Source organism: Anas acuta, chromosome 13, assembly GCF_963932015.1.
Source record: "Anas acuta chromosome 13, bAnaAcu1.1, whole genome shotgun sequence".
Lineage (NCBI taxonomy): Eukaryota > Metazoa > Chordata > Aves > Anseriformes > Anatidae > Anas > Anas acuta.
In genome coordinates this window covers 4,692,420-4,964,951 of record NC_088991.1, presented here as the reverse complement: position 1 = coordinate 4,964,951, position 272,532 = coordinate 4,692,420, and the positions used below count along the sequence as shown (strand labels likewise).

The window sequence follows — 272,532 nt, the reverse complement described above, 5'->3', positions numbered from 1 at the left end:
TGTTGCACACAGATTACGTTATTTCCACACCATTTTATTTTAAGATTTATTTATTAGTCTATGTTACTTTTGGCTATGATTTTTATAAGATTTTCTATTTTTATTGTTGTTGGCACTTGTGCATATCTTCAGTGAAGAACCATAATAAAAACAAAAATATTTGCCATTACCATAGTGCTTTTCATACGAGGATGTCAAATTGCTTTCAAAACTGGATATAATTACTCCTCATACATTTTACAAAAGGAGAAACAGATGAGCAGAGCTAGAGCATCTTGCTAAGATTCCTGCATATTGGGAGGAAGGCGAATGTTCTCGCTCTTTCCCCTTCTTCCTAGCAGAAAAAAAAAAGAAAAAGGAAGAAAAAAAAAAAAAAAGAACAACAACACCAAGGTGAACTTTCTATTTGCAATGGTTACATTTACCCCCAGTGTCTCTCTGATGCTTTTGCACAGTATTTTGACATTATGGCAACACTGCTAGAGAAGCATGGCTCATTTCTGAGCAGGTGTGTGAAGCATGGTGCTGAGGAAATGCCACTTGCTTTTGCAGGTGTTGGAATGAAACTCGTAGCTGGTTGCTCCCGTAAACACCCCCTGCTCCTGAATGTGTTCTAAACAAGCACAAACTGATCTTTGCAGCTTTGTCTGACTGCCTTTGTTGCAAATGTGAGGCCCAAAGGCCAGCTCTCACACTGCAGAGCTTCAGCACTAAACAGAAGAAGAAGGAGCATTTTTACCACCTTTTGTTCCCAGTAACCCAGTACCTCCTAGGCAGTACCTTTGTGGCAGGTAAGACAAAACAGTGATGAATGTGATGTGCATGAGGAGCAAGCCCTTCTCTGTGTGTTCAGGATCGCACCTTGTGTAGGTCCTGATCACAGGTAAAAGACATTAAAAATTAGGCAACTGTGGTTCAGCAGTAGCCTCAGAAGTTGTCCTTTCGGGACAAGACTGTCATTTTAGCACCATATTTGTACCCGGCAATAAACTGTTCCGATCTTGAGGCTAGAGGGGAAGGAAGTGTCCTCAGATGCTATTATGACATCTGTGATAAATCATATTTGGTTCTATTTTGGGATGTAAGGGAGGCAATCATTTAAATCTACAGTTAAATCTGGTTAAACGCTGTACAGATTCCACTATTTCTGTACTTCCTGTCCCTAATTCTGTTGCATTGCTGTTCATGGAAACCCTGTAAGTTGCACGTGTCTTTTTTTCACTTTTAGTGTATTTTTAAGGATATTTTTTTAGGTTGCGGAATACTCTCCCCTGGGATCCTATAGTAGATGACGTGGGAAGTACAGCGTGTATAAGAGAACATCGCTGCAGGCGAGCAACTCAAATAGAATGGAAACATCTTGGCCTCATAAAATAGTTTGTGCTTTGGAAACTGAACCAGCTCTTCCTCACAGATATTCCCACAAGGTCAAGGCTGAAGCAAGGGGCAGCATGTGGAATCAGTCCTGCCCATGGTGTGTTTCATGTGCAACGTAAGCTTAGGGCTTCCTATGATCTTCAGCAGCTCTTTTCAACAGCACTTAGTTTATAGGCCACCCGAAATATTAGTCAGGTTTCTTCCAGGTTCAACACAGAGAATTCTGTACATTGTCATCACTGGGACAACAAACGCTTCCACCCATCTGTCTCCGCAAGGGATTTTTTCCTCTGATAGGTATTTGCTTTTGGTGTGCAGTGTGTGAAGTGGTACATAGTGACTGGGCAGCATTTTTCACTCCTTTCCTGCTGGGTGTACAACAGACACTGTTAACATGCTCTGAAAGGCTCCTTTTTGTGATTTTGCTGAGACGGGCATGCATAGTGAAGAGCAGCAAACAATTACTTGGTGCAGAAACAATGGCCATCTCCTCCATCATACTGGATGGCTCCGTATAAACCTGCCTGTGGGTGCTGACAACTGCTGAAGACATTCTTGGGAGAAGGTGAGTTCCAGATGATCCTTCAGGACTTATCAGTGCCCCAGTATCCATTGCCTTCCTCAGTGGGAGTTTGGTGATGTCCTCTAGCTCCAGCCATTGCACCATTTTGGGGATGTAACTCCAGCTTGGCCTTTTAATATCATGATTCTGACCTTTTGATATGATTCTGTGAGTCTTCTGCATTCAGTTTTGGGTCCCTCACCACAAGAAGGACACAGAGTTGCTGGAATGTGCTCAGCAAAGAGCAACGCAGCTGCTGAAGGGACTAGAAAAGAAAACATATGAGGAGCTGCTGAGGGAACTGGAGGTGTTTAGCCTGGAGCAGAGGAGGCTGAGGGGACACCTTACTGCTCTCTACAACTGCCTGACAGGAGGCGGCGGCAGCAGGGTGCTGGTCTCTTTTCATAGAATCACAGAACCATTAGGGTTGGAAAAGCCCTCCGAGATCATCCGGTCCAACCATCCTCTACCACCAGTGTCACCCACTAAACCATGTCCCCAAGTACCACGTCCAACCTTTCCTTGAACACCCCCAGGGGAAGTGACTCCACCACCTCCCTGGGCAACCCATCCCGATGCCTGACTGCTCTTTCTGAGCAGAAATGTCTCCTCATTTCCAACCTGAACCTCCCCTGGGGCAACTTGAGGCTATTCCCTCCAGTCCTATCACTAGTTACCTGTGAGAAGAGGCCGACCCCCAGCTCCCCACACCTTCCTTTCAGGTAGCTGTAGAGACCAATAAGGTCTCCCCTAAGGTGACAAGGACATGAGGAAATGTCCTCAGGTTGTACCAGGCGAGGTTTAGGTTGGGTGTGAGGAAGAATTTCCTCACAGAGAGGGCTGTTAGAAGGGGCTGCCCAGGGAGGTGGCAGAGTCCCCCATCCCCGGAGATGTTTCAGAGACATGTGGACGTGGCACTTAGGGATGTGGCACTTAGAGATGTGCCTCTGTGGTGGCCTTGGCAGCCAGCTGACGGCCAGGCTTCCTTTTGGGGTCCTTTCCCAAGCTGAGGCCAACTGTATGTAGTTCAACAAGGCCAAGTGCTGGGTCCTGCACCTGGGGCGCAACAACCCCAAGCAGAGCTACAGGCGGGGAGATGAGTGGTTGGAGAGCTGCCAGGCAGAGAAGGACCTGGGAGTGATGGTGGACAGTCGGCTGAATATGAGCCAGCAGTGTGCGCAGGTGGCCAAGAAGGCCAACGGCATCCTGGCTTGTATCAGAAACAGCGTGACCAGCAGGGCTAGGGAGGTGATCGTCCCCCTGTACTCGGCTCTGGTGAGGCCGCACCTCGAGTACTGTGTTCAGTTTTGGGCCCCTCGCTACAAGAAGGACATCGAGGTGCTTGAGCGGGTCCAGAGAAGGGCGACGAAGCTGGTGAGGGGCCTGGAGAACAAGTCCTACGAGGAGCGGCTGAGGGAGCTGGGCTTGTTCAGCCTGGAGAAGAGGAGGCTCAGGGGCGACCTTATCACTCTTTATAACTACATTAAAGGAGGCTGTAGAGAGGTTGGTCTGTTCTCCCACGTGCCTGGTGACAGGACGAGGGGTAACGGGCTGAAGTTGCACCAGGGGTGTTTTAGGTTGGATGTTAGGAAGAACTTCTTTACTGAGAGGGCTGTGAGGCATTGGAAAGAGGCTGCCCAGGGAGGTGGTGGAGTCCCCATCCCTGGAGGTCTTTAGAAGCCGTTTAGATGTAGAGCTGGGTGATGTGGTTTAGCGGAACCCGCGGCCGGGCTCGGCGGCGCGCAGCCGGCTCCGCTTGGGCGCCGCACGGGCGGCCCCATTTGGCGGCCGCGCCACCCGCGGCCCGGCTGCCGCTGTCAGTCGGGCGGCGGCGCAACATGGCGGCGGCGGGCGGATGGAGGCGCTGATGACGGTCCGGAGACTCGCCTCCATCTGTACCATGGTGGGTCAGCCCGGCGGGGGCACCGAGCTCCCGGCCGCCGCTTCCGAGCCTGCGGTGTGGCGAGGCCCCGGGCTGGGGAAGGAGGAGGGAAGGGGGAGCCCCCGGTGTTGTAGTAGGGGGGGGGGGGGGGGGAGGCCGCAGGTGCTGGGGCCGGGGTGCCCTCAGGGGGGGCCGGGGTGCTCCCTCGTTCCTGCTCGTTTATTTGTTTATTTTTGTGGTAACTGCGCCGTTTTGAAAGGTTTGTAAGCGTTTCGGGTGAAAGTGTGGAGCTGGGCTGCTGGAAACCTCCAGTGACAGGCTGTGCGGGGCTGTTAACGGGGGTGCTTTGTAAATAGAGGGGCTTGTCCGGCTCTGAGCACAGGGGGCTCATAGGGCAATATCGTGTTTTGCTAGGGATATGCTGTCCAAACACCTTGTATTTATTCCTGGTGTGTGGCGTTTGAGCAGTACAGGCTGGCGTAGGGGTCTCAGTATGGGCAGGGGTAGGGGTCTGGATCGCCAAAATCCAACACCTGCTCAGTCTGAGGACATGGGGTTTAGTGGCTCTGTGTTTCTCAGCCCCCATCTCCATTGTTCCAACCCCTCAAACTTCAGTTTTGGATCTTATTTGGAACAGTAGCAAAGCAGGCAGGGGCTGTGTGCTCAGAAAGGCTGCAAAGACTGACTTCTGACCTGTGCAAAGAGCATAAGGGTTTGGGGTTCCCTTTCCATGTGGGTGCTGACACCAGTTTTGATTAACTTCAGATCCATCTGAACTGACCTGCAGTGTTGTTTTACAAAGCTCAGTGTCTGGAGAGTCATAGTAATACTTGTAACAAGAGGGTTTTGTTTTGTTTAATTTAATTTAAGGCAATGAGTATCTGGTTAAAAAAAAAAAAAAAGCAATTTAAATATTGCAGAAGATCACCCAGAACTTCATACTTCACTTATTTCACTAGGTTTCTTTCTTTTTCCAAAGCAACTTGGACTTCTACTTGCCCATCAGAAACACAGGTGAAATTAAGGTCACGAGAGGCAGCTGAATCACGCCTTCATTGCGGAGCTCCGTACCCCAGAGGCAGGCGATTGACTCAGTCCTATACAATATTTTGGATGCATTCCTGAGATCAGCTGACTGAGCCTCAGATTATGAGGGTGAACGTAAGGCAGTGCATTTTCCTATGACTATGCAGCCAAACCTGACTATAGCCACTTGGGTGTTTGTGATTTGTTTTTAGAGACTTTGACTATACATATTCAGTCTGGGACTCATTTTTGCACCCTGCTTACCTTAATTTTGGTTGGGACACTAGATGAAAGCGAAGCAGATACTTGTAGCCTGTTAATGTCCATTCTGAAGTAATATTTATCTTCAAGAGAAGAGTTCTAGCAATTATGTTTTCATCCTGTTGCAGCTTTGGGACCATAACCCCAATATTGCAACTTTGTGATATCAGTGTTTTGTCAGATGTTACAGATTTTTTTCAGCATAAGTGTTCTGTGTGCATTTGTGGCTTGGGTAAACTTCCTGGCAATGCCACTCTCTTTTCTTCAGCGAACATGTGAAATGTAAGTTTCTGGGTGCTGTGTTTTAAAAATGAATTGCTTTATTTGCATCTGCTTCTATGTCCAGTAAGTAAAAATACCATTTGCCTTGTCACAACGTGAACACGAAAAATGTAAGCCTTTGTTCAAAAACCACTCGGTTACTTTAACACAGTCCCTTTAGTAAACTACTTTCTGGAGAACTATGCTAACCTGTGCTGTCTGTACAGTACTTGACATGCTGCTAGTAAAACGTGCAGTTTTCACCAACAGTTCTCGTCGTAGAATGGTTTAGGTTGGAAGGGGCCTCAAAGATCATGTAGTTCTAACCCCCTGCCATAGGCAGGGACATCATCATCTGAACTTTGGGCTGGAAAGCTGAAACGGAGGTTTATGTTGTTCTCAGACCTCAGTCAGTACTGTAAGGGCTGGTGTCCCTGACTTACCATTTGAGATGCTCCGGTATTCTGCAACCTCTCTTTAAAAATGGAATTCTGTGCCCAAACTCATTAGCAGGCAGCAGTACGCTTGTAACTTGAGTTTGATCCCCCCTCCCTAAAGTAACTCCCAGGTTTTTGTAGCACAGATCACCTCTCCTGTGCCTTCTGATCGTAGCATGCCCGGTGTGCGAGCACCGTCCCTCTTTCAGCAGTTGCATAACATTCGTGTGGCAACTACGGCGTTGCGAAGATTTGAGCTCTCAGGAAAATACGTGGTAACTTGGGGGTGATTCATCACTTGGTAAGGATGCTGACACCATATGGCAGGGCACATCCATAGCCAAGAGCTACCAACTAGAGCTCTGGTTCTCTGCTCTGTCCTTTTGTCTTAATTTTTATTACCTGGCCTCCGTCTTTGTCATGTACTCCAGGGTTTTTCATTTTCTTTTTGTAAGTCACAGCAAAAGTAAGTGGCAGAATGAAACAGAAAGACTATAAACAGAAACTGTTTAGACTTTTTTTTTATCCCCTTACCTTCTGCTTCATGAAAAATGCATAGCTCCTGTTTCAAAAGTATATTTAAACTGGTATGTTTCTAGTTCTGTGGCATATGTGCAGTCATGGACATATGGGAATCCTCTCTTGACTCAGAGAGGAAGGAGGGCTGAATTTCCATGGGTCTGACTGTGTCATCTGATCCAGAATGCGCCTGCTGTGCTGCAGGGCTGTGACAGCCAGCTGTGGAACTGAGCTCACCAGTCAGGGTCTTTGTGGCATTGACAATAACCTTTTTTTCTTTCATTTCTCTGTATAAGCAAATCAGAACGCTAGTATGGAGCAATGTAAGAAGCACAGGGATCTGATCTTTTCCTCTGCAGACTTTGTGAAAAGTCTTCAGTAAGCTATTAACAGAAATATTGGTGTTTCTTGGTAGGCTCATTAGGGACACTTCCCCTAGATTCATGTTTAATTGTTTGCTAAACCAGCGAGACGTGCCTTATGAAGAACTCAAATCCAGTGTACAAATTGGTGGTAGCTCTGCTCTACTCTGAATCAGTGCAGCGAGGATATAATTATTAACTTCAGCACTGGAGAAGGGATGACTGGTTCATTTGTAACAATACATTTCCATTTGCCACCTGAATAATTCACAGTATTCAGTTCAAGCAGGGCTTTTGTGTCACTGATATACACTGTGTGCCTGCCTGCTGCTTCACCTATATTTTTAGAAGTTTCTTTTAGCTTTAACAGAGAAATGGCTTTTATGGCTGGGAAGGGGTCACTGAGGAAGTGGAAAGAAGGGAGGACAGAAGCCGAGCTAGCTCAGCAGACTTCTGTTTCCAGCAGTGCTCTGCTTCTTGATTTGTTAAGTTAAAGGAAAGAAATGCTCATCTTTGTGCTTAATGCACAGCTTGAGAATGCCCTGCTTTATCATAGGGAAGGAAAAAGCGTGTGTAACCCTTTGCAAAGTAGTTTGTAGGTCACTTTGGTTCTTCTGCTTGTGCTCTAGTTTAAGGCTGGGTGTGCGGGGGGAGGTTACTGATGTGTTCTTCGGATCCTGGACTTGGAGCAGCACGGAGATGGGAGCCCGTGCCTGGCAGGCAGAGGGCCTGCATCGAACAGCCCACCAGGTGGGCAGTGTGCTGCCTTCTTCTGAAGGCTTTTTAGGATTTTGTGCAGGAATCCTGAGCTACCGCACAAGTAAGTCTTTCTGCTGTCCTGGTGTCTGTTGAGATCTCAGATTGTTTATAAACTTTAGGTTTAATGTCTTCACTGTCTCTGGGAAAGTGAGAGGTCACAATTGTTGTGCCATGGAGCACTGAGAAACCTGGGGGCAGTGTGTGGTTCACTGAAACCAGTATTAAATACACCAGAGGATGGGTACTGCAGGAGCTATTGCAGTTTTAAAAATGAGGTATGAATACTGGGGAAAAGGTATTAAAATAGAGTGAAGGTTGTTGAAGAGATGCTCTGTAGAATCTTGCTGGTTTTGTTCTTTAATCAGGATTCAGAAGAGATGCTTTGAAGACAGTGAATGCCTGTGTGTGTACGCACATCACTTACTGGCTTGCACATCAGAAGGTGCACAGCTTTCAGCATTTGCTCTTACAGATGTCAGAAGCTTCCTGGACTTGTTGCCAAAGATGCACTGCAGGTCATTGTGTTTTGTTTCTGGTACTTTATCTTCTCAGCTCCTTTCCTAGTGCATTGTCCACTTAACCTCTCCTGCAGCGCTGTGATTATACACACCTTCAGGCCCACTGGTGGGCCTCGTGTCTGTATTTTGTGCTGTTATCCCGAGGTCTGTGCTCTTCTGCTGGTCTCCTTGTTTTCTTCAGCTGTGATGCATCTGTGCCTGTTTAACCTGTACGTGCGTAGTACCTGAAGTGATGACCTGCTTAGAAATCTGTAAGGTGAAGTTTAGCCTTCTGTCAGCACCCACATCCTTGCTTCTTCCAATATTGTTTGATGTGTGAAGATCATGCTAAAATCTCACTGGAATCTCACAGAAGAGCGATGCTGGTGAGCACTGGGCTTCGAGTGCACCTGTGGGGCTGTGCGTGTTCCTACAGAGGGCTAAGAGGCCTTGAAATACCTGAGAGCTGTAATGGCAAGGCATCTGCTCCTAAATTGTCACTGAGTCAACAGGGAGAAACCCAAGGTCAGGAGGAACCTCAGGGAGCTGCGTGTGAGCACTTAGGTAAGCTTGGAGTCAGTGGCTAAGAAGGGAGAAATGAATTGCTCACAGTACCACGTAACAAAGGTGCAGAAACTACTGCTTGGAGTCCTGACTTCCTCACCCTAATCGGCATCCTTCCCGTGTGCTCTTTTAACTGGAGCCTGGCTTTGCTGCCTAATTGTAAAGAGCCTGAAATTGGGGAATTTCACAAGCACGTATGGCTTGCTGTACCTCAGTAAGTGAGGCACAGATCCCGTGGACCTTGCAGGACCAGCTCCTAATTACATAAACATCTACGTGAAACAATTTACCAAGCACTCTGGTTTAATTTACCTAAAAATACTTTAATTAAAACTGTACTTAAGGCTTGAAACACTTGGTGGTAGTAAATCTGTTTTGAAACACGGCGTTTTATAATTTCCCGTCGGTCTCCATAACACTGACGTGCTCCGTAAGCTTTACTCCCTTTTTACTCCTTCCAGAGCCAGCCTTACCCATGTGCACTTTGTGCAGACTCAGAAAATTCTGTAACATTTACAAGCGTGGAGTTTAGGAAGTCTGCAGCAGCCTCATACCTGCTCCTTTCAAGATTATCAGCTTGTTTGCCTGCATAAGCGTGCGAAGTGCTGGAATCCAAAGTTCAATTTACCGCAATTTGCTGCGCTGAGGACGCGAGCCCTCCTGGCTGAGGGAAAGGGATCATTTCGAAACTGAAGTCATAGCGTGAGGTAGCTGAGCTGACAGCTCTCGTTGTCTGGCTTCAGCGCTGCACACAGCCACGGAGTTTCAGAAGAAGGGGAAGTAGCATCGAATTCTGCGTTTAGAAAATCATGGCTCTACGTTTTATCAAGTTTTTCAGAAATACAGCCCCAGGTTTGCTCCCTCCTCTGCTCTCCCATACGGTGATTTTAATAGTCCTGAAACTGGAACTATTCTGACAGCGAACGTGGCAAAGGAGATGCAGGCAGAGCACGAAATGCATTGCTGCACAAGGGTTTCTTCCCTGAAACGTTCAGAGTGGTGCTGGCCTGGCCTTGTTCATTCTTCCTATTGCTTTTTGTTTGTTCACTCGTTAAAAATCACTCGTTAGTCATGCAGCTCATTTAATGAGCTTTTGTCGTCTTGAGGGCTGTACGGTGGTGCCCCTTGGAGCCTTTCTGCCCAACTTGAAAGCCACTTCCTGGCCTTTTTTTCAAATGCCACATCTTTTTCTGCGCTAATTTCTTAAAAAGACAGGGTCAAATGAGTAATTAGTGGCTTCAGCAAGACTCGTGCACCAGGTCTGTTCTGGATACTCAAGTCTCTCATGGCTCCCTTCCTCTTTTTTTGCCTTTCCTGAAGGGAAATGTCTTCTGCAGGCAGGTGCACGCTGTGCGCTCGGTGGGAATCAGCTGGTTCCAATCCAGAGGCTGCGTTCGTGTGGTGCTGAGCCCAAGCTGGCACATCTGAAGGCACATTTGTTTCAACAGGCTGCTCCACCACCCGTGCTCTGCAGCTTCTGAACGTGCAGCTGTAATGGCATTCTGGGCATAAACTAAGCTGCAAATTATGTCGTTTGCACTGAATGATATTAATTGCAATGGGAAAAGGATAAAAGGTTTGCATAAAAAGCATACAACGTCGAAACCAATGTTTTGCACTGAGCTTAAATATACATATATAGCAAGTAATTTATCTTAGAGAGGCTGTGACTTCAGATTTCCATGGTCTGTATGGAGTTGTGCATGGAGAGCTTTAAATTAACTGATTCTCTCCAACTTGTTGAAAGTAATCTGGTGATGAGATTGGTCTTCGGTGTATTTTAGCTAGCAGAGCAGTTGAAGGATCCGTACAGGCATAGGAAACTGCAGTTTAAACACCATGCAACATACAGACAGAATTTTTTTTCAGGAACTCTGAGAGCAGTGACATGTGCACTGATGGCTTTAGGAGTTACCCTTCTGAAAATCTGCTAACTCCAAATAAACTGTAAATGAAGCATCTAAAAGGATGGAGCACCCCTAAAGAAGCTCAGCAACGATCTGCTTGGATTTCTCATAGGTTTTGTCAAGTTCATTATGGTAAAAGAAGTAACAAACTGTAAGTTCTTGATTGCATTTTTCTGAAAATCTGAGAAGAGCTTCACGGTTCTGTTTACTTTCTTGTGTTGTGCTGTAAGCTGCGTCATCTGTGCTAGCATTTAAAAAACCACTACCTGTAGTTGTTTGGCAAGTGCATTGCCTGCTTAGGTATCTGTAAATTTCTGTGTCCTTCTAAGACAGCAGACAAATCTTTTTTGTCCCTTTGTGTTGAGCTCGTAATGAAGCTACTTATAAATCCGTTGACAGTCTGCTGTTACATGGGTTTTCCTGTGTAATTCCAAGAACGCTGCATAATGCAGAGCATGTCAGAAATGCTGCTTGCACAGTAGCCGCCTTCAGTGAGTATTTCAACAAGGTTTTTTTTTGTGCCTTCACTTTCTCTTCTTCCACCATAGTTTCTTCTTTTTTTCTTATTGTACTTCTCTCTTCCAACCTATTCCATGTTTGCCATTTCTGCAATTAGGAAACAGACCCATTCCTAATAGCCAGTGAGTTGTGCTAATGTAAGACATTCCACCCTTCCCTCAAAGCAGATGTGAATCCGGCACCCTCCAAAATGTGCAGGACAGCTGCCTGAGTCCTCCTCGGGTGCTTAGTCCTTGAGAGCAACTCAGCTGGCAACAAGAAATCCCATAAACGACTCTGCCTCCCCACACCGAACCCAGAGGGTGTTGCAGAGGGGGCAGTGGGATCTTCCTGCTCATAGCCCTTTCCCTTCATCCACTTGGTGTGTTTTTTCCTACTTCATTTCACAGCTTCAGTGCCTCTCTGCTCCCTGTTTGCCCAAGCAGCAGCGTGGCATTGACCTGATTATTTTTGACAAGAGTTCTGAATAACAGCAAGGATACTGACCCGGACTTGTGTTAATTCTGATCCTTTTCTTGCAGAAGCTATGGCAGCAGCTGCTTCATGCTCAGGAGGTCTGCTTGCAAGCTTATCGCGATAGTACGGCCCTGCTTTTGTAACCGTGCCCACATCTGTACGGTTATCTTCATGGCTGCAAGGAGCAGATACTTGTAAATGGAAGTGTGAATTCTTCAAACTGTGAACGTTGTTAATTCGGGATAAGAAACTTGACTCGTAATGTTGTTTGCTCTATAATAATCCACTTGTTTGCAGCTGAGTTTTGCAGAGGAGCAGGACTTGCGTGAATTTAACTCTTTAAAAAGAAAGCAGTGCTCAAAAGGAAGAGAAGTAGGAAGTTGAAGGAGGACCCGTGAGGATGCTGGACATGTGGATTTTGTCAGCTGCTGACCGCGGTGCAGTTCTGTGCTGTGCAGCTGTGTTCAATCACTCCCAGCTGTTCTGCTGCTCATCTGTAACCTCAGAGGAGCTCCTCAGCTCTGGGCCTCATAACTGTTTCTGCCCCAAAGCTACCTGTGTATGGTGGGTAGAAGAGAAGTCTGTCAGTGTTTTTTCACTTGCATGGTGCATCGGGCTGGATATAAAACTTTAAGGTTGCTCTACTGAACAAAAAAGATCCAGTTTCCGAGCTGGAAGACTTCACAGATCTCTCTTCTGGTTTTGAGGGATTATGCAGTTAAAATTTCAGCTATGCTGTAGGATCCCTTCCTTTGCGATGCCTTGCTTAGCTAGCTACCTCAGGTAAGGGGTTTTGAAACTAGGCTTTTCATGTCCCTTTTGGCTCTACCAAACTCCCCGAAACCTGCCTTAGAGAGGTTTTTGTGCTCTTGGGGTAAATAAGAGTTGTACTCCATCCTACCTTCCCTGTATGTCACACACATCTACTGCTGGTGTGCTGTCCTCACCAAGCTGGTATGAAAATTGGGGAAAAACTTGAATATTAGCAATTCCCCGTGCTTTGTTTGGTTCTTTAAATCTCAGCATATGGGACTTTTTTTTTTTTTAATGGGTAATCCTCATCTTTTTCCGATGGAAATCAGTGAGCACAATTATTCCTGGAAAGTTCCCTCTTCTAAGATTCTTTATCCACAAAGTACAGTGACTGCAGCTATAGGAGAAAACATTTTGTTGTCTGTACGCTGCTGGGCTTTTCTTGGCTGCTGTTGGCAGCATTTATTGTGCTGATAGCTCGGAGGGGCCAGGCAGCTTTCCCTTTCCCTTAGTGCCAAGCTGAGCTCACTCCTCTAGGCTCAGCCACTTGTGCCAGCAGCGGTGTGAACAGCATAGGGGAGCTCTGGCAAAGTGCAGCCAACCTCTGAGACATCATTTTAAGGCATGGTAATTTCTAGAAAATTACAAGTCCTCACTTCAGGTTGCTGGAACTGCAGTTGTCACCTCTCCCACCACGTTGGAAGTGTTGAATTCGCATCGCTGAGTCTGGTTACAGCAGTAGGTCAGTATTACCACGTCAGTTAGACTAGGGGGATGGCTTTTTTGGGGGTGATTGTGTTGACTACAAATTTGTGTTTTCTGTGTTCTCTCCGAACTACTGCCTACAAAAAGTTTTCTCTCTGCCCAAACCAGAGCAGCAGTTCCTTGAGAGCCTTTCACTGGCCTCCTGGAAGTCCCAGGGCTGTTCTTTTGGGGTTTTTATAGGATGTGTTGGTCTTGTCCTAGCATTGAGGACTCAATTCTGATCTCATGCATTAAACTCGTGCATTTAGCTGCATTTTATTGTACACTGCTTGCTGAGCTTTTATATGCCAAGAGAACTTGATTGGTGTCTGGGAGTGATTTTTTTCTTGGAGCTCACTCCCGTGCTGCATCGCTGTAATCACTGCAGCTTGCAGTGGCATAATTTAATCGTGCTATGATAGGCATGTACGTTTTCTAGAGCCTCTCCAGTATGTTATGTATTATTTAATTTGTGAATCGACATCTTCAGAACGCCGTCTGAGTAGTTTGTGATTTTGATTCCCCGCACAATTAGTCTGAGCCTTGTTTTGGTTTACATGATTTTGGTGAGCTAATTTTCGATGCCATCTGACAAGAGCCTTCAGAAACCCTGTGACTAAACATTGGGTTAATTTAGTTTCTGCAACTGAGTAACTTTAAATTAGGCATTTAATTTACTACAGAAACCTTAATTTTTCCTAGAGCTAACTTACCAAAGTCACAATTTAGGGCAGTAGGTAGAAGTAAACATTTGGAGGGGGGGAAGGGCAGAGGTAAAGATAGATTAAAAAAAATCTTAGGTCTAGTATTTTTTAATCTACTATTTCTTTTCGGGGTGGACACATAGTGGAGGGAGAAAGCAAAAAGTAGTTGGGAGCAGGGAATGGGTGTGGGGAAGCAGGAGAGGAGCTGCCTGAACTGGCAGTGATGCCTCAGAAATGTCCTGTGTAATCGCTGCGTGCACGGAGCCTGCCTTGTAAATCTATCAGCACCCATGTTTTGGTGTGGTTTTTATAGTACCAGAATTTGAGTCTTCCTTGTTTTCTGTCTTTTTTGATGTATGTAATTCCAGTAAATCTGATGTGGGAGATCTGACTACAGCATTACCCTTCATCATCTTAAACTGAGTTATTTCTTAGGTTCTTCTGTCTTTCTTATTTTTTTTTTCTTGTTCTTTCTATCTTCTTTCTACCTATATTATCTTTAATGGTCTAAATACAGTCTCTACTTGCCAGAGGCTTATATTAACAGCAGAATGCTAATGGAAATTTTTGAAATAGCAATTAAAATCCATTGCTAGCTTCAGGGAAAATTGGTGAATTGTGTTTTGCTGGGCTGTAATTTGTGATTGTTGAGTGCTTTTCTGAGGAGTTTGAATTTAAGCCTTAATATGGCTCACCTGTGCAGTAGGCTCCCTGTTTGCAGAAAGCTTCAGGTGGAGTGATTTGGGTGTGCAAAAGAGAAGTCAAGAATCCAAAGTGCTTGGATGCTGCCCTGGAGGATGGTGAGTCCTTAGGCAGCTCTACAGATGCGTTGGGAAGCAGCTGAGGGCTGGTGGGCGACCATCAGGAAGCATCAGAGGACAGGATGGAGGAGTCGGGTGTGAGGGGAGGCACCAAGTCCCCACTGAGCTCAGCTGTGAGGTGTTGGCGGAGTTAAAAAAAAAAAAAAAAAAAAAAAAAAGGGGAGGGGGGAATAGGAAGAAATGCATAAACCACTTTGAATTTGAACCAACAAACTTGAAATTTGGATGTTGGTGTGCTTTAGTTCTTGTTCTGTGCAATAATTAAAACCCCATGGATATGTAGTGATATTTTGGGGGCCTCTCTATAATAGTGAGTTCTGTCCTCATTATATTGCTGGAGACTCGAGGATATATCCAGAAATACGTGGCAAGCTTCAGCTTCCTTAAATTAAAGGTGCCAAAGCACTGCCAAATGAGCTGAGTTTGAGGAATGTCTCATAAAATATAAAATTTTTCTTTCCATTCTTATCTTAATCATGCTCCACCTGTCCATAATACTTATCAGGAGGGAGAGAAGAAAAAAAAAGATAGTATTTCTGATAGAAAGTGTCAGTGAAGAAGACTTAAATTCTGTATGTGTGATAGAGACAAATAATCAACAGCCACACTTACCTTCAAAAACTGCAGCAGCATTGAAAGATCTAATGAATACTCAGAAGTATACTTTGGAGTATACAAAGTATTCAACGCATGTTGAAATATGTTTAGAACAGAATTTGGTGAAAAATACCTGTCTTAGTTACTCAGGCACCTTAAACGTGGCCGTAAGGTAACATCAGAAGTCCTGATGATCACACAGCATCTGATGGATGCAGGTTGAGATCACACAGCAATGATTTACTGTTAGCTGTGAAGTTGTATGTCATGCATTGGAAGTTAAAATTTCTGCAGTTCCCTCCCTCCTGCAGCCCCCAGGAGATTCCATAAGGGAATTGTCTTGTTGTTCTTCCATGAAGGTGCAGTCCACATCAGACAGACATTTTTTCTTTCATGCAATTTGTAGCCTGTATGGTTGCTGTCCTCTAGGTTTAAAAATTCCTTGCATGTGTTATAAGTGCCTTTATTTTTACAGTACATGCTTGGCTAAGTTTAATTTGGCATTTCTACAGTGTGACTAATCGGAAAACTTAAATGAGAACAACTTTCTTGCCGTTAATTTTCAAATAAAATCAAATGCAAAAAAAACTTCTGTTAGATCAGATGGTGCTCTGCTGTAGTTCTGGCTGATGAAGTAGAATCTTGAAGTGAAAGTGTGGTGCCTTTTATAATAATAATAAATTAAAGTCATCATGTTGGTTTCATTTTCAAGAACATAGGATACACCAGCTGCTACTTTTAATGGAAGTACCTCCTTCCTAGCTTCTTTGTCTCTGTGGTGGTAGTATCAATTCTGTTGGATTTTTTGTGACTGTTTTTTTCCCTCTAACATATTGTTTCTTTGCAGGGCGCCAATGCCTCTGCTTTGGAGAAAGAGATTGGTCCTGAACAGTTCCCTGTGAATGAGCATTACTTTGGCTTGGTCAATGTAAGTGCATGCTCTATGCTTTAAGTGCTTTTTTTTTTTTTTTTTTTTTTAAAAATTGCATCGTAATTTGGAATTTAACAGGCTTCTGTTAGAACTTTATTTTGAGCCCTTCTGATGTAAAGGGGGACTCTGCACAGACACGACAGCCTGCAGTGCCTCGTTGTTAACCAAGATATAAATTGTGTCTTAAAAACAGAAAAACAAGCATTATAAATATTGATTAGCGAGAGTATTTTTTCTACCTGGTACGTTTCTAATTATAAAATCTCAGTACTGAGCTAGAAAGGTCATTACAGTGTGTATGTTGTTTGTATTCTCTCCATCTCGAGAAGAGAGGTTTGATGTTATGCTGATACTGCGGTGTGTGGGATTCCTGAGGTTTTTAAATGTTACTTTTCTAAAGCATCCTGCTCATGTGGGATTTGTGGCAGTTCTTCTAAGCAAGTACATAGCCAGATGAATGATATTTCCTTGGCCAGTAATTTTCTCACATGTAGTAACACTGCTCTTTTATTTTTTGACAGCCTTGGGTAACAATGAGTCCTTCTAAAAAGCTTTATCTCTTCTATCAGCTTGTGTACATCTGACCTCATTAGGATCTGCTGAGCAGGAGGACTTTTCTACCTAAATTAACTGTGGAGAGAACTGGTGTTGATCTTGCCAGTGCTTCTGGAGCAGAAAGGCAGCTGTCAGGCCTGTGACAACTTTTACAATGAATGTAGGAAGCTGGTTAATAGCAGGAGGTTCTGTGGCATCGTACCCATGGTGTGAAAATAGTCTGGCAAAGCTCACTAGAACCCCAAGTGTACTTCTGTTTGCTGCTCATCTAGGTACCTCTGGTACATCTCACTGAAAACAGAGATGATCATCTTTAGATGCACAGAGCAAGGTTAGCATAGCTACTAAAGCATTATTTGCTGCAGCTCATCAGAAACTCATTTAGTTGCCTTCTGTGTGGGCCTCTGGCAGTTTATGTTCTCAGACACCAAGATATCTAAACACATTGAGTTATACTCCTTAAGTATGGTGTTAATGGCCGTTCCAGAGCTTCTGAGGTTTGCACCATAATGAGAAAATGGAAGGCATCTCCAATCGTAACATAAATAGCAGAGTGATGAGCAGTGTGAAGAGGGAAAACAGCATTCTAAAAATAACCACAGCTATTATGCCTGCATCCATTCTCTGTTCAGAAGGACAAAATATGACTAATGCTGTTGTGCTCCATTTCTTGCAGTCAGTTTCTTAGGGATGATCGTTCTCACGCTTGTTGTTTTGGAGAGCTTTTTTTCCTAAGCTATTTCTAGTTCTTTCATGATGTGAAATTAATTGGAGCGCTTTAAGGAGTGCAGTTTCATGACTTTGGTGCTAGTAAATATGTAGTTGCACTGCAAATAGAACCAGGTGTTGAAACCATGGACAATGAAGGCTTTCCAAAAATTGTTTTGTAGTTTCCTCTGCGGATCAGGGAGCTGAACCAGCTCGCCTGCAGTCAGACAACTGCTAACACCGCTGCAAAGTGTATGGGGGAAGGCTCCAACTCTTCCTTCTGACAGCTGCTACTGAAAGAGATTTTGTGTAATGTTGAAATAAGTGTGAGCAGGATGGAACATTGTTTTAGTTCTAGAATTTCATCTCATATGTTGTTTTAGTTCTAGAATTTCATCTCAGTTTTCATTCTAAAAAGTTTCTTGTCTTAAAATGAGCCTTTGAATTTCCTTTACGCTTTAAATACCAGATGTTTGTGGTTATTTTTCCTTTGGATTTTAGGTCACAGTAGAATTCATATGCACAAATGGAATATCTGATCTTTGCATAGGACTGTAGGACTAGAAATACTCAGCAGACTGAATATAGAGAGCTGCCATGCCATCTTCTCTTTTGGCTTTCTTTTGAAGATGGATGGGATGGCTACAACCCTCTTCTTTTTTTGAGGCAGAATTTCTAGCAAAACTATGGTCGTGGTTGGAACTGACAACATTGTTCTTCTAAAGGCAGACTGATTTAAGTTAAAATTATAACACTGATATGTAATACTGTTTATTTTTGGAGAGCTGTCTCTAATACAGAGAAGAGTAGATCAATAATAGAGCTGTTCAGAAGTTTCCAGCTTTAAGCAATTCAGTGCCTTAGGAAGAATTTTATTCTAGCATTTTAGAAGTCAGAATTTCTTAAAATGCATCACATGGCCTTTCTGTAATGTACTTGGCATGCTGTAAAATACCTAAAACACCAGCAGGTAGAAGTGATTGAATCATAGTTGTAGAATATCCTGAGTTGGAAGGGAGCCACAAAGATCATCAAGTCCAACTCCTGGCTCCCCACAGGACCACTCAGAAACCAGACCATGTGTCCAAGAGCGCTGTCCAAATGCTTCTTGAACTCCAGCAGGCTCCGTCCTCTGATTGTAGGAAGAGAAGTGTTATGTTGTTGTGTAAAAGTTGTAGCAAACAAAGCAAGCTGAAACACTAGTAGGAATATGTTATACGAGATTTTTTTAATCCTGAAGCATGCCGTTAAGTGAATTTTTCACCACATAGCTTTGGCTATTGGAAAGCATCTTGTTCTGACTGTCTGCAGTTTCTAAGGCTACTTGGGTAGCATTTGGACTCTTTAACTCTTCCATGGAGTTTGATTCTAATATTTCTTTTACTATATGGGCAGCATCAAAGCAGTACACATGTAACCAGTTACCTTCATGTTCTTTGACACTCCTGAAATCTCACTAGCTACATGTTTGTAAACTTTTTGGAGGTAAGGTGCACCATGACCTTCCAGTTTTTTAAGGTTCTTCTACTTTCTTCTCTCTCTTTTTCTGTAATTATCATGGACAAATATATTACTGTTTCCAGATGAGGTATCTAGTCAGGCTTGTGGTAGTTTCCCTGCCTGTTTTGTATTGTATGCAGATTTAGTTAGTGTGATGTTTGTTTGTGTGTTTGATTTAAAAGTCATTCATATGCATGAGTTGGGTTCCATCCTAATTCATGTTTGTTCAGCTTGTATGTTTGTTTTCCTCTTGTCAATGACAGTTTTAACTGTTGTTCCATGTTTGCATATGGTATAAATTATTGTTAATGTATGTGTAATGGTGTAGCCTTTTGAACAGTGTGAATTAAAACTTAATTTTCTGTCTCACTCAGTCAGCAAACTTGCAGTTGTTGTGCTACATTAATTACACTGAATTCTGGTGAACAGTAGTGGCCATAATCTGAGTAGTACATAATAAAATCATCAGTATTCTGCAGTTGGTTTTGTGTGCTCGTTTTGTTCATTTTAATATTTTGCTCTCAATGCTCTTGGGCTGCAGAATCTGACTGCCAGAATATTTTGGGACTGGCAAACCAAAAATTGTTTCCCTTTTGTGAAACGACAGCACTGTAGAACATAATTGCACAATAAATTGCAAAGAAACAACTCGAAAAAATGCTGTATTTCTTCTAGATGACACGCTAATATCTCAGTTTGTTTCTCCTTGTTAAGCAATGTGGAACACTGCCTATGGAAGCCATTATCGCTGTCCTCCTTTCTCTAAACTGACGCTGCCTTCAGATAGGGCAGATGTAAAACAGCTGCTCTTTGAATTTGCCTGCATCATATACTTTTCATATTTCCTTGTAAACAGGAAATACTTTAGACATACCTTGCTAACCATCTCCAAAAAGTAATCTGCATACGCGACACAGGCAAATCAGAAGCATGAATTCACGCGTTGAGCTCTCGTTGCTGTAACACAGCCGAGATGTGGGGATGCCATCTCTGCCTTTTGGTGTTTACTCTCTGTGCTGCTTTACCATTGGCACCTCTCCAGATGGGTAACACCAGGATCTTCCCTACCAGGCTTAATAATATGCTGTCTTTTATGGTGAGCCCTCAATTGGCTTTTTTCCATCAGTGCATTCCTGCTTTTTTTTTTTTTTTGGGTGCCCAGTATCACTGTGACTGTTTCCTTCATTTTACTGCTACTTCCAGTTGTGATGATGTATGGATGAGTCTTTCAGAACATGCCTACCAGTAGCTCCCCAGTAAATGACCCCTGACAGGCAACTTGTCCATTTTCAGTATGTGACATTCTTTATGAGTAACCTCTTTTCTTTTATTACTTTTTAACAGACCTAACACGAAAATGTTTGTTTTCCTTTTGTTCTGTTTTGACCAGTTCGGCAATACCTGCTACTGCAACTCAGTCTTACAGGCACTTTATTTTTGTCGTCCATTTCGGGAAAAAGTTTTGGCATACAAAGTGCAGCCTCGAAAGAAGGAAAGCCTCCTGACATGCCTCTCTGATCTCTTCAACAGTATTGCTACGCAAAAGAAGAAGGTGGGAGTCATCCCACCCAAGAAATTTATTTCCCGATTGAGGAAAGAAAATGGTAAATGAATAAATAAATTCTTTATGTAGATTTAAGCATTGAATACCTAAGCATATAAAAATGGGAGCAGTTTCCTTTTTAAGTGAGTCCAAATTGTCAGGTTGTAGCAGATTTCTGGAACACTTTTGAACTCCAGTTTGCGGTATGAATTTTGCCACCTCTGTAGCATAGGCAGAGATTATATCAGAATTAACTGAGCTGTGTCAGAAGAGGATTATCTGGGTATCCTTGGTCTGAGCAAGCACAGAAACAAATACAGAGAGCCTACACAAGCCTCAGTACTCCAGTTACTCCATGTTGGCACCGTGTTCTGCAGAAGTCTGTTGCAAGTCAGCATGCTTCAGGTCACTGCTAGAATTTGTCGTGACTAAACAGACCTCACGGAGTCGGTCAAAGTTAAAGTCTGTAGGGAGCCTTAACCACCTTTATCCTGCTTTCTTACATTTGTGGTACAATAAAGTTGTTATGATGAGAACTGGTGGTTATTTCCCAGGGCTGGTTTGTGAGGAGAAGTTCTGTGTGTTGATTTATCCTCCCTGCTTGAACTTGAAAAGATAAGCTTACTAGTAGGGGATTTTTTGCCCCTTGATGCTGGACTTAATGAGCTAATGGCCCAAGGCAATCTATCTGAGTTTCTTTATTCCTTTTCTTCCCCCAAAGGAAAGCAAAACAACAGTAGTTGTTGTTCTTCAGTTCTAGGAAATGCTCAAACTAAATTTATTTCATGTTACTTTTCAGCTTTCTGTCTGTTTCATGCAACCAGAGGAATAGGTGAGGGTAACCTAACGTCCTCTACTAGGACAACAAAGCCCAAGTCTTTAAAGACTCTTTACAGTGTAACCCCAAATAATTTGTGGGGTTGTGTAGTAGGGTACTTACTGATTCCTGAAAGCGTAGTAGCTTGATATTATGAAGTATCTTTATTTTTTCACTTTTCTTTGTCTCTTCCTTTCCAGAATTGTTTGATAATTATATGCAGCAGGATGCACATGAATTCCTGAACTACCTACTTAACACTATTGCTGACTTACTGCAAGAAGAGAAAAAGCAGGAGAAGCAGAATGGCAAGCTCCAGAATGGCAGCATTGAGAGCGAAGAAGGGGAAAAGACTGATCTGACGTGGGTCCATGAAATCTTCCAAGGAACACTAACCAATGAAACCAGATGTCTTAACTGTGAGGCTGTACGTTTAAAACAAAACAAAATCTCTTAGATTTTTCACAGGTTCTGGATCAATTTCCCTAATACTAAGCACACTTTTTCATTTATTAGGGTAGATGAAATTGCACTCTCTCTATTAAAATATGGAGCATAGCCTATTTTATGACTGTATCACCTCTATGTTCAAACCAATACTCATTAAGGTATGTTTCTCAGAAAAAGCATAGTGTTTTTTCTATTATTCCTACCTGTTTCCATCAAGGCAGTCTGCACCTGGCTGATATGAGCTGCCTTTTTGTCTTCGTGTTATTTCTTGTGTCAGTGATTGATAGTTTGTTATGTTTCTACATGAGAGTTGCTCACTATTTATTTAACTCTGGGATTAACTGAATTTGATGGTTCTTGAACTAAAAGTCTGTGCTTTGTGGTGCCGGTCCATAGCCACTCTATTTGAGAGTAAAAAGAAGTGTCAAAGTCTAGAGTTAGAAGAGCCAGGCTACCTTCAGACCAGGAATTAGTAGTTAGCAATGTGCCATGTCTGATTTAATATTTCTAAAAAATGAAAACCCAGATGGGGAGAGAGAAAGAGAGAAGTAATTACAACTGAAATGAGTGCTCTTGGCATTTTAAATCTAAAATTATGGCTATGTGGTGAATAGAAGCTCTAAAAATGGAATTAATAAGATTCTGTCTCAAGAATTTAGAAGCTAAATGTGACTGTTCCACAAATGGAAGGATGGTTTTCCTAACTGCTAAGCCATCCCAGGATTTAATTGAAAACCCAGCTGACTGTTTCTGCATTTCCTATCAGTAGTTGCTGTTGTACTCAGAAATGCAGCAAAAAACTGTATGTGGTCTACAGAGCAGAGTGGAATACAGATAAAGCTTCTCCAACTCTGAGAGGTTAAAAACTTGGTTTTGCCAGTGAAGTAAGCCAATGTGTCTTGAAAGCTCAAGGCTTTTTTTAAAAGAAAAAAGAAAAAAAAAATCCCCTTTGGATTATGGCTGTATATCAGATTATTTCTTCACTTTTAATTTACTTCAAGAAAGAACCTGTGTGTGTGTATGTGTGTATGTATTTTTTTTTCAAATCAAAGTAGTCTGTTTGCATTGAGACCATTGCACCCTTCCAGAAGTAGTTAAAAGAAATCTGCAAGATTATAAACTGTTATGAAATATTTTTTCTTATTTTGTTTTTCAAGGTTAGTAGCAAAGATGAGGACTTTCTGGATCTGTCGGTTGATGTGGAACAAAATACATCAATTACACACTGTCTAAGGTAAATGAAAATAGTTGTGAATGGAAAAAATAACCTGCCCTTGGTTAGAGGGAAGAGCCTTGTTTATTCTTATGTGCAACATTTGAAGGCTTTGAGCTTATGGTAAAATACGTTCTGTTCAGAGTGCTGTTCATTTCATCGCCACTGGTGTTGCTGCTCATTTCTTAGTGTTTTTTAGTAATCAGTGAGTGTGGTGATTTCTTGCTGGTGTGGAAGATTGGGTTTCACTTTCTTTTATGGGGTTTTTAAGTTGTTACATAATACAGTCAGGTTTTATGAAACTAAACATATTATGTGTGGATTCGTAATATATTCCTGTTTAATATTTTTAGTGCACTTCAGTTGCCTGGTCCTGCTGTTTGAGGCAGGTGTTCTTGTTGCTGATAGAAATTTGGTCCACGTAGCTGACTGCCAAATCCGAGGCTTATCAGCTGCTAGGATACTACAAGTTGTGTATAGCAGCTAGCTTTTTAGAAGCTGATAACGGATATATAATTGCTAGGAACCGAAAGATAATCCACTTTCCCTAGTCAATGGCTAATGGTCACAGTTTGATGTTTAATGCCTGCCACATGGAGTGGCTGTCTGGAAACAAAACACGATTACCTTGTTGCTGTGTGCTACTGATCTCGTTTGACTCCTACATGGAAAGTGTGCAGTTAGTACCTTGTGGCATCGTTTCCAGATTTTGCTAGCTGAGCATTGATATTACAGCCCAAGATTGGGACAAATAGGCCTAAAACGTGTTTGGGAGATATAAGTGATGTGAATAAGAGGTTTTGTCTTGTGTGTGCTTTTTTTCATCATTATTAGCAGTAACTTTTAGCTGGTGGTCTAACTGGATATCCCTGTCTAGCTGACTTTTTTTTTTTTCACTTTCATTTCCACAGAGGGTTTAGTAATACTGAAACTCTATGCAGTGAATATAAATACTATTGTGAGCAGTGCCGCAGTAAACAGGAAGCACAGAAAAGGTAAGGTTAAAATGCTCTGGCTAATAGAAGTTCTTCTAAAGCAGGCAGCTGTTAGAGAATGCACCTTGTGAAGTCAGTAAAAAGAAAATGCAGGACTGTTTTGGTCTGTGTTTGGTGGGGAAAGGAGCAAGGAAAAGTGGGGGAACCAGGTAACTTTGTGGCAGCCTTATCAGAGAGAAATGAGATTAATTTTGTATTCCTCCCAGAAGTGCTTATATCTGGTGTTTCCAGACATCTGTGTTTTCCCCAGTTAGCATTAATCAGCTCAAAGCCACCCATCTACTTTCATTATGAATACTGTGTGCAAAAATCTTATTTCTCACCTTGTACTTTGTCCGGGTGTTCCAGCTGCTACTGATTTATTTCATCCCTTTCTTCCCATTGATATGATGAAAAAATGATGTTTTCAACTCAAACTGTTGTTCTATGTTCAGATGTCAGTTGTGTAGTTAATCTTTCAGAGGAAATGATGCCCATTCTCACCAGAATACATATGGGAAAGGCAGCCTTTAAAAAAAGCCTTCCACAAAATTTTAGATGTGTTTTAAGAGACTTCTTCATGTTAAGACTATTTTTGGACAAAGCTTTGTTCTTCAGTGATCTGCTAACACCTCTTTCTTTGTTTAACCCATTTTTGTTTCAGAATGAGAGTGAAAAAGTTGCCCATGATTCTAGCTCTGCACTTAAAAAGGTTCAAATACATGGACCAGCTGCATCGATACACCAAACTTTCCTACCGTGTAGTCTTTCCCTTGGAGCTCCGGCTCTTTAACACTTCAGGAGATGCTACAAATCCTGACAGAATGTATGACCTTGTGGCTGTAGTTGTTCACTGTGGCAGGTACGTCTTTGTGCTTTCTGGACTTTAAATGCGTCCTCTTGAAGTTTAAAATGAGTCTGTCATCCATATGCCATTTTATAATAGTATAGTGGCTGGCAATATGGGAGCATGCCAAGCTAGTTTTCCAAATGTATTAAAAAAAAAAAAAAGATGATTTGTGGGTCTTTTTCACTTTTTAACTTTTTTAAATTTTGTTTTCAGACTACACAGTCTAAGGCTTGCTTGTTTACGAGCCCTCAAATATGTTGGCAAATCAGAAAAGTTGTATCTTTGAGCTTTAGCAGAGTAAGAGCAGTCTTCCAAAAACAACAAACAAAAACCCACCGGCTTTCCAGGGAAGCCAAAGTGGGATAAGAACAAATATTGGAAAACGATTTAAAAAATAATGGTAGTTTATAGATCCTATGTTGCTTCTGGTTAAACCATTGAAGGTTTGTTTTTTTAGAAGCTGGTGCCACCACGTGGAATCAACTATGTACTGCTGTTTTTTGTTTTTTTTTAATTTACACTTTATAAAATTTCTATTGTATTTTTTAATTTGCTTTTTAAAAGCAAGGAGGAAAAATAAGCACATCTAGGAAAAAAGCTGTTATGGAATTAAATTAATATGATTGCCTTCTAGAAGTGTGAGTTTTAAAGTAATGAGTACTGTAGCACACAAATGGTGGAAATTTTTATCTCTTTGTGAGGAGCAAGACAATATTCAACACGTCAATGCTGTACAGATTTAGTATCAACACTATATAATTCTAGGTGATTTTTGTTGTACAACTGTACTATTCCTGTTTTTACCACTTTTAAGATCTCATCCTATGTCATCTTCTGTAGGCATTAATTTGCTATACCTATAGCTGCATTTATCTATACCCATTTCTTTAACTTGTTAAAACATCATTTAGATGGATTAAATGGCTTTGCTTTTTCTTCTCAAGCCTGTTGCCTTACATGGGGCTTTTAGGGGCCTGATGACTTTTCTGGTTCTAATTCTCACTGGAAGCTTACCAAAGACTTAGGATGGACTTCATTTTCTAAATATTTGCGTTTTCAGAATTTGCCTTAAATATTTTGCCTTAATTTTATTTTTTAATTGAGTCATTATAAGCAGAAGTTTCATTCTGTGACAGGTACAGTGTTTAAGTATATCAGTAATTCTAGAAGGACTAGAGAATTTCTTTTGGCTAAAGCCCCAAATATTACTTGTGTTAAATAGATCATAAATAGAAAGTAAAGATGGGGAAAAAATGTTTGTTTTTGTTTTTTTCCACTGTGGCCCTGGATTGTTCCCTGAGAATTTGAGGTTAGAGTAATAGTTTATATTTTCCCACCCATGCAGTTTCCTATTCCAAGCTGGCAACTTTTCAGGACAGTGCCTGCCTTTACTCTGTAGATCCTTCTCTCTTTGATTTAAGTCATTTTCTTGTTCCTTCCCTTCAAGGTAAGCATTCAGGATACAGGGGAGAGAATCAGACTGGAAAACTGGGAACAGGAGTTGCAGAAAGCCCATCTACAGTCAGCAATAGACTAAGCCACATTAAATAAAAAAAAAAAAAGTACAAATAAAGTATTTCAGATAAGTGCTTAATCAAATTTTTAACAGTGTTTGCAATACTCAGTGATGATTATGTGACAAAACAGTGATTGAAGTGACTGGCTTTTAATTTCAGTTTTTGAAATATATGAATGATTACCTAAAATGTTTATGGAATGGTGTATTTTGAATATATTGTATTTGGCAGGTAGCAAAGATAGAAATTTTAATTCAAGCAATTTGGTAAAGCCCAAGAATGTCAACAGTGTTATTAGGTAGTATTAGACAACATTAAAAGCTGGGAAATCTAATTCTGCCAGTAATAGCTAGAATCATGTGGGAGAGCAGCAGCCCTGCCTTTGTAAGCACAGGAGTAATAAATCTTCAATCTCTTTTTCCCCTGGCAGTGGTCCAAATCGTGGACATTATATCACCATTGTGAAGAGCCATGGCTTTTGGTTGCTGTTTGATGATGACATTGTAGAGGTAGGTGTGCTTTTACAGAGTGAAAACACTGCTGTGTAGGCAGCATCACACTCCAGCTTTGTGAAAGGTTTATTTTTATGTCTCAGATTAGCTCTTGCACCTGTGAAACAATTTCTGTAAAATCCATGCACAGAAGAATTCCGAATATTTCAGAAGTAAACTTTATTACTTAACCACTTATGCAAAGATGATGCATGTACAGAGAAGGGCAAAACAATGCAGTGGCTGTGTTGACAGCTAAGATGCAGCTAAGATACAGGGTGGTGTACAGCTGTTCAGGCTCAAATACTGCAATGGTCTTGATAAAAATCTGAAGTGCTCATATTTTAGACCACCTTCTGGGCTCCTTTTTATTGATAACTTGTTTCCTGATAGTTGCATTTCATTGCTGCATTTAAGAGCTTCTTATCTTTTTTTTTTTTCCTGTAGACATTTTTCCCCCAACAAATTCAAGTACAGAAAGTCTGTACAATAAATAAAAAAATCTTTGGAGACTGTACTAAGGTCCTGAGGATATACAGAGGTGTTTGGGCTACTGGTGATAACGTTTAAATAGTCGGTTCAAGCAAATTTTCCTTATTTATTTTTTTTTACATATTTTGGATATTAGATTTACAGGTATGTTTATCCATATATCTCACATAGTGTCAACCAAATACCACATTGTAGAACTGCTTTTTGTAAAGACAAGAGTGTACTCTTTGCTTCTGAGATCTCACAGTCAAGGTTAGGGTTAGATGCTAGGTGTCTAAACAGGTACAGTAAAACCCTGGTTTGTGTTGAGATGATGATGTAGTGTGAGCTCTCCCTTTTTTATTCTTCAGGCAGCTTTGAGCATCAGGTGTGACTTCCTGGTGATTTGAATAACTTCTCTGGCTATGAGCAGTTCTTTCCCACATTATTGTATTTTGTGGGTTTTCTTCTTCTGTCATGGCAGAAGTACATAATTATGTGTCAGCTCATTTTGAAAGTGATGCTCAATTTAAAATTTTTAAATGCAAATATTCACTGTCATTTTCATCCAGGAGATAAACTTGGCATTTTAAAAAGTAATGTAAAATAACTATCGTGTTGTTCTATAAATGTTTTGAATGAGTCATATCTATGTTGTATCCTAACTTTCAGGTCAAATCAGAATTTATATAATCCACAAATATCATTGGCACTTTTATAGCTGTGCCAAACAGAGCTTTTAAACATGTTGTCTGTTACTGGATAGTAAGTTCAAGGAGCTGGCACAAGCTAGAATGTAGTTCCTCTCTCCTGAATAGATATGTCTTTTTTTTTTAAGTTGCTTTTCTAACTTAGATCATGGCTTTTTAAATCTCACCTTTTTTCACAGTTCATTTTAAAAGCTGTAGAAATAAAGCTCCTTCATCTGAAACTTCTGCTTTTTGTGGTTATCACGGTTCTGTGAGTTTTCAGAGTCCTGAATAGGATTCGGAGTGTGGCCCTGAGCTGTAGCGCTCCCCCTGCCCCAGCTGCAGATCTGGGACTTTTAAGATTCCTCTTCCTGCTTGAAGGCTGTCTGTTTGCAGGTGTTGTTTTCTATGAAACTGAGGCTTTGCTTTTCCTGCCCATGGAGGGCACAAAGACTTGCACAAGAGTTTTACATACAAGCTACGTGAGGTCTTTGACCCTTTCCAATCAAGTGTTGCTCCTTGGGCTGCTCTGAAGCGTGTAGCATGGGCATTCTTGCTGGTTTTGTCTCAAGGGCTCTTACTGTCCTGCTCCTGCCTCCTAAAAGCATGATAAAGGTGAAGCTTAACTCTCAGCTCCCTCTACGTACAAAGCACCACCCTTTCCCTTTCCTCAGCCTTCCAGAAGTCACCTGGATTTCTGGAGATTCAGTGATCAAGAAGAACAGGGTAGTGCAGACTGCTTTTCCTTTGCCGTTGCTACAGGCTTCTGGAAGAAGTAGCTGCAGTTTTGCTCATCTGTTCTTGCTCTCCCCAATTAGTCATCAACTCCTGAGAATTAGTTCCTTTCTGGGGCTGTAGGCTATTCACTGAAAAAAACGAAGTAAAGCTGAAACGACTTTTGTCAGCTCCATCTGCTGCCTTAAAGGGATTTAACAATCTACTCTGAGCTTAACCAAGTACTGTTTTCAAGCTGCTTGTGATTGTTCTTACAGTGCCACTGCAGGAAGTACGTTGCTCTGTATGGCACTTCAGAGGTTGGCCTCAAAAACTGAGCGGCAAAAAAGAAGAGAAGCCCCTAACCCTCAAATCTCCCAAAACATGAATTCTGGAGGAGTTTCTGTTTTTAGGGCTCGCTACAGGAGCCTCCTACTCTTCAGAGACTCTCGGAATATGAAAGCAGTTTTCTTTTAAGCTTTGGAGACTTCACATTTTGAGTGAGAACCGGCTACGTAGCCAAATGGGTATTAGTCAGCAGGCGTCAGAAGATGGGGCCAAGGTCTTTGTACCCATATACAAATATTGCAGCTAAAAGAGAATGCAGGAGAAAGTTTTTTTTGCCCTTAAACTTTAAACTGCATTAATGCAGTTTAAAAGATTTGTTGTGCATTTGATATGAATTAATAGCTCTGAAGTATCAATAGGAAGTAGCTTATTCTTATTACCCACTAAATGTCATAAACGGTGGAGGCATGTTTATCTGTTTGGGTTTGGTTGGGAGGCCAACTTCCAATTAAATTGGAGATAAATAATAAGCAAACATACTACAGCATATGTGAAAAGGAACCGCATCAAATCCAGGAGGTAACTCAGTCCAAATGGGATGCTTTGCCAAGGAAAATTAATTGAGAAACCTGAGTAAATGATCTCTGGCGGGTTTGGCACATCGTCGTTAGAGAGCTAAGTGATGCATCACAGTGATGTGTACCTGAAACAGAGGGAGAAGCGTCCATTCAGGGAGTTCTCCAAATTCAGAACAGAGCAAGAATGATTGCGTGTCTTCTCTTAAATATCTGTTCACAGACTTGCAGGATTCAGTTGAGTGCTGTGGATGGTAAGTAAGGAAGATGCAGTTTGGGGAACCAGAAATGATCAAAAGATATTTAAGCTCAGTTGACAGGAGAAAAAAAAAAAAAAAAGCCAAGTGAAGCTACAGAATCCTAAAATTAGTTGTGAAACCATCAACCAGTTGCTATAAAGCTGCAACCAGGTAAAACTTTGCTGTCCACAACATACACGGCTAGCTAGGATGGGAAGAATAAAGTCTATATAACCCTCTTTCATTTCTACTTTGTTTTCTGTGGATAGTGGAATCTAAAAAGGAAGCTGTTTTTGCCATGATAACACTAAAAATATCTGTAGGATGAATTAATCTATGTAAAACATTTGAGTTGCATTCAGAATGAGTAGTAGTGGAAATAGACTTGATTGCACGGCAAAGTAGTTGGCACTTAAAATAAAATGTTTGAGTTGTCAGCTAAATATATTACAAGGACTAGAAAATGTTCTTTTGCTATCTTTCTATTAAAGCATGTATCTAACAATTTGAAGTAGACATTATTTTAGTGAACCATGTGAAAAGGCAAATGCCGTTAGCGTAGGCTTTCAGCTTCTGTGAAGTCCAGAAATGGAGGGGGGGAGAGAGAAAGAGCCAAAATATGTTTTATCTCTCTCCCCCTTCCCCAGATTTTAACAGTAAATGTTTAACAAAACTATTCAAGAGAGACTTTTCCGCTGCCTAGTCTTGTGGTCAATGTAACTTCTGGAAACTTAAGCACCAAATGCAAGAAAAATGTCTTCAGATAGGCTGGGAAAAGGGTGGCCTGAGCTTGTGGGTTGTTTGGCAGCGCCACTTCGAGCAAGCAATGCTTTTGTGCTTGCTGGTGATGCTGAAGTCTGTTCGGTGAGCAACAATTTAGCACGCTGCCAAATGGATTCTGTAGCCGAGGAGGCTCCTTGATGCAGTCATTGCGTGGTCCCTTTCTCTTAAAATGTAGGTGCAGCTTGATCTCTGCTACTCCCTTTCGAGATTAAAGCAGACATGTTCGACCCAGAGACTCGTATTCTATGTGCTTCTTTGCTTCCTCAGTTCTAGTCCTTGGGAAATAAAAATATTTTTTTTAAAAAAAAAGCTTTTTTTTCTTTATTTTACTTTAGACCACTCTCCCCTTGGTCTTCCTCAACAAGTTCAGGCTACAGCCTCTCATCTTTGAATCCGGAGTCCATCTTTTTAAAATCCTAAAACGAGTGTGGAGTGCTGAGCAGCACAGGCCACTGGGAGTGTTTTATTTCAGTGCTTCAATCTCTGCACTTGTTCTCCACTGACTGCAGGATCCAAGTCAGTGATGTGAAGCCAGTCGTTCTCAGGAGCTGAATCAGCGTGGTAGAACTTGCATCTTTAAAAGCCCTTTAAAATGCCCTCCAGACATTTAAAGTATTTCACAACTCTAAGCAGAAGCAAGCCATTTAATTCTATTAATATGGCAAATAAGTTATTTCTCTTAGAGCACAGATCTTGTGATAACATTCCAGCAGGCTTTGTACCAGCAAATCCAAAGGAAGAAAAGCTCTCATAAGACCAGGGGATTACAACTGGGTGTGATCCACAGATTTCATGGTATAGTTAACCAGTGGCACTTGCAGGACTTCTGTGTGTAAGAGGGTCACAAGAACCTGAAATGTTAAATCTGCTCAAGAAGGGCCTTACGTGCTCCCAACTATGCAAAATCTTTCTTTGCTAATCATTGACTGCTTTTTTTTTTTTTTTTTCATTTACATTACAGACCTATGGTCAGGAAAGGTAACTCCGATCTGAATGAAAAGGCAAATAAAAATGTCATGAAATATTTTAAGGATGATTTTAATTCCCTCTTTTTACGGTCCAGCTTAAGAGTGCACCGCTTCAGAGAGGAATTATTTTCTGTTGATTCACTTATTTGCAATAGTGAATAAGTTAACAAGTGGAGAAAATATTTTGGTGTGTTTTGTTGTTTTCAATTATATTTAAGTATCATTGTACTAATACTGTGTGGCTCTCCAGCATCACTGCTGAGAGCTGGAAAATAACAATTTTATTTGTGAAAAGAGTTCTTAAAGTGGTGTTTGACTGAGACTAATTTCTGCCTCTCGTTAATTTCCAGAAAATTGATGCCCAGGCCATTGAAGAGTTCTATGGGTTAACATCAGACATTTCCAAAAACTCAGAGTCTGGATATATCCTCTTCTACCAGTCAAGAGACTAAGACAAAAGATATGTATGTATAAAAAGAAAAAAGGGATCAAGATATGTCCAAGTGGAACATATTTGTGACAGCAGAAGCAGTTCCTCATTGTTGCTGTAGGACCAGGACAGATCCAGCAGGGCGAATAAAGGTTTCTCTCTGCCATTTCTTGGAGGATTAGTGCTGACTGCCGTAACAAGAAGAGCTTTTGCTCCAGTTTTCTTTCTGGGCTTTTTTTACGTGCTATCTTCCAAAATCTGTGTTACCTCTACTTGAAACCTGGCTGCTTATTTGTTCATGAACTGAAGAAGAGTTTTAAAAGTAGCATTGTAGAATTTTTACCATTTAATGTTGGCCTGAGGCTATACCTTGGTTTCTATCGTCGTTTTTCTGTATTTTAGCAGAATGATTTCAATATTCAGTGTCAGCTGAAGGCATATTTTAGGATATGAACAGCAGCTGGTTGCTGGATATTTTTGGTGACTCAGACTTGAGAAGCAGTACAAAGCTAAGACATATTGGAAATGTCAAGTCTGTAATTTTTTTTAAAAAACAGACAAAAAAACCTCTGACTGCAGCATTGTAAATTCCCCATTATGCATTACCTTGGTTTTAGATAACACTAACGGCACTGCTTCTTTCTGCATTTTTATTTTTACTGTTCTGTCTCTTCTTCAGAAGGTATAGGGCTATCCACACTCAGCCGAATGTTCGTTTTTGCTTTGAAGCAGAAGTTTTGACTCAGAGCCTCATTGCTGCAGATTTAAGGGGAGCAAAAAAGCAGTTATGTGTTGAAGAATGTCTGGCAACCAGTTGCTGTAGAAAGTTTAAAGTTACAGCATTTCTTGGAGCTATTGCATAAACCGAAAGTGCCCTCTTTCTGAAACAGGATCTGTTCAACATTTCATTCAATACGTAGTAAACTGATGCAACTAGCATTTTGAATCTATGCTAATACACAGAAACAGCACTAATTGTGAAGGCTTAACCAAGGGAAGCATTATTTACCAAACTAACCCAGTTGTTCTTCACAATAATGATTATGTAAGAAGGAAAACCAGCCAACCAGCTCAGACATGGCCTTGCTACGTGTTCCTCGTCGTCTGTTGGTAACATTTGCACCGATCTGGGAATCATAACCCCCCTAAAAATGCTTCTGATTGTCTTACCTCTATAGGCCTTGCTTAACAGGGGAAATTGTTAGTCTTTTGAAGACTGAAATTAAGTAATTATCCGTTACGTGTGTATATATTATAATCTCAAGGATAACTAGAAAGAAAAGACTACGGGAGTTTGTATGAAATCTCTGAAAAACATATGTAATTTTCTTTCTGAAAAGTCCTGTTACTGTGCCAAAGCTTGTCGCAGCTGGCTCTAAACTACCAGTGGAAATTAATATTTTCCTTCCTTCATCTTGTTAGATAACACCAGAGCTGTCCTCTTTGTGTCTGTTTCCAGTATGGCCGTTCATGGTGTATATCAGTGGTTGTTGTTCCTGAGGACATTTAACTTATGCAATTCCATGGCTTGTACAGGATAGAAGAGTTTTTACCAAAATATTGTCCTCAGGAAAACAGCAATCCGCAAATGTTTTCTTGTGGTGGCTGTACGTATTTGTTTCTCCTTACCATGACCAGAAGCATAATGTTAGCAGTTAACTTCTCTTCAAAATGCAAACCAGTTATTGCCGTCGGATTCCAGCTTAGTACAGGTTCCATTCTCTTCGCACATCTTCTCCAGAAAATAAAAAGTATGGACATTTTTAAATTATTTTTTATTATACAGAGTACTGTCATTTTAAGAGACATTGAATAACAGCAAGCATCCTTGTCATCTTGTTCCTGTTGTGTGGAAAACTGTTCCTGGCTACGAGTCTTCTCCCCTTGTTCCCATTACAAGCCGTGAGTCCTCTCCTGGTGGCGCTAGCAGAAGCCTGTCATCAGAAAGTCTTGCAAAAAATAAAAAAGAGCACTGAGTTAAAAATAATCTAAACAGTAAATACAAAAATTAATGTAGTACACTAGACATGTATTTTGTATATCTGGTGATACATTTTTACAAATACCTGATTGAGAGAGAATATTGAAAGATATATACTATAGATTAAAAACTGTTAAAAGTGCACTTTTGCTACAGATTTATAAGGAAACTAAAAGGAATTAAGTTGGAAGAGAATGGTGTGATATTACTTCTGTATAATAAATGACCCCACCTGTCTCCAATAAAGGTCACGTATGATCAAACGCACATGGCCCAAGTGTTTTTCCTTGAATTGCAATCCAAGGCAGAAGCAAAAGTAATTGCTTAGTCACTCTCCTTAGCTTCTCTCTCTGTGTTGGCTGGCTGAGTGATTCTGACCGCTGTGTTTTTGTGCATATAACCTGTGCGGGAGCAGCTTAAACTAAAGAGAACTGAATAATTCATTGTAGATTACAGGCAGTGTGCTGGTAAACGAAGGAGCCTCTCCCCAGAGCCTTTTCCCCTGACACCCACCCTGTCCCTGCTATTTTCCCTAGTCCGTTCTGCAGCCCCTGCAGCAGCTCCACCATCACCTTTCCCTCTGATTTCTTTCCATTCTCCCTCCTTTACCCCTTGCTGTTGGACTCCGTAAGACTTTGTTGCAAATGTTATCTGACTGATCTGGAACAGAGACATTTGAAAAGCAAAAATAGTACTACATGCTTGGAGCCTTTCAGGTTCATCGCGGGACAGGTCTGTTTCTGTGTCAGCCGCTTCTGCACAGGAAAAACTCGATTCAGGGCTGCTCCCGTGTGCAGGAATTCACGGGACTAAGTCAGAATGCAGCAGAGGCAAATGAGGTTCCAAAGTGACAGCTGCTCTGTGAAAGCACCTTTTAGACTCAAAATACTCTCTGGTCCTTGTCCTGCTGGGCCGAATGTTAGTAATAAATAAATAGAGCTGATTTTTACTCTGGGGAAGGTGGGTTTAGCTCCAAGCACCAGGGCAGGATGGCTGCTAGGATTCGGGGGCTGCTTCTGTCTCCTTCTCCCCGAGGGATGCTTGCACCTGCACTGACCCTCAGGGCCTCCTCCAGAGCATCGTGCTGGGGTGGGGTGAAGCCCACCCCGTGCCCATCGCCTTGTTTGTGGGCTGTGTTTGTGCTCAGCGTGTTCAGTGACCAGCAGGAGTTTCTAAAGTCACCGTGCCAGCTCAGCTTAGGGTAAATTTAAAGCAAATCGCATGTGATTGCTGCAAGAAAGAAAATAGACTAACACAGGCCCCTGAGACAAATAAAACCTTCCCATTGTAGTCCTCAGCGTTCATCAAAAGGAAGCGATCCCCTGGAACACAATTAATTTGTGGCATGTGAAGCCCTGCTGTCGTTGCACTAATTAACCTTCAGGCAGCCTGCCGTGCTCGAGCCTGAAAGCAGCCACCAGCTGGGATTAGAGGCCCGTAGGTGATAATCCAGAGTACAAAAGGTTAAAAACGAGGCAGGACTGGGTGGGATAACACGCGGGCCATCTCGTGTTTTCCTTCTGAAAGATGGTTTCACCCTTTCTGCCTCCCGGTCTCCTGTGGTCAGAGGGGACAGGGAGGAAAGCGAAGGGTTTGGGGAGCTCGCTGCAGCCTTCAGAGGCTCTGTCGGATGGAGAAGCCGCTTTGAAACCTTTTGCCCTCCAGCAGGGAGGCTACGGAGGGTCCTGCCTCAGGTGTCAACAGCTTCTGGGGCTTCAGGGTCCCCTTGTGTCCTGGTTGACCCCCAGAAGCCGCCGTGCTGAGGGAAGCAGAGGGCCGGGACAGGGGTAGCTCAGGAACCCCGAGAGGAGGAGCCGGACCTGAAGGCCAGGCTAATAAAAAATGGTGAAGGCCCCAAAATATCGGGTCCCCAAAGGTATTACTCTGGATATGTTGGCCCAAATTAACTGAGGGCAAAATGTTTTTGGTGCCATGAGGCCGGGAATCGCCTGTGACACCCGGATCCAGCAAAGCGGGGGCAAGGATTGTGCTGCCGTTTGTCTGAGAAACTCGGAGGGCCCTGGCGGGGTGTTGTGGTGGCTGCCAGGGCTGTAGGGCCTGGGTTTATCAGGGATGAGGATGAGGATGAGGATGAGGATGAGGATGAGGATGAGGATGAGGATGAGGATGAGGATGAGGATGAGGATGAGGGAGGGGCTCCAGCCTGCGGCCAGGGCAGGCCTCAGGCTGCTCCCCACCAGCAGCCCTCGGCCAGGATGGAAACAAATAGCTGGGTTGCCTCTCTCTAGGCACAAAAGCAAAGAGCAGGCAGGTTTCAGTGGGAGCTGAGTAACTTCGCCTGTAATTAAGTTTCCTAATTAGCACTCTATTAGTGCATTTGTTTCCTTCAGCACGAAAGCAGCCTGCATGTACTGCAACAAGGCAACAAGGCAGCGGAGAGCAGGGACCGTGTCCTCACGCTCTGTTTTGCCTGAATTTCCTCCTTCCACGTGGAAAAATGGGAAGAGAAGGGCAGGGAAGGGCGGGGAAGGGCGGGGAAGGGCAGGGAAGCCCCGCTGTGCGCGGACATTGTGCCCATCAGCAGTTTGGAGCAGAGGGTTGGGATCTCAGAGGTAAAACCTCCGGCTGCAATGTGCCATTGCCAAAACACCCGCCCCATTGCAGAGCTCCTCCAGGTCCCTCTGCTTCCAAGCTCGCACCAGCAAACCCTCAGCACCTCCCGGCAAACCGCGCGAGGACGCGGTGGTGGTGAAGGATGTGTTATTCTTGGCAACGCTTCCACCCCCCTCCTTTTTTTTTTTTTTTTTTTTTTTTTTATGTTAAACTGTTCATTTTCAGATTTTGAGTCACAATATTTCTGCAAGCAAAAGAGCATGAGTTTGGAAAGAATCCAGTTTATTCCTTCAAACTTCTCTGCAACTGCTTCAGTTCGGATTGGGGCCGCCTGGCCGAGTCCCCCGCTGGCTGTGCCAGGTCCCTGGGTGTCCCCCAAAAGCTGGGGACAAGGGGTGGGGTGAAGATCACTGCATGGGTTAGTGCAAAGCCGAAATATTTTCGTTGCCTTATCCCTATTTAAGTAAAGATCCAAATGGGGATTTTACCCTTACTCACCTGGGTTCTGGAGGATGGAACTAGAGCGAGCACAAAACTAATGGTGAATTTTGGGGGTGTCTCGATTTTTTGAGCCCAAGACCCAGCAGAAAGCTGAGCTCTGCTCTTGCTGGCGTTTCCCGTTCACCCCCCGGTGGGAAGAGGCCCATTAAGGAATTTGGGAGAACAAGTTTTTGGGCTCTCCTTCCCAGCTGTCTGAGCCAGGCGCTGCCAGCAGGTTACACAGCAGTGACTCGGGGAGGGCAGAACTCCCATGCGGGCTGGAAACCACATTATCTCCTTCTTTCCAAGCTAAAAATACCTTCCAACAAAGCACCAAACCTCTCCGAAATAACCCATCTGAAGCAGCGGGATCCAGTTTCGGGCTCTCCGGAGGCCGCAGCGTGGCGGTAATTAGAGCGGTGCCGCCTGCGGTCCCGGGGGACGTGTCCTTCCTCGAAGCAGCGCTGGCGAGGAGATGAGCTTCAAGAAACCCGCTGTGCTGAAAGGGCTCAGCCGAGGGGGGCTGCAGATGAGAGCTTCCTCCGTGCCAGCGGTGGTCGTGCCCCAAAGGGGAAGGGAAGAGGCGGGCAGGAAGGTGCTCTCCATGGCCGCGAGCATCCTCGCTGGGAGGACCCACAGCCACCTCATGCCTGGCCACACGTCGCTCCTCGAGTTTATTCCGCTCTCTGCAACTGCAAAAACCCTCCTGAAGGTGTTTTTTTTTTTTTTAATCATTATTTTTCTTCCAAGGGAGAGAAAAAAAATAAAATAATTTGCTTCCCCCCTCCTCTCTTTCCCTGAGCGTGTTTAATCGCTTGCAAGTTAGTCATATTCCTAAGAAAAGAAAACGTGGCGTGACGGTGAGCGGCAGCTCCTGAAGAACAGGCGCTAATTATATCCCAGCCCTGAAAAAAATAACACGCTGGGCTGGCGGAGCGGGGAGGGAGCCCGGCTTGTGCAAGCAGCTGGGATTTCCAATGCCTTGCAGCACCGAGCAGCCGCTCTCCTGCCCCGCAGACCCTCCTCTCCTTCCTCCCCCGAGGGCCGAGGCTGCAGGCTGGGGGCAGCACACCTGCAGAGAGCTCTGGGGTCTCCAAAAAGCCACCTGGAAAGGTTTGAAGGATGAAAGGCTTGGCAGCGAGCTCAGCAAGGCTGCCTCACCTGCATCCTCCCAGCACGTGGCACCTGCCCCTGGTCAGCACATTCGCCGCCCTATTTCCAGTTAACCAGGCAGGCAGTCCCAACAGCCCCTGAGCCTTGGGGTGAAATCCACTGAATTTCTCTCGATTTGTGGTGAGCGGGTGCTCCCGTCCCCTGGCTCGGTGCCCACAAGCACGCAGGGATGCTCCCCTGGACTGGGCTGGGTTTATTTCTCACAGATCATGGGGGTGCTTTTCCCTGGGCTGGGTTTTGTTTTCTGAAAAAAAAAAAAAAAAAAAAAGAGTGGATAAAAATATCCCCCGGTTCGCTCGGCTGCACCTCTGGGAGACGCCGCTGGGCTTGGCTGTTTTAGGAAGCCGTTTGCCTCCCGTGCATTGCAAGAAAATAATAATAAAATAAATGGATGGAGAAAGCCCTGATGGGGAGTTTTTTCATCTTTCACCTGGCCGCAGGCGGTCCTGGCCTCAGGGATTTGGGACTGGGTTTAACCCCTGGGGTTCAGCGATGGTTTGGGTGCATCTCCCACTCCCCACAGGGCAGAGGACGAGGACCCGGCTGTCCCCTCTGGGGTCGTGGGTCTTGGGGTGCAGGGATGGGGGCACCCTGCAAGAAGGACCTGGGACAGACCCCCACAAGGCAGACGGGGACCCCATCCCATCCCAAGGGAGCGAGGGTCGAGCTCTGGGAGCAGCTGCGATGGAGCAGCCCACAGGCATTTTGCTGGGTTGGGTTAAGGGGACACATCCTCGTCAAGAAATAAACCCCCAAAATAATGGAAAGCTCCCCAAAATGAGCTCTCTGCAATACCTTGAGCGCTGCAGGCTCAGCTCTGCTGTCACCGTGCTTGCATCTCGTTTCTCCCAGCAGGATTTGGGATGGGGAAGGGATGCTCCTGCCAGAAACACGAGGGATGGGGAAGGGATGCTCCTGCCCGAAACCCGTGCCACGAGGCACTGTGGGGAGAGGGCTCGGGGTGTGAAACTGTGCCAGAGAGTTACGTGCGAGGGGAGCTCAGCCTGGAATCGCTCGTGGCTGGGTTTTCTCCGTCACACGAAGTGATTAGGGTAACGAAGGGATCCTCGCCCCGCCGCGCCGTCTCTATAGCAACCCCAGCCTGTTCCTGTGAACCAAGTGACTCATCAAACACAGCTACGGCGCGATCGGGGGCCAGGATCGTGACTTTGGCTCCGACAAGAGAGCTGACCTTTGTGGGGAGGGGAAAAAAGAAAAAATAAAAACAAAAAAATGAAGGGAAGTGGCGGAAAGGTGGATGGAAGGGGCAGCCCCCCACTGCCATCCCATCCCGTCCCGTCCCGTCCCATCCCATCCCATCCCATCCCATCCCATCCCATCCCATCCCATCTACTGTGCCACATCGGGTTGGTGTTAATTGGCCATTATCACGAATATTTACCCTAATATTTTTATAATTTATCTCCCCTGCAGGCTTGCAGAGTTTCCTATAGCTATAGGATCAAGGCCAAGGTGAAGCAGTCACTGATGGGGCAGCCGGGCACAGCACCCGATACACCACGAGAGGTGAGGGAAATTAAGCAAAAGCCCTTTTTTTCTAGAAAAATGCCCCACGCTGACATGGCCTGTCCCCAAACACACGCTGTGGGGGCTGCGTCCCCATGTGCTGGCAGTGGGCTCCTGTCCCTGTGCACGCAGCAGTGGGGTCGTGTCCCCTTTTTGGGGTGCTGGGGTCATGTCCCTGGGGGTGCCGGTGAAAACGCCGGGCACTGGCACCTCAGTTATCATCCTCTACAGATGGAGGAGGGTAGAAATTGGGTGGTTTATCTCACGGGTTTGTCCCTTGCTCGATGCCAGCCACTGTTTTTAATGGAAAAAGTGCAACCCCTAAGCCAGGATGTGCCCCCAGGTAGGGCTGTGGGTGTGATGTGCCCCCCAGGGGGATTTAGGGTGGTTTGGGGCTGCTGTGGGGCTGGCACCCAGCTGCCCGCATGGGGCTGTGCTGGAGGGGCTGAAGGGACGGGGAGGTCCCAGCCGAGCACCGCGGGGTTTGGGGCGAGCTGAGCCCCGTTTGGGTGCGCATGGGGTGGGCGAGGGGACCGCTGCTCAGAGCAGAGGCCACTCGGGACCCCCGGGAGCCTCCCCAGTTTCCCCTTGTGTGGTCTCAGCCTGACGGGGAGCCCGTCTGCTCCTAACAGCAGTGGCTGGAGGCGGCCGAAGCCCCCGCTCCCAGCGGAGTGTCACGGTGTCCCTGCACCCCGGCGGCTGCGTGCCCGTGGTGGCACCGCACTCACTGCGCCGCGTAGCTCCAGCCCGCGAGATAGGGGGCTGAGAGCATCAGGTTATGAAACCAGCACCAGAGGGGGAGAAGTGGGGTCAGAGAGAGCCCACCCCAAAGACGCAGCTCCCTTTGGGAACGACAGAGCCCTTGGGAGATAACCGTGCCTTCGGGCTCTGCGTCTCGCCAGGCTGCTTGGCTCCCACGGGGAGCAGCTGCAGCACGCCGCCTCGCTCCCCGCTCGGCATCCCCACATCCCTGGGCACCGGGTGGGGAAAAAACCCACACGGCCTGGCCTCCCCTGGGGGCTGTGACCCCTGCAGGCCTCTACACCGAGCCCTGACCTTGGGGAGCCGCTTGGGGCACGCGGGAGGGGCGTGCGTGCGCGGGTGCGCGGCCCCTCGTGCCGGCGGGCGCGCGCGTGGCGGCGGAGCGGGGAGCCAGCCTCGTTGTTATTCTGCTCACAGCCGCTCTGATTCACAGGCTTGGATCATGAATGCAAGTGAAGACTTTGACGTCAGAGTTGAGATTTATCAGCAGATCCAATGGGGCAGGAATATTAAGTGCGAGGCGATGCCAGCTACCTACCAACGTTATTAGCGATGCTCGCCGAGGAATGAGGCTCAACACCGAGGGCTGGAAGGAGCGGGAGGGGGAAAAATAAAAACGGGGGCAAACGAGCTGATCCTCCAGCCTTAGAGCCAGGTAAGGCGACAGCCCCGGGCTGGGATGGGAAGGGAAAGGGCGATGCTGGCGGGGGGCTGGCGGCGGGCAGAGCCCCCCAGGGCCAGGGGGGCTCCGCAGGGGCACGGTGGGCACCGAGCAGGGCAGGAGCCGGCGGTGGGGGCTGCAGGAACCTGGGGGGGGGACGCCCTGCGGCGGCATCTTGCGAGGGAGGAGAAGGCAGGAGGGAAGGAGAAAGTTAACGCAGGCTGTCCCCAGCCGCTGCCTTCTCCTTTCATCAGCGGCGCCGCATCCATGCGAGGGCTGGCCTATTAATAGCAGCGGCTTTTACTCGCCAAAAAAAAAAAAAAAAAAGGAAAGAAAAGGGTGGGGGATGGGGGGCTTTGCGCTAAAAACGGGTGACAAAAAGGTGGCCGTGCCCTGGGGAGGGAGCGGTGGGGTGCTGAACCCCCCCCCCCACACACACACACATACACAGGCACCCCGCAGAGGGGATTGGGGGGGGGGGACATGGGGATGGGGACGGGGACGGGGATGGGGACAGGGATGGGGATGGGGATGGGGATGGAGACAGGGATGGGGATGGGATGAAGACAAGGATAGAGACAGGGACGGGGACAGGGACGGGGACGGAGATGGGGACGGGGACGGAGATGGGGACGGGGACGGGGACGGGGACGGGGACGGGGATGGGGATGGGGATGGGGATGGGGATGGGGATGGGGATGGGGATGGGGATGGGGACAGGAAGGGGGGGCAGAGGAGGGGATGGGCATGGGATGCGGAGCAGGGGACGGCGGGGGGGAGCCGAGAAGAAGCCCGGTGCCCCCCCGGGGAGGCTGCGGGAGGCTGCCGGGTGCCGGGCTCCGCTGCGGGGGGGCTCCACCGGAGCCGGTCCGTGCGCCCCCCGCGCTGACCGCCGGCCTGTCCCTCTCTCCCCAGCGATGCTGCACGGCCCCGGCGCCCTGGGGGGGCCGTGGCAGCCCCCGCAGCAGCAGCAGCAGCGGCTCCCGGGGCTCGGCACCGCCTCGGTGCCCAGCGCCTGGCCCTCGGCGGCGGCGGCGGCGGCGGCGGCTGCGGGGGGGGGCCCGGTCCCGGCGACCCCGGGAGGCGGCGGAGGAGGAGGCGACGGCGACGGCGGCGGAGGAGGAGCAGGAGGAGGGGGGGCCCCGGCCGGGGGCGGCGTGGGGGGCCCGGTGAGCCCTTGGGACATCGCTCTGTGCGCCACGGGCACGGCGGTGGCGGCGGAGAACGCGCTGGTGCTGGCGGTGCTGTTCTACACGCCCAGCCTGCGGGCTCCCACCTTCGTGCTGATCGGCAGCCTGGCGCTGGCCGACCTGCTGGCCGGGCTGGGGCTGGTGGGCAACTTCGCCGTGCGCTACCTGCTGCGGCCCCCCAGCGAGGCGGCGGAGCTGGGGGCGGCGGGGCTGCTGCTGGCCGCCTTCTCCGCCTCGGTCTGCAGCCTGCTGGCCATCACGGTGGACCGCTACCTGTCCCTCTACAACGCGCTCACCTACCACAGCGAGCGCACCCTGGGCTTCACCTGCGCCACGGTGCTGCTGATGTGGGCCCTGTGCCTGGGCGTGGGGCTGCTGCCGCTGCTGGGCTGGAACTGCCTGCGGGAGCCCAGCGCCTGCAGCGTGCTGCGCCCCGTCACCAAGGACAACGCGGCCGTGCTGGCCGTGGCCTTCCTGCTGCTCTTCGCCCTGATGCTGCAGCTCTACCTGCAGATCTGCAAGATCGCCTTCCGGCACGCCCAGCAGATCGCCGTGCAGCACCAGTTCATCGCCACGGCGCAGGCCACCTCCACCCGCAAAGGGCTCTCCACGCTCTCGCTCATCCTCGGCACCTTCGCCCTGTGCTGGATCCCCCTGGCCATCTACTCGCTGGTGGCCGACTCCAGCTACCCCGCCGTCTACACCTACTCCCTGGCGCTGCCCGCCACCTGCAACTCCCTCATCAACCCCATCATCTACGCCTTCCGCAACCCCGACATCCAGAAGTCGCTCTGGCTGGCCTGCTGCGGCTGCGTCCCCTCCGCCTTCTCCTCCAGGCCAAGGACGTCCAGCGACGTGTGAGGAGCTCCCTCGCTCGCCTCTTCTTCCTCCTCCTCCTTTTCCCCTCCACCATCCACGTTTCCCACCGGGAGGAGCCCCCCCCACCTTGTCCCCCCAGCCCCGGCCTGCGCATCTCGCTCCATGGGCAGGTGGCCAGAAGGGAAAGAGGAAAAAAGGGGAAGGAAAAAAAAAAAAAAAAAAAGAGGAAAAAAAAATTAAAAAAAAAAAAAGGAGGAGGGAGGTGGAGAGTGGAGAAAGCAAAGAACGATAATGGTTTCCTTTAGAAATGTTATTTTCGTACACATTTTATTTTTGATTTAAAAACACAAAACACCAAAAAAAAAAAAAAAAAAAGAAGGAAAGAGGATCTCCGTACGATGGATGGCGTTTGTCTCGTCTCGGGTAAGGAGGCAGCGGGCTCGGTGGTCCTGCCGCCCCCCCGGGGCCACGAGTGGGGGACGGCTTTGGGAGCATGGGGGGGGCGAGCCCCATGTGTGTGGGGTGGGGGGGCCCCAAAATCAGGTGTTGCTCTGCTATGCAATAACGGGGGGGGCTGCTCTGGCTGGGAAGGGGCAGCCCCGGAGAAGCACAGGGAGTTGGAGGGGGGTGGATGGGGCCGGGGGGGGGCATGGTGCCTCCATGGGATCTTCAAAGGACTTGTGGGGCTGAAGGCACTTTAGGGGTTGCCTCTATTTTGGGCTGCTGCAGGGCTGATGGCGGTGGGGGCACCCAAGGAACCCACCCCCCAAAAAAAAAAAAAAAAAAAAGGTGATTTTTGGCCCAGCTCCCCCCCCCCCCAGGCTGGCTTCCACTCTGCTTTGCACAGGGATGGGGGGGTCGCATCCCAAAAGGGATCCAGGCTTGCTCAGGTCCCATAGAGGGCTGGGCAGAGAGCACGGAGCTGCCCGTGGGCACCAGCCGATCCGCTGGGGCAGGACAGGATTTGTCCCATGCTGTGGGGGGGTCACAGCCACCCGACAGCACCGTGTGTCTGTCCGGGTCCAGCCCCACAAAGCCAAGTGCGTGAAAAAGCAGCTGAGAGCGTCCAAAGCATGGACGGGGCTTGAACTTGTTTTCTACCTTTCAGAAGTGGCCACTCTCCTTTTTATTTTTCCTTTTCTTTTCTTTTTTTTCTTTCTTCTTTTTTTTTTTTTTCCCCCTCATTTCCTTTCTAAACACCTTGGGCAATGGGCAGGAGGTACAGTGTCGACTCAGTATGCATATAAAAGTTAATATATATATATTTATACAGAGTTATATATAAAAGAGTAACCTAGCTATATGTACACACCGTTCTCTGCTCCTTTCCTCTCCGCTGGTTTCTGTAACTGCAGCCGGGTCCCTGCAGCTCCTTGGTGTGAGCACCCAACGCAGAGTTAGTTTTAACCACTTTTGAAGCATTGTGAATATTTTGGAAATGTTTTTCTACACGCTGCTCTGGAAGGCAGCATTCGTTTCCCATTTTGTATTTCTGAGTGAGATGCAGCACGAGCTCAGCAGCTCTGGGCACACCTCGGCATGCCCACAGTTGTGTTTTCTTGTGTATCCTACGCTCACTGGTGGAAACAGGGTAAGGTGAGAGGAGGAAAGAACAGGGTAAAAAGAAATAGGGTGAGGTGAGGAGGAAGGTGAAGGGGCCTGAGGTAACGCGGTGTGCACTGGGGTGTGGAAATCTCTGACCATTTCACTGCACCTTCCTTTCGGTGTTGTTATTTTATTTATTTATTTTTTTCCCCCAAAGAACATCTTTCACTGGAGAAAGGTTTGAGTGGGGATGTTGGGCATCGGTGAGGGCACCGGGCTGCTTTGCTGGCTGTTGGGGCCCCCTTCTGTTGGCCGTCAGCACCAACCCTCCCAAGCCAGCAAAGCTGCACGAGGGGTGGGAAACAAGGCGGGCACCCTTCGGTGCTGGTTTTGGGGCACAGTCAGCACAGAAAAAACACAGAAATGTGGTACCCTAAGGATTTCGGTCCTGATACGACAGCCACAATTTGCTCATCTCAAAAAAAAAAGGCGTTTTAGTTGAACCTGGCGTAACAGCCCCAGAAACCATTACTGTTCTTGGTGGGGGACAAAGTACCTCTTTCTTGTCAAAGCATCACGTCTGGGGGGGGTGTCTCTAAAAATGATCTTGATAATCATTTGTATTGATGTGTACTGACCAGCATCAAGCGCTTGCTTCCTTGTCAACAACTAATCAGCAGCTACCTTTGATTGTCAGGAGTAATTGTTCGATGCACATGGTGTCCCCTTGCAACTCCTCTCATTCACGCGCGACTTTTTCTCGGGGCGAGGTGGCCGTGCTGCTGCTAACAGCTCCGTCTCTGCCATCTGCACCACTTCTGTTAAAAGTCCCATTGCTTTTTGCAAAATCGCTGAGAGCTGCCCTGCCCCTGCCCTGGCCACCCGCAGACCTGAGCCTTCCCACTCCTGCTGGAAAACTTTGCAACACGGAGCATTGCGGAGATAAAGGAGATGTTCAGCAGAGCCGGCCCACATCACAACGGGTGGCCCACCACTCCTCTGCCCCTGCATTTGGGGGATGTGAATTTTGGGGGCTGTGAATGGGGGTTGTCCCCAGCTCCAAGCCCAGCAATGGCTTAGCAAAGCCAGGTCCCTCCGGCTGCGCTTGCCAACCCATCGGCTTGGGCTACAAATGACTGTCATAAGGAAAAGGATCTTAAGGCCAGCCAAAAAACGCTGTAGGATAAAGCACTGGAGAGGCTGAGGACAGAAGTAATCACCTTTGTAAACTCTGCTTGGTGTCAATTGTGTCTAAACCAAGGTTGTTCCTTTGCTGTTCCTTCCCCTCTCATCACATCTGCTTTCCCAGCAACGAGGACGCTTCAGAGCAATCAGGACAGCAAATTATTTTGATGTAACTGTTTTAACTTGACTGGGAGAGTTGATCTCAAAGGAAAATGTGCAGTTACCGTTCGGTCATGGTAAAGTCAAGCCCCTACGACGCACTTTATGAGCGAGTGAAAGCAAATCAATGCTGTTATTGCACTGTATCTCTATTGTGTATAATATTATACATTCATCTGTAAGAGTAATTTATTTTTCTTACTGTAAATAAAACTGTTAAAGTGGTTTGTCAAGAGGCTATCCAAAAACGGGGGGAGAGGGTGTTAAAATAAACACATTTGAAGACCTGGGCTCCTGGCCCAGGTATGTGCCAAACCGCGTGTGTCTGTGTCTTCATTTCAGCTGAACCCAGGCTACTACAGGTTTACGCTTTCCCTGACCTGGGCTCAGGCAATTTGGGGCAGATTGGGTGGGTTTTGGGCAAAGGGCACCCCCGGGTCACGCATCCCTTTGGAGCCTTCAGCAAAGCCTCCGGGACAGAGGCTTTTCCAGCAGAAGGACATCCTCTGCCATCTAATTACCCAGGCGGTCAGGGATTACATACCCTTGGGAATTAATAGATCTTTGAGAGCTGGTTTCTCTAAAATAAGGGTTACAGAGATATCACAGCTTTGAGCCGCTTCCTCTGCCCCTGGCCTCTAATAGAAATCCGAGCATCACGGGGCCGATGACTCCTCCCGCAGCAAACAGGCTTGGCGAGCTGACAAGAAGCCGAAATGAAATAAATATACTTTAACCTCTTAAAATCTTTATTTTACTTTTTTTTTTTTTTTTTTTTTTTTTTTTTTGATTAGCACATGCATAAAGTGTCAACGGTTCGGGATTATGTCATATGACGTTTTAACAAATGTAGTTACAAGCGGTGCTTCGGCTCTCCGCAGGCTTCCTCTCTCCGCTGTACAGAAGAAAGCTTGTCCCGCGACCAGCGTCGTCCCTACCTTTCCGTCCTAGTGTCACGACAGGCAGGACACCCACAACACCGGGGAGAAATACACTTGTTCACACGTAGCGACTGTGTACGGTAGATAGATACAAGCAGCAACATCTACTCACCTATTGACTAAGTGCACGTGGTTAAAAGACCCCATTAGACAGTGAACGACTCTTTCTTCTTTAATGTCAACTATATAATAATGGAAATCAGGTTATGGCCTGCAATGTGTGACCCTCCCGAGGGAGAGATGCCCGTCTCCCGTCAGCTGCTTCTATCAAGTGGTAAATTGAAGGAAAAGCTGGTGGTTTGTCTGCCGGTATTAAAAAAAAATGAGCCTTTTGGAGCATCAGGGCATCCCCGCCAGCTGATGAGCCCCCCCGATGCCAGGCACGAGGTGCCACCAGGACATTGTCCTTGTCCCTGACATGCCACTGTGCCTTCCCCTTGGAGACACCCTGCCCTGAGCCTCTCCAGCAGGGCTGGGGAGGCAGAAATGCCCTTTGCCAGCCTTTCCCAGAGGTGCTCGTGCTCCTGCTGAAGGTGGTGGAAACCCATGGCTTCAGTCCTGCATCTGGGGGAGGAGGAGGAGGAGAAAGGCTCCCCAGCATACACCCTGGGACAAACCCACCAGCAGGAGCAAGTCTTGCAGCAAAGCAGGGGTTCTTTTTTCTGCCCTTCCTGCAGCCCTGCTGTGTGCTTTTGGGGTCTGTCCCCTGCCCAAGGTGCAATGCTTGTTTTTGTCCCCAGAGACGTGTGGTTGCCAGAGTGGGTATCCCTTAGGTATCCCTTAGGTTGGCCAAGATCAGAGTAAAAACTGATGCAAGATCTGCCCTGGGATAAAATCGCAGGTGCAGGGAAGGAGGAATCCTGGTGGACAGCTCAGGGTTTTGTCCAGGTTTTCGCCTGGGCGAGGGCAGGCCGAGCATCACAAACATACACCAGTGCCCAGAAATGCTCTGCCCCTTCCCCCTGGCAGGGGATGGGCACGCTCACCGCCGGACTTCCACCACCCACTGCTCCAAACCCCCAGGAGCTCCTTGGAAATGCAGTGGGGATCTCCAGAAAAGGCACTTGTGTCAACGATAATCCCACCCCGCTGCCTGCCAGCTTCCCCTCCTGCAAGCCCCGTGTTTGACCTGGAGCAGGATCCGTGCTGCGGCACCGACCCAAATTCACACCAGAGGGCTTCTGCTTCAGGATCCCCCAGGCAAGCCCCCAAAAGGGAGTCGATTAAAACAAGGAGCCATCAACCCCAAAACAGCCCTAAAAATGCGTTTCAGAGCAAAAGGTTTCTTTTTGGTGGGGATTTTCTTTCTTTGTCCTAAACTGCTCTGATCTGCGAGGAAAGGCACCACAAAGGCCCCGTTTGTGGGAAACTGGACAGAGCTGAATGCAGAGCTGGAGCTTCGCAGGGTAAAACCAGCTTTGGTGCTGGTTCTGGGATCAAGGCTCATACCAGGATGGCTTTTGGGAGGCCAGCAGTGGCACCTCTCCTCCTCCAGAGCACCTCTAGAGGAAGCAAGTCCCTCCACGTGCATCACGGTAACTTCACTGGGCTCAAATCCCACTTTATTCCTAATGCAGGAATTGTATGGTTAGTTTTTCCATGGCAAGTGACTTTCTGCTGGGGAAGTATTCCCAGCTGAGGCATCAGGCATACACAAACACCCAAAATGGGTGAAAATTCATGGAATTTGAAGCACCTGAGCTGAGGTGGGGCCTTCAGGGATAAAAGACCTTCCTACAAGGGCAGGAGACCCTGCTGAAGTAGGGCTTGGTGTGCTTTTTGTTTTGTTCTTGTGAATTGGTTATAAACCTAATTTTGGAAGTGTTATGGTGATAACTGCTCTGTGGTTGTTTTTGTTTTTTTTTTTTTGTGGCTAGCTGGGAAATAACATGGGCTCTGATTTTTCTCTTGCTTCTCTAGCAGAAGAAGGCAGAATGGATTTTTTTCTCCTGGCAATCGTGTAAGTTTTTTTCCCTTGGTTTTATTTTTGTGGGGGGTTTACTTATTTTTAGATCCCACAGCTGAGCTACCCCAAATCCATGGGTAACTTCTAAGGTGCTGGCCTTACGGTGCCAGTGTTGCATACACACTGCAGTGTGCAGACATCAGTGGTGCCAGCTGTGTGTCCTGATTTTCTGCTTTTAGTTCACATCTTAATCTAGTATGCTTAATCTTTATTATATTTGAGGGTCAAAAAAAAAAACCAACAACAAACCAGCAAAGGGGCACCAAAGCTGGGGGGGATGTACCCAGGTTGCTAGGGTGGCTCTGCAGGTTGTGGTGTTACAGGCCTGAAGAAGGGGATGAGGCAGAACCGCAGACCCACCAGGATGGATGAGGTGCTCCACAGGCACCCCCACACCACTCCCCTGGCCCCAAACAGGCTCAGGGCTTGTGCCCCTCTCTCTGGTGTCCATCTACCTACTTCTCAAAGACCTCCTGTGGCAGAAACCTGTCTGAGTCCCTCCATCCTCACCTTCCCTGAGATGTGATTTAACTTTGCTGCCACAGCTCAGGCCCAGGCCTTGTTTCAGTCTGACAGTGGCATGGGGACCAGGCTGCTGTCCCTGCTGCCCTTCCTTTTTTAACCTACCTGAGATATTCTTGCACAGAGTGGTGGGAGTACAACCAGCCTCCCAAAAATGACATGCTGATTTCCTTCCCTTTCCTCTACCATTTCAGTGCCTTCTGCTCTGTGGTAATTCTAGCATGGAGCCAGTCCCCCAGGGCCGACATGGTCCCTTGACATTGTCACCACAGGTGAGGAGTGCAGGGCTCGCTTCCCACCACATGGGCTCACAAGACCCTGGACACAACAGGCAACAGCAGACTTAAGCGTGTCCTGCTAAAAGCACAAGGCTATCGAGGGACCTCTGTGAGGACAGGAGTCCCCGGGGGAAGGGGAAGATGGCTGGTGTGGCGTTATGGAGGGCTCTGTGGCCTCAGAGCCCTGTCTCAGCATGGGACAGAGATTAAGATTGGTAATGTCACATCAACATGTCCTTCAAGGGACGCCATAGCCAAGTGTGTCCCATCTGGGAAGAGCCTAAGGGCATCCTGCAGTGTGAGCCTGTCCCTTGCTGCAGGCCCTGCCTTGGCCTGGTGTCACCACCAGGATGGTCCCCAGCCAAGGGACCTCCTGCTGCCCCTTCTGTGGGCAGGGAACTGAAAGATTTGGGGAAAATCCCCCCTCTGAAGCATGTCTTTTCCCCATCTTCCCAGTAAGATGCAAGCACAACTCTCACCTGGAGAAAGTGAAGCCTATGTGGGGTCTGTTAAAAGATTGGATTCACTAAAAAAAATCCCTTCTGGTTCTCAAAGACTGAAGCATTTCAAAGCCTAGGCTTAGGTATAAACCCCTGAAGGAGGGCATCACATGGACTGCATGGGCATACCAGAGGAGCACAGCCCCACATGGCATGGGGGGAGGCTGGAAAAGGCACCCCCAAGGGAATGGCCACCTATATGGGGGCAAAACACGCTGGTTTTGTCACTCCCATGCTTTGCTCAGGCACTTCTGTGGGGGGGATGGCGGGGAGATGGGAGAGCCTTGCTGATGGCAGGGGGATGTGGTTGTGGTACTGGTTGTGGGGTCACCAAGGGAAGGGACAACGGTCCTCGAGGTGCTGCTGCCTGGTCGGGAGGGTAAATTCATGGGTATGAGAGCAATTGTACATTTGTGGCTTCTAAAGTGCAGTGCAGGTCATATGGTCTTTGCTGTAAACTGTAAGCTCCTCAGGACAGAGTTCTTGTCCTTTGTTTTTTTTTTTTTTTTTGTTATTCTGTAAAGTGACATGCCAGTCTAGAAAACTTTACCCCTAAGTAACTACTACTAGAGAAAAACAGGAATGATAAAAAACAAAACCCCCAAAACCAGCCTAAGCTCCCCTTGCCAGCATCCTGTGCTGGAGGATGTTCAACGAGCGGATGGGGAGAGCTGCCCTCCGTGCTCCATCCCCAGGGACATAGTGTGGGACCCCTGCTGGCCACACACCTCTGGAAAGCACCCTCCAAAACAAAACAGCACCTCTGCTGCTGCAAAGCCTGTCTCCCTCTGTGCGAAACCTCCTTTTGTCATTAAAGGAAAGGTGTTGATGCTCTGCTCCCAGAGGAGCCTGCAAGCTTCTGTTTCAGCTGTCAGGGCCTTGAAAAGGACGTACAGGTGGAAAAATTAGTGGGAGGAAATCTGAGGGCTCTTATCTGGAGGGAGCTCCCTGGAGAAGCTGTGCTCAGTCTTATTTTGCCCAGGAAGTCTTCATCCTGGTGGCAAGCATAAGTGCAAAATCAGGAGCCCCCATAGGCAATGATGCTCGCTCCTCCCCAGGTCTCTGCCTAGGGTGGCAAACTAGAAACCACCTTTTGATTCCTTCAGGACACTTATCCTCCTGTCTGCCTGCACCAACATCAAGCCCAAAGCTCACCTGAGATCAAGGAGAAGCTGGGATGTGACCACTACCAAACCTCCACTGACCTTCACGAGACTTCAGCTAGACCAGACTTCAGAGCTGACACAGCCCTCACAGACAGCGTACCACGGGCACCGCAGTCTCCAAAATGTCCCTCATCAGGTAAACCTGAGGTGCCCAAGAGGTTCCTGATGGACCTTGGGGACTAGAGTCTTCTGCTAATATCTCTAAGCAGACTCAAACCAGCTTATTTATTCTTTGGTTGACTCAAGCCTAATTCATTTGTATGCGCACCGAATACACTTCCCCCTGTTGGCAGCCTTTTATTTATTATTTTTAATCTGTGCCCATAAATTGGCAAGGAGGAGAAGGCAGATAAAATGGCAAGGGGAGCTCTCAGGAGATCGGTTGGGCTCATTAAATGTTTGGCACTCTGTGATTATCTGCTGGCAATGAAACGTCACTGCCGTATTTTTGCAGGGAATGCGATCCCTTAATGTACAGGAGGATCTCCTCAGCCCACTTCGGGTACACTTGAGAGAGAGGAGCAATTCAATCATCCGTGACCTGGATTGTATTTTTTAATGGCTGCCAAGTTAGATAAAAATATTTAAATATTCACTTTTATATCAGCCCACATGGGGATTTGAGCATTTCAGGTTGTATAATGCGGCATGGCCTACTTTTGGAGGAGTATACAGAAATAGGCACATATGTACAAAACACAGAGTGTGCAGCATGTGGGTCAGCCAGCCAGAGTTAATTAGCACGGCACAACCACCTCCAGCAGAGCCAGCCTGGCCCACACCACCCAAAGAGCTCGTGTTGGGTTTCAGAGGTGACCTGGTCGAAATTAGGTGAGTATGCCTAAAATGAAGACGGTCATCCTCAAAGGTGCCTGAGCGTGTCGAGGCACCGCAGAGGCTGCTCTGCCAGCAGAGCTGGCCTTGTGGGAGTGGGAATGGGGCTCTCAGTGCCACCACGTGCTGCTCATCTACCCTGCAATGCTGCCAGGAGAGCTGGGGAGAGCACGTGTGCTATGGTCAGGCCAGAAATGGGTGTCCACAGCCTGTACTGGTCACCTCTTCACCAACTACGTGAGAACCCAGAGCAATGAGCTGCAATGTGGACATCTATCTGGGAAGGTCACCCGTGGATCTGCCTGTTTGGGGTATCAAGACAGCTTCAGTGCAGCCAAGGCCTGGGAAGAGCTGGATTAGGGTGACTGCAAGCAGAGGGTACTGCTGGCCCCCTGTGTGAAAGGGGATGGTCACTAGGGGCTGCGAGCTTCCTTGGGCAGAGTGTGAAGGGTGAGGATGTGCTGGGACACCCAGGAATGGGGTAAGAATGTAAAGCTGCGAGAAATGAGGGCGAGCCCTGCTCCCTGCCACCCTGAGGCTGCTCCACCAACACAACCCATGCAGGGCAAGCAAGGCTTCAGTGTGTGATTGTCAAGTGCTTTGCCATGCGATGGCGCTGACCCTAATAACAGCACGGGATGATGGCTCCAGCCCCCAGCACCATGGGGTTGCTAGGAGGTGGTGGGTCCAGATTGTCCCTGCAAACTCCTGCTGCTGTTGGGGGCTACCACAGCAAGTCCCTCTGGAGTTATGGCATGGCTGTTGTGCCAGAGCACAGCCAGGGCCTGGGGAAAGACCTGGCCTTGTGGGGGCACTCAGCTCCTCTCCAGTCTCTCTCCACAACAGCTCTGCTCCCCAGAACGGGGATGCCCACAGACCCGAGGGATGAGCCAGCCCCGCGTGTCCCCAAGGCCCTTCCCTGTCCCCATGTGACAACAAGATGTCCTGGCAGCATCCCAGCCCTGCACGGGGTCCCCACGAGCACCCCAATGGCCCAGGGCAGCCCCTTGCTGTTCCCTCCAGGGGAATTCATCTCTTGCTGAATTACCCCAATAACCATTCTCCTTGTACATGCAAACAGCACAGTGCTTGCCTCAGTATTAACACTGTTCCACACTAAGTACTGATAGCTGGCTGCTTAAATGATACTCTGGATTGTTTTTTGTTCTTTTTTTTTTAAACAAGGCTTCCTTCTGATCTCTCTCCAGGTCACATCCCAGCTGCTCTGCAAAGGGTCCCCCGCTGTGACATGGTGGTGGGTCCAGTGGGACGGGCACCGGGACCAGGCCAAAACCCCAAGGGCTTTCTGTGCAGCTCCTCCAGCCGTGCTAATGCCAAGGGGCATTTCCCTGAAGGAAATGGGGAAGCAAATGCAGGTCTGTGGCCCGTCACAGGGCAGAAATGGGTGCAGAACAACTGCTAACACCAACAGACTTTGCTTCCAACCTTAAATCCTTCCCCAGACACTCTGGCCCTCTCCTGCACCAGGCCCAAGCCCTGCTCAGCACTGCATTGATGCCCATGGGGCCAGCCCCTGTGGCCGAATTTGTGGTGGTGGGGGGAGAGGAGCCTGCCGTGCTGCTGGAGTCCCATCTGGGGGAGTCAGTGGGGTGCAGAGAAATGGGAAGTGTCGCATTAAACAAAACAGATAGGCTATTTTGTGTCTCTCAGCACAGGCAAGGGTTCATGGTGATGTTTCTTAGCAGCTAAGCTGGGGGCTATGCTCATTGTGTCTCACCACAGAGGGTCTCTCTTTTTCTCCTGAGGAGAAATGAGCACATAGTCAGGGCGTCCTTCAAGACCAGCAGTTCTCAGGGCAGATATAAGGAAGCATCAGCCTCCCTGAGCCTTTTGGGTCCCAGCCAAATCCTCCCATCTGCTTTGCAGGTCGATTCACTCCCAGGGACTGGGAACATTACCGATGTGCTCACCTACCCAGCTGCTGGGGAGGTGGGCACAAAGTCCCCAAAAGCAATGCAATGGGTAGGATTCAGGTTTCTCCCCCATTTTGGGGCTCACAGTATATGGGAATGCAGAGAGGGCCAGGTGGCTGTGTCAGATGGCTCCGCGCCTGTTCCTGGCCCGTTCTCTGCTGGTGGGGAGCCTCTTCCAGCCCTCTGCAGATCCTCACCCCTGGCTGCGATATTTTCAGTATTTCACACCCATTTGTTCTGCACCCCCAGCCCCGCGAATCCTCCCTTAATAGCTGCGTGAAAAGGCAGCTATGAATCATGCTCTATTTTGATGAGCAAACTGGTATTTTTGGCACGGTGGCGGGGCCCCGTTCCTGCACTCCCCACCGGTGCCGTGCTTTGGGGACGAGGAGCAGGCGGCATCAGGCCAGTGCCCCGGGATGGGATTGTCCTTGACTGTACTAGTGGCATTAGTGGGGCTACAAAGTGCAAATCGAGAGAGCGAGACCGAGCATCGCTCTGTTTTAGTGGTTTGGGTTTACCTAAGAGCAGCATTTTTTCTTTTTTTTTTTTTCTTTTTTTTGTCAGATAAAACTGCAGTGTTTTAGCAGTCAGGCCAAGGGTTGCAGGGCTTTTGGGACATGGCCCCCAGCCCCTTGCCCCCAGGACACACGTGTGCCAGCTGCACGAGCCTTGCCTTCACGCTTTTCTCCCAAAAATCTGGTCCCGAGGATGGGAACGGGCTCAGAGGTTGCGAACACCTCGGTCTCCCCGTTACGCGTTTAACATCTAGCTGCAAAAGCCCTACTGCCTCGTGGTGTCGTTCCCCTAACAAAGCCACCCTGTGGCCATGCATTACCAGTGCCAGAGCATTTCCAGCATCATTAAACGCGGAGGTGCTGCTAATTCCTGGCTTCACCGCCCCGGAGGCGCGTCCTACCCGTGCACAGCCTCCAGCGCTGCCCGACATGGTTTTCGACATGGTGTAAAAAGCAAAAGCTCCTGAATTAGCGGGGCTGATGGCGGGTGTGGGCACCCAGGTACGCACCTGGAGCGGAGCAGCTCCCCGCCAGCCCGGTCCCGGCCCCCTCAGTCTGACCACTCGTTATCGTCCAGCTCCGAGTCGTCGTCCGACTCGCTGTACTCCACCGCGATCCGGCGGGACAGGATGGTGGCCACGTCATTGCCCACGGGCTCTTTCTTGGCCTCTTGCTCCCATTGCTCCTGGACTTTCCGCAGCTGGATCCCTGCGTTAGGAAAGGAAGGGCTTTAGGGGCAGCATCACCCATAAAGACGTGTGACCACCCCCAGTTACATGCGCTGGCTGGAAGGGGGGCAGTTGTGCATGATCACTAAGCTATAGCCGTCCTCCTTGGCTTCCACCCAACCCTGAGGGTGTTGGAGCTTCCTGGGGGCCAAATCTTCTGTTCAACCTGAAGATTTGCATTGAGAAGGAAGGAGGAATGGGAACGACCCTGGAGAATTGCATCAGCTGCAGTCTGAAAGGAGGCCGGGGGCCCAGGAGTGCCGTGGTGCCCCAGGTCACCTCCAGAGACGGGTCCCACCTCCCTGGCAGTGATGCTCCAAGTCGAAGAATCATCACAGAAGGGTTTGGGTTGGAAGGGACCTTTTAAAACCCATCTAATCCCAGCCCCCTGCCTGGCAAGGACCCCTCCCACCAGCCCAGGCTGCCCCCAGCCCCACCCAGCCTGGCCTTGGGCACTGCCAGGGACGGGGCACCCACAGCCAAAGCATTGCTTCCCTGTATCTCCTCTAACCCTGCTCTCTTTTGGTTTTAAGCCATCACCCCTTATCCTATCCCCACACCCCCCCAAAAAAAGAGTCCCTTCCCAGCTGTCCCATAGCCCCCCTTCGGTACCAGAGCCCCCCACCCGGCCTCACCCCTGCGGATGGCTGCCAGCAGGTCGCTCCGGGCGTCGCTCATAGGCATCAGCGGGATGGCCGGCTTCCGCGGCTCGGCGGCGGGGGCCGGCGGTGACACCGAGTGCGCCGGTGAGGCAGCAAGTGCGGGGGGCCCCGGCGGTGGTGGTGGCGGGGCCACAGGGGGGCCCATGGGGCCGGCCTGCGGCGGGGAAGCAGAGTAGGGGCCGGGCGGCGCGGGGGGCGGCGGCGAGGGCGCGTAGGACGGGGGGGCGGCCGCGCCGGGGGGCAGTGCTGCGGGGGCCGCCATGGGGCTGTCGAAGGCGGTCTGCGCCGAGGGGATGACGGGCGGCGGGGGCGGCGGGGCGGGAGGCACGAAGTACTCCGCCATCGGCACCGGTTGCGGGCTGTGAGGGAGGAAGAGGCGTCAGCAACGCGAGGAACGACGCCGGATGCCCCTCTTTGCCCCAAACCCTAGGGACTTACCCAAAATCCTTGACCAAGTGCGGCCTCGGCCCGTTCAGCACGGCCTCGGGGGGCTGCGGCGCGTGGGGCGGCTGGGCACGGTTGAGGCTGTTCTGGCGGCTGCCCGCCGGCGGGCGGTAGACGTGCTCCTGGGGGGGCACGGCCGCCAGGACCCCCTCCTTGTGCTCGGCCGGCAGGTGGGCGGCGGGGGCCAGCAGCTGCGCCGGGTGGTTGGGGCTCGCCGGGTACGAGTGGTCGGCGGCGTCCGAGGCGTAGGACCTACGGCGAGGGGAAAAGCCAAGGGTCGTACGGGCAGGAGGGGTCGGGGTGGGCAAGGAGGGGGTTTTGGGGGGTTGGGGGGTTGAGGAAAGCAGACAGAAAGCAGGGACGGACAAGGAGGAAGGGAGGGAAGGAGGGGGATGCAACGGAGCTGGACCAGTCTCCTCCCTTGGCTCCTAGAGCTCTCTGACTTTATCCCAACACCAAGGTCCAGGATGCGACCCCGCTGGGCACCAGGATGGTGCCGTGCCTGAAGCTACAAGGGCACGGGCTCATCACCCCCTCCTTGCCCCCAAACCCTTCCTGCTGCGGGCGGTGCCTTCCCCCATGGACAGAGGACAACCAGAAGTGCATTCCCCCAAGGACGAAGAAGAAGACAACCAGAAATGCCGAAAAGCAAAGGAAACCCAGCGAGCTGAAGGCGTAATAGGTAAAACCTGCCTATTGTCTGGGGACAGTGATCCTTCCGATGACGCCATGTGATATGGGGATGGTGAGAACCTGTTATCGGGCCGAAACTCTTTATCGTATGCCATCATGTTCCACTCCAGGCGCCGGTTGCGGGCTTTCCGCACTTTCTTCACCTCCCGGGTGGAGTCCTCCACCAGCCGCTGCTCCTGGGGGCACACGAGCCACAGATCCACCTCCACCCCACGTCCTGCAGCCTTTGGGTGACGCCTGGGGAGGCATCGCCCCGCTGCACCCAGCGCGGTGCCCTCCCTGTGCCCGCTACCTTCTGCCTGCGCTTCTCCTTCCTCTTGTCCTCTGTTGCCTGCAGCATCTTCTCCTTCCACAGGTTGAAGAAGTAAGAGGGGTCGGTGTAGAACTTGAGGCCGTCCTTCTTGTCATCCCTGGGGGGAAAAGAAGAGGCTGTTAGGCACAGGGGAGGGGATCCCAAAAACATTTAAGTGCTAGCAATGGCAGCGCATGGATGGAGATGCCCCCCGCAGCCCTGCCCACCATCACCAGTTCCACCAGCATCCCCTGTCCCACCTCATGCCCCTTTTGGGGCTTTCCACACAGGTTTTCCACGCAGCCCAAGGGCTCCACTGCGAGCAGGGACAGTGGGGCAGCTGCCTTGGGCATTCGTTCCCCCAAATGAGACCCCATCATTCTTCTGGAGAAGACCCCTTTCCCCCATAGGGAACTTTGGCATGATCACAGCTGTAAGCTGGTGGACCTCCATGAGCACGTCCAACACGGAGCTGTGATTACCTGCGCTGTGCTTACCTCACCACATCAGGATCCTGCGGACATGGCACTAAGGGACATGATTAGTGGTGGGATTTGGGAGATCAGGTTCACAGAACCACAGCATGAGTGAGGTTGGACGGGACCGCTGGGCCCACCTGGTCCAAGCCCTGCTCCAGCAGGGCCATGCAGAGCGGGTTGCCCAGGACCATGTCCCGACGCTTTTGAAGACTTCCAAGGAAGTCCACAACCTCTCTAGGCACCACAACTGAAAACAGGCGTCACAAATCGGCACCAGGGCTATAGCACATGCGAGACTGATGGTTGGACTCGATGATCTCAAAGGTCCTTTCCAACCTAGGTGATTCTGTGGTGCGGGGCCACCCGTTCCAGGTGCCCTGTGGTGGCACAGCCAGGGGGAAAACAGCACTTCCAGCCCTCACCAAGCAGCAAAGTGGCTGCACACCCTGGCACCTCTCCCGGAAGGGTCCCCACGGGTTCCCCACACTCTGAGGAGCGTCGGAGGGGCTGCCCCACCTGTACGGCGTCAGGATGTTGAGCGGCGGGGGCTTGTCGCAGCGCTGGTACATCTCCATCACCGGGTTGGGGATGGAGTTGCGGGAAACCACCTGTTGGTTCTGCACCGTGGAGCTCTTGAACGCCTTCCGCATGTTGATGTCCTGCAGAGAAACTGGGGGCACGGGGTGGGGAGGGGATGGATGAGGGGTGGCCTCGCACCCGGCACCAGGCACGTGCCTCCCAGCCCCAAAACCGCCCCGGGCACGGTGCTACCCACCCCGTGGTCCTCACCTTCCTCCACGGTGGAGTCCAGCTGCGTCACCTTGATGACCAGCAGGTCCACCCGCTCCTGCAGTGAGTTCATCCGCATGTAGAAGCTGTTGGCCTCGTTGAACAGCTCCCCAAAGATGTCCTCAGCATGCCGGCCTGCCGGGGGGGACATGAGCTGTGACCTGGCACTGCGTTACCCATGGGGACACCAAATCCTCCCCACACTTTTTGCATGCCAGCAGCTCCCTAAGTACATCGTTCCTCTTTCTGGGCGTATTTTAGAAAGTTATCTAATTCTGGAGGGGTGAAAAAGGCACTAGAGGGAGAGCCTGTGCCACTCTTTCTATTTTAATTCAATATTCAGGAGCAAAATAAGTTTCCCCTATTACATGTCCCCACTCGCATCTGCAGTGCTCTCGTCCTTCCCGTTGCTGCAGGAATCAGAGATGGGGCAGGAAGGCAGGTGGAGACTTGGACCTTTTATACAGAGCTATCTTTCACCTGGAGTATTCAAGTGGCTCCAGGAGTGCTCTGCATTAAAAGAAGAGGGTTTTAAAAACCTGAATAAGCAGCCCGACTGTCCTATTTCCAGACAAGTCAAGAAATGAGGGGTACTCAAAGAGAGCAGCGATGGGAGGGAAGCGGGTCTTAAAACACCCTCACATCCTCCCTTTGGACCTGAGCATCCTCCTTTCTTTACTCTCTGGACAATTCCCACCCAGTCAGGGGCTCTTTGACCAGTATCAAACTGGGACGAGCGACCGCAGCATCCCGGCACCCTGGCCGTCCCCAGCCCCGGTGCGGGGTGGCAGCAGCCCCTAGGGGGATGTCCCCGGGGGACGCTGAGCTGTGACTTACTGAGGCTGCCCAGCTGCTTGATGATGGCAGCCAGCGTGCTGTTGGTGACACACTCCAGCTCGCTCGTCACCCCCTCGGGCAGAGCCCCCCGGCACAGGTGCCGGGGCTCGATGTTCCTCTTCACCAGCGGCATGCTGCCGGCGAGCGCTCACACTCTCCTGGGCGAGGAAAAAAAGAGGAAGAAACGACCCCAAAACAGCTTTTTCCATTTGCATTCCCTCCCTTCTCTCCCCTTTCTCCCCAGGGGACTTATCTGGGACACGGCGGTGACGGAGCTGGGCTCAGAGCAGAAGCAAACCCCCACGTGCTGCAGCCCCTGTGACGGCCCCACAACACCCTGACCCAAAGCGGAGCGAGCGAGCGCCTGTAATTCCATCATTTCCAGCTGACTGCAAAGCTCCCCGGGGTTTTCTTTTTATCTGTGCTCACACCACGCCGACCAGGCCACCGTGTCCTGCCCTGCTCCCCCCCCTGCAGCATCCCTGCGTGCCCCCACGCGCTGCCAGCCCCACGTTAGCCATCCCCGTGCATCCTGGGACCCCCCCATCTCCATCAACATCCCGTAAAACGCTTTGGCAGCGGAGGGAGAAGCTTCCCAGCAGCAATGCTAACAGCTGGGAGCGGGGCAGCCAGGCATCGACGCGGTAATGCCGACCACGGCAGGAGCCAGAAATGTGCCGAGCTCGCATTTTTTGGCCCCGGCGGCGCTGCGCAGAACAGTTTCCCATTGATAGTGCCCGGCCGGGCTCCCCAGCTTGGCGGGATTTTTTTAATGCAAATGCAAGCTGCCCCGACCAAACAGCACAAAACTTGTGTCTAAATCATTAATACCGAGCTTCCGAAAGGGCCGATTGTGCTCCTGCAGCACAATGGCAGATGCTATTCTGCCTGCCGAGCTTATTCCCTCCGGCGCTTCCCAAAGCCAGGGAGAAAGCTGTTAATGAGCCGCTTGTGCCCAGCGATGGGAAAGGGGAAAGGGGGAGCCTTGAGCACAGGTGGAATGAGGCCAAGACTAACTCGTTATTTCTTCTACGTGTCCAGTGTGGGCTGAAAACCAGACCCCACCGCTCCTGGAAGCGCTGCAGGTGGCCACGGGTGCACCAGCACCGCCAGCCAGGCAGAGCCACCCCCCGGTGACACTGAACCTGGGCAGCTGCAGGCCGTGAAGGGCCACATTGCCATCCTCAGGTGGGCACTGCCAGCCCATAATCGTCCTCAGCAGCCTCACCTGGGGCTCACCACACCCCCGGGGCAGGTTATTTAAGGTTGGCCAAGGGCTGTGGGTGCTCCTTGAGTGCTGCTGTGGCTGTGCCCTGGTGGATCTCGGTGCTGTAAGTAGCTCCTGCCATGGGGACAGACAGAAAAAGGCCACAGGGGGCTGCTCCTGGGCCACCGATCCTTCAGCTTGGGGGTGCTGGAGGCTCACATGTGTGATGAGTGGGGCGGTCTCAGCCCCAATCCTTTGGGGCAGCGAGGACAGGCTGCAGCTGACGCAGGAACCATAGGGCTGAGCTGTGCCCACCAGCCCCTGCTGAGCCCATCTCTAACAAACTAATTTCCCATTTTTACAGCCAGGGGAAGGGTCAGGCCCTCCTGGCAAGCGGAGGAGAAGCCGGCTGCCCGGCCAGATCTGCATGGGCTGCCCCGAGCCCCAGCACATCCCACCGGGAGCACCGCCTGCGCCTCTCCCCCAGCCCTCTGCCTCCGCCAGGAGGCTTCACAAGCGAGCGCTTTGCTGCGAAGTGCGACATAACACGGCTAAAAATATTCCTGAGGAGTTTTATTAGTAAATGCCACAGTGTTTTTTTTTTTTTTCTTTTCCTCCCCCTTCTGCTGCAAAGCGCTCCAGCTCGAGGAACGGCACTTGGCTAAATTGCCTCTAAATCACAAACCCCTCGTGAGGCCGGGCTCTGCAGTGCAAACCTTAGCCAAAAAGCCTCCTTAGGAGGATGCTGTAAATGCGCCTGCCTCCTTACCTTGTGGTTGGAATAAAGGGCTGGTCCTGCTGCTTTGAAACGAGCAGGCTCCATGTTTTTACCTAAACTGTCTCTTTACAGCCATGCCACCAGCGCATGCCAGAAAGTAATTGGCAAGGAGGTTTTCACAGGGATGATTTCCTTGGTTTTTAGCTGATGTGGGCTTTCTGGACCTATGCTAAAATAATGGGTACCCTAACAGCAAGTGGGAGAGGAAAAGGAGTGGGTGAAGCTACGTGGGAGCCTCCTCTGTCACTCTCCATGGTCTGCAAGAGGGCTGGGGATGGGGCAGGGGAAGGGCAGCACCGACCCCCTGTGCTTTTTGGCTGGAAAAATCCCGGCTGGCCCGGGAATCACACCTCGTTTTTAATGATTCCCCATCCCCAAAGGAAAATCTTTCAATGCCATTTCTCCCTTTCTGTGCCCAGCTCATTAAAGGAAGGCTGGCTCTCTCCCTCTCACGCCGGCAGGCTGTGTGAACGGGACGCTCGCTGCTCAACAAACCGGCCTTTTTCTCCCCGAAATAGAAGGCGCTTTGATAAACGTGGGGCAGCCTCAGCGAGCAGCAGGGGGCTTTCTGGGCACCGGGTGCTCGCTGCTTGGGAACAGCCGTGCTCCAGCCGGCAAAATCGCGTTGCCCTGCAATAGATGGGCAGCTCTGCAAAAAGCATTCTGGCTTTTTTTTTTTTGTTGTTATTTTTTTTCCTCCTTTTGGCTCGAGGGCTGTTGCTTGTTACTTGTCAAGAGCTTGGCATCCCCGGCTGATTTGTCATCTACCAGAAAATGGAGGATGAGCATCTTCGGTTCAGAACTGGGCCAAGGGAGATGACAGCTCGAAGCAAAATATGCTTCAGCTCCGCTTTTCTCCGTGGGCTCTCCAGCTCCTGGGGAAAGGAGCCGGGCATTTGGGGACTCGGTTGCATCACAGGCACTATGTGCAAGAGCCCTCGGCGTGCCCTGTGCTTGCAACAGAGGAGCACGGCGCGCGTTAACCTCCTGCCTGCCGTGCTGCCCAGCATGAACCAGGCATGCTCCTGAGGCACAGAAATGCCATCCAAACACCTTTTTTCCCCCCGTTTTTTCTCACCCAAAGCAGCAGCCTCTCTAAAATCCAGGCAGCACAGCAATCGAGGGGTGTGCCCTGGCGCACTGAAGTTTTGGGGATGAATTATTAATTCTGCCATCGCTGACCTGCCCGCGCGCCCAGGTCCTGCGCTCCCCGGCTCCAGGCTGGCTGCTGGATGCCCGGCACAACTGAAACAGCCCCAAACTACCCCCAAAAAAAGCATCGTTCCCCATCTGTGGGTATGTCATCGCCGTGACACCACCGCCAGGCAGCGAGAGCTGGAGTTTGGAGCACCGTTACCAAAGCTCCCTGCAAGAAGCTGAATCACCGAGCGCCGAGGCCTGGGCTCTGCACCCTTGGGGGGGTGTGCGCCTGCTGGGGGGGGCTCCAGACCCCCGGGGGGGGCATGCACAGGTCCGGGTTATCCTCTGCAGCAATGCACGGCAGCGGGGCCCCCCCCCGTGCACAAATGGGAAGCGAGGGAGGATGCGAAGCGAGGGCCCCTCCCCGGCGTGCAGGGTGTGCAGGTCCCCCCTCCATGCGGCAGTGCACGGTGACAGCCCCCCCCCCCCCCAGGCCATGCGTGGGTGCAAAGCCCCCCCCTCCTCCCCACACAAGGCTACAAAGCAGCCAGGACCCCCCCCACAAGGATGCAAAGCCATGCCCACCCCCACCTGGCAAGGATGCAAAGAGGCCTGACCCCCTCCCCACCTCCCCCGTTCTCCATGCGAGGATGCAAAGAGGCCCGGACCCCCCCTCAAAAAAAAAAAAAGCTGAAAAACGGCGGAGGATCCCCCCCTCCAAAAAAAAGCTGCAAAGTGACAGGGACCCCCCCCCATGCAAGGATGCAGAGCAGTACAGCCCCTCCATACAAACCTGGGGGGGGGGGCACCCCCGCAATACAAGGATGGAGCCCCCCCCCCCACCCAAAAACGCAAAGCAGCGCCCCCCCCGCAAGAAGCTCGGGGCACCCCAATAAAAACCTGCAAAGCGATGGGGAGGGACCCCCAAATCCCCCCTCCAAACACCCCCCGCTCCCTTTCCTCCGCGGCCGCCCGCTCACCTCCGCCGGCTCCGGGCTGGGGGGGACCCGGGGGGGGGTCGGGGGGGGGGCTCCGGGGCTGCGGCCGCCGCCGTGCCCGGGCCGCCCCGCTCCGCTCCGCTCCGCGCCGCTCCGCAGTGCGCGCACGGCGCATGTGTCCCCCCCCCGCCGCCTCCGCCCCGCTCCGCCCCGCTCCGCACGGGCGGCCCCGGCCCCCCCCCAGCCCGAGGTGATGCCCCCCCCTCTCGCCCCCTTCCAGGCAGCGCGAACCCCCCCCTCTTTTTTTTTTTTTTTTTTTTTTCCTAGGATGAAAAAGACACCCCTTTTTTTTTCCTTTTCTTTTCATTTTTTCCCCCTTTTTCCCCTTTTCCTTTTTTTTTTTTTTCCTTTCTTTTTTTTTTTTTTACCCCCCTTTATTTATTAATTTTTTAAGGGCTCAGAGTGCCCAGGCAGAAATCCTGCGGAAGGCCAGGCGAAGGATGCTGGAAGGATGCGCCCAGGAGGATGGGCAGCAGCTCGGGCACCATCTTCTCGGCTTCCCTGTGGTCACCTTGTGGCCGCCGCCTCCCTCACGCTTCCCCCTTGCCCTACAACATCCCCGCACCCTGGGCATCCCCGTGGGGCTGCCATCAGCCCCGTGCCCCCAGCAAGAAGCCCCTCTGCACCGGGCGGTGGAGCCTCGGTCCTCTCCATGCCACGTGCTGGAGCCGCCCTTGTCTGATTTTGTGTCACCCATCGGGCTGGAGGCGTGGGTGCAGGCAGCAGGGCTCGCTTCTCCTTTTGGTATTTTGGAAACCGTGGGGCTTCCAAATCCTGCTGCACCCCCGGCACTGGGTTGCCACCAGCTGGCGAGGCCGTGCCAGGAGGCTCTGTCCCGTCCCCTGGCATTTGGTGACACGTGGCCAGGCTTGGAGGGTGCGGGCTGCGTGCCCTGAGACCCCACACAGCTCAGCCATCTGCTCCACGCCGTGGGGACGGGCAGAGGAACGCAGCACAGTGCTCCTGTCCGCGTGTTTTGGCAGAGGGTCCAGCCAGGGGAGGCCTTTGCATACCGCCTCTGCCTTTTTCATGCATCATGTGGGTTGTGCACGGCCCTTCCCAGGCCATTCCTGGGCTGGGGGCGGCTCAGACAGTGCCAGGAGTTGGGCTGCAGAGCATTCAAGGGGCTGGCTGGGTGGGAGGATGCTCCTCTGCTCCCAAATCTGGTGTGTGTGCAGTGGTCCCGCTCTGCTCCACAGGGCAGGGCAGCCCTCCCAGCCCCACAGCCTCCTGCACTGCTGCTTTGGCTCCTTTCGGTGGCACAGGAGGTGCTGGGGTGGGCACCCAACCACAGCACCCATAACTCCAGCTCTCTGCTGGCCCCAGCTGTGGCAGCCACGCCAAACCAGAGCCAAAAGCCAAGAGTTTTGGGTCCTGGAGGAGATCCCAGGTGCCACGCCACCACTGCACGCGCTCTCCTCCCGCACAGGTTGCTGCAAGGGGTGAGGTAATCCCGGGCAACTCCTGACTTCCATGGAAATGCCCGGAGGCCGCGATGATTATCACCGTAATTAGCCTCTCTGATTTTTTTCTTGGTGTTCTATAAAATATTAATTTCCAGCTGGATCCTCGCCTCCTTTGTGCGCCGGCCCCACACCTCTCGGTCGGGGGAGCACCTCAGGCAGCCCCCAGGGACGTCCTGCAGGGCGGCACGGCACGGCACGGCGCTGCTTTTGGAGAGGCGAGGTGCAAAAGACATGAGGCACGCATAGAAACCACCCTTCACACCTCCTCACCTGCTTGGCGAAGGCGAGTGGGCAGCCGGAGGGAACACAGCGCCGCAGTTGGGGATGCCAAAACGAAGCCCAGCACAGGGCTCGACGCCTTGGAAAGCCCTCGGGGCGCTGGCTTCTCCCCACGACAAGCCTCAGCCGCCGGCCTCCGTGTTCCAGCCTCCCTGCCAGGGGGTGACTGCTGCCTTAACGCTGCCCCGAAAATGTTTGCTCCCTCGGGAGGACCTCGTGTCGCCTTTGTCGGGCCAGATGTCACGGCTGTCGCAGCCAGGGCTGAAAGCTCAAAAGAAAAGCCTCGCCAACACCGGGCGTGTGGGGCCGCGGCTGTGCCAGGCATGACAATGTCCCGGCTGGAGCTGGGCTTTTTGTCCGGGCACCACAAGCTGCCAGCAATGTTTTGTCTTCGATGCTGGCTCGGGACAACCCCGAAGCGGGGCTGGAGCCCCCTGACACCACGCAGCACCCGGGGAGGTCTCAGCCTGCTGCTAACTCCTCTTCTTTTCCAAAGGCGCATCCCTCCGATACGATTCCCGGGGTGTTTTGGTGAGATATTCCCTTCCCTGCTGCTTTTTTTTTTTTTGGAGCCACCGACTGCTTTTTATTGGAGCCACCGACCCCTGTGCCCCCCCCCCCCCGGCTCCATTTGGCCTCCCACCAGGCTCAGCACGGTGGGCAGGACACTGAGACCACGGGTGGGGGAGAAATCCCATCGGGATGCCGGGTGCGGTGGGGAAGGGCTCCCCAATTTTCCTTTGGGTTTCAGCCCCGCTCTACCGGGGGGGGCGAAGGGGCAAGCCCGGAGCCCCCCTGCGGGGCTGAGACCTGGGAGCTGCGGCTGCGAGCGTCGGCAGGGGGCAGTGGAAGATGCTCCCATCCTGCCGCTGCCGAGCCGGGGATCCGGGGAGGAGACTGCGGCGGAGGAAGGGGAATAAATCTGCAATTCCTCCGGCGGGGGGGCCGGGTGGCGCTGCTGGGGGCGCGATCCCGCCGCGCTGGAGGAAAATCGGGGGCGTAAATGAGAAAGAAAAATCCCCTGCGTAAAAACAGGGCGGCGGGTGGGGCTGGGGGGGGGGCGCACAGCCAAAGAGCCGCCGGCTTTTTGGGGACCCCCCCCCCCAGCCCCTCGAGGCCGCCCCGTATCTCCCAGCCCCCTGAGCCGCCTTCACCTGCCGGGCGAGGGGTTCCTCCCCGGATCCTTTATTCCTCTCCCACCACCCCAAAAAAAATAATAACAAAACCCCACAACACAACAGCCTCCCGGTGCTGCCCCACTTCAGGGGAGGGCTGGGGGGCGGCGCTGGCGGGGGCCCGCCCCGGGGCTGTGCCCGCCGCAGGATGCGGTGGCGGCGGCGCTGGGCGATGCGGGGCGGCGGCGGGACCCGGGGCCACCCCTGAACCCCTCGGGGACCCCGGCCGGGGAGGGCTGGGGGGGTTTTGGGGTGGGCCGGGGGGGTAGAAAGGGCCGGGCGGGGGGGGGCGCGAGGGGAGATTGAGAGGGGCGGGGGGGGGAGCGCAGGTAGGGGCCGGGGTTGGGGCGATGGAGGAGGAGGAGGAGGATGGAGGCGGCGGAGGAGGGGAGGCGGGGAGGGAGGCTGCGGCAGGAGGGGGCGGGCGGGGGGGCCGGCCGGGGGGGCCGGCGGGCATTTGGGACCGGCTGCGGGGCAGGCGGGCGGCGGGCGGCGGCCGGAGCGCGGCCGCGATGGCGCAGAGAGGGGCGGCGGGAGGAGAGGGGGAACCGGGCACCGGCACCGGGAACGGCACCGGCACCGGGACCGGGGAAGGGAACGGGAACGGCACCGGGAATAGGACCGGGAATGGGAACGGCAACGGGAACGGGGCCGGGAGCGGGGCCGCCGCGCCCTTCCAGCCCCCCGAGGGCGGCTTCGGCTGGGTCGTGGTCTTCGCCGCCGCTTGGTGCAACGGCTCCATCTTCGGCATCCACAACTCCTTCGGGATCATCTACACCATGCTGCAGAGCGACCTGGGCGAGGGCGAGAACGACCCCGCGCTGGAGTTTAAAACAGGTACGGGACCCCCTGCCCGACCCCCTGCCCGACCCCCTGCCCGACCCCTTTCCCATCCCGGCCCCCCCAGAGCCTCGGCTGGAGGCATTGAACTGTGCTTGCTCCCTGCCCCCGCCATCCCTGCCCTCCTTGCTATATTTATCTCCGGCACTGTCATGTGTTTCTAAGCTACTACGCACTCAATTAAAAGTAATTCATCCGAAAAGCGTGCCCGCACCCCAGCCCGCCCGCCCGCCCCACGTTTTGGGGTGAGGAGCAGGCAGCGTGTGCCGCCCGCCCGCTTGTTGGGTTTGCCTCTTGCTTCTCGGTGTGGGTTTTCTGGGCTGCCTGCCTGCCCTATCTCCGGGATCGGGATGGGGATTGGGGTGGGAGAGCATCTGCCCGGCAGCCACGCTTCCTCGAAGCCGCGGCCACCCGCTGCGTGCGGGTCCCGAAGCGCTGCCACGGGGCCTCGTCCCCAAACGGTGCCTTTTGGGGGGACCAGAAACCAGCTCGTGTTACCGCTGTGCACGGGGACGTGTCTCATTTTGATGTCTCTGCTGCTCGAATGGGGTTGGAAGAGGGACCCCGGCTGCAGGGCGGCAGGCCAGGGGTCCCCGAGGGGCCACCTGCCTCGTCCCGGGGCTCGGCATCCTCCAGGAGCAGGTCACCTCCGTCCCCGTGGTGGCCACCGTGGCCCAGCTCCCTGGGTAGGGACAAGTGCTCGTGGTTTTGCCATCGCTCTGGATGAGGCTAGGGCTATCCAGGGGATGTCAGGGGGCTCAAACTTGAATTTTGGGCACCACCGTTGCCCAAACCGCCCCGCGCACCGGTGACCCCAGCCTTGGGCGCACAAGGAGGAAAGCAACGCTGGGCTGCACCCGGGGATGCAGAATTAACCCTGGGGATGCAGAATTAACCCCGGGGATGCAGAATTAACCCCGTGGGGGGGTTACCAGAGAGCCGACGGGCAGCAGCGGTGTGGCAGGGAGCTGGGAAGGTGTGGACGATTGTAATTCCCGTGATTGATGCCCGTGTGTGTGTGTGTGTGCCTGCGCCTTGTGCGTGCCATCCCCGGGAAGCTCATCGCGCAGCGCGCCGTTTCCTGCTCCCCGTGATCCTATCTGGAGAGCCTGAGGCAGGGAGCTGCAGAAGTTGGAACAAAAGAGATGAAATACTGCGAGCTCTGGTGGTTTCCCAGCTGCGTGCCCAAGACGGGGTTCGGAGGAGACAGCATCTGCCTCCTGCTCCCGAGATCTATTTATTTATGGCTCTGACCGCACGGAGGCCTCGAAAAAGAAAGGCGTGTGGGCGTGCGAGGTGAACCCAGGCTCGGTAATTAAATTGCCTGGGTGATGAATATGCATTCAGGTCTGGGCGCCTAACGAAGAGGCCGCTGATAACCTCGGTGCGGCGGGGTCTGCGCAGGGCCGGCGGGTCCCACCTCGTCGTGCCGCGGGTTTTGGGGTAAATCCACGGGGCTTTGGGGTCCGTGGGGGCTGGGGGGCACGGAGCAGGGCCCCCCGAGCCCTTCCTTCCCCCGCCGCTGTCCCTCCCTGCACAGGGTTGCATAATTTCCCCGCGGCGGTCGTTTGCGTGCAAACATAATCAGGAAAAGTGTTGGAGCTCCTTTCCAAGCACCGGAGTGATACGGCCTTCCTGAAAAGACCGGTGCTGTCTGTCTGCCTGTCTGTCTGTCTGTCTGTTCCCCAGCATCCATCTGCTCCCGATGGCTGCAAGCGGTGGGTGGCCGAGCTCCAGGGTCCCCCTTTGTCCCCTGCAGAACCGGGGGACGCGATGGGGACCCGCCGGCCCCATCCCGCCCCGACACCCAGCACGGCCCCGAGCGCCTCGCTTTGTCCTTCAGCCCCCGGGGGCTGCGTCCCCAGAGCCCCCCTCTGCTCCCAAGCGGGTGGGTTTGTGCCCAAGAGGGAGCTGAGGGAGAGCCCCGCCGCCGGCCAGCCAGCATCCCTTTAAAAATAGGGTTATGTTTATGCCGAAGCGGGTACTAGTCTGAACCAAACAATAGCCGCCCCAGCGCACGGCTATAATTATCAAGGTTTATTCCTTGTTTGCATTGGTCACGTTTTCTCGCGTTTGATCTTGAGAGACGCAGGATCCACGGAGTTCAGGTTTGGGGTCAGGCTGTGCAAACAAACCCTCTCCCAACAATGCATTGAATGCATACGCTGCTTTGTTTGAAGGAATATAACCGCGAGGTGGCTGTAAACACGCGGCCGCCGCGACCACCGCCGTGCCCCCTCGCAGCGTGAAGCCCCAGCCGGGACTTTCGCAAGGCACACTCTGTGCTTTCGGCTTTGTTTTCCTTTTGGGGGGAGGCAGAGGGCTCGCTGACACCGGGATTGAAAACCAACACAACAACAACCTTGCACACGAGCCAGGAAAAAGCCCGTTCTCCTCTGCGGAGAGGTGCTGGGTGATGTCTGAGGGCGTTCGCTGGGTGCCCTGCGGTGCTCGCCGGCCCCAGCCTGGGCACCGAAGGCACCAAGGCAGCTTTGGGGTCTGGAGAGGATTGCACTGATTTATTTATATTTTTCCCCCCGCTAATTTTGGGGTCAGGCACCTGAGATAGGATCACGCGGGTTTATATTTTTTTCCCCCGCTAACATTGTCATCGATCTCCTTTTTCTCCCCTCCTCCGCGTCGTGTCAATACCCGAGCTACAGATTAACTCCCCCTTTTTGCTTAATCTTTCGGGCTCCGATTGCTCAAAATGGGAGCTGCGGGCGCTCGGAGGAGCTGCTCGGGCTCGGCCGCAGCCCCTGCGCGTGCGGCTGTGCGTCCTGCAGCCTCCTCCTCCTGCCCGTGCGTGCGTGGGGACGGGGGGAGCAGCTTTCCCCCCCTTTAGCCCGGCCCCAGCCGGGGAGCGCAGGCTGCCGGAGCCCTCGGCTCCTCGGTCTCGCCGATGCCAGCCAGGTTTGGCCGGGTGTCATCTTCGTTACCCGGCTTCCCAACCGGTTTCACGGGGAATTGCTTGGGGGACGCCCCGTTTTGTGTCCCCAGGGGGGGCGAGCCCGGCTGGCAGGGGCTGGTTTGAAGCCGTAGTGGAGCGAGGAGGCTCGGTGAGAAGGCGTGAGCTCGTTTCGCGACAAAATAAAGCTGAAATAAGGAGGGAGCAGGAGGAGGAACCAGCACGGCCTCCTCTGGGGCTCCAGGAGCCCCGGGGCCAGTGAGCGCTGCTGGAGCCGCCTCCACGAGGGAAACCCCGGGGAGAGTAAATCACAGGAGGTAGCTCTTGGAAGCGGTCCTAATTAATTTTAGCAGTGCTCCGCAGCCTGGAGGAGGCTGGATGGGAGCGGCCGCCACCGAAGTGCACTTTATTTAGCCCTCTGCTGCAGAAGGCATCTTCCCCAGGTGTTTGCTCCGGGCTTTGGGGTCGGGGCCGGCAGCCTTACCTGTGCTTACACACCGGGAGATGCGTCTGAGACCTGATGGGTGCTGGCTCTTGGGAGGGCTCCTGAAGGGCTCACTTGGGCTGTCGCCTCCTTACCCAAATCTGCACGATTTGGCACTTTTATTATTAACTGTTGGCGGCCGTCACTTGCCACACACACCCAGAACGTGCTGGGGGCTTCCCGAGTCTCCAGACCTCACCCGTGGCCTCCAAACCTCACCCGGGTCTCCAAACCTCACCCGGGTCTCCAAACCTCACCCGGGTCTCCAAACCTCACCCTCATCCTCCAGCAGCCAGCCGAGGGAGTTCTCCAATCTCTGTTGTGCTTCTGTAACTCATGGACACTGATAAGACCCCATCGAGCCCCCTTTTTGCCCAGGCTGAGCACCCCGGTAGGAGAGGTGCTCCTGGCCCCCCACTTGGTGCGAAGGAGACCACCAGAGCTGGTGGGGATGAAACGGGGGCTGCCGGACCCCTTCTGGGCACCTCAGGGTGCTTGGGACGAAGGGCGAGCCTGGATTTCCACCCGGCTGTGCTGGGGGAGCGCCTGGGGGCCGGTTTTGTGACCTGCAGCAGCCAAGGGGAAATTCCTGCGGGGGCACGGGGGGCAGCAGCTAACGGGGAGCTAATCCCAGAGGGAGCCGCAGCAGCCGGGGCTGTTTGTTTCAGGGGATTGGGATCCGTCAGCACCAGGCGCCGGGTAACCTTTTGCTTTTTTTTTTTTTTTTTTTTTTGTCTCCTCCGGGTGACTCCTCGGGAGCTCTGCCAAAGCGGGTGCTCGGCTAATGTCAGCGGCTCGAGTGTCAGGCGGCCGGGGAGGAGGCGATGCGCAGGGCTGGGGTGGGTGCTGGGGGGCACAGGGTCTCACCACGACCCCATGGGGGGGCTCCCAAAGCGGCGTCCCCCAGGAACCAGCGTGCCCAGAGGGGTTTCTCCCGGAGCCGAGTGCTCCGGCAGCCACGTGCTGCTGCAACACCTGCAGCCGAGCTGCCCCCAGCGTGGCATTCGCTGCTTGCTGCTCTTTTCTCCTTCTCTTCCTCGAAGGATTGCTCGCTCCCCGCTCCCGGGGAAGGCGATGCTGCTTTTGGCACCCTTCCCTGCCCAGCGGGGCATGCGCTGGGCTGGGCATCGCCGGCGGGCAGCGGCACCGCGGCAGCAGCTCGGTTCACGCCGGGCTATTTCCGTGCATCCACCCCAAAGGCAGTCGGGGCGGTTGCAAAATGCCCGTGACGTGCGCCCGGCATTGCTGCAACACGCTTTTCGTGTGCGAGCGCTTCGGGATCGCTTCTTCTTCCCCCGGCGCCTCGCACAACTGGTCCTGCCGGTGCCGGGCACGGACCGCGGGCAGCAGCTCCCCGCGGAGCACCTGGCTCGTCATCAGGCCTCCGGGTTTTTGGGGTTTTAACCCATAGACCCCCCCCACGCGTGATTTAGGGGTGAGGCCTCACCGTGCGCCCTCCCTTTGCAGGACACCATCAGGTCGTGGTTGTTTTTGGGTGAGAGTTTTACCCCGCCGGGGCTCGTTTTGGGCAGCAGCCACCCGGGTGGGCACAGGAGCAGCAGAGGATGGTGCCGTGATGCTCTGGTGGCCATCAGAGCGGCTCCTGGCACCGTGTCCCAACGTGGACACCTCACCGCAAGATGGGGACGATGCCTGGGGCTTTGGGAAACGCTGCCCTGGGACATGGGGTCTGCAAACCCACAGCGGAGCAGGACGCAAGGGATGGCAACAGCACGCCTTGGTGTCACGGGACCCCGTTTCTCCCCTCTTTCTGTTTCGTTTTGGCTCTGGGTTTGCATGTTTGGATGACCCCATCCAGGGCACCCCCGTGGTCCCCTGGGGACGAGGCACATGGCCCCCAGCAAGCAGCGTCCCCAAAATCCCCTCCTTTTTTTTTTTCTTTTTTTTTTTTTTGTTAATTTTCTGGATATGTCACGCCGGGCACCAAAACAAAGCTTTTGTTTCAGGCTCTTGGCCTTAATCTCCGTGCCGGCAGCTCCTGCACGTGGAAGGGAGGTGAAATCCTTCCCTCCCGGGGGGATGTTGGTACTTGCCGGGCGTTTGGGCGGGCGGGTTTCCATAAACCCTCGGCGAGGCTGCGGAGAGCGGGCGCTGGGGCTGGCTGAACGATGCTGGAGCAACCTGAACGTATCGGCAGCTCCCGCTGCACCCCCAGCCTCGGGTCCGGCAGAGAAAACCGCCCGTGATTAAAGATTGACGGTAATTACCTAATGGGCATGCACGCCACGGTGCCCGGACAAGCTCCCTGCTGGGATTTCCCAACTCAGGAGCGCTTTTGCTTTGCAATCGCCGTTGCGCGCTTGCATGAGCCCCGGCAGCAACACGGCGCACTTGGGCACCATCCGCCCTTTATCATGGCCTGGCACCAGGCAGAGCTCTCCCCATCCCTTCCTAGAACCCCCCCAAAATAATCCCAAAGCCAGAAAAGCTGCTTTTTTGGCTACGGCAGAGCCACGAGTGAGGAGGCAGCGGGGCGTCCAGGGCTGCGCGCTTGCTCCACGGGTGGGCCGGTGGCGAAGAGGCCACGTCAAGGCGTCCTTGACCTCGAGCCAGCTATTAATCCGTGTATTTTAGCAAAAACACATTTATTTCTTGAGGTTTATGTAAACAATGGAAGCAGGGAGCTCTAGGGGGTGGGGGGCTGCCCGGGGATTAAGCTGGTTGTAAAGCCAGGCACGCCAAGCTCGCCAGCCCGGGGAGAGCTTAATTAAAGTCAAAGGAGAAGTGTTTCCAAGAAAATAATACGTGGTATTTAAACGGGATATTTTTGTTCTGGGCCCAGAATGTCTCCTTTCCCTCTCGGTGTCAGCTTTAATAAAACAAAACGAGATCTCCAAGAAAAACAAATTGGAGCTCTTAAAAGGGCGCTGCGGAGATAAAAATCAGCAACACTGTTGCTGGTAACACCTTGGGTTATTAAAACGGAAAGAATGCTAACGATGCGATTTGCATCGGCCTTTCTTGTGGCTGGGCCCCAGCAGCACCCAGCCCCGCGAGGTGGGCACAGGGCCCCCGCTGGCTTTTGGGGCTGCTCATGGGGTCTGGGTGGGCACCGGGAGCGAGTGGGGAAAGGGGTGAAAAATGGCAAGAGTCGGGATTCAGGTGACACCAAACCTGGAAACTTAAATAAACGGGGATGACCTTTAGGGAAAGGATGGTGCGGCTCTGCAGGGCTCTTTCAGAGGGGATGAAGGCGGGGATGAAGTACCAAGGTTTGCTTCTGCTGCTTCTCTCTGCGTGCCGTGGTGCTGGCGCTTGGCACCTCTAAACCAAGCGGCACAGTTTGGCTGCTGCAGCCAAGTGTGCCAAAATGCACGGTCCCAGCCCCACATCCAGACGTGCCGCGCCCTGGCTGTTCACAGCCCCTCCTTGCTGTGCCCCCCTGCTCAGAAGAGGCTTTTGTATGGCTTTAAGATGCCCGCTGCGATGCCACCCCCCAGGGATGCCGCCAGCGCCGCGGCTGCGCACACGCGGCACCGGCCAGCACTGCCTCGCCGCCCTCAGATAAGGCAATTAGAGCTTTATCGTTTAATTGCGGCGTGTAATATTAGCGGAGCACTAGCGAGATACGGTGCTGCCGAGGGGTAAATACCAGCTGTGTTGTGTGATTTTTATTTATTTTTATTTTTTTCAAAATTAATTCGGTGGGGCCCGGTGCTTGGGGATGCCCCTGCACCAGGATGGGCATCGCCTGCTGCATTGCCCAGCCCACGGATTTTCTGTCTTTGAGGCTTGTGTTGGGTACCAAGAGCAGAAGATCTGCTCCCATATCCTGCCTTCTGCACCACGAGGGACGTGGTGATGTTCAGGAACACCTGGGGACAAGGGACAGCGCCGCGGCCCATCCCCTGGGCCCTGCCTTTCGTTTTCCAGCTCTGCTGCTTGGCTTCGTGCTGTGTTTTGGGAGAGGGCCTTAATTAAGAGAGAATCACACAAAATTACATGGATCGCCAAAAGCTAAAAAATCGCGGTGGATTTTTTTTTATTTTTTTTTTAAGCTATTAAACTCTGCCCTGCTTCAGTTCATCAAGCAAACCGTAAAGCAAACAGCCGCGAGTAGAGGCACTTCGGGTCCTGATCTGAACCCTGCGGTTGGCTATTAACCCTCTCTGGCTGCACCTTGGATAGGATTAGCCCCGGGCTGGATTTCGGGGATCCTTTTCCCTCCTGGTGGCCGTTCCTGGGGTGGCGGCTCGCAGGGGTGTGCCAGCCGTGCCTCGCTCCCTCCCCTGCTTTGTTGGGAGCATTTCAATTCAGGAACTTGATAGAGGGCTTGAAAGGCAGCGGTGTGCGAGCTGTGGGCTGCTGGTGGTTTTCCCCATTCGTCAGGGTTGGTGACGAGGCAATCTCCTCGCACATTTTCTTATGAATGAGTAAAGTTTTGGCTCGGCCCCGATGGTCGAACAGGTTGAGCGAGAAGCTGCCGGTATTGGTCTCATCATCAATCCAGGCAGAAGGGGGAGGCTCTCCCCGGCTCTGTAAATGTCTCCTGTAATCTCCCAGCCGCTCCGACCGGTCCCAAGCCCTCGTCCCGGTGGGACCGGCGGCAGCTCGGGGGGCTCCCGAGCACCGGCTCCCCCATCACCCATCCCATTGCACTCTCCTTGGGCTCGCCGTGGCCTGGGTGGGTTTGGCAAGGTGAGCAGAGCCTCTCCCTGCTCCCAGCTTTTCATCAGTGGGATGGGAAAGCCCCACGGTGCCCTGCATCGTCCCTCCTTGCCCCCAAATCCTGGAGAGCATCAGCTCTGCGCAGCTGCAGCCACTGGGCTTTGCTCTTCCCTTTGGTTGGGGTTGGGCAGCGGTGATTTCCGTGGGAGAAGTGGCAGATAAATGGCTGGAAAAGAAGCTGAGCGGCTGCTTAGTGGCTGGCCACCACTGTCAGCCCCACGTCCACCTGCTGGGACAGGAGAATTTGCTCTTTGTTTCTCACACCAACCCCAAAATGCCATTTTCCTGCGCAGAGGTAGGATCTACAGCTTTTGAACCCGAATTGGAGGAGGACCAAAACCTCCCCGGTGCCTGACGGAACCCTTCATTGACCTGCTCGGTTATTTATTCCCACCGAAAAAAAAAAGCCCTTGATGCAGCAAAACTCCACACCGGCGTGCTCGCGTTCCGCCCGGCTGGAGGCACTTTGCTGCCGAGGCACTTGGACTTGCCCGGGCTGTCCCCACGTCCCCTCGGCCCCGTTCCTGCTCTGGGCAGGGCCATATCCATGGGGATGTGTGCCGGGACGCACGGGGGTATGGATATGCACCTCGATGCGTGTGTCCCCACGTCTGGAAAACTTCCCGAGGAGAGCGGGTCAGCCAAAAGTAACACCCCGTTGGCAAAGGGGTATAACCTGTTCCTTGCTGAAAATAATAATAATCAAAATAAAATCCCTACATATTGCTGCTCTTCGGTTTCCTTCAGCTATTGGATTTGCCTAATTGCAGCCCAGTCGTATTTCTCCGAGATACCCAGGTGTTCTCAAACGCCTGCTTTAATGTCAGGAAACTCCAGGAGATTAAAATCGCGGGGAAGTTTTACCCCTCTTGGCCTCTGGCTGTGTGGTTTAGCGATAACACGCCAGCTTTGCGTCGTTCGGGGGATTTTTTTCCCCAGCAGTGGGCTGTAGGAGCACGAGCCAGAGGCGTCAGCATCGCCTCGCTGGGGACAAGGCAGAAACTGCCCGGCACAGGCGGAGGAAGCCGCGTCCTCAAGGCCACATCTTCCACCCAGCAGTGGTTTTGCAGCATGGACACGGCTCCCAAACACCTTCCCTTAATACCTGTGTTCCTTTTAACCTATTAGCCCCATAGCAGAGACCTGATGGAGGATCCCCGATGTGGCCAGCATCACCGTGCGCCGTCCCGCGTCACCGGGAGCTCTCCGAGCCTCATCTCACCACGAGCCAAGCTCGGGGGCGAAACGAGCTAAAAGCCACGGTGGGGAGGGGGGGGGAGAGCCTTTGGAAAGCACCCGCAGCAGCTGCTGCCGCCACCTAGACTTTCCCTTTCATATTTACAGCCACGTCTATCGTCGTTTCTTGGGCGGACAAATCGGGGCCTCGCTGGGTGTAGGCAACCGAGGAACATAGCTGAAATATTTCGGCTGCGCTCTCCTCTGGAGGGCGGCTCCGTGCAGGGAGGAGGCACCCAGCGCGTGGGTGCCCCCGCCGGGGGGGGGGGGGGCCCGGAGCAGTGTTTCTGCACCAGATATTGCTGTGGACCGAGGGCGAGCCGAGGGGCTGCAAGTGTTTTGGGAGGCAGGACGGGAGCCGAAAATCGCCTCGGCAAGTCGAGGGGTGCGGGCGCATCGCCGGCGGGGTGAGGTTTGGCAAGAGCTGCTGGAGGAGGGGGGCAAGGGGCATTTAATTATTCATCAGCCCCCCCCCCCACTCCCCAGGGGGACACATGGAGAGGTGTCTCCTTCCATCTGGGAAGATTGGAGGCGTGTTTTGGGGGAAGATTTTGGGAGTCTTCTTCCTTGGAGGGGGGCTGATGCCAAGCTGGGGCTGTTCCTGTCCCATCGCTGCCCGCAGCTCTCCAGGGGGTTGAAGGCTGTCAAGCACTCGACCAGGGGGGGAAAAGATCTTTGTGAGCCTGTGCAAAGCCCAGTGTTTTGCCTCCATTTATTCTCCCCAGCCTCTTTGTTTTCCCTTTGAAAAAAGGGAGGGTGTTTTTCTCTGCCCGGCTGGTTTGAATTCGCCTTTTTTTTCCTGGGATGTTGACAAGCGCCCCTGGGAGCTGCACTGGGAGGAGCGCGGGGCCGAAGCCGAGGGTTTCTTCTCACCGTTAATGGGAAACAGAAGATGGCTCGGGAGAAATCTGGCAGGGAGGAGAGCTTTTCTGTCTCTTCCAGTCCGGAAAAAAGCATCCTTCCTCCAGCCCATCCTCCCAGAGGGAGGCAGAGGATTCCCGAGCGTGGTACAGGCAGGGCTGGCTGGGGGCACGGGAAGGGCACGGACATTTCCCAGGGATGGAACAGCCGTGGGCCACCGGCCGTGATCCAGGGGGGTCCCCAGGGCACCAAGGGCCAGTTGTGCCCCAGGTGTCCCAGTCTTGTTTTTACCCCTCGCAGGGTAAAACCGGGGGCGGGGGCTCGGGGACCTCTGCCCCCCACCCGCTGGGAGCCTGCTGGGTTGTTGCATGGTTCTCTGGCCTCTCCCAGCCCTGTCATTTTTGAGGGAACAAATTGTGCAAAGGAAACATCGCCTGCATGGGGACGAAGCGCAGCCGCACGGCGTTTCAGAGCCCCGAAGGACTTGGACCGGCGGCCGCCTCTCTCGCTGTCACCATGGTCTGGAGGCGAAGCAGTGGGCACATTCCTGCAGCTCCACCACCCCTGTCCTCCCAGTTTGTGCCCCAGGAGCCAGGCACCAGCCTGAGCCCCCCAGATACGAGTGGCCACGGGGGGCTCAGAGGCAAGGACGCGTCTGTGGGACGGGGACAGGTGGAGGGGTCCTGCTGGGGATGGTCCCTGTGCACACCAGCAGGCTGCTGGATGGTCCCCGTGCACAGGCTGGGGCTGGCCTTGGGCAGGAAGAGGTTAATCCTAGCCACAGCCCGGTGAAGTTTGGTCAGGTCACGGCTTTTCCAAAGGCTTAAAATTTCGGACGTGCAGCAGCTGGTGTCCGGGCCACGGCTGACCCGCGCCGTCCGGCTGGAGTTAATCATTGCCGTTGGCTCTGGGACTTGTCTGAGCTCAGCAACACGGACCTTTTCCCCAAAAACACGTGGTGAGGAGCCGGGGGCCTGGAGGAAACCCCAAGCTGCCAGGGTGCAGGGGGCTGGGGAGAGCTGAGCAGCCTGGCCCTGACTCTAACCCTAACCCTGACCCTAACCTGAACCCTAACCCTAAATCCTGACCCTAACCCTGCCACTGGACCACGCTTTCCCCCTGCACAAGCTGCAAAATAAACACAGGGGCTCACTTCCCTGCACTGCGTTGATTTGGGGGGACATCTAAGGGGCACCGAAGTCAGGAATAAATAATGATATCCATAAATAAAAAGATGGGAAGCAGAGAGGAAGGCGCCCCGGGTCTCGCTGAGGGGTTGCATCAGCAGCGGGGTGTGTGTGTGAGCGTGGCCGCACTCACTGCTGGTGTGCCTGGTGCTGGAGAGGGCTTTTTTCAGAAAAAAAATAGGGTCTTTCTCCTCTTGGGTGTGCTTTGAAAAGGGGCTTGGGAACAATGAGCATTAACAGGCAGATAGAGACCGAAATGCAGGGCTCGAGTCCTGCAATGTGTGAGCCTTTCAGAGGGAGCGAGCGTGCCAAGACAAACCCCGCTAGGAATAAACATCGTCCTACATGAAAGGCTAATTACAGATTGGCTCCGCGTGCGGGAGGAGGGCATTTTCGGCCCATTAAAATGGAGCCGGTCTGCTTTTCATAAAAGTGCTGGGCAGAAGGGGCCGGAGAGGCCCTGGGGGGGGAAGTTTTGTTGGCAGCGGGGTCCCGCAGGGTCTCAGGCATCCCTCTCCCTTCATCGGGACAGGATTGTCACCAGTGTAGCTCCTACGGGTTTTTGGTGACTTCAGTGTGTGGTAGGTGAATCATCTCGCAAAAATGGTAAGCCAGGAGGAGACGCGGAGCAGAAAATCCTTCCCAGCCTGCCGAGAGGAGCGCACGGCGGTTCCCATCTGCGCGGCACATGCTGGTTGTTGGGTTTGGGTGGGTTTCACAAGGATCCGCGTGCCGGGGGGAGCGCGGGGTCCTGCTGCTGCTGCAGCTGGGTTGGAGGCAGCGAGGCTCAGCCCCGTGCCTTGCAACAACCTGGGACAGCTTCATGGCTTGGGGCCGGCACGAGGCACGGCTCCTAGAAGCGAGGTGCACTTTGAGGAGATACCCCCGGTGCAAAACCCTCTGCGCCCGCTTCTTGCCAAGCCACAGCTCTGCCTCCATCCCCACTTAACACGGCCACAATGCCGGGACTTTTGTTCGCACGGGCTGCTCTCTGTCACTCTGCGGTTGCAGGAGATGGAAGCAGCCACCGGGGCAAGGACAGGGGGTGGCAGGGACCTCGCTAAAACGTCCCCTGCATGCGGCACGGCGCGCACGAGGCATTGCTGTGGGGCCGAGCAATTCCCTGCATCCCGAGTTACAGCTTGTGTGCGGGTTGCGCACGGAAGGAGGGAGGGGGAGAAGCCAGGAAAAAAAAAAAAAAGGAAAAAAAGAAAAACCACGATAAAGGAGGACTTTGTTCTGGAGCTTTTGGTACGGTACCAAGCGGGGCTTGCCATACCGTTAATGAGTTTATCTGGCTTTATCTGCACGTGGGGCCAGCAGTGCGCTACCACCTCGTGCCCGGAGGAGCCCAGCAGCTCGTCAGCTTTGCTTTGCTGCCCCTCAGCGCAGCATCCCTCCTTTCCTCCCGTGGTGGTGGCCTCCTCAGCCCTCGCTTCGTGTCTGCCTTTATCCAAACCCTCCCGGCTGGACGCTGGGAGCGTGTCAGGCTCGTCTTTGAGGATGCGAGGATGACGCAGATCGGGCTGCGGGATCAAACAGCTGCAGATGCTCGGGGCAGCACTTGTCAGCTGTGCAGCGAGGGCTTGCAGCTCCCAGGCCACCCAAAATGCGAGCCAGGTGGGGCCGTGAAGGCCTTTCAGGACTCGTGGTGAGCTTTGCCATGCCAGCAGAGCTCGGCTTGCCTTGCTGTGCCCAGCAGGCATCTCCACCCAGCACGACCGGAGAAATTATTGGTTGGAGACATGGAGCAGGTGGGGAGAGGTAGCAGAATCACCTTTGTAGCCCCATCTGTCCTGCAAGAAACACCAAGCACGTGGGAAAGGCAACCCTCTGCAGCATGTCCCCATCCCCATGCCCAACCTCATCCCCAACCTCATCCCTACCCCATCCCCATCCCATCCCATCCCATCCCATCCCATCCCATCCCATCCCATCCCATCCCATCCCATCCCATCCCATCCCATCCATCGCTACCCCATCCCCATCTCCATCCCATGCCCATCCCCATCCCATCCCCATGCCCATCCCCATCCCCATCCTGTGCCCATCCCATGCCATGCCCATCCCCACCCCTATTCCCATCCCCGTCCCCATCCCCGGCCGAGCGGGAGAAGCCGCGGGAAGCGAGGGAAGACACTTCCTCCAGCGCCGGATCTGAGGTCACCTCCTGGCCCTTGATCCCCCCAGCCTGCGGTATGTGGGTCAGCGGGGAAGCACGGCCGCCAGCGACGTCCCTTCCTCTCGTCTCCCTGGAGAGGCGTTTTTAAAGGAACAAATAGACTCGGCCGAAAGTGCCGCGCGGCACCGTTGTTAATGGTGTTTTTGTGAAGGCTGGAACAATGAGCTCAGCACCGGGGGGGGATTCGGGAGCCACGTCTCGGGTCCTTGCCTTCGCCTCGCTGCCATGACCGCCTCTGCTCCAGCAAAGGGAGGTGGCAAGGCCTGGGCACCGGGCCACCAGCCCCACGGAGGGCTCTTCGTGTGTCCTAACCATCCCCAGAGCCCCTTCAGCTGGTGGCAGGCAGCGGCCGTGCCACAGCACCTCCAGCCTCCACCAAGCCTTGATCAAGCTCGTGTTCACATCCCGGGGATCCCAGCCCCATCCCGAGCTGGGCTCGCTCCGTAATTTCTTTCAGGATCTGCTGTAGCCGTAGAGTTCCTCCAGATCAGGGCCAAAAAGGGGTTGGTGCCACCAAGAAGCCCCGGTCTGGTAGCACGGGGGGGGGAGCCCCACCGAGCCCCGCTGCCCGTGCCGAGGTGCCGAGGCCACAGCCTCACCGCGGGCTGGCTGTGCCGGGGAGGCTGCAGCCTCCTCTGGAAGCCGGGCTATTGTTCTGGCTAATTTTAACTCGCTGTTATTACCAAAACCTATTTTTATTCATTGCTTGTGGTAAGCCCTTTCTCTAAAGGTAGAGCAATTTGCCATGGGGATCTGTTTTGTTTACCGGGTTTAATTGAGTGCTATCTCCTTTCACGAACACAAATCCGCGGAGGCTGTTCCGCGCCCGGTGCTGAGCCTCGCGCCCGGGCTTGCTTTGATCTCCGCAGGTGAGTGCGCGTGTTTTGGGCCAGAGATTGATCCTGCTTATTTGCATGTAAATCTCGGGGGTTATTAAGATCTGAATCTGGCCCCTTTAAATTTTAATACTCGCTTTATGCTTTTATTTCCGTGTTTCTTAAAGCAATTTCCAAAAATAACAAACTTCAAACATGACGGGGCCATCTCGCGTTTTACTGCCTTGGCTGCAGCCGAAGGAACATTTCGGGAAGCGCATTATCCACGTTAACGAGCCCTTCCCATCTTGGCCGCCCTCCCGCCCCTCTCCCCCGCTGCAGCAGGGCTCCTGCCCGGCCTCAGCTTTTCTTTTTTTGTGTGTGTTTTGAGTAAATTGGGTCCTGGAGAGCCCTGCAATTAGTTCGGAAGGGTCGGCTCTTCCCAGGCTGGAGAGGGCTTCTCTGTGTGGTCCCCTTGAAAGGCTGAGCTTGGGGGGCCTCTTGTGCGGGGAGGGCTTCTTTTAATAGGGACCCGGCCATTTTCCAGAGATCTCATGGCTGTTGTTGTGTGCTGAGAGGGTTTGCAGAGCTCTCGGTGGAGGTGCAAGGAAAATAAAAGGCGTAAAGCAGCAGGGAACACGTCGCGGGTGCGGGATGTTGCCCGTGCTCCTCCTCGGCGCAGGCAGGCTGAGATTTTTTCCTCACCACATTGCTTTTCTTGAAAGCCTGCCTTTCCTCCCGAAAACACTCACAGAAACCATTAAAGAGAGAAGGTGGAGGGCAGGGCTGAAATCATCTGTGAATAATAAAATCTTCTTAAAGCAGACAGACGGAGATTTTCCCCGGAGGTGGGCAGGGATCTCCTGGAAGGGATCTCCTGGGTCCGACCGGGGGAGGGAGGGGCCGCAACCTGGCACGACCCACGCACCTCCAGCAGCTTTTGGAAGACGTGGGCCCCCTGTGCCAGCCTGCTCTGCCCTCCTCCTTCCTCCAGCCTCCGCCACGTCTCTGCTTTTCATTTCTTGTTGACACCCGGTTCCCATAACGCCAGCATCACCAGCTGCTCGTTTGCTCTGTATATAAAACCGCCCTTTAATTGACATGCCTTGCCTGCTGTGTTTGGGTACATCTTGTTGCTGGTGGGACAGGGAGGGGTGGGAAAACCCCGCTAAGGAGGTGGGAGGCCTCCCGGCACGCTCGGGGGGAGGTTGGGAAATGCTAAGGAGCAGTGCCAGGTAGCCGCGGCGCCTGGCCGTGACCCAGGACCCCAAATCCGAATGGCCCAAAGCTGGGCACCGATGGGCTCCATGCCCTGTTTTTTTTTCCTCTTCCTCCTCGTTCAATGCACAGCCTTCACCTTTCTTCTCTCTCCCTAGCATGGGTCGGCTCCTTGGCCATGGGCATGATTTTCTTCTGCTCTCCCATCGTGAGCATCTTCACCGACCGGATTGGCTGCAGGACCACGGCTGCCTTGGGAGCTGCCATCGCCTTCATCGGGCTCCTCTCCAGCTCCTTCACCAAGTAAGGCAGCCCCTTCCCAGCTCCTTTTCCTCACCAGCCCCCGTAGCTGCTGCCATTTGGGGCAGATTTTGTGGTTTCAAGCTCTCCTGGCATGAGACAGAATGAGCTTTACCCGAACGAGGGGCTCACCGTGAATGTCCCCGGGCAGGCGCTCGCCGATGTGCGTTTTGATGGCAGGTCTACCTGATGCGATGTGATGTGATAGTCTTTCCGACCCGACACATTTGCATCTTTAGGAGAGCAAAACGAGGTCACCCCCAGTGTCCTTTACATGTGGCTTTTTACACGGAGTCTCAAAGGCACCGTGAGGCATCCCCCAGAGCATCGTTCGCCCCAGCTTGTCCAAATAAAAATGTTTCCATGGGTTTGAATTCAGCTCCGATCAATGTTGTTTTAATTAAAATGCTCCAAGAAGTGGTTTTCAAAGCAAAAACAGGCTCGTTTCACAGAGGGCGTGCCGCCCACTCTCTGCTCCCACCCTGGGACGCCAGCTCCTTTGTGCCCTGCTTGGTGCCCTTGCTCCGGGCACGGGGGATGCCTGGGGTCCCTGCCACCCTGGGAAGGGGCAGGACAGCGGGGACACATCCCTGTAAATCTGGGGACTCTCTGGGGCATGGGGCTGGGTGTTGTGGGTACATCTGCTGTTGGGCTGAGGATGAAGGGCCAGCTTGAGCCACCCCAGAGCCGCTGCGCCTCGGGAGGGAAGAAATCTTGCTGGGTTCACCTTTCTTGGTGAGTGCCCACGAGGGGCAGCTGCTGGAGGGAGGTCTCCTCCTCCCAGCAGAGCTCATTACCCAGGGGGGACCTCATTACCCATGGGGACCTTGTCATCCATGGGAGACATTGTCCTAGAAGACATCATTACCCATGGGAGACCTCCTCTTCCAAGGCAACCTCATTATCCATGGGAGACCTCATCCCTGGAGACCTGGTTAGCCATGGGAGAACTCTTCCAAGGAGACCTCGTTATCCATGGGGACATCCCAGGAGACCTCGTTACCCACTGGAGACCTCTTGGTCCGAGGGTGATGGTGCTGCCGTTCCCACCGGAGAGCAGCTGGGACATCCAGGGCCATTCCCAGCAAGCAGGGTGGGATGTCCAGGATGAGAAGCAAGGCTGGAAGGAGCCTGGCTTTGGCACAGCCATGCAGGATTGTCTCAGCATCAACGGCGAGCAGATGGGACCGGCGGCATTTGTCTCCACTTATCCAGCACATCAGCTTAGCTGCAGCACCAAAGCTGGTGTGACCCAGCTGAGGTGGCCAGGGCTGGTGCGTGGGAGGTCGGAGGCAGCCCAGCTGCCTGCCTGGCTCCGGGGATGGGTTTTCTGATGTGGCTTTGCCCTGGAGTAGCTGGAAATTGCCTTTCATGACAGCCGTTTGTCTTTGAGCCGCTGGGTACAGCTTTCATGTTCCCCGTTCTGCTTGGCCAGCTATGGAGACGAGCTTGTCATGGAAGAAATGATGTGCTTGTAAACATTTGCTCAATTTTGAACTGCTCTGTTAGATCCGGGCTGCTGTCTTTTCGCTTGCCCCAGGAGCAGCACACTGTATTTCTCATGAGCAGCCCTGGGTGTCAGAGTGAAGACCCCCTTCACACAGCATCACTTGCCCAAACCTCTCCCTCACACCCTTCTCCCATGGCAGACTTTTGCAGCCGAATGTATTGCACAGGGATGAGAGCAAATCCTCCACCTGGCCAGAAACTGATGGGAACTCAGGGGTGCAGCCACTGCCTGACTTTGGGCTCCTTTCTTTGCTGCTTCTCTTGGGAAAACCAGGCTGGCCCCCGGGAAGCGGCTGCTTCCAAAGGCTCTCAGACTTTCCACCTGCTCTGCAGAGCAGCTACGTCGCTCCCTGCTCAAGCACAGCCACCTCCGTAAGGTACAAATGAGATCTATTAACTGCCTAATTGAAGCTCCCAGAGGAGCTTAAAGAAGAAGAACATAATTAAGGAGCCTGGAGCCTGGGCAGAAACGTGATGTTCCCTCCCTAAGTGCCTAATAACCAGGGTTGGTGCCTTCTGCTTTGAAACACTGGGTGCAGAATGTTTTCAATTAGTTGTTTCAGTGGAAAAAAAAAAAAAAAAAAGGATTTGTAGCTAAAAATAACCCCCTGCCTACCTTAGAAAATCTTGCTCGCAGTACTTTAAAAAAAACGTTCATGTCAGGTCAGCTTCCTGAGGCAGGCAGGTTGGCTGCTGCCTTCTCCTCTGCGCAGAAAGCACTCCCCAGCCAGACTTCATTTTCCTGGAGGTTTTAATGTGCCAGCTGTGCAACGAGGATAATCCTCGCTTTGGCTGGGGAATAAGCTCCTCAAGGCCAGCCTGTCCATGCAGCACCGGTGGCATGTGAGCCCTCAGTCTTGACTCAAGGGCTTGCAGGGGGTGGCACGGCTTCCTTCCACCCCTGTGCCGTGCCCACCTTCATGTCTTCTTCCCACCAGGTCTCTGGAGGTCCGTTACTTCACCTATGGCATCCTCTTCGGCTGCGGCAGCTCCTTCGCCTTCCAGCCCTCGCTGGTCATCCTCGGCCACTACTTCAAGCGCCGCCTTGGCTTGGCCAACGGCATCGTGGCCGGCAGCAGCTGCCTCATCTCCGTGCCGCTGCCCTTCTTCCTGAAGATGGTGGGGAAGGCCATCGGGCTGGCGCACACTTTCCAAGTCCTCAGTGCCTTAATGCTCATCCAGATATTCCTGTCCATGACGTACCGGCCCATCCTGCCGCCTTCTTGTGACTCTCAGCACGATGGGCAGGAGAAGCCGGGCAGCCGGAGCCTGCGGCAGCAGTGCTGGTCCCAGATGCGCAAGTACTTCAACTTGAGGGTTTTCCGAAGAAAGACCTATCGGATTTGGGCCTTTGGGATCGCTACGGCCGTCCTGGGGTATTTTGTCCCCTACATGCACCTGGTAAGAGCCTTGGCTTTTTAGAATGGGTGAGGAGGTGGTGGGAAGGTGGAGATGGGCAGGAGCAGGGAAGCAGCAGGGACAGAGCCACCAAAGGCCTCGCAGCCAAGAAATTGCTGCAGGCAAAGTCCTGCCCATTGCTGAGATGAATTAACGGAGGATTCACGTCCTTCTGTCCTTCCGTCCATCCCAGGTCAAATACGTGGAGAAGGAATTTAAAGAAACCAAAAAGGACTGGATTCTCCCCGTTTGCCTTGGAGCCATGTCCGGGCTGGGGCGCTTGGTTTCAGGCCGCATTGGTGACTGCATTCCGGGGCTGAAGAAGATTTACCTGCAGGTACGTTGTGGCTGCTGCGGCTGGGGATAACATCACCACATCATCATTAACACCACTAGGAACCATCATTTACAGACCATTAGCTAACACCCTTGCAGCTCATAGCACAAGAAGTGCAAAATCTGGGTCTGGCCGTCTTGGATGGGAGCCCAGAGGACGGGAAGACTTCTGAAGTAGCCTTCAGAAGCCACCCTGGCATGGGGCAGGGAGATGGTCCCAGTGCTGCCACTGGGCAAAGACACTTGTCTGCCCTTGGGTGGCCTCATCTTCAATGCCATGGGCTTGTCGCTCCTTCTAGTGAAGCATTTGGTGGATCCTCTCTCTCCGGGTCTTGTAGAGTGATCAGATGGCTCTGGTTTCACTGCTCCTATTCAAGACTGCAGAGCTGAGGATCTCAGAAACACAAGGGTTATTGCCCCATCTGAAGTCTTTGTGCTACGTGCCCGGGAGCCTTCCCTCCTTCTGCCCGGAGGAGACAGCCTGCAGTGACCATCAGGATGGTGCAGAGTGGCTTCCTGCCCCCCTTCCCCACTCATCCTGTCCCCCAACGCCGTGCCCATTTTGTCTCCCCAGGTGGCATCCTTCGTGCTGTTCGGCATCATGTGCATGATGGTCCCGCAGTGCCGAGGGTTCGAGGCCGTCATCGTCATCTGCCTCTTCCTCGGCCTCTGCGACGGCTTCTTCACCACCATCATGGCCCCCATCGCCTTTGAGCTGGTGGGGCCCATGCAGGCGTCGCAGGCCATCGGCTACCTGATGGGGCTGATGGCCGTGCCCATGACCGCGGGCACGCCGATAGCAGGTCGGTATCACCGCCGGGCCCAGCTGTCGGGAGGGAGCAGATGTTTGTGGCTGTTTTTGCCCCTGGGGATGTTTTGGTGTAAGAGCTTTTGAACTTACAGCCTGCAGTATCTCAGCGCCTTTCCCCGTGCTGATGAAAGCAGGGGACAGCAAGAGCAGAGCGACCACATTAACTGATTGCTGTCGGAAGCCGAGATAAAAATTGGCCAGAAATGACTCATGGCCAGGAGAGCAGGGAAAAGAATTTAGGGAATTTCTTAAGCAATGGAAAAAGGCTATTGTGGGCTGCGCAGGGCATCCTGCATCCCGCATCCTGCAGCGGAAGGATTTTTTCCAGTGCCAATAAATAGCAATGTGTTATTCTCCGAGGGTGCCTGCTCAGCTTGCATCCAGGACTGTTTGCATGCGTCTGACTTTGTCCTGTCCTGCCAAAATAAGACGGATAACGGCTGTTATGCTTCTCCCCCAGGATACTTCAATGATTATTTCGGGAATTACCACGCGGCCTTTTACTTCGCCGGAGTGCCCCCCATCGTCGGTGGCTTGGTGCTCTCCGTCGTCCCGCTGGTCCACCAGAGGATGCTGCAGAAGCAACGCCTGGATTCCGGCAAGGACAAGATGCTGGCCCCCGAGGCGGTGGTGAACGGCGAGCTGCTGCCAGGCTGCCCTGCCTCCGAAGCACACATCTGACGCGCTGGCACGCGCGATCGCCACCAGCATCCTCCACAAGCCCAAGCACAGGCCCTTTTCTAGCCAGACTGTAATTCTCAGTGATTGCAGATGCACTATGTTTGTAAAGGAAAAAGAAAAAGCTCTTCTAGTTGAAGGCGTTTAACTAGCAGAAACGCTTTTTCTTGGGACAGTTTTGATTTCAAAGTCGCCTTTATTTTTTTTTTTTCCTCTAACCATTTTTTCTAAGGAAAACTCTCACCAGGATTCAAACTTGATCAACCTCCCGCTCCTTTCCCAGTTTTCTATACGTCACAACAGAGGTTTACAGCTAATAAACGTCTTTTTAAACAGGCCACAGCCGGAGCTTGTTGCCCCTTCCAGAGACCCATCCCCTTCCCTCCCCCTTTGGTGCGCCAGGTCCAGAGGCTGTGCCAGAGCCAGCAGCTCCAGAGGAGGGACACAAAACCAGACTGATGGCCAGCGAGCCCTGCTTTCAGCTTTTTCTCTCCTCCTTTTCCACCGCCCTCCCCGAGAGCTGTGGCTGTGTGCGCTCACGGGGACAGGAGCATCCTGCAAAATCTGCCTTAAAATCACAGGAGGAGACCCGTCGGTGCCTTGGGCACCTCTCGCCTCCACTCCTGTATCTGGTGCCTGAGGTCTGGGCCATCGGGGCAGTCAAAGCAGCAAAACTGTCGGGCTAGATGGAGAGATGGAGGCACGCAGGGCCAGGATTAACTCGGGTGAGAGCAAGGACCGAAGGCAGCTTCCATCCCGGCTGTGTCAGATTTTCCTCCCCATCACCCACCGTTAGAAATGAGAGCCTTGTACATAGCTCCGCACCCCGCATGCCCCTCTGACCCTTCTGTTTTTTTAATCTGTGCTGGCTAACGCATTGTAAGGTCTCGTGGTCTGTGCTTCTCTTACTTCTGTCCCTGTACGAGCTGGAGAATATACTGGTGTGTTGTGAGGTGTCTGTTCAGCCTGCCCTTCCTTCAGCACGCATTCCCAGGACGTCTCCTACCTGTTCTTTCCCACAGGGCATCCCTGCCACATCTCTGCTGCCCTGCCCATATTTTAGGAAGCCCACATACGTGTGCCAGCAGGATCCAAGGTGCCCGTGGCACCCAGCAGCCTTGGGTCCCTGGGTCCCCCGATGCTCCTCCGCAGGCGGCTGGAGGAAGGCAGCCACTGCCTTGTGGCTCCTTGTGCAAGCCTGGGGGTCTGCAGTCACAGCTGAAGCCGATGAAGCTCTTCAAATTGTATTTTTGACCTTAGTGCCCTATGAGGATGGCTTATGGGGGGGGGTTAAATGAAAGAAATCTCTTCTGCAGCCCAGCCATAGGAGAAGAAGCGCTGCCCCAAACCCAGCCCATGCCCATGCTGCTAGGCAGAGCCCCCGGTGACTGCACCCACTGGGTGAATGGTTTCACAGCCAACTCTGTGGCTGTAAAACCTCTCGAGCTCATAAAGCGATTTAACAGCTTAAATCCCCACATTTTGCTGATTTCCACCTGCCCTAAACCCTCAGCCTGCCCACAAAGGTCTCTGCCCTGGGAGGAGCCTGCGCTCGGGGCCGTGGGGGCTTGGTGCTGCACCGCTGGATCAGCCAGCAGCCAGGAAGGGCAGAGGTGCCTACAGAGCCCTGACACCCCCAAAATTGCCGTGTTTTTTGTTAGTTAGTTTGTTTGTTTTCCCCCGGAGGAGCCTCTTATCACTGAGGGCACGTAGAGGTGCGTTCATGGGCTGCCCAGGTTTGGTGGAAGGAGTACAGCCCACATCACGGACCAAAGCCCGTTAACAGCTTCCCAAAACTGCTGGCATCGTTGTTGTCTGGCCAAGGTCATGCTCTTGGTCAACACAAGCCCTTGGCCAACAGCACGCCAGCCTCTGCCACAGGAAAGGCGATGCAAGGCTCACCCCATGCTCTGCCCGCGTGCGTGGCTGGAAGGGCGAAGGTTGGAGCGGTCACTGGGAGGTGGGCACAGGAGGCCAAGCAGGAAGGCAGGGTTGCATAGCAAAAAAAAAAAAAAAAAAAAAAAAAAGACCTTGTACTCATTTTTTCTAATGAAAAAACCCAAGTTTCTCCTGCCGACAGAGGCGGCGGCACGCTTGGCGCTGCGGGCGACCGCGCACCTTATGTAAGTGCACATCAAGCGCGGGACGTGCCCCGGCAGCACGGCGCAGGGGCTGGCTGGGGCTGCCTTCCTAAATCTTTAGCTTCGGGGTGTTCGAAAGAGTTGTTGTCTTTTAAAGACTTGTTGTCTTTTTTTTTTCTTTTTTTTTTTCTTTTTTTTTTTTTTCTTTACGGCCGAGTAAGACTGGGTTTAACTCCTCTTGCTCCGGCTGGGACGGATGCTCCCATGGCATCTCAGGTGGCTTCCAGTCTGGCTCTGGGTGGTCACACAGAAGCCACAAGTGCAAAGCAGAGCTGGGAGGACAGATCCAGCACCACCATCCCTCCATTTCTCGCTTCTGCTGCCCCAGCTTTCGTGCCCATCCATGCCCAGCATCTTTGTCCAGGGGTTACCTCAGTTATTTCGGCTTTGGTAATTCTCACACTGGCACCGTTCACATCTTGTCAGCTGGCTGTTGGACATGAGGAACATGCCAGAAAGCCCCAGCTCACTTGCCAGCCCCCTGCCCCTTTTGGGCAGCTCTCTGGGGCATTTTCTTTTCAATCCCAGCCGCCCTTCGCCCCCCAGGAGCACCATGTGCCCAGCGGGGCCCTCAGCACCCAGCCAGCTCCCTCCCGCAGAGGCACTGCCCGCGGGTTTGCTGGCTGGGAAGCACAGTGGACTTTGCTCCTGGCCACATCAGGGTTATCGCTGTGCTTTCGCATTCTCCCCCTGCACAACCACTTTTGTGGTTTATTACTGCTTTTTTTTTTTTTTTTTTTTTCCCTGCAAATGTTGCAATGCCCTTACCGCTTCAAGGACTCGCTGGGCTTCAGGTGCCCCCATCCCCATCCTCACCCTCCCCAGGAGAGCAAAACCCATCCCTGCTGCCACAGCCACCTTCACCAGGGGGACATTTTGGCAAAAGCAACCCGCAGGACACGGCCTTGGTGTCTGACCTGACGGTGATGTGACCCTGTGGCTCCCAGCTTTGCCTGCAGCACCCAAATCAGTGCTTGGAAAACAAGCTCACCTCTGAACCCAGTGTTTGAAGATTTGTGCAGCTGGTTATGTCCTGCCTGCAGCACCCAGGCCTCCTCACGGGAGGCCGTGCCTCTCCTGAGTGCCTCCTCTTTCCCAAACATCCTTCCCAAAATCTCCTCCTCACTGCACCTTCCAGCTCCGGCTGCCAAGAGGAGCGCGGCTCTTAGGCGCATCGTTAGCAGCTAGGCTTAGAGTCCATTTTAGTAAGGAACGAAGCTTTTTTTCTTGTTCTTTTTTCTTTTCTTTTTTTTTTTGTACATTTTTAGTCACGGTGTGTGAGACGATCTGTTTACCAGAGCACATTTCTGGGTGGCGTCGGTAGGATGACGTTTGGGATTTCCAGCGCGCAGCGCGGGTGGCGCTGGGTTTTTGGCATCCACGTTTCCGAACAGGACACGACACTTCTCCAGACCTGGGCTTTCCCAGCCTTTCACCAATCACGGCAGGAGAGATGACTTCTGGGGGCAAGTAACCCTCCTAATTCCCTGAAATCCAGCGGCATGAAAACCAAACGGAGCCAAATATTTGCTTTCGGATGGGTGGATGTCTGAGCTGACTCCACGTGAGAGCGCTGGGGTGGAGGCTTGAATTTCCATTTAGTTAATGAACCAGAGGGGGCTGCGGCTGAAAGCAGGCACTTAATTCAGTGCAGAAATCAGGCCTGGAGCCGTTGGTGGTTAGGGCCCCATTTTGGGTTTAAAAATGAGTATTTAAAGTCGCTGCTGGAAAGGGTGGAGAAGCCACACCTTGCAGAACTGGCCTCGTAGGAGCTTGTAAGATGTAGGTGAAGAAAATGGTAGAACTGAAATTTTTCTTTCTTTTTTTCTTCTTCTTTTGACATCTGCTCCTTGTAAGCGATTTATATTCCCCTAAAAATATTGTATCTGGAAGTAAAGTATTTGAATGTGTGTCTTAACAGTATGGCTGTCCTTTCAAAATGTGAATTTCTGATCGTTGGTATACAAAAACAACATAAAAATGAACCAACAAAAAAAAAAAAAACCAAAAAAAAACAACATAAAACAAACCCATATTAGCACATTTTTGTAATGACTGTTTTATGAATGTTGTTCAGAAAAAAATTGTGTAGAATAAAACCAGTTTAAAAAGGAAGGGGGTTGTGGTTTCCTAAAGAAATGCTTCCCATGAGTGTCAGCACACCAGGGTTGTATTATTATTATTATTATTATTATTATTATTATTATTATTATTATTATTATTATTATTATTATTATTATTATTATTATTATTATTATTATTATTATTTCTTCCTTTGGCAGGGGCTCAGGGCACAGTGAGGCCTCCTGGACATTAGCACTGTGCTGGGAGAGCTAAGCTGTGCTGCCAATAGGTGCATTTTTGGGGAGGGTGTGCAAGAAAGGGAGTGAGTGGAACCAAAAACATGGCTTTTAGCAAGGATTCTAAAATAAAGTTAAAAAAAAAATACTTACTCTAAAGTAACAAATTGTTTACACTAGCTGCCTTAATTGACATCAGATGAAAGCTGACACACACGTTAATTTGATATGGCTCAGGCTTTCATTTTTCTTTCCATATGCATCTCAACCCTTTTTCAAGGCAGGGATATTTACTGCAAATAATACTCAAAAAACCCCCAGTGGGAGCTGATAAGAGGCAGTAAACAGGGATTCAAAGGCGGCAGCAGCAGCCCTCCTCCGCGTGCCATGCGTGCAGGGACAGGGCAGGCAGCACGCGCACACGTAGAGCTCCGTCGGGGAGCTTGTGAGCCTGCCCGCTGGGAAATATTACTTCTAAAATTCAAAGCTGGTGTTTTATTTTATATTTTATTTTATTTTATTTTATTTTATTTTATTTTATTTTATTTTATTTTATTTTATTTTATTTTATTTTATTTTATTTTATTTTTATTAAATTTTAAATGAAATATTTTATATGCTAAATACTAAGCATGTCGATGTCTTATATTCGTTTCCTAGGAGCTGCAAAATATGTACATTTTAGACAAGCATGTGAATGGCATATATACCTGCAGCCCCTTTTGGTGTCTGTGCTGTGCAGGACCCAAGATCCACCCCCCTCCATCACCCCAGTGCCAAAGGGAGGCACAGGGACCGCAGTGAGTGGCTGGGAGGGTGAGCACAGCGTGCGTATAGGGCACGCTTTATTTCAGCTTGGGTTTGGGGGATTTCTTTAATGCAGAGTAATGTATTGGAAACCACGTAATATTGGCAGCGGGGAAAAACAAGGGAGGGGAAAAAAATATATATACACACACACATATATACACACACAGAGATCTAAAGCAAGTACAACGCAAGGGAGGGCACTGCAGGACCAGAGTCACGTCGTGTGGAGCAGAAAGGCTGCCTGCTTCGTCGTGGCGAGGCTTCGGGGTGTGCTTTTCTCGTGTTTTTGGCAGATCAGCTGCCATAAGCTCCCTGCGGGGTGGGTGCTCGGCGGTGGGCTGGGTGAGCGGGGCTCTGGCTCCTGGCTGCTGCTATTGTTGTGGCTCGCACCTCTTCCTCCGAGGCGCTGCGCCGCGGGGTTGTAAATCTGTTATCGGCCCATCTGCGGCATTGTTCGGCCCTGGCCTACGTGGCCGGCGCCTCATCGCCCTCACAGCCTGCCCGCTGCTCCCGCAGCCTTCTCCCACCCATGTTGATGCTTTCACCAGCCCCGCTCCGAGCGGCCCAAACCCTTTTCCCCATCCCGCTGGGAAACCCTCCCTTCAGGTGTTCAGAGACCTGTTCAGGTCCTCCCCGAGCCTCCTCCTCTCCAGGCCGAGCAGTCCCAGCTCTCCCGGCCTCCCCTCCCAGCAGAGGAGCTCCAGGCCCTGCAGCATCTTGTGCTGGGCTCCCTCCAGTTCCTCCATGTCTCTTTGTACTGGGGGGCCCAGAACTGGACCCAGCACCCCAGGTGGGAGGGGAAGGGTCACCTCCCTCGGCCTGCTGGTGATACTTTTCCCAATGCAGCACAGGATACCCTTAGCCCTTGTGCTTCCCGGTGCCTGGGCCTGTTCCCCTCCACCTGCAGGACCCCGCACTTCTTGTTGGACTCTGCGAGGTTCCTGCAGCTGAGCCCTGCTGCGAAGCACCAACACCCCGATGCCACCACAAGGAACATGCTCTGAGCAACCTTTTTTCTCAAAAACCCCAAACCTGACGGCAGCCAAAATGCCAGAAACCCTCCCCAGACAGCACCGCCCCGTTTGATGAGGCGGTTGCTGTCGGGGACGCTCGACGCCTGCTTTTTCACATGCTCAGCTCAGCAGGGGATTTATTCAGGGAAACAGTTGGAGCATGCAGCATCAGCTTCTCATTAGTGGCAGAGACAATGCCGTCTCCTTTAAGGCAAAGATGTGGGTTTAGTTTTCCCCATACAACTTTACTGTAAGGGCTTAGGGAGCCGCGACGCAGCTGAGCTTAGATTCATGATGTTGAAAGCCCCCAAAGAGGTCCCACCAAGGGACAGGCAGGGAAGATGAGCTGGCAGCAGAGCCTCTGCTTCCCTCCCCACCACAACCAGCAGCTCCCATCGAGATCGAGGAGAGGTCTGCGGAGCCCTTCCCAAGCCTCTCCAGAGAGCACACATGCTCCGAGGTTGGGTTGGACTTCTAAAGCAATTTGGGGGGGCAGTCGGCAGTTTTTAAGGAACAACCACAGGGATACACAACCCAAAGGACTTCCCACAGGGCTGAAGCCAGGGAGCTGGCGAGGGGTTCCTGGTATGGAAAGAGTGGGAACTACTTCACGGGTGAAGACACCAAAACGAAAATTCAGGCCTATGGCAAAGACTTGGGGGAGAAGTGGTGTGCTTCCAGAGCAGGACACCTCAGAGCTCGAGATGAAGCCTCCGGCAGCTGGGAAAAAACTCTTCCCAGAGGTCTCCCGAGGGAGGCTGAAGGCGGAGCAGAGTCCTTGCTCAACGTGTCCCTGGGGAAGCCCACAAACCTTCCTCCTGGCCACAGCAAGGCGAGCAGCACCGTGCTGCCAAGCAGCTACCCGGCAGGAGGAGCAGCCCATGGCACCCACACGCCGGGTGCTGCGTGTTTTCGAGCCGCCCATCGCTGTCCTGCCCCTTCTCCTCCTTCCATGCCATCAGCCCTCTGCTCCGACTTCCTACCCGAGGAGCGGAGACGAGGTGAGGGAAGCGCTGGTAATAAAGCCAGCTCCCCACACCCTACAAAATTTCCTTCCCACTCGAGCAAGCATTTGCACATACATCAGCTACTAAATTTAGGGTGAAGCTTTTAGCCATATGTGAGAGCTTCTTACGAAAGCCACGAGCACTGCGAAGCGTTTGGGGCATTTCTGGTGGGGCTCAGCCCTGCCAGCGCCCGGTCGCTGATGGGTACCCGTAAAAGTCACAGCTCACACTCAGGAGGTAACTTACTGCTTTATCCCACATTATCCAAGGACAGATTTACACATCTGGCTCATCGTAAGATTTATTGCCTCTGGTTTATGTACTAAAGAGCAATAAATGCTTCAGGGAACTAAGCTGCACCATTCCGGGTCTTTTCTTTCTGCCTGGCCTCAAGGCAAAAGGCGCGCATAAATTCCTGCCACATCCATCGTTACTCCAGCACGTTCCCACCCTGAGAAGAATAAGCCCAAGGAGTGATGATCAAGCACAAAATGGTCACTTCATGCATTTTATTGAGTCTATTTAAATTTGCATTATGACATCTTACATAGGGAACAAACTCCTCCTAAATATTAGCTATCAAATCTGGTCGAACTGTTGTCCGATGACCTCAGAGTACCATTTTGTACTAAACAAGTCCAGTATAAACAGATGTAAAGCACTGTACAAAAAGAAAAAAAAAAAAAAAAAAAAAAAGAAAAAAAGAAAAAAAAAAAGGAAACTGTTACATTCTCAGTTGAATTCAGGGCTTCCCAACCGCGAGCCGTACTGGCAGAGAGGGAGAGTCAGGAAGGGGTGTTGGGTGTTTTAGCTGAAGGGACCAAAACCACATAAAATAATCAAAACAAACCCAAAAGTATGGTTAAAAGACATCTCAAGAAGAGGTTGGGAAGCCCTGGTATAACAGATGCAAATTGATTTTCTTTTTTAACACAACACAGACTTCATGTACTTTGGGGAAGTTACCATCAGTCCTGTCTCTTCACCTTCCTCCTTCCCTCCCCAGTCAAGGACAAAGAAAGAAAGAAACAAAAAAAGCCTAGAGTATGCAAAGATCGGAAATATTTCTGAATTTGTTACAGATTCCCTTAACATGGCTCCGAGCCAACGCTCACCAACACTTGATCGCAGCAAGCAATGAGTCCCTGCGGCATGATGGGGAGAAACCCAAAATAATCGGGCACGTACAGATGTACACTTTATGGTAACGAAAAGGAGCTCAAGCCAAAGATAAGGCCACGGCTTACGCCAACCAGGTGAGCCTTGCAGTGTGGTGCCAAGATTGCGTTGGGAGCTTCAGAAAAAGCCACGAAGAGCCACAGCCCCACGGGCAGCCGTGCCACCGCCTCTTCCCTCGCCAAGTCGGGCCCTCCTTATCATGACACGGTGCGGAGCCTCCCCATTGTGTAGGCAACCCTCGCAAGATAAACATCCCCTGCAATTAGACAGGGAAACAGCCCTTTGGACGCGACGTATTTGCATAATCCAGCTAACTGAGAGGAAACGGGGATGACAGTCATTACGGTCCATTGTGTCAACATTAGTGGGAAATCCATTAGTTTGCAAGCTGACACAATGGACAATTATGGCTCCTTCAAAACTGGTACAGTATCGTGTTAGTGCAGCTGCTGTGCATGCACGTTAATACTTCCTACCAAAAGTCTTTAAACTTTTAATGAGTAATTTCTATGCATGCGGTAGCTACGCTAATGAAATCGTTTTTTTAAAACGAGTCAATTAACTGCCTACAAGTTCTTTGCAAAAAAAAAAAAAAAAAAAAAAAAAACACAACCCAACCTCTTGTAAGTGATTAAAAAAAAAAAAGTGCATGTAAAAAGGAAAGCTAACAAACCCCAGGAATAAGTCTTCACAGTCTTTTAATGGATAAAGCCCTAATTTAAAGAAAAATAAAAAGAAAAAAAAAAAAAGTAAGCACCCACAACTCTGTATCAGTTTGCAATCTGAGTTAAACTATCAAACATGCTCTTAATTAAAAAAATACCATTCGCTCTTCTAGGTTTTGGCCTCACAACTGCTTTCGCAGCTGTGTATGGGGGTCCTGCTGTCAGAGAGCTGTCCCGTAGGACAGGAATCCAGCTCACCCACCAGATAAGCACTCCCAACAGCAGCTTGGGTGGTTTGGAAAAAACACCACGCTACCGAGGGAGGCAGGCGGTAAGAGGGAATCCCTTTGAAAAACAAAGCACAAGCCTTCTGAGCAAGAAGAAACCAGGCTGCTCCAAGCGACGGGCTGGAGATCTGTGCCGGCTCTGCAAGGGTAAGAGAGGCTCCCACAAGGTGGCACTACGAGCCAGGCAGCTGCCGCAGCAAGGCTGCCTCTGCCTCTGCACTTCTCTTTTCTGTACAAGCAGGCATTTCAAAATGACAAAAATGGCCATTTTAACCTTTCATGTGGCTATAAGCGTGAGTAAAGGTGCTGCATCCCACCTCTAATACCAAGAAAGAGCAACCCAAGGGCAGCGATGTGTACAAAATCTCAACACCATAATGACTTCAAACTGCAAAACCAGCTAACAGTGAGCCTTTAAAATTAATGCATTTCACGTTCTGTTAGCAACCAACGTGGAAACACTGACTTTTCCTAACTGCAACACAACTTTAAAAGGACAGAAATGGAATTACCCCATAAAAATGCAGCAGCAATTGGGAATTCCTCTTGCCAGACCCCAGCCCTACACCCACCCGCAGAAGTGCAGGGTTTGTGGATGCGGTGCGATACAAAGGCACTGGCGGCCACCACCGAGCTCTTGGCTGCAGCTCCCAGCAGCCGGGACACTGCTCTTCCCCAGCACTACTGCAGGGGCCAACAGATGACTCAGCTGCACAAGGAGCTCTTCGTCATGTCAGCAATTTAATTCCTGCTAACCCTTCCAGACCTTGGGCACCTAGCCCCCAGCACCGTCAGCACACTCAGCGTTGGAAAAGGCGTGTAAAACATTGAGAACACTCAAGGGCTTCTCAACTGAGCTTAAAGTACTTGTTCTTGGTACCATTTGGGAAACCTCCAACATTTTATTAGTTGCTATCATTACAGAAAGATAAAATGATAAGGCATGCCACTATTAAGCTATAACAGAACTGTAAAGTTGAGCCTACCGAAGTGTCCAGTTACTGGAAACTCAGAACGTTAAAAAACAAAGCTATGTTGGCTGACACGCATCACAGCCGTGCCTGGCGTTAAGTAGCACTAATGGGCTCCTTTCTTGCTTGTCACCGTGCTTAGTCTTCAGAGAAGTATGTCAGGTTTTCAAAATCTAAAATGGCATTCATGTGGAGAAGGTTAGTTGTTTTTTTTTCCTTCTGATTCTACGCTCCAGTAAGTCAATAGAGCTACTGGAAACTGCAACCGATAGCAGGTATTTGCTATGTGAATGCTGCTGGAAGAAATTCAGAAGTGTTATTTTGTTGAAGAAATTTTGGCATCAAATACGTTACCTACATTCATGAGAGTCCAGCACCTGAAGTTAATAGCTAACCTCCAATTTCAGAGTGATGCGTGTCACAGAGGGAAAAAATTAAAAGCATGAGCTTATTTATCCCTCTTAAAAACAAACAAAATCCCCCCAAAACACTTATTCCTTGTGCCATGACAGTGTGTCCCACCAGGAGGAAAGCAAGCTCGATAGCCAGTCAGGGTTTCCCACTAAAGCAAACAACACAAAATGCACACATATAAAAAAAAATGTGAATTTTGGGAAATGGTGGACTCCTTAACTGATGAGACATTAAAAATGGCTTAGAGCAGAGACTGTATTTTATGCAACCACCACTAGAAAACATCAAAAATGTTTTTTAATTAGCCAAAAAAAAAAAAAAAAATAGGCTAGCTTTGGTTTTATCATCTGAGGAACACGCAACATTTCCCTTACAGCCAGCAAGAGCAGTTCATATCCCATTGCAACTATCACTCTGGAGGTGAAAGAAACACTGCTTTCCCTGTTGCAGACATAAGCTAGGGGAAAAATAAGAACAACACTAGAGAATACAACAAAGACAGCTCATTGAAGTGCAGGGATGCTTTCCCCTGACACTGCTGAGTTAAGGTACAGGATCAGACTGGCTGCAGTTGGCAGGGACCTCTGGGGCCATGTGGTCCAAACCCTGCTCGAGCGGGGCCACCCAAGCAGGTTGCTCAGGACCACATCGAGGCAGCAACACAGCTTCTGGTTCTCCATTTCTGTGTGCCACAAACACACTTCTAAAGGTAATTGTTCAGACCTTCCAATGAGAGCATAAGGAGTCTGTTTTGGAATGCGTAGCCAATCTTAAGAATAACATTACAAACATTCCAGTAATCAATTATAATCTCCAAATTTAACATAGCATTCTCGTAATTAATCTCTCTTCCATTTAACACTTATTTTTCTGCAGCACTCAAACCAACACTGGATAGATCATGTTCACTGAACAGAACTGATATTGCTGAAGCTGATTGGGGGGGTGGGGGTTACTATTTGTCTGCTGAAGAATCATACAGGGTTACCTTTAAAATTTAAAGTAAAAAAATGCGAAAACTGGGCATAAACCTCACGGAATAACCTGGTGCACACCAGTTTATATTATTACATATTAGGAACCGTATAAAGAAAAAAACAGCCATTAGAACAGTTTCTAACTTTTATCATCTTTTTGGGTGACATTACTGAGCCAAAACACTGCAATTATAAACATTTAATTTCCATTTCTTAAATGCAATTAAGATGTCTAATTCAACTGTTTTTATATTACAGTAGCTTTTCACATAAATAGTACAGATATGCACTGCTCTTGACAGGCACACAGTTACAAAAGCAGCTCTCTTGTATTTAGTTTGCTCTCTGTGTGGTGGGTTTTGTATGAAAAGCATTCTCAATTTCTAAGCATGGTACAATTTTAATTCTTAATGCGTTAGTACAACAGTGCATTGGAAAAGTACTGAGCTTCTACAAAAAAGCTTTACAATTTTAAAACAGATTTTTTTTTATTTAAACAAGCATAGGCAATTCTTATATTTCCACAACAAGATAAATATCCCAATTAAGCTAACAGCTCATCCTACAGCGTGCCATAGTGATGGGGAAAGGGCTAACATTAGTGTTATTTACAGACACGTCCAATATTAACCCAGTATGAAAATTTAAAACATGTTCAAGTGTGCAATTAAATTTGTGTTATCTTTTTCAGTCAGTTGGATTTCTTGCAGAAAATCATCTACGGCTCATGTACATTAAGCTGGGATGACTTCTCAGACTCCTTGTAAGCACAATCTTTAGGACAAAATGTTTATTGGGCTGGGGGAAGGAAGTGGCTAGAACTTACTCTTCATAAAGAAAAAAGTATTTTTAAATTGGTAGGCGTCTTTGGACAAGTGAAATTTAATCACACAAACTGGCTAGATGTCGAAACCCCTAATTAAAGGAATTTTAGGATTTTACAAGCTTGAATTCAGAGAAAATGCTCTCATGAGGGAAGATTCACTCCAAGTCAGTATTATACAATGAGGTACCACTCAAAAAGTGGCCATATAGTAAGTGACTTCTTTGCCCATCACTATTACACTAGCTGCTTGGCCATGAATTCAGATCTCATTTAGACAACACTCTCTCTGTTACCAGACGCTAAGACTGCTCTGCGACAAATGGGACAAGTGGAATTTTCTGATAACCAGCGATCGATGCAGTGGACATGATACTCGTGAGAACAAGGCAGTTTCCGAAGCTTGTTGCCTTCGGTGTACTCCGTAATACACACGCTACAGGTTTTCAGAGCATCGCTCTCACCAAAATTCCTCATGGCTAGGTTGTCAATTTGTTCTTTGGTGAGTCCTCTTGGTTGGTCATCATCATCTTCATTTAGTAGGAAAAATTGTGCTAGGCTAAGGAATGGGAGAGAACCACTTTCTTCAAACGTGACCGATCCTCTTGTATTCCGACCTTCCCGTCTGGCACCAGATGTTGAACCACCTTCATTACCACCTTCGTACACCTCCCCTGAGCTAACATCCGTACTTTCATTGCCTGAACTACCACCACCTCCGTTCTGCGGCTCGGAAGCATCCACGTTCTGATTTGGAGCGGGGCCACTAGGATCTGCATCACTATCACTATACATAAAGTAACTCAGCTCTCCAAAGCCTGTCATTATCTGCCTCAGCATAGTCTGAATAGCAACTGATGTAGTCTCGCTCAAGCCTGTGTTTAAGATCCTACGAATAGGAATCCTAATGGTACTGACATAAGTTCTCACTCCAGCCCGTTCTGAACGTGAAAACGTGCGCCTAAACCCTCCCCGTTCGCTCTCGTAAGTGACCGTGTTGTTAGGGGTCTGGGACCGGGACCGAGTTCTGTTGGCTATGCTGTCCCTTTGCCGATACTCCCCGGGACGAACTCTTCTCACCTGAAGATCGAGCACTATGGTAGGAGGCCTCTGCCCAGGAGTTGCAGACTCACTGGCACCATTAGTTTCTGAAGAACCTGCCGCCTGAGGAGCAGGTCTTGTTTCAGGGGCTGAAAACAGAACTGCGTTTTCACTCGGCATCTCAGTCCCCACTGCATGCTGCCTTAACGTCACATGCTGCCTAGTTCTAGAGCTTCCCTCAGCTTCATTCACTGACGAATGGTCAAGCGTTTGAGATGATGTATTGTGATGAGACCTGCGAGGAGCCTCACTCACTGGATTAATAGGTGACCTACTTCTATCAGTCCTAGCCCGTGTCCTCCGCTGTTCTGGGCTCCTACTTCTCGCTCTCCTCTGCCCTCTAGGAGAAGCTTCCTCAGTTGTTAGCTCCTCTGAAGTGCTCCTTTCTGATCCAGGCTGCCTTACAGACGGTGATTCAGACCTTGGAATTTCAGAGTCACTTTGGCTGTTTTCCAAATCCTCCCCACTGGAAGGCTCTACAGATGGCTCATTCTCAGTTTCCGGATTTGTGTTCCCATTATTACGGTTGACATTTATTTCCAAACTGAATCTGAAGTCACCACTATTTGGGTTAGTCCGGCTCACTGCTCTCCAAGATTGGTTTCCTCGTTGCCCACTTCGTGTAGTATTTCCAGTCTGTCGGACTGAATTAAGCCAGTCTATTATAGAATCTCCATTTGAAACATCTTCTGCGGATTCTGCACCTGTGAAAAAGACAGTGAACTACCAAAATTAGAGTACTTAGCTAACATTGGAGTGATCTTTTCCAAAAACATAAGTGCTTAAATTAAAAAAGCGACAGTTTAGAAGCGCTTAATCCCATCAAGAGCAACTGTAGTTTCACATGTAGCATCACAGTTCTTATCTACTAGAGCTCTATTAAGGGAGCAGGAGTGGATTTCTTTTTCCTAATATGCACAGACAGGCTGCAGCCATCACACAGCAAACAAGTCTAAGTAACACATATTATTTACTGTAAATGTAGAGTCTTACTTCATGTGTTAAAACACATCAATATTCTGTGTTTTCCTTTCCAAACAATTAAGGGATCTCACTGAATCGAGACCTATGTTTGTCCTGACCCTTCACTTGGAGATCAGCTGTGCAGCAAACCCATCTTACTGAAGAATGAACCCCAGTGGTAAGCTCCAAGAATCCTCCACCAACCTCTTTAGAGGGGTGATAACAAAACCCATAGAGCACCTTTGGAAGGGAAGAATGGTGAATAAAAACAAAAAGCAGAATTGCCAAAAAGCATCCCCAAAGGGAGCAGACAGGAAAACAATCTTCAAAACAAAGAAAAAGAAACCTAAATGGAACTTTATTCTGATGCAAGTAACAGACACGTTATGGGTGAAATCTGTCCCAAACTGATCTGTGCAGCAGATATCAGACATAACGTTCACTTAGTTTTGAAACAAAGCTCACCTTGCACCTGCCTAGGCTTAACTTGTTCCACTCCTGCACTCAAGTTAAGGTCCGTATGGGGTGCTAAAGTTAAGAGTTTTCACAAATACTGTATATACCTCTATTCTCATCACTGTTTTGCTGTGGCGGACCTTCTTTAACTTGGTGTAGCCTTCTCAGCAACTCTTCTTCAGTAATTTCACCTTAGAAAATAAGCAAAATTTTCCAGAAATATTTCCAAATCATATGTATGGCAAGCATTATCAAAAGCTTCTACAGAAGGTACAAGCCACTGTGTTGTCTTTTTTTTTTTTCCTCTAATTAAATCCTGCCATAATGAGACTGCCAAGCAGGTTGCTAAGGGGCAGTTCAGACACTTCAGCACCACTCTTCCAAATAAGTTTTGCTGAAGGATCCAACAGTTTCAACCTACTCAAAAAAGACAAATGTGCTTTCTGGTTCTGCAACCTCTGCAACTCATCAGCAGTTTTCTTCAGCCTATTCCAATTAAATGGCTGTCCAGAGTGGGAAAAAAAAAATGATAATGTGTTCACAAGCACGAAAAAAAGTTCAAATTAGTTGAAGTCATGTTTTAAATTATAACTAGTTTCAATTAGGCATCATCTTATAAAGAGTCAATTTAAAGTAATAAGTTGATTAAAAATGGACATAAAAACACCCATGCAGAATCTTGCACCAGATTAATTATCCTAGTTACAAACTCTTAATACCAGCATAAAGTTTTCACACATGCTTAAGGGCGATTTCTTTTCTGTCCCAGAAGTCTAAGAGGCCATAACAGGGTCAACTCTGGATGTTCCCATCAAGTGGTATGAACAGCAGACTTTAGTATCTGATGAATCCACATTGTCCCAACCACCTCTCCATGGTGGAGCCCTCAATTTTGAGTATGTACAAGGTAGCAAGAAGCTACTCCTACCACGGAACACAACTGCAGCACATGAACTAAATGGGTGAAAGAGATTGAGGAGAACAGAAAACGACGCAAATCAACTACAGGCAATTCCAGTAAGATGTATATACACAAGCATAACCTACCTGGTGTTCCTAGCAAATTGTTATCTCTCATCAGCCTGTAGTCCTCTTCGCTCAGGTTGTTTACAAACTGATAGAAAGCTTCTTCTCGATCTAACCGATCTAGCTGACTCTGACGTTGTGCTTCGGATTGATCGATATTTCCTTTATCACTAGAATCTGAGCTCTCCATCTTGACAAATGGAAGAGTATCTAAAAAAGAAAAAAAGAAACTCTTCGTTCAACTTAGTGAAACACAGCATGATATTTAGATGTTTAACCTGTAGTATATTCTTCATTAAGTTAAGGAGAAAAAGACTTTGCTAATGGATTTTCAGTTAAGATTGGTTTTGTTGTGATCCATGTCATTTTGCAGCCAATTTCAAAGCACGAGCGACTTCCAGAACTACAAAGTCTAGAGCCACCACTACTTATACTCAAAGCAGCAAGCACAAACACCATGGAATAGTATCAGTTTACTAAGTGTCCACAACAATCTTTTTGACGTAAAATACTCCTAATACTGCAACTGCCTCATGAATCCCAAAGCCATGCCTTACAGTGCCATACAACAGCGTAGCACGAGGCACAAACCATACGTGATTATACTAACTCTGAAAGAGTACTCTAAAAGAGATTAAACATTCATCACTCCTTCTTTCCCTGCACTATGGTAAAGAAAGCAGAAATCAATCTAATTTACTGCCAATTAAGAGAACCACCCTCTTCAACATCCAAGTGAGTTTTAACAGAATGAAGGGATTTAAATAAATGAGTCTGAAGATGCTATAGAACACTATATATGAAAAAAGAAGAGACGGGGCTATTAGTATCCTCCAAAATGAAAAAGCAGTTGTAAAATCAGCTCTGTAGCTGTAAGTCAAGAGACGAATTTGCTTGCAAGTTTCAGTAATTAGTGAATTACTGATGTTGATGACTAATACATTTCCAGGACAAAACTCCACCATGTATACCTGCCAGAACTTCTGCTTCGAAGAACTATTTTCTATAATGTGGTTATATTAAAAAAAAATAAAAAAGTCTTCTCCTCACATTGTTTTTCATTTGGAAGAGATCCTTCACAGCATCTCAAAAAAAAAAAAAAAGAAAATTAAATTAATACAGTGTCTATATTTGGTCAAAATTAAAACAAAAGACATGCAAATGCAGGAGACATACTGGCACTAGTTGTGCCATGCAAATATATCAAATGAAGTTAAAATAACTAGTTTCCTTAATCATCATGCCTCGCTACTCACAACATCAAGAATTTTCCTGTATAACTGGTAGAATCTAGTTACTCAGAGAGGTGATTAGCAAGCTAATCCTCTGCATGCTAAAAAGCTCTGCAATAATATTCCCCATCAAAAAAATGTTCCTTTCATTTAAACCATGTTGCATGTGACATGGAAGAATAAAGCTCTTTGCTTCTTGCTGGAAAGTTTCCAACATTCAGACATCTGTCTAGTGCAAAAAGCATCTTTTTTTGGTTTGTCAGCACAGCTGTCAAGTCAGGACTGCCCACAGTTAACACCAGTGCCGCATGATCTCCGACTGGAGTTTACTTCAGCTGCTATTGTGAACATTAAAGTGCGCTGACAACCTCTGTGTGGCAGTAGGAAATTCCACAGGATAGGACACCCCACTATTGCAGGCTTGCAGATGATAGAAACAGCCACTCCAGCCCTCATTCTGACGCAGTAAAACTTGTTTTAGGTTAGTCATGTTAAAGCACAGATGACCTGTTGGCCCTCCGTGTTACAGGTGTGGAAGGCTACTGGGATTTGTTTCCATGAGAATCAGTAAGCAGCAGCAATCTGCGGGGTTACCACCGTTCCAGACGGAAGGCCAGCAGCTGGCCCTGCATTGCTACATCTCTGGTGCAACCCGAAGACTGCATGGCCAGTCTGAAGACTCGCATGTGACACGCTGTCAAGTAAACCCACTCACAGGGGAAGTTGCACAACGGTTCCAGCAGGTACGTCCCACTCGGACTGGGCTCAGTTATGAAATCCGTGTGCCCTTCAAACCTCAGACACGTACTTCCAACGAGAACAGAGCTTGCTTGAAACCTGACAGCTTTTTACACGCTTTCTGCAACACAGCTATGACCCCAACTAACTTCAAGACATATCAAATCGAAGGAAAATACCAGGAAGACAAAGCTGCTGCTTTTTACAAGAGACACCTGAATAATAAACCACGTAGAACGAGACTTGATTCCAAAATAAAGCCCAGGAAGATGCTTTATCTTTGGAAAATGCTCTAACCAGCATTTTCTTTTTTTTTTTTTCCATGAAACTGACGGCAGTGAAGCAAAGTTGACAGCACAATTAGGAAAATCAGGGAATGCAGTAACGCTAAAGGACAGGGGCAGCATAAAGCTGTTTGTAAAATACTTTCCTCAGAATGGTTGCTACCTTGATTTTTACTGAGCTTAAAACACGTGTTCTTCACAAACTGCAACATTAGCAGATTTGTAGGCACTAGGCTAATTCAACAACAGGTTTTAAAAGAGTGCATTATGTATACAAAGTCTGACATTTGGTTACTGCTTATGCTTTGCAATTTTCCTTTTGACTGCAAACTCCAGTGCTCGCGGGCACCTTGGCTATCTAACACCTACTTGACAGTGAGACTTTTGCCCACTCCATTTCAGAAGGTGTAGAGGACACTGCTTTTGGTCAGGAAGAAAGGCAGAGGCAAAACAAGTGACGTTGAGAAAAATAACCTCTTCTTTACCAACAGACTGATGCACGCTTCAACAGCTGACTCTTTAGGAATGCTGAAACTACAGCAAAGTCAGTCTTCCTTATTTCCAGGCTTGCTCCCCTCTCCTCCTCTTTCAGCTTTCAACTTTAAAGTCAGCTGCTGGTCAAGACTGCAAAGACATCATGGCTAAGAAAAAGCCTCAGATCTGGGATCTCAGCACAAATCCCACTTGCAGGGTTCCCGTGGTGGCAGTGCTGCTCCATTTTTGATGTGGTGGAGGGTCACACAAATAACTTGGGAACCCTTCCCTCATTCGGGGGATTCAGGCTTCTGCTCTCAGCTCACACACTGCAGCAAATTACGACCAGCTTAAGGAAGCTGACTGCAGCAACACAGAGAAACCTGACGAGGGAAAAGCTACAGGTATACTATTAAGTTACAAAAGAATACCCAACATTTGATTATCTAATAAGCAGGTGCGCTTCAACTCTGTTTCTCTTTCTCCTAGTGGTTTCGTTCAACTCAAAGTAAGACTTTGTTCTTACTCATGTGAAAAGATTCAGAATTTCCTTATTTAGTGTTCTTCCCTGTCAGCACTGAGTTGACAAAGGGTGGGGAAGGTCACGTCTGTGAGTAGGAAGTTCAGATCTGTCAACTACTGCCAGCTTCAGCCGGGATATCCAGTAATGAAAATCTTTTTTTTTTTTTTTTTACAGGAAACAGGAAAAAAAAAATCACCTGAAGGCTGCCCAAAAGAAGGTATTGTACTGAATCACAGCTAGAATAAACTACTTTTTCTTAAAAAAATAAATAAATGAAGGGAAATATTCTTCAGCAGCTGAAGATCCAGATATTTTCCTGTGAATACTACAGTGAATTCTTAATTGGTGTTCCCATCCTTTGACGAGTCAGCAAAGGATCTTCCCGCAGTTACGCTCCAACAATCTCAGATCTCAGAGCACAGCTGACTAGCTGCCTCCCCACTGCTGCTACAGACTGCGGCAGCAAGAACAGCAAGCCCCAAGCAGGTACTGATACTTCATTTTATTCAAGAGGATGTAATATGCGCTCGTGCATAGGGATGATTTACCAATCCTAGATGTTCCCTATGGTACACAGTACCAGAAGTCTCTTACCTTTTCCCACATGCCAATTCATGAGTGTGTAAACAGAAGCCAGTCAGGAATTTACAGTCATTAAAAGAAAAGGAGTGGGACAGCAGGCAGGAATAAAACACTCGGGTTGTCCCTTTATCTTTGCCAGTAACACTGGGCGTCTCCGGAGTGCTTAGCACTGACAGACTAGAGAATTCTTCCCCCAAAAGTACTGATGGAACAGAAGTCCCGGTGCTAAATTGCTAGCTCTTTCCCCTTTAAAAATGGTTCCTATTTCCTGACATCAGTTACCTGTATTAACACCAGAACACTACCTTAGCCGGCATTCTTGAAAACACGAAACCTTAACATTATAATCTTCATCAGATTTACGAGGCAAGCCTCAAATTTTAAGAAGAGAAAGGCACTTAGCTGATGTGCAGAAACAAATGAGATGCTTACGAGCCGGCTGCGCAGCCAAGGTCTCTCAAACTCCCCCCATCGAGGCGCTGCTGGCGTCTCAACGTTACGTGCGAAGGCGGAGCGCCCTGAGTGTTCCAACGTTTCCTGAATTACCTCACGGCCCAGCAACATAATTAATACCTTGGTATACACAGAAAGGATGATGGCAATATGAATAAGTGTCTCATAGATGCGCTCAGCAAAAGGCTAATTTCTCATTTATGATTCATAACCTCAGCTTAATTAGGTACTTCAGCCAGCAGAGCACCTTGCCTACTCCTAGGCTGCAGGAATTGTCAAACCCTTTGACTAAAAGCAGCGACTCAGTAGGGGAAGCTGCACCACTTGGTATTTCTGGTTTGGGCTCGTTTCGGGTTAGCTGTTCTCTCCCCTCTTTCACCGAACACACCTCAGAGATGTTTTAGCTGTGTGGCTCTTCTGCAGAGCTGCCTGCTCAGCGCTCTTTCCAGCAGCTCTGACATCCCGCCCCGTTGGGCAGGATGGGCCCCAGGCAGCTCAGTGACTGCGGGCTCTTCAGGCACAAACAGGACCGACCTAACGGGCAGCACCGACTCCCCCAGCCCGCGTTCGATCCGAATACCAGGCTTTCCTAGAAGACTCATGAGTGGAGAAATCGTTTCCACGCCCGTCAGAGCACAACTTCTCAATAACCAAAGGCAGACAGAACAGGAACTACATCTTCATCTTAAATATTTCATCTCTCCAGACTGCAAGCTCAAAAGCAGAAGCACAAAACTGTCAGTGAATCCTATCATTAAGGAAAGGAGATACCGTGAAACAGTGAAATCAAACAGCTATTTGCATTGTACATGGAGCTTCGTTGCATCAATGTTTTTTTTGTCTTTCTGGGTAGCTACACAAGTCTTCCTTGGCAATTAGGCTGAAGGCTATAACAGCGTAGGTGCAGTTCCCTAATCTACATCTCAGAAGTGGTAACAAGGAACTTTTCTACCTTTCAAAACTGCAGCATGAATTTTGGACACACTCCTTTTCCTGCTACTCTTGCTTTCTGATTGTCTGATGAACAACAGCTCTCCACAACTTCAAAATTTCTGATTTAACTTACCACAAATCCTAAACGCACAAGAACTCTGTGTCCTCCTGGCCTCAAAAAACACCATGGAGCATGCCCCACTTGTGGAAAGCAGGAAGAAACTTGTCTTCTGAGAAGTACATCGTGTAAACCGCAATGAAATTCAGTGCTGACTTAATACAGAGAGTTAGACATGGATTCAGCCAATTCACTGCCCCAGAAGGTTTCAATGCAAAGTCCATACAGCCAGACATCACTCTGAACGTACATTTTAAATAACAGAAAGCAAATGAATACTCATTCAGCACAGCTGCAGAAAATTCCACAGAATAAAAAAAAACAACAATGAAAATTTTTCAACAGAACACGCTGATAGGAAGAGGCGAACACTTGCCCATCTTACTGTATTGATTCCCACCTCAGAGAGATCTAGGCACAGAAACAAAACAATTCCTTACAGGTTTCCAGATCACCTTCTGGGTGGAAGGGTGGGACTCAGCAATTCCAGAACACTGAGCATGGGGAATGAAGGCGGAAGTAAGAAGATGGAACACGGCAACAGTCACCAAAATAAGAGCTTCACGTTTCATCCTCTGCACTTATCAGCACAGCATTTTTCACACAGACGTTGAAAACAAAATTCAGACAGCACTTCCTTTGGGCCCAAATTTGGAGGGTACCCCAGAAGAGAAAGTTCAGCGTCCACAAGGTACCACAACTTTCCAGCTCTGGGAGAAGACAGTTGTGAGGCTGGGCTCTTCTCCCCCAGCAGCAGGCTTCCTGCTGGCTCAGCACGCAGAAAGCTCGAAGGAAGCAGCGCTGCTGCACGCCCGTACCCAGCGCTGCCATGGAAAGCCAGCAGCATGAGCAGGGCTGCCAAGTAAGGAAGTTGTGCCCACAAAACCGAAGGCCATCACGCTTTGATTTCTGCGGAAGGAGAACTTCTGGTCAGGGGAAGCACTGAGGCAGTCGCACTGACTTAAAAGCCCAGCTCTACGTTTTTACTCTCACTTTCTGCACAAAGCTGTTGCCGACACAGCTTCTACTAAAAGGCCAAGAAAACACTGCCAGTCACTGCAAATACAACCCCCCCCCGGCGACTCCGATGCGAGGACTTTTTGTTGTTATCGCTGCTGCCTGGTACCCAACAAATATCAAAGTGGAAAATTTCAGCAAAATCTAAGCGAATTTCCATACCTATCCTAAGACTGTAGCTCCATTTCTGATGACAAACTAAGGCAGGCAAGCTCAAGCACTCTAACAAGATTATGTGCACATACATCTTGCATGTTGAAATTAAGGCTGCTCTAAGTGAAATGCTTTTAAGTTACTAAATTAGGAGCAAGTGAGCGCGCCCTGACTTCTCCGACATATTCAATTATCCTGAGATGATTTTATGAGGCTGCACAACTCCGCAGACCTCCTTCAGTAAAAAGCTGGGCTCCAGCACTGCAGAGCAGCAGCAAGACACTAACAAGGCCCTCGTTAATGACAACGCGAGGGAGGTGCAGCCTTGTGTGGTTCTTATGACCTGATCTGCAACCAGGAATTTGCAGAAAAGCAGAACTGAGGCTGCGTGTCACTTCTGGCCGCCCCTACCCACCACACAACGACCCTGCCTCTAAGTTTTTATGCCACTGCTCTGTTCAGAGGCGTTGGTTTTGAGATGCACAAGACCATCATAAAAATATCCTGAGTTTTGCTTTATCCCTTGAAGACCAAGTTTCTCAAGCTAAAGAGCTGATAAGCTCTCCTCAAGACTAAGATTATGGCTCAAGAACTTGGATAAATACCCAATAATCTTGCTTGGATTCAGAGATGTTTTAGTACACGGAAATGGAAAGCTCTATAAAAAAAATAAAATAGAAAAGCCTAGTAACCTGTTAAGCTGGACTCAAACGGAACCTTTAGGCTCATGTAAATTAAGTCAAAACATTGAGCTACAGCAGTAAAAAAAGAAATTACAACACCTCCGCTGCAATTAGAGGCATTCTACCAAGATCAAGGAACTTATTTTGATACATTTCCATAGGGATGGGGAACGAAGTGATGAACTAGCCAGGTACATTAACACGCGGGTGTTTAAGGAAATATTTCCATCGCGGGATCACATTACTCATTCCCCTAAAAATACTGAAACAGAAAAAAAGGCACGTAATAGAGACCAGACACTTGTAGCACTGTTTCCAGCACACCTTGGTATGTCCATGTATTCAGGGAGATGGGAAATAAATACGATACAGATGTCAGCCACTACGTGCTCAACGAAGGCCGGTGCGCTTGTTCAGTCACAAACGTTTCTGTAGCACGAACTGTCATGTTTTAGTTGTGCAACATAACAAAAACCCCTGAATTTTATAATCTGTGGAATGCTTTCCACTTGTTAGCAGGAGGGGAGACAAAATCCCAAACCGTAATTTGTTTAATACCAAAACGGTCACTCTGTAGAGGAAATCCACTCATTTTAAGCGCTAGTTGACCACCACAACAAAACTAAGCATCAAACTCTTAATTAAGATAATTAACCGCCTAAGAAGCAGTCAGCTATTCTTTATAAAAAACATAGTCAAGTCACTGCAGTTAGCATTCAGGGACAAGTAGGTATCGGGACTGCTTTAGCATCTTGATGACAACTTCCAGTCTGAAACCAGGCACCGCTGCCAGCCTGGGCAGGGAAATACCTCAGCCGTGTGACTGGGCACGGCGCAGTCTGAGTTCCTGTTTACAAGCTCCTCCTGATTATTGTTGTGACAAATTGAGAAACAAACAAAAATATATAAAAAACAACGGTATTTTTGCTGTGAAAGCTTTTGTTGAGCTCCTTCCCCCACATGCTAGAATCAGAACAAATAATGAACATTAAAAATCTACACGTTACACCCGCTTGACATTGCTCCTCCATTACAGCAGGCCACCGAGGATGAAGAAACACACAACTGCACTTGCCAATAGTTTTGAGGCGTGGTAAACAGAAACCCTGAACGTCAACGAACAGCGTTAAAAAAAATAAATAAATAAATAAAAAGGAAGGAAGAATCTGCTCAGAAAACCAAGGTAACAGAGCAAAGGTAAGGCAGCTAACGTGCCAACAGGGCCGGCACCGCCAACACCACAGACCCCAGCAGGTCCCAAACCGATGGGGACCCCTCACGAGGGACACGAGGAGCGCCCTGCCCCGTCCCCCTCCTCCCCTCAGCCCCAGGCCCAGCCCCAGCCCCAGGCCCCGCTGCTGCCGGGCTGGGGCTGCCCAGCGAGGCCCCGAGCAGCGCCCGCAGCCGCCCCCCCCCCCCAGCCAGGGGCCGCCCTTCCCTCCCCCTCCCCTCCCCTCCCCTGCGCGATTTTGGCCGTTAAAGGCCTGGAGGTGGAGGGGGGGGGGGGGGGCCTGAGGGGCTCCTGAGGCGCTCCCCGCCGCGGGCCATTTTGGGCGGCCGCCCGCCGGCCTCCGGCACTCACCGCTCGCCCGAGCTCTCGCTGCGCTGCTCTCCCCGGGCTCTCCCCTCCCCACCGCCGCGGGCTCGGTCGCGGCTCAGCCCCGTCGCCGAGCTCCGTGTGCCCGCCGCCCGCCGCTCCCCTCAGGCGGCCATTTTGTGCTCCATTGTTACCAAGGAACGGGGGGACCGGAAGCGGCCGCCCAACGGCGGAAGTGAAGGAGCGCGCTCCCCCCGCCCCTCCCGCCCCGCGCATGCGCACACTGCGCCTCCCGAGCCGGGGCAAAGGGGGGCGCTCACCAACGAGACGAGCCGGGAGGACCGCCCGGGAGGGTAGAGCGGCCCCGTGCTGAGGGGGGGCGCCGCCATTTTGAAGAGGGGCAAAGGCTGAGGGGGGGGGCGGTGAGGCGATGGCCGCCCCCTGCCCGCCGCCCCCTGCCCCCTGCCCGCCGCCCCCCGGCTCGGTGCAGCTCCAGGTGGAGCCGTTCACGTTGGTGGCGGCATTTTTAGTGTCCCCACAGCAGCCTGGTGGCACGGGGGCCATTTCACGCCCCCTCACAGCTTGAGGGCAGAGGTGCCAGCCCTTGAGGCGGGCAGTGCCCCGCGTTCCCAAGCGGCTTCTTGCTTTATGAGGAAAAAAAATGAGCAGCAGGGCTGTGAAAGGCCGTCGTCACGCTGTAGGTGTAGCAGGGTTTCCCCTCACCTCACTCAGGCTACGCTACACGAAGCAAAGGCTGGGCTGGTGTCACGCGTTAAAGTCACTCCTGATGCCACAGAAAGGCTAAATGTGAACATAATTAATCAATAATTAATCGAACACCGCGTTCCCGTGGTCCGTAAGCCTGCTAGGTTAAATAGCTTCGGAGTTGCACTCGCTGAAGCTGGATTCCTCCAGGATCAGTGCGTATCCCTTGTGAGAGGCTGGCGGAGCAGCAGAATCAGAAATCGATAGGACACAGCAGGAAGAAAACTGTAGCTGAAAAGAAATAGGAGAGAAAAAAAAAAAAAAAAAAACAACAACAAACTATGAGCTCATTTTTGAACCCAAGGGGCTGGAGTGTCACAGAGTACTAGCACAGGTTTAAGAAGAGGGAGAGGTTAAGGCTTTGCAAAGAGCAGAAGTGATTCCGTCAGAAGTTTGATAAGATCCCGTTTTACTGACTCAAAGTATCTCCTGAAAAGGCCATTAGGAATAGTAAAACCAACTTCCATGAGCGTCATCTTTATTTTTGAGCAAGAACCAGAACACAGAGGAAGAGCATCTTTGTGAGGGTTGATGTGGTTTCAGCAGGACCACGGGAGAGCTTTGGTTCTCCTCTTGGTACCTCACTGATAACAGGAGTGAGACTGCTGTCAGGTTGAGGGGTGGGCAGCAGACAAAGGTTGTTGAAACTTAAATGTGTAGGAAGAGACCAGCCCAACTACTGATGTAAATGAAGCGTTCTTAAATAATCACGGTTCGAATTTTCCCCTTCAGATTTGAGAACTCAAAAGGCAACTACAGTGTTTGGGCTGGAGAGAACGGAGCGTTCAGTTACTTTTTCTCATCCATTTCACTTGCTACAGAAAGGGACCAGGAATGGAAATGATACTAAGACCATGATGCCAAAAGCATAATTAAAGGAGAGCAGGAACAATCCCAGTTCCACGTGGATCAGATGTACATTCCCCGCTGTATTTTTGTTGAATTACACGGAGCATAAAGCATGGAAGTTTATTCCAGCTGCAAGTGGAACGATGATTCCCAATACAGTCATAATAAAAAGGCGATACCTAACCCAGAATAAAACTTGCTTACAGAAGGTTAAGCTGTTATTTGTTTGTTTATTTTTAAAGCAAATGGGAGCTGGGACAGCGAGTTAAATCACATCAGTGCTTTGCATCATTGCTCCATTATGGATCCTTCATTACAGTTAGATTTGCTGTAGGGTCAAACCATGACCTAGCAAATCTGTTTTTAGTGGTCAACGTGAGTAAAATTAAATAACAATAATAAAAAAAATAAAAAAAAAAAAAAAGTGCAGGAGTGGGGGGTAAATTTAACGTCAAAAAAAGCAATCTTGCAGTTTTAATGGGCCAAAATATTTGCCACTGGGAAAAGTCCTCTTGGAGCTATTCCTGACACAAGAGGAACAGATTTTTTTTATGTAGATAGATTCCACTGCTTGGAGAAACTATCCCCTGCAGAAAGAAAGATCCCATGGCTGAGCATGTAAGCTTTCTTTTCTGACAGCCATCTTTGAAATAAGTAAAAAAAAAATAAATAAATTCTGCTGTAAAACATCAGTAATTGAAGGAGCAGCTGATCAGCATACAAAAAATCCATTTTATCACGGAAAGCGTTGTGCTGACAACTGATAAGACAGCCACTGAGTGTGAGTATTGGCACTCAGCAAATCAGCAGGATGTCCACCAGAGTGCTCCGATGAGAGACCTCAGAGAACTGAAGAACTGGACGGTGGTACAACTGTGACTTACGCGTGCAAGTGACTCCTGTATTTCTCCCTGCCTTTTCTGAATGCCAGGCAAGGTCAGAGCAGGATAAAAGTGGCTTTGTTATCCACCAGTAACCTAAGCAGAAAAATGTTAGGATTATTGAGCAAGTGGGAGGCGGAGCATATTCTTTTATTTGAACCAAAGGATGATGGTTTATGCTCCTGGTGCAGCCTCAGAGTATTTTATGACATCTGGCAAGCAATTTTGTTTGTTTGTCTGTTTCTTTTTCTCTCAATAGAATATTTTTGAGTGAATAACCTTACTGAAAGTCTAAAGCATCATCAAATGGAAAGCAGCAGAGGAATGAAGCATGCTATACTTTACTCCTGTGGGTGAGTTCACATTGTTAGGGTAGATATTTGTCAGTTTGCTTGCAGGTGAAAAACCCAGTGACGTACTGCTGAAGTACACTTTACTTCAGCAGTAAAATCTTGTTGCTGAGGTCCAGCAACAACTGGGGACAAGAACCTCCCCACCCACTGCAGTGAGATGATTTGCGAATACACTACAGGGTCAATCCGATGCAGAATAAGCTCTGGTTTTTCAAAACTGCTTAGTAGATTTTATCGTCCAGTTAGCATTAATAATAATTTATGACCTGTGCACACACATCTCTTTGCTAGCTTTGAAAAAAAATAGGATCAGCGTAGCAGTGCATTTCAATGATAGTGTAGGGGAGAATGTATTTGCATAGAGAACTTTTCAGTATGGGGAAGAAATCCCAAATCTATAGCGAAAGCTTGGTGTAATTCATCCTTAACTGCCTGTCTGCAGTTTGGTGATGTATGTACAGCAAAGGAGAATTACAACACTTTTCCGTGGTAAGTTTAATGTCGTTTCCTTCAATGAGGGTAAATAAATTTGCTTTAAATCCCCTTGGGTCTTAAAAACTGGTTATTTGGTATGCAGCGATAGATGAGGAAAAATGTTTGCTTTTTTTTTTTTTCCTCCTAGAAACGTATTAAAATAATTTATTCACAATATAGATAAGTAATAATCCAAATGCAGTGAGGTGAGAAAAATCTGAATCTCTTGGGAGCTTCTAAACTGAAGAAAAAAAAAAGAGAGAGAGAGAGAAAGACCTGACAAACTGACACACTCAAATCCTTACATACTCAAAGCATTAGCAGAGGCAGGTACTGAGCAGGCAAATGAAGCCACTTCACGCTAATCTACCAGCCCAGAACAACCCAGGGAGGAAACCTAAGGTTACAACAATTGCTGACAGTCTAACTTTTCTATTTTCCACTTCAGTACAGCCTGCTTTACAGCACTCACAACAGGCCATCTTCTTCGTTGGACAAGTTACCTTCTGGTGGGGGGAGAAGCCTGGGTTTACGTCTCACACAACAAAATATTTTCCGTTCAAACCACATCGCAGAGGATATTCAAGCTGGTCATGTTTAAATAGGCAGATCTGGCATCAAAGAGATTTGAAGTGCTGAAGGAAGAAAACCTTGCACCTTAGGGAGGCGTTTTTAATAGTTTTCAGTAATTTGCTAGACATAAACAAATTCAGATCAGGGACCTCTTTGTCAGGCAGTGCTGCGCTCTCAGGAGAGCTTAAATATTAGCTCAGGTACCATCCTGCCACATCCCAGCTCCTTAATTCCCAGCCAGGTAGAACAAGTCTGCAAAAGACAAGGGGGGGAATATTACACTTTCAATGAAGCAGAGGCCCGTGGGGGGAAGGATGGCCTTTATTTAAGTACATACGGTGTATCCTTGTCGTACTGATAGCAATTCCAAGCCAAATAATGTAGGGCTGATAAGAGGCCTCGCTAATAAAGCATTTCAAGAAGATACTCCTGTAATGTTGTGAAAACTAGGCTTTGTCAGGTTAACCAGGTACCTTCCTTAATCACAGAATCACAGAATTCCTAGGTTGGAAGAGGCCTCAAGATCATCGAGTCCAATAATATCAGGCCTGTCAAGTAGTAGTGCTGAGACGACAAACCTGCAGTTGGTAAGACGTCCGATCCCGTCTTTCATAATGTTTTGGTTGAGAAAGAGGAACGATCGAAGTCAATATTACAAATATTAATTGGACTGCAAGCCAACTGATGGGTCTCAGGGTGCAGCTGGAAGCAGACTCATCGCAGAGCACGGCACCGCTCCCTTCTGTCGGTTCCTGACCCCGCAGCACTTAGCGTGTGATCAGTGACCTCAAAGGAAATACAAAACCATTACTGGTGATCTGCAGATGTACAAAGTTAAGGGCGGGTCACCACTGCAGAACCTAATCTGAATCCCTTAACGAGCCGAGCCTGAGCAAACAGCATGTTTTCCAGCACCACCAGATGTAAAGTCATCCGCCTAAGAATAGAGCGGCAGCTGGACTACAGGGCGGGAGGCAAAACCGGAGAAAACAGTGATTCAGAAGAGAAATAATCAGCTGAGCACGAGCTCCTAATGAGATGCTGTGACAAGAGGAGCTAACACTTCCCTGGAAGCCAAAAGGAGGGGACACCACGGAAGATGAGGGAGGTTTTATTACCTCTGTTGCCGCACGGCTGCTGAGATCCTGCAACCTCTTTGTGGAGAGGGCTGGAGGAAGGCTCTCCCGAGGGCTGGACAGCACATCTTGGTGAGAAACACCCAAGGAGCATGGTTCGTTAAGAAACCAAAGGTTAAATGACACTTTACATGCAGTCTGTAGGAACGTACGTGGCAGATGTAACACTGAAGGGTTCTCAGCTGGACATCAGCGCCAGGTTGCTGCACGCTGCAGTATTTTCAGCAGTGGGGCAGGCTGCCCACTGAAACAACCCACCCACCCTCTTCCTGCTATGAGTGTCCACCACTGGAAATATTTAATGATATGTGAGCACTCCCAGCTACAGGAAAAGGTCATTTCCAGTCCTCTCTCCTCCCTTTTTTAGATTTTGGACATCTCTGTAACTGGCTACAGCTTTCCAACACTTTTTTCACCCGTGTAACTTTTTTTTCACATGAGCCGTAGCTGCTCTGAGCAGCACGAGCTGTGGGGCAATCAGCATTCACAAATAAATAAATAAAATAAATTAAACAGAACAGCTTTATTGCTGGCCTTTGGCTCCAACTCCGTGCTGTAAGAGCAGCATCAGCCACCGAGAACCTTCAGCGTGTTGTGGTGCAGGGGCACCCCCAAAGAACATCAGCTTACTGCTGGCCCTTGGCGTTGGGAAAGCACGGGGTGCCTGCTGGGTTCTGCTGTTGTTCAGGGGGGTGAGGACCGTGGGCAGGTTTTATTTTCTCTTTTCGTTTGTGTTGATAAATGAGGGCGGAGGTTTTCTTAAGTGCTCATTGTCAAAGGCCTTAAGGGAAAAATGAGAGAGAGAAAGAAGCGGAAACACGAGGTGGGGCTAAAGGGGGGGGGAAAGAAATCTTTCACAGACATTTTCCTATTCGGTGTTGATGGTCCCCCTCTTATCCACATCAAAACCACGCTTTTGGAGGTTCCTCACTCAATTCAGGTGCAATTTCTAACGTGTCCTGCGAGTGGGTGACTCAGCTCTGCCATCTGGTTAATCGCACGAGTAGCAGGGGGGACACACAGAGGGCTCAGTGCCTCAGCCTTTCTGCAGCTGTTTCAAAGGCGAATGGTAATTCCTCTCCCAATGTTTTGCTCTTTCTGGGAAATTAAAAATAACTTGCCTAATGAAGCAGCGCTGAGCAGCTCCTGTGTCAAGGAGAGGCCAGAAGCTACGAGCTCCAACACCCCAGATGCCAACGGGTAGGGAAAACCCACCTGGAAATGAGGTGCTCCACTTCACCAGGACACGAGCCCCTGGAGCCGTGGCATGGGCAGGCTCCAGCTGCATCCCTCTGCTTCCAGGAGTAGCCGTGGAACTGGCTGCAAAAATGAGCAGAGAATGATGTGCTGGGAAGGAAAACTGCTATGAAAAGGCAGGCGTGGGGGCCAGAGGCATACCTGGCTCTTAGCTTGGGCCGAGACTGGAGACAGAAACCCTTCCCCTGCCCACTTCTCACTTTCTTAGCCTCTCGGATTGATTTTCAACATATTGTTTTCTTGTTCTTCAGAATTAAATCATTTGTGGTGCAAGTCCTTGAGGTCTCAGGCTTGCTTCTGCAGGTTCCATAATGCTTATAGGAGAGTAAATGTTATTCTTCCTGGTATATCAATGATACAATCTTTTTTTTTTTTCCCCTTTCCCCAGCTAGTTGAATGATTATTACATTCCTCAAATCAATTCTCATTTTTCTTTAATTGCTTCTGGTGCCCTTGGCACTGTGGAGTGACAGGGCCTGCTGCCAGGGTAACTCAGTGATCTCAGCTGCACGAGAGGTGAGCGTTGGTCCTACAGGCTGGTGGCTTTCCCCGGGCCAGAGAGGACAGGGAGAGGAGTTGTCAGAGGAATTTGCCAGGCAAAGACTCGTGCTGCCACCTACGTGAGCCTACAAGATGCATACGACAAGCCAAGATGTCCACGTTTTATGGAACTGTCTTTAGGAAATGCCAGCTCCAGGCTGCAGTTCACTAGTCCCTTGAATAGTGTAAAAGGACAAACTGAAGCCAAAACAGAAGGATCGTGTGTTTCTTCAGCTTTGTGCTCCCGTAAAGAACTGGGAGCGCTGGGAGACGAGGGGCTTCCATCACTGGGATGCAGCTGCTTGAGGACTGGGTATCTCCCTCCCTCCGCACAGAGCAATGAAGCAGTGAGTGTCATCTCCTTGGCCTGGACCTCTGAGGACGTTGTCCACAGCCGTGGCCCCGGCAGCTTCACGTGCAAATTCCTCCTGCCCACGCACACCCCTGCACAAAGCTGACGCTTCTTTGGGGGCTCACAGCACCGCAGTGGCAGCTTCTCATGATGACCCCGAGGTCCAGCTCTCCGGGAGATTTTCCACTGGCAGCTGCAGCCGTTTGGTCTCCTCGGGAGGCAGAAATCCCAGCGGCTACGTCCCCACCGTGGGGCTTGACCTCCAACAGCTGCCCATCAGCGCTGCTGATCCGTGCCCCTGGCAGCCTCCTCGACGTACTGCTGCTCCTGCAGCTGCCTGCCACGAACACCTACCCTGATCCCTCAGCCTCTTTATTTCCCTTCCTGCAGCCATCAGACATCTCTGCGCTTCATCGTGATAAATACCAGACTGTTGAATCTCTAGGGCTGCCAAGAAACGCATCTCGGCATAGCACAAATAGAGCTGCTATTTTTTTTTTTTTTAAATTCCTTCCTTTAGTTTAACATTTATTCCTGCTATTGTTGTCCCTAGAAGGATAAATAGGGCTGCACGTCGCTAGCAAGTTGCTCCAAATACATTAGGTGAAAGAATAAGTAACATGACATCCCGAAGGCTAGGAAGACCAAATAGTTGAGTAAAGGGTGTGATAACGGGCTGCTGGTTGTACAGGTGCACCAGTGCAGGATGAAATGAGATCGAGTCATCTCCAGGCTGCAGGTCACGCACCTGACACTGCTCGGATTTTCTTCTGTCTGTGCAGAGGGAGCACTGAGGCAGGAGCACGTCCGTCACATTTCACGCCAGACCTGCTCGAGGATGATGAGGTGGAGAGCAGGCAGTCCTCAGCAGGTCCTGCTGGGCTGGAGGTGCTCTCAAGCAGGGCAGGAGAGGTGAAACATCAGCACGTGGCAGAAAGCAGCAGGTTTGGTGAGACATCAAGCCTTGGCTGCCGTCCCAGGGCTTGGGGTGGTGACTGCTGACCAGCAGCTCCTGGAGAAGGTTGGGAGGGGAAGGAGGGCGCTTGGGGTGGCACGGGGAGCCCGAAGAGAAGGGTTGGCAGAGGACAGAGCTGTTTGCAGGGAGAGAGGAGTGAAGGGGAGCTGGGGGAGGAGGGAGGCTGCAGGTGTAGCTCCTTTCCCTCAGAAGGAATCGGGATGCTCTGCAGAGACAGCAGCACAGGCAGAAGGAGGGGAGTGCTTGAGAAAGAAGTACTTAGGTGGTAAGAAAGTGGTGAGAGCTGGGGGGAGGAATATAATGGAAAGGGGAAAAAAAAATAATGATTTTGCAGCTTGACTGATAATGAAACCAAAAGAGAAGAGGGAGAATCTGACCACCACAATTACGTCCTCATGCCCAGGACCCTGGCACCACTGGGACATAACAACTCGTACTGCCTGGGAGACGTTATGGTGAAGGATACCAACAAACACTGGCAAAATGCAATCCTTGCCCTGCGAGGAGTTAGGCCTTTTTCTGCATCTCCTCCAACCATGCTGAGTCTCAGCTCCTCTGCTCCCATTTGCGAGCGCTTCTCTCTCCTCGCAGGCAGCCACCACGTCTTCCCTCGCATCGTCGTAAACTCAGCTAGGGAGAGTAAAATGACAAAAACCTGGAGAAAAACAGGCAAAGAAACGACACACGGACATCTCACTGCATTTTGCAGTAAAGCACAGTGACCCCAGAGTTCAGACCAGTATCACTACCGCACATTTAGACCACACAAGCAGTAAAATAAACATCACAGCAGACAATTCAGGCCCCCGGCACCGAGAGCATCCAAAGCCAGCAGCGATGCAGGAGGTGCAGAAGCCAAGTTTCGGCTCCAGCAGCATCCACGCTCAGCCTCTGCCTTGCACCAGCAGCTGCCGAGGCTCCTGCAGCAGCTCGGGATCATTGGAATCCTTTTTTTCCCTCCCCCAATTAAGTGAAATTTATCACAGAAATCAAACACCGTGGAAATGACCCCAAGGCAGGCTGATGATGCAATTGCAGAAGCTCTTTCCTTCGGAAATCAGCCTAAAGCACTAATGATTGGAGAAACGGCCTCGCAGCCTATTATTTGGTGGCCATTTACATTTCAAGGTCTCCATCTCCTTTCTCGTGTGAATTCTTCCTTTCGTGTAATTAAAGCTTATGAGCTGGAGACTCGTTTTTAAGGTACCCTGTTCTATTGATCTGTAATGGCACTTTAGAGGTGAAAACTAATTATATTAGATTTTAATCAACTCGGCTTTGGTCATGGAGAATGCTTTCACCTGGAGGAATCAAGCTGACTGTCTCTCGCCTTTTTCCTATTTATATTTTAGCAGCATTGTTCAGGAACAATGTAGCATCTTCCTTCTGGAGGAATTAGTCACTTACTGTACATAGAGATCTTCAGCACGCAGTAATCTCGCCATATTCAGCCAAGCAGGTAAGCACATACTGAAGTCTACAATTAAAATCCTTAATTAAATCCTTAAATTAAGCACACACTTAAACGCTTTGCTAAAGAGGGATATAATCTCTAACATGCTTAAGATAAAGTGTGTGTTTAAGTGCTTTATTGAACTGGTGCAGCACAAGGTATGTTCCTGAGCAAGGCTGCCATGGGTGTAAGCCCACCAAAACCCCATCCACTTGCCCGCATCCCTTTACCGACACCAACCCCACGAGGCCCCTTTCTGGCCGCTCCCAACCGCAATTTATGGTGTGAAAAAAACCATCAGGCTGGGGCTGGGTCCAAGGAAGCTCGGGGGCTTTGCCTGGTGCCCCCACAGAGCTGGGCTGAGGCTGATATTAGCCAGAAGTTACCTCTTGCAATCGTTTCCCTCCGCGTGGCTGGCTGGCGGTTCATCCAGCAGTTATCGGCACTTCAATTCTAGCTCTGTGCATGTGAAATAAACACAGTAGATGAGCACTTTTAACAGGGCCCTTTCTGTAACAGTACTCAGGCTCCGCTGCGTAATTAAATTTGTTTTATTTGGGTCAAAGATCTGGAGCGTGTACATTTAGTGGGTGCCTTATTTTATAGGGGAACTTTCACCATTTTTTTTTAATATAGGAAGCTCTCCGCTGGAAGGAGCACTGCCACGACAAAACCCTTGCCTTTAAAAGGCTGCAAAGCTGGGGCTGAGCAGTGCAAGTGGCAGCGATTTTAACCCTCATCTACCCTTCGCAGCCAGGCACTTTGTTTCCTGCTCAGCGCAGTGCTGTTGAGGTTCCCCTGCCCATCCCCATTTGCTCCGTGCCCACCTCTGCCCTCACCCTGCTCTAACTGCAGAGGGATCCGCACAGCAAAAGCAGCTTTCCTAGCAAAAAAAGCAGCTCCCCTGCGCATCAGAAGCAAGCCTCCTGTCCAGGCTGAGCCCCAGGCTGCCCCACCAGCCCATCTGTCTGGCCGTGCCACCCTCCCCACACCAAGCCCTGTGGTCCCCACGGCAGGGACGTGGCAGTGGGCACTGGGTGCTGCTCTGCAGCACTGCTCCTGGCTCCCCAAAGCCCTTACCTGGCAGTCCTGCCTCGAGCAGCGCCCCACACATCAGCCCAGTTAGATGCAGCTTCACAAATGTGATTTGCTCCCGAGACGTTCAGTGGGCTCACTGGGGCATTCGTTCTGCTTACATCGCATCTCCAACAGGCTAATTAAAAAAAATAAATAAAAATCAACAAATTAAAGTCTCTACAAGACAGCCTGTGAAGGCAGCAGAGGAACTCCTAAAGCAACACAGTCACTTCATGGAGCAGCCTAAGCGCTGCAGTGAGGTTTCCCGGTGCTGCCCGCCCCACACAGGAGAAACTGCTGCTATGAGAAAAACGGAGAAAGTGGGTATTTCCCAAGAAATGCCCATCCCATTGGGACTTAGGGGTTGGAAACTGAAAGAGCAACTCTGCTGCCTTGGGCTGGGGAAGATGGAGAAAACCTTTTCATCTCAGTGAGCGGTTGCATTTGGCTGCCTGGCGTTTTGTGGGTGCTCTCTGCTGTGCCCGGCAGCATCCCAGCACGTCCCCGGCTGTGTCCCCAACTCCCTGGGTGGTTTCTCCATACTCACAGCAGGAGCCGAAGCCCAGCAGCAGGCTTTGGGGTGCGCTGATCTGACGCTGCTCAGGATTTGGAAAACATTCATGCTGGCTCTCCAGGATCACCGCTGATCCAGGATCCCCCTCCCCACTGCGCTGTGCCCCAATTTCTACAGGCAGAGGGCTTGGAGAGCCCTCGCCCCACTGCTCCCATCACTTGGGAAAGGAACAGCGATGTTTTTGTCACCTCCAATTCCCACAAGGCCCCAAAGACCAAGCCCGCAGCATCCCCATCCTGCAGGAACATCTGCCCCAGCAGAGCTACCCGAAACAAAAACCCAGTGCCCCCTTCTCACTGGAAGAAGCCAGAGACGAAGAAGCCAAAGCCACATGGGCACTTTTCCCACTTCTTCCCATCCACTGTCACACCCCTCATCTCTAACGCAATTAACGTGAGCCCAATTAAGCAGGAGGGCTGCAATCAGGAGCACGTGTGTGAGGGGCGGCAGGACTGTCACTTGGTTGTTTCAGGTGGCAGCAATTTGTTTAAAGAAACGATTTCTAATATTCAATAAACGGCAGTTTTAATTTCTTCTTCATACATGATCTTAAAATGAGATTTTAAATTTTTTTATTTATTCCATAAACAATATAACAAAACTCAGCAAGTTAACAATATGACATTTTCACCATACAGAGTCAGTCACAAATATTTAAAACCTTTGCAACAAGAACAACAAAACCAAAAATATTACAAGAATAATTTACAAGAGGATCTATAAAACAGCAAAGCGCTCACAAATTTTCCAGTTTCCTTTACACAATATCACTACACTCTTTCACAACATTTCTTTTTATTACAAAATTCCCAACAAAAGTTTAATTTTTTTCTTTGTATTTTGGTTTTTAAAACCAGAAACTTTTAAGTATACATCCTTTTATTAACACCCGAAGGTGCAAAAAAAGGGAAACCTCACACATACAAACACTTCACAGCACTTTTCTAAGAAAAATATACACTTACAAAATATTTTACAAATTGGCACACTTAAAAATATACAAGATTTTGTAGGCGTCTTAGAGTGATCCTTAAGAATTATACTTCAATTGACTCTACAGAATATTTATAAAGCTTATTCTAAAAGAAAAAGGCAAATAATTTCCAAACATGTTAAAATTGCAGTGTAAAATGTTAAACAGAAATGGATATGTTACATTCATAAAAAGGGCCATTTAATATTCCTTAAATGCTCGAGGGGGGATAAAAGTTTTCTTTAGCACCATAAAACAGTAGCAACTTACTCGCGAGGTGCCTCTAGTTCTATGGAAGTTAACTCAAGGAGCAGTACATTCAAATCTCTGTAGGCAGCAGTCAGAACGGCCACAGCCAGCGCTGCGGGCAGCGAAACAGAGCATCTCCTTCGATTCCTACCCTGCTTCCCACGGGGAGTAAAAGACAAAAGGAGTTTAACTGGAATATTTTTTTTCTTTTTTTTTTTTTTTCTTTTTTCATTTATTTTATTTTAAAGTCTTCCCTTTGTGCTTTTGAAACTTTTTTTTTCTTTTTTTTTTCTTTTTTTTTTCTCCTATCTATCGAAGGGTAGCGGTGAATACAAATTTTATTTCTTGTTTCCTTTTGCACCAAGTGTTCAAAGGCTCAGTAAACGTGTCTGGCAACCCAAGTATCCTGCGGGATGGAGGGCATCCTCCTTTTCTAGATCCGAATTCCCTTAGATGGCTGTTACTCCACTGTCATTAGTGTCACTTGTTTACCTGAGAAACAGATTTGAAAAGCCTTGCTTCTACCACAGACATTGTACTTTGTTTATTCTATATATTATTATTATTTTTTTGCATTATTTTACACGCTGAAGAGATAAAGAGGCACATTCTCAAATAGATGTCAGCGCCTTGAACCATGCAACTTCCACCGGACTCCCTGGGAGCTGCATAGGCAAAGTCCAACACACCGAGTTGAGAAAGTAAGACCAAGGGCCTGATCCTGCACCGACTGAAGTCCATGCACCTGATCCTCTTCTCACTTACACTGACTTCAATGGAGTTTTCTCTCGGCTCGTGCCGGGGCCAGGCTGTGCTCCAGGAAAGCACCCGGGTGAGCGGTGGCCCCGGCAGCGGGCGCTCCTGCCCAAGTGCTTTGCTAGATCGAGCCCTCACTGAAAGAATATGGTCCGACAGGTATGGGATTAAAATGCTTAGAACGTCTCTATTTTGGTTCCTGGCTCATTGGAGCTGTAATTTAAAAAATAAAATAAAATAAAATAAAACAACCAGCTTTCCTCTCTGGACAGAGCTGCGCAGCACCGCTCGCCTCCCTCCACCAAATACCTCGCTAAACCTGGTCCGTAATCCGTGATTCTCCAACAAGTCTTATGTTAAAAAAAAAAATAATAAAAAAGCAACATGTAAACCTGATCAAGTTTTTATTTTTATTTTTCAAATGATTACTTGAATCCCCATCAGTGATAGTTTTCTATTTACAAAACCTCTATATGCAAGTACCTCCAGCAAAACTGCGGCCTTCGGGGTCGGGCTGGCTGCTGCCGGCTCGCCGTCAGGTTTCTTTTGGGAGGACGTCGCCCTCGCTACGTATTCCCCGAAGGAGGGTCGTGTTAAACTGCCCTGGCTTGGTCTGATCTCAGCCCGTTTTCACGACCGTCCTTTGCAGGCGGCTGTTTTTTAATTTTGCTGCTGATTGTAACTCGCCCGACTGCAGCGTGCCAGCACGGCGCAGTTCGAGAGGAGAGCGCGACCACGTCAGGGTCCTTCCGCACGATGCCTCTACAGCAGGAGTGGGGCGAGATCAAGTAGAAAAGACATCTTAAGGGATGCTGCAGAATAAACATCTTTGTGCGGCTTGAATTAATCACCCTGAACAGCCAGGAGTCTGACAAGAAGATGGCTGACGTGCACCGGGATCGGAGAAGATGACGAATTTGGGGATGGGAAAAAGGCAAAGTCAGCATGGGGTGACACGGGGAGCCCACGGGATGCTGGACAGTGGGCAGGGGATGCATGAGACATCCCCGTGGCTGGGAGAAACAAAAATTCAACAATCCTGACAAGAAAGGGCAACAGACAAAACGAGTTTATATGGCAAGGAATGAGGCAAAAGTGGAAGTGATTAAAATCTTGAGGTAGTGACAGGCAGGTGGAGATAAGGGCCGAAAGGGGATGACTGATGTTTGGCTCAAGGTAGTCACCCTTTGTTGGTAGTGTGAGAGCAGACAGCAGGGGGATAACTTCTGCAGAGACAGAGAAAGGCCAGAATTGCTCTGTGTGGGACTGGGGGGTCTCTAAAATTTCCACGGTCAGAAATTTTGGGGAAGGATGCGGGATGACAACTGGAGATGGCAGAGAAATTGGAACAGCAGGACTGAGAGGAGAGAAACAAGGAAGGCAGCTGGCATTTGTGACCAACAGTGTCCTGAAACGTCCGGCAGTCGGGTTATTCCTGGGTTTTCAACATACAATGTGTTTTATGCCTTATATTCACGCCCTATTGCACATTTCTCGAATGCAATAAATATTGCTATCTGTTTCAGTACAAGGTACTTTATCATATTTTGATTTATGGACCACACAGTTAAAAGGTTCAGCATGAAGAACACAGCATGGGCCAGCGGAAATGTGCTTTCAAAGGATGGTTCTGGGTCAGAAGAAGGGACGTGCTGCGTCCCAGCTCCAGGCCTGACCTGTCTCCATAGGAGCAGGAGCCCGCACATCCCAAACCACGGAGCCAGCAGCCCCTCGCCCTTTGGCACACAGGAGGAGCTCCCCAAAAATTGGCTGGACGAACACATTCGGGACTTGCAAACTTGGGTGACACTACGGATGGAAAAGGCGGCTCCGGGGGGGATGTAAGGGAGAGCAGTGTGGTGGGGGAAAGCCAAACACCCAGGGATGGAGTCCCAGCACAGCGCTCGTCTCCTGGATCCTGAGCATCTCCCAATCCACCCAGGGACCGGCCGTCCCCAGAGCACCTCGCTCCGGGCAGCAGCGGCCGTGCTTACTTCACCTGTTCAATACAGAGCATTACCGTGCCATGCTGTCTCGTTGGGACTGCTGGCCCTCAAGATCTGAGAATCTGCTGGGAACATTTTGATGCCAATTTGACACTTGGCGACTCCGTCTCGATTCCAAGTGGTCAATGAGAATTGCTCTGCTTTTTTGCTAAGTGAACCTACATCGCCTGTTCAGCCACTCCTGGTGCTTTGCCTTTGGCACGGGCTGGAAACGACCTGCTTGGACAGAGAACTGAGTCTAGCCGTGTCCTCTGTGAAACACACCGCCCCTGCGCCCGCGGGCACGGCAGCGATCTGTCCGGCTGTATTAAGGCTCCTCTTCCTCACCCCTTCCTATTGCATAAGCGTGTCCAAGCCTCACACCCCTCCGGTCCCAGCAGCTCCCAGCTAGCAGGTCTCTTGCATATCAAGGTTTCATAAGAAGTCAGCAGCAAAATGCACAGGCTCTCAGTTGCACAAGGAAAAGAGATGATTATTTTTTTTTGTTGTTTTTTTTTTTGTTATTTTCCTGGAGGGCGAGGGTGTGGTGAGTAGGGTTACAAATAAGGCCTTTTGATAATACATTTAGCATTCAATACTTAACGCTGTCTAATAAAGTCCAGTCATGTATGATCCGGCCCTGATCGGTGAGATCACCAATAGTTCTGGTTTCCTCCTTACACTACGAACTGAATCAAAGGAAAGGCTCAGAGCTGTATTTAAAACTAATGATTTTGCTTTCAAAATTTCAAACTATATTGGCATTGCAAGGTTAGACATTTAGGAAACACCAAAGCTATGATATGAGAGCACTTTTGACAGGCTCTGCATCAAAAATATTTAAGAAACTACTCAAAGTAAAAGTAAATAGCAATAAATGTATGAAACATATTAGTTCCATTTTTATAACTATTTTAGAATTTATCCCAGGTTATTATAAAATATATAAAACTGAGATACAAAGAATTAGCAATGTAACTTTGCATTTCAAATGCTCTTCAGCTACAGGTTTTGCTTTAAGAAAACAGACACTTGAAAAGCAGCTGTTTCGTAGTCTCTAGATGCAGACACTCGAGTTCCTGTCAGACTTACCTGGAGTGGTTTTCTGAACTCCTCCACCATTTCAACTCTCTCCTATAATGAAACTCAACATTTCACCATTATGTTTTTCTGCTCATGGTTTTAAAGAGAGGACAATACAATTTCCCAGCATCAGTTTCAAAGTTCCTTTTTTCTTTGTATTTTTTCCTTTTTTTTTTTTTTTTCCTTTTTTTTTTCTTTTTTCCTTTATGAGCTTTAAACCACAGGGTGAATCCATGAAATGAGGTAAGTAAATTTGGCACACTTTTAGTCATGTCCATAAAACTTTTGGTAAGTTGTATAAGTGAACAATATTGTTTTCATCGTGAGTTACAGGTGCTTTCAAAGGGGGTGGTTAGTACTTAACTGGAATGTTTCTAGTAAAATCAAAAGGCATAGCTGCAGAAAACACTCACAACCCAATGTTGATAGAGAAGTAAAAATATATACAATACAGTCACTTGTTCATAGTTTGGCACAATTTTTTGTTGTTGTGGGTAATAGTGCATAAACTACTGTACAACAGTATGACTTTTAAAACAGTCTTTCACAGAGAATACCAGATTAGGTTCGCTTTCAAATAATAAATTCCCACAATTTCAAACTCTTCATTTCAGCACTTACATTTCAACATACCACAAGGCATATTTCGAAAGAAACAAATGAAAAAAACAAACGGAAAAAAGAAACAAACATCAAACGTCTTTTTTCTAGAAAAGGGAGTCTCTTCTTCAAATACAGGAAAAACCAAAAATGTTGTTTCTGCTTTAAGAAGAATGGAGTCTGATTCCCTGCAGAAAAACCAAACATTTTATGCCATCTTAGTTAGCTCGTGTGGAGTCACCACGACAGGATCAAATGCGCTAAACTCTGACACAGGAGATGAAGCTTTATGATGCAGGTTAGGAGATAAACAGCAGAGGGGGCTAGAAAGCACTCAAAATTGCCACATGAAGCTCAATTATGAATGAGTTTTCATTTTCAAACTAAAGAGCCTTTAGTTTAGAGATCTTGGCTTTTGGATGCATAACCTCTTTTTTGTGTTTTATTTTTTACAAAATGTTCAAAAAAAAGTCTTTCCTTTTCAAAATCATTAAAAAGAGCATGTAATCATTTTGTTTTGTATTTCCCCCAATAAATAAGTAATTAAAAACTGAAGAAGCCAAACAGCAGAAAAGAGTAGCCTTGTTAGTTTTTTTTAACCCCAGCCAAGCCAGAAAATTGGTCATTCTTTTAGGTAGCTTGCAAGTAATAATTATTTTCATGCATTTAAAAAAAAAAAAAAAAGAATAAAAAAAATAAAAAACCAAAACCCCCAAAAACCAACAACAGAAAAAATAAACAACCAAAACTGTAAAAGGGGAATGTCTTTTTCATGCAACTTTTGCTTTCAGGAAGGAAAAAATGAGGAACAGCGGGCTTAGCAGGTAGTAGGAAAGTTAAAGGGGCATTCCAGCCAGTTTGGTGCAGCATTACCTCAGTTTCTCAAAAGAAGCTGTCACAGGTGGGTCCTTATGGGTCTGTTCGCGGTCTGTTCGCTTTATTTTACAGTTCTCATCCCTCAGTGATTTAGAACTCGATTTATGACGGTACAGTTTTTTATGGGTAGGTCCGTTATTGCCTAAAGTGCTCAGGTTACTATAGTTTTTATCAAAAAAGGGAGAGTGAATGTCTGTATTGTACCCAGTTGAACAGTTGGGGCGACCAGGGTCGCAGGCGGCAGCTTTGCCGTTTTTGCTTGAGCCCTTGTTGTTCGACTTGTGGTTCTTCGCCGTTCCCGGCGAGCCGCCGTTCGCCTTCTTCTTCGACTCCTGGGGCGTCCCTGCCAGAATTTTAAGGGTTTTCAGTTTCAGGCTGTTCGACTCGGGCGACCGGAATATGTCTGGCACGCTGTTGTGGCCGACGGGCCCCCACAAGGGCTCGATGGAGGCCATCATGAACCTCTGCACGTCCGCCATCCCCGAGGCGATGTTGGACAAGATGTTGGAGGGCTCCTCGAACTCCCTCTGGTCGTCATCCAGCAGGCCGGTGGTGTTCCCCAGGCCCGTTTCTGACCAGCCCGTGCCTCCGTCCTTCCCCAGCGCCCACTCTCCGGCCAGCCCGTTGTGCTTGCCCAGCTTCCCGGCGGCCGGGCCGCAATGCTGGACGCCCTCGGCGAGCCCCTTGGCCACCAAGGCCGGGCCGGCAAGCTGGGTGACGGCTCTGCTGCCGCCCGCTTGGGCCTTCTCGCCGTTGAGGCCCGCCGCGTTCTTCCCCTTCCTGGTGGACCTGGGGGCCTGCCTGGAGTTCTTCCCTGGGGGCTTCTCGGCGCCTTTGTTGGTTTTGGGAGATTTTTTCCTGGTGGTTTTCTGGGAAGAACTTTGGTTTGTACCCACATTCTTGCTGGATGAACTTTTCCTCTTAGATTTCGACACTTTGCTATTGGTGCTAATTTGACCAGATGGCTCATTAAATGTTGACAAGCACGGACTTTTTTCAAGAAGGCTGACAGAATCTTCATCGTTGAACATATGGAACTGAAACTGGTGATTATTTAAAGTAAACCCATTATCTGCCTGATCCTCGGTCTGCAGGACCCCGCAGTTCCACTTGACCTTCTCGGAGCTGCTCAGAGCGGCCTGGGCGCTCTCCGGGAAGCCCTTCAGGGTGCCCAGGGGTTTGGTGTCGGAGCCGGCTATCTGTGGGGAAAGGTTGGGAGTGTCTGGAGGGGACATCTCCGAAAGCGACGACTGGCGGAACTTATCGGGTGTGAAGTTGGAAATGTCTAAAAGGTCCGTGGACTCCTTCAAAGGGGTGATTTCATCTATGCTTTGCTGGATCACTAGCTTGGGACTGCAGTGGGCCAAGAAATCGTCATTAATATCATCCTCGCCGTCCTTTTCGCAAGACTTTAAACTTAAAGAACTGTAATTGCTAGAACTAACTGACAATGAACCCACTGAATCAAAACTAATGAGTCTGCCATCATCTGTACTTAGTGTACCTCGCTGGAAATGAAAGCGCCCCTCTCCATTATTAAAATGACACGACTGATAAGAATCATCAGACTGCACTTGTTGGCTATCCGGCATGTAATTTTTTTGGTAGAGCAATTTGCTGCTATTCAGATTGACCGGAGGGTAGCCGGAGGCCGGGAGGCCGTCGGCACCCGTGGCACCGCCGAACTCTCCCGACAGTGCCGTGGCCTCCCGCAGCTCTCCGGCGAATTCCTGCCGGTTGCTGCCAGCAGCTTTGCTCGCCGGCCACACGCTGCCGAAGCTGCTCTGCTCCATCTCCAGGTGGCCGGGGGACTGCTGTAGCTCGGACTCGGACGGCGGGGACAGCACGCAGCTCTGCGACGGCTGCAGGCCGGCGAACGGCTTGTCTGCGGGGACGATGCTGGGGAGCGGGTGCTGCTGCTCGGAGGGGTGCTGGGTGAAGTACGAGATGCCGGTGCTGCTCGACAAATCCGAAGCGTCTAACAGTGTCTGCAGATAGCCTCCGGGGATCAGGGGTACATTGGTGGTGATATTAGCAGATGGCAGAGGCTTGTCTGAAGAGGAGGTGGATGGTAGGAAAGCAGAATTTTTAGCAATCTTATCCTCATGGCACTCCGGGAGACGGGAGCTGTCTGAAGCACACGGAACATTTTCGTCCTTCAGCCGCGCTGCTGAGTCCTGGTTTTCCAGCGCCGGGCAGCCCTCCGTCGTGTTGGTAGCAGCTTTGATTTTCTTGCATTTCAACCTGGCTTCACTTTTGAATTTGATCCTGCGGAGCACTTTCCTCTCCGTCCCCTTGTATTCCCGTTCCTGCGATTTGCATTTCACGGCAGCGATGCCCGTGATGTCATTTACATGTAATCCGTTCGCACAGCTGGGGGTGGCGATGGCTAATGCCTGCAGCCCTTTCAGGCCTGCATCCTCCTTACTGCTGCAAGGCTGCTTGTGATCAGAGGAGCAAGAGCCCAGCTTGTTCACTGACTGCTCAATGGCTTTAATTCTTTGAATCCTGTGCCTGTTTGCTAGCTTGCATTTTCGCTTCCGTGGGTGAGGGAGGAATGAAGCATCTGAGCCGTTAAGATAGAAATTCTGCTTGTGGTAGAGAGACGATCTGAGCAAATCCAGCCGGCTCTGCTGCCTCTCTTGCCAGAAGCCCTTCAATGGGGCCAGCTTTTCGTATTTGCTGAGCAGCTCCTCGTTCAGGGTAACAGTTGTCTCGTTGGCATCCACTTTGCTGAGCTTCACCAGCATATGCTTCTCCCCTTTAAACCTGTTAATGATGATGTACTTGATGATAACGGGGGGCTCCTTGCGAGAGACTTTTCGCCGCTTCTTGGGGCACCACTCGTCGTCATCCTCTTCCTTGGGCCCGTCTGGGAGCCACTCCTTCTTATCCAGGATCTTCTCGTTCTCGATGGAGTCCACATCGTACAGGTAGTCGTCGCTGTATCGCACTTTCCTCTTCGCCCGCAGCCCGTAGTTCTGCTGGATGAAGGAGCTGGAGTGGTCCCGGGACAGGTACCGGCTGCAGTCCTTTATATCCCGCAGCACATCGAAGGAGGACTCCGTGCACGTGCTGTCATCGCTGAACTCCCCAGAGTCCTCTGTGGAATTCACAGAGTCCAAGAAGTGGCTCCTTTTGGAGCCCACGTACTGCACCACCTCCGTGCTGTTGCAAGATTTATTTAAGGCAGCTTTCTCCTCCTCCTCGCCATCCTCTTCCTCGCCATCCTCCTCCTCCTCCCCCCAGATGATGCCTTCCTCAGACTTGAATTGAGAAGGGTCGGCAGCACCACCGGGCCCCCTTTTCAGGGTGCTCCTGCTGTCCCTTTTGGTGCAGTTGCCAAAGACGCTGGGGAAGAAGTTGAACTGGGCGTCCTCCTGTAGGGTGGTGGTCTTCTCCCGCACGTTGTCCTGGAAAGACTCGTATCTGATCTTTAAGGAGCAGACGTCGCTTCCCAAGGTCGAATCATCATCATCAAACATGTAATTATCCACATCTTCCTCAGAAAACAGATTTACAGAAAGCTCATTTTTGGAGCAGAGGTCAAGCAGCTCAATTTTACTTTCGCTAATGAAAGATTCAAAATAGCCCCATTCCTGGTTGGGATTTGTTAGTAAGGGTTCCTCACCATTGCATTTGTCTAATAGTAATCCCTCGTAATAATTTTTCTGAGTGGGGTCCTCTGAATCACTGTCAGATTTTTCTGCATCTCTTTTGTCCGCTGCCCTCGATTTATGCATAGGGAAGCTTAAAAGCTGGTCTGAAAGCAGTTGATCCCCATATCTCATGGTTTCTCCTGTGCTCATGCAGTGAATCCCTATATCAGAGACCGAACAGGTGTCATAATCCCTATTTATATCCCCCACTTTCAAGCTTATTCCCGGCTCTGCATCAATGCCGTCCTTTGATTCAATGAAGCAGCCCAGGCAGGTCCGGCTCGGCTGCATCAGGCAGTCCCCGGTCAGGGCGGACATGCCTCCGGGCTCCATCATGCTGAAGGGAGCCTTCTCGCAGTCGCCCGGCAGCGACCAGGAGCTCATGCCCTTCGTCACGCAGGACGTGAGGGAGATGGCGTGGGCCGAGGAGTCGTCCGACGCGTGCTCGGGGACATCGGTGAGCCGCAGCGGGGACGGCGGGCTCAGCGAGCAGGGCTTCTTCGAAGGCAGGGGCGGCAGCGCGCGGTGGCACGCCTGGGCTTCCTTCGGAGCGGCCGTCAGGGCCGGGAAGGCGACGGCGGCGTCGCCGCACGGCCTCTCCTCGCCATCCGGGGCGCGTGGCTCTGGAGGGACGGGAGGAGAGAGGGAGGGAAGGGAGAGAGAGAAAAAAAGGAGAGTTTACAAACCTCGCAGCTCCCGTCACCCCGCTCCCATTCTCCCCGCTTTTGGGGGCGTCTCTTCCCTACCGCCTGCCTGGAAGGCGGCAGGCTCCTCCCCGCAAGATCGCAATCTTCCACTCGTGCAGCTAATTAATTTTGTGATGTACGAAAACCAGCGAGGTAAACACTCTGCCCCCCGCAGCCAGTTGGAAGAGGTACAAGATTATGTTTAAAAAACCAAAACCATCCGTTCTCTCCTCCTAATATACATACCGTTACCTGGATACTGCCTTTCAAATCTGACAAGGTTATTAAAAAAACAAAACAAGCCTAATAAAAATGTTCCCATTAACATCGGCAAAATTAATAGAAAAATAAGATTCTTAAAGAAGCAAAACATCCTTCCTGCAGCACCTGCAGCGGACACGCACCTGAGCTGCGCTGCTGCTGCAGGGTCGCAAAGTTACAGCTGATTAAAAAACCGGCAGCCTGCTCGTCCTTGCGGATGGAAAGCAGGAGGAAACACAGAGTTTAAGGCAATTATTATTAAAATTATTGTTGATTTTGCAATTCTTCCCATTGTTCTTCATCTTTCAAATGCCTTTTGCATAACGTAAGGATTTTTTTTAATTGAAGGGTTTTTAATTTTCTTTGCCTCATGGCACTCTTTTGTGGCAAAGTAAAATTATGAATGTTCTTTTATCCGACTCCTGGCTCAGCGGACGGTATGACCCTTGACATGGAAATGCGATGTCTTTTCATCCATGAACATGCTCGGCTATCTCTGCATTATAAAAACACACAAATGCGTGCATTCAGAACAGGCGGAGACCTCTGCCAGCCTCGAGCTTTTCTTGCTTTTGTCCCAGCACACAGCTTACCTGGCCGACCGTTTCGCTGAAACCCCAGGTTGGTGGGGTGAGACCCCGCTCGGTGCCAGCAGAGGGGCAGCCCCACCTGACGTGGCACTGGGAAGCGTGGAGAAGCACATCCCGGCCCCACAATGAGGATTTTGGGAATCCCACATGGGTATTCGGGGGGGACAAGCACTGAAGCACCAGCCCGCTGCAAGAGCAGGGCACGCAGAGAGATGTGCACCTAGGTAGCTCCTGCAATCCCCTGTGACAGGGGCATTTGCTCCAAAAGCCACCCTACCCAAGGGTGAGCCTGGTCCCTGTGAGGATGGCTGCCACAGCACCATCCCACCAGGAGAACAGCGTGCCAAGCCACCCGAGCGCATCCATGTGGGACAGACGGAAAGGAGCACCCAGCCACGCCGTATGGGGCCGCTCCGCTGTGACATGGCCTGCCCTAAACCCCCAGAGCTGATCCCAAAAGCCACCCCAAGTTATATTCTACCGGAGGCCTCAGGGACGGAGCTGTTGTTTAAGACTTAAGCCAGGACGTGCAAGCGACAGTCAGAGCCATCCAGCTTCTCAAACCTTCCGAGCGGTACACACACCGGATCAGAAATGCAATTCAGTGCCTGTATGCAGCTCGAACAGACTGCCTTGCTGGAAATCGGTGCTGTTTCCCTCCCCGAGAAGGGTTAAAAAGCAAAATGCAGCTCGTTTTGGGTCCCTCCCACCATTTTTAGATCAGAAATGCAGAGGTGGTATCTTTTCCCTTAAGCAGCAAAACAAATTAACCAGTGCACGTCCACTTTAGAAGTAGAAGAAAATAAAAAATCAGCTTGGAGCTGACAGGAAGCATGGAAAATTTGAGGATAAAAGAATATCTGTGAATGCTGCAAGACTCAAAGAAAGAGGGAGGTGGAGAGCTCAAAATCAATCTCAAATACTGCATTCAGTACACAGAGATGTTGTAATATAAAATAAGCTGTCTGCAGGTGGTTTTTTTTTAGTTACAGAAGTAAACTTCACTCTTGTGAAATAGAAATGCCCAAGCTTGATTTTACAGGGGCTGCATTGTCCTAAAATCAGGCGCAAAATCAGTTGAAGCTCCAAAGCAAATAATACTCTAAAAAGACCACAGTTTAAAAAAAAAAAAAGAAAAATACTGGAGCACCAAAAAAGCCTTTTTCAGGTTTAACTCAATAGCCATCCAAAAGCATACGGGCAGTTTTAGCAGGAGAACACTGCACCATCCCGTTGTGAATCAGCTCCAGAAGGAGCCCAGTCCCTGAGGGTGCATTTCAGCAGCCCGCAGGCTGCCCTGGATTAACCGCGGCCGCTGCAGCGAGCACCAATTTGTAGCAAGGGTGAGAGGCTGCAAGAAGCCCCAGCCCTAAATGTCACCACCAGGGAGATGGTGGCACCAGAGCTACCTGGTGAGAGCTCCCTGCTTTGGATTCGGCAGCAACTCCTACGCAACGATGTTTAATTAAAGCTCTTCTTAAGTCCTGTTTAATTTAACCTCGTGGATGTGGTACCGGGTTCTAGAAATCACCCCAGTCTTTACTGATTTCACTGCCTACTCGATCAGACGGCTGGAAAACCTCCTTGTAGCTCCAGCAGCTGCCATCAGCTGTGTGCAGTCATGAGCAAGATGGGCTGGCAAAGACGGAGACCTTCAAAATTACACCGTACGGGAGAGCGCCAGCGCACGCTTCACCTGCCACCAGCACATGTTGCGGGGTCCTGACGGGCACCCGCGTGCCTGGAGTCGCTCCAGGTTTTGGGTAATGAATGAGAACAACATGTGCCTCTACACGCTCCCGCTAGGGCAAACCTCACGGTGGTAAGACAGCAGGATCTGAACACGCGCGGCATGAGAGAACCGAGTCCTAGATATCTAGCAGGGTCCAGCTTATATGCACACATTGCAGGATTTGTAGGCCAACAGAAGTTCTAAAAATCCATAAAATTAGCCATAAAAACGCCTAGAAGGAAAACATCGAGCTCTGCCCCAGCACTGGGTGCTAATTCAGGTCTGTAACCCAAGCTCTAATTTCCCCTAAATTTGTAGGGACTGAAAACCCTCAGTTAAACTGGGCTGAGACTGGTTTATGTAACTGCAGAGAGGGGGAAGATTCCCAGCAGAGGGGCTGCATAATCTCCTATGACTTCTTTCCCTAAGAAACCGAGCTGAAATCCATAATTCAAACTGAACTAAAATCCATAATTCAAACTCCATGTGCACATAAACATTTCCAACCATGCATATGCATGGGCCAAAGCAGTGCTTGTTAAGACCTCAAAAGCTGTAGAACCATAGCTGGAGTGCAGAAAATACCCACTTGTCCTACTGCTCCGTATCATGGAGATACCTGCAAACCACTAAAATTAAATACACAAAAGGAATTAGGAAAATAAGTTGGCTTGCAAGTTGTCACTGCTCCCTCATGTACTGTAATTAAGTTCCTTACCATTTTCTTTCACCCCATTAATCAGGATAGTTTCTTGGTCTTCTGAGGCACAATCCTGCTCTTGTTGGTCATCCATCAATTTAACCTCTTTCTGTTCATTCCATGCCCCACTGCATCTGGCCAACCTGCACATTTCCAGAAACATAACCACAGTCAGTACAATTCCCAAAATCAGCTCAAGGAACCATGAATAAAAAATAACAACAATAAAAAAAGCCCCACAACATTACATGCTGCCCTCACCCTGCTTAAGAGGACAAATGCTATTTATTTAGGCTATCATATTTTCACTTTTCCACTCCAAAAGCCAAGTCCAATGTATTTCAGCAGGGTTAAAATGATATATATCCCCATTTCCTTCCCTCAAGTCCTCCTTTAGGAGGTGGAACAGCGCTCCGCACTTCTGCAGTGCCTTTCCCATCACCTGAAATTGCTTTCCGAAAGCAGGTAGGCATTATTCTCTCCATTTGGCAGACGGGTTAGCAGGCACACAGAGAAGAGGGAGCTTGCCCCAGGTTAGACGACAGCAGCTCAACAACAGGGTTGGAAGAAAATCCCAGATATCCCAAGCGACAACCGCTTGCCCCGGCTGCCAGCGAAGGCTCTCCTCCTCCAAGCGCTGCCAGGCACGAAAAATCTCGTCTAAGGAGATTTTGGGGAAGAAGTATCTAGCCTCATTTTTCAGTGGAAACCCTTCTTACTCCTTCCTCGGGGAGCTGCCCTCATTCCCATGCCACCTGCCGCCGTGCATCGGCATGGACATGGAGCAGTGGGCAGCACAGAACAACCCGAGGGGATGCTCCCGATGAGCAGAACCGTGCCTCTTTGACCAGAAATTAAAGACTGAGCCTAACGTCTGGCAACTCGAGCTCAACTTTTTTTTCTCTCTCAGAACAGGTACGAGACCAAAGCATCGTTTTTTGTTTTTAAACCAACATTTGTCGATGCCTGATTATCCTGCAGTGCTCCCTGCCCCAGGTTCAGCAGCCGAACGTCACTCATATTCGGATTTGCAGTGGAGTCCTCTTAATTAATGTGAAATCTTTACAACCGCCTCAGTAAGTGAAACCTTCACCAAACTTAAAGATGTTGTGACACCGAGAGAAAGAGAAGAATAACAAGCATCAGTAACCCAACTCCTCTGCATATTTAGAGGAATGTTTAACTAACCCGGAGAGTTTGACTTTGATGCAATCTGTATTTCAAAGCTCAGGACAAGTCGGTCTGCTCCTCTAAGCCTCCTCTCCCTGCTGCCCCGGGCTCCCTCCATGGTCAACAGAAGCTCGCTGGAGCCAGCACCGAGCACATTTGGCTCTGTGCGTTCACAGATCTGAACCTGCTGCTCATGGGCTCACTTCAGAGCACTCCAAGAGCATTCGTGGCTGATCAGACCGGCACCTCCACAACGCAGACGTTTATAACCAGCACTCCCGCACGCTGATCCCCACCATCCTTCTGCAGTGTGAAGGTGATGCTCCAGGAGAGGCTTAGCAAGCAGGGGCACCTCCTCCTTCCCATGATGAGCAGGATGTCAGGGCCAGCAGGCATCGTCTTGGTGCTGCAAACCTCCACGGGACCCCCTGCCACGGGGACAGCCACACCAGGGCACGCTGACACCTCGAGGTGCAGGCTCCAGCCCTCTGATGGCCACCAGCCGATGCCAAGTCAACGGGGAGCCACCGTGCCGGACCCCTTGCTTGTGAAGCTCTGCAGCTAAGGGACTTGTGGGTTCAGAGGCTGTACCCGTGCTTTATTCTGCTGATTTCTGTAATTATGTCCTCCTACCTTGCTGACACCGCTGGCCTCCAGGGAACCTTGTGGTAATGCAGGTGGCAGCTTCGTGCTACGTCCAGGGGACCTGGTTTCAATCTGCTGTCCTCCAAAGCATGGGCAGTGGTTTCTCATTGTACAGCACCAGCAAAAACACGGCCTCGGTCCTAGACAGGACTTGGAGTATGGCCATCACAGGAGCATTTAACAGTAATTGTTATATTCATAAGGAGAATCACGGTAATATTTCAAGTTATCCAAGTGCAGAAACCAAATCAGGATACTACAGAACGTTTTGCACTTTAACCTATAGGACCCAGGTTGAAGGCCAAGAGATGACCTAGTGCTGCCATACAAGGCTCAGTGCTGCAAGTCAAGTCTTTGGCCTACCAGCAGAACAAACCCAAACCCGTGGTCATGTCCTCCACCTCCCCACATGGCTCAAAAGCGCCAGCACCACCTCTGCGCTGGTTTGCTGGCCTGACTTCTGCTGGGATGTACCTGCTCCGAGCAGGTTGGTGCAAAATGACACAGCCGGCCTGTTTTCAACGGGTAACATCATCATAGCTGTATTAAAATAATGGCTTGCACTGAATAAAACATAACACAGAGGCAGGAACAGTAATTCTCCAGTAGTGTGGATGTGTCACTTGCAAACACAAAGCATCTCCAGAGAGAAAATCGGAATGGGGACATAAAACACCAGAGCTTACAAAGAGAGATCCCGAGCACTGTCAGGAAGGCACCAACCATCCCATTGCCTCCGGGACTGTCTGCCCCTCGTTCCTGCTCCCGGGGACGTAACGGGCAGACCCCGAGGAGGCAGCAGGGCTCATCTGGGCAGACGCCAAGTGAGCAGCAAGCAGGAGGTCAGGCAGTCGGAGGCAGAAAAAGGGAGTCTATGGGGCTGGAAACCTGGGGGATTTTTAATCTCTTATTATTATTTGGGGGGATGTGTGTGCATAAAGGGGAGGGAGGCACGGGAGGGAAGTGTCTGGTGGCTGTGATCCAAAGACGGGAGAAGACAAAGAGGAGGCCGAAATGCAAGAACTGAGGGGCTGTGCCTGTAGCCTTGGCTGCGGTACCTCGGAGTGCGGAGCCGAGCTCCAGAAACGAGCTGGAAAGAAGTGAAAAGAGTTCAGATGGGGGATCTTCAGACACGGCTGAAGAGAGATGAAGTGCAAATGAACCAGACAATTTTGAAGTTTGCAGAGACCTGTTGAACAAGAGGACCTTTCCAGAGCGCCGTGACCACGAAAGGTCAGCTCCCAAGGCGGACAGGGAGAAACACCAGCTACCGTGAAAGAAAAGCTGACAAAGGGGCTTGACGCAATGCAGAACAAGAGGAAACCGAAGACTGGGAATAACAAAGAGGAGAAGAACAGCTGGGTCCCTGGGAAGAAAAACTAAACCGACGGAGACCTGGGGTATAAAGGCAATAGGCAGAGAATACGCCGGGTAGCAGGAGAGCACAGAACAGAGCCATGTGCAGACAGCACAACAAAGGGGAGAGGATTCGGGCTGCAGACAAGGTCCAGCCATTGAAGATACACATGGCTGAGGTCACGCTATTGTGAAGAACCAGCAGGAGGAAATTCAGTCACCAGCTTGAAGTCTATGAACTTTACTAGAGCCGGAGTGCATGGAGGAAGAGGATGGTCAAAGCCACGGAGTCAGATGGGCTCCAGGTGTCCGGAGGAGGAGGAGGGCAGGAGCACAGCTTGGCAGGCTGGGCTACAAGGACAGCCACAGCTGGTTCGGCCGCCGGGATGAATTTGGCAGGACAGGCTTGTCTCCACTGTGCCGCGTATTTTAGGGCTTTGGTCTGCTAAGATCACGGCTGGCATAACTGAACCAGATACTGGCTATGAGAGGAGATGGAAGGGATGAAGTTGCAGAAAGCAAGCAGTGGAGATGGAAAATAACGCGACTGGTTTAAAGCAAGAGATGGACAAATTAATGGGCAGAAGGACAAGAAAAAATTGCCTTTGAGAGCAGCACACAGGACTGGGTGACCTGGAGAAATCCCCTTCAGCCCTCCAGCTCACGGCAGGCGAAGGGCTGCAAGCACCTTGGAAAAACCCTCAGCATCACAGCTGAGAGCATTCTCCACTCCTTGTGTCTCCCCTACATCTTCCCACTACTCACACTAACGGGGTTGTGCAAAAGCTGATAGCAACTCCGTGGAGTGCACGTGTCCAGCAGAACACAAACACAGCACCCAAACAGATCCCCGGATTTACACCTCCCATCGCCTTCAGAACAGGTCCATCACCTTGGGAACAGGTGTTCTTCAGCCCAGGTGGCCAAGTAACCCAAAGCACTACTTTGTTCTGTTCTAAAAAGCCACCTGAGAAGGTTTATGGGCACTGCAGGTGTGGAGCACTGTCTCCAAAGACAGATGTGGCCGGAGAACGGAAGTTGACGGATGCCCAGGCTAAGGCCCCACGAGCTCTCTACTCCCAGTGAGCAAGAGCCTGTGCACACTTGGTGGGACACCTTTTTGTCAGTTCTTTGGAGTAAAAACCCAATATTCCTTGTCCTTATTTCTCTTCCTATAAATTCAACACGTACACAAAGCAAGAGCAATGTAATCAATGCTCCCGGCTGGAAATGAAGTGGGGGGGTGCCGGCTATTTGCCTACAGCAAAGGAAGAAATGCCCGAATTACAGAACTAAAACATCTGGACATGCTTCTGCGCTTGAGTCGAGGAAATGATGGGCTTTATGTTCACTTAGAACTGACACTCCTTTGTACATCTAGGATTTTAGCACTTTCCTCAAGGTGAAAGGGGAAGCACTGCTGGTTTACACAACTGCGAGGGAAACATGCCTCTGCTCAAAGGGTGCACTCTACAAAGACAGCGACAAGCTGCTTTGCTTCTTTCTCAACCCGACAATGTCCTTCTCCCCCAGCAGGGCGAGGTCCCAAGTGGACATCTTACAGGTAAGGGTCCATCCCTCGTTGCTATCAGCAGTGCCGCGGGGAGAGGACGTGCTCTGGTCTCAGCTGCCAGCCCAGGGAACAAATCCTCCAAGGCTGGCCTCTGCCAGCTCTCCCCGGGAGGCAGTGGTGGTTCAGCTCCTGGCATCTTGCAGAGAAAGCGGCCACGGTCTCAGCAGCATCCTGGAAGCACTCAGAGGGGACCATGGGCACCAGCATGCCACACCTGCCGCATAATCCAGGGCTTGGCCACGTGTCCTCGGCACCAGCACTATCCTGCTGGAGCTTAATACACTCCCAAGCAGAGGAAAAAAAATAAATAAATCCACCAGGTAAAAATAAACAGCCTGCCAGACTGACTGCAAGCCCACCTACACATATGGGAATTGTATTAGATGGACTAGATTAGGGGTTAGTGATAGCTGTTCCATAATTAAAGTTGCAGGAGTGTTTCAGCTCGGAGCTGAATAAACAAAAGGTTGCAAGCACCCAGACAAAACCCAACGTGGCAATTCCTATTTACACACACCTTCTACATACCAAGCGCTTTTATTTGTTGTAGATCACGGGGGTAGATGGAGAGGGAGTATCCACAGCGAAGGAAAATCTTTTTCTGGAGAAGAGGGGGAAGAAGCAAAGCAGAAGATGTGGCTTTTTTCTGCAGAGTTGTGAATAAGCGCAGGTGTTGGAAGGAGCGCTATATATGCGGTTACATCTTTCAACAAAAAAAAAAAAGAGCTTTAGAGAAATTAATTACATGTCAGAGCCTCTGACAGGTCTTTTAAGAATTATGATACTTTTGAATGAAAACATTATATGCTTAAAAAGAAATACCATGTAAATGTCTCTGAGATATTTACATTCGGCGGAGTACTAGTAGAAAAGAATTCAGCTCTCTCCCCGGTACGAATGGATGCGGAACATGCTGTGCTCTTCCTAACAACATCTTCTGCCCTTGCTGGACTTCATTAACTCCCAGGCAGAATTAAAAGATAGAGTTCAGGGCCATCTGCCACGAATCAGACGTAAACAGAAATAAAGCTCTCCCAAAGAGGCCAAAGCGCGGCTCTCGCCTCGCCGGGCTGCAGCCCTGACCGCACGGCTCCTCTCCAAAGCAAGGCCACCACACTGCACACCTCCTTCTGTGCTGACAAAACGGGCAGCAAGGCCTCTGCAGGGAAAAATATCCTTTTCTCCCCCCATTTGAGCCCCACTGAAACCTGTGCAGCACATAGGATAGAGAGCTTCCCTTGGAGAAAGCGTTGCGGGGTGGGACTGACCCCAGCGATGCTGTTTTCCTGCTGGATTCTGACATTCCCAAATCCCTTTTATCCCAAGGATTCTACCTCACCCTTGCTTTTTCACAGCAATTTGACAATGGGTGGGTGAACTGATAAAAATTTTCACTTGCCAGCAGATGGGGATAGATTTTACTACTAAGCTTCTAAATAGAGGTTCTCTAGAAGTGCCTCTCCTGCTGAACCCATTTTTCCAAGAACTGACTTTTTTATATTTATTTAGGCCAAGGGTCTGAATTTTGCCCAACAACACGATAAGAAAAAATATAAAAAGTACATGAGGTTTCCAGAACCGGAATGGTTCAAAAGGAGAAATTAATGAGGAAAGGTATTCTCTGCCCATCACACAGAGCTTCTCCTGTCCATGAAATGGATGCCAGACTTACGGGTTCCAGTTTTTCAGGGCTGTTTTCCCATAAAAGCCTGAAGAGGAAATCAATCCCCTAGCTGTTCCCTGGACTTTCATCTTATCAAGGATGAAAATGGACAAAAGGCCAAAGACGACGAAGAAGGCCTTAGTGGGTTAAATCCAGCTGTGAGACAGCCAAAACCCTTCGAGGAGGTGAGGTTTGACAGAACAAACATTAACTGAGAATAGGTTTGGCAACCTAGATATAAATACGGATAAAAGCCTCCAATTAGGAATAAATCCGGGGTAAAAAAAAATGAAGTTGATAAAAAAAGAGCTTGCAGAGAAAATGGAGAACACAAAAATCATGAGAAGAAGAAACAATTTAAGAACTCGTGTGTTCCCAGAAGGTGTAAAGGATGGATGGCTTGTTAATATTCATAGCAAGCCTCCACTTTCTTCTCAGCTGAAAGCAGAAGCAACAATTATCACAGAGCCCGAGCCCCAACTCCAGCAGACCCCGAGATAAGATATTAAGAGCTGACTATTTTAGAGCAGATTCTGAAATAAATGACAGTTTCTGACCTTACTCCGAGAGGACAGAAGGTGCCAGTGTTTCAAGACCTGTCACAAACAACTTTAAGGAAAAAGGAAGGAAGTGAACAAAATTATAGCCTTCCTGACAAAGCACATGTAAAATACAGAAGGAGCTTTCTCTGTAAATGTATTCTCACACATCAAGAACAGCAGTATATCATAAAGGGAAAAAGGCGGCAATTAAAAGCCTTGAGAAGCTGAAACGCGTGAAGGAATGGCTGGAGCACGGTGTATTTCAGCAAAAAGCTAGGGGAAGGACAGCTGCTAAACCCAAAAGACAAAGCCAGCAGAAGGCAAAGAAAAATAGCTGCAGCCCACGTGTGCAAGGAGCAGGGTGAGGCCGAGCAGGAACAGGGGAAAATGGGAACCTCGTGGGCCAAAAAAAGGTCCAAGAAGGATTGAGGAAACCAGAAGGACTGAAAACATGGGAGCAGCAAGGAGAATGTGAACCCAAAAGCAAACGGGGAGGAGCAAGGGCAATGGAAAGCCAAGAGAGCCTGGGTTCATTGTTAGGGTGAGGAGGAAGGTGTTAGACCTGACTGGATCTGAAGGAGAAGAAGCCAGACGTCCTGTGCCATGGCACGGGCACGTGTTTTAGGACTGATTTGCTCTGTAGGTCCATGAAGGTCACAAATCAGCTGGGCTTCTTACTTCCTAGCCGACCTGCTTCCAGTAAACAGGAAATCAAAACACGACCGATGCTCAGGAAAAGCACAGCTCTACCCCGTGCTGCCCCATGCTGCTCCACAACATCTATACAAAGGTTTTTTCGGAAGGATCTGAGAGCGAACTGGTAAGAAATTGTTACAGCAGGCTGGCAAGAACAGGATGAGAGGGAGCAGCGCATTAACGAGGCTTACCAAACAAATCTGAAAACCACAAACCACCACCAGCAATAAACCACAAAGCAAAACAAGAGCCAAAATAGAGGAACCGAGGCCCTTTACAAAGCATCCCCTACCTCGGCTGCATTTTTCAGCCTGCGTGAGAGGTAAAACCCCGGCTCAGACAGAACCAGGACACGAAGTCTGAGCTGGGTGTGTGCACCCGCAGCATGCAGGATTTATCGTAGGCAGTAAAATCAGGAGGGCACTTAACAAACTCTGTGCTATTTATAAAAATAAAGCTTGAGATACCGGACTCTGTCCCGACGTGCTGGAAAGTCTCAAACTGAACGGGAAAACGCAGATGCTGCAATAGAAAGTTTTCTTTGTGGAGCTGAAGAAATCTTTGCCTGCGGGACCATGGGCAGCAGGACGGCAGGCAGACTGTGCTGTACCACTGCCTTTTGCCTTTCCTCCTTAAAAGCAACGCTATTCCCGACGTGTAGCTTTCGCTCAGTCGCTGGCTATAAAGTTAAGATAAATCAGAAATGTTAAGGGTTTGCATTTCTGAGAAAATTAGGCTGGAATGATTAAAAACTCCAATCTGCAAAGGTTGAAAATTCAGTGAGATACGTGGGTGTTAACCTTACAAAAACACAAGGACCTCTCCAAAGCTAATTATGTATCAGGCTAGTCTAAAATAACAAAAGCCATTAAAGAATAGTTCAGGATGGAGATTTCTTGATGGGCAGAACAGCTTCATTTAAATAAACTTATTACCAAAATTCTCTTTCTACTGCAGTATTTACGTATAGGTCTACAAGACAGTATCTTAAAAGCTTCACAAACCCTTCCTGTGAACCTAATCAGGAAATATGAGAGACCAAGGTCAAGTACATTAATATTACAGAAGCTTTCTAAGAATGGGGATGCTTCACAGTTCCTTGCACACTGGATATTATCGAATAACTCAGCTGAAGAATGGTGTGTAAAATTTTGTTTAAAGATATGGATTAATGCAGAGCCAGAATAGCGTGAGGAAATGGATTTCACAGAGGTCCGCCGAAGGAAAGGCTCAGTCCTAAACTTTACGATTCCCTCTTAAGATCTCCTATTAGAAATAGTTTCTTCTCATCACTGTTAACCACCAGGTTTAAGAAAAAGAAGAGAGAAAAAATGATTTTTTTTTTCCTGCATGAATTTGTAATGCATTGAAGTTTGGACTAAAGAGGGCAATTAAGCCTGCTGGTGTTGGAGGAGGATATGAAAGCTCATCAGGATATTTGCAGTAACCCTAGTGGGGTAAACATTTCTCTTTTCTAATATCTCCAAATTAGAAATTTTATAGTGAAAAAGAAATCTTGGAAAGGCTCGTTTGTCTCTTATTAGCAATTAACATATATGGACTCAGGATAAAAAGTGCTAATTTCTAAAATACACAGAATTTTCATAAAAGCACGGGTAGAAAGAGCGAACATCGGAGCGCCTGGATTAGACACGGGAAGAAATGAATCTGGGGTGTCGGGAGGAAGGGCTCCTCCATCCCACCTCTCATACATACTGCCTCAATGCTTTCCTTACCATGGGCACGCGATGGGCAGCATCAAATACAAACACATCTGCTGCAGACCTGGAGAATCCAGGTAAGCCAGGCTGCTAGGAAAGAGGCAGGGGTGAGAGCAGCCCCCAAAGGGCGCTCTGTTCCTCATTTACCTGCAGCCCCTCGGCCATTAAAGTTCCCAGCCAGAGCTCTTGGATATTCAGCAACGAGTTGAAGTTTTATAAGGATTTTTCCTTATAAAAAGTTGACCACATTGACAGCAGATGGCCTCTTCTATATGATTTCCTTTCTAAACTTTCAGCTCCGTGCCATTCCTGCACGCTCCCTGTGCTGGGAAAGGGAAGCCTGAGCTTTCAGCTCTGAAGCACGAAGCTGGGGTTACTCCTGCTGGTTTGCTCCTGCTTTCAAATCACACACGTGCACGCAAAAATGGGGAAGACGGGCACCAGGAAAACCACAAGCCTGAGCAGAGAGCTTAGCTGCTCTGCCCTGCTCCTGCCTCCTCGGAGCCTTGGGTCCCCCAGACAAGGCAAATCCTGACGTGACTTACAGCAGCCACACCGCGACCACTGACTGGAGCGTGTTGTCGCAAGGGAGTGAGAGGTTTCACCCAGCTGGCACGGCTGGACCGCCACGTTTTGCAGGTGAAATAGCTTCAAAGTCTCATCCTGTGATGTGCCTCTGAAGGAGCTGATGCTTCTGACTAAAAAGGGAATGGGGGTAGGTAGGAAAAGCAAATGATCAAAACACTTATCACACAGTGAAAAGAATTTATCAGGCCTGATAAGGTGTCTGAATTGATGATGATTATAAGATACCATCCATTTTTAGCTAATAATTCAGAAAAAGGATGAATTATTTGAGGAATAATATGTGATCATTTATTTAAAGACTTATTATAATGTATATGTTCTAGGAAGCAGAGTTAAGGTTGTACGAAGACGTTAACACTTGCATTTCCAGAGTGCTTTAACCAAAACCAGAGTGTTTAACCAAATGCAGAGATTTAACAGCCCTGTATTTGGCTCTAAAACCAAGTGGCTGGGTTAGTTTATAGGGCTCCTGCATTTATAAAACAGCAAGTAATTTTACAAGGCTGTTTTATACACATTCTACTTTTCTTCCACTTCTCTGCTCATGTTTAATAAATCTCCCAACATCTGCCTTTGAGAACTGGCTCATTTATTTAAAATTCCCAAACAATCCCATCCACGACTCCGCAGGCCTTAGCGGCTCACCCAATTAGCCCAAAGTGTCAATTAAATATAAAGATACGTCTCTTCATTTTCACTCGGAGAGGTTTTGGGTTCAGCCAAACGCTAAGGGCAACTTCTGAAGGCGAAATCCTGCCTTCGGAGAGGCTGCAGCTCCTAAGATATCGGTCCAAACCTCCATCTGTATCCAGGTAACAATCTGGAATGCTGATATTTAAGAGGAGAACTATCTGGACAGCTGCCCCAACTCCCTGGGAAGCAATGTTTAGTTAAAGTCTTGGATATCACTGAAAGAAGATGTGGAGATGTCACACTGTGGCTGAGGCATTTTTTCAAGTGTTGAATTATTCACCCGTGAATCTCAGATGTGAAATCCAAATGCTCCAGTACTGCCCTGGCTTTAGACAATGTCTAATTCCTTTCTGTGTCACGGCAGGGTCCCTTCATCAGCCTTCTTTCATCTCTAATCACAGTGAGGTCATGGATTATTACTCATATTCACTGCTCAGCTCAGAATCACCGAGCCCGGGACTCCGCCGTGCTCGCGTCCCCGGCCCTCTGCCCGTCGGCTCCCCTTCCATCCGGCTTTTTGGAACTGGGAAGTCACCAACTTTCCTTGCTCTTCATCGGCAGAAGCATAGCAGGAAGAAAAATCATAAACAAACGCATTTATCAGCTTTTGCTGGAGGTGTTGCTCTGCATATCGAGCTGCAATTGTTTCATTAGGAGGACCTCGGTTATGTCTGCAACGTTAACGAGTCTCGGAGAACAGAAGAAAAAAATCCTACAGGCAACGCCACAGAGAAGATAAATAGGTAAACATCCCGTGCCTGACATTAGTTAATACATCACAGCTTTATTCACTTAAGGCAGCCATGAAATCAATTCTTCAGTAAAAATAAAAAATTTGTACCCAAATCTGTGCTCGCAGTATCGGCGAGGCAAGACGCGATGCAACGGGAGCAAACGCGTGTCTGTGCGCTCAGCTTGAGCTCTGCCCATTTGTCTTTGCCTCATGCAAAGCCCTCCTAAGGACTTTGTTTTCCACAAATCAGGACTTTTTTCATTTTTCCTCAAAAGCAAATACTTCGTCTTTGTTCAACTTTCTCGTGAGTCACCACGGATCTATTCCCAGCCTCTCGAGGACACGGCCGCGATTTTCAAAGTATCCTGGGCAAATCAGTAGCGGTGATAGGAAACCTCAGGGACTACTAAAAATAAAACACCCTTCTCTTTGAAAATGCTAAAAAACCCCGCCCACATTTGAAACTGGTCAAAATCCCTCCTTCTTTCTGGATAAACTTCCGAGCCTCCCACCATGCTGAAGGAGACAAAGTCAAAACCAAGCAGCAAGCAGCCTGTTGATGCGTAACCCCAAAGTTTCACCGATTCCGCCAGAAAAACCAAGCCCAGACCCTGGTCAGCACATCACCAGCGACAGGAGCAGGTCTGTGGGGCCTTCCTGCAGATTCTGGCCCAGCAAACACTTGCTGGGATGGGGATGCTCTGCAGTGCTGAGCCTCCAGGCCGTGCAGCCCAGTATTTGGCCGGGATGCCGTTTTTTTGGCACAAGCACCACATGCTGCACCTTGAGGTGCTCCCCTGGGGCGCACCTTGCTCATGGCCCTGTGGTTATCACCCCTCCGTCACTTGTTGGTGCTGTCCCAGACCTCAACCTTGTACAAAGATGAAAGGAGAGCCACGCCAACAGGAGTGCCTGGTGAAACTCAGGCCAAGGAGCAGCACACCTCAATTTCCAAGAGAAGGACGCAAGCACTGGACAGCTGGACGTACCCGTGGGTACCCAGTGCCACCTGGACCAAGTTCTCCATTCACCCAGTAACAAAACAACCTCTGACAGTCATCACAAAGCCCTACAAAGAGCAACAAGAGGGAAACACAAAGGAAAACGGAGCCTGCAGGCTCTGCCGTGGCAGCAGAAGCATCATCGGAGAGGTGCAGTGCTGTCGTAGTGCTGCACGGTGCCACCAGTGCCCCAAGGAGCTCACGGCCACAGCCAGCGGTACCAACGCTTCTGGGTGCATCCGTCCCTCGTGGGGCTGCCAGAGGATGGCCAGGAACACAGTGGGGTTTCCCACCACGCAAGCTATAGCAGGCTCTTTTGCCTGAAATTCACCCAGATTCGAGGTTCTCCAAGGGATCTACCAAATCCAGACAATTCCCTGTTTTTTTTCTTTGTTCCCTTGTAGGCTTACGTTCTTACTCCCCAGTCTGCAGCTAAAGGATGCACAAGGGGATCTTGGGGATCCTGCGCTTGGTACAACCAACTTGAATCCCGTTTCAGATTTTCCAAACTGCTTAGTGCCTTCTGGACAGCAGCCATCATTTACGTGGGGGCTTTCATCTATTTCAAGCTGAAATTGATTGGCAATTTTGAAGAACGCACAGCAAATTGCTGCTCTAATCACAGCAACTCGAGCCACGCAACTATGTTAAAATAGCATTAGTGCTGAGCCAGAAGCTGAGGACGGCAAGGAAGTGCTGAGTTAAGGTTTCCTGCACGGGGTCCTTCATCTTGTCCACCTGTATCTGGATGCTGCAGCCCTCCGTGGTTTTTTCCTGGTGGCGTTTTGAGACTCCAGATGGCTGCTCACCAACCCAGCAGTAACACCGCTTGGTATTTCAGTGGCAGTTTGTGGCTCCTAAGCACTGGGGTAGGCGTTCAGAGGGCTGGCTTGCTCGGGGAGCTGGGTGCTGATTTCCCCAGGCTGCAGGCACCTGCGGGTGCTACCTGCTGCCGACACGCGGCGCTTACTGGGACGGATCTGCAACCCCGTGGCTTGTAAATGCCAGCGTCAACTGCACCTGGAAAAGACTACTCAGACAGCTGAAAAATAACACAGCCCTCCAAGGAAACACTGACAGATGCAGAATAAGAAGATTTTTGAATTCCTCTTACGCCAAATCCTTTTAGCAGAGACAGGGAGAGACAGGGAAACAGCAGGGAAGCCGGTGATCTGCTCCCAGCGTGTGGGTGCCGGTGCCTGCTCTGCCTCCCTCTGGGCACCGCAGCTCCCACGTCCAGGAGCCCTGGGGAGCGCCACCTTTGGCCCTGTCACCTACCAGGCGGCAAGGACAGGGCGTGCTTCCAGCCCCTGATCTCCTCGGGGGTGCAACCGCAGCATCTGTTCCGTGGCGGAGACACACAGCTGAAGCACACAGCCTACAGCACGCTCTGCAAAGCGCCTTCTTCTCCGTGCGTTGCTTTCCAGCTCGACAGTTAGGATTAAAAAAAATAAAAATAAAACAAAGGAAAAAAAAGAAGCAGAGTTGCATCCAGATAAAGCAAACCAGACCCCAAGCAGGGGCAGTGAACTCCCCGCTTTGGTGTAGGGGTAGAGGGGCACGATGGGGGGAAGGGGCTGGGCAGGATCAGGCCAGCACATGGAACAGACACAGGGAAATGCAGCAAGGGCTCTGCAGCAGGAGGTGTGGATTCCAGACCTCCAAGTGGGAAAGCGTGCCTCCATGCCCCAGTGAGCGTCCCCATTACTGACCGTCCTCACCAGCAGATGGGGAAGGAACAATTCCCTCACCACCAGCTGACAAACACAAAGGTGGTAGGGAAGGGAAAATCGCCCAGCCCTCCCCTTCCGTGCATTTCGCTTACACCGGTGAGATATCCTCTACAATGGATTAAATCAAAGTCCATCGCCAAGTTCAAGAACACGTTTAATGCAGATCTATTCATTTCAAGGAGGGTCTGCACAATAGATAGCTTTCCCCTTCAAAAATTATTCAAACCTGCACGCTTCCTTTTCATTCTTCTGTATCTTAACATTTAAAAGAGAAATACAGCATATTTGTAACTGGAGAAACGTTGTACAAATCATAGCCTGCTGTAAAAAGTGTATTTCACAAAGACTTTACATGGTACAGGGACAAGGACCACTTGTTGATAAATTACTTTCACTCAGAGAGTGGAAAGACATATTTGTGTGCACCATAAGTGGTGCTATTGTGGAGCAATTTGATGGAAGTCCAGTAAAACAAGGTGTGCAGGTTTCATTTAACCTCATCTAAATCAAATTAATGGCCAGGGACGGCGTCTGTGGACAAAGCGGAGCGCTGGGCGTGCGTGCGACAAAGCGTGCCTGCTGAGCTGAGAAACATCTCTGCCAAATCGTCCCCTTCCTGCTGCCCTCGCCCCTTTGGGACCCACCTGAAATAAGAAGGAGACGAGCAGCTTCACGGTGCAGCTTCAACGCCCCGTGAGTTTTGGATGAGGGATGCAGCACAAAGCCCGTGGCTCCCCGTCCCTGCAGGGTGTCAGGGTGACCTGCACGAAGCCAGCTCCGGGAAGACACGAGGGTGTGCTACCAGAAAGCTTTGCTCCTCGCTGCCTCTGCTAGTGGGACTAGGAAAAGAGGAATAACCGTGCCTGGAAATGCTGCCTCCTCTCCTGAACGAGGCTGTTAATCCTGGAGGTTCAGACTGCTGGAAGTTAGTGACGAACGGGTCAGCTAAAAATGACCTGGGATTTCATTATGGCTAATAAAAGCTGGGGAAAAAAACACAAACTCCCAAATGTGCATTACGAATTCAGTCTGTAGCGACTCCTTCAAAGGTATCTGGGTGAAAGCAAATGATGCGCAGGCACTTTGACGTGCAGCAAATAAATCGAGCCTGCCTCTGGGAGCAGGCACCCAGGGGCTGCAGCCCTCTGTGCACCAAAGCTGGGACCCACCAGATCTGCTCCTGGCTGCAGCCACGACGCGTGAGCTGAGCAGGCGGCTGCACCAGGAAAACCACAGCAGGGACAAAGCTGGCACAGCGACGGCCTGTGGAAGAAACTTAACAGCATTGCAGAAATTAAGTGGTCCTCGGGCTGTGCCCACAGCTCTCGTTTAAGGAAAAGATGTTAGCACAACATCCTGAAGTCACTTAGAGGATTCCTGGCCATTACCATGGAGAGATGATGCTGTGAATGATGCAGCAGGCAGAGCCTGATTTTTCACCCTGGATCTTAAAAATGGGGATTGGCATGTCAAAGTATATCCAAAGAGCGGGGGAAAGGCTGCTTTCACAGCAGGACGAGGCCTGCAGCAATTTAAAGTGATGGCTTTTGGCATGCCACGTTTGAGAGGTTAATGGAGAAGGTATTGGATGGCTTGTCTCTCAGCCTGTTTGTTAAACCTACATGATGTCCTGGTGCACGCTAAAAATCTCTGAGCAGGAACTGATAAATGGGCCGCAGCGAGCTTAGGGCTGCGGAGCTGAACGCAGCCCCAAAGAGATGTGAGTTGCTTCAGAAAGAGCCAATTTACCCCGGCGAGGTGGGAGCTGGCAGCGGCTGGATGAGAGCAGGGCTGCGGGGACCGGGCAGCCCCACGCACGGGGACACACAGAGCAGAAAAGGGCTTGGGTTGTGGTGTGCGGGTTTGTCTGCCAGTCCGACAGCATTTCCAAATGCTGCAGCCTGAGAAAACAGAGCTGTTCTGTCAGCAGGCAGAAGTGACAGCCAGGTTTGAGATGCTTTCATAGGATTTTATAGGATGGCAGGCTTAGGGTTTAGGGTTCAGGATCAGCCCTACCTGAAACGCACACCATTCTTCAGACAGGAGTCGCTTCCTGCAGCAACAACTAACAGCTATGGAAAAGATGCAATTAAACCGCTTGGTGATTAACCTATCAAACATTTTCACTGCTGTTTGGGAACAACTTTCTGGAAACGACAGGGCACCCTGACGTGCAGTGGGTTCAGGAAGCTGGAGAGGCTTCAGAAAGCCCTCTACAGAGCCCACGAGGCTGCAAACCCTGCCCCATGGGAAGGTCCTTGTGGACCTCGGGGTGGGCTCAGAAGGATGTCTGAGCGACAGAGCCCCGTGTGTAGTTACAGGGCTTCAGCTGAGCAGTGCTTTTTGCAGAGGGCCACACACACACCAAAAAACGCCCAACCCAAGCAAGCACAGAAACACAGCTCAGGGTGGAAGAGACCTCTGAGGTACACGCTGACTAAAGGCATCTCCAAGACCTGAGAATATAAAACATTCCCTTGTCTTTTTCTTTGGTTTGGGTCAAGGAAATACCCGGCCATGCCGAACTTGCTCTCCCACCCTTTCCATGCATAAAGCCGAGCCCTGGTGAGGTTTATTCCTGAAGGGGCAAGCAGCCTGGTGCCGTGTCTGCATGCCAGGTGAGCCAAGAGCTGTCCAGAAATGAAACCACCTTATCCCAAAGCAAACAATGCACGTTTTGCTGTACAGTCACCTTGCCTATTACACACCGTGCCCATTTCCAGAAGCGGGTGTCACCACTGTGCCTCCACCCTGCTGAAGGGCGTTCGTCCTCCTTTCTTGCAGCAAGTTGTATTTTCTCTCAATAGCAACCCAGATCTCTGGGTTGAATTGGCCCCACTGGGTCAGGTCACTGCTGTAACTCCCCCGCTGACCAGCACATGCTTCTTTTCCAGCTTGCTGTTAGGTTTTCCTAGCATTGATTTGCTAATATTTCATTAATACGTCCCTGATATGTGCTCTTTGTGTAGCTTGGGAAAAAATGACATCGTTACTCTCACTCTTTAGATCCGATTGTGTGCGGGAGGTGAAGTGCCACTGAATTTATGCTAAGATTTTAAAGGATGCTATCAATTTGAAACTCACAAAGTACTTCAATTTTTTTCACCTCAGTTAACAATCTAGCAGCACTGCAGAAGTGAAGGATTTCAAATGATCTAAATTTAGTGCTTCCAGCTCCCCCAGTACCATCATCTCTGACTGTCTGGTGTTTTTCCCAGTGCTTGAGCTCCTGGAGTCAGCGATGACATGACAGCATCACCTACAACACAGCTATGTGCCCAGCCTGCCAGACTGCAGAGAAGCACTTGAAAATCTGACCCAGGTATGAGCTAGAGGCTCAAAGAACAAAATCACATAACAGGAATACAGTTTTTTTTTTTTCCTTTTTTTAAAAAATGGCACGATTCAAGCCAGTCTTGCAACTTCTGAACACATGGGGATTAGCCATGCTACTTCTTTTTTACCTCTTATCCATCCTGGTCATATTTTACCCTGAGCTCATCCTACTGATGTTGGCTGCTCCAGCTCCTGTTCTGCTTTGCCTTTGTGAAGCCACCATTGCGTCAAATGATGCTGACTGCTCAGCACACAAAGCTACAGGGCACTCTATTATTCCCCCTTTTTCCAAAGCTCCAAAAAAAAAAAAAGTTTTTAGATGGCCTACGAGATTAGACAGAATAGTACGCAAATAAGAGTTGTACGTGGTATCAACTCACTATGCAAAGGTCCCTGTTATGTGCACATGCTCTTCCTCATGCTACAAGCTGAAGAAAAACTGAAGGAGTGCAACATTTTTTGGGGAAGTCATAGATTCTTGAAAACCCTGTAACGTGTAGACACGTATCACCCATAAAAATATTCCAGTGCAAGTTAAAATCTATCTTTTAAGAACACAGCTCTAAAACGCTTCAATGGATGGAAACCATTTTCGGTTTTCAATTTTTTTCTTAAATTGCATCTGGGCTGACAGCTTGAACACTGAGCTGCAGCCTGTGAGACAGAAATACCAACTCAATCCCAACAGTAGTGCTGCTACCAGTTGCTATAATGATCTTAATCAAAGCGTATTGTGATAAAAAAGGACTCTGGTTTGACTGCCTCTGGCATATCCTAGCTATCCTAGTGTCCAGATTTCACGTTATTGCAGGGAACCTGCCTAAAAGGTATTCCAGGAACGGAAGCGACAGCTTTTCCAAGGTGCTAATGGTATTTCACATGGTGTTAGAGAACAGCCCCCAGCCGGATCCTTGCCAGCACCCTCCCTGCTGCCGTGCGTGGGACCCACGGACCCCCAGCGGGTCCCAGCCCCGTGATGCTCAGAGCTGCATGGGGACAGGCACAAATTATCCCTGCTGCGAAAAAGTTACGCTCTAGTTCATGGCAAAACGCGACAGGTGCTGCAACACAGGCGGGGGAATGTGAGGAGGAGGAGGAGAGTAACGCGAACGGGAACAAGAGCCTGGATAGACGAGCAGCGCACAGGGAGATGCTCTATTTAAGCACTACACCAGCTCCAAGTTAAGCAAACAAGTCGATGAAACAAATAATGCATTCCTGCCTCCCACCTGCTGATGGATACCACGGCAGAAGTGGGTCGCGTAAGTTCAGGTACCGACACCACGTCAGGAAATAAATACTCCTTGTGCCACACACGGCCCTGCGCAGCTGCCTGTCCGCGAGATGTGTGCTGCTGCAGCAGGCGGGCTGCGTCCCTGGGCATGTTTTAACCACAATGAAAGGCAGCCCCTCCGTCAGACCACAGAGGAAGGGGGTGGTTTACAGCCAGAAAACCGCATCTTGTGTGCTACAACACAGAATTGGTGCATCGGAGAGGCATCGGCCATGTGGGACACACGTAGTGCACCTAGTGCAGGCAGCACCTCGTCCTGACAAGACTCAAAGCATGATGCTAGGAATACCTTTGAACACCTGGATTTATGTATACAGATACATAAAGTATGTAAAAGGGAAAAGAGAAAACCAAAAGCAGCGGGATCAATCCAGCAGTGAGAGCGGGCGAGGCCTCGGGGCCTGCAGGCCTCACAGCTGAGGCGAGGGCCAGGCGGACGCGCGCCACGTCCCAGGTCCAGGGGCACCGAATTGGTTCTCCTCACAAGGAGCCAACTCTTTGTCAAAGCGTTTTGGCTCCACGATGGCATTTCTAGTGTCCTGCTGTACAGTCGGCTACAGAAAACAGAAGAAATGACAGAAATGCAGCTCCCTTCATGCTATCTCTAAGCACTGATTAATTACAGTGGTTTAGATGATAACAACATCCCTGCAGCTCCCGTGCGGGGCCGGGCAGAAAGGTGTTTTGTGGGCAGCTCTCAGATGGCTGGGGGATTACAGAACAGCTGCAGCCCTCCACGAGCTCTCCTCCCTGCTCAGACCACAAACTCGCTGTCCTTTCCTAATTTCCAAGGCAGGCTACCACCGCGTTTGAAGCTGACGTCTACTTCAGTATATTTGCCAAGGAATCTAACATACAACGTACCGCTCCTTGAGCGTGCTTTGACTAAGACAACCCTAAAGATCACTGGTTGCAGTACCACTTGAAACAAAGCAATAACACTTTAATCTCTAATTGTAGTCCAAGGAAAACGCCTTTCCTGGACAAATGTCCCTACTCGTGGTGTTCAGCACCTGGAGGGGTTCAGCAAACCTGCAGCCGCCACCCGAACCATCGCGCATCTGCCCTGATGTGAGCCCAGAGAAACTCTGCTGACTGCAGAATAACTCATCCCTCTCTGGTGAAAAAGGCCTTTATCATCGTGTTTGAGTGTCTTATATAAGATTGCTATAAATTGGTACCAAAAAAAAAAAAAAAAAAGGCAAGTAATTATGCTACTGCCTTGTAAGCTTTGATTCTGTGCTGTTTGGGCACAATCTCAGGATTTATTGTTAGACTTAGGAGGCTAATGCAGAGAATAGCAAAGGCTTGGAGGTGGGGTGGTCTACCTTTCAAGCCCCCATGTAAAAAGGAGATTTCCTTAGAATTTCACAGCCTCACAGACACGACTAGAGAGAGGCAGGAGACATTTCTGCCCTTTCCTGACAGCTTATGTATTATTCCTTAAAAAAAAATTTAAAAAAGGAGAAGAAAAGAAAAACTTTCAGAGAAATACGGAGCCTTTATTCCCTTGTGTTGTTTAAACCTTTTTTCATGGCACCACACAATGAGCTTTCTTCAGGAAGTAGAACAGTAGCTTTTCCTAAGACCACAGCGAAGCAGTTACAGCTTCAGTGCTTTGAGAAGGTGCTGGGTAAAAAAGAAAAAAAGGAGAAGAAGAAGAAACCAAAAGAGAGAGAGAGAATGAATGAGGGTACAATAGGGAACATGAATTGCTGAGGGAAAGGGAAAAAAAAAAAATCAAGTGTAGGTATAATTGCAAAGCACCAGCACACTTCTGGCACTAGGGAAAAAGGGATTGTAGATGATTCAGGAGTATGACAAAGAATCCCTTCAACAAGTTGTCTTTTATCACAACTTTGCTGCTATACAGCTACACTGCAACAGGGAGAAATTGCATCATGTCAACAGCAAGTTTATAGAGATAAACTGACTCTGAAGACAGTGGAAATATGCTGGCAGTTACTTTGTGTTTTGCTTATCGCGCTGCAATAAATTTACCGAGAGCAGCATAAACAGGATATCTGAAACAAAAATACGCTGCGCTCCGAGAAGCCAGCTCCTTCACAGCCTCTGCTGCTGCCCGGCCACACTGCAACCCCACGGGCACCAGAGAAGGCTTCACATAGCACCTGCCCCAGCAAAACAGAAGCATTGCCCTACCAAAGGCTAAAAACCAAAAGAATGGGGAGCTCAGGAGCTCCTCAATGCCGTGGCAGTGCTATGTTCTTGATGGGCTTTTCCTGCATCCCTCTGTAGGATCCTGCACCCTCCCCGCTCCTCGCCCCTCTGCTCCATCCCAGGGAATGGCTTCTGGTTTAAATGCAAATAGTGAGCACGCAGTCATCGGATCTTTTTTTAAATTCTGAAAGCTGAGACTTCTAAGTTTATCTCAGAAGGACACTGGAAAGATGAATAGAGAGAAATTATGCAGAGAAAGAGAAAATATTCAAAGAGTAGAATTATGTATGCATAATTGCCTGGCTCCCTGGGGTGCATGGGCGAGTACACCAAGTCACTTTGTGAAATCATTCCCCACAACTCCTGTATCCTAATTATAGTGCTGTAAGTGGGGAGAAGCTAATTTTTCAACAGTCCTGATGGGGTAACTGGAAGAACCAAGAGGATGCTGTTAACCCCTTGTCTACTGCAGGTCTGCAAGCAGACGAGCAAACACAGAGGAAAGAAATGAGGTGCCAGTGAGCCACAGTGTCTTCTCCTGGCTGGTTTGAAAGCGTCCTGTGTTGGGGACAGAGACGGGAACCAAGCAGAGGCTTCCAGCAGCCAGCCTGGGGAGATGAAGGGCAGAGGAGAAGAAACAGGTCTGAATGGAAACACACCACCAGACAGCACCTCTACCCAGACATCAAAGAAGTCTGGAGGCAGTGTCACAGTGCCTTCCCTCTGTACAGCATGCACAGAAGGAAAAGCTTCACAAACCCTAAATATGTCTGTAAAGGAACCACTTGATCCAGCCAGAAAGCGCAGTCACACACCTGTGTGGCACAGTGCCACGTAGCTCGGTGCCATACGATCATTTAGGGCAGCGAGCGCTCCATCCAGCGCTCCCCGAGGCCAGCCTAGGGATGTGTTTCCAGCGCTGACCTGCTAACCCAAAGCCCTGGCAGGTTGAACGTGCATCAGACAGCTCGACACCCTGCCACACGTGGCAGGGGGATGAGCCTTACCCCAACATGCTGTGAGCTGAGTGCCATGGGATGGGTGCCAATCACCATGCTCAAGGCTCACTTGACTAGCAAGCTCTCAAAACTACAGATTTTAGACAAACTTTTCAGCCCTACCTCTTCCCCAGGAAGCGTCAGGAGTCCCGGCAGGACAGCCCTGCCCCAGCCCGTGCCTGGGGCCTTAGCGAGGGCAGAAATCAGCCACGAGCCATCATTTATGCTTACCAAGCTCAAGAGGTTGAAGCTGACTAAAAAAACACTTCCAGAATTCCTTGAATTCTCCAATTTTGACTAAAATCATCGCTACTATTTTGACCAAATTCCCTTTAAATTTCTTATGTTTGTTCTCATTTACTTAAGATCCTTTAAAAGGTTCCAGTACATATTGGTTTTCCTTATCAAAATAGATGCAGGTGAGCACTAGCAAAAAGGAAAAGAAAAAGAAAAAAAAAAAAGCAAGCCTACCCATTTACCCATGTTGAGTAGGTCAATACTGTTTTTCCTCAGCTAGCCCCGACACAACACCACTAAAAACCAGCATTTTATAGACGTTCATGGGATTTAAGACCAGAAGGGACCACCAGCTTGCTTAAGAGGACCTCCTACAATAATAGGCAATTAAATTTTGCCCAGTCACCTCCTCATTGAGGCCAATTATTTGTTCAGAGGATAATTTCCAGAAAGACATGCTTGACTTCAAGCATTGATCTCAGCACGTGAAGAACTCTCAGCGCAGTCTTACAAGTGATGAACTCTCTGCCAAGCCCATATTAATATCTAACCCTTAAGTTCCAAAAATTAAATATTCGAGTCAAATTGAATATACGTTCTTGGCCAAAGTAATAGACACAATTTTACTACTTAATCCTCTCACACTGTCTCAAGCTTCCTCAAATTACAGCCGTCTGAACTGTGATCTCAGCTCTCCTGTGCTTAACAAACTAATTAGGCCAAGGGTGGCCAAACTTCCCAACTTCCTAAAACCTCTGTCTGGCCAGGAGCCACGGGAGGATGCCAGCTGGGGTGCAATGGGACGGAGAGGAACGAGGAGCAGAAGCGGGTCCCACCTGGGTGACTTGGCCCCAGAGGCCTGTATGGTAAGGCAGGGGGATGAATAACGATGCTGGACTGAAAAAAAACACAAAATCTGTACAGACCGAAAGAGGTTTTTATTCCCTTGCCTATTTTCTGGTTTGGAAATAGAGAATTCTGTTCAGTCTGAGGAAGTCGCGTCACTCGCAGGCCCTCATTAAACACGTGGAGGACCAGGCCCACATTGGCACCTCTGGGGGACAAAGAGGTGACGGTCACGGACTCCTTTACACGAACCAAGGGGCTCGGACCCTCCTTGCCCTCTTTCAGAAGAAGCCCCTAAGCACCAAAAGACCAGGGGATCCTGGAGCTGTTGCATCAGCAGAAGGAAATGTGCACTGAAACAAACACAAGTGCTCTTCCTTCCAGGCCAGCATCCTCCAGTCATGTGGAAAGTCCTTGTTTTGGGACCAAAGACCGTTTAAGCACTCGGTGCAAAGCGAAGAGGTTTTAAAAAAACCTGAGGAAGAGCCTCAAAACCCTGCTCTTCAGGGCACTGCCCCCACCTGAGGTGACTGTGGTTTGTAACCTTCCTTTGGGTGACGGTGGGAGTCCTGCTGTCTGCACAAAAGCACTTCTCTTGTCCTTGGGAAAAGAGAGGAAAGAGAAATCCTAGGCTAATAGCACTGAAAAATCAGAGGCAAAGAAAAAATCCAGGATGAGAAGTAGATCTGGGACCACAACATGCTAACAGGAGCGCCTCACCTCTAGCTCTGATCTGGACCCAGAGCAGAAGCAAACCAAGAATTTCCTGACAGATGGTTTATTGCTGAGTGTTTCTGAGCCTGCCATAAACATCAGCAGCACGATAGCCTCCTGCTCGATGGTACAACAGAAATGACAGCACCTGAGCAGAGACAAACGTCTGTCTGCACTTAAAGGTGGTCCTGTCTGAACAAAGATTTGCAAATAAATCTGTACCAATTGAGTTAACCTCTCTGGGTGAGCTTGCGGGTTGTCAGTGTAAGAGCCATCAACCATGCTAACTTTGTATTTCTGGTATTTGTCAAGTGCCCCAGAGTGTTCCCAAACTAAGAGCACGTACAGACGTCACGATGATGTCATCTAAAGTCAGTTTGATGCAGCATCGCTGCGGGTCGGTACAAGGGTGAGGTCGCAGCCTTACGCTGTAAAGCTGAACGTGTCTGCCTCTTGTAGGCAAAACTGGGGAAGAGCTTAAGGAGGATCTGTAGGTTTGGGAGACATTCCTGCAGGAATCTGCCTAAACCACGTTCAGTATAAGATAAGAACAGGCGTGCAAATGTCAGAAAGACACAGCCAGGGTGCTCACCAGGACACGCATCACTGGGCGATGGAAAATGAAGGGGTGCAGAGGCTGGGACTGCGGGAACATCGGGCAGCCAGGAGGGATCTGGGCCCTGCAGTGAGGACCTCAGTAACAGCACTGCAGTGCGCTGCGAAGAGAGGCACATTAAAAAATACAAGCCCTAAAAGAAGATCAAGAGAGGCACATTAAAAAAATACAAGCCTTAAAAGAAGATCAAATTCCCTTCGCCAGCTGGCTAAGAGGGTGTCAGGGGACGGAGGACAAACCCTCTCTGTTTGCTTAGCTGGGTGCTGGCACCTCCAGGGGACAGAGCTGGGGGGCTCCGAGATGGGACAAGCTGTGAAGCACGATCCCAGCAAGTCTCACTCAGAGCCAGCCCCTCGGCAATAAGCAGAGACCAGGCGCAGAGGAGGAGAGCACGTGTGTCACTCTTCAACCCTTGGAGCTTCAATTAGGCGCGGATGATATTCTGACAAGATCGATGAATCCTGATATAGCAGCACTCAAGATAAATGTCGCTTCAGAAGGGCTCTTGTGTTGGTATTTGGAGTGAAGAGGAGTTTGGGGGGGGTGGGGGAAGGATGGGAAACAAAGGAACATCAACAACCGTTGGAAGCGCTGTGCCACCTTTTGTACAATCAGATGTTTCTCAGGGTGATACTTTAGAACTACCTGCAAAATTATTTGCTTTTTCCGTATCTTCTTTCCAGAGCACTTGTAAAGGCATTTGTCACATCCACGCAGACGATGCATACGAAGAAAGTCCCTGTGTAACTTGCTCCAGCGTGCTCCTGAAGCTGGGCAGCCCTGGGGTGAGAGGTACCCATATATAACAGCATCCATCAGATGCCTGCTTCCCATAACCACAGTGTTTTTAATTTCTGTATTGAATTTAGTTTAAAAAAAAAATAAAGGAAAAAAAAAAAGGAAGAAATTGAGAATCTTCCCCATCCTGCCTGGTAAAAATCAGCACAAGCTCCCAGCTCTGGCTGGCACTACGGACGTTACCACGAAGGGGAGGGAATGTTTATAAAACGTTTTTAAACAATTCAATTTTGAAGCAATTTATGTGCAGTGGCACCAGGCATTCTTGACTGTAGAAAACAGACAGCAGGCTGGATCAATTGCAGGGTGGAGGTGGGTGCAGGAAAGCAGGAGCAGCAGACTGTGGCATTGAGGCTAATAGCTTTGTAGCAATTTATTCAGTGAGAAATGCTGCATGGAGCGACGCGGGGGTCTGCGCAGAAAGTAGGCAGAGAGGATGGCAGTGCCTGGGAGGGAGACGGTCCCCAGCTCCCGAGTGGCAGAGAGCAGGGAGGATCAATACCGAGCACTCCAGGAAAAGCAGGAAATTCTTCCTCCCTTACAAAACTAACCAAATGACAATTAATGGATCCAAACAAGCCGACTGCAAAAAAAAAAAAAAAAAAAAAGTGACTGAAGAAACAGCACATGAAAAAATCCCAGCGAGATGAAAGCTTCAGTGCTGTCACAGCATCACTCCTGCTGCAGGACTTCCTACAGCCTGGACCCTTCAGGTTCACGGCCCTGCCACCCCTAACCAAAATCCTGTTGCCAGCAGGGCTCTTCATTTTCCCTACAAATGGCAAGGGAAACCCCAGGCCATAATGTCCAGCCCCTGCCACAGCTCAGCCCATATCACCTCTTCGGCAGCAAAGCCTGCCCTGGGGACGTGCCACGATGCCTCCTCTCCCTGGGGGGGATCCACACTTTGCAGCAGTGCTTAAGGAACAGATGAGGAGGGCTAATTTTGTGATACCTGGGAGCCTGGATTCTGGTTTTAACAACTGAGCTAAAAAATCGCCTTTGACCGCCACGAATGCCCTGCGATGCGACGCAAGCTCAGGAGCTCGACATCTTTCTTGCAGATAAAATTTGCTCTGAATTGCTCCTGCTGGTGTTTGCAGCCCAAGGATAATGTGATGCTCTTTCCACATCACACCAGCTCCATGCCCAAGCACATATGGTCTGGCTAAATAAGAAGCCTTGGAAAGGCTGTCAACAAGACTAGAGGAAGGTGTGCATCTGTGCAGAAACATATGCATGCCCCAGCACTGCACACTGAGCCACGAAAAGGATGCTCGTGCCCAGAATCCCACCGAAAGCTGCCCAGGTACAGCAGAGGCCCAGCACAGGAGCAGGGATGCAGCTGGCTGCCACTTCCACGTTCCCTTCCCCTCGCTCCCGTCGTGCTGCAGAGCTGCAAACCCATCGGCCTGCCTCCAAGGTCCCTCTTGACACGGTACCTAAGGACGATGCTCCCCCTGGCTCGGCCGACACAGGTTATCACAGCGTTGCTGCTGTCACCCTGATTTGGGTACCTGCTTGTGTGTTTGCTTGAAAGTAAGTGCTTTATGCTCGCCTGCGAAAATCTCCCCCCTGGTACTAAAAGCAATGGAATAATCTACTATTTCAACTCGCGCCCCTTAGAGAATTCTGCAGTTAAAAAAAAAAATAAAAAAAAAATGGTTGAATTTGATTAAACCTTTGGAACCTCTCCAATATTTCCAGTTATTCCATCTGTAGAAACACTCTACTGGCACTTGGCACATTTATAGCATTAACTGCCTTCTAAATCAGCAGCAGTTCTGCCTAACAATTTGGCATTTGCACATTGCCTTGTAAATTACCCACCTTACATCTCTGGGTACGAGGACTGTCCCCTCCAAAAAGCCTATTACTGCCTGGTAGAAATTCTTGAGGAAGAAAATATCTTCTTATGGGCTGGTCTTCTGACAAAAAGAGGGGGGGAAATGGCATTCAGTGGGCACGGTATTAACACTGTGGCTCATAGTGTTACTATGGCAGTAAAATGAAACCCAGTGCAACCAGCTGGTTGCTACACTGCTATTAGATCCTCTTTGCTGTTTTTGACCTTTCTAGAACACTCCGAAAGGCATTAATCTATTCAAAACCCATTTAGGATCTAAAGCATGATGCGAGGTGAAGGTGTTTGCGAAGCAGTCTTCCTATCGGGCCACGCTTAGGAAACAATCTCAGTTCCACAGGCGAGGATTTGCTTGCTTTTGTGAGCGACTGCAACGTGGAGTCAGGAACCGGGCTAGGAACGGCTGCAGATCCAAATCAAGCCACAAAGCAGCAGGAAACCACTCAGCAATACCATCAGTGATTTGTGCATTTCTTGGTCGAAAACAAAGAGCAGAGAAGGTCGGCGTTACCACCTCCCCAGCTCCACGCAGCCTCCCCTCTTTTGTCCACCCCAAACGGCAAAAAAAATCCCCTTCCAACTGCTCTCAGCCCCGAGCTCCTTCCAAAACCTTTTCTCCTTATCTTTAGGCACAGCTGACCCATTCTTCTCATGCCTCCTTGTCGACAAAAAGTAGGAAAGTCACCAAAGGAGGCGCCCAGCTCGTGCCCTGCTGCAGAACAGCACCCCAGGGTCGCTGCGCTCGGTCGGCCGCTCAACCTCGCACCTCTTCGGTCTCCAGATTTTTGGTGGGGGAAGCACAAAAGGACAAAGCAAAAAAAAAACAACAAAGGGACATATTGCAGGGGCTCTCCTCCTGTCTTCTGCTTCTGAACCAGGCCTTCTTGATTTTTATACATCCCCTGAGCCTGGAAGCATTCAGAATCCAGGGTCACCCGAGGACTTTGAGGTGGTCACCGTGCCGCGCATCGGCACTGCGGGGAATTCGACAGCAGCGCCGAGACACGGTTCAGATCTCGCACTTAGAAAGAGCTGGCCACCATTGCTGGGGCCAAAAAGGGATTTCTCACTTCTTATTCTGCAGGCTGAGCTCCAGCACACGGAGCTGAACTGCTCCGATCCCGTCCGTAACAAGCAGCAGTGACTCAAAGCGCCTTACTCATTATCACTCTTTTGGAATTAGTGCCTTAGTTAATGCTCCCTGTGCTAACATTTTAAAAAAAATGATTTTTCTGTTCTTCTGGCTTCTGCCCTCTTCCCTCACTTGGCATGGTTCTTGTTGTAGCTCCAGGAAGGAACGATGTCCCTGGGCTGTGTCTAACCTCCCACCTAACGCAAACCGTGACAGCAGCAGCAGCAACCCGCGACCTCCTCCACCCATTTTCAGGGTATCAGAAAAAGTGCCCTTTTTTTTTTGGTGCCCTGCCCATGGCTGGTGGCATCCTGGGGACACTGAGGGCTTGGCCGCGTGCCCCAGCAGGTCCGTGCGCCGTCACCCAAGGGTGCTGCCCAGGTGCTCTCGTAGCCCTCCTGCATCGATTTCGGCCTCGAGGCTTGGAGATGGGGAGGTGGCTGAGCTCAACACTTCCACAAACAGGGCTGCTCGCCAAAAGGGACAAGGCACAACTCCGTGGCTGAGCTGCACTTGATGAAAATGTCTGCTCCTTCACAAAAAAAAAAAAAGTAAAAAAATAAATAAATTTAAAAAACCCTCTCCCTGCAGCCAGCAGCCAGCGATGCATACTAGATGACTGCCTTCTCAACATGAGAGCAAAAGGGCAAATGAATCACATTACACTCCATGAATAAAAGCAGAGTCTTAATGCAACAGCTACTTAATGATTTCGTTTTCCATGCACTAGGCAGCGTGGCCTCATTTGCAAAGGTGCTGAGCACCCCGAGCTCCACTCCCGGTCACGGGAACCGCGGGCACCCCGCACCTCAGGACTCTCCCCCGAGCTCCTTATTTGCTCAGGGCGGTGCTGAATGTACCACCCACCCTTCCTTGGCTTTTCGGGCACCCCGTGGTGTTTAGAACAACTCTTCTTCCTGCCCTACCTGCTAACAAGGACCGGACGGAGGCACCTGAAGCGGGGACGCGGTCCCACAGGGCTGGGGCTGTCCTCCCAGGGAGGAGAAAAGGACCTGCAGAAAATTGCGGTGTCTGCTGGGGAAATACAACGTGGGATAACCTCTCCAAAACAAAGCCAGTCCTTCAGCAAACAGAAGTCAAACGCAAACTATTTATTGCCTATTTATTTGTGTTTAGACTGCTTCTCTTTTTCCTTTTCTGGGACAATTTGTTTTACTGTTTGCTGCTGTTTTTTAAAACCAGTGGAGCTTTTGTGTTTTTGTTTTTTCTTCTGCCTTTTTTTTTTTCCTCAGAATGCTGATGCTAGCAGTGCAAGTAAGCACAGGACCTCCTCAAGGGAAAAAATCTGTAACCTCGTTTCATGAAGAACCCTGCAGCGTGATGCCAGCGAGACGAGCACCCTGTGCCCCGAGCTGCAGGTACACCCCGAGCAACCTGCACTGCCCAAACTTCAGCACATTTAATGGCATATAAACTTAGAAACTCAGGTCAAAAATGATTGAAGCAGTTCCAGAATATGCTTCAGGACAGCTGCAATATACTGCAGAGGCATAAAATAAGCTAGCCAGAGCTCCTAGTGAAAGCGAAGACACGTGTGTGCATGCGGGCTTGAGACACAGCAAGCTGGGTGCTGATTCAGGTCTGCGTTCCTGCAGGAATTTTCCATTCAGGAGTAATTCAGACTAATTCCAGCTTGGGTTAAACATTTCCCTAACCACTGCTGACACAGTTTTCCCTTCACACACCACCATTCACAGCGGACTCACAGTGCTCGCGGCGCTCGCTCAGCTTTTCCCACCAGCAAAGCACCCACACGGCCAGCGGGAGGATTTGGGACTAAGCAAGAGGCTGAAATGAGCTGGCACCCGGTTATGAGGATGACCTTCTCCCATCAGGAACCCGATGACAGTGGCTACCATCAGAGCTGGGAGATTTCTGCCCACAGAGCCCCTGCTTGGACACCAGGACTTTTCTGCAGCATCCTGAGCCTGGCACCACGCGCCCTGCCTTCCTCTGAGCACTTTATTCACGCTTCCTACTACGGCAAAAGGCATCGCTAATGTTTTCCTCTCTGTCACCATCCTGGCTTTAGATGCTCAATTAAAAAAGCAGCTCAAAAAGCAGCTGCAAGCACCGGTGCCTCCTGCCTTGTCCAGGGGGTGTTGCCGCAGCAGACAGAGATTGCGAGCAGAGGCCGCGCGGCAATGAGTCAGGGAGGCAGAAAGGCGTGAAAACAAAATGAATGGAAAGGCAATAAACCCGAAATATTTCACCATCGGCACTGAGCTCCTGGATAGCCTCCATCTATCAGCGTTACCAGTGTCCGGGAGCTCCCCAGAGCTGTAGTCACCGTGTGGTTGGTACAGCCACGTGCACGGCATCCCACGGCACGGGCTGGGGCCACCACGGCAAGGGCGAGGGACATCCACCTTGCTCGACACCTCCCCAGCATCTCGGCTTTTGCTGCAGTTGCTCAAGCTGTTTTGGGCTTTCCCCATGAAGAAGAGGAACAAATTGGTGGGGCAGCAAGATGCCCTTGTCCAGGGACGTGTCTGGATCTGGGAAGGGATCGCTGCCCCGACCCAGGACCCTGCTGGTGAAGTATGTGGCTGGGGGAGAAGAGGCACACACATGTCCCAGGTCTAACTCCAGAAGGAAATGGGGCGTGCTACAAAAGCTCAAGGAATAGAAACCTGAAAAATTTGTTTAAAAAGGAAAAATGGTCCCCTGTGAAAAGCTGGAGAACAATTCAAAGAGCTGAACTAGAACAGGGAGGCCCTCACCCTGTTGGCAAGCACAAAGCCCCCCTTGATCTGCTTTCCAGAACCCCTTATTTTCCACTCCTGCATGGAGCAGGATCCCGCCCCCATCGGCACCAGCCCGGGAGGCTGCCAAACCCCTGCCCTGCCTCCGAAAGCATCCAACTCCCCCCAGCACCGCAGAACGCCGCGTGGCCGGCGAGGAGGAGGCTTTTTAAAGAGATACAAAACCAGGATTTTTGTATTGAAACACACGCCACAGATGGTGTAGCAGACGAGGATTAATTCATGAATCATATTTCTTAAATGATACAATCTCTCTTTTCACTTCCATACTTTCCCTTTTTGACTCAGAAGCAGGGATTTGAGATGCCCTTCCCAGATATGAATTTTGCATGAACAAACAGTGCAGAAAAAAAAAAAAAAAGAAGCAGCAATAAAACAGAAAGCCCAGATGTTTAAAGCTCAGTTTTCTGATGTAAGCAAATGCATATCCTGTCCATCTCTGAAAGAACATGTGTGGAAACGCAATATATGCAGGCACAGATCTGGGACTAGGGTGGGAAAACACGTTCCTTAACATTTGGAGCTTACTAATGCTTCAGCCAGGGTTCTGAATTGCACAGAAACTCATTTTGTATCTCGCATTCATCGCCCCAGCAGCGAAGGAAAAGCCTGAAGTCACTTCAGACCCCGGTTTCCACCATGAGCCCAACCTCATTCAGCCACACGGGCTGGTCCTGCTCCAGCCCTGTGGAGCCCTGGCACGAGACCTTTGGGTTGCTCCAGGAAAAACTATCGGAGCCCTGGCACCCACGAGGACTGCGGGAAGCCACAGCAAACCCAGATGTCCTGCGCCATGCACCCGGAGCATCCGCAGCACTCCCACAGCCTCCTATTGCCGGCAGTGGCAACACGACAAGGAACAACCGAACCGTGCTGCAGCAAGGGGAGACCCCAAGACCCCAACCTCCCAGCTCGTCCTTATCCCGGGAGCAGCCAGACCGGCTGGGGACATGCAAAACCCACGACCCCGCGCCGTGCTTCCACCTGGCACCGGCACAGACCAAAATAGGACGGGGAGAAACGCCCCAAATGCCCCAAACTCCCAGCTCGCCGCTGTGCTGGCCACCTTCTCACCTGCAAAAGGTGCTGCTATACCTTGCTTTCATCACCAGTTCAGTTTTTCAGTCTTTTTTTTTTCCCTTTGCACACAGAGCAGCTCTGTACATGCTTAACAGTTTTTTTTATGCAGCCTCGCGCTTCCTGTTACAGCTTTACCCTGAACACAAAGCTTCAAGTTAGAATAAGGGTGAAAAATTACTTACCCTTAAATTACTTCAATCTTTCTCTGCTTTGTGTATGATCTGGGCTTCTCTTTTGGTTACTATTTCCAGATTTGGTCTTTGGGTAGGTGAATGGAAGAGGAGAATGAAAGGAGTTGTATTTGATGACGATGGAGACTGTAAAATAAAGAGAAGCACTTTAGTGCAGAACAGGCCTCTCTATACATACCTATCAGGTTAAATTAAATTAAATTAGTGACACCTACATAAACGCTTCCTACTGTTTTTATGCACACATACAAACATCACAACTGTCAAGGAGAAGGCAGCAGTCAGGGAAATGATAGGGGGGTTAAAAAGAGAGCAATTTCTGAAACAGAAGAAAAACAACCCGGCGAGAGCACCAGCACTCACGGCGCAGCAAAGGGGCTGCCCGTGAGCCCAAGCCCTACAAACCAGGTTCATCCCCCACCTGCTTTGGCAGTGACTTGCTGCTGTGCCCCCACCACGTGCAGCCCAAAAAACACCGCGTGGAGGCACTGGGGAAGGGGCTGCCACCTGTGCCAGGGTGGGATTTTTGCCCCACTCCCGCTTCCACCTTGTCCCCACCGTGACTGCGCTCCCGGAGGCTGCCCGCTCATCGGCTGCCCCCAGCCTCACTGCCTGTCTAACGCCAGACTCTGAAGTCTGCAAAATACCATTTTGTTTTTAAGGAACCGAGAAAGGAACACGGAGGACAGGAACCAGCTTCTGCGTTGTTATTTTTCTCCCAACAGGTCTCCAACCTGCTGGGCACAGCCAGCACCGCCGGCATGGGGAGCCCCAGCCTCAACGCTGCAAGCACCCAACGAGGAGCATTTCCCAAATGATTTAGAAGATGCTACACGTGCTAAGGGGTACAAAAATGACCCAAGGACTACCCTGATTTGGTTTGAAAAGCACAAAGGTCACGGCAAGTAGCAGGCAGCAACACACGCTGCCACTGCAGAAGCACCAACGCCGCAGCACCGACGCCTTGCGCACGCAGCACGGTGTTTAACGCTTGCCCAGCAGCCTCTGAGAAATCCTACGTGTTTTAACAAAGCCTGGAAGCTTTTCCTTCCTGCTCAGCAGAACGGGGAAGGTAACGCACAAGTGAATAAAACTGCTCGAGACACCAAGCAGCAGGGCAGAAACAAAAGCCAGGTCTTCCAAGCCGGTGCCTCCGCCGCTGAACCCCACGCCACGCCGCTGCCATTAACGTTCATTTTAGCCCTCCAAAACCTGTCTTTAAATACTTTAAAAAATCCGCCGGGAGGGAGGATGCTCCAAGTCACGGCAAACATTTGTTCTAGGGCAAAACACGCTGCAAATGATCCTTAACAAATTTTACCCGTTGGTGCAGGCAGATAAGAGCACGGTGCCGTAGATCACAGCCGGCTCTTATTGCAGGCTCCGTGCTGCTGAGCATGTAGCTGAGTGGCAATGCAGAGAGATCTGTATTTTGTGTTTTGGTATAAATTATAGGGCAGCCTAACAGAACTAAGAGGCAGCTCTGCTCCTTCCTGCATCGCTTCTTTCACATTTTTATGCCCATTAAGTTTCTTCCCGTTTAGTCGCCTTGTTTTGGTTCCTCGCTGCATAAAATTGTGCCGCGCTCACAACGCGACGAAGCCGAATAAATAATCACAAACTTCCATGCAAGAACTCCGAGAGCTGCTATGTAAAGAAGAGAGGGTATCAGCAGATAGAGACAACTCGGAGGCAACCTGAGGTTTGGTATTCTGTGTCAGCCTGACACACAGGGGAAATAACCCTTTAATCCAGTGCAGTGTATTTCATTTACTGTAGTGTTATCCAGTTCGAAGATGTTATGAAAGGAATCCCCAGAGAGACTTAAGACTTCAAAACCAGCCCGAGTTTGAACTTAATTCCACCATTGCAAAAGGCTGCAGCCGTGGAGGATGACCTTTTCTGTACCTTGCATGCCAGGAGCCATTCTGCCTCATAATGTCACGCCAAATTAGAATATTCTCTTTCTGTTTTATTCGGGATTTTGTTTTGCCTTTTCTTTTTAATTAAAAGCATCTGTCACTATTAATGAAACAGCTAAAAAAAAAAAAAAGAAAAAAGAGTCAATACCACAACCAGATTAAAGACCAGGAGAGATGGGGGAGCCCGAAAGCCCCAGGTGCTGGGGCTGCGATAATGACCCCGGCACAGAGCGGTGGCACCGGGGTGCTCGGTGTCCCTCTTGGCAAGGAGAGGAGAAAAAGACATTTAAATGCAGGTCTCAACACCGCTCGGGTCCTACCTGGAGTGGAAGTGGAGATGTATTTACAGAGAGGCCACAAACCCACGGCAGAGGGAAGGAAAGCGGGACAGAAAGCCCACGGGGCTGCGGGGCACTCGCCAAAAAGCACTGGGAACCCCAAACCAGGTCTTTCTCTAGCAGTAGCCTCATCCATACACCCAGACGTCCTGATGTGAACGGTGAGAGCCTGGGTTTCGCTCCCCCCAGCTCCAAATTCAGATTTTGGGTGTAACTCAATAAAAACGCGCGTTTTTCAAACACTGCCGCTCTGGTACAAAACACGGCATTTATTACCAGAAGTCTTCCTAATATGAAATTATTTCGCCTGCTAGACGCAGTACAAATAGCTTTATTGTATCATTAATAATTAGGAGCGTTCAGTCAGCACAGCTGAAAAAAAAAAAAAAGTAAACTAGATATGTCAAGGATGCGCTGCTCTCTCTGCTTACCATTTTTTTAATGCCTTATTTCATGGTAGATAAGTGAAAAATCTTTTTACCTGACTTAGCGAGAGGCTCATTTCCTCATGCAAATTTAAACCCGGGTGTCATAATACAAGGAAACTATAAAAACATATCAGAAAGAAGTTAGCGAGCCGCCAAATTTAGCTGCTAACGGAGTTCAAGCTGTCTTGTACAGCTGGATGCTAACGGGAAGAGCATCCCTGCCCTGCTGTGTGTGGGGAGGACACCGGGGAGGTTCGCAGCACCCCACAGCTCCAGCAAGGTCCCGTTCTGAGCCCAGCCAACATTACGAAGGCTCTGACCAAGAAGGAATCGCCGGGGAAGCAGCGATTCCCCCCGCGTGCTGACCCGGTGGAGGAAGGTGGAAATAAGGCACTGTAACGAGGAGAGGCACGGGAACTAATGGAAAAACATCAAATTCCATTAAGGGCCGCGTTAAAGGTTTGCAGCAGTCTCCAGACAAGCCCGCTGATATTCCCGAACCTTTATCGATCCACAGGTCGAGCCAGAAACAACAATAACTATTTTAGAAAATATCGCTTGCGATTTTTTGTGCTTCTACAAAAAAAAAAAAGGCATCCCTACGCACAGGTGAGCACGAGACCATTCCCCACGCCGCGCCACAGCTCCGCATCGCTGCCCTGTCCTCGTCCTACAAAGCACCCAGACCCGTGCCAGGGGGCAGGGAGGCATCCTGGATAAACGCTGCAAGAAATTTGGGGTATTTTGCACCTGGCTTGGGGGCACGTGACCCGGCACTCGCTGCATTTTGCTCCCTTCGATTGCCACCGCTCTCGATTTTATTTTTATCCTGAGTTAGCTCTGAATCAGGGATTGCAAAAGACAAAACAACACACTGCAATCATCCAGCGTGCCAATTAAGCTAAAAGATACCCTGGAAATCAAAATTAAATGCCATATCTATGAAAAGAAGCAGACAGCTTCCTCGGAAACAAAAAAAAACCATATTATAGGAAGGGATTTGTGGCAGCCCAAAAACGTATCTGAAGCAGTCCTATAACTTCCTATCACCCCTCCCATCTGCATACTGTAGATCTTCATCAAATTGTGTATGTTTTTGCACATTTATCATCAAGATTTATTGAAGTTGATTCCATAAATTTCATTTAGTTGTTCACTGCTGCTATTTGTTTCCAAGGCAACAAATGCACTTTGCCCAAGCCGCGCAGTAAATCACGGCTGCTCGGGATTTGGGGGTCCCTGCCCCTCGTGCCGAGCGGCCGCGCGTCCCAGCGCACACAAACCAGCACCCGCGGTCATTAGAGGCAGATTTGGTGAGCGATTAAGGGAAATAATCCGAATCTGTGCTACGGGGAAGAAGGCAAAGCTCGGCCCCGAGGCTGTCCCCAGGAGGAGGGCTGCCGGGGCTGCCAGGGAAAGGCTTGGAGCCCAGCCCCGCTCCCGTCTCATTTACACCTCGGGTGGCAGGGGGCTGAGAAACCCATTTGCGGGTTCACGAGGAGTCGGAGGCTATTTCTGCGAAGAAGAAGAAGAAAAAACCACCCTCATATTCTCACTGCAGACGTTGCCAAAGGGACAGACTAACGAGGAGAAGGGAAGAGCTGGGAATCTACGAGCGTTGCCCACCGCGCGCAGCAGCGCGGGCTCAGCACAGAGCAGGCACCCGGGACGCCGCAATCCTTTCCCTTATCCTTTCAAAAATCACTAAGGAACTCCGCTGGACAGCCCATTCCCAAGGGTCCGTACGTTATTCCCAAACAAAGGCAACCCCAAGGAAAGGAGCCGCTGGTTTGGGCAGCGAGAGGATGGTTCGCTCTGCGGCACAGCCCCTGCTGAAGATGCTTGCTGGAGCATCAGGGCTGCAGCAAGCCCAGCACGCTGCCTCCAGCAGGGTGCTGGAAACACGAAAATAACCTCGTGGTGCTCCCCGTCAGCTGAACAACACGGGACGAGGATCAGACTCAACGAGCGACCTCAATCAACTCTATGAGCATGGTTATATTGGGCAGCTGGATCCCCACGCGTGGCATCGCCATCACGGGCAGGGATGCGACCCGGGTTTAAAAGAGATGCTGAGCACAATCCAATTTCTGTAACAAATGAACACTGTGATTTCTGTAATAAACAAAACCCAGCCTGCAAACGGCATCACCCCACAAGAGGCAGAGGTAGCACGGCGCTGCTCGTTGGACACCCAAGTGACCACGTGTTAACCACTGCAGAGGGGCGCCCCGGTGGCTCAGGCTGGAAATCTTGCCCCTTCACGCACAGCTGTGGCTTCTGCTGGTTATCGATGAGCAGGAAAAATTGCACGTTAGGTTTCTTGTTTTATACGACCACCAGTGAAAGGCAATGCAGAGACCACAGTCCAGGCATCAGACGCACACGGCCCTGCACTGCTGGGGAATATCCCACCAAAAACACCAAATCCAAGAATATTCCCCACCTGGCAGTGGGGAGAGGGCATAAATAGCCACGGAGGAGGGTATAAATAGCCACAGGTAACGCTTGAATGCTAGAAAAAAGCCTCTGGTTTTGGTTGTTGTTTTTTTTTACCCAGCTTTGCGAGCGCTGCTTTTCCTTTTCGCAGAGCTCCTGCTGAGAGCGAGGCACACGTGGCTGGAAGGGGGCTGGGACCGAACATGTCTTCCTCAGCACGAAAAACAGGCAGCAGCGCGCACGCACACACATCACACATCGGCTCCCTCCCCAAAATAAATACTATCTGCCCTCCGAAGCCACGAGCACGAGCCACCAGCCGGGTGAAAACACACCCAGGGAGGCGCATCGTGCCACCCCACGCCCCCGCCCGCTCACGGGGTCCGTTCTTGCAAAGCTGCAGAGGATAAAAATGATGGGGAAAAGACCTGATTTTCCTCTGGGGCAGGTTGTGAGGGAGAGCTCCCTGCCAGCAGGGTGCGATGAGCCCATCCCCTAAATATTGACATCCCCAAAGCTGCCTCCAGCCCGGCTCTGTCATCGCTCCCAGTGCTCAGTAGGAAGAAGAGGGGAAAAAAAAAAAAAGGTTTTCTCCTGGGTAAAGAGGTGCCCTCGCCATCCATCCGGGTCTTGTTCATGGCTGGATGGATGGCGAGGACACCTCCTAACGGGATTTTGGGGAGCAGCCCTGCTCCCCCCTCTGGGGGCTGCGGAAGGAGGCTCGGCAGCGAGCGCTGGCAAAGGCTGCAGCCTCCCGGGGAGCGGCTCCCCGTGGCGTGCAGGTGGCTCCTTTGATTCCTGATTGTTCGCCGGCCTCGCTTCTCCTTGGCTCCGTGCCGGGCCCGAGGCTTGCAGGGAACGGGGTCGCCTCGCTGAGCGCACCCACGCTCGGGGAGGCAGCGGGGCAGCATCGCCGCGGCTGCCTCCGCCCCACAAAATACACCAAAAAAACGGAGCTGGGGAGCACGAGGTGCTGCTGGGGAAACCTCGGCGTGCTGCAGCTCACCGTGCGGGCAGGGCTGGCTTCGGGCTCCTTCCTTTCCACCTCTCATCCCCGCAGCATCCCAAGGAGCTGTGCTCCTGTGCCGGGGTTTGGCCCTTCCTGTGCACAACGGTAGCCGATCCGTACCCAGGGGAGCACGAAGGGGCTAAGTCCGGGCTTTGGCGAGATGAAAGGGAAAACCTTAATTAAAATAAGTTTTAAAACCTGTCAAAAGTTTTTTTTTTTTTTTTTTTTTTTTTAATCTTATTCAGATTAGCAGCCACCCTGAGATTACGCTCTGAGTCTAAACGCAGCGCTTCCCTTCAGACACCGTGGACTTTGCGTTCAAAGCCCTTAAGACATCCAAACTCCACACCAACCCAATAAAATAAAAATGGGGGAAAGCACGCCTAACTACAATAACTTGACCTCCTCCAAAAACAGCACTAGTGCCCTTATTCCGTATAATCTTCCTCTCTCTGACCCAGCTCTGATGAACGAGCGCTCCTGGCTCTGGGCAGGAGTCCTCACCCTTGTCCCAGAGCAGGAGGAGGGCTAGGAAATTGCACATTAGCACAAACACCTGATTTTTAAAGAAAAAAAAATGCCCAACGAGAGCCACGGAGGCACTCTGCATGTTTGTAACACTCCCGTTCATCCCAGCAGAGATGGAATAAGGTGCGACCAGCAGTGCACAATAAATGCCATTTATCACCGCGGCTCCACAACCACTGCTCAGCCCTCACCACCACGGCCCACGAAGCTACCACCCAGCACCGCCTTCTGCAGAGGTTTTTGAACAACACCTGAGGAGCTGGGGCACCAACATGCCTCACAATGAAGAGCGAGCACAGAGAGGCAGAGCCTCCCTACCATAAATCCAACTAAAAAAAAATAAATCCCAATACACATGGGGAAAACCCTTCCTGCTCTGCGTTTTTTTTTTTTTTTTTTTTTTTTTTTCCAGTAACTCCCCGTCCTCGCCCTTTGTTCAACAAATCCGAGCACAGGCTGGGATTTGGGCCGGGTGTTCCTCTCCTCCACCCGGAGGCAGGAGCAGAGGAGCCCTCCCGAGCCGTGCCAGGCTCTCCACCAGCACCCAGAGCAAGCGCATCACCTGCACGGCGTGCCAGGCACCAGCAGCCCGATATTGAGTTTTCTTTAAGAAAAAGAAGAACCGAATCAATTTCTTGGGAGGATACACCCGCAGCTAAAGGGAAAAACTACAATTACACTTTTCAGCCATGAAAAGTAAATCAGATGGTGCTGAAATCCCAGCAGAAAACACAGATTAATTAAAGTCTGCACTTTCTAAATCTGTTATTCAACTAAACACAGCTGTTAAAAAAATGATGCCTTTGCTGTAATTTTCCCGTACATTCATACCGCTGAAATACAGCGAAAAACATTATTAAGTGCATTGGGCTAGCTGATGAAGTTGCACGGGCAAAGAAAGCAGACGTGAACATGTCTTTGTGACCAGGACGGACTTATTCAGCCCAGCACAAAAGGCTTCCCGTGCACGTGCCCCGTGCAGGGACTCGGGAATGGGGCACGGCGACGACAACCAGCTAACGGGGTCCCCATTCCCCATTCGGGACTACGGCAGGGAGGCAGCTCCCAGGGGCAGCGACTGCCTGAAACGCTGCAGCAAAACCATGCCAGCAGCCAGCAAGGCAAGGAAGAAATTATCCTGGGGGGCTCCCGCGCTGCCCAGGAGGAACAGATCAAGGTGCTGCAGAGGGTCGGGAGCAGGAGGGGCACCCCATGGAGCAGGACCTGTAGGGCAGGAGCTCGTCTGTCCATGAACGACAGCATTTCCCCCGTTTCACCGTGGGAACAGGAGGCAGGAAAACCACGACACGCCTGAAACAAAAGCTTGCTTTCTCTTTTTCCCCCCCCCCTCCAAGTCTACATCAGCGATCAAAGTGGAGAGCTCCTTGCTCTGTCACAGAGGGAAGGGAAATTGCCCTGATTTGAATGCAACCTAAAATGCACTCTGCAATTCAACTCAATCATTATAAACTTACTTCAGAGCCCCGGCACAGCTGTTCCTCCCCTCTGGAAGAGAAAATAATACTTGAACCTTGCTTCCTTCTAAAGAGGGAGAAGGCATGGGAGAGCCCTCATTTCCTCTCCATCCTTCTGAAATCATTGTAGCTTAAAATATAATTAGCATGATCTAATACAGTAATATATTAATATTGGCAATAACTCCTCGCCTTAATATCAGCCCGTGAAGCCTCTCCTCAGCTAGGCTGGGGCGAGCGCCGGGTAGGGCTGAAGGCAGGCGGTGCCAGCACGTCGTGTTGGACCTGGGGCTCAGATCTGTGACCTTGGCACAGGGAGGAGCTGCCAGGGCTGTGACTGCTGAATTGGGGCTTTTCTACAGAAGAGAAACAACCAAAGGCACGTGGTGGTCATCTATGGTGGTCATCACCACGCCTGGCACCAGGTGATGGCATCTCCCACCGGTGCTACTCGACGGGTCATGAGCGCTCATGGGCGCTTAGCCATTTCATTTCATCCATCTAAGAAAAAAAATTGCTGTATTTTCACCCCAAAAATTAAAATAATAATGCTGAAGACAGCATTTAATGGGGGAAAAAACACTGAAAATTTGGGGAGGTTGTAAAAAACATTCCCAGGTCCATGGAATGGGGGCACACCTCGAGCTGCACTTGGTGCTGGGCAGTCAGCTATGAGTAACAAGGAGCATGCCAGGTAAAACAGCCCAGGAAGCAGCTCCAAACCTCCATGGGAGCAGACACAGAGCACATCCCTGTGGGCTTCACTGAAGAGCTGGCTTTTGGCTACAACACCTTGCTGCATCTGCTTGTTCTTACTCTTCCATCTCATCTACCGAATCACATCAGGAACTCCTGCAAGCTCCTGAAACGTGAAAAACTAGAAGAAAAAATAATTAAAACCAAGCATGTACCAGTAAAAAAGAACTATATTTTTTGCCAGGGAAGAGCAAGAGGTACTGGTAGCAAAGTACTTCCTATAATCTTCTATTACAGGGCGAAGGTTTTAATAAAAAGAAATAAAAAGAGCTCACATTTTGATCTTTTCCCAGAGCTAGACATGGTTTAATTAGCTTGATCTCATTATGTAAACTGGAGAGGAAAAAAAGAACACCATTAAAGCAATATCCCACTGGCAAATGAGACAACCTTGACACCAACTAAGATATTTCCTTGGAAAAGTCCCCCCCTGCCTGCGACGCCGGCCCCGTACCCCACTGGACGTGCTCCATCCAGCGGCATCCCCGGCTCCCCGCTCGCCTCCGAGCAGCTGGAATAAAGCTGGTAGGAACAAACGGAGCTGGATGGTGCCTGGCTTGTATTTAGCCTGAGATCGTTCGGCGCATTCTTTGGAAAAGATCAACTGGAACTAAACACTGCCATCATCTACTCCATCTGTTAAAGTACATACTTTTGTAATAACACACTTAGAATTCAATAAGAAAAGCACGCATTACAAACAAGGTGTCCATAATGAGCCTCAATATAATTATTAAACCAGATAAAGTAGGCCTGGTTTTCAATACAAGAAAGTTATTTGTACCTTAATGATAATGAAATGTAAAAAGCATCTGTAATTTCCGCTGAAATGTATTGCAGAAAGTCAACTTAGTGCACGTCACTTTGTTAAGACTATTCTTATTATTGTGTTTGCAATGACAGCAAAATGCTTCTTAGTTCCAGCTCCTGGGATATATAAAAATATGATTAGAGCACTATAACAATACAACAATGGATTAATTTGCCCAACCATTACATTTTGGATCTGACAGACTTTTATGATTTATTTTACCAACTGAAAGGTGGTTATTTTGGGATCCTGGCTGGCAACGCCGCCGCTCAGTGCAGCGTTTTGAAAGGGTTTTCCTATTCCAGCACCAGCACCGCGGCGAGGTTACAGCGATGCTCGCCTGTCTGCCTGCCACCGGGAGCTTCTTACAGCCCCGAGCTTGCTCACGGGGCATTGCACAGCCCTGAGCCCCCCAAAAAACAATGCCGAGGCAGTGGCAGAGGCTCCTTACCTGCTGGAGCTGCTACCTGAGTGAATGGGGCTGGTGCTGGGGGGATGCTCAGCAACGTGAGCTACTCGAGGAAAGGAGAGCATAAAGAACTAATCAGTGTCAAACAGCACAGCTAACAATGCAGACCGAAAGGTGTTGAGAAATCTGGCATGAAGGGCAGGCGATAGAAAGGAAAATAATTAATAACTCATCTGCTGAATGTCAGTGGGATCCAGGCTCTACAACTGCAAGATTAGCATGGAATAATCAGAGATTATTAGCAAATTCATGTGCTCGCTCTCAAGTTAAATTGATGCTGTTTAAAAGCGGATGGAAGTTGCCATTTTGGCCCAAAACGGGGACCAGAACTGAGTTTTCTAACAAAGAAGAAGCCCCTAGGACCTCAATCACGGTGCTATTGAAAAGGCAGCGAGTGTGTGATGCAGAGAGTGGGGAGGAACCAGCCCACAAGCAGAAATACGGATGAAACCCAGCTACAACCACTGCAATCGGGCCACAAAACCGCTGCGATGAGCAGCTGGACCCAAACTTTGCCCCTCAGGCAACCCCTTCTCCGCTAGTTCCCAAATGGAGGAGCCCCTTTCAAAGGAGGCTCGGGGGGGAAGGAGCAGAGAGATGGATCCTGCCGTGCCCTAGCTCGGCGGCACGCTGCACCGACATCACATGAGCTGAAAGCCATCGTACGCCTTCTACAGTCTTAACCCGTCCCACACAGATAAAACAACACCTTTCTACATCACTGTTTTGCTAATATCCTCAGCTTTTGGGCAACGAGACTTATTGTGTAGCAAATTGCCCAAATCTCACAACATTATTTTTTTTTTCCCTAAAGGAGATTTTAAGGGGTAAGGAATTTATCCTCTCTTCGTATTCATACATAATTCTGTTTATTTTGCAGCTATTTTTTATGCTTATTATTGGGTTTTACCAAAGTGAACGTGGTCAAGTACAACATGCCATACACCCTTTTCACTTGAACAGTCCAGAATATTCCAGGTAACACCCATCAGAAAGGACAAGTAAGGATGGGGGCAGGCTCAGCAGTCAAGACACGGTTGTTGCCAAGTATTGGTGAAGTTTTATGAAAGATCTCGTGCTCTAAGTTTTTAATTAAAGTTGTACCAAAAAAAAAAAAAAGGCAATAGAAGGATCTTTTTTTCCAGATTTTCTTCCCTGGAGAGTTTGGGGCAGGGCAAGGGGGGGAACCATCGCTATATCCCTATAGGATACAAACAGGACTTGCAAGTTGCATCTCAAACTTACAAACTACAAGGGCAGTAGGCAAGAAGGATGGCTCTACAACCACCCCAAGTCCAGAGATTTTCAGTCCAGTCCGAAGCACTGCAGCTTGGACCTGCTGCCGGCATTTCGGAAGGGTTTCGTCCCCTCCCCACCCCATGTTAAACCTGATTTCTCAGCCAGACAGGGGGCTGCCATGAAGTTCAGAAAGGAAGAGCAGAATAAAGGGGAAGTGCACGCCTGCGTATGCACAGAGCATCTCCTCCAAACTCTTCCTCCTGCTTTCCATATGAAATCATCTGAGCTTCCCATTCATTACTATCAGCGCTCTTGCTGGATTTGGATGATTGCCCGATCGCTCCCGTTGCCAGAAAGCCAAAACATCAGAGGGGTGATTCATCTCATGCCTTGACAGCTCCGGAGCCGGGCTAAGGGGAAGGCAAAAAAAAAACTCACACACACACGAAAAAAAAACCCCACACCCAAATCCTGCGAGTCCTCCCACGTCCTTCCTGACCGCCGCACCGGAGGGAGGATTTCGTAGCGGCGGCAGCCCCCGCAGCCACACCTGTATTTCCTTTGTCCGTGCCACAGTCGCTCATCATCCTAACAGAGCAAAACTCTATCTCCACGCCGGCACGAGCTCTTCCAGAGAGATGTCGTTTAAGTCGTGTTTATACGGTGCTCGCTCATCCAAAGAGTCAGCAACATGAGAACAAGAGGGGCTTTGTACCTCCATGCTCTGCTATGTTAAAAATTGATTTAGCATAATGGTTTCAAAGAGATTAAAATCCAATTTTGTAAATCAAAGCAGGAACTGTACTGACTCACTTCTACAGAGGCAGAAAAGAACCTGCTGAATTCTACAAACGACAGTCGCAGCCCTGATCCTCTATTAATGCGGAGAAAGTAATTAACCAATCTAAGCTGTAGTTTAATAAGCTGTATTTTACTGTATGCATCTGCTCTCTATCCTCACACCAATAACAAGATGTGATTTTTATCTGAGGTGTAGAAGACCGTCTAGAGGAAGAGAAAAGGCAGCGTCTAGGTTAGCCAGGGCTCCTCTGGGAGCATCTTTCAGGTGGCTGGCTCGGTGTGCAAGGGCTCTTTATGGCCAACCAACGCGAGATCCTTCCTCCTCAAAACATTTCTTACCATTCAGGATTAAGCCTGGCATTATTCCAGCCCTATAAATTGTATTTTTTTTTTTTCCTTAGTGAAGCTTAATTCTACAACAACAACAAGCAAAGGGGTAAAACGGGACAAAATGAGATGAAATACACGGGCTGTGCAGATGTCCCAAGAAGAACTCCAACATGCAAACTCTCTCTCTCCTTCAAGGAAAACACATTTCCTTTAATATACAGGATATGCAGATCTCACTGTAGAGAAAAAATCCACACATTCAGGATCATTTATAGCAAGCATCTTTGATGGTTATGGCATCTTTTGAAGTAAGATGTAGAAATACTTAGCGGTGCCTGATGTGTGCCACGCAGCACGGAGATGCTATGTGATGCAGACAGCCCAGAGCTCATTAAATCCTTTAAACAAATTTTGCATCATTTCTTACAAGCAGTACAGAAATCAGACCAGTAATTCGCATATGAAAAAGCAATCTGAACTTTAAAGAGCACCTAAAGCTTTCCAGAGAAATGTAAGAAACCGTGGATATTCGAGCTCGTGTATTTACATCAGTCAAGGTGGAGTTTGTGGTTTTTCATTTTGCTCTCTTTCAGAGGGAGGATACTGGCATTTTCCTTGGATTTCTTTTTAATGCACAAGTTAGCCTTATTTACGATAGATGTTTCCTACCTAAACCAAGATCCCTGTGCCATTGTGTGGGCACACTTTACATCTATCAGCATTCTCCAGCTCCATTAAATCCCTCTGGGAAGACAAGAACTTGTCCCAGGGACACGTTTAGGGATGCTTGGGAGGCATGGAGATGGGCAGGAAGGAGAAAGCCATCACGTCCCAGGCATTATCCAAATGCACACTCAGACGCTGATTTTGGTGGATTTCTGTTAACATGGAGTTAACCTGAGATGCTGCAGGTTGCCAGTCCAACTCCAGCATTTAACAACTGGAAGGGAACGTGCACAATTGGTCTTGTAGAGCCAGCAAAAGGAGCCTCTCCTCTTCTTTCCCCCATAGGGCTGTGAGAAATGCCTTGGAAATGCTGCCTCAGCATGCATCAGTCTCACCCACTCTTTTTTATCTCCCTCCTCAAGAACCTTGAGCACGCAGAAGCAGCTCAGCACCTCGTGGGTTTTCATCTGAGACACAAGAAACAGGACTGAGGTTGTTAAGAAAAATCCTGTACTGTTATTTCGAGGAGAAAACGATCTTGCACCAAGAACTGAACGGCTTTCCGAGCTCAGTCCCTTCGGGCAGCCACAGGGTGTCACACACCAGGGATGTCCCCAGGCCCTGACCCACCTCCGCCAACGCAGGAGGGGCCAGGAGAAAGGCCCGGTGTTGAGAGGGAATCTGAAGGAAAGCAGTTATGCAAATGAGAAAAATGAATATTGAAATAAAACACCTATTAAGAGCAGATTAACTCTGTCAATCACCGTTCACTTTTGTTTTCCTGTGTGCACGTCTGAGGGGTAGCACAATAACCAGTTTCGGTTCTCCCGGGGTATATTTCGTTCTGCATTTAGGAGCACAGCTTCCTGAAGGACGGTCTTTCAAAAATGAAGTGCGTTTCCTTGTGCAGAGGAGAACAAATTGCTACTTAAACTTTCCTCCATCGTCTAGTTGCCTGCAATTTCCACCTCACTCCCAGCCTTTTCGTGTCTGCCCTGTTGTTTAGCTTCACGTTTGGCGTTCTCTCCGTTTCTCTGCACCTTTCCTCCAGCGAAGCTCTCCTCGGGGCCGGAGAGCACTGCAGACCAGGAGCCAGCAGGGCAAGGAAGTGAGCTCTGGAAGTGATCGGTGACACGATGTTCCCTGCTGCAGTCCCCGCTGACGACACGGGCACAGATGTATAGAGAAACGCCAGGACTTGTGAGAATCTGGAGCAGGAACATGGATGTACCACTTGTCCTTACCTTCATTTACGGACTCCTGTTGCAGCAGTGCATGGGCACATTTGGGGCAGCGGTGCCCAAAATCTACCCTGACCAGCCCCTTGTGCTGTCAGGGTGAAGAAGGATGACCACAAGCCTTGGCTGCTCCAGCCCCACAGGGCAAGGCCGTCCATCCCCAGGCCTCCTCCAGGACATTACCCCAGCTCCTGGGCTTTCACAGCAGACGTGGTCCTCGCAGAGACCCCGCTCAGCTCTCCCAGCTGCCCAAATCCCCCTGTGCCCCTCCTGCAGCCCAGGGACACGGCACTTGCCCAGCTGGTGAGGCTCCAGCACGTACCACCAGTGCTGTATCACATCTCACCCTTTATCATCCTTGCTCTCCTGTCCAAGGGTGCTCCGGTTCGGTTTCTGCTGGTGCCAACACTTGGGTTATATCCCTTGGCTGTTCCAGAAATATCGAGAGCCTCCTTCCTCCACCTTGCCACCTCTCCCAGCCCGCTGGTGCCGGAGCTGCCCTCGGCTCTCACACCAGGCAGAGGGCAGGCTGCAAATTGTGGTTTTGGGAAGCACGCAGCCCAGCACCCCATCCCCGGCAGCCCAGCTTTTCGCTATCGCTTCCATTTTGTTTGCAGAGCGAAGCGAGCCCGGTTCTCCCCGCGATGTTTGCTCTCCGAGCGCTCGTTTTACTCCTGCTTTCTCCCCTCCTGATCTGAAGCCGCAGCAGCTGTTCGGCTGTGCTCCCCAGGCAGGACAATCTGCCCGTTTGCCTTTGCTTTTAATAAGAAAAAAAGGAGAGGGGGGAGGGAAATAGGGAAGAAAAAAAAACAACAAACAACCACCACAAAGGCAGGCAGGAATTGGCATCTCCATCAAACACGCTGTCATGTGTAACATAAAACCCAAAAACAACAAAAAAAGAAAAAAGAAAAGGCTCTTGGCTGGGAAAATGTGCATTTCCTGGAATTTCTGAGGGCTTCTCGCCCAAGCCAGGAGCAGGCTCCCCAGCCCCAGCACGGGTTTCCTCCTGCAAACCCAACGCCGGGGACTACCCAGCACCGCGTCGGAAATTCTGGGAGAGCCCCGATTTGATTTTCATCTACTTTGTTAAATTTCTGCTAATTGCTTTGAACGTACTTCCTCCACCAGAGTCTTTACGGCTGAATTCCTCTTGGGCATTCTTTCTGGGGTTTTACCGAGTGCAGAAGGAAAATGAAATCTAACTGCACGCCCGTGATGTAATTGCTAATGGCCTTTATAGCAAACACGCCCGGGGTTGGGGGCTTTTTGTTTGTTTGTTTCTTTGCCACCAACTGCCTTCATCTTCTCTAAGTTCCCGAAAACCGAGCCAAGGAAGCTGCAGTCCTATAAATACTGCGAAGCGGCGAGGCTGAACATGATGTAATGCAGTCCAGCGTCTTATAATTAGCACGTTAGGAAGTACAGTGAAAAGACACCGCACTGAAAGAGTGGAGCTCAAGTTTTAATAAAACGCAGGGCTAACTTCGTGTCTGAGCTAAGTTGTCACCACAAACTAAGAAACTTCAGAGCCTTTCCAGCCTCCAGCAAGCTGCAGCTACGAGGATTTAATGCATTTATACTCCGCTCATCTCAGACAACGAGGACTTCAGATCTGTAACTCTAAAACAATATTATGCACAGAACACACTTTTCATCGTTACGCATTAATAGATTTGGGAGTGGAAGTTGGAGGGGTGGTGTTACGTGTCAAAATTAATTATAACGCCAATAAGCTGAAATTCAACAGGGAAGCTCAGGTTGACTAAATTACTGCGTTATCGGCACTGAAAAAATCAACCTGAAGAGGCTGCAGCCTTCTGCTGCAAATCCAGAGTCCAAAAAAAATCCCGGACCAACCCATTGCAGAGGATTTAAAGCAAGGATGGGGACGCTTCCACCACCACAGTCTGCATTTGCCTAGGATGCAATTCGGCACTCCAGCTGCTAGAGACTTCCTTTGGACCTTACCTTCCTGAAATTTGGGACCAGTGGCCACACACCACACCAGTTCAGGCAGATCAGGTTATTGGCTTCCTTCGCAAAGGAAGAGCCATAAAGGAAAGCCAAGCCCCGTAGGGCTTCCTCAGCATCCTTCCAGATCTCGCACCTCCAGACCCGTCAGCAGAGCTGGCAAAATGAATTCCACGAATCCCACCTGCGCTGACAACGTGCCAGGTGGCAAATTCGGAAGAATACCACAATTAACACAACACCGCTCAAACAAAACAGAGGAAAACACCCCCCCACGCACGCGGTGAACCCCCCCAAACCCCAAGCATCCGATCTGTCCTCATAGGAGCGGGAGTGCTGCGGAAAGCAAGGAGGAGAACAAACAGCAAGTGCCACATGGACATTTAATTCTCACAGAGTCAATTAAATGCTAACAATAAAATACAGGACGAGTTAATGCTAGACAAAAGGATTAAGGAATGAAGGAAGACTTATTTATAAACATCCAGGCGAAAACCTGGTTAAGAAGAAGTAGGGGAATTAATAAGAGAAAAGATGAAAAGAATGATTCAAATATGGCTAAGAAAGGGAATTCCTTTATTAAATTTGTCTTCAAAAGTAAATTAAGAAAAGATGCCTGCGCTATCGGAGAGCGATGGCGAGTTTATAAAAATAGCCACCACTGAAGGAGAGAAAAAGGGAGTATCTGGAAAATGCAGACATGTGCCAAATCACTCAATCTGTGCAATTAACCGCAGAAATCGAGTGTTGTTATTTGTGAGGAATTGTTTTTTAAAGGGAAATTTAGCGAATTCCTTCAAAACATAAGCCTAATACCTAATTCTGGAAATTGCTTAAATGGGTGGATGCAATTAACTTCTATTCCTAGCAAAAGAAGAGAAAAAAATATTAAGGAAAAACTCTCTGTCGCGGGTGGCAGCTCAGCAAGCTCCAAGAAGTGCAGATTTGCCGAGAACACCTCGTTATGCACATTTGGTTTGTTAGAGCAAATAATTTATTTAATGAAAAGAAGAAAGGAAATGCCACATGGATTACGGTAGCGTTTTGGAGACTCGGGTCTGAAATGAAAAGGACGGATCGTGCAGAAATCCGAGCAGCCTCGATTCTCCCGGTTTCGGGAGGAATTGAGCCTCAGCACCTGTAAGAATCGAAGCCAGCCGATAATATTTTTTGCCCCAAAGGCCAGAGCCAGAGCTTGCCGAGAGCCACAAGCCCCTGCCCATGGATGTTGGTCGCCAGGACACAAATTACCCAAAGCTCAGTGCGTTTATACACCTCAAAGCTGGTTGAAGCCTTTTTCTGTTTGGAAAAGGAAATGTAATATCCAAGAGGCTATCGCCCAAAGTCCAGCCACGCTGAGGAGGAGATGTTGGGAACGCAGCCAGCCAGGCAGGGACGTGCAGAGGCAGAGGGCAGGAAGCTCGAGATGCAGTCGCAGGAAGACGTGGCAGCTAAAAGACAGGTTTCAGAGACAGAGAGCACAGAAAAATGTATCACATAGCAGGATGGTGCAGTCTCCCCTCTCTACAGATGTAATTAATCCATAAATGGAATAATGTATTCACTTCTGGACACCTCATTACCAGAAAGACATTGACAAATTGAACGGAGTACAAAGAAAACAACAAAAATGTTTAAGGGTTTGAAAGGGAAAATTTCTAAGGGAAGATCAAAAGATTTGAACACGTCCAGCCCTGAGCAAGAGCCTAGCAGAGTGGGACAAGATCTCTATCTGTGTGCGGCTGAGAGGTGTAAACACCAAGCAGGAAAAAAAAAACAGCATGGGGGAGCTATTAGGAGGAGAAACAGGATGAAATTACTAAATAAAGAAAACTTGAGATGGAAATCTGCTTGTCCTATTAGGATGCACAGCCCGTGCCGAAGGGATGCAGTGAGCATGGCACTGCAAGAGCCCCGGGCTGGGAACTGCTCCTCCTGGCTTCTGACAGCAGCTCCTCTTGTTTTCAATACTGATTAAAAAAAATCCATTTGTGGACTTTCACGTAAGCACCCTACCGTGAAGGACCAGGACCGCTGGCTGAAAAAGAAAGGGAAAAAGTTCCCCGAAAGGATGGAAGTGAAAGGACCCAGCCCTGCCCTGGCTGCGCTCCTGGCTCGTCCCTGCCAGCAGAGCACATCGCAGGGGCAGCCAGGAGGGAAAAAGCCCCCCCTGGCCACGTCCTGGTGAGGTAATGAGGGCTCCCCGTGCCACAGACCCTATCAAGGAGAAAGTCTTCGGGTCGGTCTGGTTCAAGATCCCGCCGGGTCAGGTGAAGCCTTCCTGTCTGGAGACGTTCGATATCAGCACACTGCTGCTCTCACCCAGTAGGCCAACTGACTTAGGACAGCATTACATCGAAAGAAGAGAATTTAAAAATGAGATTGAGCCAGACACAAGCCCACAGCATCCCTTAATGACTGCTGTCAATGAAGTCGGAGCCGCTCGGTAGCCGCAGAACAACTCGCGGGCTGCTGTCTGTAGGGCTGAACCGGGGGATTTTCTGAAGAGTCCTTCCGAGTGGCAAGAGGGGGGAAGAAGAACAACAAATGAATAAATAAATGGCCTCGATAGGAAGACCACCACCAAGGAAGCCCCCTGCAGACCTCCCCTTTGCTCCAGCAGCCGCTCTCCTGAGGGCAATCCCTGCTGCCAGGCGGCCCTGGGCACGTGCTCCTGCCACCAAGGGTGGTGACAAGGCGAGACACTTCCCCGCATACCAAGGGTGGCAGGAACAGCCACCCCGTCCCACGCAGCCCCTCGTTTCCCTCCAAGTCATTTCCCTTTCCCATATTCCCAAAACTTCAGTAGGAGATTTCACTGGAAGAGGAGAAAAATCCTCGCAGCCGGGTCACCCAACACAAAGCGGCTCCCTCCCGGCTCCCCGCACCAAGCGGTGTTTATAGCTTATTGATGTGCTTCAGATCGGGTCAACTGTACAGTCAGCGGCCCTTTCTCTCTCTCTTTCTCCGAACAGGCTGAATCAGGAGGAGAGAAAAACACTGCAGTAGCTGGCAGTGTGTGCTGCCCAGGCACTGCCTCATTATCATGACAAAGGGAGGTTTGAACATCCTTCAGCAAACATGATGGCTCCCTTCTAGCGCCCGACTGCAAACCTGGCAATCTGTGTCTCGAGCTCCTGATATCCTATTTGCTCAGTCAGAGGAATGCGATCAAACAGATTTTAGGGCCTTTCGCAGGTTTTGCCACGGAATTACCTTTCATCTCGGCGCTCCCTCCCAGCCTCGCACGGCTGCAGCAGTCCCGTGCCCACCACCGGCAGCAGCTCGGACGCAGCAGCCCCTCTGCGGCTTGAAATTAAGGACATCGACTCCTTCAGCAATTCCCCCCCATCCCAAAAAAAAAAAAAAAAAGCTACGGAGAGGGATGGTAAACTTTTACGACGTGAAAATCTCAATGTTTGTTGCTTGCAAAGCCCAGATTTGCAGCGCGCCTCAGCCAGGCAGTTTGTTTCACACCTTCACATTTAAGGGGAACAGTGTTTTCCTCTGGAAAAGGCAGCCCAGAAGTTGCAATGAAGCAGGCACAGATATGTCAATCAGCGCGGCGAGGAGCTGTGAAAGCTTCCCGGAGGAAAGCACGATGCACAACGGGGAAGTGAAAGCCCTGCCTCGCTCCCCTGCAGCACGCCGGGCTGGAGCGCTGCCCTGGAAAGCGGCGCTGGGGAGCCAGGGCTCACCCGAGGGGGAATGACTCGAGCCGGTCCTTGGGGAAAAGGACTGGGATTTAGCCCCAGTTCCCTCGCAGGCGGCACCAGGAATATGTTGAGGGGTGATGAAGCGTTGTTCCTGCTTGCCCACGCGGACACAAGGTGCAGCTCTTCGCCCTGCCTTGTGCCACGCAGGGCCCAGAGCACCGCGATGCTCGGGGAGCACCTCTCCGGCGAGGGCCAGTTCTGCTTCAAGAGGCCCCATTTCTTTCCTGGTGCCTCCCTTGCCTACTCCTCCACCTCCACAAAACGATTTCCAATGACAAATGTTTCACCTGAGCCAAAAATTGAGCCTTGCCACCACACCAGGGGTGACCCCGAGCGCACCGCCTGCAGCCCCTCACCCCTGGGGCTGCCTCTTCAGCTCCCCGTGCCTCCGAACAAGCTCCCTGACGGCAAGCACAAGCCTCTCCCAGCTGCTAACAAGCCTCCTCCTGCTTTTGTTTTATTTTTTAAACACCCTGTGCAGCACAACCAACTTTCTCGGTACAAATCACAGGTTCTGGAAAACAAGATGTTGAGACGACTCGGCTGACACCAGACGAATGCCTCACCGTGTCCTTAGGGAAAGGAAAGAGGAGAGAAAACACGGCGAGAAAATGTACCAGCTCCTGTATAAACCTGCTCGGCACTGCGGGCACATCATTTTTTCCTTCTAAAAACTTAGTGCAAGTTGAAGCAGGAGGAGGGTGGCTCTGGATAAGGTCCCAGTCCTGCACGGCAGAGGATGGGAAGCAGCGTGAGGATGCTCTCCGGCCGGCACCAGCACAATAACCCAACGCTAGCACCAGCTGCCAGGGGAAGCTTTCCTTCCCCGTGCCCTGCTCCCAGCCGTGCTTCACCCCGAAAGGCAGCCAGAAGTAAAATTGGTTCATTTTTCATTATTTCATCCAAACAGGAAAGGGAAACATAAAATGGCGTGGTAGCAGGGAGGGAGAAACGGCCTAAGAAAACAAAGAATGGATCAAAAATTAAAAAAGGAAAGGAGGAGCGGGAGTTTTTGTCTGATCAAAAAAAAATATTTCAAAATATCTGAACGTTTTTCCTTTTGAGCTCTTAATTTTTTGTCTACATTTCCCATGGAGCTTCACCAGCTCCACTTACAGCAGCTCTCGTCACCCCATCGGGAAAAGACAGCAGGCACGGATTAATTTTTGAGGAAAGCTGCTTTCATGCCAATGCACTTGGCAATAGAGAACGCAAGAAGAGATATCCCAAAAATGCAGTATTTATGAGAGGAGTGGTTTCTAAAATTGTTTTCACTATGGATACCAAGAGGCACCACCTGATTCCCGACTACTCTCTCGTGCACGTGTTTCCACATGATTATTTTTAAAGGTGACTCGAGCACGGAGCTCAGAGCCCTTATCTCAAGGCAGCGCGGCTCCAGCTGGACACTCGGCGTAACCACCTTCCCAAAGTCACCACAGTTTGCAAATGGAAAATGCACTTTTCTACCTACGGAAAAAAAAAATAAAAATAAAATGTTGCCTACAGAAACGGAGAGATTCTCTCGGTGCGATTGTGATTCTGAGATTTAATTATCTCAGCACAGAACTGCAGGTATCAATGCTTCGGAGATAAAGAACAAACAAGGCAATTATTCCCAGAAGTCCTCCTTTTTTCCCTCTAATAATCACAAGGGTTACAAACATGCCAAGGTCAAAGAATGCGCAATAAATACATTTATTTCCAATTGCAATGCACAGAAACCTGGCACCGTAATGGTGGCCGAGCAGCGGCGTGAAGCTCAGCAGAGCCGAGATTAACACACGGCGAAAGATCCTAACAAGCATCACGGAGCCGTGTCTGAAACGACGAGGCACAAAATTAGCAGGAGTCTTTCCAGCCAGCTCAAACTCCTTGCCCCCACGGTTTCCTGCTGAGCGGCACCGCACGCAGCCAGCCCGGAGGTTTTTCACCCCATCGATGCATCCAGCACGCATCAGACACGGCCCCGAGCTGGAAAGCCTGGCCCTGAATTTGAACTTCTCTGGGATTCGCCCTCTGCTGCAGCAAGTCGCCAATGTTTGATTTTTCTGCAATACCAAATTGTGATATTTTAAGGCAGGAAAAGCATAATTCTGTCCAAAAAATGGGGAATCAGCCCGTTTACTCCAGTGGGCTGAATCCTGGTCTCACGGCGCTGCTACCCGTGCCCAGCTCAGGCTTCTCCGAGATCTCACCCCGGCATCAAAGCACAAAGTAAACCCGAAGACACGCAGCGAAGATAACAAAGGGAATGGCTTCAAATTTTATACTTCAGCCTCTCTGAAAGCCTCAGAAAAATGTAATTTTCCTCATAAACAGATACGTGTTTCCCTGCTGCTCCACTTACAAGGGCAGCGTTTTACTCCAGCTCTCTAGACAGCCTACGTCTTGGAGGAGCCAACCAAGAACGCCTGCGGCATCGCAGTGACTTCCCTGGGAAGCTGACGAGAAAAGCAACAGAAGCAGCAAAACGCTAACACTTCGTTCCTTACGTGCAGCGTTACGCCAAGCACACACATTCCCAAGGACGGACACGCACCTGGCACGAGCTTACAGGATCTCCTCATCGCGAGGATGTCAAAATACACAAGGCACGGCTTCAAACACCCAAATTGGACAAGCACGACTCGCTTCGTGTCCCAGATGGAAATCAGGAGATGGACCAAGCAGTGCAGATAAGGGGTTGGAGACACAAGTCCAAGCTTCCTGCCCCTCCAGCCTGTAGATGTGCCCTGCCATGGCCGCGCTGGGCACCATCCTGCACGCACGGCCCCAGCCCTCACCATGGCCAGAGACAGACATGAAAGCGAAAGGAAGAAGCGAGGGTGGGAGCATTTTGGTTTGGCTGCGTGCACTACAACTTGCTCAGACACATCCATATTCGCTATGCTGCGTTCTCGAGTTTTTTCTTCCAAAGCGAAAAGTCTGAGTTTCTTGAAAAAAAAAATCCACCCATTGACTACGCCGTGCTTGGCAGCGAAGGCAAAAGGAATAAATAGAGGATGCAGCACTTAAGTGGAGCGAAAAGAAAAAAATAATGCTGTGTTTGATCCAAGCCATCCAAGCCATGATTTTCCTAAAAAATAATAGCAGATAAAACCAGCAGGAGGCATGAAGCAGTGAGGACCGACCTCAGCTCCCAGCTGCTGCTCCTGCACCTCGCCAGGCACCACTGACCTTAGCCTGAGCCGTGCTTTGCTGCCCAACTTCTCGGCACACAATGAGGGAATTTGAGCAAAGAAACGCGTCTTCTGAGCAACAAGGGAAGGAGGAAATACCGTGATATCCCCCAGAGCATGGGGGAAACGTGCAGAGCTCGTACCCCCGGTCTGTTTGTGCACACCCTACAACTCACAAGCAAGTCGGCGGCGGACAGCAAACTTCAGCCAGGAGGCAAGGCGCTCTTTTGGGAGTTTGTGGCATTTTCCAGGATCAGGCCCTTCAGCCACGTGCTTCCAAAATGCTCAATTGTGATGCTCCACCTCCAGAGGGAACCGCGGGGGTTTCTGGTGTCTTCTGAAGAAGCCGGATCAGGGTCCCACGACGTTCGGGGCGCAGCAGGAGGTGCTGGCAGCAGGCTCGCGGTGCCGCCCAAGCGCAGATCTCACCAGGTCCCATCGCACGGAGGCGAGGAGGATGAGGAGAGGGGCTGGAAAGGACGAGGGCTGGTGAGGACAGGACACGCTGTGCTGAGCTGTGGCCACGGGTCGGCGAGGTGTTGGTGTGCGCGGCAGCGGCTCGCTGTCGGCTCAGCACCGTGCCCCTGCAGGAGGCTCTGGCTCCGCGTTCCCTTCGTAGTGGGCACTCGCCCCGCGAGCACAAAGCTGCCACCATCAGCAGCAACAAAGCGAGCAGGGAGCAATGAGGGCTGCAGCAAAGCTTGGCCGGAGAGCCAGGAGAGACGAACAGCACTTCTTTCTCCTGCTGCCTTCCCAGGCAGCCCCTGCTCCCGAGTTTCCCAGGGAGAGCTACTTACTCCTAACTGAGTCTCTCTTATTACGAGGACAATTCTCCACTTCTCCCCGGGGATCAGCCGCACAGAGCGAGCTTTCTCTGTTGTTGTTGTTGCAGCTGCTGTTAAACTGTGCTTGCCTATCGATCCGTGCCTGAAAAAACTTCAGAGAGCGTGTGCTGCTGGCCAGGCCCCTCCAGAAGGGAGAATCCTCCACGGTCTGCCAAGGAGAGCTCCTTCGACACCCTGCCTGGATGTCGTGGGACCAGCCTGGGGCAGGGCAGAAACAATGGGGAAAAAGTAAAAAAAAAAAAACAACAAAAACCAAACAGCTTCTCCCAGTCTTCCACGTGCATTGCTCCCCAGGCAGAGCAGATTTGGGGTGAGATGCCCAGGCCACGCACGATGACACTTCCTAATGAACCAAGAAATAAATTTTCCACTTCTTATTTTTGTCCTTACGATCAGAAGAATAGACGAGATCAACGCCAAGGACACCGACGTTCAGCCATCAGCTGGCTGAGCTTCTCAGCAGGGCAGGCACCAAGGTGAATTAGCCGGCGTGCATCATCATTCCCATCCTCCCCAAATCCGCAGCAGGAGAGGCAGGATGAGCACAGCTCGTCCTCCCGAGCACGGACCAGCACAGCTCTTCTCAAACCTCGGTGCTGCCCGGGCAGAGGGGCTTGTGGCCAGAGGGAGAAATGGGTGAGCACTCGGACTGCGAGAGGAGGGGGAAAAATAAGAAGGCAACATCGACCTCTCCGCCAAGAGGGACGTGAATGTGATGGGATGTGTGGAACAGCAGGAAGCACGGCAGGCTTGAAGAACTGGGCTCAACTCCGTCGAGAGGGCGCACACCTGATCCGATGCAGAAAACCAGCTGGATGCAGACGAGAAGGACGAGCCAGGTCTCCACGTGGGCCACCCACGATTCCCGTGTTTGCAGCGTGGCCGTGACAGCCGAGGCGGGTGCTCACACCCCTGCAGGCTCCAGACGTGCATCCTGCAACCCTCTGCAGCAGCCACATCTCGTACCGACACGGGGCTGCCCCACCTTTAGCGCCGACAGGCAAATTGCCCTGCGTTAACAAGGAAAGGCAGGCCCTGATGTAACAACTAACACAGTCCCTGGTGTTTCCAAAATCCATCCTGCGCCCCAAATGCCGAGGAGGAGCACGGCTTCCCCGAGCAGCAGAGCTGCTGGGCTCGGGGATCGCACAGCTCGAGGCTCACCTCGGTACTGCTGCGGTGGCCGGCCGGGGGAGAGGCACCACGGGTTAAAAAATTGGGGAAAATAAATGCATTTGCTAATTCGTTTTCGTTCTGGCTGAAAATGTAAATTGGGTGCAAAAATAAAACAAACAGAAGAGGCCTAATTATTTATACAGGCATTTTAATCAAACAATGAATAGCACACAGCAACCTTCTACATCAATTAATAAAGCTGGCTTCTGCAAAACAAAAGAGTTACACCATGTGCCCTAATTATAAAATCCAGCCTGGAGAAGCTTTTCCTCCCCCCGCCCCGTACACCTGGCTTAATAGATACCCGCCGCATTCCTGCGCCGAGGCCACTCGTTAGCCCCGCTCTCTATTTACAAATTCATTACCGTGCTGCATATTTGCTAATGTCTCTGACGGGAGGAGTGGTCATAATGCAGCCCTCGGAGGCAAAACAGCAGCTAATTGAGCGCAGGGGCTGGGGGCCGGGGGGGGGCCGGCTCGCTCGCTCTCCGCGCAGGAGGCAGCTGCTTCCACTTAAGCTCAGCACATTTCAGGAGAGGAGGATAAAATCGGAGCTATTAGATGTTTGCGCTCGATTCCGGGGAGCCACCTCTGTGTTTTGTATGAACAAAGCATGCTCTACAACCTATTTCTTCCTGTCTTACCTTGGGCTTCACTTGATCAAACATCGCTCACCGCCGCCACACGTGTGACCGAACTGGCTAATGATGAGCTGTCACCTTGCTGACGAGGCGGTGCATGTGCCTGCTGGAAGCAGAGAGAGCAAAAAGAAGCCCCAGCGCCGCCTTTCCACCCAGGGCTGCTGCAGAACGGGGCACTCGGGAGCATCTCCACGTGCCAAGGAGCCTCAGCACTACGCCTATTTTTCCCCCCCGATGTGGGAGTTTTGGGGGCGTGGGGAAACTGCTCGTCTATTTTTAAAAGAGCAACAACAAAAGGCAATGCATCCACCGTCCAAACCCCTCCGAGATATTAACTTGCAGGGGAAAAGGATGTTCCATGAATCCACCGACCCCAAAAACTACGTGCGGGCCTCCTCCGGGGCTCAGCCACAGGCGGGGATGCCCCGAGGGGTGAGGTACCGCCAGGATCCCGGCCCGAGCACAGGACAAGGGTGCACAGGTTAAAGGTGCTGGATGCTTACATGCACAGGCTGCCCTCAGGACTATGTCTAAAAAGGATCACACAAAATGCTCCACGTGCCATAGGATGGCTGGAAAGGATGACGATGTAAGATGGGCGCTTCCTCGGAAAAAAAAAAAAAATATCTGCAATAACATTAAACACTGGAGAGATGCTCTTTTGTCTCCTCTAGCACCACCAGGCAAGAGATTGATAAATTAAAACTCCCATGCGAGGAAAAAAATAAATAAATCGCACTCATTTAATAAATTTGGTCTAAATATTAACCTAGAGAAAGCTTTCTGGGCTTTAGGAGGTTGGGGAAGATTCCTTCAAAGATTGCAGCTTATATTTGCAGAAAACGTTCCCCTTCTCAGCAGGTAGGGCAGGCTGGTGAACAACAGCAACGACACCTGGCTGGTGACCTAGCGAAACCACCTGTATTTATTTTGTGCATTGGGAACTCTTTCACCCCGAAGTTGGGCACTGAAGCGCCAACAGCGCGAGTGGCACAGAAACGCACCCGTGGAAACGCAACTGCGGCTTCCATCTGTAAGAAACATTGATTTTTGCGAGGCTCACACCAAACGTAATCAGATACTATTGAGGCTCAATTATTCTTTGTTATGTTTAAAAAATTTTGTTAATATGTATTTGATTCTCCCAGAGAATATCACTCAATTAAAAAGCTCTCCACATTTCAGCACTGCGATGCTTCTGTGCAGTCAGAGAAAAATGTTCCAAAATGCTCTTGTCAGCTCCTGTTGCATAATAGCCCACGTTTCAATGGGAAGCATGCTGCACACCCGCTGCCTGCGACTAATTACCACCGTGAGTCATGTTTGGGGTCTGACTGCTCGTCGGTGCTTTCTGCCCTAAATCCGAGCCGTCCAAGTTGCAGTGAGTGTTCAACAGCACCCCCAGCACCACCACCAAAAACCCAGCCGCCGACAGGATATGGGATAAAGGCTACGAAACGGAAAACATCCACCGCTCCCTATTACCTGGACGCTGCAACTCCAAGAAATCACGGAAAACCAGCAAAAGCCCAGGGGTTGCTTCCTCTGAACGCCCAGGCTGGCACAGCTCCGAGCACCCGGTCCCAGCTGAGTCCCCCCTGGAGCACCCCAGATGGGCACCACGTGAAAAGGGACCTGCCGAAAACGAGGACAAGGATGCTGAGCATCATCGGGTCTGTCCCAGCTCTACCGGAGCTCACTCCTTACGGCTGTGAGTGTCTGGATGTTCAACAGCAAGAGCAACCCTTTCTTCCTCCTGCCTTCCCCTCCTCGTCTTCCCGAAGAGGACGCGGCCACGGAACGACGTCGTCGCTCGCCAGAGAAATATTAACATGCGGCTGCTGTCACATCTGCAGTCGAACCAACCTGAAGCTCACTTCAGGCCCTTCCTATAGATCTTGTAAAGATTTTTCTGTTAGCAACATTTATTAGTGTCCTTTAACAACTCCAGTAATGATTCTCTAAAAATAAAAAAATAATAACAAAAAAAAAAAAGTAGTAAATCATTTTTATTGCAAGTCCCTGCCTCTTCGGAAAGACAGAGCATATTGACAAATAAAATCTACCTAGCGAACAACAAGACCTTAGATGAGACCCGGTGAGCAGTGAAATCACAGTTAGAGAATAGATGTCTTCCAGAACTAAATATCCCCAGGGATCTTACATGTTAAAAGCAACAGCACTTGCAATTTTGGATACACACGTTTGAAATGCCCTTCTAGGCTACACCGCGGATTTCACAGGTAAGGAGATGTACGAACCAAGTGCTAACCAGAAATGTGACTCAGAGAGGGGAGATGCCGCAAACAGGGCTGCTTTCTCAGCTGCCAGCAGGACTTCTCCTCTCTGTGATTTACAGGTACTTAAAAACAAGTAGGTTAATGAAGCAACAATACACTGACTGCGGAGCGCTGATTAATACAAACCTCACAGCATAGCGATCCACCAGCCAGTTTGGGGCTAAGGTGGTGTCCAAGCAGTTTGGCCAGGCTTATTTAAAAAAAAAAAAAAAAAGGAAAAAAAAAGGCCTTGAAAACGCAACAAAAACATTTCTTTAGTAGTGTTAACCAAATAAAATAATTCCTGACAGTAACTGCAAGCTTCGCCACTGCGGACTGCGAAGCAGGAGGACAGTATTTGCAGCTTTCTACTTTTCACTCTGTTTTGATCTTGGCTTGTTTTGCTGTTTTTTCACTGCTAACTCCAAAGAGCTTTTTAAGTTTGTTTGGAAGGAGCCTGGTCTGCTGGCTTGATCCCACAACTAACCCTCGGGGCTGCAAACGAGCCTGGGGCTCGTCTCTGCTGCACCACACTCGCCCACACCACCCGCCAGCATCCCAAGCCCAGCCTGGCCCAGAAGCACCCAGGGATTAAGAGCTGGAGAAGCACACCGGGGAGGAAAAAAGACAAAATTCTTCCAGGGTGGTTTTCGTGGCCGATGGCAGCTTAGACCCAGCTGCCAAGGTAGGAGAAGAGCACCTTGCCCTGTTTAATTGCACCAGCGGCTGAGCTGCACCCTGCCCCGCCACCCAGAGCACACTGCAGAAGGACGAGGCCATCCAACCTGTCCTCCAAAAATACTGAGGTTTGCATGTGCTCAAGCATTCAGGTCTTTCCACCTACCCACGACATCACAGCGTTATTCCACTGTTTTCTTTTTCCACCAACACCGACCTTTGTGCAATTTCTTACCCAGATGCCAGCGTTTCCAGCTGCCCCCTAGAATGTGATTTTCCTGAGTCTCACCAAAAAAATACAGGGCTGCAACGGCCTCGAGCAGGGTTTGCAGGAACACGCGAGGTTCTCAGCCAGCTTCTCTCCCCCACCACAGCAGCAGAGCCAAGGCGAGAGGCGATGCGAGTAGCAGGACGGCTGTTTAGCAGTCAGCGACGCACCATCCGAGGTCTCAGCCCAGTTCTCGGTGAACAAACGATTGCATAAAAATAGCCATTACCTAAGACGACCATTTCCATGCCAGGAGAAAAGAACATCGGGCTGCAAATTGCAGAATTAATCCCTTGAGACTGCAACCCACCGCAGTGTCTTAATGTTTAATTTGCAGTGGAAAAAAATAAATATATATATATATATATATATATAAAAATTGCATGGGGATGACCAGAAGGAAAGGACCCGTGGTAAGAATTAGCTCTGATTTAGCTACCACCGAGCCATGGGGCAAACAGCACCCCTAGTAAAAGCCAGACCAGCAGCTATCGGGTGTCAGCTGGCTTCTTTTAGCCAGTTTAGTGGGAGCAGGGACCAAACGTGGAGGTGTATGGGTGTACCAGGGAAACCTCGTCCTGCCCTGGCCCCGTTTTGTCTTCCTTACAGGTAAGCGCCGCGACCTGCAGGGCTGCGAGCTCCAGCGCTGAGCCATCTGCTCTGGCAACCCACGGGCCCTGTTTGGCACCACAGAACCCAGCTAGTGGGGAAGAAAAAAAAAATCCCCACCACCACCATATTGAGAGATGAGGCAAAATAAAGTTGGGTTTGATTTGACCCCAAACATCCTCACGATTTGGGGATGTTTTCCCCTTTTAAAAACGTATGCTCAGCATCAAAGAAATGGCACAGACGAGCTGGAAGCAATGGGCAGCCTTAGCAAAGAGACCCCGTGCTCCCTTCCACCTATAAACTGCTGCATCTCCTGGTTCGTCACCCTAAAACTCACCACGTTTATGGCCACAAAACCCCGTCCGTTCAATGCCCGTGGTGGCCTGGGGCGCTCAGCAGCGAGGGAAAGGCTACAAAAATCCGTCTTAAAGGCAGCACAGCGGGATGGAAGGGCCGTTTAGACAAGTGAGCATTTATTTGTTGTGCCTCTGATATTATTAAAAGTAGTAGTAGATTAGCACTAGGTTCGCATCAAATGCAGCAGCTCGTTTGTAGTGACTAACCAGGGCAAACAGGGACAGGAGCTGTAATGATGCAAGGAAGCCTGCAGCCTGGGCTCGATTCTCAAAAAAAAGGATACCAGAAGGACTGAAGCTGCAGAAGAAAGCCTGAGCTATGATGGTAATGACAGGACGAGCTGCTTCCTCATGCCTGCTGCACTGAAGCTAATGAAAGCTGCTCCCGAGCGAAGCTGGCATCGAGTCCTCTGCCCCCCACCCCCCCATCCTCTGCCGCATCGCCTGGCTTGCAGACCTTCCCCTTCCCCAGCCCCTCCAGATCGAGCTACTGCAGACGACGGATGAAGGGAGGGGGAAATACAGCCACAAATAAATAAATAAAAAAGGATCAGCGAACCAACTTCTTCAGGTTCACAGAGAACCTTTTAGGCGCAGCCCAGCGGACAGGGTCCCCCCGCAGATGTCAATCTGCAGGTGGCAGCTGCATCCTGCTCGCGCTGGAGCAGATTAAAATTTCTCAGGGAGGCAGAAAGGCTCAGCGCACTCTCCTCTGCTCCCTGCATATTGCTGAGTATTTAGGGAAGAGCTGGCAAAGGTTACCCCTGGAAGTTTACCTCTCAATGAGGATGGGTAGGAGCGAAAAGCAAGCAGATGTCGGATGACTAACTCAAACGCGCTTGAAGGGGGATTTTGGAACAGTCAAAAAAGAAAATGTCCCCAGGGGATTTATCTGGATTTCATGTTCAGCACAGTGCATATTCATTAAAAGCACAGCAACCGGTGTAGGTATGTGCTGGCACAACATCGTTTCACCGTGCGCTGGGAGCAGGCCTGGTGCATCTCTCCGTGCCTCTGCCCCCCCGTGACACCACAGCCTCGGGAGAGCTTTCAGAAAGTCTTCAAGACGAGATGTTCCTGCACGTGTTTTTCGGCGTATTTAGCTGCTTCTGCTCTGTTGTCATAAACAGATCCCTGATGTTTCTCTTCGGCAGGTCTCGTAGCCGCGGGAGGAGGAGGGAAATGATTTGATTCTCATTGTCCAACTGGAAGAGCAGTTTGGAACGGGGAAAACTCGCGATTTTCAACGCCTGGAAGGGCGATTGCTGACAGAAACGGGGAAACGGAGCCGGAAAGAGCGACTGAGACGCGTTCTGCCTCGGAAGTGCCAGCAAATCCTTTGTTTAGGCAAGTCGCAGTTGAAGTGTCTGCTGCAGAGAAGACGGCGGAGGGAAGCTCTGCAGCCAGCACCGCCGCCGCCGAGCCTCGGCGAGGCAGGGAGCTGGGGGAGAGCGGGCACCATCCCCAGCCCCACAGCTCTGCACCAGGCCCTGCCAGGGGGCTGCAGCTCCCTGTTTTACCTATCAGCCTCAGCACAAATACCTGGAGGAGCCCGGGGGGCTCGGCTATCGCTGCTCCTAGGAGCACGCCTTCCTCCTGCACATCCACACTTCCCGACCCCTCGGGAGCTTCGGGGGAGAAGCGGCCGCACCGAGCCCCCACGACAACGCTTCGCCAAAGAGCACACTGAATCAGCTCGGCCTTGATTTATACGTCTGCTTCTTACGAGGCCCAATTTCCGACTCTGAAATTCTGATTTGCTATCGCAACCTTTAGACCTACAGCCAAAGAATGTCATTTTTAATGCTGGTCATTTGGCAAACCACAAAGAGAGCTCACAAATCCAATAAAAGAGGTTTAAAAAAAATCCACACAACAGTTCTGGCCTGCTGCATAGCAATGGGGAAAAGCACATAGTAAATCACCCATTTGACCATTGGGCAAGGGCCAGCATTCACTGAGAACCTGGCTGGCGACAGCACTTTCTCAGATTCCTCACAATGGGCTGCTTGAATTTGGTTTTTAACTACCCAGAGGCCTGACATCAGCCTTTGCTGGCAAAATAGTCTCAGAGAAAAAATGTCTGAGTACCTGGTGTGCTGCAGCTGCACAAGGACGCAGAAAGGCTCAAACTCAGCGGAGCCTCCAGGATCCAGGTTTCCGATTAGGGACCCCGCTAGAAATTAGCTGCAAACCTCAAAGACCTAGAGCTATCTTGAAAGAGGAGAGTAAAGATAAAGCAGAAAAGCCTTTAATAAGACTTGCAACATCCCACTCTGCTCTCTGTTCACCCCTTTCACTCACCAGGGAGCATCGTGCAGCACGTGTGCACCAGCCAGCGGCATCCCGTGCTCTGAGGGCAGCTCCACCACCACATCTGCCACGCTTCCAGCCACCTCTGGACAGGAGCACTCATCTGTGACCTCTGACACCAGCCTGGTACACCAAAACCAGAGCCTGGTACAAGATTTCCTTATGAATAGGGACATGGAGCAGGTAGGAGATGGAGAGTAGCTAGAAAAGGGACGGCCACACCGTTCGTGCACACAGACAAAACCTGACCTGTTCATTTGTCTGCAAAACAAACCCAACAGCAAAGGGACAAGCAAGCCCCATTTTCACCTCACTCTGTGTGCAGCACCTGCCTGTGACTTGCCGAAAACTGTCTGCACAGATCTCATCGCTCTGGAGAGAAGCAGCAGCCCCGGGCTCCGCGATGCTGCTCCTTCCCAAGGCACCGGGGCGCCGCAGCCAGCCAGCCCCTGCCCTCCTCCTGCCTTCAGCTCCTGCTCTGCCCTTCTCCGACTCACCGGGAGGCAGAAGAGGAGGAAACCGCTCGCAGATGAGCTGCAAAGCAAATGCTGAGAAGCAAGAGTAGACTTCACGCTACGGAGCTCGGGCAGTTGAGCACGGGTTGCTCCCAAAATCGGCCCTGGCAACATTTCTTGTCCGTCCTCCGTGCAAGAGGGTGCAGGGGTGGGCTGCACCTAACAGTCAGCGGGCTGACAGCTCCCTGCCCAACACAGCCTCGGTATTTCTACATGGAGCCTGCAGACAAAACGTCTTCAGGGCACGCAAGTGGTTAAAAAAGGCAGCGAGGGTCAATCTCTGACATTAGGCCTGCAGCCACCTATGCACTGTTTATTTCAGCACTAATTCTCTTCCCGCCGTGGCCAAATCCTGCTGTTTGCTCCCACCTACGTAACATCAGGCGGATGGGAAGCACTTGGCATAATTCCTCACTCTTATCCTCCCCGTGTCGCTCCAAAACCTGCTTTGGTTTCCTATGCATCAAGACAGAAATCATATTAAACTGCAGGGGAAAAAAAAAAAAAAAAAAAAAAAAAAAAACAACAAAACAACAAAACAAAAACAACAAACACAACCCAAGCAGCCATGCTACACGCAGGATTTGCATCTCATCCTGAATTTCCTTTACACCCAGCGCGTACGTTTTACAGATTTCTACCGTGGCAAGACTTTCATCCCTCCCTCCGCACAGCACCTACTTGTCTCGTGGTGCGAGATTGAAGTAGACAAGTGTGAAAGAATCATATAGGGCTCAACATCATTAGGCTCATCCTGAAAGCACCAGAGTTGACAGGTCTGAGGAAGCAACTTCCTACTTTCCCCTGGGGCTCAGATTTGGGGGCTTGGAGATTGGGGAGAGAAGGAAAAGATCTTTACAAAGCCCAGGCAGCAAGGCTGGGGGTTTGTCTTTCTCTTTGCAATGGCGGGGCGGTCGTGAGGCTACCAGGCAGCAGAAATTGTAAAGAATTAAATAACTATGAAAGCCTCGAGTTAAACATAAACCCAAACTGCGAAAACACAATGAAAGTTCAGCCTGTTAGAAATAATGTGCCGGGCAAAACATTAACACATTTACACTTGGAAGTTGTGAAAGAGTCAGAATCATCCTGTTTAAAATGTATCAGCTAGACGAGATCTGATTTCAGGGCAGAGCATCCTGCAGATACATAAAAGAAAGTACTTGAATAGGCGTCATAACACAAACATCCATTTATTTTCTGCCAAATAAGATCAATGTCCTCTCTCCACGAAATAATGCTCCCCGCAAAGTGCTCAGGTTCAACTTGCTCACAGAAACGAGGTCAAAACTCAAATGCCCCAAAACGCTTCGCTTATTAAACAGGCTCCGTTGCGCACTTCGGGGCGTTTGCCCTTAATTCCGGCTGCTGCCTTCGTACAAAATGCAAACAATCAATGAAATACCCTCAGTCCTGGAGCCTAGCAGAACAGCTTTGCCTGAAAGGCCGACAGGACTTCTCCTGAGGGAATCCATTACGAGGCAGAGACTTCACCCACCGAAAAAGCGCGGCGGTTTCCAGCTCTTACCTACGTGCCCGTTACCTTGCAGTCGCCACAGCTCAGCCCCGGCTTCCTTAGCGAAGATCTGGCATCTCTGAAATGGGAGCAGCAGCTCAGAGCATGGAGTTGCCTTTTTTTTTTTTTTTTTTCTTAATTTGTATGTGGAAATAAGTGTGAACCGCTGAAGATCAAGTCAAATACGTTCCCTGCAGCTACTGCCATCCAGCAGCTCTGTTTTGCACCAGCCGGAGCTTCTCCCTGGCCTTTCAGCTTAGCCTCGTTGAGAAACTTTGCAGGAACCCGATCGAGACAACCTGAGGCTGGGATCGGAGAGGAAAGGTCACCGACACACAACCAAATTCAAGCCAGCCTCGGACATACCAACACAACCCATCAGCCTGGGAACCCCAAAGCACCAACCCCTCCAAAACCTCATTTTTATGATTTTACAGCCTGTTGGGTTGCTAGCTAGGAAGGGCTGCTGTATTCCTGCATGTGCTCCTCTTTTTGAAACCACCAGGTTAAGAAAAACCCCGAAATTCGTCACCGTTCTGCTCCCCAGGTCCCCCAGTCCCGGCACAGCAGCCAACCCAGCAGCTCTCAGGCTCTGGGCTTCGAGGGCTGCCCTGGGAGGCCCTGCAGTCAGCTCAGCCCCCGTTTCCGATCCTGCAGGACAGAGAGAGCCGCGTTAGCTCAGCCCATCGTTAGCTCAGCCCCTCGTTAGATCCTAACAGATCGCTGCGCCACGAGAGGCAGCGGCTCGGCTCCGCTCAGCAGCCACGGCAGCTCCCGTGATTTCACAGCCAGTCCTGTAGTATTTGTCTTAACACTTCTGTTCGCAAATTCCTTAGGATGTATTAAAAAATAGATTTTTTTTTCTCCTAAGCTACATTTCTGACTCTCGTAGCTGCAAATAAGACTGGAAACACGACCGACGTGCACCCCAACGGCTCAGAAACCAGGTGAGAAATAAGAAGTGAGCGCAATTTGTTGTGTTTAAAAAAAAAAAATAAAAGCAAACACCTGATTTTGGGGAGGCTACTTCATGATTTTTTAAACGCATCCACCTGGCAGACTGGTTACAGCAGGAGTACGCAGCCACTCCTTTCCAGCCCAGTGTCAGCTTTCCAGATAATCCCAAAACAAAGAGTGTAACCCAATACAAACATGCCAGATCATCATTATGCCTCAGGTATTAAACGGCACCGACGAACAAAAGGCGGGATGAATATTTTAAGGGCTTGTAGGCAGCAAGAGTAATAGGTGGGGATTAAAATTCAGCAGTTCCTGACCTGAGCCATCGAGGCACAAAGCATGTCGACTTGCAGAAGCCACAGGCAGCCCAAATTCCCGCGGGCTCCCCACGGGAGAGGTTTCAGCTGGGTGGATCCCAAGGCACGAGCACTTAGGACGTCTCAGATCTTCCTTTCCCATCACACTTGGGTGCCCAAACTGCGATGATGCTCCTCAAAATCTGGTTTGGTCCTTCCTGTGCTCACCTACCACCTGGGGGCATTTCTCCAGCTATGATTTTGTTGTTCCCAAGGCCGCAGGGAGGGCTCCGTTAGTCACCACTCAGCACGTCCCCTGGAAAAAAAGCAAGCGAGGCACACAAAGCCTGTTCCTGGTCTCACGAAGCCCTGGCTTTTCAGAAGTCCTGCTCATTAAAGCCAGGCAGGAGGAACCTCTCCTTGCCATCAAGGTGCTTGCCAGACAGCCCCTCTGCTCAAATATCTGCGCAGTGTGGAAAGCCTCTCCCGAAACCTTTCATGTGTCTCTCTCCGTGTCAAGCTCCCTTTCTTCTTTCCTTTTATCTTCGTATTTAGATCATTCCCACTAAAAGCAAGGTGGTCGTTCCTGCAGCCTTACCGCAGCGTCTCTCCGTGGACTTTCCAGACACCTCCTGGTTGTGGCTCAGCACCGGGGCCGCGTTTTGCCAGGCCGCGAGCCGCTCTCCGTTCGTTCCCGTGTTGGGAAGACAAAGTGCTTCCCACTTCGGGGCTGCGTCTCTCTTAAAAAGCGAGCGGCATCACTGGGGGGAAGAGGCTCCTCATGGCAACTGAATTTCAATTTCATTGATTAGCAGTATTGCCGGCGTAAGGAGATTTAATGCCTCGCCCGGTGTAAATTGGATTCCAATTGCTATCTCTGCGTAAAAGGGGGTCTCACATAAGGGATTAAATGCAGGCCAAGGTTTCACAATGAACCCACTGGCTCATTCACAATCAGCTTTGTGTACTCATTAGAAAAGGGAGCTAATCACCCCAGTTTGTGCTGGTTTCAGAGCTGCGAGCACAAAAGGCTGTGACCTCCCACTGAGAGTCAAAGACAAAATATCCCGCTCTCCCTCAGCTATGGAAAACTCCCATTTCGGGCCTCCAAAATTCCCTCTTGTGATGGACCCACAATGCCAATTAGCCACGGCCAGGAGGCTCGGCTACCTCGAACACCACAGTTACCCTGCCGAGCACAGGGGGCGAACGAGGAGAACTCAACATCTGCCCGAGCACAGAGCCCACCGGTGACCCAGTTTTGTCCCAGCGTGTGGCTGGCCTGTAAGCACACCACTGAGTCCCGGGCAGCCCCCCAGGTATTCGCAGAGGAGCGAGCAGGAGCTGGGCAGCAGCAGGGAGCAGGGCTTGCCACCAAGCTCATGAAATGCCCCGGCTGGGGACAAACCCATCCACCCCGTGGAGGTTCCAGGGGAGAGCAAAACGGAGGAGCCTGTGAAGGGTCAGACCTTGCAGGAGGTTACGCTGTCCTTGGGCTGGAGCATAGCCTTGCTTTCCAAGCTCTTTTATTCCAGAAAGCCGCAGGACGAAGGAAAACATCCAGGCTGTGCCATCTACCTGCTTCCAGAGGAGGGAGAAAAGAAGTTTGCAAGTCACAGAAGGTGGGACTGACGAACACAACAGGGCTGTGGAGCCTGCAGGAAGGATGCCCGAGGTGGAGACCCAAAAACCTCCTGCAGGCTGGGCCCCCGCAGGCCATCGGAGAAACGAGGACACGAGGGGACCTCTGTGAAGGAGTCAAGGCAAGGTTTGCAGCCCAAAAAGGTGCCGAAGGATCCACGCCGGTCAGTGAGACAAATCATCTGCAGAGAGCCCTTCCTCTACCAGGGCAACCAAACCTTCAGCAGCTGTGTGTGGACCCGATGCTGCTGGGGGAGAAAATGGGACCGGGTGCACCGCGGGGCTGGCTCTGTCTGCTCCGTGCCTGCTGGTGCACAACACAGGCGGTACAGTTTAACCCAAAACCTCATTTTCCTCCCTGAAAAAAAAGGAGGGATGCAGGCCGACGGCACCGACTGTAGTCCAGATCTCTCTGCCAATTTTTATATAAATAGAAGGCGGTTTATGAAACGATAACTTGTTGACAATAAGAAGGCACAGCACCCGAGATGCGGTTCAGCCAGACCAAGTTTAATTATTTTTTCTATCTGAGAAAAAGCCAACCCCCAATGACACAGAGATCGCAGAGCTTTAAGGCTACCCTGTGGGATGTGGGGCTGAAAGATCCCCAACGCTCAGTGCAATAACAGACGTGCATCCTTCAGAAGTTTGGGGCTGCAGCATACGGACCAGGTTCGGGTTCCTGAGCCGTGTGACAACACCGCTGCCACTGCTCTGTGGTCCTGGGGAGTCACTGCCTAGGCTGACATTTCCCGGAGGCGATGCCCTCACGGCCATCCTGAAGCACTTGGGGAAAAAAAAAAAAATCCCGCAGCGTTTAATGCAGCTCGACCTGTGCTCTGCAACAAGCAAATGAATCTCTCTCCTGCTCCATCAATATATCCACGAGATTCTCCCACCGAGATGATAATTCCCAATCTGCACTTATTTTCTAGATCATCAACTGGACTTCTGCACGGCTTACAACCTGGTCTTTGGCATTCTCAGCAAGAACAGCATTAGGTCCAATGATCGTTATCTCCACGACTTCAATTTTCCTCTCAGCCTCTTGCAATCTTAAACCAATGCTTTCCAACTTCTTATCCACTGCAGCATGAATAGCATCTCGCTTTTCTATAATGTCTGCCAACCACTTAGCAAGTCCAGCGCTGCTTGATAAGCCAAATCCATGCCTCCTGACGGTACGGAGCTGCGAGCAGTCAAGCCTGACCCTCCCAAAGCTAGAAGGAAGTTTGAAAGCGAAATACCAGGTCTCCAACGTGCCCAGGCTGAGGCATTTTATCACTACGGAAAGCAACGAGCAACCAGCAGCACCCCCAGGGCGGCAGACACCAGCCCCAAGTGCCTGCTCCCACAAGTTCCCCACCTCTGCAGGACCCTTCAGATACACGTAGGTTACGATGCATATAGGTTAAGACACATATAGGTTAAGCATAACCAAGCCAGATTGGTAAACTTGCCACTTCTAAATATCGGGCTGCAGATACTGATACAAAACTCAAAATAAAATTGGGCTAAAATCTCCTTCTTCCACCATCTACCAGCAGCAGAGAACGGCGCACACGTCAGAAAACGAATCCCTAAGGGATTCATACAGAGTATTTGATGCATCACCCCCTAGTCAGCTTCTGAATTACAGCCTCTTGCACCAGGAGACAGACCAGGGTAGGGTGGGAAACGAACGGGTGAGGGAGAACCAGGCAAGGTCAGCAGCAAAACCACCTGCACTCTTCCCTCCTCGCTTCCCCACGCAGCCACCGGCACCTCCTAACGCACTCTTCTCCTCCGCGTGCCTTGTGTGTTCAATTTACAGGTAACAACTCCGAGAGCTGGGGTGAAAGGCACGGGGGAGGTTGGTGGTGCTCCTCCAGATGGAGCAATGAATCTGAAACGAGTGGAGGACGTTCGGATGAACTCACTCCAGACAAGGACGAAACGCTCCTTCGCACAGCACGCACCCCGAGTGTGCACGACGCTGTCGCAGGAAGGCACAAATTTATTTTTTCCCTCCTTTAAGAGCCACATAATTGTTCTGCCTCATAATCATGGACCCGTTACCGCTCCCCACTGTCCTCAGAGGGAGCAAAATCAGGTTTGGCACTTGTAATTCTGTATGCTAAAGCAGAAGTTATCAAATGTCACAGTAAGAGAATAGAGGGCACGATCCCGGGCAGCGCTGAGTGCTCCGAGCCTCGCTCAGCCTAACAGCTGCACATCCCATTTTTATTTTATTTTTTTTTTTATCCACCTAAATTCTTTCAGCTCCTGTCTGAAGGGTGCAGGCACGGCGTGCAGCTGGCCCACAGCAAGGAGGATTTGCTGGCCACAGCCAGGGGCCAACGAGTAACCTCCGCAGGGTGCCACCAGCCCCGTTGCTGGTATTCCCTTTGCTTTCAGGTGGGCACACAAGGGAGAAGGGAATCGGGGTCAGACAGAACCAATTAGGCTCCAAGAGTCCAATCCCGAATTATACCCTTAAGGACTCCAAAGCATTTGTTGCCAGAGCTAGTGGATGTCTCATCCTATTTACATAATATATGACCTAATTTTGTGTTCACTGAGTATTTAATTACAGCCGATTGAATACAAAAATGACTCAAAACACTCTCAGCACTAATAATTAATATTTTAATTGTGATTTTTTTCTTCCTTACACGCAACGTTGGCTTTAAGTATTTTGAAGAAGCAGCAAAAAAGAAAAGGGAGAGCTTTTCCTGGAGCCAGCTCTGAGCAGACACGTGCCTGCTCAACATGGTGGCCTCCTCTTTTCCGCGGACAAGCAGCCGGTTCTGTATCTCGGGCTGCCACAGAATTAACAATTCCAGCCCGTTTTGTGAACTAGAACCCCTGTCAGTTCACTTACCCGGCTGCGTCCCTCCGGGACGGGGCCTTGTCAAGCCGGGGAGCATCATCCGCTTGCCTCAGGCAGAAGCAAGCAACAACTGTGTTGAAAGGGCTTCAAGCACAGCTGCTCAACGATTACTCGGCGGCACCAGACAAAGTGTCCGTGTGAGTGGTGTGAGCAGCATCTAACTATTCATCGGGATCTGTAAGAGACTTCAGGGAACCTCGTAGTGAGCGTGCATCTCCCACCGAACCGATCGCGGGCAACCCAATCATAAACCCTGACCTCTGCTTATGGACGAGCGGGGATAACTCAATAACATCATCTATCAGCTAATCAACAGGCTTGCTAAGGGAAATTGTTTAATCAAGCCACTTCCAAATGTTTCCAACACTGGTTCGCACTTCAGAGATGGTGACGGGTTAAAAAAAATAATAATAAAAAATTAGCAAAGGGACTAATAACTGGAGGGTTGCTCACACACCTTAAACTGAAAGGCTTTGGGTGTTCCTAATGCATCAGGAACAAGCCCTACGTGGTGTTGCTACCAGAACACAACAGAGAAGCAGCAGCCCTCCTGCAGCACGCCTAACAGAAATGCTCCCTGGATTTTCTTTCCTAGCCGTGACTCAGAAAATGATAGCGAGTTGCAAATGAAATCATACCGGCGCTATCTGAAAGCCGCAATCCTTTGTAATTAGGGGGTTTTGTTTGCTTAGGGAAAAACAAAAACAAAAAACATATTCATAGAAAGCTTATCTAAAGGATAAGGGTCCATTGTTTTTAGACTTTCTTTTTCTTTAATAATGTCAGCTTTAAAAAACCAACAACCCTCTAAAAGGTCTTCTAAGCAGCGGTTTATTGTAAATAAAACAAGGCATTAGCCCAGAAACCACTGTTCTGCACAGCCAACAAGTGCTCAAAACATACGCGGCGTGTTAATCCCACCCAGAGCTATCTCCACCATTTGTTTTCACCTTAAACCAAGCAACTGGAAGAAATTCACTATTATTTCAGGAATTACACTGTTTTACTAAAATGATAATCTCCTCCTTCCGATTCTTCTGCTGAAAACATAATTGCACCATTATTTGGACATAAATGACTAATCAGACACCAAAAAAAGCAGAAAGTTGCAGAAAGGTCTTCTAGCTTTTGAGATCAATAAAATTATTATGCTCAGCATTTCTCTCTCAAGATATTTATACCATGCTCATCACCTTGGTATCCAAATTCAATACAAGAAATGCAAAAATTTGTTCACACGCAGCATATTTAATCTTCAAATGCTTGACAAGCATCAGCCAATATTCAAGAACTCCCTCGTGACATCTCTGAAGGAGCAACCTAAGCACTCAGGTTAAGATGCCAGCCACAGAACGGGACTTCTATGCCTCAAACAGGCTTTGGCAGACGTCAGGCACACAAGCCAAAACCCAAAAAGCCCACATGTCTGGTAGCCCCCTAAATCGGCTGGTACCTCTGCTCACAGCCACCTTCCCTACCCCATCCAGTCCGAAGCTTCCCTCTGCATCCCCCTAGCTCTGTGCCACTCCCCACACTGCGAAAAAAAGAGAATTGTCCCCATCATCCCCTCCCCTCCCCTCTTTTTTTTTTTTTTTAATAATCACTTCATTCAGAGTTAAACTCCTCTGCGTGCTCTGCATGGCTGCCACTTAACTCAGATTTTGGGGCTCCACTCAGGAACACGGGCACTTAAAAATATGATGTTGCAGCAGCCAAGTCTTTTATTAAATTTCATCCCAAGCGACCTCTGACACCAGAGGCACAACGGCTAATCAAGCAATTACCAGCCAACATCTTCGGGCACCGCTCAGTGCAGTCCTGGGAAAATAGGTCGGGAGCAGTCTGAGGATCTTCATCTGGTGCAAGCTACCCGCTGTGATCCTTGGGACGGATGCCATAAGGATGGCTACAAGCAGTCAGTGCCTCTCCTTTGACTACGAGGAAATCAGTGCTTAGAGAGAATGTCTTCAAGGTAAGGTAGGTGCAGGCAAGGAGGCAGAATCGGAGCAGTGAAACAGATCTGCTTCTGCCATCACTTGACAAGAATGAGACAGCCCCCCCTGACCAGGAGGCCTGGGAGACTTCGGAGCAGAAGACAGCCCAAGACTGCCTACAAACACCCTTTAACACGCTGCACTTATTGCTTCTAATTCCTCAGATTAGATTTGGTTTCATTTTTCAATGGAAATTAGATCTTCATCAGCCCTTAATGCTCGTTCTCTGTCTGCCAGTTATAGGCAGTTATCTATTCGCTCTCGCTGGGCTGTAGCGAGGATTGCTTGAATACCTCTTGGAAATGAACAGCATTTTTGTAATTGCTAGTCTTGATTAATAAACACAGCTTCAACTAACATCTAATTTGACTTCTAACTGTGGAGCCCCTAAATAATCTTGCATTTTGCTAAAGTCCAGAACATGGAGGGGGGGGGGGGGAGGGAAATCAGGAAAGATTGCTCTCAGGACCCGCTTTATTTATTTATTTTATTTACTACCCGGTATTATTCAAATCCTTAATCAGACATTTCCTGCGAACGCTGTGTTCGTTTTAATAGCAAATACACAATGCGACTCCATATATCAATGTTAGCCACTAATTAACTTCTATTGAACTCATAACTTCTCGCTCGAGCTCTGACACATTTTTCCTCAGACGACCAGCTATGAAACTTCCCTGCCCCTGGAGTTTACAAGGTCTACAAATGTTTCCGGGGAAGGAATACACGGGATATTATCCGAATCATTATACTCACAAGGTAATCTGTGAAGGAAGACTCAGAAGCCAGCAGTTAATAAGCAAGGAGGAATTTCTAATCCCTGACAGCGCTGTGACGGCCGCGCATCCCCTGCTCCCTTCTGCCCAGACCTGGGCTCTCCAGCTTCGGAGGATAAAGAGAAGGGGAGGAGGAAGGAAAAAAAAGGTGGGGAAGGATAAAAAAAGAAAGCTTCCTTTGTCTTCAACAGCTTTTCTGGTTTCTGTTTAGTATTTTAATGAAATATTTACTGTTCTTGTATTTTAGACTTGAATTATTCATTACTGAAATCACTTTAAAGAGCTGTGGTACTCTGCAAGGCGCTGCTGAGACGACACCTCGGAGCTCCACGCCTGCTGCATTTCAGTGACTTTCACCTCAAGCCTGCTCTGTGCACAAGCCACGCAGCTCCCTTCTTCCTAAGCACAGGGCACGCTTAGGTAGCACGGAAAGGCTTCGGATGCAGAATGTGAGAAAGGCTCAGAGCCAAGTTCACAACAAAGTCCTTGCCTAAAATGCCTGAGCTTTTACGCACAGGGGAAACCAGGGCTCTCACCATCTCACCTCCGCTCACAGGGGGCAGCCTGCTACAGAAAGTCCTCTGAAGGTGGCAGTTTCTGAGAAATTACACTAGTCAGACAAGCCTGGCAGCCCCTGGCATCTGCCAACAGGTCTGAAAACACGTTCCTTGGTCCTACCTCGAAACACAGCTCGCGGCAGCGACGATGAGAGTGCCACAGACCGCGGAGATGGTTCCAAGCAGCGCGCAGGCCAGCTTGGTATCACTTCTGAAAAGAGAGGAGAATAGAAACAAGCAGGCTACAGCGGTCAATATGACAGTCATTTGTCACCAGCTTAACTGTTGTCAGGTTTGGGGCACTTCATTGTCTTCCGCCTCGGCATCGCGGCGAGGAGATGATTGAGAAAGATACCGCAGCGCCGCGCCGCTCCTGCGAGAGGGCTGTCCCCGGAGAGACAGCCAGAGGTTTATTCGAGTGGTTAGCGAAGGAGCGATGGAAGCTGACAGCAACAGCCCGAAAAACTCATCAGGAAGACGGCAGGCGAGATGAGAAGTGGCCACGAAAGCACAGGCACGCGAGTTGGGCCTGATGGAAGGGCACCGAGGGGCCGAGGTGAGCTGTGCCGCACCGCAGCTGGGCCAGGGGAAGAGTTTCTGCTCCCCTGGAGCAAGAATCAAGACGTCAGGAGGCTGAGGCACCTCTCCGGCTGTCCCCAGGCTCCTTTCTGCCCTGCTTTGTTAAGTAAACTAGGATTTATTAGCAGTTGGAAAGAGGGGAAGTGGCGAGGATGGAGGCCAAAGCAGGCATCCAGAGATAGGGAGGGGAGGACAATGGCAGGCTCCAAAAGGTTTCTTATGCAGAGCATCGAGGGGGGCTCCGCATGCAAAACCCAGGTATTTGTTTTTGTCAGCTCCCCCAGGACAGTGCTGGTACAAAAGAAAAAGCACACAGGGAAACCAAAAAAAAAAACCCAGCCATAAAACAAACAAAACCCGATTTCTTGTCCTCTCAGAAGGCATTGTTTGGTTTAACCAATATCCCTGCTGTACATGTATCTATCTAAATACCTAAATAATCATTTGTTGAAAAATGCGCTGCTATTATTTCTCGAACATTAGATACAATGTAAAATTGGACCCTGAGAGTAATTACGAGGTTCAGGATAATGCTACTATTATTTCTGGTGCTCAGTTTCTGTAAATAGTGTCTAATGCATCTCAGAAGCTCACTATTAATCACAAAAAATAATGCGTCTCTCTAATTCATAAACCGTGATTACTGAATACTTTCAGACTGGTTTTTTTGTTTGTTTTAAGAACGCAAATTTTCCAAAACGTCTAGAGGGCTCCTCGGGAGCAGCGCAAAACAAATACTTTGCATTTTCAAAATTAAAATTCTGGGAGAGGCTCTAAACCTAACACCAAACTCTTACGCAACTTGAATTTTAACCATGCTAACATCCTTAATCTCCATCAAGTTTAGTACATTACATTTCTTTGACAAGTAATCAATCAAAGGCATCATCTCTCCGGTGCAGCTGCCAATACGGTGTCATTTTGCCCCCTCTCAACAGCGATTTGTTTTCTACAGCAACTTCCCTGTTTGTGTATGTATATTTGTGTGTGCGTGGATATAAATATATATAGAGAAAAAGATAGAGCAGAACGGATAGGGAAATCAACAAAAAGCAGCCAATCTAATAGCAAATTGCTCAGGAATATCACCAAGAAAGCCACGGCTTCCACGGATCCACTGCCTCCAGTCAGCAAATCACATGGACAGATAAATCCCAGTGACTCAGCATCCAGCAAGGGGAAGCAAAGAATTGGCTCTAAAAGGGCTACGAGACTCTGGAAAGAGGCCACCGAAGGCCCGGCAGCAGTAATAAGCTGTCCTGGATGCACAGAGAGGAGCAGTTTGCCTTCCTGGCCGAGGAAAAGCAGGAGGCAGTTCTGAAATGCAGCCTGCTGGTTACGCTCCGCCAGGACAGCGCTGCCCGAAATAAAACCACGGAGCACACAACTGTTTGGCCGTGACCTGCCATAAATGGCTGAAAAGAGGATAAATCAACATTAGGAACTAACAAAAAGCAACAGCACAAAAACTACTCTGGGAAATGCCAGGTCCCAAATGACAGCGAACCTCCCCCGAAGGGGAGCGCACACCCAGGGATGCCCACCCAGAGCAGGTGGCTCCAGGGGGGCTCCACCTGGCAGAGGTAGATCCTTCCCACCAAGTTCTGCTCTTCCAAAAGCACAAGGGTTTTCAAAACAAGATTGATTTCCTTAATGGGAACAACAGCACAGCCTAATTCCATTATTTTCAACGGGGCTGAATCTGAAAGGTCTATTCACGTGTAATGGTACCTTCTGGGGAAAAGGCAGCGAGGAATCAATTTTACAAACCACGGCGATTGAGTCCATTTAAAAAACAACAAAAAACAATCAAACCTTTCAGGACAACTCAAAGAAGAGGGTGAAGAGGGTCTAAAGCACCTGAGAGCCACAAGAGCCGAGCATCCTTGCGCAGCGCCGAGCCCGTGCGTGCCCCAGGAACCAGCAGCTGCTGCCGACGAGGTTTCTCCGCACTCCTGGCAGCGCTTTTCTCCTGGCTCCAGTGCTAGGAATGCTGTCCCAGGACGTGCCCCGGCCAAGTGACCTGAACTAATGGTGCGGGGCCATCCCTGCAGGGCTCCGGATGCTGCTGGGAGAGGGAGGGAGGGAAGGAAGAAAGGGCTGAAGGCGCCCGGAGCCGACACCGGCTGGGAGCCGCTGCCAAGAAGCAGAGGGGTCCTGCCCACAAGCCTCCCCCCCTCGGCGTGAAAGCAAAAGCAGCCCGTGCCATCCCAGTGTTTGCTCTCAGCCATCTCCAAGAGAGGAATCCAAGTACTTGAAACATGAGACGTGGAAATGGTGATTGAAGACAGGAGGGGAGGAAACGGGGAAGGGAAACTTCCACCTGTGGCTAACGCTTACAGCTTGCTGGCTGAAATCTGCAGGGAAAGCCAACAAAATCCCAAATTTGAGTGCCTGGTGAGCACAGGCATCTAAGCACACATCAATCTCTGAAGATTTTTTCAGAGGCTGTTTGTTAATTTGGCCCAAACTCGCGGGTTACCTCGGCAGTGTCCCTGGCACGCTGCTGAGCACCGCCAGCAGGTTTGGGTGGGTTGCGGTGACCTTTTCATACCGCATCAGCGGTCCTGGTTTGCTGAGCTAGCAGATCCTGCTGCTGCTGGTGGATCTATCACATCACTTCTGAGCTGCCGTGCAATCCCACAAGCTCGTTGCAACCCGCCACAAACCAGGCTTCAACGCAGTGTGGTGGGCACGGACATCGCAGACACCCTGTGAGCCTTCTGGACAAGGAGCCCTGCCCAAGTTTTATGCCTCACTGCGCCAACACCAAGGAAAAATTCAGTGGTCCTGGCCCCTACAAGGAGCCCATGGACCTCCCATTTTGTTTCTAGAACTCATACCCAAATACCTCTTCTTCAGAGATCCCTGTAGCTCGATCTCATCTCTGCTAGCACTTCAATAAAAGAATTACATCCTTACGCTCCTCGAGATGAGAAACCAAACTGCAAAAACACTGTAAAATATTTCCTCTCCAATAAATGTAGCGAAGCCCAGACTGAAGCCTGTTCCTCGGTAACGATTACATTTCAGGGATTCTTGCACACACCACAAAGAAGCAGCAGCTCCCCAGCACAAAGCCAAAAACTCCCCCACCCCGATGGCAAGGCAGCTGGGAAGCCTCGCTGTGCCCTGCCTGCCCAACGGGGGCACGGCCTGGCAGGGTTTGCTATCCATGCAGCATCAGCACAGACACCCTGGAGCTGCACCCCAGCGAGGGGAGGAAGGAAAAAGAGGATATTCAGGAAGGACAAAGGCTATTCACCCTCCAGAAAGCAAATGCACAGGTATTTACCATCTCATACTCACCCCCCACGTAAAAGCTGTGTTCTGCGGAGCTCGGCTCACAGAAGCAGGACTTTGCCATGGGAAGGGGTAAAACAACTCCGTTCCTGCAGGCCCAGACCACAGCAAGGGCAGGCACCATGTCTTCGCAGCTACTCCCCCTTCCTCTTGTTCTAACGAGCCTTGTTTACTCCACGTGCGCGCGCCTCCAGACAAAAACGGCCCTTCAGCTGCCGAACATCTCACTTGTCCTTGCCTCTGCAACCAGCGCTCACATCAATGAGTGTTTAAAACAGTGCAGCATTCAAAAGAAACTCCCCTAGGTGGTCTATGCATACAAATAAGTATATATTTTGCTTTTTTTCATAAAAAGACACCCTGCAGGTCTCAAGCTTCTCTCGCTGCAAGCCGTATTCTCGGGCAACAATGCGGGTTTGGTGTAAGCTGATCCGGAGCACCGAGTCCTGCCTTTGTTTTTGGCAGTCCCCTTTCAAGGTGACTAAATTAAAGTGAAAGTCTAATTCCTAGCAGCCCGACAAGGGGGCAAGGCTCTTTTGCAAAATCTAAAAGGCCAAGTAAGATGAAGCAGACCTTCGAGCTACAGAATTAGCTTAAAGGAAAGAAAAAAAAAAAAAAGGGGAAAAAAAGCAACCCATGCTCGAGCATGGCACCAGTGATCCCAGGGCTGGGAGGACTGCGACACCAAACCTCCTGAACCAAACTCCTTCAAAACAAACGTGTTTCGTGGACAAGGTTATGGTAGAGCTTCAGAAGCTGCTTCCAAGCCACTGCCTGCGAGCAAAGCACATGGTGAGCCTGGGAACATCAGCACAACCAGTTCAGATCACGTCGAGCTATACAGCGGGGCAGCCGAAAACATCTGGCTTGCCAGACCCCAGGACTGGAAAACCAGCATGCACGGCACGTAAACAGGCAAATGGAAAACGTACCTACGCTCATTTTAAGTCTATAAGCCTGAAATTATTAAGAAAAAATATTTGCTGTCTGCACCTGGGCGAAATTGAGATGGCGGCTGGAAGTGCTCTCAACACGGTGCGAGCTACGGCACCGCTAATGCGCTGATCACTGAAGGATGTGCGACAGTCCTGCAAAAACGCAGCGGTGAACAGCACGTTTCCTAACCCAACACGACTCCAAAGCTTACCTGACGCACCCCTCCCTCTTGCCAAAACACGGCCTTACCAGCACGGGTGCCTGGGGGAGGTTTCAGCACGCCAGCCCCAGCCCAACGCGCGCGCTGGCCACACACACGTGGCTGCTCTGCATAAAGCACACCCGCAGGTTTTCCATACAGCAGATCACCTCGAGCAGAAGAGCTCTTCACACGCATCCAGACCGTCCTCGACACCGCCCATGGCTCCATCCTCCTGCAGCCCTTACCTGCCTCGAGGAAGCCGGCGAGCGAAGCCACGTGTGCTGCACGGCCGCAGCCCAGCAGCAGGTAGACGAGGAGATGCAGCCCGGGCATCTGCTGGGGAGCCAGGCTCGCAGCAAGGCGCAGGAGGAGAGCTGGATTTGGGGCAGAGCCCAGCAAAGCTGGCGAGGCAGCGGCAGGGCCACGGGGAGAGGCGCGCGGAGGTGCGCTGCCTGCTCTGCAGCGAGCTCGCGTTGCAGACTCAAGGCCAGACTGCTGCAAACTAAAATAGCTGCTGCATAAAAGGCACAGCCAGCTCTGCATATTCAAGATCAGAACAGAGATAAATGATGAGATGCTCTGTGCTACGCACAAAAGCCAAAAATCACCAGTGCATTTACAGTTCAATATTCTCCTAATCCCATCTTTATTTCTAGTGCATAAATAAAGCTCATTACAAATGATTTTCTTCAGAAACCTACTAGCAACCCAAAATAATTCATGAATGTGCTGTTTGCATTTATACATCCTTGACACCCACAGCAAACATCAAAACAAGGAATTCAGTCAGTCACATTGGTTGTAATACATAATTTCTCTTTTCTCCGTGGATCCCGTGGCAGCTACACCCCGCGCCCTCCTCCAGCAGCACCTCTCACGCTGCAGGTACACACACACACATCGAGGGGACTCCCCTCAGCCCGCCTCCTGCACGAGCACAGGCACTGAACGACGTATTTCTGTCAAAATAAATAAATAAAACAAAGGCTGCCTTCCTCGTCCTTGGCCAGATGCAGAGCTCCCTGCGGGCTCGGCTGCAGAGCTGGCAGCACGCTGTGCCTTTTGCCCCCCCGGCTGCAGCGCATCGCACGGCTCCGGCGTGTGGCTGCAGGCACCGAGGACGGCCACGGAGGTGATGCCAGCCTGGGGGGGCTCCCTGCATCTCCCTCCTCGAGCGCTCACGCTGGAAAAAGACGTTCACAACTCAATCTCGGGTCAGAATTTGGTGTTATTGTGATTAGGGGAGCACACACACCCCAAGGAACACTCCCCACACGCAGACCAAGCACGGACGAGGGACAGCAGCTCCCACCAGGGGCACGGGGCCACCCAGAGGCATAGCAGGCAGCCCTCCTCCTCGCCCTGCCCGTGGGCATCTGTGGGACCTGAACCGGCCACCACCTCCCCGGTGGAAAGGGAAGCAGCAGAGCCCACAACTCCCTTCCCACAGGCTCCACGTGCCGCAGGGATCAGACACAAAGAGGAACTCTTTATTACCTGCTCTGCGCTGAATTACACAGACACAGTCCTCCTGATTGCACACACAAGGTAAAATTAAGCATCATCAATTTCCTTCAAAAGAAAACGTGCGTGTCAGCCCTACGCCACCAACCAGGAGGACTTTCCTGTTTAGTTCTTGAATGCCAGTTATTTTATGCAAAATTCAATGTTTGGACTGAGTAGCACGGCAATTTATGATGGGGTGGGGGGGGAAGAGAGAATGCTGCATTTAACACATTTGGAAGTACAGCTACTCAAACACAGCTACAGCAATAAGCAGTCCCTCTGCCCCTAAATTAAAAAAAAAAAAAAGCAACAACATTAAAAAAATAAAATAAAATAAAAACAAGCCACACAACACAGCAAAAAAACAGCTATAGTGCAAATTTAGGAAACCAAGAATGAAGCTTGGAAATCTGCCACTAATGGAAAAGAACGGATATGGCTTATGAAATAACCCCACCGTTTCTGTGTATGTTCATTATTTCCAGTTTGGCCTCCCTAAATTAATCAGTTTTAATCTTCCCTGCTAAACTGGCACAACGTTGACTTCAGCTTTTTGGTGTCCATTTGTTCTACCACATGACATCACGAGATGCCTGCCAATAACACAGAGATGCCTAAAAGCCTTGAAATTCTTGGCGTGGGGACTCCAGGTTTTCTGAGAACTGTTAATTTACTTTGGCTTAAATCCTAGATTTTGGCTCCGCTTGAAAAAAGTATTTCTCACGCAGTAATTAAACTTGTAGTGGACAACACCAAAGCAATGGGAGACGAGCTCCAAAAAGCGTGGACTGTCTGCTCACGTCTCGCTGAGGTTTCTCTTCGTGCAGCCATGACAAGGAGGCAGCGAAGGAGTTGTGCACCGGGAGTGCAGTTTAAGTTCTAATTAGACAATTAAGGAAGACACGGTGTTTGTTAGACAAAGCTTTATATATTATTATAAAATTAGAGAGAGCTTAGCTGTCAATTAGAAAAACTGCTTAAACTCAGTCCATATAAAATTGCAGACAAGTCGTTAGGCTTCAGAGCAGCAGGGAAATCACCTTTTTCCCTAAGCAGCACATCACCACGTCCTTCTGGTGGTGGAAAACAGGAGCAGCCCCACCTCTGCCCCCCGTGCAGGGATGCTGAGGCTGGGGACAGCACGAAGACGGTTCCTTGACTCTCACAAACGTTGGGGATGCAGCCCAGGCCCTCGGCCTGCTCTTTTGCCGGTGCTTAATGGGAATTTGGCAGGATTTCGCTGCGCTGCTTGGGGAGAACAGAAATGGCACAAGACTGCAAGTTCAAATACATTGCAAAATAGTCTGCAAAAATAGCTGGGCCTTGTAAGAAATATACTTCTCCATGGAAACCACCAGACGCTCTGAATTCTGGCAGACTAGAGAAAACGGGTCTGTATTATTAAAGGAAATGTCTGTGTATTGGGGCTTTTATAATTCTAACCTTCAGGAAGAGAGTAGCAATTGTTGGTCTCGGGAACAGGTCACCTGAATTCCTTAAACCCTTCCCTCCCTGCCTCATCCAGCGGCGCCGCGGCTCCCAGGGGACAGGACAGGCGGGGGGGTGCACCGTGCAGTTCTCTGCAGTGCTTTTAATTACAGATACAGAATGGAACGAGGAAAAAGAAAAAATATGCCCTGGGGTTTTAGAACACCTGTCCGTACAAATAAGAGCCACCTCCATGCATTTAGGTGTGGAACGAGGGATAGCAACACTCCCGTAATACCTTAAAGAAGATGATGTATATATTCCAACATCTGTGTATGCCAAACCTCTAACAGCCTAACAAATACAAAATAAGCCATTACAATTCTCTCCCTCACCCAAAACAGTTTCCACTTTGGATGCCAGGTGGGGAACTATAGATTAATTAACTCCCAACTGGCATTGATGGGATAATTACACTCGCCTGTCTGTGGCTCTCGCTATTTCCAGCTGAACTGCCACGCCAGAAAGCAAACCCGAACACAGAAGCTCCACTTCTCTGCCATATCCCAACAACGTGCTGACCTGTTACCTATGGAGGCTGGGATACACAATTCAGAAGAAGTTAATAGAATATTTTTAAAGAAATAAAAGTGCTGCAGCCTCAAAACATGAAAGGGATGGGCTACAAAGGAGCACTCATATAGAGAGCAATTATATTTTTGATATCTAATGGTTCTGCCTCAGGAAGCAAGAGCCGGCTAGCATCAAACTATATAAAAGAAAGGATTATGGGCTCACGAAAGAAGAATGCCATTTTGATTTAAAACCCAGCAAAGCATAGTGCAGATTTGTTATTTTAACTCACAGTGCTTAATTCCTGTAACAAGCCAGAATGCCATTAAGGATGAAAAATACATGAAATACTTATGGTACAAGAAATTAAAAGTAACCTCACTTTTCATCAATGACTGTTCACTGAATAGGCCGTTCTTTGCTTCTTGAAACCATCTTGTGCTTTCACAATAAATCTCTGCCACACAATATTTAAAGAGGGAAAAAAAAAAAAAGCATGAATTCATTTCCGAGTACCTGCTACTCCGCAGCATTTCCCATGACCAGTCTGGGATAACTCCCAGTCAAAGGAGTTCAAGCCCTCCTCACGACTTCCCCACCAGCATCAAAAGCAACTCTTGCATGTGTTCGTGTGATTTCTTCCCCATAACGTAAAAGCTTGTTCCTTCCCTCACCTAGGCTCAGCAGAACATCTCCAGCTTCATCCCTCCTGACTCCACCACGAGCAGATCCCTGTAACAAAGCGCCATCTCCTCTCCAGACATTTCAGTCGGCCTCGCAGCAGCAGAAGAGGATGTTTGCTCCTGCAGAAGCCATGCCAGCCCGCTCACAGCGCTGCTTTGTGACCAGGATGAAGGCCCTGGATCCCACCTGAGCTCCCAGCTCTGCAGGAGCCACGATCCCTCGCCTCTCTGGGGCCACGACAAGCAAGCAGCTAAGGGTGGTGGAGCCAGCTGTGCCCACCTAGCTCACCACACAAAACCCAAAAGGTCTGCAGAAAGACCCCCAAGGCAACGCAGGAGAAGACACCAAGCGGCTGTAGACTTGCAATGCCCCCCAGGTTACTGAGCTTCAAGTCACACTGTAGAATTTCTGCTGCTTGCTGTGTTGTCAGTGCCTGCAAGGACATCAAAGCATTACCAGTGCTGAAGTCTCCTAAATGCTCCCATCCACATATCCTACCCCATCTAGGAGCGATCCAAGGACTCTGCATTACCCGAGATGACCGCTGTGACACTGCAGCCACCACCTGATTACCTCGGGTACCTTCCTGCTTGTCACAGGTGGAGGAACCACGCTCAATCCCTGCAGGAAAACAGCCTCCAACGTAGCAACAGTTTCACCTTGAAATTCTAAAATAATTTTATTATTTAAAACAAATTTGTGAACACGACAAATTTAGGTCTGAAGGGAAGTTGTAAACTAACTTCCAGTCTCTCCCTTTAGGGCAGTGCCATGTATTCTGATGCTATATGTACTATAATCAAGTTTTTAAAATAAATCCGCAGCATTAATCCCCGGTCCTAGCAATCAACAACATGGGCGTGATACTGAGTTTGCACAAAAAGATTTAGTTCTTCCTCAATTCAAGAAATTAAAGGATAATCCCCCATCATTCAGAATACTTTTGTAATCTAATATCTCAATTTGCCATTTTACTTTTATAGTAGGTGTTTTAGTATTTTTTTAAATGCCTTGTGTCCAAGAGGATTTACACTTTATGCAAAACTGACTGTTGCTCCCTGTTTTAAAGGGGTATCTCCAGTGTGCTTAGTTTAGAAGAAGTAATACGTGATGTGATCAGCTAAAATTACAGAAATCCGTTCTATCTGCACTTCTCTATCACAAAGACAAAAACCCACCTCAGTTCAAACAAGCAAACATACAACTGGGCTACACCTTGCCTGCACCCCGATCGGAGCACCACGCACACGGCATCTACAGCAAAGGTCAAACAAGAAACGTGGAAACAGGCCAACGCTCAGCGCCAGGCTGGGAACTAAATCTGTGCTAAAATCAGACATTTGCTGACTTTTCTCCTGGGTTAAGATAAGGGGACACCAGCAACTGGAAAGCGCATCAAAAATTTTTAGAAGACTCAACAGCGGTTTCAGATCCTACATCTCTGCCCCAAATCTCCCTGCCAATTTTCTGTGCTTTCACAACCACTTTTCCTTCCCCTCCTTCCTCATAGCTGCATGTGAATGGCCTCCAGGAACAAAAGGAAAAACTGACTTTCCCCTGACAGGGGGGCTGGAACAGCAGGAACACTCACAGTGAAGTAAAGAGGACGCAGCTCCCACCTCCTTAAGAGGCTGTAGACAGCAGTGCTTACAAATAAATATAGAAATCAGGGAAAGTGGGATTTAAAAAGAAAAAAAAGTCTTTTCTTTCTTTTTTTTTTCAAATCTAAACTAGTCACTCCCTAGATGATCTCCCTCTACCCTTGATCATACTCCTGAGAGGTGAAAGGGGTTTTAATGTCCGAGCAGGTTTGTGCTTGTTCAGATAAGCTATATCTAAAGGACAGCACTGTGTTCTTCCTCTGTCCTTTCCTCCCATTCCTATATGGTTTTTAATTGTGTTTTAGCTGTGGTTCCTGAGCCACAAGACACAGATTGAAACGTGTGCCCTCCCACTCAGAGGCAGCCCAAAGCCTGGCCTCTCCAAGGTTTTTCAAGCTTTTTAACACAAACAACGCCGATATCAAACCACCAGACTTGAGGCACTCTGTCAAAGTTATCAAAACAGGGACTTCCTTTAAGTTCTCTCTAAAACCAGTGGCTTTGCTCAACCCCTTACAAAACTGCTTATGAAGGGGTCCTGGAGTGCCACCACCACGAGAAGGCGCAAACAGGGGCAGCCAGCGGGTACACTCCCTGTCCCACAAGCAAGGACATCATGCCACTGCACCCCATCAGGGCGCACGGCCTGACCGTGCTTTGACCACTTCTTTGCCAAGATAAAACACCAGAAGGAGACGGATTCACCACAGGGCTTGGTGGAAATTCCCCTTGGCTTTGTTCACCACGAGAAGCGCGTGCTTCTCTCCACCTCGGCCACCAGCAAAGCTGGGCCACGTCCAACAACAAGGCCAGGCGTTTTGAACACAAAATCCTTGGAGCTGCAGCCCCGGCACCGGGGAAGGGGCCAGGGCTGACGGTGCCCACCACAGCCTCAGCAGGGCCTGCTGGTGCCCCCAGGCCCCCGACGTGTGCTGGAGAGTAACGCAGCCTCCAGGCGGCACAAAATGGTGCCTGCCATGACGAGAGGGGCCACACACACATGGCTCCAGCCTGCCTTCGTGCACGCTTCCAGGCTGTCGGGTCAAGTCCATGCTTTTATCAAGACTTGCCTAGGTGAGACTCATAGCCCCAGGGTTAGGATAGTAACTTCTGCTGGTTTATTTTAATCATGTGTCCGATAAACAGTTTACTGCACACCACAAATGAAAGAGCGTTGCACAAGAGCTGACCTGTAAACAGGGCCAAGATGAAGCATTTTTTTTTCTTGATTAGTGTCATTTCTTCACTAACAATCACTCCCAATTGCATCTAAAACCTCATATTTTTGTTATGTAAACCCTAGATAAATAAATACACTAGTAGTGGCTAACACTTGACAAGATTGATAATGCATTTATACGAGACCCTGCGTGTGTCAAAAAACCCAATCACATAATGTGCACGCGTTGTTCTTCAGGAAGGATAGCCGACTGTCACACTTCATCTATCCCAACCCACTCCATTCCCCCCAAAATGCCATATTCATCTGTCCACTCACTCACTCCCCACTAAAATCCCATCTCCTCCGAGCTTAATAAAGAGCAGCACAGAAAAACCCATGAAAAAAAGATTTCGCTGAAAAACTCTGAAGTGGAGTCAATGACAGAACAGAAAATGTGCTGGTGAGAGATGCAATACAAAATGCCACCGACTCTCTGTTACGAAATAATAGCTGTATTTCCTTAAGTGACAGCTCTTGCCAGGGGTCTGTGTGGACATTACTTTCTTTTTTAGAGACGGGTTTTTCAGTAGGGTTTGTAAGAAACTTTAAATTAAATTAGTCAAAGGAATGAAACAGGAGAACACCAAATCATTATCAAAATAAATAAATAATCTATCACGGAATGGTTTGGGTTGGAAGGGACCTTAAAGATCTAATTTTAAGCCCCCTGCCATGGGCAGGGACACCTCCAACCAGCCCAGGTTGCTCAAAGCCCCATCCAGCCTGGCCCTGAACACCTCCAGGGATGGGGAATCCACAGCTTCTCTGGGAAAACAAAAAATCTAATTGAAAATAAAGTCATCCAAGAGCCATTTAAGTAATTCCACTCCCTTTTGCCTTCTTTAGGTTTGTGCATTCCATGTCCTAGATGCAGAGACCAGAGCTTGCTGGAGGAGCCTGCCTATGGCACAAAGATGCTGCCAGTCCTGAAGGGCTCCTGGACACACAGCTCAAGCCACGTGCCACCACAACATGATAGATTTTGATGTGTTTGTATGTTGTGAGGATGCAGGCCACCCTGCCTCAGCTAATTCAGGCTGGCAGCTGCAGAACAGAGCGTGAACTGCTTTATCTGGCTCCTCTAAGCATGCTCGCATAAAACAGGAAAAACACTACTCAAGACTACCTTTTGAGAAAAGAAGCCTGATTTTGTTTTTCCTGAAAATATGAAAAGCATATAAGGGATTTTTACTCTCTTTTGGTGTTTATGAAGGCCTTTCAGAAGGAAGAAAACAACTGGCTGTCCAGGAAAGCAGAAATTTTATACAAAAAGGATGTCAAAACCCCTGACTAGTTAAAAACCTTGCTAATTCTCCAAATCACAGTAACCTGAGATGCTGGGTGAAACCACAGCAGGTACATCACTTTCAGGCAGAAACACAGATCTCATCTTGATGTCTCTTGAACAATCAGATAAAGAAGATGGCAGAAGAGGAAAGAAAATTAAATGGTTTAAACTGATGGAGTATGTTTCTGAACAGCTATAAATTAATATAAAGAAAATCCTTAAAGATAGAATTTGAAGAGGAAAAGAAGCGTTTTGACCTTCACTATTTATTTATTTGGTACCACGTACCTTTATACTGTTGTGCAAAGCAAACCCTCTCCCCTCTGGGGTAATCAGGGCTTTTCTCTGCCCCTGAGTCCTGACAAGTCAGCAGGAGTTGTAAACCTGACCTTCAGCAAACCCTTCCCATACACTGGTCCTCTGCCATTCGGGAGCTTCACGAGGGAAAGCCCCGACAGCTTGCACAGGCAGAATTTGCTCACGTACAAAGTGGGAGGTGGAACAGCTGTGGAAGACGGGTTTGTGGCTACCTGAGCGGCACAAGTCAAAAGCAGAGTAAAATGTTTGCTTTCCCAACCTCACCGGTAATGAGACCTTTGTAGTACTGAAGCAGAAAAAGTGAAGCAGACCTACAGGGAGGGAGGAGTCCATGGGAAGGCCGCTCTCCAGCCAGCCTAACAGCAAGCTCAGGAGCCCCAGAAACGACTCTCAGAAGGCTAGGAGGGGAGTGAGGAGATCGCTTTGCACCATTTTGTGTTTAAAGACACCTCCAAATGCCTGATTATCCCATGGCCATTTCCGTGAACTCTTCACCTTTGCTATAAAGCGTAGTCCTGAGCAAAACAAACAAACAAACAAACCAAAAAACAGAAGCAGCCATTAAACTTCCTTATGGTTCCAGCTCCAATTCATAAATCAGAACTCATCCAGGCCAGGGGAACGAAACTTTACCGCAGCTAACAAGGTGCAAAACAAGCAGCTTCTCCGTTTATTGTGTTCTACCAACACAGAGTTCAGGTTTTAGCTGTTTTTATTTCTAGGAGTTCCCAAGAGGGCAGGAGATAATTGAAACACAGCCTACTTATCCACACAGTTCTCGCACAACCTTAAGTTTTAGCATTTAAGCATTTCACACAAACTTACTCCCCCCTTTCAAGCACCTCTGTAGTCTCAAATAGTGGAAAAAATACCAGGCAAGAAATACAAATATCTACAAAAATATGAGTGCCAGGGCACTGCAGGTACCTCTACCAGCTAGAGCCAGGCTGTCCATGCCTATACTCACCTTGACCTGCTGGCTTGACGTGGGATGAGCCTCACTGCTAAACACATGCCTGGGGATATAGAGCCTGGGCTGAACGGTGTCACTGTCACCTTGCTGGGAGCACGGCACAGGGCCCTCACCAGTGGGGACACTGCCTGGCCACATTGCCCAGCTCACCCTGCTGCTGCTCCCCGACACACAGCTACGGACAAACCACTTTTTTGGCTTTTACACTGCAGAAAGGCTGAGAACTTATTTAAAGGCGATATCCCAGAGTTGCATTTTTGTGCTGTTTACAGGTCCATTTCTACAGGCCCATCGCGTACGACTGTATCACAGCTCAAAGCCTGGCGTGCCACACGTTTGAAAGGCGTACCAGAATAGGCACGCGGCTTCATAATCTCCTGATGCAAACAAAACAAACACCACTCGCTGCTTCGTGCTCAGGGGAAGCTCGCCAGACCCACTTTGCTCCAGTCAGTGATGCCCGGCCACCTCTCTCCGCAACACGCTGCTCTCTGACCCTAACACCATGCCGAGACCCAACGCCATGCACAGGTTGCTCCATTGCAGGGTCTGCTTCGGCATCCTGAGCTCCATTTTACAATCTGCAAAGCTAAGACAAAGCTAACCTGACCAAAATTCATCCGCGCGGAGTCAAGGAGAGGAAGCACAGCAGGCCAGAGCTTCGCCTCATCATTTCATGCCTTGAACTAGGCCCTTCGATGCCCAAAACAAGGCACAGTTCGTTAAAACGGGCAAAATGACAGTAGCTCAGACCATCTTGTAGCCAATTTTTAATGGGTTTTAAAACCCTTGATGTCAAAGCAAGTATTTACCTAAAACTACATGCTTTTTTCACTCCCCCAACTTTTTTTTTTTTTAAATGTATTTAAGTCAGGAATATTAATCAGCATTCTGTCCACTGCACGGGAGGGTGGGGAGGTGTTCAGCTCCCAAGGTATAATCAAGCGCTCAGATAGGCTTAGCAGTTTTAAAGCGAGACATCTGTAATAAAAGCAATCACAGTCAACAAACTGCTAAGAAGAGCAGTAATGGGATTATCTGTCAACACAAACAAAAGGATAAATACAAGCAAAACCATCAGTCCCTGGAACCTAATTCTTGGGTGCTTAATCTGAGGCTACGGCAGGGAGAACCTGCGGATGTAGGGAAAAGTTATTGATTGTCAAATTCTTGCTTTAAACAAAGTATTTGTTTATGGTCTAGTCTGACTGCCAGGTGACGTATGTGGCAGCAGGTGATTTCACGACAGATGCCAAAGGGAGGGCGCCGTCCCCACACAGTGCCAGCAGCACCCTGCCCGCGCCCGCAGGGACACCTCTCTGCCTCCGCGGCAGCAGGAAAAGCCCCCAGCTCACAATGCAGCCCCCAGCTCACAATGCAGCCGGAGCCAAACACACAGTTGCATTCAAATCCCCCTTTAATTCTGCCAGCTTTCCTTGCGCGAGCAAGGCCAAAGCCAAAACCCGCTCCTAAGGGGCTCTGATGCCTGTCCGTGCCTCGTGTAATAGAAGAACTGGATGTCCCTACCCCGGTTCTGTCCCAGCATACCAGAAACCCCAGGGTAGGGCATGGAGGATCCCCCAGCTCCTACATAAGGACCTGGGCCCCCGTTCTCCCCTTTGCCTGCAGCCCACCACAGTCCCTCCCCGCAGGATGCCAGCAGCCGTGGGCTCCCCACGCGGCACAGGCGGCTCCGCGCCCGTTTCCCCACGCAAAGGAGCCTCGGCACATGCCCGAGGTTTTCTGCAAACGGCACAGCTATCCACCTAATGCTTACTTAATGGAAGTGTTTTCAGAAAAACACTACAAGAATTTTCAAATAGAAACAATTAGCATTCACGGTAATTTGCATCTACTTTTCCCCATTTCTAAAGCAGCGCGCTCTGCTTTAATATTAACCCCTGCTTGTTCATCAAAGCCCAGTGCAGGGGAGTTAGCCACACAACTCCCATTAGAGACCACAGGAGCAATTAAATTCAATGGTGAAAAGATTACACTGTGAGGCAGGGAACTTGGGGGTAGTATCCTTTGTTTTTACATGTCCCGCGTACCCGCAAAATGAGCGGCTTTCATCACGCTGCAGCTATTTTCGCCAGCGCTCTTTATTTTCTAATCCATTCTCCTATGCATCCACAAATCTCAGCAAGGGACCATTACTCGGGGTTGTAAGTAAAGCACTCACCGCATCACTCCCCCTCACCTGAGGTGCTCTGAACGCCGTGCTACAGGCTGGGAGCAGAGGAGCCGAGCTGCTCCGGAGGCTGAGAGCAGCCCGGTGCCCCTGGGCTGGGGAGGGAAAGGTTTTGCTAAACCTGAAACATCAAGGCACACGTGTTCCCAAGGCCAGCTCTTTTCTAAATGCTTATAGCTGAGAAACCACACTGAATACCTTTAGCTGGAGAGTCTGGGGTTTCCAAAACTGTGAGACTGCCTTGGGGATGCTGTGGGACAGAGGATTGTGAGCACCTCGCTGTGCGCAGGGTCCCTCCGGAGAAACACCACGCCACGTAGTTGCGAGGTGGCTGGTGGTCCAAGCCCGTCGGCCCCGGGGTAGGCAGTGTTTGTTGTGCCTACAGCCTGGAGAAAAAGGTGAGTGGATGAGGAGAGGAAGCAGAGCGCAATTCCCACGGAACACGGCTGTGTTTGCAGAGGTGCCCAGGAGAGTTACAGCTCAATCAACACGAGATGAGCATACTCTATGAGGCAGAGAAGAAAGGGAACGGCTTCTTATTAAAACGCAGCATCTTTTTGCTGTCTAGCACCGAGCTCCACAAGATAGGGCTTTTTTTTTTTCCTCGCTTTTCCAAAACCCTAAAGAATTCCGTGGAAAAAAAAAAAGTCCAAGTTTAAAGGCTCCACATCTGACGGCAGTGAGGCAGAGACCAGTGGCGTAACGCAGTGCCGTCCCCTGTGTACGCGCACCGCTGCTCAGTCTTTAAGAGATCACACACTGCTTTTCCTGCAGGACCCCTGCCTCCTTCGGCTGCCTGGTTTGATGGCAAGCAGCAAGGGACGCAAAACAAACGGGAAAAGCCTTGTCAGGCTCTGTCTGATCTGGCACCAAGTTCCAGCGGCAGCGCCGGCAGGGCAGATCGCAACCGGCGCTCGTGCGACTGAACCGCCTGAGTTTTGTCAACAAGATGGCTGGTGTGCAGCGAGAGGCAAAGACGAGGAGGACCTGGATCCTTCCCAGCGCCTTCTGGATTCCTCCCAAGGAGCTCAGCGCCCAGGTGGGACCGCCGAGCCATTTCCCCAACGCTATCCAGGCGGAATCGAACAAAAGCACGCCGAGGCACGCTACCCGGCTGAAAGATTTCTGAGAGATTCTCTTTGCAAGGCGTGTTGCGTTGATGTGGGTGTTGAAGGGCTTTTTGGGAAGGAAGGCTTTTGGTTTTTAAGGCTGGAGGAGCCCAGCTAGCACGACACGGCTGTGTCAGCATCTGCTGAACGGGGCAAACGCAACAGGTCCGAGCAGGCGATGAACGCCTTGCAGGGCTGTGGCCGGCAGGCTGAACGCCCCCCTGTGCTTTCTGCTCCCTGAGATGGTTTCAGAGGCTGCAGGCACGCAGCAGCTCCAGCGAGCTCAAACGAAGCAAATGTGTGGAAGGGAAAGGCTGTGTGTGTGTGATCGCCCCCCGAGCAGCTCGCCACGGGAGCTGGACGCACAGCCACGCGTGCGCTCCTGCTGCGGAGGAGCCTGCCGAGCACGAGCACGCCCAGCGTATTTTGACTCCTTCCTCCACGCAGGACTAAGCACGTTTAAAGAGAAACCTCAGAAAGAGGTGAAAATAAACATCACACTTGGCTCTGCTTGGTGTAAGTCGCATCCTGTACAGCTACTACAGCACCGGAGTGATGAGGATGCTCACTGCATCTCTGCTTTCCACAGACACAAAGCTCAGAATAAAGTTACCCTCTGAAAGCCGCACCGCTCGCTCCTTTTTTTTTTTTCCTGTGAGCTCAATTAAAGATCTTCTCAACCTGCCTCCATACAAAATTCAGTAGCCTGTAGGACTTTGAAATGCATTATAACCTGGTGTGGAACAGCCACTGGATCATTAATACTCGACTTCAATCTAAATGTTTAAAAGCTATGCAAGCATTTCAAATGCAGTCTGCCTCTGCCCCTTTGGATCACGCGCTGCACAGCGCCGTGTCCCCGAGGCATGGAGCTGCCCCCAGCACACATGGCACCAGCCGGGACAGGGCAAAGGGACACTGCTGAACCCACCCAGAGGACTGCCAGGGCCAGGGTGGGCTCCAGCAGGACGTTCAGAAGGGCAGGGGATTTGTAAGAAGAGAAAACCATTGCTGCCCACATTGGAAATTAGCTTCTACCCTTACAAGTGCCCTTCTCTGCCGGGCGCGATGCTGGTGGCACTCCTCACACAAGGAGCTAGCATGGTCCCAGAGGACATAAAGGCAGCAGAGAGCCTGCTCTCACCTGCAGATACAACACGGGTCATCCCCAGCTTGTCTCTCATCCTCCAGCTCCCTACACACGCACGCTGAAAGCTGTTGCCAAACTCATTGCAGACCGCACACACCCAGAGCCATTTTCCCAACTCCAAAGTTTTCCGGACAGGAGGATCCCACGCAGCTGGAGCACTTTGAAAGGTGTTTTTCAAACAACAGCTTATCCTCGGGACATTCCTTTAATTAACGCACAAATCGCTGTCCCTGGTTGGGGAACCCAACCCAGGCGGCGGGACTGGTCCAGCACCACGAAAACTGAGCAGAACAGAGAAAAGAATCCCAGCTGGGTGTCTTACACAGGTGGGAGCACCTGAAGACCAGGAACCTCCAGAGCAGCCTCGCATGCAAAAAGCAGTTTAGAGTCCTCGTCAAAATAGCTTGGAGTCTGAGCAAGGAGAAGAGGTGGTGAGCTAACCCTGAGAGCCCCTCTGGCAAGCTGGCCACAAGTTGGCAGGGCACATTTTATCAAGGGGTGCAACCTGCTCGATCAGAAAAAATCGTATTGGAGATGTGCACCCTGCTGAATGTAACCCAGGCCTTCCGACAAAATCTCAGCCCCACCAGAAATCAAGCCCTGATCTCCAAGGTCATGTATTTTCTGCCCCGAGCCGATGCCCAACACGGGGAGATCTCCTGGAGGTCGTTTCTCCGAGCTAACAAGCACGCTTCGCCCTCCCTGTGAGGGGAAGGAAGCCAACCCCACGTTCAGCCTGCATCCCAAAACACCGCTTTCCTCCTACAAACCCGTGCGGATGGTGAATTCCCGGGGCCAGGTCTGTCCCAGCTGCACCAGCGCCGCACTGACGGTTGAGACGAGGACACCGCCAGAGCCTGCACGGCTGCGGCGTGCAGCCTGCTATTTGGAAAGCTGTCCGCCCCCTGAGGAACAGGCTGTGGGCTGGATTAACTGTGCAAACGACGAATTCAGGACTCGGCTCTGCCTTCACAAAGGTCTCGGCAAGGTAAGCGGAGGCCCCGAAGCGTTTGGGGTTTACCTGTTTGGGGGCGGGAGGTGGGACGGTGCTGGCTGCTGATGCGGGAGGGCAGCGGTCTCGTTTCCAGGATCCCGACCAGAAGCGCCGCAGCAGCCAAGATCTGTGCTAATTTCGTAAGTACCGACTGGAAGAAAACAACAGGGCGGTTTGTAAAGGTCAAAGCCTGCTCGATCGGACATTTTGCACGGGTGGAAGCGAGCTCTGTGACACCACCACCAACAGAAGAGTGCCAGCGACGTGCACCAGCAGGAGCAGCATTTCAGCACCCCAGGTGAAAAGGAAAAATGCGACTCTGCGACCTGCATGGTTTGGGGAACGTGTTCTCTAAAGCAACTTCTATATTTGCACAAGTCACTTCTTTTTAAATACCCATTGTTTCGAGAAATCACCTGAAAACATATTCTAGATTTCCAATATTGTACCTGCAACAATGGCAAATAAAGGCTTTGGCAAGAATATGTGCCCCAAACATCGCCTCTGAGATTGGTTGAAGTCCTTTACTCCAGTAACGCTGTCATGCTGAGAAAATGATCTTTTGTCTATTACTGGTACGTAGCTATTAAGCATTTTAGCATGGAAGTACAACATTTTTCTTTAGTCTGCAGCTCAGCTTAGGCAGAAATACAGTGTGAGGAGGGAAAAAAATAAAATAAAAAATAATCAGCGTTTAAGCTTGGATAGGAAGTTCAAAAAAAAAAATACAATCAGCAATGAAACAGTGTTTGCACCACTGAAAGAGAGGGAATTAAAAAGGGTTTAAGCAGAAGCACAAACGGCCACCCCACTCCAAAACCAACGAGGATGCCGCCTCTACAGCACGTACCTCGGGTCGCTCGCTGGATCCAAGTGCATGTGGTACACAAGAAACAAGAACTTGCCCCAGCAATCCCCACACCTGGGGATGCTGCTGAAGTCGTAAGGACCAAAGTATGGATTTCTTGATTCGCAAATTGTCCCTGTCAAGCAGAACTCTGTGCTTGTTTTTCTTTAAAAAAATAATTAAAGACCAAAACTCGAAGAATCTGAATGAAGACAGTTCAAGTGGACACCCAGCCACAGCAATGCTCAGCAGGCAGAACAGGGGAGGGAAAAAGGAAAGAAGGAGGAGCCAGAGACGTCCTTCCCTTTACTATTCTGAGGTGTAAAGACTTCTCCATCACGACAGATTTTTTTAAGAAGCTATCACACATTCATAACACTAATTGATTTTCATAGAGAAGAGAGCAGATGAGGTCTCTTTGGGAACTGCCTGCTACGTTTCTGCTTGAAAGGAGATCACTGCTGGTGTGCCTCGGCTCCTTCATAAAAAATTTAATTAACAATATCTCCAAGAAGGAAACCACAGTTAGGTCTCCAGCTATCGTGTGACGACCAGCGCTCCGGCGCACCGTGGCAAATTAAGCCTGAGCAAACGATACCTGTCGCACGTCGAGCAGGCGGCACGGTCTCGTCTGGGCTGATTCTTGGAGAGGAGCAGGGCTGCGATGGGACGCAGGGACGGGCACGAAGGGACCGTGGGATGCCTGCATGCAGCCTGGCACTGGCAGGCTGTGCTCCTAGCTGCCCCTTGCCACAGCTGCACATTTATCTGGTGGCAATCTCAGAAGACAAGAGCCTAGCAAGCTGTGATTCCAGTCGATGATCTTCAGAGGAATCGCACTTTAGGAAAAGCAGAAGCTGCGTGCATGAGCCCTGTGCTCGGGGATGCAGGGCATGGCTCCAGGCATCCGCGGGAGCAGCAAGGCGCCGCGTGCTGGTCCAGGAGCCCAGCAAGGAGAGGAGAGAGGGGATTGCTCTTCCCCGCATCGCAGCGTCCGCCCTCACGGCCTTCCCCTCGAGGAGTGCTCGTCCCTCAGGCAAGCTGGAAGCAGCTGGGGAGAGCTGAAAGCAGAAGTGGTCCGAGGCCCCGAACAGATCTCCAAAGTCACCCGGCTACCATCCATGCTCTGTTCACAGCGCCAGTTCTGGAACCCTTTAAAGCCCTTTACCATTGCAGACACAATACCAATATGCTTGATTTATGCCTGTAACGTCAAAATCAAGGCTGTTCATCACCACCATCATCCAGTGGAAATGAGGCGAGTGCCGGGGATCATCGGTGGACCCCGGCGAGCAGCAGGAGCCCCCGCCACGTGGAGGTGGCACCACAAGTGCAGAACAAGCTTCCAAAAAGCCCAGCGTCCTGCAGCCTCAGGGGCACGAGCAAGGCGCTCAGGAACGTTTTGTTTCTTCACGCAGCAATGTCAATGTATTTTTTTTTATTTATTTTTTTTGTTTGTTTAGCAGTGTTGAGGCTGGAGCCCGAGATGACGCTCTCCAGCCTCGGTGCTGAATCGAGCTGTAACAACTGCTTTGATTCACCTCGGAGGAAGCTGCATTTCACTCCTGGGTAAATTTATCCTTAAGAATGAGCTGCAGACTCCAGCTATGTTCAAGCTCTTCTGAAAGGAAGGCCGGGGGAGGGAAAGAACATTACAAATCTACTAACCATCTACCTATCTCATCTCCGAGACAGCTGGCAGCATTAGCTTTTTCTTCAGTAGTTGAAAAAAAAAAAAAAAAAAAAAAAAAAAAAAAGGGAAAAAAGAAAAAAGCTCTAATGGGATGCAAGCAGAACTATCATTATATGTTAACATAAACACCACGGCTCTATGCGAAAAGCCCTGTCAAACCAGCAGCCTGGATGAGCCGAGCTACTGAGGCTCTGCCGTCACCAGCAAAGGGACAATGCCACCACCAGCGAGTGCCACCACTGTCCTACTGCTGGCAGGAGACCGGACCGATGTGCACCAGAGCCGTGTTTTTGGATCGAGGAACCTGCCACAGGCTCAGATGTGAAAAAATCCCCCAGGTCCCCACGTTTCGGGAATAGGAACATGCCGCCTGGGAATAGCAAGCGCTTACCCACCTTTGCAGAAATGAACAGAATGAAGAAAAGATGACAAAAAGTCATTCCAGATTTGAAAGTTAGATCAAGGTGGTCTGGGCAGGAAGGTCAGAAACAAACCAAAACTGGTCTGTGAGCCCTGTGACAGACACCCCGTCAGTGCCATACCCAGCCACATTCATTGCTGTTTCCACAGGAACCCAAACTCGCTGTCCTGGTGCTGCAGGTCCGTTCAGCCTGTGTACAGCACTGAGAAACCAACCCCCTGCACCTATTTTGGCATCTATTTACGCTGCTTTCCAAAGCAAACAACTGTTAATAACACATGGGTTTTATAGCTTGTACAAAAACTGAATGAGATTTTGCCTGGCGGATGCTGACCACTGATCCCTTGTGTGTCTGCAGGCTGGGGGGCACCAAGAAGCGACTTCATCCAAATAAACCAAAACACCACAAACCAGAACATGTCTACTGACTATTTTCACGGTACAGGAACATTTTTAAAAATATATATCGTGCAGATTGCATGCCAGCTTATGTGCAACAGGCTTTAATTTCACTATTTTCATGTAATCGACAGTGTCTTGGTGATTTATTTTTTTTTAAACAAACGCAAACTTGAATTTCCTGTATTTTAGTCCTTAAAAAATTGAGTTCTGCCTAACAAGCAGCTGTAGCAACTATTTCTCTGTCTTTATTTATTAAGCAGAGCTGTCCACTGGTAAGTAAGATATGCAGATCCAACGTAAAATATTTATGCTTGGTGCAATACATCCAAGAATAAAAATCAGCAACGGGCTGGGAAACCTTACTTTGGGAGGTACAGCAATGGCAGAGGTTAGCAAGGAAAATACTGCTCCGACAGGCAGCACTAACGAGGAAGGGCTAAAAAAATCCCCCACTGCATGCAGAAAGGTCAGAGCCTGGCCTGCAAATAATCCAGAGTTTGAGGGGTTTGTCATTTAAACCGCATGCAAAAGCAAAGATAAAATCATGTCATCCCCAAAAGGCCACCTGGCCAAGATTTAGAGGTGGTAGAAAGTATTTTCCCTCTGTCTCGCTCCGAGAAAAGAAAGGAAATAAACAATACAAACCATGAAACAAACAAATAACAAAAACCCCACAACCACACATGCAAAACAAACCAGGGAAAAAAAATAATCAAAAAAACAACCACAACACTGCTGGGGGGAAGAACCATATGTTTTCCTGCAATGCTAAGGGATGGAAATCCGTCGATTAAAGAGTTAAGAGACGCTCTAAAAGTAACTCACCCTGATATGCTGAGAATTTGCCGGGATCTCACCGAGAAAGGGTGCTTCTTGCACACCATATGTTCTGCAAATGCTTGTAACAACACAGAGGGGAGCCGGGGATGGAAATCCACCTTGGCTGCTGAGTTTCCCTGCTTCCTCCAAAACAAGAGCGGCCAGCGGACAAAAACGGTGCCGGGAGGCTTCAAGACCCCGCAAAGCCCCCCGAGGAGGGCAACATGGGCCGAGGTGGAAGCAGCAGGAGGGAGAGGACCTCAGCAGGAAGGGCTGGGGTGCTCCCACCCAACCCACCTGCCCCAGCTCCTGGGTCCTCCCAAAGGTCCTTGGTCATCTAAGAGCTGCCCTGAAGATACTGCCGGGCTCTCTTCGTTCAGTTGGGTTGGGTTGAGTTGGGTTGGGTTGGGCTGAGTTGTCTTCTCTCCCCCTTGCAACAAACCTCAGATGAAATGCTGATGAAGACACTGCGGATGGACTTCTACTACACCAACAAGTCAAGGCAAATCTAGAAATGCCTGCGGGTGCTGGCGTAAAATGCCCGACCAACCCAGGCATCTCCCCCCCGACTAATACCAGCAAACACCTAACTCCAGCCAGGTGTCAGCACAGCACAGAGACATCTCCAACACCACTAAGCTCCACGAAATGGCCCGTTCCACACCAGCCAGGTGGATTTTGGGGTATGCAACATGCGTAACGCTACTTCTTGTCCCCCATGCTTTTCTGAAAGAGACCTCCCTCGCCACTGAGCTCATAAATGCACTGACCAGGACAGCTGGAGCACCAGAAGAGAAGGGAAGCACTGACCAGGATCAGCACGTACCGCATCCCGCGGCCGAGCCCTCCTGAACCTCTCCTCAAGTCGCTGCATCAGGAGTTCATTATCGATGAAAACCACACAGTGAACACAATCATTTAATTTTATTGTTTATGCTGCATGACAGTATCTGGATGGGACTGTAAACCTAAAAGGCAAATTGCCTTCTTAAAATCTGTTAGAATTTAAGGGACTTAGAAGTTCATTTACATACCTTGTCTGTCCCAGTTTCCCCGTAAGAATTTAGAAATAATACTTTTTCCAATATAAAACCTTTGTTCTCTGCTGCAGCTATGTGGAAAAAAAAATCTATACAAAATAGGAAAAACTCTCTGAATGTATTTATACAGATATCTTCGCAAAAATAGCCTGGAAAAATACAGGAACTCTGATGATCTTTTCTCAGTATTGCTTATTTTAAATGCTACTCGCAACACCGGGAGGTAAAAAAGCGTTCTTACAAACAACAAATTTTGAAGGTGATGACATTCCTTTGCAAACATGAGCTGCTGCCAACAACTAGCCACATATTTTTTTCTTCCTCTTCACCATACCTACATTTTTAAGGAGCACTCCTTTTAATTAGAGCCAGAACTCATGAAATGGGAGGCCACGGGACCGCACGCTAAAAACCACGTGCGCAGTAGACAAATGCTGCCTTTCTTGCTGACCAGAAAGCCAATCCTTTCGCTGTCTAAAAACCAAACAAACACCTGATCCCACAAAGCCCAAACCAAATTCTTCTGCCTGTTCTCCCTCAGCATCCAGAAAGCAAGGTGGGCAGGAGGGGAGCACGATGAACTCTGGTCTCCTGCAGTACGGCTCAGCCAGAGCAACTGGATGCCCACGCTGAAATCATTAGCTGCAATTAGTTACCACTGGCATTTAAAACATTTTTAGTTAACTTGAGATGCAAAGACTCTGCAATGCATTTCTCACAGAGGTATACAAAAATATGGAAAACGTGAAAGCAAACATCTACTTGAATGTGAAAATGTTCGTTCCAGGATGCTCAAAGTGCTTTTCATGCTATGTTATCACCTACAAACATAGGCAATATGACATTGGAGAGGTGAAACAGCTTGGGGGTAGGAAGAGGCTGGTTACTTAAAACTGGGCTCGTCTTTCCTTCCCAAATTTGATACTTTACATTTTTCGACCTAACGTATCCTTTGAGATGAGCCTCTGAAGCTAACGTCTCACTCTGCCATACATTCAGTACAAAATGAATTAAGAGATTAGTGCATGTGCTGAAGGTCATATAAATATCTAAAAGACTGGAAACAATTTTATACTGGGAAAAAAAAAAAGAAAGATTAAACCTAAACGAACGTGAACATGCCACTGGAACGTTGCTGCCAAAGAGTGACCCAGCCCCACCACCCAAGAGCTACGTTAGTTTAGGACTGAATTTAGGATCCTGTGCCCTGCCAAATACCCATCACAACCTCAACATCATCATCAAGCACCACAGAGCAGCACGACGAGAGGGTTCCTTTGAACTCTCAGCCATGAACCGCCCGTGCGTGCCCAAGCACCAGGGATGGGAAATTTGGAAGCCGGAGCGCTGCAGAGCGAACCCAGCCGGTCCCAGGCGGCGTGCGAAGCAATCCCCTCGGAGGCGAGGGAGGGCAGCCTGCAAACGTCCCCCCCAGCGCCGCCCCGTGCGTGGTGGAGACAAAGCTGGTGGCCACTGAATGCCAGCACGCAGACCGTTACGGCGAGATAATGCATGCACACAGCATGCACTCCGCACTCGAACTGTTTATCAGATTGTAACAGCACTGCGGCATCCAGGAGCGTGGATGTGCTGTTTTGTTCACATTTTAATGTGCCATCTTGCAGTAGATGCTTGCACAGCAGAGTAAATACAGTCTCTATATATACCCTGTGTGGGCGTCAGGGGTTATTTCTGACTGTCTTCATTACACTTCATTGCCAATTTAAATGCAAAAAAAAATAAAAACCTCAACAATTCTCAGAGTGATTTCAGGCCGTTTTTTTTTAATCATTTCCAGGACCTTTTCATTATGCAATTTCAAATTCTTATTGAAAGCTCTTCCTCTTACAAAGTTATCCTTGATGCAAGTCAAGCAAACCAGACGCGCTAAACCTTCTCCCCCTTCCTCCTTTGTTAATAAACACACATGAATAACATTCGCGATGTTTAGCCTCAAGAACAGTTTAATAATAATGCCGCATCTTGCTTTATATGGAGGGAGCTACAAAAGGAAACTCAGAGGCTTAATAGGTACAAATACTGCGCTTCGGTTGCAATAAATAAATAGTGCTGAACTGTAGAAACGTACCGACAGCAGTGATCTGAAAGATGTGGGTTCTGGTAACCCTCAAGCTAAAGCCGATTAGGTTTTGTTACATAGGTCCTTTGTGTATTTTTGTGCTGCTATACCAGTTAAATTGACCTCTACAGGAGCAGGCGCTGCTTTCATTGTTTAACGGCTTCACGTTTTAAACCTAACTACGGATACTCAGACGTAAAAAATAAGACCAGTCCCCCTCCAGCCCTGCACACGCGCCGTGCCTACCTGTGCACCGAGAGCAGCTCCTCTACAGCAGCACCAGGATGAGGATGAGCCCAGCAAACAGGCCCCTGGCCTGCCACCAAAGACAGCCTCAAAGGCGGAGAGATGGATGGATGGATGGATGGATGGATGGATGGATGGATGGATGGATGGATGGATGGATGGATGGATGGATGGATGGATGGAAGCACTGGGTGTGAGACCTGCTTGTGTGAAGACGCCCGTATTTGCAGAGCGCTGCCTGACCGTAGGGAAACGCCGTGAAGGAGCCGAAGGGAAGTTTTAGCCAAGTTCCAGGCATGTATGTTTTTTCCCGGAGCTCCTAGGAAGCAGGATTAGTCAGTTTGGCTACAGGCCATAAAGCATAATTACTTCAGTAAAATATGTTTAAATATGTAACTGCAGTTGCTAATAGGGGAGCCCAGCACCACCGCTACGACGGGATTCCATGGAGCAGCAGCTCAGGCACGGGCACAAAGCTGAAGATCGCTCCCAAAGGAATCGCCTTCTCTTCACAAAGGGACTTCAAGAAATGAAACGCAGGCAGGCACCGACAAGGAAGGAGGGCAAAACGGTGTGGTTTTGGAACACGTGGTGTATCAGAAGAGATAGTTTGGGTACTGCAATGAGAAATGTGGCAGGGATCTGTTCATGCAACAGCCCGAGCCCTTCCTCCAGGAGAGCCGGCAGCCAGCAGAAGGCAAACTTCCACTGGAGACACGAGAAAGCTGGAGCTGCAACCCCTGGAAAACTTGGGAGACACTGCTGAGCAGTAACAAGCCTTCAAGATATTAAAATAAAAGAATGGTGCATTAAGCGATGTGGTAAATGCGATTTGTCATTTAGCACTGTGAATCTATGGATTTTAATGACAGGGTCTCATTTACATTTAACAATCAGTGTACTAGAACATTTCTTGGGAACTGGGGATATTTTCTTGTCTCAGTAGGAATATATAGAAATTTCTTCTTGATTAACAATGGAGTAGAGGAGTTCTGCCCTGAAACCTTAGGCCCTTGGTTTCTCTCAAGCTGGATGAATATCAACATAGCAAAGCGCAATCCTGAAAAGGAAAGCTCTCAAAAATTCAGTTGTTTGTAATAATTATGTATTTAACAATTCTTCTGCAAGAATACTATTATAAGCCACCTTACATTTTATTGTTCATTTCTACTACACATCTGCTTTAAAAAAAAAAATGCAGAGCATTAACAACATATCTTGTTCTAAATGGTACGTTTTGGATGTGACTTTGAAATGCACTTACAGCAACTTAGGAGCATAAATCCCACTGATACTCAATGGTATTTGTGCCCTTAATGCCTGTAGCCATTACTGAAAATCTCATTCTTTCCCAGAGCTTTGGAATTATTCCAGAGGTCATGCTCATAGAAAGAAATGGCAAGTGTCAGAAGGTATTTGATATTTTCCAGCAGTGCTTTGTAGCTTTAGGACCACAATCAGGAATACTAAAGTCGTGTATTTAAAACCATAATGGGGAGTTTAGGAAGAAGGGAAAGACTCGAGTCAAATTGAGCCAGTAAATTTGGGGATAAGGTTAAATCTTTGTTGCATACAAGCTGGCAAAAATGGGATTCCTTTAATTCTCCTGGCTCCTGGGGCTAGCTGCATTTCCCCGGGACACCACCACCAGCTCTGGCACCTACGCACCCAAAACATCCCCCACTCGGATGAGAACAACCAGCACTTCAGGCTTCAGTTAAGGCTGAACTAAACAGTTTAACTAGACCAAAGGAAACGTCTGCTTTTTGGCACATCCTAGCCAGCTTTCCTCAGGCGGAGGAAACCCCAGCACTGCCAACCACCGCCTCCTGGACAGACGTTGCTGCCCTCGTCCCCTGGGTGGACGCGCTGGTGTGGATGCGGTTGGCTTCCTCGTCTGCCATCTCAGGTGGGAGAGGAGCAGGTTAACCTCTGAGCAGCCGCAGGGAAGCTGGATGAATCGCGTGAGTCTACGCCAGCAGGTGAGCCTTTCTGCTAAATTCACTGACCTCTACGATGCTCATCGCCCTCGCCCCGAAGTCCCTGGGAGCTGGGCACCTGCAGCACCTCTGCAAAAGCGGGCCCCCAGCCTCCTGCTCTCACTCCTACCATCTGTGAAAAGGGGATTCAGAGATTTGTTAAAGAACCTTGCTAGCACCTAACAGGGCCACAGCCCCGGCTTTTACAGACAACAGGCTGAAAGCTGATGAATAGCAAGAGCTTTTGGCACTGGAGCGGGGTTACGCAGACATTTCAGGTTTCTGTGTTAAATTTCTGCAGGTCACAAAAAGAATTTTTATGCAGCGAAGCACACAGGAGATTGTTCACGGCAGACTTGGAAGTGGTGCTGTTATTTTGTCATTAACAAGAAAAGAGAAGACTAGAAAGTTTCCAGAACACAAAGTAAAACTCACGCTCCCAACATCTGCTTATAAATTGCTTACCATCAAGCTTTGTAGAAAGCCTCAGCGTTTTTATTCCCTCCTCCCCCCTTTCGTACCATCACTTTCGGCTTGCCAATTTCATTTCGGGAACATTTGTGCACACTTACTGGCTTGACTGCCTATTTGCTTGAACGAACGACAAACTCCGGGTGACATTCGGAGAGCAGGGCCACCACGCAGGTTATGGTGACGCTGTCCCAAGGCTGTGCCCTGCAGAGGGGCACTGCCAGCAGCTCCGCAGTCCTGCCGGAGCTCTGTGACCTCCCCTGCTCCCCAGCCTGCACGCAGCCACGGCCGGCACCGCGCCAGCTCCCGCGTCCCCGCTCCCCATCACCATCTGCGTGTGGGAGACGGCCGCGGTGCCAGAACGCGGGGGCTACGAGGTAGGGGAAGGCAGAGACAGGCAAAATGTGCCTGGGCTTCCCTGCCAGGACGGACCCCGAGCAGACACCTGGGCTGTCCTGGTGATGGAAGAGGTGACCAGGCTGGCCTCACGGGGAGGAAACCGCGACGAGTCTTGGATGATTGCTGCTAGCATCGCTCTGCCCTAAAAGCACCTAAAAAGCCCTAAAGGCCAGTGCAGCACTTGGCTTGCTGGATTCCTGGACCCATACCACAACCCTCGAGACATCGGCACCACTGAGTGCCCCAGTCTCCAGCCCAGTTTCCTCTTCCAGTCAGCTGCAAACAGAGATGGGCACATTCCCCCCCCGTACCGGCCTCCTGTCAGGACGGATGGCAAGCAGAAAGGGAGTGCTCCAGCCCTGACCCGCATGGGGGGTCCCTTACGAGGAACCAGGAACCCAGCATGCGTCCTGAAGCCCCACAAACCTGTACATCTCTTAGGACTCAGTTTGCTGCATGGCATTTCCATACAGCCTTGAATCCTCCTCTTACAGCGTGTGCCTGGATGTGCCTGAGGTGCAGGCTGAGACTCCCCAGAGGTGGCACCCGAGTGGCCGAATCAGGGCCTTGAACAGACTCACGGCAAATCCCCTCGCTTAATCCTTAATTAGGTTCTGTCTTTCTAACGTCAGGCTTCAACAACCAGAGCAGGAGAAGCTGCAGAAGCAGATGCCAGGCCGCCAAGGACCCCTCCACGCACCCCCACGCCACAACATTGCTTTGGCAGCCACATCACAGTGCCCCAGCGGGACGCAGTCACCCCGGCCTTATGGCAATTACGTGAGCAGAGCCCATAGCACACCCCGTAACTACACCAAGCTGCTCACCGCACCCTTTGCCTCTTGGCTTTCGGTGCTTGCTCCCTGTAGTTGCCTGCAGATGGACAAAACATCCACCTGGGATGGACGGGAATCAGCAAAGGCTGAAATTTTAACTCAAAATCTGAGCTTTACATAGCAATTTTAAGAACTCTCCCGTCATATTTTTCCTTAGTAAAAGCCAAACAAAATGTCTTAGATGCGAAGAATTTACAACCACCAAGAACAAAAGCTTTGAGAAAAAAAAGGAAAGAAAGCATTCATCATGTTTTAGGACTAAATCTTCTAGATCATTTAATTACGCTACTAAGTACCCTGCAAGTGCGTTTGCTGCTCTGACGGAGCCTGCCAGCAACCCAAGAGGATCTTCAACTCAAGGTGGCCACTCAGTTTGTGACCTGGTCCTGCTCAAGGCCGCTTCCAAGCCCTCTGTCCTGGTGTCACCGTCCCCACGCCTCCCCCACAGCCACTTGTGGGGGATGCAGAGCCGTGAGACTGCCCGGTGGGTTCTGCAGCACTGGTTAGCGGGCGGTAATTTTGAGCACCCATGAAGCTGTCTCTGTATCCCCACTCTCACCGTAATTAAGGCTTGTTGCTGACACCAGTTACTCTCAGCCCGTGAAGGCAAAGGGGAAGATGGAAATGAAACAACCTAATTTTTTGATGTATTCCAGTAAGAAGCCTGTTTTCTGTTCCTGCAAAATATAAACAAACACTGGATAGCCCTGCATAGCTAAGGCCATCATGTTCTCAAGGTAAACGTGGAAAAAAAGCCCAAAGAAGTAACTCCGGGCTTTTGAAAAGATGTCAAGAATTCGGCAGGAGATTCTGCCAGCCTCGAATGAAAATCCTGAAGATGGTTATTGGAAACACACAGAAACAGCCAACGACAAGAACCAGCAGTTCCTTTTATCCTACTGTCTGTGCCTACACATGAGAAATCATCCACCTAACCCACTTCAAATAGTTCCTCTTTCCAGCACGCGCTGCAGGAAAAACAAAGCTGCCTTTGTAGAGCTGAAGCCCCGCGCCCCGAGGCCGCAGACCTGGCAAACCCCGTGATACCCGGAGCCTCCTCCTTAACCCGAGTCCCATCTAAACCAACCACGAAGGAACCTGCACAAACTAACACGTCCAAAACAACTTTGTTCCATACAACATACCCTGAGTCCAGCAAACACCAGTTTAAACCAAAAAAATTACGGACATATAAAACATTGTGTTTTTGTTTTTTTTTTTAATATTCTACCTCAGGTGACTGCAGAGGAGGTTGTGATGGTGGACCCCGAAAACCCAATATTCAGATTAAAAAAAAAAAAAAAAGCACAACCTAACATTTCCTAAAGAATACATCACCGTAGTTGTTGATGCTTGTATTTCCACGTGCTTGATTTTTTTGAACTCTCTCCCGACAGAAAGCTGCCTCTCTTTGGTTTTGAGCTAGTGGCATTTGCCAAGCTGCCCTTCCATCCTCCGGCATCCCAGCTCCCCTTCCCCGCAGCCGCTGCTGGAAGAGCTCTGGTTCTCCTTCCCTTCTCACCCTCCCCGACAGACACCCCCTGCCCACGGCCGGACACAGGAACCAGCCCAATCCCTCGCCCCCTTCCCAGCGGGGGATGCCCCCAGCCCCCGTGTACGGGTGTTTTTACACCTCCCAGCACTGACAGCGCTCTCCTGGCCCGATCCCCTCGGCAGATGGAGAGGTGCCCACACCCAGGAGCTTGGCCTGGCAACCCTAAAGCTGCCAACATCGATTCCCCAAGCTGTCCACGGATGCTCACAGCCTTCTCGGGAAGGAAAACCAACGTTTCCAACAAAGCACGGCCTCTCCTCGGCAGGACGCGGCTCTTTGCATATATCTGCTAACGACATCGCTGCGTTTCTCCACCCCCTCCCCGGGTTTCTCCTTTTTGTCAAACTCTCCAGCATTTGTTCTGGAGCTAATTAAGGTCCCTTATCACCATGGCGAGAGGGGGGCAAGGTCTAACAAAACAGCATTAATGAACCGATTGTTTTCACCGGGCACATACGGCACTATAATCCCTAGGACTGGAACATATCTACACTTGGAAAAAAAAAATAAATCAAGTGAAGCAAGTGTTGTTTACATTTTTACAAGAGTTTAACTAGAAGCCCACGTAAAACTGGGTTAATCCACCAGCACCTGAGAACTTATTTTAACGGGAGATTTATGCTGGTTGGGACAGCCAGCTCCATCCTTTTTCCTTCCCTGAGCATATGCGCCAGTCTTGTGTCTACCACCCGACTCTTCTTCAAAGAGATGAGTTTCCCATAAACTTCATTAGTTAGATGCAGTTTTTATAGGTAATTCAGAGCCTCTTCCCACCTTTCTGGGTTATTAAATCTATTAACATCGCAGGGTATCGTTATGTAAGTACTGCTCACCTCCATTATGCAGCAGAATTAGAAGAGAGCTCTCAGAACCCAGTTTGCCGGGTTTCATCTCAGCCTCTACGAGAACTCAGGCACCAGAAGCAAACTAACCCGCATGGGATGAGGCTTCGATACCAAAGAGAGCGACAAGAAGGCAAGGAGAAGAGGAGGAGACCAAGCCCACGAGGAAGGTAAGGCTTACATGTGTCTCAGGCGAGTGCTGTGAGGAAGGCAGGGGGTTTTCTTGCCCCACTCCGCCCTCCACTTGTCTCCTCCAGCTCTCCTTTCATTTTCAATCCACCTTCCAGTCGCATCTGAGATTTTTAATACCACCTACAGTCAACCTAGACCAACCCTTGGAAGGATCCCCTCCAAGAAATGTCTAGTTTAAACGCTTCCAGAAACTGTGCTTCATATTTCTACTCCCTCTTAGTTTAGGTTCAACTGGCTCCCCAGATGCTTTTTGAAGAAACTGCTAAAACGGGTCATTTTTTGACAGGAAACCAGTCCCGGCCAACAGTAATCTTCAGAAAGCTCTCTCCACCTTTTACTGGAATAGAAAGCTTCAGAAGAATAGTGTGAGTCTTTTAATTAAGTATGATAGCTTCTCCATGGCATACAAAAAGGAGGAAAGTTCTGTGTGCAAAACTTTGAAAAATTGCCTCGTTTTTTCAGCACTTCAGGAGTACGCAAACTGAAACGTGTGGGGTGTGCTCACCTTGGTGGCTGCCCCAAAAGGCTTCGGCTGATGCCGCATTGGAGCCGCGTGTCCCTAAGGGGATGCCAGTGGCCACCGCCCCATCTCAGTAACAGAGGGAGGGGAGGGACAGCATCTCTTTCCCCTAAATTTCCTCTCACCGCCCCGGGCCCACCCCTCCTGCCAGCCCGTTTGCTTCCCAGCTTTCTCTAGAGACAGAGCCAACGTTGGACGAGCTGAAGGATCCTCCCCAGCCAGAGCAGCCCCGTTAGCTAGGTGTAACGGAGCATCCTCGTGGGTCCATCCCAAGGCACGAGGGACCGCAAGCACTGCTCAGCAAGGACGGCAGCAACCGTGGCACTGCCACAGGGCCTCCTGCCTCCTGCTCTTATCTTGTGTAGTAATCAAAATTTGAGGCTCAGATCTGGAACAAAATAGAAGGTTTTATAAAAAAACATCTGTATACGAGAAGAGCCAAGGGACACCACACACGAAGAACACTAAAAATATGAGAAGCCAACCTAGCAAGAGAGGAAATGTTTTTTCTAGAACTGGAGACGTGCTTTTAAAGCAGTGGTTGTTATGATCAGCACCAAGAGACTTGGACTCTTTCAACACACGCCACATACTTCAACTAATTTTCACAACACCCCAGGGAAGCCAACACCTCCATATTAGCAATCCCATTACGCAAGCGGGGCGAGCAGGACAGAAAAGCAGCGTCAGCACCCTACATCCAGCAGAGCAATGGTGTGTGTGAGTGCTGCTGGGAGGACTGGGCTCGGGCTTGCTTGGCTCAGACCACTACACGACACCTGCCTTGCGTTTTCAGTGCACGCCTACCTACGTCGACTGCTTCAGAGCGTGGCTTCGGATCCATCCTCTGTCCCTCCTGGTAGTTAAACGCTCAGCCTGCGTGGTCATCCTGCCCTCGGAGGGATCACACATTTCCCAGTGTAAATGGGCTCCTCTGCGGCACACCCGGCTGAGCAGTAAGCGCTGCTAATGACGCTCGTCATGGGCTGTTTGTTCCCTGTCCTCGCTGCAGGAGAGGAGCACGTGCGCCGGTCGGGATGGTTTTTAATAAATGCGTGTTTGCTCTCGGGGTGGCACAACAAGACCACAACCAATGCGCGACCAATCCAAACGCAAACAGTGCACGCTGCTACACGCTCACACCGGGTGCCCGGGGTAAAGAAATGGACCTGGCACCCAAACCACAGCCAGTTTGGGACCTGTTCATATGACCTGGGGCACCGCACCGCTGCCACACACACACTGCCCTCCATGAGATGGGGCTCAGCACCAGCACGAGGCTGGCCATGAAACTCAGGCCATTCATCTACCACGCAGTGACTTTTTTTGGATTGAGTTCTCCCCGAATGCAAACCTCCTTAAGTCGACAAACGCCACGCAATTACAACTTCAGGCCTCTTGGCTTTGTTTAGCCAATGTAATTTGAATTCCAGGAATCCTTTGCTTGCAGGGACGCCGCATATACGCCCGGAAAACAAACACAAAATAACATGAATGTAGGACACGGGTTTGTGATGAGCGTTGCTTGTCCCTGTCAACCGGCTGCGCTGATGAATAACACTTACGATGGATCAGATCGCCCACCTACTATGACCGCAACCTTCCCGTCTCCAACAGCCACGTGCTCCTCCAATTAATTGCTCAGAACTAATTGTCAGATGTAATTTTCAGCCAGCAATTTCTTCTTGCCTTCCTCCTCCTTAATACATTCCTTTCACACGCGTTCCCTGCAGCACCTGACTCGCTCAGCAATCTTCCTCCTTCCTCACGCTCATGCATTATGTCCTAGACCTAATCTCTCCTTGCAGCTTCTGAGCAGAGCTCTTCCAGGCAGCTGACATTTAAATAACTTCTGTATTGACTTTCCTCTGCTGTACCTCGAGCCCTCCTTGTTTTCCTTGTGTTCATATTCCAATTCAGCTCCGCACAGCTATTGCGGAGGATATTGGAACGCAGCTTGACTGATAATCAATAAATACCTTTACCCTGCAGTTCCTCGGATGCAAGGCACAGGAGGAGATTCCCCTCTCCTCGCATGCACACTGGCTATTTTGGATGAACTTACAAGGGCGGAAGAAGGTTCTTCCCAAACCTGGTTGCAGACACCGCTAAGCCCGGGAAGTTTCCTTTAACTCGCATTAAACTGATACAACTTTTAATTAAAAAAGTAATTTTGAAAAATTGCTTGTGCGGTGCGTAAGGTGATGTTCAGACAGCATCACTGATCCCCAGAGTTCTGCAGCCTTGAGTTTAATAAACTGAATTTTCAAAAGTAAACACAGCTTGCATCAAGCACAAGCCCTCCTATTCCAGGCCAGCCTTCCCCGTGCACCCCTCCGCAGCGGGCAGGGGCGGCTTGCACCACGGGGCTTCAACCCCAGGGCTGCTGCCAGGGTGCTCAGCCCTCACCCCTGCCCACTGCCTCCATCCCACGGGGATGGCAAGAAGCAGGAATTCACCCCCAAGAGCATGTAACCCTGCCACCCTGCTGGGTTAGCACACTCCAGCCTTCGATGGCTGTTGCTTGGCATTTATTTTGCCTCGTGCTTTATTTCCCGCAGCAGGTGATCTCGCAGAGACTCATCTTTGATACATCAGGAGAAAGGACATCGATGCTGACATCCCATCGTCCTGTACATGAGGCTCTGCAGCCCCTCAACCACTGGTGAGCGCCTCCACGCAAGCAGGACAGGCGAGGCTCAGGAAGCAAACGCGTCGAGAAAGCAGCACGCGCTGCGCTGCTCCGAAACAGCAGGCATTTGGTTGTTAAGTCAATGTTATTAAATATAAATACAGCGTTTACCACTTTCATCTTCGCTTCCTTGCGTTGCTGTTACTGCAAAGCTTCCAAGGTCATCAGAAATGCCAAAGGGATGGTGGCGTTACCTCCTCTTGCCTGTTCCACCAGGACGTTGTAGGGCCGCACGTGACTTCTTCCTGCCGGCAAAACCCCGCATAGTTCCGCACAAATTTCTTCAGCCAAAGAAAGCAGCTTCAAAGGTTTTGTTGTCCAGCGCAATAAGACGAATGCTTTAACGCTCAGCAACGCCCAGTGACGCATTTCATTCCCGTGTCCATCAGCCCTAAGCACGAGTTGTGCTTACCCAGTGAGACCGAGCTTCGCCAACGCCTTGTTTCATGAAACGGACATTCAGATTTGGCCTCGGCTCCACAGGGTACTTAAGCATCTGCCCAAACACGATGTGTGCAAATACTTCAGTGAGGTCTGATTTTAGGCTATCTGGCAGCACACACAACAAACTCCCGAAGATACAACGCTCCTTCTTTATCTGAAGAGCTCTACTCCGCAGATCAGCCTTTCAGAGCTGTGCTAGTTTCAGCTGTAACAAGCTCTTCACACTTTTTGTAACTAATGGGCTCCACATATTCATCTCCAAAGAGATAAATTCCCTTCCTCCCTTTCCCTTTTAAATAAGCCAGGCAACATTACAAAAAATAACATCTGTGCCACAGTTATGCAAGAAGCAGCATGATCACCATTAAGCTGCGCACTACAAAAATAGCTGATTTTTTATTTTTTATTTTTAATGAATAAAGGTTCACCTTTAAGCCTTGGGATCGGGGAGGCTTTCAGTGCCACCTCTGCTCCTTGCTTACGCTAAACTACCTGCTCTGCTGCCCCTCCTTGCTGATGGGGAGCTCGAACGGACCGATTCTGGCTGGAAAGGGCTGAAACACGCGGTAAGAAGAGGAAGAATCCCCGAAGTGTTGTTAGCACGTGTATACGTTTTATTGCAGTATGCAAACAGCATTATACATTTCCTTGCAACGCTTAGCAAGCCTTCTCTTTTCATAAATATAGGTCAGCAGAGCTAAACTCTGTTTTTGCCTCAACTCCCACTTTAAATGCATAAAGAATTGGATTTTTAGGGAGCCGAATGAAAGAAATGGTCTATTTCATGCTATTATGTACCCAGCCAAGGATCCCAAAGGGTTTGTTTGGGCTTTAAAAACAAAACAAAAAACCCTTGGCATTTGTCAGACTAAAACCATTTTTCTTTGGTCTTTGCACAACCGTCCTTCCCAGATCTGAATAAATAACAGCAAACAAATTCCCCCGAATTGATCACGCTCTGCAGCCAAACCACCGCAGGGCATTGCTCTGCCCACAAACACCTTGGGGCACCCCAAAAGGTGGCCACCTCGCCTCCCCAGGGGCAAACCCAGCCCCAGGCCCGCTGGCCACCGAGCACCAGGTCCTGGACCCACACGGCTGATGCTCTACACGTGCACAAACCCCAAACCAAAGGTAAAGCCAAGCCACCAGCTCGCGTTGCCTGACGGAGCGATGAATTTTGAGCCAAGCAGCTCAAGGCCAGCAGGAAATTCACCCTTTCAAACCAGGGACCTCTCGTGCAGAAAGGCTGGCGCTGCAGCAGCTAGGACGAGGAAAGGCTCAGACGGAGAGAGAAAGCAGGGAAGGAATTAGTTCAAATTAAAGAAAGGAGCAGGCACAGTAAACAAAACCGCTTGTGCTGCAGTACCGAGTCCCCATCAGCCGATGAGCTGCCCAGACAAATACGACAATTAAGGCAGCGAAGGTTACTGGGTTAGGACAAATTGTGCTTTCCGCAGGAGGTTTCAGCTGATGGCTTCTCTGCATTTGCTGTGCCCGACTGGGTTACCCACGGGTTACCCACGGAGCTGCCCTGCTCCAGCCGAACTCGCAGCCCCCGAGTCCAGCCATGGTCCTAAATGTTCCCCGATCCCCGCACGAGCTGCTGGATCTCCAAGCCATCACACCCACCCACAAGGGGCCCGGGACGAGCCACCACACGGACAGGTGATGTTGATGCCGTGGATATCCTTGGACAGACACAAACAAACCACAGGAAATTACCGCGAGTCGCTCCCTACAGAGGCAGTGGGGTCACGAAGATCGGGGTTTGCTTGTTTGCTTTAATATGAACTGAGAAATTGTGGTCAGCAGCAGGCCTTTTCCCTTCCCATCTTCCCGAAAATTCCACCCACCCCTCCATGTTAAAGGCAACTCCCAAGCCAAACTGCTCACCCAACGTCTGAAAATTGTGTTTGTTCTTCAGAAAAGCATTCGTAGCTAGAACAGCCCCTCTCCCCACCGCTCTCGTTTCCAGAACCGAGAAAACCCCAAATTATTCCTCACCCTCTGGGGGAACACGGGGAACGCCCGGTCCTCAGAGCACGGTCAGAGCCTGGGGCTGCGGCCAAGGAGTGGGAAATTGGGGCTGGCGCAACGGATGGGAAAGAACCCTTTTTTATATATATATAAAAACCTTATAGTTTCAGCTAAAATACTAAAAATTAAAGAAGAGCTTCAGTGGCACTTCTGAAGAATTAAAAAAAAAAAAAAAGGCTTTGGAAGCTTTAGATTTGAAGCTTCACAAGCTTCTTATGAAAAATGCAAGCTTTGAAAAACTTCTGAAGATTTAATGTTCTTACTTTGGGCTCTCCTACTGCCAACGAACTATGGATGCTGTAACTAATAAAAAATAATTAATGTCAATAAACAGGCTTTTCAGAAGGCCTCAGCTTCTCTTCCCCATCAAAGACTCGAGCCATTCATCGGGACGTTATGCTGGAGACAAAATCCACGGGGCCCCCCTCTTCTCTGTGCCCGGTTCTTCTGCCCTAACACTCGCCATCAAAACCCCTCCTGGATACTTTTAAGCGCAAGGAAATGAATCGAGACTTGTTTTTCTCAGCACCCAGCTCCAGAGGCAGCCCCCACACCCCCAGAAAGGGTAAGGGTGTTTCGGAGAGGCGTTAGGAATGGCTCAGTGCACGAAGCGAGCAGGAGCAGTGCCAGGCCTCGTGGTTGGGCGCACCACGGTCATACCAAAGGGCAAGAGCAGGAAAGCTGGGAAAGAAGATCAACCCGAAACCTCTAGTGACACATCCACCCATGCTCTGCAGGCACTGCACAAACAAAATTTATTAAAAAGAGAGAGAGAGAGAGAGAGAGAGAGAGAGAGAAATACAGGATCGGTGAAAGGAAGCAATTAGGCAGCAGAATTTTCTATCACGGGAGGCTATCGAGACGAGAGCTTGGATAAATTAGGCATTTTGTAATAAAAAAGAGTTCCCAGAGCTTTGTTAAAACCACACAGGGCTGCGGGGCACCAAGCACCTCCCGCACCCAGCAGGGTGGGAAGGAAACCAAGCCCCGGCCCCGCGCTCACCCTGCCTGAGAGGGACGCCAGAACGCCTCCTGTACACAAGAAATTCTCCAGATTTAAAGTTTGAACACGAGCTAACAAACGCCAGGGATGAAAGAAATCCCGGGATGAAAGATCTCCATGACACCTGCTTTGAATAAAAAGGCACCGCTGCAAAAAAATATCAGAGACCTGCTGGTCTGGAGCCTTTGCTCCGTGCCGCTCCCCAGACGTCGATTTGGGAGCGATGCGCACAAAAGCGGCGTTACGCAGCTGACACGCCATTCCCTGCACACAAAACCCACCCGGCGCCGCTGCCCGAAGCACTGCTGAACCAAAGCCACCTCCTCCATGAGGGGACGTGGTCGGGGATTCAGGGATGAGGCACGTGGCCGCAGCCATCGCCGCCTTGCGCGGCTCCTTCCAGCGCCTTCGCTGCAGCTCGGCTTTACCGGGCACCCCCAAAACCCAGAGCTGTGAAACCAACGACGCCAACACTGAGGTGCAACAGCAGGGTGGTTTATCCCAAATTTGTGCATCCTTCAGACTAAATCCATGCTCAACACACGGATGCTTAAACCAAGCAACTGCCTCTGCTGCTCCCAACCTCACCACTCAGCTCCCAGCACCAGGATGCAACCCCTATGGGATGTCCACACCACTAGGACACGCAGGAGCCTTCACCAAACGCACTTGGTGTTACACCACACGTCTTGCCAGCTTGCTGACCACCTGCCCAGATGCCCAGGTAGCGATGATGAAGCCAACACAAACCGCGCTAGCAGGACACAAAGACTCAGCACCCAAAAAAAAAGGCCCAGCCCTCGCCCAGGTGAGGAGGAGGGCCTGGCACGTCGCAGGTGGATCGCATTGAAATTATTTCGCTCCCAACTCCCCAAATACCTTTCTGCGAACGCCCTCACAGAGCCAAAAGTGCTGTTTTTGAGAGGCAACAGCAATTCTGCTGCATTTGATGCTCACTCCACCTGCCTTGCCAGGCCAAGCACAAAGCCGGTGACTGTGGTGTCCACGCAGGACTCAGGCAAAGCCGGGAACTCTCCTCCCCGAGGAAAAGAGCATTTCCCAGCGTTGCCTGTGACAGGGCATAAACTTTAAGGGGACCATTCGCTGGGGAAATCAGCAGGGCAGGAATGGAGCTGCTATTGCTCTGGCCACGACGGGCAAGGTGGGTTATATCTGCTGCCCTGCCCGCCGGTGCTCGCGTCCTACACCTGGGCTGCCGGCCCGAGCCGCGCTCCTTTGTCTGGCCATACTTCCTCCCCAGGCCTCCCCCCGGCTTTGCAAACTCGTCCAAGTCTTCCCAACACAGAAAGGGAGAAGAAAACGCCAAAAACACCCACCAGGCATCGACCCCACCGAAACACCGCCCTACGCAGCCACGCTCGCCGACAGCCACCCGGCCACGATTCTCTCCCCTTTTTTATCACCCGCCCCGATCCAAAGGACTTCTCACTGACCATCCGCGAGGGGAGACAGGGCCCTGCTCCACAAGACAGCAAGCAAAAAAAAGAAAAAAAAAAAAAGACGAAAACGCCCCAAGGCCCCCCCGCGCCCCCTGAAGCAGAACGAGGGGCAGGGGAGGGCCGGCGGCTCCCCTTCGCTGCCGCCTTTCATTGCTGCTGAGCCCTCGGACTGGCTCCCTTTATTCGCAGCCGGATACGCGCTTTCAAAGATACTGTACTACTGTGTAGGCCGACCGGGGGACTCTCTTTTCTTCCCTTAGTTAGAGCTTTGGGGAAAATCATTATCCGCGAAGGCAGAGAGCCGAATCAATGCAGCTTTGTACGGGCCGGGGACCCGCAGGCGCTGCCCAAGGCCCCGCTCCGCCCTGCGCCCACCCTCCCCACGGGCTTCACGCGCTCCCACAGCGACAGCCGAGACCCCACGGCCAGGCTTCAGCCCCTTGAAAGGAAAAAAAATGCACATATACAGACGCAAAATAATAACAGCGATAGTAAAATAACAATAACGGGAGTAATGAGCAGCGTGGCGTGGAGCGCTGGTGCAGAGCGAGGTTTGTTCGCCCAGCAGGTTGATTTATGGAGCGGACTCGAGGCGCATCCAGCCCTGCTCCTTACATAATTGCCGCCGGTTCCACAGCTCCGCTCCTTTTGTCAAACATTAAATTTGCCACAAGTGCTTCGCCCGCAATCGCCGCAGCCCCAGCCCCGCACCTGGCCGGCACCCGGCGCGGGGTGCCAGGAGCCAGCCGGGGGCTGCCTTTGTGGGTTTTTTTTTTGGGGGGGAACGGGGGAGGTGGTGATGGGCTTGGGGTTTATTTATTTTTATTATTTTTTTTTTTTTTTTGGCTCTGTAATTTCTGTGGTGCTCCGCGAGCTGGCGGCCTGCGGGGCTGGGGATGGGAAGGGAAGGGATGGGGAATGGGAAGGAGGGAAGGGAAGGGATGGGGGAAGGAAGGGATGGGGGAAGGAAGGGATGGGGAGGGAAAAGGAAGGGATGGGGAAGGAAGGGAAGGGAAAAGGAAGGGATGGGGAGGGAAAAGAGGGGATAGGGAAGGGAAGGGAAGGGAAGGGAAGGGAAGGGAAGGGAAGGGAAGGGAAGGGAAGGGAAGGGGCCGGCCGGGCAGATGGCTCGCTCTGCAGACAATGAGGCGGGCTCCATCCTGCCCCCCGCTGCCCCCTTCCCCTTCCCCCCGGCTCCGGGGGCCGCTCCCCGGCCCTCCCATCCCCGCAGGCCCCGCGCAGTGCGGGCAGGCCGCGGCCCCCTCCTTCCTCCCCTCCTCCTCCTCCTCCTCCTCCCCGGGGGTCTCTCTCCCCCCACCCCCCCCCACCCCGCACTCACCTCAGCGCCGGGCCCGCGAGGGAGGAGGAGGAGGCGGCGGCGGCTCCTCAGGGCCCGGCGGCGGCCGCGTCCCCCCCCGCCGCCCCTCTCAGCGCCGCTCCATGCGCGCAGGTGGAGGCGCCCGCCCCTTCCCTCCCCCTCCCTCCCCACCCTTCCCCTCCCCTCCCCGCTCGGCCGCCGCCATTGTTCCCCCGGCCGCGGGGCCGCGCCTGGCGGAGGGCTCGGGAGCGCGCGTGGGGAAGGGAAGGGGCAGGGAGGGGACGGGACGGGACGGGGCGGCCTCACCTGGTGCTGCCCGTGCCGCCTCCTCCTCCTCTGCCTCCTCCTCCTCCTCCTCCCGGCCCCGCTGCAGCCGCCGGGGCCCCGCCGGGGAGGGGCAGCATCGCCGCCCGCCGCCGCTCCGCACCGCGGCGGGGCCGCTGTGGAGAGGGAGAGGAGGGAGGAGGGGAAGGGAGAGGGAGGAGAGGGAGGGACCGGCGGGGAGGGGAAGGCGGCGGCGCCCCCTCAGTGAGGGGGGAGAAAGTTTGGGGGGGGGTGGTGAAGCCTCGCCCCCCCCCCCCCGGGTCTGTCAGGGGAAGGGGAAGGTGGGGGAGAAATAGGGGAAGGGGAGAGGGGTGCGAGGCCGCCGGGGTGGAAGGGGGGAGCTGTGGGTTACACAAAATGCTGCTTTTTCACCTGGGAACCAGGCCAAAAAGTTGCTTTAGGATTCAGTCACGGCATCACCTGGACGTGATCCTGTGGGATGTGATCCTGTGGGACGTGCTCCAGCTGCTCCTGCTCTGGTCCCCTCCAACCTCTGCCGCTCTGGGAGTCCCCAGGTTAAAGCACCCAGCGCTGGAGTCCTCGCCCCCAGGAGACGGGGCACACACAGCAAGGAGCAGCAGCGCCCAGCACCTCCACCCCAACGCAGCCCCACACCGAGCAATGAACCCCTCTTGTCCCTCGCTAGCAGCTGTGCCACACTCTGTATCCAAACACAGCTCGTTCCTGCTGCCCCTACTCAAAGCACCGTGCCCTGCTGGAGAGGAGGTGAGCGATGGGGCTGGGGCCGGGGAGCGAGCCCTAAGCCCCGCAGCAGCACCCCGTCCTACTCACAGCCACGGCTCTCCCCTCCCAGCAGCAGCCCGGGGCTGTGGAAGGTGCAGAGGTCGGCCCCTGCAGCTCTGCTCTCTCCTGTAATACCATACTTAATTTCACCCCGTGTTATTTTCTTGACAGGAAGATTGAAGTGATGTGAGTGAGTAATTAGGGTCAGGTGAGACAGTGACGGTGCATCTGGCAGCACTCAGTAAAACAAACACACTTCGGGCGGTGTTCATTACCTGCTGGGCACGTTTCAAAATACCCCGAGCTGGGGGCAGGCTTTGCCCTCAGCCACACCTGGAGCCCTTACCTCCAGAAATGCCCCCAAAGGCACCCCGAAGTGCCAGGGTGAGGGTGGCTGGAAGCACTGGGGCACTGCCATGCACCCGCCAGACCTCCCCAGCTCCTCCTGAGGGCTTTGGGAAGGAGAGCTCAGCGGTGCTGTGCGTGGGGACCGGCCACTACAGCCCTCAGCAGTACCTAACCGCATGTATAGGGTTAGAGGCAAGGGTGAGGAGAGCCTTTGTGGAGATGGAAGGACGTTCAATTAAACAAGCATTGCACCTGGATCCAGTTTAGAAGACAACAACAGGTAGTTAAGTGCCTTCCTTCCTCGAGAACACAAACGTAAGGCTTGCTTAAAGGTTATCCTTGTAGCTGTGGCACAGCATAACGTCTTTAGTTTCCTGCACGCTACTCATTTAGGGTGCTTCATTTACAGAACTACCACAACATCCGTCCATCAGCAGCACAGAATTCTGCACAGCATCTTGGGCAATCTTAAAAATTAACAGTCTGTGCACTGTGATCCTTTTATGTACTGCCACAAACACCTGCAAAGTGCGCTGGCTTGACGGGAGCGCAGCTACCCACCTCAGCCGGTGGATATTAAATTTCCAGGCTGTCAAATAAGAGACTTGCAGGTCTAAGAACGAGGTGCCAAGAAAACTCCTCTTGGCAGGAAGAGATCAACACAACCCTGAGCGAGGAGAGATTGCAATGCCATCCGCCGCCTCCCTCTGCCCTGCCGTACACCCTCATTGCTCTCCTGACCTCCCCAATACAGTGCAGCCGCAACGTGCATCGCAATCATTCACTACAACCTGTAAGACGGAGCAGATCAGACATTTACATCTGTCCCATCCTCCCAGCTGTCTTCAGACAAAATCCTTGTGCCCAGGCACGTCTGTATGCCTTCAGCCAACGCTTGCTTGTCTCCCTCCTAGGAAGCAGGAGTTAGAGTCCACGATAGCAGACCCCCGATTGTGGTAACAGGCCGGATTCACACAACAGAGCCACAGCTTCTCCCCCGTGGGTGACCCACACGCCTGGTGGGGATCTGGAAGGAAGGAGAGAACGTGGGAGGGTGCGAACAGAGCGGAGAAGACGTGCTGCACCAGACCTACTCGTGCTGGGCGAGACAGCCCTAACACCGCAGCGCTTCCCAAACCACGTGGAGGCCCCCTGCGCTGCACGGTGCCCACCACAGCTGACAGACCCTAATGCTGCCAGCACCACAAAGCAAGGTGTCTGAGAGGTCTGTTATCCTGAGAAAATTATCTGAAAAAGTTCTGCTTTGGGGATGGAGCCAGGGAACTGCCTGATGAGGAGACAACATCAGACCTCCATCTACAAACTGCTGCACGAAGGAATGATTTTTATGCCGTTACGAGCAGAAAAGCGATTGGAACTGGAGGCACTCCATGCAGTGGGGGGCTTCGATTCAAGCAGGCGAGGGAGTCACCTTGTCTCCTCCTTTCCCTGGTCCTGATGTGTGATTCAAACCTGACTGTGCTGTGGGAAACAACTCTGAGCCTGCAAACAGTGATTCACTCTTACTGAGGCTGAAGCAATTCCTGAAGAACAAAGCTGGGATTATGAACCGCCAGATACCAAATTTCTCCTTGACTGTCACACCTGGCAAGCCTTAGAGCTCTATCAAAAACCTCTGAAATGCCACCCTAAGCAGTCTCTCTCGTTATGAGTTCCACCAGTTGCAGAAAGGCTCCCCCAACACTCCCCAGTCTTTTTGCAGACCCCTTCCAGTGCGCTGTCTAAGAGGAGCTGGAGGAATGTGTTGCTATTTAGTCCGTACCTTCTCTTCATCCTGACTGGCAACGTTTCAGAAACACCGAGAGAAAAAAGAAACTCAAGGCTGTTGTTGACCTCTCTGGGCAAGGCAAATTTCTGCTGTGCTTGGCAGAACTGTGGAAAGAAAGTGAGGAGCGTCCCAGATTAGCTGTCCAGTCTTCTCCATTCCTTGCTACGTTCCTTGTTCCATGAGTTAAACCTCTCCACCCCTAGAAATGGACCCTTCATTGCAACTCCCATCACAAGGCTAAAAAACACATCCATATTCAAGTCAGAAAGTTCCAGCAGATAAATATCCCATGGTGGAAAACATTAAAACTGCTTCTAATAGCCCCAAATTAGTCCACACCCATTTCTCCCCATCCCCCCACATCCCTCCTGACACTTCAACATTAAATTTGAAATCTTTGTTCAAATTGTACATTTATCTTACCAGGCTTCCGTGGCCAAACACCTGATTATTGGTGGCTTCTGAACAGGAGGAAATAAAAGCATACATTTGTGCCTTGGCCAAGATGAGTACTCTGCAGACAGAAGGCTCTGTGTTCTTTCATTTCCTTGGCAGGACTAACAACCTTGGCCATTTTAGGGGAGGCTACTGTATTAGCAGGAAAAAAAAAAATCACACAAAAAAAACAACCCAGCAACAACAAAAAAGGTTTAAGAATGGTCTGGTGTATTTGCAGTAAGCCAGAACACACTGGCTAGACCAAGAAAAAAAAAAAAAAAAAAAAAAAGCTAGAAAAAAAGCACACTGGTTACAAAAAAATGTGGAGAAGGCAAAAGGATCAGGACACATACAAAAAAAAAAATGATGAAGGAAAGAGCGAATAACTCTGAACGCTCAATAACACTGAACAACAGTTTGAGACCGCACAACCAACTGCAGCAGCAGAGCTGTTGATCGATTTGCCTCTTGGATAGCCCCCAAGCTGAAAGCCCCAATTCCACATCACCACCAGGAGCCAGTCTCTTCTGCACTCCTACATCCTTCAGCCACTGATGAACGAATGGACGAACACAAGAGGTAGTGGATAGAAGTTGGCTCCTCTGGCTTAAAGCTCCTGGATTTCTGCACAGAATTTCTGCTCGTGCACCAAGCCGTGTGCTCACTGAACTTACTGCTCAGGCATCGATCCTTGTGCCAGCACGTCTGGAAAGAAGCAGACTTGCTGGGGATTCACAATGGATTTGATCTACTCAGGGGCAGTAAATCTAGCGAACCAGATGATGCGGGTCGCCTCTGCTACGTGTGCTAGACCAATGAACTGCAGATAGGCAGTAGATGCTCCTGGATATTCCACAGGCCAAACCTAGCCACTGCTTTGGCCAAGCTGCCACGCATCTAAAAATCCTGGATGAGCACAGCGGAGTTGAAAGAGCTGGCGAGAATTCTTTGCCAACAGATGGAAACTCAAATTTTATTTAGCCTTGTCATCTTTCATGTTATGCTGTCGTCTCTGTTTGGGGTGGGCTGCATGGAAACAGAAGTTAAGTCCTGTTCATTTCTGTTGGAGTTGTCACTTGTAGTATTCTAATAAATAATTTGATTTCTTTAGGAAACGTTAAGCTCCCTGTGCCTGGAGGCACCTTATACTTCACGCTCTTGCTTCAAGTACAGAGGATGTTCCAGCAGTGAACGGATTCTTAGCAGCAGAGCTCATGAAAGTGGTTGCTCTTCTTGCAGACAGAGCAGCAGTGCAACATGGCCACATAGGTCTTGCCATCCCACTTGCTGCTTGGCCCATCTACAACAGCAAATCCAACCCAAGAGAAACTTGTAAAAGTGAATTCATCTTTCCAGCAAGTGTTCTCTAAAATGAATATTCATGAAAAGGCTCCCTTCCTCTGAGCCTAAACATCCTTCAAGTGTTTTTCCTGAAGTTCCACGAGTCACCTTGCACCTCATCTTTGCATCAGCCTAGAGAATCACTGAACTTAGCTCTCACCTCATTTAAGCCCCATCTAATTATGAAATTTAACTACAGTCAAACAGCAGTTTTGCTGCATATGCAACTCCCATTATATTTTGATGTGGGGAGACAGGAAGAAAACCTTTTTTTTTTTTTTTTTTTTTAAAACATTCAAGCATTTATACAGGACTTGAGTGATGTGTAAAAGATCGAGTCCTCTCCGATATATTTAAATTGGAAAAGCTTCTTCTTGCGTGTCTTGGATGCATCTACATCTACCTGAACTGAAAGGTATAAATCCTGGTGGGTTTCGTGCTTATTTTTCTTCAGGACTGTAGTCTGCAAACTACAAGAACAGCAGTTTCATTAGCATGCATTAACCAGTGACTTGCGTATTACCGCTGCTGTCTCCAATCAAGGAATCATTTATGGAAAACAAGGGCAGAGGGAACAAGATGCTTTGGCAGCTCTAAGATTATACGCCCAAAGCTTTATACCCCTCTGTCTTATATTTTTACGTTAAAGTATCATGAGATATTACCATATTTTTCATTATTATTTGTGGCACTAAATACTGCAGCACACAGTGCCAGATGGCTAATATTCAGAATAAAAATAATGCAAGGCCAATCTTAGAAAGACTCAATGAGAATGCGACAGCATGTATCCATCCTACTTTCCTAATGCGCACAGCTAAAATATTAACAGACTTAAAATCTGTTTTTTCCAATTTGGAAGAACAGCACATTATAGAACTACATGGATGCATATATACAACTCTGTAAGCATGTATCAAATTTACACGTCTTTCAATTTTATTTGTGTGTTTCAAGCATCTTAACACAATACGTAAGCACATCTTCTTTCACCGTTTGTAAGGTTATTTTGCCCAGTAAGGAAAACCAAATAGTTTTGAAATACATTAGTAATATAAGCAAAAACCTTTTTCCAGAGACTGTTATTGGTACTTTTTTTTTTTTTTTTTTTTTTTAATATATAAACAGCTTGAGTCCTAAACTTAACCAGATGGAAACGTGCCTACAAAGAGTTGGCTCCAATTCAGGAGCGACTGACAGCCAATAGATGAGCCAATTTAGACCATCGTATGCCAAAAATGGTCAATCATGTTATCTTATGTGTGACTCTACCCTGGCAGATGCCAACTCTATCCAAATGACTTTAAGCATCTTTTTGGAAGACAGGATTATTTTACACACACTTAAAAACATCATAATAATGCTTGATTTTTCTGGAAATATTCCACTTAGTTTCAGCATTTTCACAAGAGATTTTTATTAATTTATTTTAAAGATTTTTTTTTTTAATACAGCCTCCTAACAGAAAAAAATGCTTTCCAATCCAACAAAGACTGATTAAAAAAACAAACTGCAGTTCAGTAAGAATTCCCCATTTATTTTAATATTAATAAAAGGAAAGGCTTACACCTGTACAAACCAATTTAGCTTCTTTCTCCAGGTAAAACATTTACTTTTGAAAACAAAACAAAACAAAAAAACAACAGTAAGTATAGATTAAGTGTGCTTTATGTTACCCTCATCATCTTCCCCCAAAATAAAGACTAAAGTCAAAATTAATGGATGTTTTTATAGTGAAAGTTGTTTGCTTTATTTATTTATTTTGTAACTCAAGTTCTTAGGGAATTATTATTATTATTTTTACCTTCTAAGAAGGAATATTGAAGGTATGCTGATAAACTGCCCCAGACTGCAACAGGAAAGGATCTCTTCCTCTGTCTCCACTGTAACATTTACATTCCCCCTCTAAGGAATGTAGTGCTTGTATGCTGACTTTTTTATTCTACTTCTTGTACCTAATTTAAATAAAAATAGTAAAAGGGGGAAAAAAAGACTTTTTCAGTCATTAGTCCATCCTAACGGCATAGGACAGTTCAGTTAATTCTCCAACGCATCACATAACCTGTCTTTAAGCCCTGTATCTGCTTTCAGCTTGGTCTCTGTTTCAATTTGGTCTGATTTTTTGCTTCACACTAAAGCCCTAGGATGTCTCGGCTGATGAGATTTCTATCCATTAGATTGAAAGCTACAGAAACCAGTGTAAACACTTAGTAGATCATCTTCTTTCACAGGACACTTTGCAAGGCCACATCTAAAAAGATGGATGTCTTCAAATCTATTGTTTCCCCAGAGAACAATGCAAGCTTTTCTTCCAACAAGGAGGGCAGCCGATCTGCTAGATAGCTTGTAGTTTGGGTGTCTTCCTGAAAATCACGTGCAAAGTTGCAATTTCATTCCCCATTTGTACAGCAGGTAATTGCACTGCCTGTGCGAAGTAACCTTACCTCATCTGGCAAAAGGGAGTCAAGGCAATTAATCTATAGGACTTTATACCAAGGTCTCAATTTCCAACCTTTATTCATAGAACCTTTTGTGATAACAGTAATAACCCAGACTTTGAGGTCCACAGACACTAAACATTTAGAAAGGTTTGGACATCTGCCGTATAGAGCAAATACACATTCAGTTCTTCCTGCTCCTCTTCAAAAACATGGAAACACACAGAGCTCAGCTGCAGATGTTGGCTTTGCACTTGAGGCTACTCCAATAGAAGTGCTTGGTCACCTTGGAAAGGTTCACGTACGCACTCCCTGGGCATGCAGCCTGCAAGTCCAGGGTGTAGGTAACAGCACCCTGCTTGCATCACACTTTTCCCTAACTAGTCCTAGTAGCTAGTTTGTGGATTATAAACCTTCTCATACCTTGGCAGCACTCTGGAATCATTTTAAGATGTTCCACCGAATCCTTATGGAGCTATATAACTCCTGGCACTTTTAGGAACAGGCCACGACATCAGAGTGCCATCTGCATGCTGATCCACAAAGATCACTTGCCAATCTGCCCCAGAGAGCAGCTTCAAGGTGACTCATTCCATAGGATCAATGATGCTCTGGCCCAGTCTGACCCCAGCCTGCCGAGAAGGTATGGAGCCTGAAAGAACCACAAACTGCTGGAGAAGCTCTTGGGGAAAAAACAGAAAGCTCAATGATTCTTTTTTTGAGTCACTTGGGCTGATTTTGTTTTAAAATAATTAGTTCATTTCCTGTGTTTATGGACAGCTAGTCAATGGGTAAAGAGATATTAGTCAGCCACAACATGGCTGATCAGTTTTTTTCCTGTTGTGCATTCTGAACATCTGGTCAAACAACATCAAGAGGCTTAGAGAGCGCCAAGGGCTTCCTTCACATATTCACTATCTTTATCAATAGCTGTTGCCCACCTCTGTTGTATGATCTCTGACTCACAAGCTCTGGCGGTAACAGTTGGATGATTCAGCAAGTACACATTTTTTCTGAGGCCATGTTCTTTTTTTGCACCTATTTTAGAGAAGAGCACCATCTGAATTTAGTTGGCTACATTGCCACTACCTGGTAAATCACTGTTTGCTGCAGCTTCTGTGCAGCTACTCCAACAGCTCTTCAAACAGGTTCAGTAATGACAACTTTAGAACAAGTGTGCATTAAAACAAGTTGATGTTGCCTTCAAAATAAATCATAGAGGAAGCCTTGTTCCGCTGCCAGGAAGCATATACTTCAGTCACAGGGCATAACAAACTCATCTAGCAGGGATTCTTTCCTGGTAGAAAGTCACAGCTCTTCTCCTTAATTGGCCACAGTTACACATCTTGCAAGTTCAGGACCTTCTACATGGAGATGGCATACGTGCACCTGTGAGCTTATATCTCTAACGCTGCCCATTTCATTTTAAATCGTCACCAAGTTGCTTTGAACCATAAAGCCATTAAGCCTGCCTTCACCCCCCATGTAGATAGCACTGGTCGTGTCACGGCACTCAACTGCAAGGACTCCACGAAGTTCCTCTCCTCTTGTGTTCCCTGCGAAGTTCACAGGCTAACTATTTTCACATCGTTATCTCCTGCAGTCAGAGAGAAATAATCTGTTGAGTAACTACTTTTTGATCTGTCTCAAGCATTAAGAATGGGCTGTGGTCGTTTACACAGAAATTCACCCAAATGACAACATGGGGCCAAGAAGACCACTTTCTGCTCCCACTCCGGGACACAGCCACCCCACTTCCACAGCCGCCTGCATCTCACTACAGCCAACAGGGACAAAAAACAAGCGTTTACCAGATGCCACGCACAGTTTACAGATTGTCACAGCTTTCCAACTTTCTCTAGCTGATTGTTATTACAAGATTCCCCGTAAGCCACCATCGAGCACTGCAGCCCCTTACTCTGCTCATCACGTTCTGACTGATGATGTGAGCTGTCAGACCAAACTCAAAGTTGTCAAACAGCTAAAATTGGCAGATTTAGTAAAATACTTAACGTTTCTTTGAGCAAAGTACTCAAGAGATGCATCCAGTGGAATTTAAGGACTAAGCAAGTCTGTACAGTTTGCTAGTTAGACCAGGATCTGCGCAGGACAGCTCAAAGGCCAGTAAAGCAGCTGTGGTCTAAATCAGAGATGGCTATTAGAGGTGAGCTTGCATTTCCACTGAATGGATTTCCACCAAGACTTGGATACCTGAGACTGAAAACACAGCCACTTGTAGGATTTGCTTTTCTAGACACTTATTAGAATCACATGGACACTTATTTGCAAGAACTGGACTGCTTTCCAGTAGACTAAACAGCGAGAAAGCTTGGGACCTTAAATTAAAAGGACACAAAATCCACAAAATAATCAACATAAAACACTTTTTGTCAGCTTCCAGAGCTGATCATCCATTGAGAAGTAGTGAGAACAAAAGGGAAATACAGCAAACAAGCCTTATTTGCCTTTGACTTGCTGTAAATTACTTTTATGCTATTTATACTAGGTAATCTTCTTAATTTTGCAGCCTGCCTTCAGTCGTTTCTTGTTCCTCCTTTCATTAACTGTGGTCTCTGGGTTTGTATTTAGTACACAGGGCTTGATGGTGAGGCATGATGGCCTTTTCTGTATGAATTCAGAGTCGAGTGTTACATGTGATCTGCATACACATCTCCAAAAAGATATAAAATATTTTAAACATATCACTCCAGTGCGTACTGTGCTCAAGGCAAGCATTACGAGCTGCAGTGCAGGAGAACACTTTCCAGATTGTGGCTGAGAGCTGTTGCATCACAGAAGCATCCAGCCAAGTCTGACCGAATTATGGTAACTCACGTGCAAAGCTATGACATGAGATGCACAAGGGGAGCTCTAGAAGTCTTACCTACAGCCACGTTTTGCTACAAAAGATTTAGTGATTTGAGAACCTAACACCCATTGGAAATTCCAGCTGCTGATTCTGCTGGTAGCACAGCTCAGGCAAAATCAGGTGCTTTTAAAAACATCCTAATGTGCAGCTTTGCATGCTGCTGGCACATCCAGGAATCCTCCTCTTTAGCGACAGGTAACTTGCCCACGCTGTGATTCAGCAGGTGAAGTTTCAAGAATTGTACATTTGGTGCAGGAAGGCTTCGACGGGCTGGAGATTTCCAGGGGACTGGCACGAAAGCACAAGGCTGAGGGGAAATGAACTCAGAGACAAAGGCACAGCACCCAAACATGCAGTTCAACAGCCAGGCGTGCTCTTTGCAGCAGCGCAGAGCAGCAGCACAGGGTCCTATCAAGCACTGATTTGGGTGCTTGAAGAGGCTACAAGAAAAACTCCTGCAAGCAGCCACTGTTTGGTGAGGCCAAGACCAGCATGGAAAGCTTGCAGTTAAGGGATTGATTTTAAAGGTCGTTCTCCCCACTATTCCCCTGAATTTTTCTTTCTGTGCCATTTATATTCAAATACTGTCATGCATTAAAAAAAAAAGTCATCACACTGTACAACTTCAGGTCATCATTTATTTTTGCCCTAGAAACTTAGGGGACACTGCTATGGCCAGTGCCATTTTCAGTAACTTCCATGATGGTCGCCTACGGTGCACACACAGCACAACACTGACCATGAACCAATGCCCTCCACACCCCCAAAAGTAAATGTCAGGAACCTGAAAAATTATATTGTGGAACACCTAATCTTTTAAAATTCTTCCCAGCCTCCACCTTAAACAAGTCTCAGCTATATACATACGCTTTCTACTTCACAGATGCATAGAAGCCCAAATTCAACCATTTAAAAGTCTAAACTCTGCCAGGGTATTTCTCTTGTTAATGCTACAGATAGTTGTGACATCCACCATGCAACCTCTGGGACAGCTGGACAAGTTCACCTGACATTCAGTTACTTCATACTGCAGCTTCCTGACATCACAGCAATACATTACTTCTTAGGTTTTAGTTGTTTTGCTTAACTTGCTACCATTTATTAAGCTGTTCCTTGAAACTTCTTTCCAGCTGAGACTGCAGGATTGTCGTAAGACTTGACCAGGTGCGTGTTTTTCTGGTCCAAACACCCCAAACCCATTACCCACCCAACCCCCATACAAGCTTTGAAATAAACCCGTGTGAACTTTGCACAGGGTGGATGTAACAACTCCAGCCTAAAACACTTTTGTTTTGTGCTCCTTCCCCTCCCTTGTATCCTGCCAAATATCCTAGATTACTTGTACCACGTAACAGTTAAACAGCATCAACAACCCCTTGCCCCTCATCACCTTTTACAAATTCTGCAAATGCTTTTTTTTTTTTTTTAAACCAGAAAGCATTCCCTGGTTTTCATTGTAAATAGGCTCAACCTTCTTCAAAAGCCAGGACCTTTTTCAAATCACTGAAGAAATAAAGATTTTTTACATCCCTGTGTAAAAACACGAGCATACATTAATAAAAATAATGAAAAGGGTTTTTTTAACTGAAATATTTTCTTTTCAACCTCAACGTTTCAAAACATTTATTGGGGCTTGCACAAGGCCAGTAAAATCCTCAGATGACACTTGTAGAGCACTTTACAATGCATTCAAAGGATGTAACACAAGTTGATATATGGTGTTCCAGCCTGTTTCTTCCTCTCCATAATGAAAGGGAAAAAATTCTCTTCTTCCCCCCCTACTCTCCAGGATAAGTCTGATAGCTTTACAAGACACATTTTAAGTTGGTGTGATATAAACGCTTGACAATTTTATGAAGGGCTACAAAGCACTGAAAACTGGAAATGAAATGTGGGGGAGCTGAGAAGTCACATTAGTCTTTTAACATCAGGGATGCTATTTTAAATTCTGCCCTGAGACACATGTAAAAATGATTTTTAAATTATTTTTTTTCCCCACTACCATGCAGCTTAGTACAACCAGCACTTCTCATCTGAGAAACAGACCCTGTGCTGAAACACCAAGTGCCTGTGGTCATGACTCCAGCGCAGCTGTAGGTTGTAGGGAACTTACACAGCAGCTTGGAGAAGTCCTAGGTTGAATTATGCACACAAACCACGTTGCACCAGTGGCTTGCCAGTGTGAGCAGCAATACTGCACGTACAGAGGGCTGTGGTGGGGCTGAGCAGATGGCCCTGCAGACAGGCACTCTGTGGCTGCACACAGCAGTGTTTTGGGCTCCCTCCTGACACATCCCCCGGAGGATAAGCAGCAATACGTCCCCTCAGGTACACAGCAACATACTGCAACGCTTCCAGGTATTTGACCAGCACTTTCCAGGGCCAACCAGGCCTGGCTAGAGAAAACTTCCTTACTTTAAGTGCAACTGATGGGCTCTGGCCGTGTCCTGGTGGCTGACGAGAGGGATGTGGGGACTGGAACAACCTTAGCCTGCACACCTCTCCCTGGGGGATCTCTCAGTTTCTGCTGGGCTTCCAAGCTGCATAAAGCTCCAGTCTTTTCCCTGAGTTTTGATCAATTTCCACAGATGTTGAGACTAAAGTCATATAACAGGGATTTAATATATATTTTTCAGGCACTAAGCATCTGAGGATTTTCTTAAGAAGAAATTGGGTTTATGCACTAATGTTGCATCCAAATTCTAAAACCTCAAGTCTACAGGACACTCAGATAACCAAAATTTCACCACTGACAATTTCGTTAACAAGACAACCATATGTCAGAGTACTGCCAAATCACTTCACACAGCTTTTAATCACTATTTCAGAAAGATGCTCTGGCTTCTTCTAAGAAATATGACAAGCACATCAGCATTCAGTTACAAATGCATCCGGCTGCCATCAGATTTCCTGTCCTGCGTGCTGGCCGAAACTGTAATTTCCAGTAGAAGTCAGGATGGAAGGTAGGGAAAAGTGTTTAGATGCTCAATGAACCAAAACACATGTCACAGGAAATGTTTTACTGGGAAACAGTGGATAATCGATAGAATATTAAATTGTCACTTCTGCAACCATTGTGGGAACACAGATGGGATGTTAAATGAGCATGGTAACCTCAAAATGATTCCTAATTTATGTGAAGATTGGAAAATGCTAGATTTGTAATTACTGTTTTCCTTGATGCACACATGCAACTCAAATTAGTACGAATAGAAGTTATATGTATACATGAATTAAAAACACACTCCCATTATAGCTCTTCCTCCTCAAAAATTAATGACATTTTTGTCAGTAAGCATTTATAGAGTATTCCTGCACAGTACCACTAAAGATTTAAAGAAAAGCAAATGAACCTTTAGAAACAACAGCTGGAAGTTCATCCAGTCATCCTTGAAAACAGCAGCTTGCTCCTGGATCTCACGTCCTTCATTCCAGACACGCAGCGCACTTTGTGAGACCATGCAGTGCTCGGTGACCGGAGCTTTGAAACAGAACGACAGCAGGACCAGCAGCTACTGTGGCTCGGATCAACATGGTGCACAGTACAAGAGAAGAACCATCAAAACCACATGTAAATAAAAACCATATCTTGCCTTCTCATTTGATAAGGAGAAACTCGCGTTACAGCTGCACAAAATGATCTTCAGTCAGTAACTAGACCCAATGGCACATCAAGAGAAGGTTCAAGCAAATTCTTTAAAGAGATCTACTTCTATTGTTCTCAGGTTCAGTGCTAAAGAGGTAAAACAGTTCACATTTATAAAAATACAGCATTTTCAAGTAAGAAACAGTCAAGCTTTTTAACAACAGATTTTCGTTCTCATCAGCATGATGCATCTAACGTGAGTGCTCTTCATATGGCTTTGCAGCTCAGTACACTGAAGTTTAAAGAGACAGAAGCTGATGGGAAGAGAATCTGTGTGCACTACACAAACTTACCTTTCTAATTGATCATCTGGAATTTGGTTGCCTTATGCTAACCCACAGCCCTGTAATTAGTTAGGGATTTCACTGTCATTCCCAAACATTGCAAACAATTGCTTTTGCTAGAAAAGTCAATTCAGAGCTCCCCTTGCTAGGTGGAGAAGCCATACTCCCTTAGCTGTTATTAAAATCATTTTAACAGGACACCCGTATCTATTCACAAAGATAAATCCTTTATTTAGTAATAATTATCTGTACACAGATGAACAAGAGGAGTCAGGGTAAGAAGTCTTCCATCAAGCTGTTTACACAATATGATCTTAAGATATCTCTTGTTGTTCTTGAACATTATCAGCTTACTGTACAATGTATATTTTACATTTCCATTCTGAAAAGAAGTTTGCACATAATTTAAAACCTTAATTTTAAGAGATTTAGGTAACTACTAACCTATATAACAGCACTGCTGAGAATAAACTGAGGGGTCATCTGCAAGTAGCAAGTTATAAACTTCCATTTGTAACAACCAAAACACCATCAACCTCTCCACCAACTACGTGGTTTGCTAACCTAGAGGTTACAACAGGCAAAACGTGTTGTTTCTTATGCTTAAAAGATCTTGCATACAGATTAAAACTAAATTTTCTAAGTTTACAGTTGACTATATACTGCAAGAAGCGGCCGCTTTTTTATGCCTATTTTTCACAAATACATCTCCTTTATAAATAAAGCAGAAAAAAAAGTGAATGGCTTTTTCCACTCTAAAAACGCGAACAGGTTTTATAATGGTACTAGATGATTTGACTTTTGAAAATTGACCAGCTAAAAGTCCAGGGAAATTTCCAGAATATGAAAGGCTGTTGTTTAGAATAAGTGGTGTTCCAGACTACAGAGAAGCAGAACTACTAAAATTCACTGAGGTTATTAGAATGAGTTCAAAATATAGCATTTTCCTCTAAAATTGTAAGGCTTTATAAAGAGATGCCATGCATACCATCTTAAGACTTGATGTACTACAGTGACCAAGCCCTCGAAGACAT

General features: G+C 49.6%; 6 protein-coding genes and 2 long non-coding RNA genes across 20 annotated transcripts; 4 read left to right on the top strand and 4 right to left on the bottom strand.

The window, feature by feature from the left end:
- Positions 1 to 3,683: 3,683 nt before the first annotated feature.
- LOC137863566 (ubiquitin carboxyl-terminal hydrolase 12-like) lies at positions 3,684 to 33,962 on the top strand. Of its 4 annotated transcripts, none has more exons than XM_068696798.1 (9): positions 3,684 to 3,842; positions 15,856 to 15,936; positions 20,233 to 20,306; positions 21,263 to 21,489; positions 22,670 to 22,746; positions 23,637 to 23,720; positions 24,364 to 24,561; positions 26,497 to 26,575; positions 31,635 to 33,962. In XM_068696798.1, the coding sequence occupies exons 2-9, from the start codon at positions 15,911 to 15,913 to the stop codon at positions 31,734 to 31,736; spliced, it is 867 nt and encodes a 288-aa protein (XP_068552899.1). In that variant the 5' UTR covers positions 3,684 to 3,842; positions 15,856 to 15,910; the 3' UTR covers positions 31,737 to 33,962. The 4 variants fall into 4 exon arrangements, with proteins under 4 accessions (XP_068552899.1, XP_068552896.1, XP_068552898.1 ...); XM_068696795.1 differs by having other exon boundaries at positions 20,093 to 20,306; XM_068696797.1 differs by lacking the exon at positions 3,684 to 3,842 and adding an exon at positions 4,825 to 4,982 and having other exon boundaries at positions 20,093 to 20,306.
- A 6,403-nt stretch (positions 33,963 to 40,365) lies between these two features.
- LOC137863623 (G-protein coupled receptor 12-like) lies at positions 40,366 to 46,085 on the top strand. The gene is made up of 2 exons (XM_068696924.1): positions 40,366 to 40,866; positions 41,788 to 46,085. The coding sequence occupies exon 2, from the start codon at positions 41,790 to 41,792 to the stop codon at positions 42,921 to 42,923; it is 1,134 nt and encodes a 377-aa protein (XP_068553025.1). The 5' UTR covers positions 40,366 to 40,866; positions 41,788 to 41,789; the 3' UTR covers positions 42,924 to 46,085.
- Positions 46,086 to 48,558: 2,473 nt separating this feature from the next.
- LOC137863622 (actin-binding protein WASF3-like) lies at positions 48,559 to 63,561 on the bottom strand. Of its 2 annotated transcripts, none has more exons than XM_068696922.1 (9): positions 63,459 to 63,561; positions 59,354 to 59,511; positions 58,517 to 58,651; positions 58,244 to 58,397; positions 57,249 to 57,366; positions 56,957 to 57,132; positions 56,258 to 56,515; positions 55,793 to 56,178; positions 48,559 to 55,137 (listed from the first exon to the last, which is right to left on the bottom strand). In XM_068696922.1, the coding sequence occupies exons 2-9, from the start codon at positions 59,484 to 59,486 to the stop codon at positions 54,980 to 54,982; spliced, it is 1,518 nt and encodes a 505-aa protein (XP_068553023.1). In that variant the 5' UTR covers positions 59,487 to 59,511; positions 63,459 to 63,561; the 3' UTR covers positions 48,559 to 54,979. The 2 variants fall into 2 exon arrangements, with proteins under 2 accessions (XP_068553023.1, XP_068553024.1); XM_068696923.1 differs by lacking the exon at positions 63,459 to 63,561 and adding an exon at positions 60,371 to 60,868.
- Positions 60,575 to 61,369, top strand: LOC137863624 (uncharacterized). The gene is made up of 2 exons (XR_011101004.1): positions 60,575 to 60,684; positions 60,925 to 61,369. It is a non-coding gene; the product is annotated as an uncharacterized lncRNA (long non-coding RNA).
- A 3,170-nt stretch (positions 63,562 to 66,731) lies between the features above and the next one.
- SLC16A2 (solute carrier family 16 member 2) lies at positions 66,732 to 88,800 on the top strand. Its single transcript, XM_068696758.1, has 6 exons — positions 66,732 to 67,233; positions 82,975 to 83,119; positions 85,564 to 86,026; positions 86,217 to 86,360; positions 86,934 to 87,162; positions 87,631 to 88,800. Exons 1-6 carry the CDS (start codon positions 66,747 to 66,749, stop codon positions 87,849 to 87,851), a joined length of 1,689 nt encoding a protein of 562 aa, XP_068552859.1. The 5' UTR covers positions 66,732 to 66,746; the 3' UTR covers positions 87,852 to 88,800.
- Positions 88,801 to 98,424: 9,624 nt separating this feature from the next.
- On the bottom strand, positions 98,425 to 112,930 carry RLIM (ring finger protein, LIM domain interacting). Of its 4 annotated transcripts, XM_068696810.1 has the most exons (5): positions 112,754 to 112,930; positions 105,032 to 105,066; positions 104,003 to 104,191; positions 103,063 to 103,146; positions 98,425 to 102,240 (listed from the first exon to the last, which is right to left on the bottom strand). In XM_068696810.1, the coding sequence occupies exons 3-5, from the start codon at positions 104,169 to 104,171 to the stop codon at positions 100,709 to 100,711; spliced, it is 1,785 nt and encodes a 594-aa protein (XP_068552911.1). In that variant the 5' UTR covers positions 104,172 to 104,191; positions 105,032 to 105,066; positions 112,754 to 112,930; the 3' UTR covers positions 98,425 to 100,708. The 4 variants fall into 4 exon arrangements, with proteins under 4 accessions (XP_068552911.1, XP_068552910.1, XP_068552913.1 ...); XM_068696809.1 differs by lacking the exon at positions 105,032 to 105,066; XM_068696812.1 differs by lacking the exons at positions 105,032 to 105,066; positions 112,754 to 112,930 and adding an exon at positions 104,953 to 104,977.
- A 2,357-nt stretch (positions 112,931 to 115,287) lies between these two features.
- LOC137863632 (uncharacterized) lies at positions 115,288 to 124,346 on the bottom strand. Of its 2 annotated transcripts, XR_011101008.1 has the most exons (6): positions 123,942 to 124,346; positions 123,398 to 123,530; positions 122,704 to 122,776; positions 122,272 to 122,341; positions 119,138 to 121,519; positions 115,288 to 119,059 (listed from the first exon to the last, which is right to left on the bottom strand). It is a non-coding gene; the product is annotated as an uncharacterized lncRNA (long non-coding RNA). The 2 variants fall into 2 exon arrangements; XR_011101007.1 differs by lacking the exon at positions 115,288 to 119,059 and having other exon boundaries at positions 120,377 to 121,494; positions 123,942 to 124,345.
- Positions 124,347 to 124,523: 177 nt separating this feature from the next.
- NEXMIF (neurite extension and migration factor) lies at positions 124,524 to 257,775 on the bottom strand. Of its 5 annotated transcripts, XR_011101006.1 has the most exons (6): positions 257,299 to 257,480; positions 170,297 to 170,431; positions 138,137 to 138,261; positions 130,488 to 134,772; positions 129,024 to 129,802; positions 124,524 to 125,682 (listed from the first exon to the last, which is right to left on the bottom strand). XR_011101006.1 is itself a non-coding variant. In XM_068696941.1 (5 exons), exons 3-5 carry the CDS (start codon positions 138,210 to 138,212, stop codon positions 129,625 to 129,627), a joined length of 4,539 nt encoding a protein of 1,512 aa, XP_068553042.1. In that variant the 5' UTR covers positions 138,213 to 138,261; positions 170,297 to 170,431; positions 257,584 to 257,775; the 3' UTR covers positions 124,524 to 129,624. The 5 variants fall into 5 exon arrangements, 4 of the variants coding, with proteins under 4 accessions (XP_068553042.1, XP_068553041.1, XP_068553043.1 ...); XM_068696941.1 differs by lacking the exon at positions 257,299 to 257,480 and adding an exon at positions 257,584 to 257,775 and having other exon boundaries at positions 124,524 to 129,802; XM_068696940.1 differs by having other exon boundaries at positions 124,524 to 129,802.
- Between the last annotated feature and the right edge of the window lie 14,757 nt (positions 257,776 to 272,532).

Bases quoted from the DNA above. Each gene is read 5' to 3' on its own strand.
- SLC16A2 (XM_068696758.1), top strand. From the start codon at position 66,747: ATGGAGGAGGAGGAGGAGGATGGAGGCGGCGGAGGAGGGGAGGCGGGG. The intron at 67,234-82,974 runs GTACGGGACCCC...CTCTCTCCCTAG, and splicing joins CGCGCTGGAGTTTAAAACAG to CATGGGTCGGCTCCTTGGCC. The intron at 86,027-86,216 runs GTAAGAGCCTTG...CGTCCATCCCAG, and splicing joins TTGTCCCCTACATGCACCTG to GTCAAATACGTGGAGAAGGA.
- RLIM (XM_068696810.1), bottom strand. From the start codon at position 104,171: ATGGAGAGCTCAGATTCTAGTGATAAAGGAAATATCGATCAATCCGAA. The intron at 103,147-104,002 runs GTAGGTTATGCT...TTATTTTCTAAG, and splicing joins CAATTTGCTAGGAACACCAG to GTGAAATTACTGAAGAAGAG. The intron at 102,241-103,062 runs GTATATACAGTA...TCTTTTTCACAG, and splicing joins AAACAGTGATGAGAATAGAG to GTGCAGAATCCGCAGAAGAT.
- LOC137863622 (XM_068696922.1), bottom strand. From the start codon at position 59,486: ATGCCGCTGGTGAAGAGGAACATCGAGCCCCGGCACCTGTGCCGGGGG. The intron at 58,398-58,516 runs GTGAGGACCACG...CCGTGCCCCCAG, and splicing joins GGACTCCACCGTGGAGGAAG to TTTCTCTGCAGGACATCAAC. The intron at 57,133-57,248 runs GTAGCGGGCACA...GTGTGCCCCCAG, and splicing joins AGGAGAAGCGCAGGCAGAAG to GAGCAGCGGCTGGTGGAGGA.
- LOC137863566 (XM_068696795.1), top strand. From the start codon at position 3,795: ATGGAGGCGCTGATGACGGTCCGGAGACTCGCCTCCATCTGTACCATG. The intron at 21,490-22,669 runs GTACGTTTAAAA...TTGTTTTTCAAG, and splicing joins GATGTCTTAACTGTGAGGCT to GTTAGTAGCAAAGATGAGGA. The intron at 26,576-31,634 runs GTAGGTGTGCTT...GTTAATTTCCAG, and splicing joins TTGATGATGACATTGTAGAG to AAAATTGATGCCCAGGCCAT.
- NEXMIF (XM_068696941.1), bottom strand. From the start codon at position 138,212: ATGGATGACCAACAAGAGCAGGATTGTGCCTCAGAAGACCAAGAAACT. The intron at 134,773-138,136 runs GTAAGGAACTTA...CCGTCCCTCCAG, and splicing joins TAATGGGGTGAAAGAAAATG to AGCCACGCGCCCCGGATGGC. The intron at 129,803-130,487 runs GTAATGCTGCAC...GTTTTTCTGCAG, and splicing joins GCTTCTTTTGAGAAACTGAG to GGAATCAGACTCCATTCTTC.
- LOC137863623 (XM_068696924.1), top strand. From the start codon at position 41,790: ATGCTGCACGGCCCCGGCGCCCTGGGGGGGCCGTGGCAGCCCCCGCAG.